Raw genomic sequence first — 288,358 nt, 5'->3', positions numbered from 1 at the left:
GCCTTTCCCCCATATGTTCTGATGTCATGGCTGCACTGCCATCTCCAGAAACAGATGCAGGAGCTCAGACTCCATCAGCAATATGCCTTTCCCCCTAAGTGCTGATGTCATGGCTGCACTGCCATCTCCAGAAACAGATGCAGCAGCTCAGACTCCATCAGAAAGATGCCTTTTCCCCCTAAGTGCTGATGTCATGGCTGAGCTGCCATCTCCAAAAAACAGATACAAGAGCTCATTCTCCATCAGAAATATGCTTTTCCCCCATAGGTTCTGATGTCATGGCTGCACTGCCATCTCCAGAAACAGATGCAGGAACTCAGACTCCATCAGAAATATGCCTTTCCCCCTAAGTGCTGATGTCATGGCTGAGTTGCCATCTCCAGAAACAGATACAGGAGCTCAGACTCCACCAGAAAGATGCCTTTCCCCCTAAGTGCCGATGTCATGGCTGAGCTGCCATCTCCAAAAAACAGATACAGGAGCTCAGACTCCATCAGAAAGATGCCTTCCCCCCTAAGTGCTGATGCCATCGTTGCACTGCCATCTCCAGAAACAGATACAGGAGCTCGGACTCCATCAGAATGATGCCCTTTCCCCCTAAGTGCTGATGTCATGGCTGCTCTGCCATCTCCAAAAACAGATACAAGAGCTCATTCTCCATCAGAAATATGCTTTTCCCCCATAGGTTCTGATGTCATGGCTGCACTGCCATCTCCAGAAACAGATGCAGGAACTCAGACTCCATCAGAAATATGCCTTTCCCCCTAAGTGCTGATGTCATGGCTGAGTTGCCATCTCCAGAAACAGATACAGGAGCTCAGACTCCACCAGAAAGATGCCTTTCCCCCTAAGTGCCGATGTCATGGCTGAGCTGCCATCTCCAAAAAACAGATACAGGAGCTCAGACTCCATCAGAAGATGCCTTTCCCACTAAGTGCTGATGCCATCGCTGCAATGCCATCTCCAAAAACAGATGCAGGAGCTCAGACTCCATCAGAAAGATTCATTTTCCCTCTAAGTGGCGATGTCATGGCTGAGCTGCCATCTCCAAAAATAGATACAGAAGCTCATTCTCCATCAGAAAGATGCCTTCCCCCCAAAAGTTCTGATGTCATGGCTGCACTGCAATCTCCAAACAGAGGCAGGAGCTCAGACCCCATCAGAAATATGCCTTTCCCCCTAAGTGCTGATGTCATGGCTGCAGTGCCATCTCCAGAAACAGGTGCAGCAGCTCAGACTCCATCAGTAAGATGCCCTTTTCCCCCTAAGTGTTGATGTCATGGCTGAGCTGCCATCTCCAAAAAACAGATACAGGAGCTCAGACTCCATCAGAAAGATGCCTTTTCCCCATAAGTGCTGATGCAATGCTGCAGTGCCATATCCAAAAACAGATACAGGAGCTCAGACTCCATCAGAAAGATGCCTTTCCCCCCTAAGTGCTGATGCCGTGGCTGCACTGCCATCTCCAAAAACAGATGCAGGAGCTCAGACTCCAGCAGAAAGATGCCCTTTCCCCCTTAAGTGCTGATGTCATGGCTGAGCTGGCATCTCCAAAAAAACAGATACAGGAGCTCAGACTCCATCAGAAAGATGCCTTTCCCCCTAAGTGCTGATGCCGTCGCTGCACTTCCATCTCCAAAAACAGATGCAGGAGCTCAGATTCCATCAGAAAGATTACCTTCCCCCCTAAGTGCTGATGTCAAGGCTGAGCTGCCATCTCCAAAAAACCGATACAGGAGCTCAGACTCCATCAGAAAGATGCCTTTCCCCCTTAAGTGCTGATGCCATGGCTGCACTACCATATCCAAGAACAGATACAGGAGCTCAGACTCCATCATAAAGATGCTTTTCCCCCCTAAGTGCTGATGCCATGGCTGCACTGCCATCTCCAAAAACAGATACAGGAGCTCAGACTCCATCAGAAAGATGACTTTCCCCTAAGCGCTGATGTCATGGCCGCACGATCATCTCCAAAAAAAAGATGTAGGAGCTCAGACTCCATCAGAAAGATGCCTTCCCCCCTAAGTGCTGATGCCATCGCTGCACTGCCATCTCCAGAAACAAATACAGGAGTTCAGACTCCATCAGAAAGATGCCCTTTCCCCCTTAGTGCTGATGTCACGGTTGCTCTGCCATCTCCAAAAACAGATACAGGAGCTCATTCCCCATCAGAAAGATGCTTTTCCCCAATAAGTTCTGATGTCATGGCTGCACTGCCATCTCCAGAAACAGATGCAGGAGCTCAGACTCCATCAGAAAGATGCCTTTCCCCCTAAGTGCTGATGTCATAGCTGAGCTGCCATCTCCAGAAACAGATACAGGAGCTCAGACTCCATCAGAAGGATGCCTTTCTCCCTAAGTGCTGATGTCATGGCTGCTCTGCCATCTCCAAAACAGATACAGGAGCTCATTCTCCATCAGAAAGATGCCTTTCCCCCATACGTTCTGATGTCATGGCTGCACTGTCATCTCCAGAAACAGATGCAGGAGCTCAGACTCCATCAGAAATATGCCTTTCCCCCTAAGTGCTGATGTCATGGCTGCACTGCTATCTCCAGAAACAGATGCAGCAGCTCAGACTCCATCAGAAAGATGCCCTTTCCCCCTAAGTGCTGATGTCATGGCTGAGCTGCCATCTCCAAAAAACAGATACAGGAGCTCAGACTCCATCAGAAGATGCCTTTCCCACTAAGTGCTGATGCCATCGCTGCACTGCCATCTCCAAAAACAGATGCAGGAGCTCAGACTCCATCAGAAAGATTCATTTTCCCCCTAAGTGCTGATGTCATGGCTGAGCTGCCATCTCCAAAATAGATACAGAAGCTCATTCTCCATCAGAAAGATGCCTTTCCCCCAAAAGTTCTGATGTCATGGCTGCACTGCCATCTCAGAAACAGATGCAGGAGCTCAGACTCCATCAGAAATATGCCTTTCCCCCTAAGTGCTGATGTCATGGCTGCACTGCCATCTCCAGAAACAGATGCAGCAGCTCAGACTCCATCAGTAAGATGCCCTTTCCCCCTAAGTGCTGATGCCATCGCTGCACTGCCATCTCCAAAAAACAGATACAGGAGCTCAGACTCCATCAGAAAGATGCCTTTTCCCCATAAGTGCTGATGCCATGCTGCACTGCCATATCCAAAAACAGATACAGGAGCTCAGACTCCATCAGAAAGATGCCTTTCCCCCCTAAGTGCGGATGCCGTGGTTGCACTGACATCTCCAAAAACAGATGCAGGAGCTCAGAGTCCATCAGAAAGATGCCCTTTCCCCCTTAAGTGCTGATGTCATGGCTGAGCTGGCATCTCCAAAAAAACAGATACAGGAGCTCAGACTCCATCAGAAAGATGCCTTTTCCCCATAAGTGCTGATGCCATGCTGCACTGCCATATCCAAAAACAGATACAGGAGCTCAGACTCCATCAGAAAAATGCCTTTCCCCCTAAGTGCTGATGTCATGGCTGAGTTGCCATCTCCAGAAACAGATACAGGAGCTCAGACTCCACCAGAAAGATGCCTTTCCCCCTAAGTGCTGATGTCATGGCTGAGCTGCCATCTCCAAAAAACAGATACAGGAGCTCAGACTCCATCAGAAGATGCCTTTCCCACTAAGTGCTGATGCCATCGCTGCAATGCCATCTCCAAAAACAGATGCAGGAGCTCAGACTCCATCAGAAAGATTCATTTTCCCTCTAAGTGCCGATGTCATGGCTGAGCTGCCATCTCCAAAAATAGATACAGAAGCTCATTCTCCATCAGAAAGATGCCTTTCCCCCAAAAGTTCTGATGTCATGGCTGCACTGCAATCTCCAAACAGAGGCAGGAGCTCAGACCCTATCAGAAATATGCCTTTCCCCCCTAAGTGCTGATGTCATGGCTGCAGTGCCATCTCCAGAAACAGATGCAGCAGCTCAGACTCCATCAGTAAGATGCCCTTTTCCCCCTAAGTGCTGATGTCATGGCTGAGCTGCCATCTCCAAAAAACAGACACAGGAGCTCACACTTCATCAGAAAGATGCCTTTTCCCCATAAGTGCTGATGCAATGCGGCACTGCCATATCCAAAAACAGATACAGGAGCTCAGACTCCATCAGAAAGATACCTTTCCCCCCTAAGTGCTGATGCCGTGGCTGCACTGCCATCTCCAAAAACAGATGCAGGAGCTCAGACTCCATCAGAAAGATGCCCTTTCCCCCTTAAGTGCTGATGTCATGGCTGAGCTAGCATCTCCAAAAAAACAGATACAGGAGCTCAGACTCCATCAGAAAGATGCCTTTCCCCCTAAGTGCTGATGCAATGCTGCAGTGCCATATCCAAAAACAGATACAGGAGCTCAGACTCCATCAGAAAGATGCCTTTCCCCCCTAAGTGCTGATGCCGTGGCTGCACTGCCATCTCCAAAAACAGATGCAGGAGCTCAGACTCCAGCAGAAAGATGCCCTTTCCCCCTTAAGTGCTGATGTCATGGCTGAGCTGGCATCTCCAAAAAAACAGATACAGGAGCTCAGACTCCATCAGAAAGATGCCTTTCCCCCTAAGTGCTGATGCCGTCGCTGCACTTCCATCTCCAAAAACAGATGCAGGAGCTCAGATTCCATCAGAAAGATTACCTTCCCCCCTAAGTGCTGATGTCAAGGCTGAGCTGCCATCTCCAAAAAACCGATACAGGAGCTCAGACTCCATCAGAAAGATGCCTTTCCCCCTTAAGTGCTGATGCCATGGCTGCACTACCATATCCAAGAACAGATACAGGAGCTCAGACTCCATCATAAAGATGCTTTTCCCCCCTAAGTGCTGATGCCATGGCTGCACTGCCATCTCCAAAAACAGATACAGGAGCTCAGACTCAATCAGAAAGATGACTTTCCCCTAAGCGCTGATGTCATGGCCGCACGATCATCTCCAAAAAAAAGATGTAGGAGCTCAGACTCCATCAGAAAGATGCCTTCCCCCCTAAGTGCTGATGCCATCGCTGCACTGCCATCTCCAGAAACAAATACAGGAGTTCAGACTCCATCAGAAAGATGAACTTTCCCCCTTAGTGCTGATGTCATGGCTGCTCTGCCATCTCCAAAAACAGATACAGGAGCTCATTCTCCATCAGAAATATGCTTTTCCCCAATAAGTTCTGATGTAATGGCTGCACTGCCATCTCCAGAAACAGATGCAGGAGCTCAGACTCCATCAGAAAGATGCCTTTCCCCCTAAGTGCTGATGTCATAGCTGAGCTGCCATCTCCAGAAACAGATACAGGAGCTCAGACTCCATCAGAAGGATGCCTTTCTCCCTAAGTGCTGATGTCATGGCTGCTCTGCCATCTCCAAAACAGATACAGGAGCTCATTCTCCATCAGAGAGATGCCTTTCCCCCATACGTTCTGATGTCATGGCTGCACTGCCATCTCCAGAAACAGATGCAGGAGCTCAGACTCCATCAGAAATATGCCTTTCCCCCTAAGTGCTGATGTCATGGCTGCACTGCCATCTCCAGAAACAGATGCAGCAGCTCAGACTCCATCAGAAAGATGCCCTTTCCCCCTAAGTGCTGATGTCATGGCTGAGCTGCCATCTCCAAAAAACAGATACAGGAGCTCGGACTCCATCAGAAGATGCCTTTCCCACTAAGTGCTGATGCCATCGCTGCACTGCCATCTCCAAAAACAGATGCAGGAGCTCAGACTCCATCAGAAAGATTAATTTTCCCCCTAAGTGCTGATGTCATGGCTGAGCTGCCATCTCCAAAATAGATACAGAAGCTCATTCTCCATCAGAAAGATGCCGTTTCCCCCAAAAGTTCTGATATCATGGCTGCACTGCCATCTCAGAAACAGATGCAGGAGCTCAGACTCCATCAGAAATATGCCTTTCCCCCTAAGTGCTGATGTCATGGCTGCACTGCCATCTCCAGAAACAGATGCAGCAGCTCAGACTCCATCAGTAAGATGCCCTTTCCCCCTAAGTGCTGATGTCATGGCTGCACTGCCATCTCCAGAAACAGATGCAGCAGCTCAGACTCCATCAGAAAGATGCCTTTTCCCCCTAAGTGCTGATGTCATGGCTGAGCTGCCATCTCCAAAAAACAGATACAAGAGCTCATTCTCCATCAGAAAAATGCGTTTCCCCCATAGGTTCTGATGTCATGGCTGCACTGCCATCTCCAGAAACAGATGCAGGAACTCAGACTCCATCAGAAATATGCCTTTCCCCCTAAGTGCTGATGTCATGGCTGAGTTGCCATCTCCAGAAACAGATACAGGAGTTCAGACTCCACCAGAAAGATGCCTTTCCCCCTAAGTGCTGATGTCATGGCTGAGCTGCCATCTCCAAAAAACAGATACAGGAGCTCAGACTCCATCAGAAAGATGACTTTCCCCCCTAGGTGCTGATGCCATGGCTGCACTGCCATCTCCAAAAACAGATGCAGGAGCACAGACTCCATCAGAAAGATGCCCTTTCCCCCTAAGTGCTGATGTCATGGCTGAGCTGCCATCTCCAAAAAAACAGATACAGGAGCTCAGACTCCATCAGAAAGATGTTTTTCCCCCTAAGTGCTGATGCCATCGCTGCACTGCCATCTCCAAAAACAGATGCAGGAGCTCAGACGCCATCAGAAAGATTCCCTTTCCCCTAAGTGCTGATGTCATGGCTGAGCTGCCATCTCCAAAAAACAGATACAGGAGCTCAGACGCCATCAGAAAGATGCCTTTCCCCCATACGTTCTGATGTCATGGCTGCACTGCCATCTCCAAAAACAGATGCAGGAGCTCAGACTCTATCAGAAAGATGCCTTTCCCCCTAAGTGCTGATGTCATGGCTGCACTGCCATCTCCAGAAACAGATGCAGCAGCTCGGACTCTATCAGAAAGATGCCTTTCCCCCCTAAGTGCTGATGTCATGGCTGCACTGCCATCTCTTGAAAGAGACGCAGCAGCTCGGAATCCACCAGAAAGATGCCTTTTCCCCTAAGTGCTGATGTCATGGCCGCACGGTCATCTCCATAAACAGATGCAGCAGCTCTGACTCCATCAGAAAGATGCCTTTTCCCCCTAAGTGCTGATGTCATGGCAGCACTGCCATCTCCAGAAACAGATACAGGAGCTCAGACTCCATCAGAAAGATGCCTTTCCCCCATAAATTCTGATGTCATGGCTGCACTGCCATCTCCAGAAACAGATGCAGCAGCTCAGACTCCATCAGAAAGATGCCCTTTCCCCCTAAGTGCTGATGTCATGGCTGAGCTGCCATCTCCAGAAACAGATACAGGAGCTCTGATTCCATCAGAAAGGTGCCTTTCCCCCTAAGTGCTGATGTCATGGCTTAGCTGCCATCTCCAAAAAACAGATACAGGAGCTCAGACTCCATCAGAAAGATGCCTTTCCCCCTAAGTGCTGATGCCATCGCTGCACTGCCATCTCCAAAAACAGATGCAGGAGCTCAGACTCCATCAGAAAGATTCCTTTTCCCCTGAGTGCTGATGTCATGGCTGTACGATCATCTCCCAAAAACAGATACAGGAGCTCAGACTCCACCAGAAAGATGCCTTCCCCCCCTAAGTGCTGATGCCATCGCTGCACTGCCATCTCCAGAAACAGATGCAGGAGCTCAGACTCCATCAGAAAGATGCCCTTTCCCCTAAGTGCTGATGTCATGGCTGCTCTGCCATCTCCAAAAACAGATACAGGAGCTCATTCTCCATCAGAAATATGGTTTTCCCCCATAGGTTCTGATGTCATGGCTGCACTGCCATCTCCAGAAACAGATACAGGAGCTCAGACTCCATCAGAAAGATGCTCTTTCCCCTAAGTGCTGATGTCATGGCTGCTCTGCCATCTCCAAAAACAGATACAGGAGCTCATTCTCCATCAGAAAGATGGTTTTCCCCCATAGGTTCTGATGTCATGGCTGCACCGCCATCTCCAGAAACAGATGCGGGAGCTCAGACTCCATCAGATATATGCCTTTCCCCCTAAGTGCTGATGTCATGGCTGAGCTGCCATCTCCAGAAACAGATACAGGAGCTCAGACTCCATCAGAAAGATGCCTTTCCCCCTAAGTGCTGATGTCATGGCTGCTCTGCCATCTCCAAAACAGATACAGGAGCTAATTCTCCATCAGAAAGATGCCTTTCCCCCATACGTTCTGATGTCATGGCTGCACTGCCATCTCCAGAAACAGATGCAGGAGCTCAGACTCCATCAGAAGTATGCCTTTTCCTCTAAGTGCTGATGTCATGGCCGCACGGTCATCTCCAAAAAACAGATACAGGAGCTCAGACTCCATCAGAAATTTGCGTTCCCCCCTAAGTGCTGATGCCATCGCTGTACTGCCATCTCCAGAAACAGATACAGGAGCTCCGACTCCATCGGAAAGATGCCTTTCCCCCCTAAGTGCTGATGTCATGGCTGCACTGCCATCTCCAGAAACAGATGCAGCACGTCAGAATCCATCAAAAAGATGCCTTTCCCACCTAAGTGCTGATGTCATGGCTGCACTGCCATTTCCAGAAACAAATGCAGCAGCTCAGACTCTATCAGAAAGATGCCTTTCCCCCCTAAGTGCTGATGTCATGGCTGCACTGCCATCTCCAGAAACAGATGCAGGAGCTCAGACGCCATCAGAAAGATGCCTTTTACTCCTAAGTGCTGATGTAATGGCTGAGCTGCCATCTCCAGAAACAGATACATGAGCTCAGACTCCATCAGAAAAATGCCTTTACCCCTAAATGCTGATGCCATCGCTGCACTGCCACCTTCAGAAACAGATGCAGTAGCTCGGACTCTATCAGAAAGATGCCTTTCCCCCTAAGTGCTGATGTCATGGCTGCACTGCCATCTCCAGAAACAGATGCAGCAGCTCGGACTCTATCAAAAAGATGCCTTTCCCCCCTAAGTGCTGATGTCATGGCTGCACTGCCATCTCTTGAAACAGACGCAGCAGCTCGGAATCCACCAGAAAGATGCCTTTTCCCCTAAGTGCTGATGTCATAGCCGCACGGTCATCTCCATAAACAGATGCAGCAGCTCTGACTCCATCAGAAAGATGCCTTTCCCCCATAAATTCTGATGTCATGGCTGCACTGCCATCTCCAGAAACAGATGCAGCAGCTCAGACTCCATCAGAAAGATGCCCTTTCCCCCCTAAGTGCTGATGTCATGGCTGAGCTGCCATCTCCAGAAACAGATACAGGAGCTCAGATTCCATCAGTAAGGTGCCTTTCCCCCTAAGTGCTGATGTCATGGCTGCACTGCCATCTCCAGAAACAGATGCAGCAGCTCAGACTCCATCAGAAAGATGCCTTTCCCCCTAAGTGCTGATGCCATCGCTGCACTGCCATCTCCAAAAACAGATGCAGGAGCTCAGACTCCATCAGAAAGATTCCTTTTCCCCTGAGTGCTGATGTCATGGCTGCCAGATCATCTCCAAAAAACAGATACAGGAGCTCAGACTCCATCAGAAAGATGCCTTCCCCCCCTAAGTGCTGATGCCATCGCTGCACTGCCATCTCCAGAAACAGATACAGGAGCTCAGACTCCATCAGAAAGATGCCCTTTCCCCCTAAGTGCTGATGTCATGGCTGCTCTGCCATCTCCAAAAACAGATACAGGAGCTCATTATCCATCAGAAAGATTGTTTTCCCCCATAAGTTCTGATGTCATGGCTGCACTGCCATCTCCAGAAACAGATGCAGGAGCTCAGACTCCATCAGAAATATGCCTTTCACCCTAAGTGCTGATGTCATGGCTGAGCTGCCATCTCCAGAAACAGATACAGGAGCTCAGACTCCATCAGAAAGATGCCTTTCCCCCTAAGTGCTGATGTCATGGCTGCTCTGCCATCTTCAAAACAGATACAGAAGCTCATTCTCCATCAGAAAGATGCCTTTCCCCCATATGTTCTGATGTCATGGCGGCACTGCCATCTCCAGAAACAGATGCAGGAACTCAGACTCCATCAGAAGTATGCCTTTCCCCCTAAGTACTGATGTCATGGCTGAGCTGCCATCTCCAAAAAACAGATACAGGAGCTCAGACTCCATCAGAAAGATGCCTTTCCCCATACGTTCTGATGTCATGGCTGCACTGCCATCTCCAGAAACAGATCCAGCCGCTCAGACTCCATCAGAAAGATGCCCTTTCCCCCTAAGTGCTGATGTCATGGCTGAGCTGCATCTCCAAAAAACAGATACAGGAGCTCAGACTCCATCAGAAGATGCCTTTCCCAATAAGTGCTGATGCCATCGCTGCACTGCCATCTCCAAAAACAGATGCAGGAGCTCAGAAAAGATTCATTTTCCCCCTAAGTGCTGATGTCATGGCTGAGCTGCCATCTCCAAAAATAGATACAGAAGCTCATTCTCCATCAGATAGATGCCTTTCCCCCAAATGTTCTGATGTCATGGCTGAGCTGCCATCTCCAAAAAACAGACACAGTAGCTCAGACTCCATCAGAAATATGCCTTTCCCCCTAAGTGCTGATGTCATGGCTGCACTGCCATCTCCAGAAACTGATGCAGCAGCTCAGACTCCATCAGTAAGATGCCCTTTCCCCCTAAGTGCTAATGTCATGGCTGAGCTGCCATCTCCAAAAAACAGACACAGGAGCTCACACTTCATCAGAAAGATGCCTTTTCCCAATAAGTGCTGATGCAATGCGGCACTGCCATATCCAAAAACAGATACAGGAGCTCAGACTCCATCAGAAAGATACCTTTCCCCCCTAAGTGCTGATGCCGTGGCTGCACTGCCATCTCCAAAAACAGATGCAGGAGCTCAGACTCCATCAGAAAGATGCCCTTTCCCCCTTAAGTGCTGATGTCATGGCTGAGCTAGCATCTCCAAAAAAACAGATACAGGAGCTCAGACTCCATCAGAAAGATGCCTTTCCCCCTAAGTGCTGGTGCCATCGCTGCACTGCCATCTCCAAAAACAGATGCAGGAGGTCAGACTCCATCAGAAAGATTCCCTTTCCCCCTAAGTGCTGATGTTATGGCTGAGCTGCCATCTCCAAAAAACAGATACAGGAGCTCAGACTCCACCATACAGATGCATTTCCCCCCTAAGTGCTGATGCCATGGCTGCACTGCAATCTCCAAAAACAGATACAGGAGCTCAGACTCCATCAGAAAGATGCCTTTCCCCTAAGCGCTGATGTCATGGCCGCACAATCATCTCCAAAAAAAAGATGTAGGAGCTCAGACTCCATCAGAAAGATGCCTTCCCCCCTAAGTGCTGATGCCATCGCTGCACTGCCATCTCCAGAAACAGATACAGGAGTTCAGACTCCATCAGAAAGATGCCCTTTCCCCCTAAGTGCTGATGTCATGGCTGCTCTGCCATCTCCAAAAACAGATAAAGGAGCTCATTCTCCATCAGAAATATGCTTTTCCCCCATAAGTTCTGATGTCATGGCTGCACTGCCATCTCCAGAAACAGATGCAGGAGCTCAGACTCCATCAGAAATATGCCTTTCCACATAAGTGCTGATGTCATAGCTGAGCTGCCATCTCCAGAAACAGATACAGGAGCTCAGACTCCATCAGAAGGATGCCTTTCCCCCTAAGTGCTGATGTCATGGCTGCTCTGCCATCTGCAAAACAGATACAGGAGCTCATTCTCCATCGGAAAGATGCCTTTCCCCCATACGTTCTGATGTCATGGCTGCACTGCCATCTCCAGAAACAGATGCAGCAGCTCAGACTCCATCAGAAAGATGCCCTTTCCCCCTAAGTGCTGATGTCATGGCTGAGCTGCCATCTCCAAAAAACAGATACAGGAGCTCAGACTCCATCAGAAGATGCCTTTCCCACTAAGTGCTGATGCCATCGCTGCACTGCCATCTCCAAAAACAGATGCAGGAGCTCAGACTCCATCAGAAAGATTCATTTTTCCCCTAAGTGCTGATGTCATGGCTGAGCTGCCATCTCCTAAAATAGATACAGAAGCTCATTCTCCATCAGAAAGATGCCTTTCCCCCAAAAGTTCTGATGTCATGGCTGCACTGCCATCTCCAGAAACAGATGTAGGAGCTCAGACTCCATCAGAAATATTCCTTTCCCCCTAAGTGCTGATGTCATGGCTGCACTGCCATCTCCAGAAACAGATGCAGCAGCTCAGACTCCATCAGTAAGATGCCCTTTCCCCCTAAGTGCTGATGTCATGGCTGAGCTGCCATCTCCAATAAACAGATACAGGAGCTCAGACTCCATCAGAAAAATGCCTTTCTCCCTAAGTGCTGATGCCATCGCTGCACTGCCATCTCCAAAAACAGATGCAGGAGCTCAGACTCCATCAGAAAGATTCCTTTTCCCCCTAAGTGCTGATGTCATGGCTGAGCTGCCATCTCCAAAAAACAGATACAGGAGCTCAGACTCCATAAGAAAGATGCCTTTTCCCCATAAGTGCTGATGCCCTGCTGCACTGCCATATCCAAAAACAGATACAGGAGCTCAGACTCCATCAGAAAGATGCCTTTCCCCCCCTAAGTGCTGATGCCATGGCTGCACTGCCATCTCCAAAAACAGATGCAGGAGCTCAGACTCCATCAGAAAGATGCCCTTTCCCCCTTAAATGCTGATGTCATGGCTGGGCTGGCATCTCCAATAAAACAGATACAGGAGCTCAGACTCCATCAGAAAGATGCCTTTCCCCCTAAGTGCTGATGCCATTGCTGCACTGCCATCTCCAAAAACAGATGCAGGAGCTCAGACTCCATCAGAAAGATTCCCTTTCCCCCTAAGTGCTGATGTCATGGCTGAGCTGCCATCTCCAAAAAACAGATACAGGAGCTCAGACTCCATCAGAAAGATGCCTTTCCCCCTTAAGTGCTGATGCCATGGCTGCACTGCCATATCCAAGAACAGTTACAGGAGCTCAGACTCCATCATAAAGATGCCTTTCCCCCTAAGTGCTGATGCCATGGCTGCACTGCCATCTCCAAAAACAGATACAGGAGCTCAGACTCCATCAGAAAGATACCTTTCCCCCCTAAGTGCTGATGCCGTGGCTGCACTGCCATCTCCAAAAACAGATGCAGGAGCTCAGACTCCATCAGAAAGATGCCCTTTCCCCCTTAAGTGCTGATGTCATGGCTGAGCTAGCATCTCCAAAAAAACAGATACAGGAGCTCAGACTCCATCAGAAAGATGCCTTTCCCCCTAAGTGCTGGTGCCATCGCTGCACTGCCATCTCCAAAAACAGATGCAGGAGGTCAGACTCCATCAGAAAGATTCCCTTTCCCCCTAAGTGCTGATGTCATGGCTGAGCTGCCATCTCCAAAAAACAGATACAGGAGCTCAGACTCCACCATACAGATGCATTTCCCCCCTAAGTGCTGATGCCATGGCTGCACTGCAATCTCCAAAAACAGATACAGGAGCTCAGACTCCATCAGAAAGATGCCTTTCCCCTAAGCGCTGATGTCATGGCCGCACAATCATCTCCAAAAAAAAGATGTAGGAGCTCAGACTCCATCAGAAAGATGCCTTCCCCCCTAAGTGCTGATGCCATCGCTGCACTGCCATCTCCAGAAACAGATACAGGAGTTCAGACTCCATCAGAAAGATGCCCTTTCCCCCTAAGTGCTGATGTCATGGCTGCTCTGCCATCTCCAAAAACAGATAAAGGAGCTCATTCTCCATCAGAAATATGCTTTTCCCCCATAAGTTCTGATGTCATGGCTGCACTGCCATCTCCAGAAACAGATGCAGGAGCTCAGACTCCATCAGAAATATGCCTTTCCACATAAGTGCTGATGTCATAGCTGAGCTGCCATCTCCAGAAACAGATACAGGAGCTCAGACTCCATCAGAAGGATGCCTTTCCCCCTAAGTGCTGATGTCATGGCTGCTCTGCCATCTCCAAAACAGATACAGGAGCTCATTCTCCATCGGAAAGATGCCTTTCCCCCATACGTTCTGATGTCATGGCTGCACTGCCATCTCCGGAAACAGATGCAGCAGCTCAGACTCCATCAGAAAGATGCCCTTTCCCCCTAAGTGCTGATGTCATGGCTGAGCTGCCATCTCCAAAAAACAGATACAGGAGCTCAGACTCCATCAGAAGATGCCTTTCCCACTAAGTGCTGATGCCATCGCTGCACTGCCATCTCCAAAAACAGATACAGGAGCTCAGACTCCATCAGAAAGATTCATTTTCCCCCTAAGTGCTGATGTCATGGCTGAGCTGCCATCTCCAAAAATAGATACAGAAGCTCATTCTCCATCAGAAAGATGCCTTTCCCCAAAAAGTTCTGATGTCATGGCTGCACTGCCATCTCCAGAAACAGATGTAGGAGCTCAGACTCCATCAGAAATATTCCTTTCCCCCTAAGTGCTGATGTCATGGCTGCACTGCCATCTCCAGAAACAGATGCAGCAGCTCAGACTCCATCAGTAAGATGCCCTTTCCCCCTAAGTGCTGATGTCATGGCTGAGCTGCCATCTCCAATAAACAGATACAGGAGCTCAGACTCCATCAGAAAAATGCCTTTCTCCCTAAGTGCTGATGCCATCGCTGCACTGCCATCTCCAAAAACAGATGCAGGAGCTCAGACTCCATCAGAAAGATTCCTTTTCCCCCTAAGTGCTGATGTCATGGCTGAGCTGCCATCTCCAAAAAACAGATACAGGAGCTCAGACTCCATAAGAAAGATGCCTTTTCCCCATAAGTGCTGATGCCCTGCTGCACTGCCATATCCAAAAACAGATACAGGAGCTCAGACTCCATCAGAAAGATGCCTTTCCCCCCCTAAGTGCTGATGCCATGGCTGCACTGCCATCTCCAAAAACAGATGCAGGAGCTCAGACTCCATCAGAAAGATGCCCTTTCCCCCTTAAATGCTGATGTCATGGCTGGGCTGGCATCTCCAAAAAAACAGATACAGGAGCTCAGACTCCATCAGAAAGATGCCTTTCCCCCTAAGTGCTGATGCCATTGCTGCACTGCCATCTCCAAAAACAGATGCAGGAGCTCAGACTCCATCAGAAAGATTCCCTTTCCCCCTAAGTGCTGATGTCATGGCTGAGCTGCCATCTCCAAAAAACAGATACAGGAGCTCAGACTCCATCAGAAAGATGCCTTTCCCCCTTAAGTGCTGATGCCATGGCTGCACTGCCATATCCAAGAACAGTTACAGGAGCTCAGACTCCATCATAAAGATGCCTTTCCCCCTAAGTGCTGATGCCATGGCTGCACTGCCATCTCCAAAAACAGATACAGGAGCTCATACTCCATCAGAAAGATGCCTATCCCCTAAGCGCTGATGTCATGGCCGCACGATCATCTCCAAAAAAAAGATGTAGGAGCTCAGACTCCATCAGAAAGATGCCTTCCCCCCTAAGTGCTGATGCCATCGCAGGCACTGCCAGCTCCAGAAACATATACAGGAGCTCAGACTCCATCAGAAAGATGCCCTTTCCCCCTAAGTGCTGATGTCATGGCTGCTCTGCCATCTCCAAAAACAGATACAGGAGCTCATTCTCCATCAGGAAGATGCTTTTCCCCCATAAGTTATGATGTCATGGCTGCACTGCCATCTCCAGAAACAGATGCAGGAGCTCAGACTCCATCAGAAATATGCCTTTCTACCTAAGTGCTGATGTCATGGCTGCTCTGCCATCTCCAAAACAGATACAGGAGCTCATTCTCCATCAGAAAGATGCCTTTCCCCCATACGTTCTGATGTCATGGCTGTACTGCCATCTCCAGAAACAGATACAGGAGCTCAGACTCCATCAAGAAAGATGCCTTTCCCCCTAAGTGCTGATGTCATGGCTGAGCTGCCATCTCCAGAAACAGATACAGGAGCTCAGACTCCATCAAGAAAGATGCCTTTCCCCCTAAGTGCTGATGTCATGGCTGCACTGCCATCTCCAGAAACAGATGCAGCAGCTCAGACTCCATCAGAAAGATGCCCTTTCCCCCTAATTGTTGATGTCATGGCTGAGCTGCCATCTCCAAAAAACAGATACAGGAGCTCAGACTCCATCAGAAAGATGCCTTCCCCCCTAAGTGCTGATGCCATCGTTGCACTGCCATCTCCAGAAACAGATACAGGAGCTCGGACTCCATCAGAATGATGCCCTTTCCCCCTAAGTGCTGATGTCATGGCTGCTCTGCCATCTCCAAAAACAGATACAAGAGCTCATTCTCCATCAGAAATATGCTTTTCCCCCATAGGTTCTGATGTCATGGCTGCACTGCCATCTCCAGAAACAGATGCAGGAACTCAGACTCCATCAGAAATATGCCTTTCCCCCTAAGTGCTGATGTCATGGCTGAGTTGCCATCTCCAGAAACAGATACAGGAGCTCAGACTCCATCAGAAAGATGCCTTTCCCCCTAAGTGCTTATGTCATAGCTGCTCTGCCATCTCCAAAACAGATACAGGAGCTCATTCTCCATCAGAAAGATGCCTTTCCCCCATACGTTCTGATGTCATGGCTGCACTGCCATCTCCAGAAACAGATGGAGCAGCTCAGACTCCATCAGAAAGATGCCTTTCCCCCATACGTTCTGATGTCATGGCTGCACTGCCATCTCCAGAAACAGATGCAGGAGCTCAGACTCCATCAGCAATATGCCTTTCCCCCTAAGTGCTGATGTCATGGCTGAGCTGCCAACTCCAAAAAACAGATACAAGAGCTCATTCTCCATCAGAAATATGCTTTTCCCCCATAGGTTCTGATGTCATGGCTGCACTGCCATCTCCAGAAACAGATGCAGGAACTCAGACTCCATCAGAAATATGCCTTTCCCCCTAAGTGCTGATGTCATGGCTGAGTTGCCATCTCCAGAAACAGATACAGGAGCTCAGACTCCACCAGAAAGATGCCTTTCCCCCTAAGTGCTGATGTCATGGCTGAGCTGCCATCTCCAAAAAACAGATACAGGAGCTCAGACTCCATCAGAAGATGCCTTTCCCACTAAGTGCTGATGCCATCGATGCAATGCCATCTCCAAAAACAGATGCAGGAGCTCAGACTCCATCAGAAAGATTCATTTTCCCTCTAAGTGCCGATGTCATGGCTGAGCTGCCATCTCCAAAAATAGATACAGAAGCTCATTCTCCATCAGAAAGATGCCTTTCCCCCAAAAGTTCTGATGTCATGGCTGCACTGCAATCTCCAAACAGAGGCAGGAGCTCAGACCCCATCAGAAATATGCCTTTCCCCCTAAGTGCTGATGTCATGGCTGCAGTGCCATCTCCAGAAACAGATGAAGCAGCTCAGACTCCATCAGTAAGATGCCCTTTTCCCCCTAAGTGCTGATGTCATGGCTGAGCTGCCATCTCCAAAAAACAGATACAGGAGCTCAGACTCCATCAGAAAGATGCCTTTTCCCCATAAGTGCTGATGCAATGCTGCAGTGCCATATCCAAAAACAGATACAGGAGCTCAGACTCCATCAGAAAGATGCCTTTCCCCCCTAAGTGCTGATGCCGTGGCTGCACTGCCATCTCCAAAAACAGATGCAGGAGCTCAGACTCCAGCAGAAAGATGCCCTTTCCCCCTTAAGTGCTGATGTCATGGCTGAGCTGGCATCTCCAAAAAAACAGATACAGGAGCTCAGACTCCATCAGAAAGATGCCTTTCCCCCTAAGTGCTGATGCCGTCGCTGCACTTCCATCTCCAAAAACAGATGCAGGAGCTCAGATTCCATCAGAAAGATTACCTTCCCCCGGAAGTGCTGATGTCAAGGCTGAGCTGCCATCTCCAAAAAACCGATACAGGAGCTCAGACTCCATCAGAAAGATGCCTTTCCCCCTTAATTGCTGATGCCATGGCTGCACTACCATATCCAAGAACAGATACAGGAGCTCAGACTCCATCATAAAGATGCTTTTCCCCCCTAAGTGCTGATGCCATGGCTGCACTGCCATCTCCAAAAACAGATACAGGAGCTCAGACTCCATCAGAAAGATGACTTTCCCCTAAGCGCTGATGTCATGGCCGCACGATCATCTCCAAAAAAAAGATGTAGGAGCTCAGACTCCATCAGAAAGATGCCTTCTCCCCTAAGTGCTGATGCCATCGCTGCACTGCCATCTCCAGAAACAAATACAGGAGTTCAGACTCCATCAGAAAGATGCCCTTTCCCCCTTAGTGCTGATGTCATGGCTGCTCTGCCATCTCCAAAAACAGATACAGGAGCTCATTCTCCATCAGAAAGATGCTTTTCCCCAATAAGTTCTGATGTCATGGCTGCACTGCCATCTCCAGAAACAGATGCAGGAGCTCAGACTCCATCAGAAAGATGCCTTTCCCCCTAAGTGCTGATGTAATAGCTGAGCTGCCATCTCCAGAAACAGATACAGGAGCTCAGACTCCATCAGAAGGATGCCTTTCTCCCTAAGTGCTGATGTCATGGCTGCTCTGCCATCTCCAAAACAGATACAGGAGCTCATTCTCCATCAGAAAGATGCCTTTCCCCCATACGTTCTGATGTCATGGCTGCACTGCCATCTCCAGAAACAGATGCAGGAGCTCAGACTCCATCAGAAATATGCCTTTCCCCCTAAGTGCTGATGTCATGGCTGCACTGCCATCTCCAGAAACAGATGCAGCAGCTCAGACTCCATCAGAAAGATGCCCTTTCCCCCTAAGTGCTGATGTCATGGCTGAGCTGCCATCTCCAAAAAACAGATACAGGAGCTCAGACTCCATCAGAAGATGCCTTTCCCACTAAGTGCTGATGCCATCGCTGCACTGCCATCTCCAAAAACAGATGCAGGAGCTCAGACTCCATCAGAAAGATTCATTTTCCCCCTAAGTGCTGATGTCATGGCTGAGCTGCCATCTCCAAAATAGATACAGAAGCTCATTCTCCATCAGAAAGATGCCTTTCCCCCAAAAGTTCTGATGTCATGGCTGCACTGCCATCTCAGAAACAGATGTAGGAGCTCAGACTCCATCAGAAATATGCCTTTCCCCCTAAGTGCTGATGTCATGGCTGCACTGCCATCTCCAGAAACAGATGCAGCAGCTCAGACTCCATCAGTAAGATGCCCTTTCCCCCTAAGTGCTGATGCCATCGCTGCACTGCCATCTCCAAAAAACAGATACAGGAGCTCAGACTCCATCAGAAAGATGCCTTTTTCCCATAAGTGCTGATGCCATGCTGCACTGCCATATCCAAAAACAGATACAGGAGCTCAGACTCCATCAGAAAGATGCCTTTCCCCCCTAAGTGCGGATGCCGTGGTTACACTGACATCTCCAAAAACAGATGCATGAGCTCAGAGTCCATCAGAAAGATGCCCTTTCCCCCTTAAGTGCTGATGTCATGGCTGAGCTGGCATCTCCAAAAAAACAGATACAGGAGCTCAGACTCCATCAGAAAGATGCCTTTTCCCCATAAGTGCTGATGCCATGCTGCACTGCCATATCCAAAAACAGATACAGGAGCTCAGACTCCATAAGAAATATGCCTTTCCCCCTAAGTGCTGATGTCATGGCTGAGTTGCCATCTCCAGAAACAGATACAGGAGCTCAGACTCCACCAGAAAGATGCCTTTCCCCCTAAGTGCTGATGTCATGGCTGAGCTGCCATCTCCAAAAAACAGATACAGGAGCTCAGACTCCATCAGAAGATGCCTTTCCCACTAAGTGCTGATGCCATCGCTGCAATGCCATCTCCAAAAACAGATGCAGGAGCTCAGACTCCATCAGAAAGATTCATTTTCCCTCTAAGTGCCGATGTCATGGCTGAGCTGCCATCTCCAAAAATAGATACAGAAGCTCATTCTCCATCAGAAAGATGCCTTTCCCCCAAAAGTTCTGATGTCATGGCTGCACTGCAATCTCCAAACAGAGGCAGGAGCTCAGACCCCATCAGAAATATGCCTTTCCCCCTAAGTGCTGATGTCATGGCTGCAGAGCCATCTCCAGAAACAGATGCAGCAGCTCAGACTCCATCAGTAAGATGCCCTTTTCCCACTAAGTGCTGATGTCATGGCAGAGCTGCCTTCTCCAAAAAACAGATACAGGAGCTCAGACTCCATCAGAAAGATGCCTTTTCCCCATAAGTGCTGATGCAATGCTGCAGTGCCATATCCAAAAACAGATACAGGAGCTCAGACTCCATCAGAAAGATGCCTTTCCCCCCTAAGTGCTGATGCCGTGGCTGCACTGCCATCTCCAAAAACAGATGCAGGAGCTCAGACTCCAGCAGAAAGATGCCCTTTCCCCCTTAAGTGCTGATGTCATGGCTGAGCTGGCATCTCCAAAAAAACAGATACAGGACCTCAGACTCCATCAGAAAGATGCCTTTCCCCCTAAGTGCTGATGCCGTCGCTGCACTTCCATCTCCAAAAACAGATGCAGGAGCTCAGATTCCATCAGAAAGATTACCTTCCCCCCCAAGTGCTGATGTCAAGGCTGAGCTGCCATCTCCAAAAAACCGATACAGGAGCTCAGACTCCATCAGAAAGATGCCTTTCCCCCTTAAGTGCTGATGCCATGGCTGCACTACCATATCCAAGAACAGATACAGGAGCTCAGACTCCATCATAAAGATGCTTTTCCCCCCTAAGTGCTGATGCCATGGCTGCACTGCCATCTCCAAAAACAGATACAGGAGCTCAGACTCCATCAGAAAGATGACTTTCCCCTAAGCGCTGATGTCATGGCCGCACGATCATCTCCAAAAAAAAGATGTAGGAGCTCAGACTCCATCAGAAAGATGCCTTCCCCCCTAAGTGCTGATGCCATCGCTGCACTGCCATCTCCAGAAACAAATACAGGAGTTCAGACTCCATCAGAAAGATGCCCTTTCCCCCTTAGTGCTGATGTCATGGCTGCTCTGCCATCTCCAAAAACAGATACAGGAGCTCATTCTCCATCAGAAAGATGCTTTTCCCCAATAAGTTCTGATGTCATGGCTGCACTGCCATCTCCAGAAACAGATGCAGGAGCTCAGACTCCATCAGAAAGATGCCTTTCCCCCTAAGTGCTGATGTCATAGCTGAGCTGCCATCTCCAGAAACAGATACAGGAGCTCAGACTCCATCAGAAGGATGCCTTTCTCCCTAAGTGCTGATGTCATGGCTGCTCTGCCATCTCCAAAACAGATACAGGAGCTCATTCTCCATCAGAAAGATGCCTTTCCCCCATACGTTCTGATGTCATGGCTGCACTGCCATCTCCAGAAACAGATGCAGGAGCTCAGACTCCATCAGAAATATGCCTTTCCCCCTAAGTGCTGATGTCATGGCTGCACTGCCATCTCCAGAAACAGATGCAGCATCTCAGACTCCATCAGAAAGATGCCCTTTCCCCCTAAGTGCTGATGTCATGGCTGAGCTGCCATCTCCAAAAAACAGATACAGGAGCTCAGACTCCATCAGAAGATGCCTTTCCCACTAAGTGCTGATGCCATCGCTGCACTGCCATCTCCAAAAACAGATGCAGGAGCTCAGACTCCATCAGAAAGATTCATTTTCCCCCTAAGTGCTGATGTCATGGCTGAGCTGCCATCTCCAAAATAGATACAGAAGCTCATTCTCCATCAGAAAGATGCCTTTCCCCCAAAAGTTCTGATATCATGGCTGCACTGCCATCTCAGAAACAGATGCAGGAGCTCAGACTCCATCAGAAATATGCCTTTCCCCCTAAGTGCTGATGTCATGGCTGCACTGCCATCTCCAGAAACAGATGCAGCAGCTCAGACTCCATCAGTAAGATGCCCTTTCCCCCTAAGTGCTGATGCCATCGCTGCACTGCCATCTCCAAAAACAGATGCAGGAGCTCAGACTCCATCAGAAAGATTCCTTTTCCCCCTAAGTGCTGGTGTCATGGCTGAGCTGCCATCTCCAGAAAACAGATACAGGAGCTCAGACTCCATCAGAAAGATGCCTTTTCCCCATAAGTGCTGATGCCATGCTGCACTGCCATATCCAAAAACAGATACAGGAGCTCAGACTCCATCAGAAAGATGCCTTTCCCCCCTAAGTGCGGATGCCGTGGTTGCACTGACATCTCCAAAAACAGATGCAGGAGCTCAGAGTCCATCAGAAAGATGCCCTTTCCCCCTTAAGTGCTGATGTCATGGCTGAGCTGGCATCTCCAAAAAAACAGATACAGGAGCTCAGACTCCATCAGAAAGATGCCTTTTCCCCATAAGTGCTGATGCCATGCTGCACTGCCATATCCAAAAACAGATACAGGAGCTCAGACTCCATCAGAAAGATGCCTTTCCCCCCTAAGTGCGGATGCCGTGGTTGCACTGACATCTCCAAAAACAGATGCAGGAGCTCAGAGTCCATCAGAAAGATGCCCTTTCCCCCTTAAGTGCTGATGTCATGGCTGAGCTGGCATCTCCAAAAAAACAGATACAGGAGCTCAGACTCCATCAGAAAGATGCCTTCCCCCTTAAGTGCTGATGACATGGCTGCACTGCCATATCAAATAACAGATACAGGAGCTCAGACTCCATCAGAAAGATGCCTTTCCCCCATACGTTCTGATGTCATGGCTGCACTGCCATCTCCCGAAACAGATGCAGGAGCTCAGACTCCATCAGAAATATGCTTTCCCCCTAAGTGCTGATGTCATGGCTGAGCTGCCATCTCCAGAAACAGATACAGGAGCTCAGACTCCATCAGAAAGATGCCTTTCCCCCTAAGTGCTGATGTCATGGCTGCACTGCCATCTCCAGAAACAGATGCAGCAGCTCAGACTCCATCAGAAAGATGCCCTTTCCCCCTAAGTGTTGATGTCATGGCTGAGCTACCATCTCCAAAAAACAGATACAGGAGCTCAGACTCCATCAGAAAGATGCCTCCCCCCCTAAGTGCTGATGCCATCGCTGCACTGCCATCTCCAGAAACAGATACAGGAGCTCGGACTCAATCAGAATGATGCCCTTTCCCCCTAAGTGCTGATGTCATGGCTGCTCTGCCATCTCCAAAAACAGATATAAGAGCTCATTCTCCATCAGAAAGATGCCTTTCCCCGATACGTTCTGATGTCATGGCTGCACTGCCATCTCCCGAAACAGATGCAGGAGCTCAGACTCCATCAGAAATATGCCTTTCCCCCTAAGTGCTGATGTCATGGCTGAGCTGCCATCTCCAGAAACAGATACAGGAGCTCAGACTCCATCAGAAAGATGCCTTTCCCCCTAAGTGCTGATGTCATGGCTGCACTGCCATCTCCAGAAACAGATGCAGCAGCTCAGACTCCATCAGAAAGATGCCCTTTCCCCCTAAGTGTTGATGTCATGGCTGAGCTGCCATCTCCAAAAAACAGATACAGGAGCTCAGACTCCATCAGAAAGATGCCTTCCCCCTAAGTGCTGATGCCATCGCTGCACTGCCATCTCCAGAAACAGATACAGGAGCTCAGACTCCATCAGAATGATGCCCTTTCCCCCTAAGTGCTGATGTCATGGCTGCTCTGCCATCTCCAAAAACAGATACAAGAGCTCATTCTCCATCAGAAAGATGCTTTTCCCCCATAAATTCTGATGTCATGGCTGCAATGCCATCTCCAGAAACAGATGCAGGAACTCAGACTCCATCAGAAATATGCCTTTCCCCCTAAGTGCGGATGTCATGGCTGAGCTGTCATCTCTAGAAACAGATAAAGGAGCTCAGACTTCATCAGAAAGATGCCTTTCCCCCTAAGTGCTTATGTCATGTCTGCTCTGCCATCTCCAAAACAGATACAGGAGCTCATTCTCCATCAGAAAGATGCCTTTCCCCCATACGTTCTGATGTCATGGCTGCACTGCCATCTCCAGAAACAGATGCAGGAGCTCAGACTCCATCAGAAATATGCCATTCCCCCTAAGTGCTCATATCATGGCTGAGCTGCCATCTCCAGAAACATATACAGGAGCTCAGACTCCATCAGAAAGATGCCCTTTCACCCTAAGTGCTGATGTCATGGCTGAGCTGCTATCTCCAAAAAACAGATACAGGAGCTCAGACTCCATCAGAAAGATGCCTTTCCCCCTAAGTGCTGATGCCATCGCTGCACTGCCTTCTCCAAAAACAGATGCAGGAACCAGACTCCATCAGAAAGATTCATTTTTCCCCTAAGTGCTGATGTCATGGCTGAGTTGCCATCTCCAAAAACAGATACAGAAGCTCATTCTCCATCAGAAAGATGCCTTTCCCCCAAAACTTCTGATGTCATGGCTGCACTGCCATCTCCAGAAACAGATGCAGGAGCTCAGACTCCATCAGAAAGATTCCTTTTCCCCCTAAGTGTTGATGCCATGGCTGAGATGCCATCTCCAAAAAACAGATACAGGAGCTCAGACTCCATCAGAAAGATGCCTTTCCCCCTAAGTGCTGATGCCATGGCTGCACTGCCATCTCCAAAAAACAGATGCAGGAGCTCATACTCCATCAGAAAGATGCCTTTCCCCCTAAGTGCTGATGTCATGGCTGCACTGCCATCTCCAAAAACAGATTCAGGAGCTCAAACTCCATCAGAAAGATGCCATTTCCCCCTAAGTACTGATGTCATGGCTTCACTGCCATCTCCAAAAACAGATGCAGGAGCTCAGACTCCATAAGAAAGATGCCCTTTCCCCCTAAGTGCTGATGTCATGGCTGAGCTGCCATCTCCAAAAAAACAGATACAGGAGCTCAGACTCCATCAGAAAGATGTCTTTCCCCCTAAGTGCTGATGCCATCGCTGCTCTGCCATCTCCAAAAACAGATGCAGGAGCTCAGACTCCATCAGAAAGATTCCCTTTCCCCCTAAGAGCTGATGTCATGGCTGAACTGCCATCTCCAAAAAACAGATACAGGAGCTCAGACTCCATCAGAAAGATGCCTTTCCCCCTTAAGTGCTGATGCCATGGCTGCACTGCCATATCCAAGAACAGATACAAGAGCTCAGACTCCATTATAAAGATGCCTTTAACCCCTGAGTGCTAATGCCATGGCTGCACTGCCATCTCCAAAAACAGATACAGGAGCTCAGACTCCATTAGAAAGATGCCTTTCCCCTAAGTGCTGATGTCATGGCCGCACGATCATCTCCAAAAAACAGATACCGGAGCTCAGACTCCATCAGAAAGATGCCTTCCCCCCTAAGTGCTGATGCCATCGCTGCACTGCCATCTCCAGAAACAGATACAGGAGCTCAGGCTCCATCAGAAAGATGCCTTTCCCAAATAAATTCTGATGTCATGGCTGCACTGCATTCTCCAGAAACATATGCAGCAGCTCAGACTCCATCAGAAAGATGCCTTTCCCCCCTAAGTGCTGATGTCATGGCTGCACTGCCATCTCCAAAAACAGATGCAGGAGCTCAGACTCCATCAGAAAGATGCCTTTTCCCCCTAAGTGCTGATGTCATGGCTGAGCTGCCATCTCCAAAAAACAGATACAGGAGCTCAGACTCCATCAGAAGATGCCTTTCCCACTAAGTGCTGATGCCATCGCTGCACTGCCATCTCCAAAAACAGATGCAGGAGCTCAGACTCCATCCGAAAGATGCCATTTCCCCCTAATTGCTGATGTCATGGCGGAGCTGCCATCTCCAAAAAACAGATACAGGAGCTCAGACTCCATCAGAAGATGCCTTTCCCACTAAGTGCTGATGCTATTGCTGCACTGCCATCTCCAAAAACAGATGCAGGAGCTCAGACTCCATCAGAAAGATTCATTTTCCCCCTAGGTGCTGATGTCATGGCTGAGCTGCCATCTCCAAAAATAGATAGAGAAGCTCATTCTCCATCAGATAGATGCCTTTCCCCCAAAAGTTCTGATGTCATGGCTGCACTGCCATCTCCAGAAACAGATGCAGGAGCTCAGACTCCATCAGAAATATGCCTTTCCCCCTAAGTGCTGATGTCATGGCTGCACTGCCATCTCCAAAAACCGATGCAGCAGCTCAGACTCCATCAGTAAGATGCCCTTTCCCCCTAAGTGCTGATGTCATGGCTGAGCTGCCATCTCCAAAAAACAGACACAGGAGCTCAGACTCCATCAGAAAGATGCCTTTCCCCCCTAAGTGCTGGTGCCGTGGCTGCACTGCCATCTCCAAAAACAGATGCAGGCGCTCAGACTCCATCAGAAAGATGCCCTTTCCCCCTTAAGTGCAGATGTCATGGCTGAGCTGCCATCTCCAAAAAAACAGATACAGGAGCTCAGACTCCATCAGAAAGATGCCTTTCCCCCTAAGTGCTGATGCCATCGCTGCACGGCCATCTCCAAAAACAGATGCAGGAGCTCAGACTCCATCAGAAAGATGCCTTTTCCCCGTAAGTGCTGATGTCATGGCTGAGCTGCCATCTCCAGAAACAGATGCAGCACGTCAGACTCCATCAGAAAGATGCCTTTCCCCCCTAAGTGCTGATGTCATGGCTGCACTGCCATCTCCAAAAACAGATGCAGGAGCTCAGACTCCATCAGAAAGATGCCTTTTCCCCCTAAGTGCTGATGTCATGGCTGAGCTGCCATCTCCAAAAAACAGATACAGGAGCTCAGACTCCATCAGAAGATGCCTTTCCCACTAAGTGCTGATGCCATCGCTGCACTGCCATCTCCAAAAACAGATGCAGGAGCTCAGAGTCCATCAGAAAGATTCATTTTCCCCCTAAGTGCTGATGTCATGGCTGAGCTGCCATCTCCAAAAAAACAGATACAGGAGCTCAGACTCCATCAGAAAGATGCCTTTCCCCCTAAGTGCTGATGCCATCGTTGCACGGCCATCTCCAAAAACAGTTGCAGGAGCTCAGACTCCATCAGAAAGATGCCCTTTCCCCCTTAGGTGCTGATGTCATGGCTGAGCTGCCAACCCCAAAAAAACAGATACAGGAGCTCAGACTCCATCAGAAAGATGCCCTTTCCCCCTTAGGTGCTGATGTCATGGCTGCACTGCCATCTCCAGAAACAGATGCAGGAGCTCAGACTCCATCAGAAAGATTCCCTTTCCCCCTAAGTGCTGATGTCATGGCTGCACTGCCATCTCCAAAAACAGATGCAGGAGCTCAGACTCCATCAGAAAGATTCCCTTTCCCCCTAAGTGCTGATGTAATGGCTGAGCTGCCATCTCCAAAAAAACAGATACAGGAGCTCAGGCTCCATCAGAAGATGCCTTTCCCACTAAGTGCTGATGCCATCGCTGCACTGCCATCTCCAAAAACAGATGCAGGAGCTCAGACTCCATCAGAAAGATTCATTTTCCCCCTAAGTGCTAATGTCATGGCTGAGCTGCCATCTCCAAAAATAGATACAGAAGCTCATTCTCCATCAGAAAGATGCCTTTCCCCCAAAAGTTCTGATGTCATGGCTGCACTGCCATCTCCAGAAACAGATGCAGGAGCTCAGACTCCATCTGAAATATGCCTTTCCCCCTAAGTGCTGGTGTCATGGCTGCACTGCCATCTCCAGAAACAGATGCAGCAGCTCAGACTCCATCAGTAAGATGCCCTTTCCCCCTATGTGCTGATGTCATGGCTGAGCTGCCATTTCCAATAAACAGATACAGGAGCTCAGACTCCATCAGAAAGATGCCTTTCCCCCTAAGTGCTGATGCCATTGCTGCACTGCCATCTTCAAAAACAGATGCAGGAGCTCAGACTCCATCAGAAAGATTCCTTTTCCCCCTAAGTGCTGATGTCATGGCTGAGCTGCCATCTCCAAAAAACAGATACAGGAGCTCAGACTCCATCGGAAAGATGCCTTTTCCCCATAAGTGCTGATGTCATGCTGCGCTGCCATCTCCAAAAACAGATGCAGGAGCTCAGACTCCATCAGAAAGATGCCCTTTCCCCCTTAAGTGCTGATGTCATGGCTGAGCTGGCATCTCCAAAAAAACAGATACAGGAGCTAAGACTCCATCAGAAAGATGCCTTTCCCCCTAAGTGCTGATGCCATCGCTGCACTGCCATCTACAAAAACAGATGCAGGAGCTCAGACTCCATCAGAAAGATTCACTTTCCCCCTAAGTGCTGATGTCATGGCTGAGCTGCCATCTCCCAAAAACAGATACAGGAGCTCAGACTCCATCAGAAAGATGCCTTTCCCCCTTAAGTGCTGATGCCCTGGCTGCACTGCCATATCCAAGAACAGATACAGGAGCTCAGACTCCATCATAAAGATGCCTTTCCCCCCTAAGTGCTGATGCCATGGCTGCACTGCCATCTCCAAAAACAGATACAGGAGCTCAGACTCCATCAGAAAGATGCCTTTCCCCTAAGTGCTGATGCCATGGCTGCACTGCCATCTCCAAAAACAGATACAGGAGCTCAGACTCCATCAGAAAGATGCCTTTCCCCTAAGTGCTGATGTCATGGCTGCACTGCCATCTCCAAAAACAGATGCAGGAGCTCAGACTCCATCAGAAAGATGCCTTTTCCCCCTAAGTGCTGATGTCATGGCTGAGCTGCCATCTCCAAAAAACAGATACAGGAGCTCAGACTCCATCAGAAGATGCCTTTCCCACTAAGTGCTGATGCCATCGCTGCACTGCCATCTCCAAAAACAGATGCAGGAGCTCAGAGTCCATCAGAAAGATTCATTTTCCCCCTAAGTGCTGATGTCATGGCTGAGCTGCCATCTCCAAAAAAACAGATACAGGAGCTCAGACTCCATCAGAAAGATGCCTTTCCCCCTAAGTGCTGATGCCATCGTTGCACGGCCATCTCCAAAAACAGTTGCAGGAGCTCAGACTCCATCAGAAAGATGCCCTTTCCCCCTTAGGTGCTGATGTCATGGCTGAGCTGCCAACCCCAAAAAAACAGATACAGGAGCTCAGACTCCATCAGAAAGATGCCCTTTCCCCCTTAGGTGCTGATGTCATGGCTGCACTGCCATCTCCAGAAACAGATGCAGGAGCTCAGACTCCATCAGAAAGATTCCCTTTCCCCCTAAGTGCTGATGTCATGGCTGCACTGCCATCTCCAAAAACAGATGCAGGAGCTCAGACTCCATCAGAAAGATTCCCTTTCCCCCTAAGTGCTGATGTAATGGCTGAGCTGCCATCTCCAAAAAAACAGATACAGGAGCTCAGGCTCCATCAGAAGATGCCTTTCCCACTAAGTGCTGATGCCATCGCTGCACTGCCATCTCCAAAAACAGATGCAGGAGCTCAGACTCCATCAGAAAGATTCATTTTCCCCCTAAGTGCTAATGTCATGGCTGAGCTGCCATCTCCAAAAATAGATACAGAAGCTCATTCTCCATCAGAAAGATGCCTTTCCCCCAAAAGTTCTGATGTCATGGCTGCACTGCCATCTCCAGAAACAGATGCAGGAGCTCAGACTCCATCTGAAATATGCCTTTCCCCCTAAGTGCTGGTGTCATGGCTGCACTGCCATCTCCAGAAACAGATGCAGCAGCTCAGACTCCATCAGTAAGATGCCCTTTCCCCCTATGTGCTGATGTCATGGCTGAGCTGCCATTTCCAATAAACAGATACAGGAGCTCAGACTCCATCAGAAAGATGCCTTTCCCCCTAAGTGCTGATGCCATTGCTGCACTGCCATCTTCAAAAACAGATGCAGGAGCTCAGACTCCATCAGAAAGATTCCTTTTCCCCCTAAGTGCTGATGTCATGGCTGAGCTGCCATCTCCAAAAAACAGATACAGGAGCTCAGACTCCATCGGAAAGATGCCTTTTCCCCATAAGTGCTGATGTCATGCTGCGCTGCCATCTCCAAAAACAGATGCAGGAGCTCAGACTCCATCAGAAAGATGCCCTTTCCCCCTTAAGTGCTGATGTCATGGCTGAGCTGGCATCTCCAAAAAAACAGATACAGGAGCTAAGACTCCATCAGAAAGATGCCTTTCCCCCTAAGTGCTGATGCCATCGCTGCACTGCCATCTACAAAAACAGATGCAGGAGCTCAGACTCCATCAGAAAGATTCCCTTTCCCCCTAAGTGCTGATGTCATGGCTGAGCTGCCATCTCCCAAAAACAGATACAGGAGCTCAGACTCCATCAGAAAGATGCCTTTCCCCCTTAAGTGCTGATGCCCTGGCTGCACTGCCATATCCAAGAACAGATACAGGAGCTCAGACTCCATCATAAAGATGCCTTTCCCCCCTAAGTGCTGATGCCATGGCTGCACTGCCATCTCCAAAAACAGATACAGGAGCTCAGACTCCATCAGAAAGATGCCTTTCCCCTAAGTGCTGATGTCATGGCCGCACGATCAACTCCAAAAAAAAGATGTAGGAGCTCAGACTGTGGAAATCAAAATAATGATATACCTCCTATCGCATTGTTTGAATGTATGTTGGCCTACGCCAAGTTGTCTAAAACATTGTGTAAATAGATTCCGCGGCAAGGTCTTGACCTTAATGTATTGTGCAAATCGCCATCTTGGATTTAGCCGCCATTTTAGGTTCTCTTGTGGTGTGGAAGTCACCCTGAACAACAAAATGGAGGCCGAATGACATTTCGAGTGGGATTCTGGCCGTTGTGACCTCCGCACACATGAATAAATAATATGCCCGCAGGCCACTTGTTAGGGTCGCGAACTGAGACCTTGTCCTATCCCTGACCTATGTGTAAATGAACAACTGTATCAGCGGAACTGATCAAAATGCATACATTATGGGATTGACCTGGCAACGAACCCTAGGTCTGGTTCTGAGAATGGTTAACTTGCGAGGGGGGTTGGCCAGAGCTGGATAAAAAAGTATAAAAACCTGAGTATCCCAATGTTCGGTCTCTCACACTAACAGGGCGAACTACCGTTGATAGTTCGTTCTGTTACTCTGAGGGCCGAATATCTATCCGTATGTCAATTGACTTTTGGTAATTGTTGTACCTTTGAATAAAGCGCTTTGTATGTCCTTTGTAACCTGTGTTGGTGTGTTTCCTTTTGGGCTTCCCGGCCTCATATCAATTTTTCTGTTTCCACAGTTGGCGCCCGAACAGGGACCCTCAAGATTGATGCCGGATCATTGAAGGTTGACGCAGACTATCGAACCGGGATCGGACGATGTGATTCTGCGGGCCCGACCGATCGAGACGCGATACCTCGGCAGCGCTGCACGATCCGATCCTTGGACGATAGTCGTTTGGTCTGACACGGCATCTTGACGAGGGTCCAATTTTGAGGCGGGCATTTTGCCGAAACCACCAAACACAAGGTAAAATTCGTTAGGTAAGTTCTTTGGTAAACCGTACGGTCCTCCTTAGGTTTGGTCAGGTGCAGTCGTGACCCGGCTCTTAATTTAACCCTGACAATTTGAATTTGGCGTATTGTATCTGCAGACACAATTATTGAACCAGGTAACACCAATTTTTTGTGAAATGCCTGGGAAATTGTCTAGCTGTTTTAGGGCTCTGTTCCGCAGCGATCGACAATCCTTGGAATTTAGCCGCCCGGCACCAAAGGAGGGGTCGCCGGCGTGTACTATGTACTGTAAGTATGGCATTGGAAGTATAGTATTTAATGATATTTGGCACAGACAGACCAGACATGCCTCCGAATTTCAGTGGCCAATCAACGGTAGTTTTGAGATCCCCCGTATTGAATACTTAGAATCGATTTTGTTAAAGAAAAAGGCTAGACCAGCAGCCTTTGATGTGTTACAGAATTGGAAGAAAGAAGCATTACAACAGCTTAAAAGTAGGGATAAACATGTACGTCGTCATAAAACAAACGCTGAAAAAGCATTATTATATGATAAAGAAAAGCGGTCAGAATTAGTTAAAAATATGGATAGAGCCTTTTCACTCGGAGTCCAAAAAATGTATCCCTCTAAAGATGTTCATGTTTCTGAAGAATTTATTGAGAAGTTATTAAATGAACGCAAGCCCGATGCCTCAGCGCCACCTCCGTATGCTCCTGTTTTGGGCGCCCTGCCCGTTCCTGTTGTCGCTCCTGTCGTTACTCCTGTTCCCCATATGCAACCTATTGTTCCTAGTCCTTTGGCTGTTGTTCCTCCGCCTATCGCACCGCCCCTTCCCCCTGCACCGATAGTTGCACCTCTGTTAAATTTACCTATACCTCAGTTCCCGAGTGGCCCCGTATTGATTGAAGTCGATCCAGGTGCAGGGTCAAAGATTGTGACTCGTAGTACTGTTTCTGCAGATAGGAAACAGGAATTGTTTGCATGGGCTAAGCATTGCATGGAGAAAGGTGATCAAGCTAATGTTTTTTCTACATTATCTAATTTGAATAGTTTTCCCGAGAAAAATGTTTTTATCGAAGGTTTGGGGACTCATTTGTGTGTGATGTGGGGTAGATTACAAAATTCGGATCTTCCACAAGGGGTGAGATATCTGAATGCTTTGGCACTTTCGAGGGACACAGAGCAGAAAGTATATGGACATGTTGAAAGATTGTTTGAGTTCAGGAAAGACTTTTAAAAATCACGAGATGAGGATGATGAGGACGATAGAATATATGTACAGACACGGTTCCTTCCGTGCCGTAGATCGGCACCTGAGGAATTACGAATTTGTACTAAAGATGCGGTTCGATGGATCTCGGATTCATCGATACTGCCAGACGAAGTGTATGACACGTATAGTCAATATACAGCAGAAATGCAAAGAAAGGTAATTCTATGTCAAGACCGGAGGCTCTGATTATGCTTTCTCTTCTACTTTACTGTTCAGCAGCAAAGAAAAAATATCAATAGAACATGAATACAATTTTTGAAAAACTACAATAACCATGTTTTTTGAACATTTGTAGTTCATTTCTATTGGTCTCTAACTGACCACGTGACAAAACTTTAACCAATCAGAAAGTCCTCAATGAACTAAATCTCTTGTCCTCTTTCCCTTCTTCCTCTTTCTTTGCTGCTCGGCAGCGAGTTAAGTACCTTCTTTTATATTTCATTACGAAAGCTATTTTATTGTATGTGTATGTGAATATGAATGATGCGTGGTGTTTACATTAACGGGCGGAACATTTCCGCGACGGAAAGGCGGCTCTAGGGAGCAGCGACCGCGACGGGGCTGGTGCTCCGGCGGCCGCAACGCCGGCGATCCGTCGGAGAGGGCACTATTATAACGGAAGAGAGAGCGCGACGGGACCGCGTAGTTCCGGCGCTCTCTCCTTCGTTATAATTCGTGTAGGTGGAATCAGTGCAGAACATCGTGTGATCGCGGAGACTCGCGGATCTAGATATTATATAAAAAAAAAAAAATAAAAAAAAATTTTACAAGAGCTACAACAGCGCGCATCGCTCGTGCGTAGCGTCCTGTTAACAGCTCCACAGCGCCCCTGCAGGCAGCATACCGTCACCGCACCAAAATCGGGCACAGTCCCAGGTAAAACCTGAAAATTTGAGATTGTCTCACATAATTTGGTTAATTACACCCAAGATCTGGTGTATATACTTATATATACTTATTATATATATATATATATATATATTTTGATATCATATCAGATATTTTGCCACAGGGCCTGGGAATCATGAGTTCCTCTAGTGATGAAGGGAAGGCTGGGGTCAGCCAAAAGAGGAATCATTCAGAAATGAATGTTGTCTTCCAGAAAGCCCTGGGGGCTTCTCTGGGACATAATCCGCAGCAGATAGCGCTGATGGAGGATTGGCTCAGACTATCCCAAGGCCTGGAGGCGGATAAGAGCATTAAGGCTCGAATGAAGACTAAAGGGGGCAGTAAACTAGCTCGTAGGGCGGATGAGGCCCATACCCCCCCGAGCACCCCACCCAAGAAGAAAGGTGGAAAAAGAAAGAGAAAGGGTAAGACGGTGACTCACAAGGGGCGAGTATCATCCTCAGATTCCTCAGAGGAGGACGAGAATGACTGGGAAGAAGAATATCCTGAGGAAGAGGAAGTGTTATCTATATCCTCCTCAGATGATGATCAGGAAGCGTTAAAGAAAAAGAAGAAAGAGGAGGAGGAGATAGCAGATGAAGGGGATTTCGATCCAGAAACCCTGATCCATCCCAGGTCCTCAGAATGGGAACCTCCCAAGAGGATCTCAGCATATCTGAAGAAGCGCCTGAGAGCGCCATTAGCCAAAGAGGCGAGGAGCAAGATGAGGGCGGAATGCCCCAGACCTCTTCTCCCGGAGGGTGCGGCGGACACGCCGGTAATAGATGAAAAAATGATAACTTTTATGAGTAAGTTTACCAAAGATGTGAGGAAGGGCCTAGACAGATCATGGCGTTCGTGTCAGGACAAGATGTTAGACATGACGGGGCCCCTCACTAAAATCCTCCAGATGGGAGAAGAAGCGAAAACGAAAGGAGAGCCAATTGACCCGGCAATCCTTATCGGATGGACACAGAGAGCGATATGCATGCTGGGAAACGCCAATCATGCTATTACAACAGAGAGGAGGAGATCGTTATTAGTGAAGATCGATCCAAAATTGAGTGAATTGGCCTCCTCAGAATCTGCCACTTCGGCAAAAGGGAAATTATTTGGAGATTCCTTCATCAAGGAACTCACCAAATTCGTAAACTCATACGCAGCTTTAGACAAAGCTCAGGCCTCTCTTAAAAGAGTATTTGGAAGACAGATTTTTGGACGGGCCAGCAGAGGAAGGGGTCGTTCGGCTGGCCGGTTCCAATACAATCGATCCTATCACGACAGATCACAGTGGAGAGAGTATGAGGAACGCAAACAAACACCGTTCTTCCCTTCGAGAGGTAGAGGAAGAGGCAGAAACTGGCGAGGTGAACGTCAGCAGAACAATCCAGGTGAGAACAACAATCTCAGTGGTGAATACCATAGAAGTGGGTGGGAGAACCGCCCAATTTTTGCAGAATTGGTTGAACATATCAGGAGATTCCTGGGTGATTCAAACGGCGCAGGGTTTTTATATAGATTTTCTAGATACACCCCAACAGGAAAAACCACCAAAGGGAATAATTTTGAACAGAGAAGACAAAATAACATTAGAAAGAGAGTTGACAGGTTTGGTAAACAAAAGAGCCATACGCCCAGTATTAGACCAGTCAAAAGGTTACATAAGCAACATGTTTCTAGTAAAAGGGAAACACAAGACAAGACCTGTAATAAACCTGAGAGGTCTAAACAGTTACGTGGTATACAGACACTTCAAAATGGAGGGGATACACCTACTAAGGGATATTTTACTCCAGGGAGACTGGCTAGCCAGAATAGACTTGAAGGATGCATACCTGACTATCCCCATAGCAGAGGAACACTGCAGATTTCTGAGATTCATCTGGGGAGGAACGACATGGGAGTTTCGATGCCTCCCTTTCGGCCTGGCATCGGCCCCATGGTGTTTCACCAAGATGATGAAACCAGTAATATCAATCCTCAGAGCACAAGGGATAAGACTCATAGTTTATCTAGACGATATATGTCTGATGAACCAAGACAAAGAAACACTGGTAGGACAAGTGCAATTAACAACAGAATTATTAGAATCCCTGGGCTTCATTATAAATTGGGAGAAATCCAGCTTAATCCCATCACAGAAGATAGAATTCTTAGGGTTCATAGTGGACTCAGATCAGGGAACTCTCAGTTTACCCATTCACAAAGTGAACGAGATCAAGAAACAATTGAGACACACACTAGCAAAGGGCGAAATATCACTGAGAGACATAGCGAGATTGGTGGGACGCCTCGCGGCTTCGATTCAAGCAATCTTCCCGGGGCCATTACATTACAGGGCACTCCAGAGATTGAAGATATATCACCTCAGGAGGGGCGCTTCATACGAATCAAAAGTGAATATCTCCCCAGAAGTGAGGGAAGAGTTGGAATGGTGGCTCATTCATATGGATGCATGGAATGGGAGAGCCATTTTTGGCTCATCCCCGGACCTGATCATAGAATCAGACGCCAGCAGATGGGGCTGGGGAGCTCGTTGCGGGAATCTATCGACAGGGGGCAGATGGTCGGATCAGGAGACGAAGCTCCATATAAACGGTCTAGAATTACTGGCAGGATCGTTTGCAGTCAAATGCTGGACTCAAGAGAGAGTACAATGTTGTGTCCTTCTGAAGATGGACAATATATCAGCGGTCAGATACATCAACAGGCTGGGGGGGACAAAATCCAGAATTCTTGCGGAACTAGCGAAGGAATTTTGGGAACTTTGTCTACAGAGAAGAGTTTCAGTAAGAGCAGAATATCTGCCGGGCCAACAGAATGTAGTGGCCGACTGGAATTCCAGATACCTCAGGGATTCCAGCGATTGGAAACTGGACGAGAGGGTGTTCCAGGAACTAATGTCCCGGTGGGGTCCATGCCAGATCGATCTGTTTGCATCGAGGTTGAACAGACAATTACCCCGATTTTTCAGCTGGAGACCAGACCCAGAGGCAGAGGCGATAGACGCTTTCCTACAATTCTGGGGACATCAGAGGAACTATGCATTTCCCCCGTTCTCCATGATAATGAGGACCCTTGCTCAGGTGAGACGGCAGAGGGCATCACTAATCCTAGTAACGCCAGATTGGAGAGGTCAAGTATGGTTTCCCAGTCTTCTGGAGATGTCGTATCAAAACCCGCTGACCTTACCCAAGGGAGAACTAATAATACGAGATCCCAGAGGTCTCAGTCACCCTTTGGTGAGGTCAGGAGGAATCAATCTGGTAGCGTGGGCGATTTCAGGGGATCTTGGATTAGGCCAGGCTTATCGAATGAGGCTGAGAACATTATCAACGAATCCTGGGCCCCTGGAACACACAAGGCTTATAGATCAGCATGGGCTAGATGGTGTAGCTGGTGTTTGGAGAGGAACATACATCCCGATGGGACGGATGTAGTACACGTAGCAAATTTTTTAGCTCAGATGGCAGCACAAGGTAAAGCTTATAGAACCATTAACACGGCTAGATCGGCAATATCGGCTGGACATCCTAGAATTGATGGTCTAGCGATTGGGGAACACCCATTAGTTTGTAGATTATTAAGAGGTGTAAAAATGATTAATCCTCCTAACGAGAAATATAGTGAATTATGGGATGTTGAGAAGGTCCTGAGGCTTTTTTTGTCATGGCCAGATAATCAAGATTTGACACGTAAAGCAATTTCAGGTAAATTAGCTATGATTTTATGTCTGTTAGCATGCAAAAGATCGTCTGATATCAGAGCACTAGAGATTAATAGGCAGAGTATGTCTCCCAACGGAGTGACTTTCCTCATTTCAAAGAGGACCAAGACAGGTTTGAAATCAGTTTCATATGAAGCTTTCCCAAATCAACCAAAATTATGTCCAGTTAGATGCATAAAGGCATACGAAGATATGACGAGGGAAATAAGACCCCAGGGGGTAACTCAACTACTAATAGCGATTTGTAAACCTTTTAAAGCGGTTAGACCGGCGACCATAGCCAGATGGCTTAGGTGGGTGATGGCAGAAGCAGGCATAAATATCGAGAAATATGGCGCTCATTCAGTCAGAGGAGCGATAGCTACTAAGGCATATAACATAGGGGCCAGAGTAGAAGACATCATGAAATCGGCGGATTGGTCGAATGAATCGATTTTTAAGACTTTCTATTTTAAACCTTTAGAAAGTGCAACATCGTTAGTGGTAAGTAAGCTTTGAACAAGCATAATCAGAGCCTCCGGTCTTGACATAGAATTCAGATTTTCCACACATTCGTTACAGAAAGTCATAATTCTATTAAAGACACGGAGGCGAAGGATTATCCCACCCGATCAATCGTAAGAATGAGATGTTTACATAACATGTTTCTGATATTGCTATACATTTTAGTTAAGAAATATAATTAATATGACGATGGTACTAATGTTTAATGTTTAATCAAGTTATTAATAGATGTGGTACTATACGATTGACCCACCCTGTATTTCTATTATAGTCACTGTTATATTTGTGTTTTCTCTAGGGTTGATGTCAGATGGCAAACAAATAGGAAATTGAGAGAAGAGAATATCAAAGATGTACAGAACTCATCCTCGCAGGAAAGAAAGAGGAAGAAGGGAAAGAGGACAAGAGATTTAGTTCATTGAGGACTTTCTGATTGGTTAAAGTTTTGTCACGTGGTCAGTTAGAGACCAATAGAAATGAACTACAAATGTTCAAAAAACATGGTTATTGTAGTTTTTCAAAAATTGTATTCATGTTCTATTGATATTTTTTCTTTGCTGCTGAACAGTAAAGTAGAAGAGAAAGCATAATCCTTCGCCTCCGTGTCTTTAATAGAATTATGACTTTCTGTAACGAATGTGTGGAAAATCTGAATTCAGGTGATGGTACAGCACCTGCAGGAGGAATGTGTAAGGAAGAGGGTTAGTTGCCCCATAGAATTATTGGGGATTTGTAAAAGGGCTTTTTCGCCCGACACTTCTACAGCTGCCTCAGCGCTCGACCTGGCTCTATTGCTTAGTAAGCGGCCGGAGGTACCTATATCTCAGTTGCCTATGAGAGAGGTTCCTCCGACCTTTGTCCCAAAAGTTGAGATCCCCGCCAACGCGGCGACTGGTACCCCCGCTGTGGATATCCCTGCACATTATGTATCACAATTCGTTCACGTCCCGTTTTCACGACAGGAAGTGAACACAATTAGACAATCAGTTCCCGATATTAGGAAAAACCTGACGCGGTTTACAAAGAAATAGAGTCCGTTTTACAGTCCTCTGTGTTCACCTTGAGTGACATTGACTTGTTATTCCCTGTACTCCTACCCGTAGATGTATGGAAACAGGTTCGGACAATAGACGATGTGCCGGGGCTGGGAGATACGTGGGCAAATATGATTAGAATTGATGGAGAAAGACCAGCTGGTGGGAAACCACCACAGGTAATACTTACTTTACCTGATAGGATTGTCGCTAAACTAAAAACTATAATTCCAGAAAAAAGGATTATTTGGGACAAGCTTACGGCCTGTATCCAAGGGAAAACTGAAGGCGCCACCAAATTTTTTAATAGATTCGAGCAGGTGTTTTCTGACTTCAGTGGACAGGATTTAGGTACAGAGTCGGGGAAGAGGTTGTTCGTGGATAAATTTGTACGTGGATTGTTACCTGACATCCAGTCACAAATTATGTCCTCTGAGAGCGCTTGGCAGGCAAAATCTCAATCTGAGGTTTTGCACATGGCTCAGTATTATGAGAACCATGTTAATAATGAGAAGGAAAAAATTGAAAAGAGAAAGGGAGATTTGAAAACCAAAGTATTATTACAGCAAATTATTAGGAACCACAGAGGAGGTATGACACAAACTAGAGGTCAGTACGCTCCAAAAGGAAATGCTCCTCTGAGCAGGAAGGTCATTGGCGAGCACAGTGCCCTGTCCTTCGCCAGAGGTCAAGCAGTGCGTTTGGGGGTATGGGTAGACGACCTAGGGGCTGCCCTGGAGCAGGGGGCCCTGACAGAGGTCAGCTTTTACAAGATTCTCAGCAACCTTTTTCACGGGAAAATCAGATCTCGAGTATGGACTCGAGAAACATATTTGATCACCCTTCTGCTGCCTACCTTTCCGAAGAGCTTCCTTCTGATGAGGCTCTATTTCATTAGGATTGTCCGAAACAGGGTTTGGAACCTTCACCTATTCCCGTTAATCAGAAAGGCCCCTACGTTGAATTATTAGTAGGGAATAGGAAACACCAGTTTTTGATTGACACTGGAGCACAAAAGTGCTCCATTGATCATTCTAGGGTTCCAAACATCCCACTGTCAGGGCAAACAAATGTTTCCGTAGGGTTTTCCGGTATACCAACTGTCTGTCCGGTTTCTGCACCGGTATCCGTTTCTTTGGGTCCCTTCACGGACCATTGCCCTATTCTTCTCACTTCGAACTGTGGAGAGAATTTGCTGGGGTTGAATTTGTTAAAGAAATTGAACGCAGTAATTCATTGTTCTTCGGATGGAGTACGGCTAACGGTTTCACCACAGCAACTTCCTAATTCTCAGTTCTTGATTCGACCTTTACCTCCCGAGTTCAGCATTGTCCCGGAATGTTTGTGGGCGGTGGACGACAATGATGTCGGAGTGTTACAGATTGAGCCCGTTAAAATAGTCCTGAAACATGGGGTGAAACTGCCACGCATCCCGCAGTATAAAATATCAGTCGAAGGCGAACGTGCTTTGAAATGCATTGTCTCCGATTTTGTACATCGTGGGGTGATCGAGGAGATTACTGGAAGTTTGTGTAACAGTCCGATCTTACCCGTATATAAGAAAGGCGACAATGCAATTCCGTACCGGTTTATAATTGATCTTCGTGCTATTAACCGAGTGGTCGCCCCACAATTTCCCATTGTGCCTGATGTGACGACGATATTAACAATGATCCCTGCTACGGCTACGCACTTCAGCGTTGTGGATCTGAAAAACACCTTCTTTAGTATCCCTATACACAAAGAAAGCAGATATCTGTTTGCGTTCACCTTGGGGGGACGCTCATTTACATTTACAAGGGCACCTCAAGGGTATACTGAAAGTCCCAGTATTTATAGTAGAGCCTTGAAAGAGCAGCTCGACACCCTTGAATTGCCACCTACTTGCACGCTGCTTCAATATGTTGACGATTTGCTTTTGGCTGCAGATTCTGAGAATGCCTGTAAAGAAGGCACTATACTGTTGCTTGTTCATCTAGCTAAAAATGGTCACAAAGCTTCGCTTAAAAAAATTTCAATATTGTTGTCAGGAGGTTGCCTATTTAGGCTACCTCCTGTCAAAGGAGGGGAGAAGATTGACACCTGAAAGAATTAAACACATTTCTGGCATGTCTGTTCCAAATACACAGAAGGAAGTCAGAGCCCTGATAGGTATGGCTTCCTACTGTAGGTTGTGGATCCCGAATTTCGGACTAGTGGTAAAACCGATGTTGGCTTTGACGAAGAAGGGCATTTCTCTGCCACTGCCATGGGAATCGGAACATCAACGATCATTTGAGCTTCTCAAAACCGCGCTATGTTCGGCACCGGTTCTGGGTACTCCAAATTATGACAAGGCCTTTGTGTTGTTTGTGCATGAATGTGATGGATGTGCTTTGGCTGTGTTAACACAGGAACACAGAGGGAAGAATAGGCCGTGCGGCTACTACTCCTCCGCCCTTGATCCTGTCACATGCGCTTTGCCAAGATGTTTGCGCGCTGTTGCTGCTGCTGCCGCGTCTGTAAAACAGAGTGAGGGAATGGTCCTAGGCCATGATTTAATTTTGATGGTACCTCACTCTGTTGATATTTTATTGAACAAAACCCAAACGCAACACCTCACCTCAGCACGGTTAACAAGGTATGAACTAATTCTGTTCGCCCCTCATATTCAAATTAAGAGGTGTTGTGTTCTCAATCCGGCTGAACTCTTACCTTTCCCGCAAAACACTGTTTGCGGTGACGAAGAATTGCATGATTGCTTGTATACCACCGACCAAGAAACAAAGGGCAGGATAGATCTCATAGATACTCCTTTGGACAATGCAGAAGGGGAGCTGTTTTGTGATGGCTCCTGCTTCTAACTTTCGAATGGTACATCTACAGCTGCTTACGCAGTTACTACACTGAGAAAAGTTGTCGAAACTAAGAGAATTTCCCATAACTCCGCGCAGGCCGCAGAGATTATAGCGTTGACCCGAGCTTGTGAACTTTCCCAAGGGCGAAGAGTAAATATATATATTGATAGCCAGTACGCATTTGGGGTGGCTCACATCTTTGGAAAGCTTTGGTCGGAAAGAGGGTTTCTGACCTCACATGGGACCAAGATTCAGCATGGCCCCTTGATAGTGCAATTACTTTCGGCACTCTCACTCCCTAAACAGTTAGCGATCATGAAATGTGCAGCACATCGCAAGGTCATAGATGATGTAGGCAAAGGGAACGCTTTTGCGGATTTGATAGCCAGACAAACGGCCACAGACCTTAGCATGGACATGTATGCTTCGAGGGAAATGAGAGATGCTTGTATAATGGATGAAGGTATTGGGTCTGTGCGAGATATTCAAACTGATACCACAATGGAAGAATCTAAAAAGTGGGCTGAAGGAATGGGGAAACTGGATGACGAAGGGTGTTGGGTGGATACATCCGAAGGGAAATGGTTGCTTCCTGATTCTTATGTATTGGCAATGGTTACGATGGCACACGGTCCTACGCATGTGTGTGCCCAGCAGATTACAAAAATGTTAGAACAAGTTTGGGTAAATGACAAGATTCTGGACACTGCAAAGAGGCACGTCCAGAACTGTATGATCTGCCTGCAGCACAATGTGGGTAAGGGGACAGTGACTCCAAGGGGAAGTTTTGGGCACCACCCTTCTGTCCCCTTTGAGGTTATACACTTTGATTTTATTGAAATGGAGCTATGTAATAATCTAAAATATGTTCTTGTAATTATTTGTGCCTTCAGTAAATGGGTCGAGGCTTTCCCCGTTAAAGATGCTACCGCCATGACCACTGCAAAGATTATGGTAAAAGAATTCTTTCCTCGATTTGGGCTACCGAGAATAATCTGGTCGGACAATGGTCCTCACTTTATCGCAGCAGTAATTTTGCAAATATGTGCAGCCCTATGTATTGAGAAACGATTTCATTCAGCTAAGCATCCTCAAAGTGCTGGGTTGGTAGAAAGACACAATGGTATTTTAAAGAATAAGCTTGCAAAAACATGTGCTGATACCAAACTAAAATGGCCAGATGCTTTGCCTATTGTGTTATTAGCTATGCGTACCACATCTCAGACTAGAACCGGGCTTTCTCCATTTGAAGTAGTAATGGGGAGACCTGCTAACATTTGGGGTCTCCCAAAACCTAAAGCCCTGAGGGAGGTGGAAAATGTATTGCTTGTAGACTACTGTAACCAGTTAACTAAAAACCTGTATTTCATCTACCACCAGGTGCATGCTGCTTTACCTGTACGGTTCACGGGCCCAGGACACGATATACAGCCTGGAAGTTGTGTCCTCGTGAAGGCCTACGAGAGGTCTTCCTGTCTCGCGCCTCGCTGGCGGGGACCCCATCAGGTATTATTGGTCACCAGGACAGCAGTGCGGGTGGCTGGAAAGAAGAACTGGATTCACGCGACGCACGTCAAGAAACTTCCTCACCCGACGCCACACGCTACAGAAGAAGCAGAACCCCTCGCTGATGCTACAGTCTCTGATCCTGGAGTAGCAAACAGCGCTGTGAGTGCGTCAGAGAAGTTCTCTGAGCCTGAGGAGCTTGGGGAACAGTCCATTTCGTCTCTGCACTCTTTTGAAAAATCACTTCCGGAAAACACTGTTTCGAGCTCTGCGACTTCCGTCGCCACCGACACGTCGCTTCCCTCAGGAAGTGACAATACTTTGCTTCCGGACCACACAAATTTGGGTACCATCAGGTACAACCTTCGACCAAGGAAATAGAACAACGGCACGAGTTTCGTGCATCTGGAAAAGGAAGTGATTGGAAAATTGTCTTGTTATGAGAAAGTTTTGTTGAACAAAAAGGGATTCTGCTGGCTAGGGTTGGGAAGGACTAAGAAATCACGTGACCGTAGTGTCGCCAGCAACGAACATTGGGGCCGACGATCGAGAAACTACGATGCCTGCCACCTTCACCGCTGCTCCCCGCACTGGACTTTTAGATAAGGGGGTGACCAAATCGAACAATGAACAATGTGCCTGGGCCTCGAAAACGTACTGTTGTGTTTTGATTTGGATTATTGGTATTTTTGCAACTGCTGCTGTAGGACTTTGGTATTTCGAAGAAATCTATCCTTTGAAACCTTTATTACCGACCAAGATCGTACCAACTGTTTTGACTCCCTCTGTACACCTTCACACTCTGTCCCCTAGAGACTCCCAACATAGACAGAAGTATCATAATAACACTCTGATGATAGTAATGAATGCTACTCATGCCATTTTTAATAAGAGTAATTGTTGGATTTGTACTCATTTACCGCAACATGGGAACAAGGGACTGGGATGGTATATACATCCTCTACCTTTAACGACTTCTTGCTATGCCTCTCTTAGAGCACTATTCTTTGGCCGATGGAATGATAGCATCTCAGGGAACTTTGATGGAACTAATTTAAACGATTTTGAGAAACGTGAATTGACTCCCCTGGGATGCTCGATTTTCGCAAATAGAAGTAAACCTAACGTCGCTTCTATTAGGCCGTCTGACAAACTATCTCTTCCTTTTCAAACTCTGATTTCCTTTAAAATGGCTCTGATAGGCAATAAGGACGCTGTACCTCCTTCTTATTCTATAAATCATAGTCCTGACTCGGTTCCCTTCTGTGTACAGAGAAATGGCACTAGGCCAATGGGAGATTTTGAAACTTGTAAAAATATTGTAAATTTGACTGGGGAAAACAGGCCTCTGTATGTAGGGGGGCCTGTTTATTTTGTTTGTGGTAGTTTGGCATTCCCCTGGTTGCCCAAGGATTGGCAGGGAACCTGTTATTTAGGAATATTGTTACCCGGGGTATTTGTAGCAAGTACATTAGAGATTTCTAAGGCTCGCCCGCGGCGAGACGACAATGGAGATACCCCTGGGCAAGTATTGGGGGACATAGCGAAATCAGTTGTGCCCTTTTTGGGACAAATAGCAAACTCGGAGAACATTAGGGGATTAGCAAGGGTACTGGAGAGAACGATCAACCGGACCACGGACATACTCTACAATATGACCTTAGAGCAAAAGGCGATAAAATTGGTAGCACTTCAAAATCGGATGGCATTAGATGTCATCTTGGCAGAACGAGGTGGAGTATGCAAATTAGTGGGGTCCGCTTGTTGTGTTTTTGTACCAGACTCCTCACCAACAATTTTTAAAGCAATTCAGAACTTGCATACTCTCAGTTCTGAAGTCCATATCCCTGTAGGAGACTGGAACCTTAGTACTTGGTTTTGGGATTCTTTGCGATCTTGGGGTTGGAAGGTGCTTTCCGTTATTCTGGTTATTTTAGGGATTCTGTTATTTCTTTGTTGTTGTTTTCAATGCCTCCCAAGTATATGTGGAATGATAGGGGGGTGTTGTGCTCAAGCAGTGAGCGCAATAGGGCATAAAATATATACCCCAGGTACAGCATCTAAAGAATTCATGTTACAAGAGGTTTTTATGAACGACCTCATGGCTATAGACATTACAGACAATGATGCGGAATCTATGGATGATAACACATTGAGTTATTTTCAGAAGTGTTAGGAATGATGTTTAGCACTTGGCATAGGCCAAAAGGAGGGTCTGTGGAAATCAAAATAATGTTATACCTCCTATCGCATTGTTTGAATGTATGTTGGCCTACGCCAAGTTGTCTAAAACATTGTGTAAATAGATTCCGCGGCAAGGTCTTGACCTTAATCTATTGTGCAAATCGCCGTCTTGGATTTAGCCGCCATTTTAGGTTCTCTTGTGGTGTGGAAGTCACCCTGAACAACAAAATGGAGGCTGAATGACATTTCGAGTGGGATTCTGGCCGTTGTGACCTCCGCACACATGAATAAATAATATGCCCGCAGGCTACTTGTTAGGGTCGCGAACTGAGACCTTATCCTATCCCTGACCTATGTGTAAATGAACAACTGTATCAGCAGAACTGATCAAAATGCATACATTATGGGATTGACCTGGCAACGAACCCTAGGTCTGGTTCTGAGAATGGTTAACATGCGAGGGGGGTTGGCCAGAGCTGGATAAAAAAGTATAAAAACCCGAGTATCCCAATGTTCGGTCTCTCACACTAACACGGCGAACTACCGTTGATAGTTCGTTCTGTTACTCTGAGGGCCGAATAGCTATCCATATGTCAATTGACTTTTGGTAATTGTTGTACCTTTGAATAAAGCGCTTAGTATGTCCTTTGTAACCTGTGTTGATGTGTTTCCTTTTGGGCTTCCCGGCCTCATATCAATTTTTCTGTTTCCACAAGACTCCATCAGAAAGATGCCTTCCCCCCTAAGTGCTGATGCCATCGCTGCACTGCCATCTCCAGAAACAGATACAGGAGCTCAGACTCCATCAGAAAGATGCCCTTTCCCCCTAAGTGCTGATGCCATCGCTGCACTGCCATCTCCAGAAACAGATACAGGAGCTCAGACTCCATCAGAAAGATGCCCTTTCCCCCTAAGTGCTGATGTCATGGCTGAGCTGCCATCTCCAGAAAACAGATACAGGAGCTCAGACTCCATCAGAAAGATGCCTTCCCACCTAAGTGCTGATGCCATTGCTGCTCTGCCATCTCCAAAAACAGATACAAGAGCTCATTCTCCATCAGAAGATGCCTTTCCCACTAAGTGCTGATGCCATCGCTGCACTGCCATCTCCAAAAACAGATGCAGGAGCTCAGACTCCATCAGAAAGATTCATTTTCCCCCTAAGTGCTGATGTCATGGCTGAGCTGCCATCTCCAAAAATAGATACAGAAGCTCATTCTCCATCAGAAAGATGCCTTTCCCTCAAAAGTTCTGATGTCATGGCTGCACTGCAATCTCCAGAAACAGATGCAGGAGCTCAGACTCCATCAGAGATATGCCTTTCCCCCTTAAGTGCTGATGTCATGGCTGCACTGCCATCTCCAGAAACAGATGCAGCAGCTCAGACTCCCTCAGAAAGATGCACTTTCCCCCTAAGTGCTGATGTCATGGCGGAGCTGCCATCTCCAGAAACAGATACAGGAGCTCAGACTCCATCAGAAAGATGCCTTTCCCCCTAAGTGCTTATGTCATGGCTGCTCTGCCATCTCCAAAACAGATACAGGAGCTCATTCTCCATCAGAAAGATGCCTTTCCCCCATACGTTCTGATGTCATGGCTGCACTGCCATTTCCAGAAACAGATGCAGCAGCTCAGACTCCATCAGAAAGATGCCCTTTCCCCCTAAGTGCTGATGTCATGGCTGAGCTGCCATCTCCAAAAAACAGATACAGGAGCTCAGACTCCATCAGAAAGATGCCTTTCACCCATACGGTCTGATGTCATTGCTGCACTGCCATCTCCAGAAACAGATGCAGCAGCTCAGACTCCATCAGAAAGATGCCCTTTCACCCTAAGTGCTGATGTCATGGCTGAGCTGCCATCTCCAAAACAGATACAGGAGCTCATTCTCCATCAGAAAGATGCCTTTCCCCCATACGTTCTGATGTCATGGCTGCACTGCCATTTCCAGAAACAGATGCAGCAGCTCAGACTCCATCAGAAAGATGCCCTTTCCCCCTAAGTGCTGATGTCATGGCTGAGCTGCCATCTCCAAAAAACAGATACAGGAGCTCAGACTCCATCAGAAAGATGCCTTTCACCCATACGGTCTGATGTCATGGCTGCACTGCCATCTCCAGAAACAGACGCAGCAGCTCAGACTCCATCAGAAAGATGCCCTTTCACCCTAAGTGCTGATGTCATGGCTGAGCTGCCATCTCCAAAAAACAGATACAGGAGCTCAGACTCCATCAGAAGATGCCTTTCCCACTAAGTGCTGATGCCATCGCTGCACTGCCATCTCCAAAAACAGATGCAGGAGCTCAGACTCCATCAGAAAGATTCATTTTCCCCCTAAGTGCTGATGTCATGGCTGAGCTGCCATCTCCAAAAATAGATACAGAAGCTCATTCTCCATCAGAAAGATGCCTTTCCCTCAAAAGTTCTGATGTCATGGCTGCACTGCAATCTCCAGAAACAGATGCAGGAGCTCAGACTCCATCAGAAGTATGCCTTTCCCCCTTAAGTGCTGATGTCATGGCTGCACTGCCATCTCCAGAAACAGATGCAGCAGCTCAGACTCCATCAGAAAGATGCACTTTCCCCCTAAGTGCTGATGTCATGGCTGTGCTGCGATCTCCAAAAAACAGATACAGGAGCTCAGACTCCATCAGAAGATGCCTTTCCCACTAAGTGCTGATGCCATCGCTGCACTGCCATCTCCAAAAACAGATGCAGGAGCTCAGACTCCATCAGAAAGATTCATTTTCCCCCTAAGTGCTGATGTCATGGCTGAGCTGCCATCTCCAAAAAACAGATACAGGAGCTCAGACTCCATCAGAAAGATGCCTTTCCCCATATGTTCTGATGTCATGGCTGTACTGCCATCTCCAGAAACAGATGCAGCAGCTCAGACTCCATCAGAAAGATGCCCTTTCCCCCTAAGTGCTGATGTCATGGCTGAGCTGCCAACTCCAAAAAACAGATACAGGAGCTCAGACTCCATCAGAAGATGCCTTTCCCACTAAGTGCTGATGCCATCGCTGCACTGCCATCTCCAAAAACAGATGCAGGAGCTCAGACTCCATCAGAAAGATTCATTTTCCCCCTAAGTGCTGATGTCATGGCTGAGCTGCCATCTCCAAAAATAGATACAGAAGCTCATTCTCCATCAGAAAGATGCCTTTCCCCAAAATGTTCTGATGTCATGGATGCACTGCAATCTCCAGAAACAGATGCAGGAGCTCAGACTCCATCAGAAATATGCCTTTCCCCCTAAGTGCTGATGTCATGACTGCACTGCCATCTCCAGAAACAGATGCAGCAGCTCAGACTCCATCAGTAAGATGCCCTTTCCACCTAAGTGCTGATGTCATGGCTGAGCTGCCATCTCCAAAAAACAGATACAGGAGCTCAGACTCCATCAGAAAGATGCCTTTTCCCCATAAGTGCTGATGCAATACTGCACTGCCATATCCAAAAACAGATACAGGAGCTCAGACTCCATCAGAAAGATTCATTTCTCCCTAAGTGCTGATGTCATGGCTGAGCTGCCATCTCCAAAAATAGATACAGAAGCTCATTCTCCATCAGAAAGATGCCTTCCCCCAAAAGTTCTGATGTCATGGCTGCACTGCCATCTCCAGAAACAGATGCAGGAGCTCAGACTCCATCAGAAATATGCCTTTCCCCCTAAGTGCTGATGTCATGGCTGCACTGCCATCTCCAGAAACAGATGCAGCAGCTCAGACTCCATAAGTAAGATGCCCTTTCCCCCTAAGTGCTGATGTCATGGCTGAGCTTCCATCTCCAAAAAACAGATACAGGAGCTCAGACTCCATCAGAAAGATGCCTTTCCCCCTAAGTGCTGATGCCGTGGCTGCACTGCCATCTCCAAAAACAGATGCAGGAGCTCAGACTCCATCAGAAAGATGCCCTTTCCCCCTTAAGTGCTGATGTCATGGCTGAGCTGGCATCTCCAAAAAAACAGATACAGGAGCTCAGACTCCATCAGAAAGATGCCTTTCCCCCTAAGTGCTGATGCCATCGCTGCACTGCCATCTCCAAAAACAGATGTAGGAGCTCAGACTCCATCAGTAAGATTCCCTTTCCCACTAAGTGCTGATGTCATGGCTGAGCTGCCATCTCCAAAAAACAGATACAGGAGCTCAGACTCCATCAGAAAGATGCCTTTGCCCCTTTAGTGCGGATGCCATGGCTGCACTGCCATATCCAAGAACAGATACAGGAGCTCAGGCTCCATCATAAAGATGCCTTTCCCCCCTAAGTGCTGATGCCATGGCTGCACTGCCATCTCCAAAAACAGATACAGGAGCTCAGACTCCATCAGAAAGATGCCTTTCCCCTAAGCGCTGATGTCATGGTTGCACGATCATCTCCAAAAAAAAGATGTAGGAGCTCAGACTCCATCAGAAAGATGCCTTCCCCCCTAAGTGCTGATGCCATCGCTGCACTGCCATCTCCAGAAACAGATACAGGAGCTCAGACTCCATCAGAAAGATGCCCTTTCCCCCTATGTGCTGATGTCATGGCTGCTCTGCCATCTCCGAAACAGATACAGGAGCTCATTCTCCATCAGAAAGATGCCTTTCCCCCATACGTTCTGATGTCATGGCTGAACTGCCATCTCCAGAAACAGATGCAGGAGCTTAGACTCCATCAGAAATATACCTTTGCCCCTAAGTGCTGATGTCATGGCTGAGCTGCCATCTCCAGAAACAGATACAGGAGCTCAGACTCCATCAGAAAGATGCCTTTCCCCCTAAGTGCTGATGTCATGGCTGCAGTGCCATCTCCAGAAACAGATGCAGCAGCTCAGATGCATCAGAAAGATGCCCTTTCCCCCTAATTGTTGATGTCATGGCTGAGCTGCCATCTCCAAAAAACAGATACAGGAGCTCAGACTCCATCAGAAAGATGCCTCCCCCCCTAAGTGCTGATGCCATCGCTGCACTGCCATCTCCAGAAACAGATACAGGAACTCAGACTCCATCAGAAATATGCCTTTCCCCCCAAGTGCTGATGTCATGGCTGAGTTGCCATCTCCAGAAACAGATACAGGAGCTCAGACTCCATCAGAAAGATGCCTTTCCCCCTACGTGCTTATGTCATGGCTGCTCTGCCATCTCCAAAACAGATACAGGAGCTCATTCTCCATCAGAAAGATGCCTTTCCCCCATACGTTCTGATGTCATGGCTGCACTGCCATCTCCAGAAACAGATGCAGCAGCTCAGACTCCATCAGAAAGATGCACTTCCCCCTAAGTGCTGATGTCATGACTGAGCTGCCATCTCCAAAAAACAGATACAGGAGCTCAGACTCCATCAGAAAGATGCCTTTCCCCCATACGTTCTGATGTCATGGCTGCACTGCCATCTCCAGAAACAGATGCAGCAGCTCAGACTCCATCAGAAAGATGCCCTTTCCCCCTAAGTGCTGATGTCATGGCTGAGCTGCCATCTCCAAAAAACAGATACAGGAGCTCAGACTCCATCAGAAGATGCCTTACCCACTAAGTGCTGATGCCATCGCTGCACTGCCATCTCCAAAAACAGATGCAGGAGCTCAGACTCCATCAGAAAGATTCATTTTCCCCCTAAGTGCTGATGTCATGGCTGAGCTGCCATCTCCAAAAATAGATACAGAAGCTCATTCTCCATCAGAAAGATGCCTTTCCCCCAAAAGTTCTGAAGTCATGGCTGCACTGCAATCTCCAGAAACAGATGCAGGAGCTCAGACCCCATCAGAAATATGCCTTTCCCCCTAAGTGCTGATGTCATGGCTGCACTGCCATCTCCAGAAACAGATGCAGCAGCTCAGGCTCCATCAGTAAGATGCCCTTTCCCCCTAAGTGTTGATGTCATGGCTGAGCTGCCATCTCCAAAAAACAGATACAGGAGCTCAGAATCCATCAGAAAGATGCCTTTTCCCCATAAGTGCTGATGCAATGCTGCACTGCCATATCCAAAAACAGATACAGGAGCTCAGATTCCATCAGAAAGATGCCTTTCCCCCCTAAGTGCTGATGCCGTGGCTGCACTGCCATCTCCAAAAACAGATGCAGGAGCTCAGACTCCATCAGAAAGATGCCTTTCCCCCTAAGTGCTGATGCCATCGCTGCACTTCCATCTCCAAAAACAGATGCAGGAGCTCAGATTCCATCAGAAAGATTACCTTCCCCCCTAAGTGCTGATGTCAAGGCTGAGCTGCCATCTCCAAAAAACAGATACAGGAGCTCAGACTCCATCAGAAAGATGCCTTTCCCCCTTAAGTGCTGATGCCACGGCTGCACTACCATATCCAAGAACAGATACAGGAGCTCAGACTCCATCATAAAGATGCTTTTTGCCCCTAAGTGCTGATGCCATGGCTGCACTGCCATCTCCAAAAACAGATACAGGAGCTCAGACTCCATCAGAAAGATGCCTTTCCCCTAAGCGTTGATGTCATGGCCGCACGATCATCTCCAAAAAAAAGATGTAGGATCTCAGACTCCATCAGAAAGATGCCTTCCCCCCTAAGTGCTGATGCCATCGCTGCACTGCCATCTCCAGAAACAGATACAGGAGTTCAGACTCCATCAGAAAGATGCCCTTTCCCCCTTAAATGCTGATGTCATGGCTGCTCTGCCATCTCCAAAAACAGATACAGGAGCTCATTCTCCATCAGAAAGATGCTTTTCCCCCCTAAGTTCTGATGTCATGGCTGCACTGCCATCTCCAGAAACAGATGCAGGAGCTCAGACTCCATCAGGAAGATGCCTTTCCCCCTAAGTGCTGATGTCATAGCTGAGCTGGCATCTCCAGAAACAGATACAGGAGCTCAGACTCCATCAGAAGGATGCTTTTCTCCCTAAGTGCTGATGTCATGGCTGCTCTGCCATCTCCAAAACAGATACAGGAGCTCATTCTCCATCAGAAAGATGCCTTTCCCCCAATACGTTCTGATGTCATGGCTGCACTGCCATCTCCAGAAACAGATGCAGGAGCTCAGACTCCATCAGAAATATGCCTTTCCCCTAAGTGCTGATGTCATGGCTGCACTGCCATCTCCAGAAACCGAGGCAGCAGCTCAGACTCCATCAGAAAGATGCCCTTTCCCCCTAAGTGCTGATGTCATGGCTGAGCTGCCATCTCCAAAAAACAGATACAGGAGCTCAGACTCCATCAGAAGATGCCTTTCCCACTAAGTGCTGATGCCATCGCTGCACTGCCATCTCCAAAAACAGATGCAGGAGCTCAGACCCCATTTTCCCCCTAAGTGCTGATGTCATGGCTGAGCTGCCATCTCCAAAAATAGATACAGAAGCTCATTCTCCATCAGAAAGATGCCTTTCCCCCAAAAGTTCTGATGTCATGGCTGCACTGCCATCTCAGAAACAGATGCAGCAGCTCAGACTCCATCAGTAAGATGCCCTTTCCCCCTAAGTGCTGATGTCATGGCTGCACTGCCATCTCCAAAAACAGATGCAGGAGCTCAGACTCCATCAGAAAGATTCCTTTTCCCCATAAGTGCTGATGCCAGGCTGCACTGCCATATCCAAAAACAGATACAGGAGCTCAGACTCCATCTGAAGGATGCCTTTCCCCCCTAAGTGCTGATGCCGTGGCTGCACTGCCATCTCCAAAAACAGATGCAGGAGCTCAGACTCCATCAGAAAGATGCCTTTTCCCCCTTAAGTGCTGATGTCATGGCTGAGCTGGCATCTCCAAAAAAAGAGATACAGCTGCTCAGACTCCATCAGAAAGATGCCTTTCCCCCTTAAGTGCTGATGCCATGGCTGCACTGCCACATCAAAGAACAGATACAGGAGCTCAGACTCCATCATAAAGATGCCTTTCCCCCCTAAGTGCTGATGCCATGGCTGCACTGCCATCTCCAAAAACAGATACAGGAGCTCAGACTCCATCAGAAAGATGCCTTTCCCCTAAGCGCTGATGTCATGGCTGCACGATCATCTCCAAATAAAAGATGTAGGAGCTCAGACTCCATCAGAAAGATGCCTTCCCCCCTAAGTGCTGATGCCATCGCTGCACTGCCATCTCCAGAAACAGATACAGGAGCTCAGACTCCATCAGAAAGATGCCCTTTCCCCCTAGGTGCTGATGTCATGGCTGCTCTGCCATCTCCAAAAACAGATACAGGAGCTCATTCTCCATCAGAAAGATGCCTTTCCCCCATACGTTCTGATGTCATGGCTGCACTGCCATCTCCAGAAACAGATGCAGGAGCTCAGACTTCATCAGAAATATGCCTTTCCCCCTAAGTGCTGATGTCGTGGCTGAGCTGCCATCTCCAGAAACAGATACAGGAGTTCAGACTCCATCAGAAAGATGCCTTTCCCCCTAAGTGCTGATGTCATGGCTGCACTGCCATCTCCAGAAACAGATGCAGCAGCTCAGACTCCATCAGAAAGATGCCCTTTCCCCCTAAGTGTTGATGTCATGGCTGAGCTGCCATCTCCAAAAAACAGATACAGGAGCTCAGACTCCATCAGAAAGATGCCTTCCCCCCTAAGTGCTGATGCCATCGCTGCACTGCCATCTCCAGAAACAGATACAGGAGCTCGGACTCCATCAGAATGATGCCCTTTCCCCCTAAGTGCTGATGTCATGGCTGCTCTGCCATCTCCAAAAACAGATACAAGAGCTCATTCTAGATCAGAAAGATGCTTTCCCCCATAAGTTCTGATGTCATGGCTGCACTGCCATCTCTAGAAACAGATGCAGGAACTCAGACTCCATCAAAAACAGATACAAGAGCTCATTCTACATCAGAAAGATGCTTTTCCCCCATAAGTTCTGATGTCATGGCTGCACTGCCATCTCCAGAAACAGATGCATGAACTCAGACTCCATCAGAAATATGCCTTTCCCCCTAAGTGTGGATGTCATGGCTGAGCTGTCATCTCCAGAAACAGATACAGGAGCTCAGACTCCATCAGAAACATGCCTTTCCCCCTAAGTGCTTATGTCATGGCTGCTCTGCCATCTCCAAAACAGATACAGGAGCTCATTCTCCATCAGAAAGATGCCTTTCCCCCATACGTTCTGATGTCATGGCTGCACTGCCATCTCCAGAAACAGATGCAGGAGCTCAGACTCCATCAGAAATATGCCTTTCCCCCTAAGTGCTCATGTCACGGCTGAGCTGCCATCTCCATGTCATCGCTGCACTGCCATCTCCAGAAACAGATACAGGAGCTCAGACTCCATCAGAAAGATGCCCTTTCCCCCTAAGTGCTGATGTCATGGCTGCTCTGCCATCTCCAAAAACAGATACAGGAGCTCATTCTCCATCAGAAAGATGCTTTTCCCCCATAAGTTCTGATGTCATGGCTGCACTGCCATCTCCAGAAACAGATGCAGGAGCCCAGACTCCATCAGAAATATGCCTTTCTACCTAAGTGCTGATGTCATGGCTGCTCTGCCATCTCCGAAGCAGATACAGGAGCTCATTCTCCATCAGAAAGATGCCTTTCCCCCATACGTTCTGATGTCATGGCTGCACTGCCATCTCCAGAAACAGATGAAGGAGCTCAGACTCCATCAGAAATATGCCTTTGCCCCTAAGTGCTGATGTCATGGCTGAGCTGCCATCTCCAGAAACAGATACAGGAGCTCAGACTCCATCAGAAAGATGCCTTTCCCCCTAAGTGCTGATGTCATGGCTGCACTGCCATCTCCAGAAACAGATGCAGCAGCTCAGATGCATCAGAAAGATGCCCTTTCCCCCTAATTGTTGATGTCATGGCTGAGCTGCCATCTCCAAAAAACAGATACAGGAGCTCAGACTCCATCAGAAAGATGCCTTCCCCCCTAAGTGCTGATGCCATCGCTGCACTGCCATCTCCAGAAACAGATACAGGAGCTCGGACTCCATCAGAATGATGCCCTTTCCCCCTAAATTCTGATGTCATGGCTGCACTGCCATCTCCAGAAACAGATGCAGGAACTCAGACTCCATCAGAAATATGCCTTTCCCCCTAAGTGCTGATGTCATGGCTGAGTTGCCATCTCCAGAAACAGATACAGGAGCTCAGACTCCATCAGAAAGATGCCTTTCCCCCTAAGTGCTTATGTCATGGCTACTCTGCCATCTCCAAAACAGATACAGGAGCTCATTCTCCATCAGAAAGATGCCTTTCCCCCATACGTTCTGATGTCATGGCTGCACTGCCATCTCCAGAAACAGATGCAGCAGCTCAGACTCCATCAGAAAGATGCCCTTTCCCCCTAAGTGCTGATGTCATGGCTGAGCTGCCATCTCCAAAAAACAGATACAGGAGCTCAGACTCCATCAGAAAGATGCCTTTCCCCCATACGTTCTGATGTCATGGCTGCACTGCCATCTCCAGAAACAGATGCAGCAGCTCAGACTCCATCAGAAAGATGCCCTTTCCCCCCTAAGTGCTGATGTCATGGCTGAGCTGCCATCTCCAAAAAACAGATACAGGAGCTCAGACTCCATCAGAAGATGCCTTTCCCACTAAGTGCTGATGCCATCGCTGCACTGCCATCTCCAAAAACAGATGCAGGAGCTCAGACTCCATCAGAAAGATTAATTTTCCCCCTAAGTGCTGATGTCATGGCTGAGCTGCCATCTCCAAAAATAGATACAGAAGCTCATTCTCCATCAGAAAGATGCCTTTCCCCCAAAAGTTCTGATGTCATGGCTGTACTGCAATCTCCAGAAACAGATGCAGGAGCTCAGACCCCATCAGAAATATGCCTTTCCCCCTAAGTGCCGATGTCATGGCTGCACTGCCATCTCCAGAAACAGATGCAGCAGCTCAGACTCCATCAGTAAGATGCCCTTTCCCCCTAAGTGCTGATGTCATGGCTGAGCTGCCATCTCCAAAAAACAGATACAGGAGCTCAGACTCCATCAGCAAGATGCCTTTTCCCCATAAGTGCTGATGCAATGCTGCACTGCCATATCCAAAAACAGATACAGGAGCTCAGATTCCATCAGAAAGATGCCTTTCCCCCCTAAGTGCTGATGCCGTGGCTGCACTGCCATCTCCAAAAACAGATGCAGGAGCTCAGACTCCATCAGAAAGATGCCCTTTCCCCCTTAAGTGCTGATGTCATGGCTGAGCCGGCATCTCCAAAAAAACAGATACAGGAGCTCAGACTCCATCAGAAAGATGCCTTTCCCCCTAAGTGCTGATGCCATCGCTGCACTTCCATCTCCAAAAACAGATGCAGGAGCTCAGATTCCATCAGAAAGATTACCTTCCCCCCTAAGTGCTGATGTCAAGGCTGAGCTGCCATCTCCAAAAAACAGATACAGGAGCTCAGACTCCATCAGAAAGATGCCTTTCCCCCTTAAGTGCTGATGCCACGGCTGCACTACCATATCCAAGAACAGATACAGGAGCTCAGACTCCATCATAAAGATGCTTTTCCCCCCTAAATGCTGATGCCATGGCTGCACTGCCATCTCCAAAAACAGATACAGGAGCTCAGACTCCATCAGAAAGATGTCTTTCCCCTAAGCGCTGATGTCATGGCCGCACGATCATCTCCAAAAAAAAGATGTAGGAGCTCAGACTCCATCAGAAAGATGCCTTCCCCCCTAAGTGCTGATGCCATCGCTGCACTGCCATCTCCCGAAACAGATACAGGAGTTCAGACTCCATCAGAAAGATGCCCTTTCCCCCTTAGTGCTGATGTCATGGCTGCACTGCCATCTCCAGAAACAGATGCAGGAGCTCAGACTCCATCAGAAAGATGCCTTTCCCCCTAAGTGCTGATGTCATAGCTGAGCTGCCATCAACAGAAACAGATACAGGAGTTCAGACTCCATCAGAAAGATGCCCTTTCCCCCTTAGTGCTGATGTCATGGCTGCTCTGCCATCTCCAAAACAGATACAGGAGCTCATTCTCCATCAGAAAGATGCCTTTCCCCCATACGTTCTGATGTCATGGCTGCACTGCCATCTCCAAAAACAGATGCAGGAGCTCAGACTCCATCAGAAATATGCCTTTCCCCTAATTGCTGATGTCATGGCTGCACTGCCATCTCCAGAAACCGATGCAGCAGCTCAGACTCCATCAGAACGATGCCCTTTCCCCCTAAGTGCTGATGTCATGGCTGAGCTGCCATCTCCAAAAAACAGATACAGGAGCTCAGACTCCATCAGAAGATGCCTTTCCCACTAAGTGCTGATGCCATCGCTGCACTGCCATCTCCAAAAACAGATGCAGGAGCTCAGACTCCATCAGAAAGATTTATTTTCCCCCTAAGTGCTGATGTCATGGCTGGGCTGCCATCTCCAAAAATAGATACAGAAGCTCATTCTCCATCAGAAAGATGCCTTTCCCCCTAAGTGCTGATGTCATGGCTGAGCTGCCATCTCCAAAAAACAGATACAGGAGCTCAGACTCGATCAGAAATATGCCTTTCCCCCTAAGTGCTGATGTCATGGCTGCACTGCCATCTCCAGAAACAGATGCAGCAGCTCAGACTCCATCAGTAAGATGCCCTTTACCCCTAAGTGCTGATGCCATCGCTGCACTGCCATCTCCAAAAACAGATGCAGGAGCTCAGACTCCATCAGAAAGATTCCTTTTCCCCCTAAGTGCTGATGTCATGGCTGAGCTGCCATCTCCAAAAAACAAATACAGGAGCTCAGACTCCATCAGAAAGATGCCTTTTCCCCATAAGTGCTGATGCCATGCTGCACTGCCATATCCAAAAACAGACACAGGAGCTCAGACTCCATCAGAAGGATGCCTTTCCCCCCTAAGTGCTGATGCCGTGGCTGCACTGCCATCTCCAAAAACAGATGCAGGAGCTCAGACTCCATCAGAAAGATGCCTTTTCCCCCTTAAGTGCTGATGTCATGGCTGAGCTGGCATCTCCAAAAAAAGAGATACAGCTGCTCAAACTCCATCAGAAAGATCCCTTTCCCCCTTAAGTGCTGATGCCATGGCTGCACTGCCATATCAAAGAACAGATACAGGAGCTCAGACTCCACCATAAAGATGCCTTTCCCCCCTAAGTGCTGATGCCAGGGCTGCACTGCCATCTCCAAAAACAGATACAGGAGCTCAGACTCCATCAGAAAGATGCCTTTCCCCTAAGCGCTGATGTCATGGCTGCACGATCATCTCCAAATAAAAGATGTAGGAGCTCAGACTCCATCAGAAAGATGCCTTCCCCCCCTAAGTGCTGATGCCATCGCTGCACTGCCATCTCCAGAAACAGATGCAGGAGCTCAGACTCCATCAGAAATATGCCTTTCCCCCTAAGCGCTGATGTTATGGCTGAGCTGCCATCTCCAGAAACAGATACAGGAGCTCAGACTCCATCAGAAAGATGCCTTTACCCCTAAGTGCTGATGTCATGGCTGCACTGCCATCTCCAGAAACAGATGCAGCAGCTCAGACTCCATCAGAAAGATGCCCTTTCCCCCTAAGTGTTGATGTCATGGCTGAGCTGCCATCTCCAAAAATAGATACAGAAGCTCATTCTCCATCAGAAAGATGCCTTTCCCCCAAAAGTTCTGATGTCATGGCTGCACTGCCATCTCAGAAACAGATGCAGGAGCTCAGACTCCATCAGAAATATGCCTTTCCCCCTAAGTGCTGATGTCATGGCTGCACTGCCATCTCCAGAAACAGATACAGGAGTTCAGACTCCATCAGAAAGATGCCCTTTCCCCCTTAGTGCTGATGTCATGGCTGCACTGCCATCTCCAGAAACAGATGCAGGAGCTCAGACTCCATCAGAAAGATGCCTTTCCCCCTAAGTGCTGATGTCATAGCTGAGCTGCCATCTCCAGAAACAGATACAGGAGCTCAGACTCCATCAGAAGGATGCCTTTCTCCCTAAGTGCTGATGTCATGGCTGCTCTGCCATCTCCAAAACAGATACAGGAGCTCATTCTCCATCAGAAAGATGCCTTTCCCCCATACGTTCTGATGTCATGGCTGCACTGCCATCTCCAGAAACAGATGCAGGAGCTCAGACTCCATCAGAAATATGCCTTTCCCCTAAGTGCTGATGTCATGGCTGAGCTGCCATCTCCAGAAACAGATACAGGAGCTCAGACTCCATCAGAAGATGCCTTTCCCACTAAGTGCTGATGCCATCGCTGCACTGCCATCTCCAAAAACAGATACAGGAGCTCAGACTCCATCAGAAAGATGCCTTTCCCCTAAGCGCTGATGTCATGGCCGCACGATCATCTCCAAAAAAAAGATGTAGGAGCTCAGACTCCATCAGAAAGATGCCTTCCCCCCTAAGTGCTGATGCCATCGCTGCACTGCCATCTCCCGAAACAGATACAGGAGATCAGACTCCATCAGAAAGATGCCCTTTCCCCCTTAGTGCTGATGTCATGGCTGCACTGCCATCTCCAGAAACAGATGCAGCAGCTCAGACTCCATCAGTAAGATGCCCTTTCCCCCTAAGTGCTGATGCCATCGCTGCACTGCCATCTCCAAAAACAGATGCAGGAGCTCAGACTCCATCAGAAAGATTCCTTTTCCCCCTAAGTGCTGATGTCATGGCTGAGCTGCCATCTCCAAAAAACAAATACAGGAGCTCAGACTCCATCAGAAAGATGCCTTTTCCCCATAAGTGCTGATGCCATGCTGCACTGCCATATCCAAAAACAGATACAGGAGCTCAGACTCCATCAGAAGGATGCCTTTCCCCCCTAAGTGCTGATGCCGTGGCTGCACTGCCATCTCCAAAAACAGATGCAGGAGCTCAGACTCCATCAGAAAGATGCCTTTTCCCCCTTAAGTGCTGATGTCATGGCTGAGCTGGCATCTCCAAAAAAAGAGATACAGCTGCTCAGACTCCATCAGAAAGATGCCTTTCCCCTAAGCGCTGATGTCATGGCTGCACGATCATCTCCAAATAAAAGATGTAGGAGCTCAGACTCCATCAGAAAGATGCCTTCCCCCCCTAAGTGCTGATGCCATCGCTGCACTGACATCTCCAGAAACAGATGCAGGAGCTCAGACTCCATCAGAAATATGCCTTTCCCCCTAAGCGCTGATGTTATGGCTGAGCTGCCATCTCCAGAAACAGATACAGGAGCTCAGACTCCATCAGAAAGATGCCTTTCCCCCTAAGTGCTGATGTCATGGCTGCACTGCCATCTCCAGAAACAGATGCAGCAGCTCAGACTCCATCAGAAAGATGCCCTTTCCCCCTAAGTGTTGATGTCATGGCTGAGCTGCCATCTCCAAAAATAGATACAGAAGCTCATTCTCCATCAGAAAGATGCCTTTCCCCCAAAAGTTCTGATGTCATGGCTGCACTGCCATCTCAGAAACAGATGCAGGAGCTCAGACTCCATCAGAAATATGCCTTTCCCCCTAAGTGCTGATGTCATGGCTGCACTGCCATCTCCAGAAACAGATGCAGCAGCTCAGACTCCATCAGTAAGATGCCCTTTCCCCCTAAGTGCTGATGCCATCGCTGCACTGCCATCTCCAAAAACAGATGCAGGAGCTCAGACTCCATCAGAAAGATTCCTTTTCCCCCTAAGTGCTGATGTCATGGCTGAGCTGCCATCTCCAAAAAACAAATACAGGAGCTCAGACTCCATCAGAAAGATGCTTTTCCCCCCTAAGTGCTGATGTCATGGCTGCACTGCCATCTCTAGAAACAGATGCAGGAACTCAGACTCCATCAAAAACAGATACAAGAGCTCATTCTACATCAGAAAGATGCTTTTCCCCCATAAGTTCTGATGTCATGGCTGCACTGCCATCTCCAGAAACAGATGCATGAACTCAGACTCCATCAGAAATATGCCTTTCCCCCTAAGTGCGGATGTCATGGCTGAGCTGTCATCTCCAGAAACAGATACAGGAGCTCAGACTCCATCAGAAACATGCCTTTCCCCCTAAGTGCTTATGTCATGGCTGCTCTGCCATCTCCAAAACAGACACAGGAGCTCATTCTCCATCAGAAAGATGCCTTTCCCCCATACGTTCTGATGTCATGGCTGCACTGCCATCTCCAGAAACAGATGCAGGAGCTCAGACTCCATCAGAAATATGCCTTTCCCCCTAAGTGCTCATGTCACGGCTGAGCTGCCATCTCCATGTCATCGCTGCACTGCCATCTCCAGAAACAGATACAGGAGCTCAGACTCCATCAGAAAGATGCCCTTTCCCCCTAAGTGCTGATGTCATGGCTGCTCTGCCATCTCCAAAAACAGATACAGGAGCTCATTCTCCATCAGAAAGATGCTTTTCCCCCATAAGTTCTGATGTCATGGCTGCACTGCCATCTCCAGAAACAGATGCAGGAGCCCAGACTCCATCAGAAATATGCCTTTCCACCTAAGTGCTGATGTCATGGCTGCTCTGCCATCTCCGAAGCAGATACAGGAGCTCATTCTCCATCAGAAAGATGCCTTTCCCCCATACGTTCTGATGTCATGGCTGCACTGCCATCTCCAGAAACAGATGCAGGAGCTCAGACTCCATCAGAAATATGCCTTTGCCCCTAAGTGCTGATGTCATGGCTGAGCTGCCATCTCCAGAAACAGATGCAGGAGCTCAGACTCCATCAGAAATATGCCTTTCCCCCTAAGCGCTGATGTTATGGCTGAGCTGCCATCTCCAGAAACAGATACAGGAGCTCAGACTCCATCAGAAAGATGCCTTTCCCCCTAAGTGCTGATGTCATGGCTGCACTGCCATCTCCAGAAACAGATGCAGCAGCTCAGACTCCATCAGAAAGATGCCCTTTCCCCCTAAGTGTTGATGTCATGGCTGAGCTGCCATCTCCAAAAATAGATACAGAAGCTCATTCTCCATCAGAAAGATGCCTTTCCCCCAAAGGTTCTGATGTCATGGCTGCACTGCCATCTCAGAAACAGATGCAGGAGCTCAGACTCCATCAGAAATATGCCTTTCCCCCTAAGTGCTGATGTCATGGCTGCACTGCCATCTCCAGAAACAGATGCAGCAGCTCAGACTCCATCAGTAAGATGCCCTTTCCCCCTAAGTGCTGATGCCATCGCTGCACTGCCATCTCCAAAAACAGATGCAGGAGCTCAGACTCCATCAGAAAGATTCCTTTTCCCCCTAAGTGCTGATGTCATGGCTGAGCTGCCATCTCCAAAAAACAAATACAGGAGCTCAGACTCCATCAGAAAGATGCTTTTCCCCCCTAAGTGCTGATGTCATGGCTGCACTGCCATCTCTAGAAACAGATGCAGGAACTCAGACTCCATCAAAAACAGATACAAGAGCTCATTCTACATCAGAAAGATGCTTTTCCCCTATAAATTCTGATGTCATGGCTGCACTGCCATCTCCAGAAACAGATGCATGAACTCAGACTCCATCAGAAATATGCCTTTCCCCCTAAGTGCGGATGTCATGGCTGAGCTGTCATCTCCAGAAACAGATACAGGAGCTCAGACTCCATCAGAAACATGCCTTTCCCCCTAAGTGCTTATGTCATGGCTGCTCTGCCATCTCCAAAACAGACACAGGAGCTCATTCTCCATCAGAAAGATGCCTTTCCCCCATACGTTCTGATGTCATGGCTGCACTGCCATCTCCAGAAACAGATGCAGGAGCTCATACTCCATCAGAAATATGCCTTTCCCCCTAAGTGCTCATGTCACGGCTGAGCTGCCATCTCCATGTCATCGCTGCACTGCCATCTCCAGAAACAGATACAGGAGCTCAGACTCCATCAGAAAGATGCCCTTTCCCCCTAAGTGCTGATGTCATGGCTGCTCTGCCATCTCCAAAAACAGATACAGGAGCTCATTCTCCATCAGAAAGATGCTTTTCCCCCATAAGTTCTGATGTCATGGCTGCACTGCCATCTCCAGAAACAGATGCAGGAGCCCAGACTCCATCAGAAATATGCCTTTCCACCTAAGTGCTGATGTCATGGCTGCTCTGCCATCTCCGAAGCAGATACAGGAGCTCATTCTCCATCAGAAAGATGCCTTTCCCCCATACGTTCTGATGTCATGGCTGCACTGCCATCTCCAGAAACAGATGCAGGAGCTCAGACTCCATCAGAAATATGCCTTTGCCCCTAAGTGCTGATGTCATGGCTGAGCTGCCATCTCCAGAAACAGATACAGGAGCTCAGACTCCATCAGAAAGATGCCTTTCCCCCTAAGTGCTGATGTCATGGCTGCACTGCCATCTCCAGAAACAGATGCAGCAGCTCAGATGCATCAGAAAGATGCCCTTTCCCCCTAATTGTTGATGTCATGGCTGAGCTGCCATCTCCAAAAAACAGATACAGGAGCTCAGACTCCATCAGAAAGATGCCTTCCCCCCTAAGTGCTGATGCCATCGCTGCACTGCCATCTCCAGAAACAGATACAGGAGCTCGGACTCCATCAGAATGATGCCCTTTCCCCCTAAATTCTGATGTCATGGCTGCACTGCCATCTCCAGAAACAGATGCAGGAACTCAGACTCCATCAGAAATATGCCTTTCCCCCTAAGTGCTGATGTCATGGCTGAGTTGCCATCTTCAGAAACAGATACAGGAGCTCAGACTCCATCAGAAAGATGCCTTTCCCCCTAAGTGCTTATGTCATGGCTGCTCTGCCATCTCCAAAACAGATACAGGAGCTCATTCTCCATCAGAAAGATGCCTTTCCCCCATACGTTCTGATGTCATGGCTGCACTGCCATCTCCAGAAACAGATGCAGCAGCTCAGACTCCATCAGAAAGATGCCCTTTCCCCCTAAGTGCTGATGTCATGGCTGAGTTGCCATCTCCAAAAAACAGATACAGGAGCTCAGACTCCATCAGAAAGATGCCTTTCCCCCATACGTTCTGATGTCATGGCTGCACTGCCATCTCCAGAAACAGATGCAGCAGCTCAGACTCCATCAGAAAGATGCCCTTTCCCCCCTAAGTGCTGATGTCATGGCTGAGCTGCCATCTCCAAAAAACAGATACAGGAGCTCAGACTCCATCAGAAGATGCCTTTCCCACTAAGTGCTGATGCCATCGCTGCACTGCCATCTCCAAAAACAGATGCAGGAGCTCAGACTCCATCAGAAAGATTAATTTTCCCCCTAAGTGCTGATGTCATGGCTGAGCTGCCATCTCCAAAAATAGATACAGAAGCTCATTCTCCATCAGAAAGATGCCTTTCCCCCAAAAGTTCTGATGTCATGGCTGTACTGCAATCTCCAGAAACAGATGCAGGAGCTCAGACCCCATCAGAAATATGCCTTTGCCCCTAAGTGCCGATGTCATGGCTGCACTGCCATCTCCGGAAACAGATGCAGCAGCTCAGACTCCATCAGTAAGATGCCCTTTCCCCCTAAGTGCTGATGTCATGGCTGAGCTGCCATCTCCAAAAAACAGATACAGGAGCTCAGACTCCATCAGAAAGATGCCTTTTCCCCATAAGTGCTGATGCAATGCTGCACTGCCATATCAAAAAACAGATACAGGAGCTCAGATTCCATCAGAAAGATGCCTTTCCCCCCTAAGTGCTGATGCCGTGGCTGCACTGCCATCTCCAAAAACAGATGCAGGAGCTCAGACTCCATCAGAAAGATGCCCTTTCCCCCTGAAGTGCTGATGTCATGGCTGAGACGGCATCTCCAAAAAAACAGATACAGGAGCTCAGACTCCATCAGAAAGATGCCTTTCCCCCTAAGTGCTGATGCCATCGCTGCACTTCCATCTCCAAAAACAGATGCAGGAGCTCAGATTCCATCAGAAAGATTACCTTCCCCCCTAAGTGCTGATGTCAAGGCTGAGCTGCCATCTCCAAAAAACAGATACAGGAGCTCAGACTCCATCAGAAAGATGCCTTTCCCCCTTAAGTGCTGATGCCACGGCTGCACTACCATATCCAAGAACAGATACAGGAGCTCAGACTCCATCATAAAGATGCTTTTCCCCCCTAAACGCTGATGCCATGGCTGCACTGCCATCTCCAAAAACAGATACAGGAGCTCAGACTCCATCAGAAAGATGCCTTTCCCCTAAGCGCTGATGTCATGGCCGCACGATCATCTCCAAAAAAAAGATGTAGGAGCTCAGACTCCATCAGAAAGATGCCTTCCCCCCTAAGTGCTGATGCCATCGCTGCACTGCCATCTCCCGAAACAGATACAGGAGTTCAGACTCCATCAGAAAGATGCCCTTTCCCCCTTAGTGCTGATGTCATGGCTGCACTGCCATCTCCAGAAACAGATGCAGGAGCTCAGACTCCATCAGAAAGATGCCTTTCCCCCTAAGTGCTGATGTCATAGGTGAGCTGCCATCTCCAGAAACAGATACAGGAGCTCAGACTCCATCAGAAGGATGCCTTTCTCCCTAAGTGCTGATGTCATGGCTGCTCTGCCATCTCCAAAACAGATACAGGAGCTCATTCTCCATCAGAAAGATGCCTTTCCCCCATACGTTCTGATGTCATGGCTGCACTGCCATCTCCAGAAACAGATGCAGGAGCTCAGACTCCATCAGAAATATGCCTTTCCCCTAATTGCTGATGTCATGGCTGCACTGCCATCTCCAGAAACCGATGCAGCAGCTCAGACTCCATCAGAACGATGCCCTTTCCCCCTAAGTGCTGATGTCATGGCTGAGCTGCCATCTCCAAAAAACAGATACAGGAGCTCAGATTCCATCAGAAGATGCCTTTCCCACTAAGTGCTGATGCCATCGCTGCACTGCCATCTCCAAAAACAGATGCAGGAGCTCAGACTCCATCAGAAAGATTTATTTTCCCCCTAAGTGCTGATGTCATGGCTGGGCTGCCATCTCCAAAAATAGATACAGAAGCTCATTCTCCATCAGAAAGATGCCTTTCCCCCAAAAGTTCTGATGTCATGGCTGCACTGCCATCTCAGAAACAGATGCAGGAGCTCAGACTCCATCAGAAATATGCCTTTCCCCCTAAGTGCTGATGTCATGGCTGCACTGCCATCTCCAGAAACAGATACAGGAGTTCAGACTCCATCAGAAAGATGCCCTTTCCCCCCTTAGTGCTGATGTCATGGCTACACTGCCATCTCCAGAAACAGATGCAGGAGCTCAGACTCCATCAGAAAGATGCCTTTCCCCCTAAGTGCTGATGTCATAGCTGAGCTGCCATCTCCAGAAACAGATACAGGAGCTCAGACTCCATCAGAAGGATGCCTTTCTCCCTAAGTGCTGATGTCATGGCTGCTCTGCCATCTCCAAAACAGATACAGGAGCTCATTCTCCATCAGAAAGATGCCTTTCCCCCATACGTTCTGATGTCATGGCTGCACTGCCATCTCCAGAAACAGATGCAGGAGCTCAGACTCCATCAGAAATATGCCTTTCCCCTAAGTGCTGATGTCATGGCTGCACTGCCATCTCCAGAAACCGATGCAGCAGCTCAGACTCCATCAGAACGATGCCCTTTCCCCCTAAGTGCTGATGTCATGGCTGAGCTGCCATCTCCAAAAAACAGATACAGGAGCTCAGACTCGATCAGAAATATGCCTTTCCCCCTAAGTGCTGATGTCATGGCTGCACTGCCATCTCCAGAAACAGATGCAGCAGCTCAGACTCCATCAGTAAGATGCCCTTTACCCCTAAGTGCTGATGCCATCGCTGCACTGCCATCTCCAAAAACAGATGCAGGAGCTCAGACTCCATCAGAAAGATTCCTTTTCCCCCTAAGTGCTGATGTCATGGCTGAGCTGCCATCTCCAAAAAACAAATACAGGAGCTCAGACTCCATCAGAAAGATGCCTTTTCCCCATAAGTGCTGATGCCATGCTGCACTGCCATATCCAAAAACAGATACAGGAGCTCAGACTCCATCAGAAGGATGCCTTTCCCCCCTAAGTGCTGATGCCGTGGCTGCACTGCCATCTCCAAAAACAGATGCAGGAGCTCAGACTCCATCAGAAAGATGCCTTTTACCCCTTAAGTGCTGATGTCATGGCTGAGCTGGCATCTCCAAAAAAAGAGATACAGCTGCTCAGACTCCATCAGAAAGATCCCTTTCCCCCTTAAGTGCTGATGCCATGGCTGCACTGCCATATCAAAGAACAGATACAGGAGCTCAGACTCCACCATAAAGATGCCTTTCCCCCCTAAGTGCTGATGCCAGGGCTGCACTGCCATCTCCAAAAACAGATACAGGAGCTCAGACTCCATCAGAAAGATGCCTTTCCCCTAAGCGCTGATGTCATGGCTGCACGATCATCTCCAAATAAAAGATGTAGGAGCTCAGACTCCATCAGAAAGATGCCTTCCCCCCCTAAGTGCTGATGCCATCGCTGCACTGCCATCTCCAGAAACAGATGCAGGAGCTCAGACTCCATCAGAAATATGCCTTTCCCCCTAAGCGCTGATGTTATGGCTGAGCTGCCATCTCCAGAAACAGATACAGGAGCTCAGACTCCATCAGAAAGATGCCTTTCCCCCTAAGTGCTGATGTCATGGCTGCACTGCCATCTCCAGAAACAGATGCAGCAGCTCAGACTCCATCAGAAAGATGCCCTTTCCCCCTAAGTGTTGATGTCATGGCTGAGCTGCCATCTCCAAAAATAGATACAGAAGCTCATTCTCCATCAGAAAGATGCCTTTCCCCCAAAAGTTCTGATGTCATGGCTGCACTGCCATCTCAGAAACAGATGCAGGAGCTCAGACTCCATCAGAAATATGCCTTTCCCCCTAAGTGCTGATGTCATGGCTGCACTGCCATCTCCAGAAACAGATACAGGAGTTCAGACTCCATCAGAAAGATGCCCTTTCCCCCTTAGTGCTGATGTCATGGCTGCACTGCCATCTCCAGAAACAGATGCAGGAGCTCAGACTCCATCAGAAAGATGCCTTTCCCCCTAAGTGCTGATGTCATAGCTGAGCTGCCATCTCCAGAAACAGATACAGGAGCTCAGACTCCATCAGAAGGATGCCTTTCTCCCTAAGTGCTGATGTCATGGCTGCTCTGCCATCTCCAAAACAGATACAGGAGCTCATTCTCCATCAGAAAGATGCCTTTCCCCCATACGTTCTGATGTCATGGCTGCACTGCCATCTCCAGAAACAGATGCAGGAGCTCAGACTCCATCAGAAATATGCCTTTCCCCTAAGTGCTGATGTCATGGCTGCACTGCCATCTCCAGAAACCGATGCAGCAGCTCAGACTCCATCAGAACGATGCCCTTTCCCCCTAAGTGCTGATGTCATGGCTGAGCTGCCATCTCCAGAAACAGATACAGGAGCTCAGACTCCATCAGAAGATGCCTTTCCCACTAAGTGCTGATGCCATCGCTGCACTGCCATCTCCAGAAACAGATGCAGGAGCTCAGACTCCATCAGAAAGATTTATTTTCCCCCTAAGTGCTGATGTCATGGCTGGGCTGCCATCTCCAAAAATAGATACAGAAGCTCATTCTCCATCAGAAAGATGCCTTTCCCCCAAAAGTTCTGATGTCATGGCTGCACTGCCATCTCAGAAACAGATGCAGGAGCTCAGACTCCATCAGAAATATGCCTTTCCCCCTAAGTGCTGATGTCATGGCTGCACTGCCATCTCCAGAAACAGATGCAGCAGCTCAGACTCCATCAGTAAGATGCCCTTTCCCCCTAAGTGCTGATGCCATCGCTGCACTGCCATCTCCAAAAACAGATGCAGGAGCTCAGACTCCATCAGAAAGATTCCTTTTCCCCCTAAGTGCTGATGTCATGGCTGAGCTGCCATCTCCAAAAAACAAATACAGGAGCTCAGACTCCATCAGAAAGATGCCTTTTCCCCATAAGTGCTGATGCCATGCTGCACTGCCATATCCAAAAACAGATACAGGAGCTCAGACTCCATCAGAAGGATGCCTTTCCCCCCTAAGTGCTGATGCCGTGGCTGCACTGCCATCTCCAAAAACAGATGCAGGAGCTCAGACTCCATCAGAAAGATGCCTTTTCCCCCTTAAGTGCTGATGTCATGGCTGAGCTGGCATCTCCAAAAAAAGAGATACAGCTGATCAGACTCCATCAGAAAGATCCCTTTCCCCCTTAAGTGCTGATGCCATGGCTGCACTGCCATATCAAAGAACAGATACAGGAGCTCAGACTCCACCATAAAGATGCCTTTTCCCCCTAAGTGCTGATGCCAGGGCTGCACTGCCATCTCCAAAAACAGATACAGGAGCTCAGACTCCATCAGAAAGATGCCTTCCCCCCCTAAGTGCTGATGCCATCGCTGCACTGCCATCTCCAGAAACAGATGCAGGAGCTCAGACTCCATCAGAAATATGCCTTTCCCCCTAAGCGCTGATGTTATGGCTGAGCTGCCATCTCCAGAAACAGATACAGGAGCTCAGACTCCATCAGAAAGATGCCTTTCCCCCTAAGTGCTGATGTCATGGCTGCACTGCCATCTCCAGAAACAGATGCAGCAGCTCAGACTCCATCAGTAAGATGCCCTTTCCCCCTAAGTGCTGATGCCATCGCTGCACTGCCATCTCCAAAAACAGATGCAGGAGCTCAGACTCCATCAGAAAGATTCCTTTTCCCCCTAAGTGCTGATGTCATGGCTGAGCTGCCATCTCCAGAAACAAATACAGGAGCTCAGACTGAATCAGAAAGATGCTTTTCCCCCCTAAGTGCTGATGCCATGGCTGCACTGCCATCTCCAAAAACAGATACAGGAGCTCAGACTCCATCAGAAAGATGCCTTTCCCCTAAGCGCTGATGTCATGGCCGCACGATCATCTCCAAAAAAAAAAAGATGTAGGAGCTCAGACTCCATCAGAAAGATGCCTTCCCCCCTAAGTGCTGATGCCATCGCTGCACTGCCATCTCCAGAAACAGATACAGGAGCTCAGACTCAATCAGAAGGATGCCTTTCCCCCTAAGTGCTGATGCCGTGGCTGCACTACCATATCCAAGAACAGATACAGGAGCTCAGACTCCATCATAAAGATGCTTTTCCCCCCGAAGTGCTGATGCCATGGCTGCACTGCCATCTCCAAAAACAGATACAGGAGCTCAGACTCCATCAGAAAGATGCCTTTCCCCTAAGCGCTGATGTCATGGCCGCACGATCATCTCCAAAAAAAAGATGTAGGAGCTCAGACTCCATCAGAAAGATGCCTTCCCCCCTAAGTGCTGATGCCATCGCTGCACTGCCATCTCCAGAAACGGATACAGGAGTTCAGACTCCATCAGAAAGATGCCCTTTCCCCCTTAGTGCTGTTGTCATGGCTGCTCTGCCATCTCCAAAAACAGATACAGGAGCTCATTCTCCATCAGAAAGATGCTTTCCCCCCCTAAGTTCTGATGTCATGGCTGCACTGCCATCTCCAGAAACAGATGCAGGAGCTCAGACTCCATCAGAAAGATGGCTTTCCCCCTAAGTGCTGATGTCATAGCTGAGCTGCCATCTCCAGAAACAGATACAGGAGCTCAGACTCCATCAGAAGGATGCCTTTCTCCCTAAGTGCTGATGTCATGGCTGCTCTGCCATCTCCAAAACAGATACAGGAGCTCATTCTCCATCAGAAAGATGCCTTTCCCCCATACGATCTGATGTCATGGCTGCACTGCCATCTCCAGAAACAGATGCAGGAGCTCAGACTCCATCAGAAATATGCCTTTCCCCTAAGTGCTGATGTCATGGCTGCACTGCCATCTCCAGAAACCGATGCAGCAGCTCAGACTCCATCAGAACGATGCCCTTTCCCCCTAAGTGCTGATGTCATGGCTGAGCTGCCATCTCCAAAAAACAGATACAGGAGCTCAGACTCCATCAGAAGATGCCTTTCCCACTAAGTGCTGATGCCATCGCTGCACTGCCATCTCCAAAAACAGATGCAGGAGCTCAGACTCCATCAGAAAGATTTATTTTCCCCCTAAGTGCTGATGTCATGGCTGAGCTGCCATCTCCAAAAATAGATACAGAAGCTCATTCTCCATCAGAAAGATGCCTTTCCCCCAAAAGTTCTGATGTCATGGCTGCACTGCCATCTCAGAAACAGATGCAGGAGCTCAGACTCCATCAGAAATATGCCTTTCCCCCTAAGTGCTGATGTCATGGCTGCACTGCCATCTCCAGAAACAGATGCAGCAGCTCAGACTCCATCAGTAAGATGCCCTTTCCCCCTAAGTGCTGATGCCATCGCTGCACTGCCATCTCCAAAAACAGATGCAGGAGCTCAGACTCCATCAGAAAGATTCCTTTTCCCCCTAAGTGCTGATGTCATGGCTGAGCTGCCATCTCCAAAAAACAAATACAGGAGCTCAGACTCCATCAGAAAGATGCCTTTTCCGTATAAGTGCTGATGCCATGCTGCACTGCCATATCCAAAAACAGATACAGGAGCTCAGACTCCATCAGAAGGATGCCTTTCCCCCCTAAATGCTGATGCCGTGGCTGCACTGCCATCTCCAAAAACAGATGCAGGAGCTCAGACTCCATCAGAAAGATGCCTTTTCCCCCTTAAGTGCTGATGTCATGGCTGAGCTGGCATCTCCAAAAAAAGAGATACAGCTGCTCAGACTCCATCAGAAAGATCCCTTTCCCCCTTAAGTGCTGATGCCATGGCTGCACTGCCATATCAAAGAACAGATACAGGAGCTCAGACTCCACCATAAAGATGCCTTTCCCCCCTAAGTGCTGATGCCATGGCTGCACTGCCATCTCCAAAAACAGATACAGGAGCTCAGACTCCATCAGAAAGATGCCTTTCCCCTAAGCGCTGATGTCATGGCTGCACGATCATCTCCAAATAAAAGATGTAGGAGCTCAGACTCCATCGGAAAGATGCCTTCCCCCCTAAGTGCTGATGCCATCGCTGCACTGCCATCTCCAGAAACAGATGCAGGAGCTCAGACTCCATCAGAAATATGCCTTTCCCCCTAAGCGCTGATGTTATGGCTGGGCTGCCATCTCCAGAAACAGATACAGGAGCTCAGACTCCATCAGAAAGATGCCTTTCCCCCTAAGTGCTGATGTCATGGCTGCACTGCCATCTCCAGAAACAGATGCAGCAGCTCAGACTCCATCAGAAAGATGCCCTTTCCCCCTAAGTGTTGATGTCATGGCTGAGCTGCCATCTCCAAAAAACAGATACAGGAGCTCAGACTCCATCAGAAATATGCTTTTCCCCCATAAGTTCTGATGTCATGGCTGCACTGCCATCTCCAGAAACAGATGCAGGAACTCAGACTCCATCAGAAATATGCCTTTCCCCCTAAGTTCGGATGTCATGGCTGAGCTGCCATCTCCAGAAACAGATACAGGAGCTCTGACTCCATCAGAATGATGCCCTTTCCCCCTAAGTGCTGATGTCATGGCTGCTCTGCCATCTCCAAAAACAGATACAAGAGCTCATTCTACATCAGAAATATGCTTTTCCCCCATAAGTTCTGATGTCATGGCTGCACTGCCATCTCCAGAAACAGATGCAGGAACTCAGACTCCATCAGAAATATGCCTTTCCCCCTAAGTTCGGATGTCATGGCTGAGCTGTCATCTCCAGAAACAGATACAGGAGCTTAGACTCCATCAGAAAGATGCCTTTCCCCCTAAGTGCTTATGTCATGGCTGCTCTGCCATCTCCAGAAACAGATGCAGCATCTCAGACTCCATCAGAAAGATGCCCTTTCACCCTAAGTGTTGATGTCATGGCTGAGCTGATATTTCCAAAAAACAGATACAGGAGCTCAGACTCCATCAGAAAGATGCCTTTCCCCCTAAGTGCTGATGCCATCGTTGCACTACCTTCTCCAAAAACAGATGCAGGAGCTCAGACTCCATCAGAAAGATTCATTTTTCCCCTAAGTGCTGATGTCATGGCTGAGTTGCAATCGCCAAAAAAAGATACAGAAGCTCATTCTCCATCAGAAAGATGCCTTTCCCCCAAAGCTTCTGATGTCATGGCTGCACTGCCATCTCCAGAAACAGATGCAGGAGCTCAGACTCCATCAGAAAGATTCCTTTTCCCCCTAAGTGTTGATGTCATGGCTGAGATGCCATCTCCAAAAAACAGATACAGGAGCTCAGACTCCATCAGAAAGATGCCTTCCCCCTAAGTGCTGATGCCATGGCTGCACTGCCATCTCCAAAAAACAGATGCAGGAGCTCAGACTCCATCAGAAAGATGACTTTCCCCCTAAGTGTTGATGTGATGGCTGAGCTGCCATCTCAAAAACAGATACAGGAGCTCAGACTCCATCAGAAAGATGCCTTCCCCCCTAAGTGCTGATGCCATCGTTGCACCGCCATCTCCAGAAACAGATACAGGAGCTCGGACTCCATCAGAATGATGCCCTTTCCCCCTAAGTTCTGATGTCATGGCTGCACTGCCATCTCCAGAAACAGATGCAGGAACTCAGACTCCATCAGAAATATGCCTTTCCCCCTAAGTGCTGATGTCATGGCTGAGTTGCCATCTCCAGAAACAGATACAGGAGCTCAGACTCCATCAGAAAGATGCCTTTCCCCCTAAGTGCTTATGTCATGGCTGCTCTGCCATCTCCAAAACAGATACAGGAGCTCATTCTCCATCAGAAAGATGCCTTTCCCCCATACGTTCTGATGTCATGGCTGCACTGCCATCTCCAGAAACAGATGCAGCAGCTCAGACTCCATCAGAAAGATGCCCTTTCCCCCTAAGTGCTGATGTCATGGCTGAGCTGCCATCTCCAAAAAACAGATAGAGGAGCTCAGACTCCATCAGAAAGATGCCTTTTCCCCATAAGTGCTGATGCAATGCTGCACTGCCATATCCAAAAACAGATACAGGAGCTCAGACTCCATCAGAAAGATGCCTTTCCCCCCTAAGTGCTGATGCCGTGGCTGCACTGCCATCTCCAAAAACAGATGCAGGAGCTCAGACTCCATCAGAAAGATGCCTTTCCCCCTAAGTGCTGATGCCATCGCTGCACTTCCATCTCCAAAAACAGATGCAGGAGCTCAGATTCCATCAGGAAGATTACCTTCCCCCCTAAGTGCTGATGTCAAGGCTGAGCTGCCATCTCCAAAAAACAGATACAGGAGCTCAGACTCCATCAGAAAGATGCCTTTCCCCCTTAAGTGCTGATGTCACGGCTGCACTACCATATCCAAGAACAGATACAGGAGCTCAGACTCCATCATAAAGGTGCTTTTCCCCCCTAAGTGCTGATGCCATGGCTGCACTGCCATCTCCAAAAACAGATACAGGAGCTCAGACTCCATCAGAAAGATGCCTTTCCCCTAAGCGCTGATGTCATGGCCGCACGATCATCTCCAAAAAAAAGATGTAGGAGCTCAGACTCCATCAGAAAGATGCATTCCCCCCTAAGTGCTGATGCCATCGCTGCACTGCCATCTCCAAAAACAGATACAGGAGTTCAGACTCCATCAGAAAGATGCCCTTTCCCCCTTAGTGCTGATGTCATGGCTGCTCTGCCATCTCCGAAAACAGATACAGGAGCTCATTCTCCATCAGAAAGATGCTTTTCCCCCCTAAGTTCTGATGTCATGGCTGCACTGCCATCTCCAGAAACAGATGCAGGAGCTCAGACTCCATCAGAAAGATGCCTTTCCCCCTAAGTGCTGATGTCATAGCTGAGCTGCCATCTCCAGAAACAGATACAGGAGCTCAGACTCCATCAGAAGGATGCCTTTCTCCCTAAGTGCTGATGTCATGGCTGCTCTGCCATCTCCAAAACAGATACAGGAGCTCATTCTCCATCAGAAAGATGCCTTTCCCCCATACGTTCTGATGTCATGGCTGCACTGCCATCTCAGAAACAGATGCAGGGGCTCATTCTCCATCAGAAATATGCCTTTCCCCCTAAGTGCTGATGTCATAGCTGAGCTGCCATCTCCAAGAAACAGATACAGGAGCTCAGACTCCATCAGAAGATGCCTTTCCGACTAAGTGCTGATGCCATCGCTGCACTGCCATCTCCAAAAACAGATGCAGGAGCTCAGACTCCATCAGAAATATTCATTTTCCCCGTAAGTGCTGATGTCATGGCTGAGCTGCCATCTCCAAAAATAGATACAGAAGCTCATTCTCCATAAGAAAGATGCCTTTCCCCCAAAAGTTCTGATGTCATGGCTGCACTGCCATCTCAGAAACAGATGCAGGGGCTCAGACTCCATCAGAAATATGCCTTTCCCCCTAAGTGCTGATGTCATGGCTGCACTGCCATCTCCAGAAACAGATGCAGCAGCTCAGACTCCATCAGAAAGATGCCTTCCCCCCTAAGTGCTGATGCCATCGCTGCACTGCCATCTCCAAAAACAGATGCAGGAGCTCAGACGCCATCAGAAAGATTCCTTTTCCCCCTAAGTGCTGATGTCATGGCTGAGCTGCCATCTCCAAAAAACAGATACAGGAGCTCAGACTCCATCAGAAAGATGCCTTTTCCCCATAAGTGCTGATGCCATGCTGCACTGCCATATCCAAAAACAGATACAGGAGCCCAGACTCCATCAGAAAGATGCCTTTCCCCTAAGCGCTGATGTCATGGCTGCACGATCATCTCCAAATAAAAGATGTAGGAGCTCAGACTCCATCAGAAAGATGCCTTCCCCCCTAAGTGCTGATGCCATCGCTGCACTGCCATCTCCAGAAACAGATGCAGGAGCTCAGACTCCATCAGAAAGATGCCCTTTCCCCCTAGGTGCTGATGTCATGGCTGCTCTGCCATCTCCAAAAACAGATACAGGAGCTCATTCTCCATCAGAAAGATGCCTTTCCCCCATACGTTCTGATGTCATGGCTGCACTGCCATCTCCAGAAACAGATGCAGGAGCTCAGACTCCATCAGAAATATGCCTTTCCCCCTAAGTGCTGATGTCATGGCTGAGCTGCCATCTCCAGAAACAGATGCAGGAGCTCAGACTCCATCAGAAATATGCCTTTCCCCCTAAGTGCTGATGTCATGGCTGCACTGCCATCTCCAGAAACAGATGCAGCAGCTCAGACTCCATCAGAAAGATGCCCTTTCCCCCTAAGTGTTGATGTCATGGCTGAGCTGCCATCTCCAAAAAATAGATACAGGAGCTCAGACTCCATCAGAAAGATGCCTTCCCCCCTAAGTGCTGATGCCATCGCTGCACTGCCATCTCCAGAAACAGATACAGGAGCTCGGACTCCATCAGAATGATGCCCTTTCCCCCTAAGTGCTTATGTCATGGCTGCTCTGCCATCTCCAAAAAAAACAGATACAAGAGCTCATTCTACATCAGAAATATGCCTTTCCCCCTAAGTGCGGATGTCATGGCTGAGCTGTCATCTCCAGAAACAGATACAGGAGCTCAGACTCCATCAGAAAGGTGCCTTTCCCCCTAAGTACTTATGTCATGGCTGCTCTGCCATCTCCAAAACAGATACAGGAGCTCATTCTCCATCAGAAAGATGCCTTTCCCCCATACGTTCTGATGTCATGGCTGCACTGCCATCTCCAGAAACAGATGCAGGAGCTCAGACTCCATCAGAAATATGCCTTTCCCCCTAAGTGCTCATGTCACGGCTGAGCTGCCATCTCCAGAAACAGATACAGGAGCTCAGACTCCATCAGAAAGATGCATTTCCCCCTAAGTGCTGATGTCATGGCTGCACTGCCTTCTCCAGAAACAGATGCAGCATCTCAGACTCCATCAGAAAGATGCCCTTTCACCCTAAGTGTTGATGTCATGGCTGAGCTGCTATCTCCAAAAAACAGATACAGGAGCTCAGAGTCCATCAGAAAGATGCCTTTCCCCCTAAGTGCTGATGCCATCGCTGCACTGCCTTCTCCAAAAACAGATGCAGGAGCTCAGACTCCATCAGAAAGATTCATTTTTCCCCTAAGTGCTGATGCCATTGCTGCTCTGCCATCTCCAAAAACAGATACAGAAGCTCATTCTCCATCAGAAAGATGCCTTTCCCCCTAAGTGCTGATGCCGTGGCTGCACTGCCATCTCCAAAAACAGATGCAGGAGCTCAGACTCCATCATAAAGGTGCTTTTCCCCCCTAAGTGCTGATGCCATGGCTGCACTGCCATCTCCAAAAACAGATACAGGAGCTCAGACTCCATCAGAAAGATGCCTTTCCCCTAAGCGCTGATGTCATGGCCGCACGATCATCTCCAAAAAAAAGATGTAGGAGCTCAGACTCCATCAGAAAGATGCATTCCCCCCTAAGTGCTGATGCCATCGCTGCACTGCCATCTCCAGAAACAGATACAGGAGTTCAGACTCCATCAGAAAGATGCCCTTTCCCCCTTAGTGCTGATGTCATGGCTGAGCTGCCATCTCCAAAAACAGATACAGGAGCTCATTCTCCATCAGAAAGATGCTTTTCCCCCCTAAGTTCTGATGTCATGGCTGCACTGCCATCTCCAGAAACAGATGCAGGAGCTCAGACTCCATCAGAAAGATGCCTTTCCCCCTAAGTGCTGATGTCATAGCTGAGCTGCCATCTCCAGAAACAGATACAGGAGCTCAGACTCCATCAGAAGGATGCCTTTCTCCCTAAGTGCTGATGTCATGGCTGCTCTGCCATCTCCAAAACAGATACAGGAGCTCATTCTCCATCAGAAAGATGCCTTTCCCCCATACGTTCTGATGTCATGGCTGCACTGCCATCTCCAGAAACAGAGGCAGGAGCTCAGACTCCATCAGAAATATGCCTTTCCCCCTAAGTGCTGATGTCATGGCTGCACTGCCATCTCCAGAAACCGATGCAGCAGCTCAGACTCCATCAGAAAGATGCCCTTTCCCCCTAAGTGCTGATGTCATGGCTGAGCTGCCATCTCCAAAAAACAGATACAGGAGCTCAGACTCCATCAGAAGATGCCTTTCCGACTAAGTGCTGATGCCATCGCTGCACTGCCATCTCCAAAAACAGATGCAGGAGCTCAGACTCCATCAGAAAGATTCATTTTCCCCCTAAGTGCTGATGTCATGGCTGAGCTGCCATCTCCAAAAATAGATACAGAAGCTCATTCTCCATCAGAAAGATGCCTTTCCCCCAAAAGTTCTGATGTCATGGCTGCACTGCCATCTCAGAAACAGATGCAGGGGCTCAGACTCCATCAGAAATATGCCTTTCCCCCTAAGTGCTGATGCCATCGCTGCACTGCCATCTCCAAAAACAGATGCAGGAGCTCAGACGCCATCAGAAAGATTCCTTTTCCCCCTAAGTGCTGATGTCATGGCTGAGCTGCCATCTCCAAAAAACAGATACAGGAGCTCAAACTCCATCAGAAAGATGCCTTTTCCCCATAAGTGCTGATGCCATGCTGCACTGCCATATCCAAAAACAGATACAGGAGCTCAGACTCCATCAGAAAGATGCCTTTCCCCTAAGCGCTGATGTCATGGCTGCACGATCATCTCCAAATAAAAGATGTAGGAGCTCAGACTCCATCAGAAAGATGCCTTCCCCCCTAAGTGCTGATGCCATCGCTGCACTGCCATCTCCAGAAACAGATACAGGAGCTCAGACTCCATCAGAAAGATGCCCTTTCCCCCTAGGTGCTGATGTCATGGCTGCTCTGCCATCTCCAAAAACAGATACAGGAGCTCATTCTCCATCAGAAAGATGCCTTTCCCCCATACGTTCTGATGTCATGGCTGCACTGCCATCTCCAGAAACAGATGCAGGAGCTCAGACTCCATCAGAAATATGCCTTTCCCCCTAAGTGCTGATGTCATGGCTGAGCTGCCATCTCCAGAAACAGATGCAGGAGCTCAGACTCCATCAGAAATATGCCTTTCCCCCTAAGTGCTGATGCCATCGCTGCACTTCCATCTCCAAAAACAGATGCAGGAGCTCAGATTCCATCAGAAAGATTACCTTCCCCCCTAAGTGCTGATGTCAAGGCTGAGCTGCCATCTCCACAAAACAGATACAGGAGCTCAGACTCCATCAGAAAGATGCCTTTCCCCCTTAAGTGCTGATGCCACAGCTGCACTACCATATCCAAGAACAGATACAGGAGCTCAGACTCCATCATAAAGGTGCTTTTCCCCCCTAAGTGCTGATGCCATGGCTGCACTGCCATCTCCAAAAACAGATACAGGAGCTCAGACTCCATCAGAAAGATGCCTTTCCCCTAAGCGCTGATGTCATGGCCGCACGATCATCTCCAAAAAAAAGATGTAGGAGCTCAGACTCCATCAGAAAGATGCATTCCCCCCTAAGTGCTGATGCCATCGCTGCACTGCCATCTCCAGAAACAGATACAGGAGTTCAGACTCCATCAGAAAGATGCCCTTTCCCCCTTAGTGCTGATGTCATGGCTGCTCTGCCATCTCCAAAAACAGATACAGGAGCTCATTCTCCATCAGAAAGATGCTTTTCCCCCCTAAGTTCTGGTGTCATGGCTGCACTGCCATCTCCAGAAACAGATGCAGGAGCTCAGACTCCATCAGAAAGATGCCTTTCCCCCTAAGTGCTGATGTCATAGCTGAGCTGCCATCTCCAGAAACAGATACAGGAGCTCAGACTCCATCAGAAGGATGCCTTTCTCCCTAAGTGCTGATGTCATGGCTGCTCTGCCATCTCCAAAACAGATACAGGAGCTCATTCTCCATCAGAAAGCTGCCTTTCCCCCATACGTTCTGATGTCATGGCTGCACTGCCATCTCCAGAAACAGAGGCAGGAGCTCAGACTCCATCAGAAATATGCCTTTCCCCCTAAGTGCTGATGTCATGGCTGAGCTGCCATCTCCAAAAAACAGATACAGGAGCTCAGACTCCATCAGAAGATGCCTTTCCGACTAAGTGCTGATGCCATCGCTGCACTGCCATCTCCAAAAACAGATGCAGGAGCTCAGACTCCATCAGAAAGATTCATTTTCCCCCTAAGTGCTGATGTCATGGCTGAGCTGCCATCTCCAAAAATAGATACGGAAGCTCATTCTCCATCAGAAAGATGCCTTTCCCCCAAAAGTTCTGATGTCATGGCTGCACTGCCATCTCAGAAACAGATGCAGGGGCTCAGACTCCATCAGAAATATGCCTTTCCCCCTAAGTGCTGATGTCATGGCTGCACTGCCATCTCCAGAAACAGATGCAGCAGCTCAGACTCCATCAGAAAGATGCCTTCCCCCCTAAGTGCTGATGCCATCGCTGCACTGCCATCTCCAAAAACAGATGCAGGAGCTCAGACGCCATCAGAAAGATTCCTTTTCCCCCTAAGTGCTGATGTCATGGCTGAGCTGCCATCTCCAAAAAACAGATACAGGAGCTCAGACTCCATCAGAAAGATGCCTTTTCCCCATAAGTGCTGATGCCATGCTGCACTGCCATATCCAAAAACAGATACAGGAGCTCAGACTCCATCAGAAAGATGCCTTTCCCCTAAGCGCTGATGTCATGGCTGCACGATCATCTCCAAATAAAAGATGTAGGAGCTCAGACTCCATCAGAAAGTTGCCTTCCCCCCTAAGTGCTGATGCCATCGCTGCACTGCCATCTCCAGAAACAGATACAGGAGCTCAGACTCCATCAGAAAGATGCCCTTTCCCCCTAGGTGCTGATGTCATGGCTGCTCTGCCATCTCCAAAAACAGATACAGGAGCTCATTCTCCATCAGAAAGATGCCTTTCCCCCATACGTTCTGATGTCATGGCTGCACTGCCATCTCCAGAAACAGATGCAGGAGCTCAGACTCCATCAGAAATATGCCTTTCCCCCTAAGTGCTGATGTCATGGCTGAGCTGCCATCTCCAGAAACAGATGCAGGAGCTCAGACTCCATCAGAAATATGCCTTTCCCCCTAAGTGCTGATGTCATGGCTGCACTGCCATCTCCAGAAACAGATGCAGCAGCTCAGACTCCATCAGAAAGATGCCCTTTCCCCCTAAGTGTTGATGTCATGGCTGAGCTGCCATCTCCAAAAAACAGATACAGGAGCTCAGACTCCATCAGAAAGATGCCTTCCCCCCTAAGTGCTGATGCCATCGCTGCACTGCCATCTCCAGAAACAGATACAGGAGCTCGGACTCCATCAGAATGATGCCCTTTCCCCCTAAGTGCTGATGTCATGGCTGCTCTGCCATCTCCAAAATAAACAGATACAAGAGCTCTTTCTACATCAGAAATATGCCTTTCCCCCTAAGTGCAGATGTCATGGCTGAGCTGTAATCTCCAGAAACAGATACAGGAGCTCAGACTCCATCAGAAAGGTGCCTTTCCCCCTAAGTGCTTATGTCATGGCTGCTCTGCCATCTCCAAAACAGATACAGGAGCTCATTCTCCATCAGAAAGATGCCTTTCCCCCATACGTTCTGATGTCATGGCTGCACTGCCATCTCCAGAAACAGAACCAGGAGCTCAGACTCCATCAGAAATATGCCTTTCCCCCTAAGTGCTCATGTCACGGCTGAGCTGCCATCTCCAGAAACAGATACAGGAGCTCAGACTCCATCAGAAAGATGCATTTCCCCCTAAGTGCTGATGTCATGGCTGCACTGCCATCTCCAGAAACAGATGCAGCATCTCAGACTCCATCAGAAAGATGCCCTTTCACCCTAAGTGTTGATGTCATGGCTGAGCTGCTATCTCCAAAAAACAGATACAGGAGCTCAGAGTCCATCAGAAAGATGCCTTTCCCCCTAAGTGCTGATGCCATTGCTGCTCTGCCATCTCCAAAAACAGATACAGAAGCTCATTCTCCATCAGAAAGATGCCTTTCCCCCTAAGTGCTGATGCCATCGCTGCACTGCCTTCTCCAAAAACAGATACAGGAGCTCAGACTCCATCAGAAAGATGCCTTCCCCCCTAAGTGCTGATGCCATTGCTGCTCTGCCATCTCCAAAAACAGATACAGAAGCTCATTCTCCATCAGAAAGATGCCTTTCCCCCAAAGCTTCTGATGTCATGGCTGCACTGCCATCTCCAGAAACAGATGCAGGAGCTCAGACTCCATCAGAAAGATTCCTTTTCCCCCTAAGTGTTGATGTCATGGCTGAGATGCCATCTCCAAAAAACAGATACAGGAGCTCAGACTCCATCAGAAAGATGCCTTTCCCCCATACGATCTGATGTCATGGCTGCACTGCCATCTCCAGAAACAGATGCAGGAGCTCAGACTCCATCAGAAATATGCCTTTCCCCTAAGTGCTGATGTCATGGCTGCACTGCCATCTCCAGAAACCGATGCAGCAGCTCAGACTCCATCATAAAGGTGCTTTTCCCCCCTAAGTGCTGATGCCATGGCTGCACTGCCATCTCCAAAAACAGATACAGGAGCTCAGACTCCATCAGAAAGATGCCTTTCCCCTAAGCGCTGATGTCATGGCCGCACGATCATCTCCAAAAAAAAGATGTAGGAGCTCAGACTCCATCAGAAAGATGCATTCCCCCCTAAGTGCTGATGCCATCGCTGCACTGCCATCTCCAGAAACAGATACAGGAGTTCAGACTCCATCAGAAAGATGCCCTTTCCCCCTTAGTGCTGATGTCATGGCTGAGCTGCCATCTCCAAAAACAGATACAGGAGCTCATTCTCCATCAGAAAGATGCTTTTCCCCCCTAAGTTCTGATGTCATGGCTGCACTGCCATCTCCAGAAACAGATGCAGGAGCTCAGACTCCATCAGAAAGATGCCTTTCCCCCTAAGTGCTGATGTCATAGCTGAGCTGCCATCTCCAGAAACAGATACAGGAGCTCAGACTCCATCAGAAGGATGCCTTTCTCCCTAAGTGCTGATGTCATGGCTGCTCTGCCATCTCCAAAACAGATACAGGAGCTCATTCTCCATCAGAAAGATGCCTTTCCCCCATACGTTCTGATGTCATGGCTGCACTGCCATCTCCAGAAACAGAGGCAGGAGCTCAGACTCCATCAGAAATATGCCTTTCCCCCTAAGTGCTGATGTCATGGCTGCACTGCCATCTCCAGAAACCGATGCAGCAGCTCAGACTCCATCAGAAAGATGCCCTTTCCCCCTAAGTGCTGATGTCATGGCTGAGCTGCCATCTCCAAAAAACAGATACAGGAGCTCAGACTCCATCAGAAGATGCCTTTCCGACTAAGTGCTGATGCCATCGCTGCACTGCCATCTCCAAAAACAGATGCAGGAGCTCAGACTCCATCAGAAAGATTCATTTTCCCCCTAAGTGCTGATGTCATGGCTGAGCTGCCATCTCCAAAAATAGATACAGAAGCTCATTCTCCATCAGAAAGATGCCTTTCCCCCAAAAGTTCTGATGTCATGGCTGCACTGCCATCTCAGAAACAGATGCAGGGGCTCAGACTCCATCAGAAATATGCCTTTCCCCCTAAGTGCTGATGCCATCGCTGCACTGCCATCTCCAAAAACAGATGCAGGAGCTCAGACGCCATCAGAAAGATTCCTTTTCCCCCTAAGTGCTGATGTCATGGCTGAGCTGCCATCTCCAAAAAACAGATACAGGAGCTCAAACTCCATCAGAAAGATGCCTTTTCCCCATAAGTGCTGATGCCATGCTGCACTGCCATATCCAAAAACAGATACAGGAGCTCAGACTCCATCAGAAAGATGCCTTTCCCCTAAGCGCTGATGTCATGGCTGCACGATCATCTCCAAATAAAAGATGTAGGAGCTCAGACTCCATCAGAAAGATGCCTTCCCCCCTAAGTGCTGATGCCATCGCTGCACTGCCATCTCCAGAAACAGATACAGGAGCTCAGACTCCATCAGAAAGATGCCCTTTCCCCCTAGGTGCTGATGTCATGGCTGCTCTGCCATCTCCAAAAACAGATACAGGAGCTCATTCTCCATCAGAAAGATGCCTTTCCCCCATACGTTCTGATGTCATGGCTGCACTGCCATCTCCAGAAACAGATGCAGGAGCTCAGACTCCATCAGAAATATGCCTTTCCCCCTAAGTGCTGATGTCATGGCTGAGCTGCCATCTCCAGAAACAGATGCAGGAGCTCAGACTCCATCAGAAATATGCCTTTCCCCCTAAGTGCTGATGCCATCGCTGCACTTCCATCTCCAAAAACAGATGCAGGAGCTCAGATTCCATCAGAAAGATTACCTTCCCCCCTAAGTGCTGATGTCAAGGCTGAGCTGCCATCTCCACAAAACAGATACAGGAGCTCAGACTCCATCAGAAAGATGCCTTTCCCCCTTAAGTGCTGATGCCACAGCTGCACTACCATATCCAAGAACAGATACAGGAGCTCAGACTCCATCATAAAGGTGCTTTTCCCCCCTAAGTGCTGATGCCATGGCTGCACTGCCATCTCCAAAAACAGATACAGGAGCTCAGACTCCATCAGAAAGATGCCTTTCCCCTAAGCGCTGATGTCATGGCCGCACGATCATCTCCAAAAAAAAGATGTAGGAGCTCAGACTCCATCAGAAAGATGCATTCCCCCCTAAGTGCTGATGCCATCGCTGCACTGCCATCTCCAGAAACAGATACAGGAGTTCAGACTCCATCAGAAAGATGCCCTTTCCCCCTTAGTGCTGATGTCATGGCTGCTCTGCCATCTCCAAAAACAGATACAGGAGCTCATTCTCCATCAGAAAGATGCTTTTCCCCCCTAAGTTCTGGTGTCATGGCTGCACTGCCATCTCCAGAAACAGATGCAGGAGCTCAGACTCCATCAGAAAGATGCCTTTCCCCCTAAGTGCTGATGTCATAGCTGAGCTGCCATCTCCAGAAACAGATACAGGAGCTCAGACTCCATCAGAAGGATGCCTTTCTCCCTAAGTGCTGATGTCATGGCTGCTCTGCCATCTCCAAAACAGATACAGGAGCTCATTCTCCATCAGAAAGCTGCCTTTCCCCCATACGTTCTGATGTCATGGCTGCACTGCCATCTCCAGAAACAGAGGCAGGAGCTCAGACTCCATCAGAAATATGCCTTTCCCCCTAAGTGCTGATGTCATGGCTGAGCTGCCATCTCCAAAAAACAGATACAGGAGCTCAGACTCCATCAGAAGATGCCTTTCCGACTAAGTGCTGATGCCATCGCTGCACTGCCATCTCCAAAAACAGATGCAGGAGCTCAGACTCCATCAGAAAGATTCATTTTCCCCCTAAGTGCTGATGTCATGGCTGAGCTGCCATCTCCAAAAATAGATACGGAAGCTCATTCTCCATCAGAAAGATGCCTTTCCCCCAAAAGTTCTGATGTCATGGCTGCACTGCCATCTCAGAAACAGATGCAGGGGCTCAGACTCCATCAGAAATATGCCTTTCCCCCTAAGTGCTGATGTCATGGCTGCACTGCCATCTCCAGAAACAGATGCAGCAGCTCAGACTCCATCAGAAAGATGCCTTCCCCCCTAAGTGCTGATGCCATCGCTGCACTGCCATCTCCAAAAACAGATGCAGGAGCTCAGACGCCATCAGAAAGATTCCTTTTCCCCCTAAGTGCTGATGTCATGGCTGAGCTGCCATCTCCAAAAAACAGATACAGGAGCTCAGACTCCATCAGAAAGATGCCTTTTCCCCATAAGTGCTGATGCCATGCTGCACTGCCATATCCAAAAACAGATACAGGAGCTCAGACTCCATCAGAAAGATGCCTTTCCCCTAAGCGCTGATGTCATGGCTGCACGATCATCTCCAAATAAAAGATGTAGGAGCTCAGACTCCATCAGAAAGTTGCCTTCCCCCCTAAGTGCTGATGCCATCGCTGCACTGCCATCTCCAGAAACAGATACAGGAGCTCAGACTCCATCAGAAAGATGCCCTTTCCCCCTAGGTGCTGATGTCATGGCTGCTCTGCCATCTCCAAAAACAGATACAGGAGCTCATTCTCCATCAGAAAGATGCCTTTCCCCCATACGTTCTGATGTCATGGCTGCACTGCCATCTCCAGAAACAGATGCAGGAGCTCAGACTCCATCAGAAATATGCCTTTCCCCCTAAGTGCTGATGTCATGGCTGAGCTGCCATCTCCAGAAACAGATGCAGGAGCTCAGACTCCATCAGAAATATGCCTTTCCCCCTAAGTGCTGATGTCATGGCTGCACTGCCATCTCCAGAAACAGATGCAGCAGCTCAGACTCCATCAGAAAGATGCCCTTTCCCCCTAAGTGTTGATGTCATGGCTGAGCTGCCATCTCCAAAAAACAGATACAGGAGCTCAGACTCCATCAGAAAGATGCCTTCCCCCCTAAGTGCTGATGCCATCGCTGCACTGCCATCTCCAGAAACAGATACAGGAGCTCGGACTCCATCAGAATGATGCCCTTTCCCCCTAAGTGCTGATGTCATGGCTGCTCTGCCATCTCCAAAATAAACAGATACAAGAGCTCTTTCTACATCAGAAATATGCCTTTCCCCCTAAGTGCAGATGTCATGGCTGAGCTGTAATCTCCAGAAACAGATACAGGAGCTCAGACTCCATCAGAAAGGTGCCTTTCCCCCTAAGTGCTTATGTCATGGCTGCTCTGCCATCTCCAAAACAGATACAGGAGCTCATTCTCCATCAGAAAGATGCCTTTCCCCCATACGTTCTGATGTCATGGCTGCACTGCCATCTCCAGAAACAGAACCAGGAGCTCAGACTCCATCAGAAATATGCCTTTCCCCCTAAGTGCTCATGTCACGGCTGAGCTGCCATCTCCAGAAACAGATACAGGAGCTCAGACTCCATCAGAAAGATGCATTTCCCCCTAAGTGCTGATGTCATGGCTGCACTGCCATCTCCAGAAACAGATGCAGCATCTCAGACTCCATCAGAAAGATGCCCTTTCACCCTAAGTGTTGATGTCATGGCTGAGCTGCTATCTCCAAAAAACAGATACAGGAGCTCAGAGTCCATCAGAAAGATGCCTTTCCCCCTAAGTGCTGATGCCATTGCTGCTCTGCCATCTCCAAAAACAGATACAGAAGCTCATTCTCCATCAGAAAGATGCCTTTCCCCCTAAGTGCTGATGCCATCGCTGCACTGCCTTCTCCAAAAACAGATACAGGAGCTCAGACTCCATCAGAAAGATGCCTTCCCCCCTAAGTGCTGATGCCATTGCTGCTCTGCCATCTCCAAAAACAGATACAGAAGCTCATTCTCCATCAGAAAGATGCCTTTCCCCCAAAGCTTCTGATGTCATGGCTGCACTGCCATCTCCAGAAACAGATGCAGGAGCTCAGACTCCATCAGAAAGATTCCTTTTCCCCCTAAGTGTTGATGTCATGGCTGAGATGCCATCTCCAAAAAACAGATACAGGAGCTCAGACTCCATCAGAAAGATGCCTTTCCCCCATACGATCTGATGTCATGGCTGCACTGCCATCTCCAGAAACAGATGCAGGAGCTCAGACTCCATCAGAAATATGCCTTTCCCCTAAGTGCTGATGTCATGGCTGCACTGCCATCTCCAGAAACCGATGCAGCAGCTCAGACTCCATCAGAACGATGCCCTTTCCCCCTAAGTGCTGATGTCATGGCTGAGCTGCCATCTCCAAAAAACAGATACAGGAGCTCAGACTCCATCAGAAGATGCCTTTCCCACTAAGTGCTGATGCCATCGCTGCACTGCCATCTCCAAAAACAGATGCAGGAGCTCAGACTCAATCAGAAAGATTTATTTTCCCCCTAAGTGCTGATGTCATGGCTGAGCTGCCATCTCCAAAAATAGATACAGAAGCTCATTCTCCATCAGAAAGATGCCTTTCCCCCAAAAGTTCTGATGTCATGGCTGCACTGCCATCTCAGAAACAGATGCAGGAGCTCAGACTCCATCAGAAATATGCCTTTCCCCCTAAGTGCTGATGTCATGGCTGCACTGCCATCTCCAGAAACAGATGCAGCAGCTCAGACTCCATCAGTAAGATGCCCTTTCCCCCTAAGTGCTGATGCCATCGCTGCACTGCCATCTCCAAAAACAGATGCAGGAGCTCAGACTCCATCAGAAAGATTCCTTTTCCCCCTAAGTGCTGATGTCATGGCTGAGCTGCCATCTCCAAAAAACAAATACAGGAGCTCAGACTCCATCAGAAAGATGCCTTTTCCCCATAAGTGCTGATGCCATGCTGCACTGCCATATCCAAAAACAGATACAGGAGCTCAGACTCCATCAGAAGGATGCCTTTCCCCCCTAAGTGCTGATGCCGTGGCTGCACTGCCATCTCCAAAAACAGATGCAGGAGCTCAGACTCCATCAGAAAGATGCCTTTTCCCCCTTAAGTGCTGATGTCATGGCTGAGCTGGCATCTCCAAAAAAAGAGATACAGCTGCTCAGACTCCATCAGAAAGATCCCTTTCCCCCTTAAGTGCTGATGCCATGGCTGCACTGCCATATCAAAGAACAGATACAGGAGCTCAGACTCCACCATAAAGATGCCTTTCCCCCCTAAGTGCTGATGCCATGGCTGCACTGCCATCTCCAAAAACAGATACAGGAGCTCAGACTCCATCAGAAAGATGCCTTTCCCCTAAGCGCTGATGTCATGGCTGCACGATCATCTCCAAATAAAAGATGTAGGAGCTCAGACTCCATCGGAAAGATGCCTTCCCCCCTAAGTGCTGATGCCATGGCTGCACTGCCATCTCCAAAAACAGATACAGGAGCTCAGACTCCATCAGAAAGATGCCTTTCCCCTAAGCGCTGATGTCATGGCCGCACGATCATCTCCAAAAAAAAGATGTAGGAGCTCAGACTCCATCAGAAAGATGCATTCCCCCCTAAGTGCTGATGCCATCGCTGCACTGCCATCTTCAGAAACAGATACAGGAGTTCAGACTCCATCAGAAAGATGCCCTTTCCCCCTTAGTGCTGATGTCATGGCTGCTCTGCCATCTCCAAAAACAGATACAGGAGCTCATTCTCCATCAGAAAGATGCTTTTCCCCCCTAAGTTCTGATGTCATGGCTGCACTGCAATCTCCAGAAACAGATGCAGGAGCTCAGACTCCATCAGAAAGATGCCTTTCCCCCTAAGTGCTGATGTCATAGCTGAGCTGCCATCTCCAGAAACAGATACAGGAGCTCAGACTCCATCAGAAGGATGCCTTTCTCCCTAAGTGCTGATGTCATGGCTGCTCTGCCATCTCCAAAACAGATACAGGAGCTCATTCTCCATCAGAAAGATGCCTTTCCCCCATACGTTCTGATGTCATGGCTGCACTGCCATCTCCAGAAACAGAGGCAGGAGCTCAGACTCCATCAGAAATATGCCTTTCCCCCTAAGTGCTGATGTCATGGCTGCACTGCCATCTCCAGAAACCGATGCAGCAGCTCAGACTCCATCAGAAAGATGCCCTTTCCCCCTAAGTGCTGATGTCATGGCTGAGCTGCCATCTCCAAAAAACAGATACAGGAGCTCAGACTCCATCAGAAGATGCCTTTCCGACTAAGTGCTGATGCCATCGCTGCACTGCCATCTCCAAAAACAGATGCAGGAGCTCAGACTCCATCAGAAAGATTCATTTTCCCCCTAAGTGCTGATGTCATGGCTGAGCTGCCATCTCCAAAAATAGATACAGAAGCTCATTCTCCATCAGAAAGATGCCTTTCCCCCAAAAGGTCTGATGTCATGGCTGCACTGCCATCTCAGAAACAGATGCAGGGGCTCAGACTCCATCAGAAATATGCCTTTCCCCCTAAGTGCTGATGTCATGGCTGCACTGCCATCTCCAGAAACAGATGCAGCAGCTCAGACTCCATCAGAAAGATGCCTTCCCCCCTAAGTGCTGATGCCATCGCTGCACTGCCATCTCCAAAAACAGATGCAGGAGCTCAGACGCCATCAGAAAGATTCCTTTTCCCCCTAAGTGCTGATGTCATGGCTGAGCTGCCATCTCCAAAAAACAGATACAGGAGCTCAGACTCCATCAGAAAGATGCCTTTTCCCCATAGGTGCTGATGCCATGCTGCACTGCCATATCCAAAAACAGATACAGGAGCTCAGACTCCATCAGAAAGATGCCTTTCCCCTAAGCGCTGATGTCATGGCTGCACGATCATCTCCAAATAAAAGATGTAGGAGCTCAGACTCCATCAGAAAGATGCCTTCCCCCCTAAGTGCTGATGCCATCGCTGCACTGCCATCTCCAGAAACAGATACAGGAGCTCAGACTCCATCAGAAAGATGCCCTTTCCCCCTAGGTGCTGATGTCATGGCTGCTCTGCCATCTCCAAAAACAGATACAGGAGCTCATTCTCCATCAGAAAGATGCCTTTCCCCCATACGTTCTGATGTCATGGCTGCACTGCCATCTCCAGAAACAGATGCAGGAGCTCAGACTCCATCAGAAATATGCCTTTCCCCCTAAGTGCTGATGTCATGGCTGAGCTGCCATCTCCAGAAACAGATGCAGGAGCTCAGACTCCATCAGAAATATGCCTTTCCCCCTAAGTGCTGATGTCATGGCTGCACTGCCATCTCCAGAAACAGATGCAGCAGCTCAGACTCCATCAGAAAGATGCCCTTTCCCCCTAAGTGTTGATGTCATGGCTGAGCTGCCATCTCCAAAAAACAGATACAGGAGCTCAGACTCCATCAGAAAGATGCCTTCCCCCCTAAGTGCTGATGCCATCGCTGCACTGCCATCTCCAGAAACAGATACAGGAGCTCGGACTCCATCAGAATGATGCCCTTTCCCCCTAAGTGCTGATGTCATGGCTGCTCTGCCATCTCCAAAAAAAACAGATACAAGAGCTCATTCTACATCAGAAATATGCCTTTCCCCCTAAGTGCGGATGTCATGGCTGAGCTGTCATCTCCAGAAACAGATACAGGAGATCAGACTCCATCAGAAAGGTGCCTTTCCCCCTAAGTGCTTATGTCATGGCTGCTCTGCCATCTCCAAAACAGATACAGGAGCTCATTCTCCATCAGAAAGATGCCTTTCCCCCATACGTTCTGATGTCATGGCTGCACTGCCATCTCCAGAAACAGATGCAGGAGCTCAGACTCCATCAGAAATATGCCTTTCCCCCTAAGTGCTCATGTCACGGCTGAGCTGCCATCTCCAGAAACAGATACAGGAGCTCAGACTCCATCAGAAAGATGCATTTCCCCCTAAGTGCTGATGTCATGGCTGCACTGCCATCTCCAGAAACAGATGCAGCATCTCAGACTCCATCAGAAAGATGCCCTTTCACCCTAAGTGTTGATGTCATGGCTGAGCTGCTATCTCCAAAAAACAGATACAGAAGCTCAGAGTCCATCAGAAAGATGCCTTTCCCCCTAAGTGCTGATGCCATCGCTGCACTGCCTTCTCCAAAAACAGATGCAGGAGCTCAGACTCCATCAGAAAGATTCATTTTTCCCCTAAGTGCTGATGTCATGGCTGAGTTGCCATCTCCAAAAACAGATACAGAAGCTCATTCTCCATCAGAAAGATGCCTTTCCCCCAAAGCTTCTGATGTCATGGCTGCACTGCCATCTGCAGAAACAGATGCAGGAGCTCAGACTCCATCAGAAAGATTCCTTTCCCAATAAGTGTTGATGTCATGGCTGAGATGCCATCTCCAAAAAACAGATACAGGAGCTCAGACTCCATCAGAAAGATGCCTTCCCCCTAAGTGCTGATGCCATGGCTGCACTGCCATCTCCAAAAAACAGATGCAGGAGCTCAGACTCCATCAGAAAGATGCCTTTCCCCCTAAGTGCTGATGTCATGGCTGCACTGCCATCTCCAAAAACAGATGCAGGAGCTCAAATTCCATCAGAAAGATGCCATTTCCCCCTAAGTGCTGATGTCATGGCTTCACTGCCATCTCCAAAAACAGATGCAGGAGCTCAGACTCCATAAGAAAGATGCCCTTTCACCCTAAGTGCTGATGTCATGGCTGAGCTGCCATCTCCAAAAAAACAGATACAGGAGCTCAGACTCCATCAGAAAGATGTCTTTCCCCCTAAGTGCTGATGCCATTGCTGCTCTGCCATCTCCAAAAACAGATGCAGGAGCACAGACTCCATCAGAAAGATTCCCTTTCCACCTAAGTGCTGATGCCATGGCTGCACTGCCATCTCCAAAAACAGATACAGGAGCTCAGACTCCATTAGAAAGATGCCTTTCCCCTAAGCGCTGATGTCATGGTTGCACGATCATCTCTAAAAAAAAGATGTAGGAGCTCAGACTCCATCAGAAAGATGCCTTTCCCCTAAGCACTGATGTCATGGCTGAGCTGCCATCTCCAAAAACAGATACAGGAGCTCAGACTCCATTAGAAAGATGCCTTTCCCCTAAGCGCTGATGTCATGGCCGCACGATCATTTCTAAAAAAAAGATGTAGGAGCTCAGACTCCATCAGAAAGATGCCTTTTCCCCCTAAGTGCTGATGTCATGGCCGCACAATCATCTCCAAAAAACAGATACCGGAGCTTAGACTCCATCAGAAAGATGCCTTCCCCCCTAAGTGCTGATGCCATCGCTGCACTGCCATCTCCAGAAACAGATACAGGAGCTCAGGCTCCATCAGAAAGATGCCTTTCCCAAATAAATTCTGATGTCATGGCTGCACTGCATTCTCCAGAAACAGATGCAGCAGCTCAGACTCCATCAGAAAGATGCCTTTCCCTCCCTAAGTGCTGATGTCATGGCTGCACTGCCATCTCCAAAAACAGATGCAGGAGCTCAGACTCCATCAGAAAGATGCCTTTTCCCCCTAAGTGCTGATGTCATGGCTGAGCTGCCATCTCCAAAAAACAGATACAGGAGCTCAGACTCCATCAGAAGATGCCTTTCCCACTAAGTGCTGATGCCATCGCTGCACTGCCATCTCCAAAAACAGATGCAGCACGTCAGACTCCATCAGAAAGATGCCTTTCCCCCCTAAGTGCTGATGTCATGGCTGCACTGCCATCTCCAAAAACAGATGCAGGAGCTCAGACTCCATCAGAAAGATGCCTTTTCCTCCTAAGTGCTGATGTCATGGCTGAGCTGCCATCTCCAAAAAACAGATACAGGAGCTCAGACTCCATCAGAAGATGCCTTTCCCACTAAGTGCTGATGCCATCGCTGCACAGCCATCTCCAAAAACAGATGCAGGAGCTCAGACTCCATCAGAAAGATTCATTTTCCCCCTAAGTGCTGATGTCATGGCTGAGCTGCCATCTCCAAAAATAGATACAGAAGCTCATCCTCCATCAGATAGATGCCTTTCCCCCAAAAGTTCTGATGTCATGGCTGCACTGCCATCTCCAGAAACAGATGCAGGAGCTCAGACTCCATCAGAAATAAGCCTTTCCCCCTAAGTGCTGATGTCATGGCTGCACTGCCATCTCCAAAAAACAGACACAGGAGCTCAGACTCCATCAGAAAGATGCCTTTTCCCCATAAGTGCTGATGCAATGCTGCACTGCCATATCCAAAAACGGATACAGGAGCTCAGATTCCATCAGAAAGATGCCTTTCCCCCCTAAGTGCTGATGCCGTGGCTGCACTGCCATCTCCAACAACAGATGCAGGCGCTCAGACTCCATCAGAAAGATGCCCTTTCCCCCTTAAGTTCTGATGTCATGGCTGAGCTGCCATTTCCAAAAAACAGACACAGGAGCTCAGACTCCATCAGAAAGATGCCATATCCAAAAACAGATACAGGAGCTCAGATTCCATCAGAAAGATGCCTTTCCCCCCTAAGTGCTGATGCCGTGGCTGCAATGCCATCTCCAAAAACAGATGCAGGCGCTCAGACTCCATCAGAAAGATGCCCTTTCCCACTTAAGTGCTGATGTCATGGCTGAGCTGCCATCTCCAAAAAAACAGATACAGGAGCTCAGACTCCATCAGAAAGATGCCTTTCCCCCTAAGTGCTGATGCCATCGCTGCACGGCCATCTCCAAAAACAGTTGCAGGAGCTCAGACTCCATCAGAAAGATTCCCTTTCCCCCTAAGTGCTGATGTCATGGCTGAGCTGCCATCTCCAAAAAATCAGATACAGGAGCTCAGACTCCATCAGAAAGATGCCTTTCTCCCTTAAGTGCTGATGTCATGGCTGAGCTGCCATTTCCAAAAAACAGATACAGGAGCTCAGACTCCATCAGAAGATGCCTTTCCCACTAAGTGCTGATGCCATCGCTGCACTGCCATCTCCAAAAACAGATGCAGGAGCTCAGACTCCATCAGAAAGATTAATTTTCCCCCTAAGTGCTGATGTCATGGCTGAGCTGCCATCTCCAAAAATAGATACAGAAGCTCATTCTCCATCAGAAAGATGCCTTTGCCCCAGAAGTTCTTATGTCATGGCTGCACTGCCATCTCCAGAAACAGATGCAGGAGCTCAGACTCCATCTGAAATATGCCTTTCCCCCTAAGTGCTGATGTCATGGCTGCACTGCCATCTCCAGAAACAGATGCAGCCGCTCAGATTCCATCAGTAAGATGCCCTTTCCCCCTAAGTGCTGATGTCATGGCTGAGCTGCCATCTCCAATAAACAGATACAGGAGCTCAGACTCCATCAGAAAGATGCCTTTCCCCCTAAGTGCTGATGCCATTGCTGCACTGCCATCTTCAAAAACAGATGTAGGAGCTCAGACTCCATCAGAAAGATTCCTTTTCCCTCTAAGTGCTGATGTCATGGCTGAGCTGCCATCTCCAAAAAACAGATACAGGAGATCAGACTCCATCAGAAATATGCCTTTTCCCCATAAGTGCTGATGCTATGCTGCACTGCCATATCCAAAAACAGATACAGGAGCTCAGACTCCATCAGAAAGATGCCTTTCCCCCCTAAGTGCTGATGCCGTGGCTGCACTGCCATCTTCAAAAACAGATGCAGGAGCTCAGACACCATCAGATAGATGCCCTTTCCCCCTTAAGTGCTGATGTCATGGCTGAGCTGGCATCTCCAAAAAAACAGATACAGGAGCTCAGACTCCATCAGAAAGATGCCTTTCCCCCTAAGTGCTGATGCCATCGCTGCACTGCCATCTCCAAAAACAGATGCAGGAGCTCAGACTCCATCAGAAAGATTCCCTTTCCCCCTAAGTGCTGATGTCATGGCTGCACTGCCATATCCAAGAACAGATACAGGAGCTCAGACTCCATCATAAAGATGCCTTTCCCCCCTAAGTGCTGATGCCATGGCTGCACTGCCATCTCCAAAAACAGATACAGGAGCTCAGACTCCATCAGAAAGATTCCTTTCCCCTAAGCGCTGATGTCATGGCCGCACGATCATCTCCAAAAAAAAGATGTAGGAGCTCAGACTCCATCAGAAAGATGCCTTCCCCCCTAAGTGCTGATGCCATCGCTGCACTGCCATCTCCAGAAACAGATACAGGAGCTCAGACTCGATCAGAAAGATGCCCTTTCCCCCTAAGTGCTGATGTCATGGCTGAGCTGCCATCTCCAAAAAACAGATACAGGAGCTCAGACTCCATCAGAAAGATGCCTTCCCCCCTAAGTGCTGATGCCATTGCTGCTCTGCCATCTCCAAAAACAGATACAGGAGCTCATTCTCCATCAGAAAGATGCTTTTCCCCCATAAGTTCTCATGTCATGGCTGCACTGCCATCTCCAGAAACAGATGCAGGAGCTCAGACTCCATCAGAAAGATGCCTTTCCCCCTAAGTGCTTATGTCATGGCTGCTCTGCCATCTCCAAAACAGATACAGGAGCTCATTCTCCATCAGAAAGATGCCTTTCCCCCATACGTTCTGATGTCATGGCTGCACTGCCATCTCTAGAAACAGATGCAGCAGCTCAGACTCCATCAGAAAGATGCCCTTTCCCCCTAAGTGCTGATGTCATGGCTGAGCTGCCATCTCCAAAAAACAGATACAGGAGCTCAGACTCCATCAGAAAGATGCCTTTCACCAATACTTTCTGATGTCATGGCGGCACTGCCATCTCCAGAAACAGATGCAGCAGCTCAGACTCCATCAGAAAGATGCCCTTTCCCCCTAAGTGCTGATGTCATGGCTGAGCTGCCATCTCCAAAAAACAGATACAGGAGCTCAGACTCCATCAGAAGATGCCTTTCCCACTAAGTGCTGATGCCATCGCTGCACTGCCATCTCCACAAACAGATGCAGGAGCTCAGACTCCATCAGAAAGATTCATTTTCCCCCTAAGTGCTGATGTCATGGCTGAGCTGCCATTTCCAAAAATAGATACAGAACCTCATTCTCCATCAGAAAGATGCCTTTCCCTCAAAAGTGCTGATGTCATGGCTGCACTGCCATCTCCAGAAACAGATGCAGCAGCTCAGACTCCATCAGTAAGATGCCCTTTCCCCCTAAGTGCTGATGTCATGGCTGAGCTGCCATCTCCAAAAAACAGATACAGGAGCTCAGACTCCATCAGAAGATGCCTTTCCCACTAAGTGCTGATGCCATCGCTGCACTGCCATCTCCAAAAACAGATGCAGGAGCTCAGACTCCATCAGAAAGATTAATTTTCCCCCTAAGTGCTGATGTCATGGCTGAGCTGCCATCTCCAAAAATAGATACAGAAGCTCATTCTCCATCAGAAAGATGCCTTTGCCCCAGAAGTTCTTATGTCATGGCTGCACTGCCATCTCCAGAAACAGATGCAGGAGCTCAGACTCCATCTGAAATATGCCTTTCCCCCTAAGTGCTGATGTCATGGCTGCACTGCCATCTCCAGAAACAGATGCAGCCGCTCAGATTCCATCAGTAAGATGCCCTTTCCCCCTAAGTGCTGATGTCATGGCTGCACTGCCATCTCCAGAAACAGATGCAGCCGCTCAGATTCCATCAGTAAGATGCCCTTTCCCCCTAAGTGCTGATGTCATGGCTGAGCTGCCATCTCCAATAAACAGATACAGGAGCTCAGACTCCATCAGAAAGATGCCTTTCCCCCTAAGTGCTGATGCCATTGCTGCACTGCCATCTTCAAAAACAGATGTAGGAGCTCAGACTCCATCAGAAAGATTCCTTTTCCCTCTAAGTGCTGATGTCATGGCTGAGCTGCCATCTCCAAAAAACAGATACAGGAGATCAGACTCCATCAGAAATATGCCTTTTCCCCATAAGTGCTGATGCTATGCTGCACTGCCATATCCAAAAACAGATACAGGAGCTCAGACTCCATCAGAAAGATGCCTTTCCCCCCTAAGTGCTGATGCCGTGGCTGCACTGCCATCTCCAAAAACAGATGCAGGAGCTCAGACACCATCAGATAGATGCCCTTTCCCCCTTAAGTGCTGATGTCATGGCTGAGCTGGCATCTCCAAAAAAACAGATACAGGAGCTCAGACTCCATCAGAAAGATGCCTTTCCCCCTAAGTGCTGATGCCATCGCTGCACTGCCATCTCCAAAAACAGATGCAGGAGCTCAGACTCCATCAGAAAGATTCCCTTTCCCCCTAAGTGCTGATGTCATGGCTGCACTGCCATATCCAAGAACAGATACAGGAGCTCAGACTCCATCATAAAGATGCCTTTCCCCCCTAAGTGCTGATGCCATGGCTGCACTGCCATCTCCAAAAACAGATACAGGAGCTCAGACTCCATCAGAAAGATTCCTTTCCCCTAAGCGCTGATGTCATGGCCGCACGATCATCTCCAAAAAAAAGATGTAGGAGCTCAGACTCCATCAGAAAGATGCCTTCCCCCCTAAGTGCTGATGCCATCGCTGCACTGCCATCTCCAGAAACAGATACAGGAGCTCAGACTCGATCAGAAAGATGCCCTTTCCCCCTAAGTGCTGATGTCATGGCTGAGCTGCCATCTCCAAAAAACAGATACAGGAGCTCAGACTCCATCAGAAAGATGCCTTCCCCCCTAAGTGCTGATGCCATTGCTGCTCTGCCATCTCCAAAAACAGATACAGGAGCTCATTCTCCATCAGAAAGATGCTTTTCCCCCATAAGTTCTCATGTCATGGCTGCACTGCCATCTCCAGAAACAGATGCAGGAGCTCAGACTCCATCAGAAAGATGCCTTTCCCCCTAAGTGCTTATGTCATGGCTGCTCTGCCATCTCCAAAACAGATACAGGAGCTCATTCTCCATCAGAAAGATGCCTTTCCCCCATACGTTCTGATGTCATGGCTGCACTGCCATCTCTAGAAACAGATGCAGCAGCTCAGACTCCATCAGAAAGATGCCCTTTCCCCCTAAGTGCTGATGTCATGGCTGAGCTGCCATCTCCAAAAAACAGATACAGGAGCTCAGACTCCATCAGAAAGATGCCTTTCACCAATACTTTCTGATGTCATGGCGGCACTGCCATCTCCAGAAACAGATGCAGCAGCTCAGACTCCATCAGAAAGATGCCCTTTCCCCCTAAGTGCTGATGTCATGGCTGAGCTGCCATCTCCAAAAAACAGATACAGGAGCTCAGACTCCATCAGAAGATGCCTTTCCCACTAAGTGCTGATGCCATCGCTGCACTGCCATCTCCACAAACAGATGCAGGAGCTCAGACTCCATCAGAAAGATTCATTTTCCCCCTAAGTGCTGATGTCATGGCTGAGCTGCCATTTCCAAAAATAGATACAGAACCTCATTCTCCATCAGAAAGATGCCTTTCCCTCAAAAGTGCTGATGTCATGGCTGCACTGCCATCTCCAGAAACAGATGCAGCAGCTCAGACTCCATCAGTAAGATGCCCTTTCCCCCTAAGTGCTGATGTCATGGCTGAGCTGCCATCTCCAAAAAACAGATACAGGAGCTCAGACTCCATCAGAAAGATGCCTTTTCCCCATACGTGCTGATGCAATACTGCACTGCCATATCCAAAAAGAGATACAGGAGCTCAGACTCCATCAGAAAGATGCCTTTCCCCCCGAAGTGCTGATGCCGTGGCTGCACTGCCATCTCCAAAAACAGATGCAGGAGCTCAGACGCCATCAGAAATATGCCCTTTCCCCCTTAGGTGCTGATGTCATGGCTGAGCTGGCATCTCCAAAAAAACAGATACAGGAGCTCAGACTCCATCAGAAAGATGCCTTTCCCCCTAAGTGCTGATGCCATCGCTGCACTGCCATCTCCAAAAACAGATGCAGGAGCTCAGACTCCATCAGAAAGATTCCCTTTCCCCCTAAGTGCTGATGTCATGGCTGAGCTACCATCTCCAAAAAACAGATACAGGAGCTCAGACTCCATCAGAAAGATGCCTTTCCCCCTTAAGTGCTGATGCCATGGCTGCACTGCCATATCCAGAAAAAGATGCAGCAGCTCAGACTCCATCAGAAAGATGCCCTTTCCCCCTAAGTGCTGATGTCATGGCTGCTCTGCCATCTCCATAACAGATACAGGAGCTCATTCTCCATCAGAAAGATGCCTTCCCCCATACGTTCTGATGTCATGGCTGCACTGCCATCTCCAGAAACAGATGCAGCAGCTCAGACTCCATCAGAAAGATGCCCTTTCCCCGTAAGTGCTGATGTCATGGCTGAGCTGCCATCTCCAAAAAACAGATACAGGAGCTCAGACTCCATCAGAAAGATGCCTTTCACCAATACTTTCTGATGTCATGGCTGCACTGCCATCTCCAGAAACAGATGCAGCAGCTCATACTCCATCAGAAAGATGCCCTTTCCCCCTAAGTGCTGATGTCATGGCTGAGCTGCCATCTCCAAAAAACAGATGCAGGAGCTCAGACTCCATCAGAAAGATTCATTTTCCCCCTAAGTGCTGATGTCATGGCTGAGCTGCCATTTCCAAAAATAGATACAGAACCTCATTCTCCATCAGAAAGATGCCTTTCCCTCAAAAGTGCTGATGTCATGGCTGCACTGCCATCGCCAGAAACAGATGCAGCAGCTCAGACTCCATCAGTAAGATGCCCTTTCCCCCTAAGTGCTGATGTCATGGCTGAGCTGCCATCTCCAAAAAACAGATACAGGAGCTCAGACTCCATCAGAAAGATGCCTTTTCCCCATAAGTGCTGATGCAATACTGCACTGCCATATCCAAAAACAGATACAGGAGCTCAGACTCCATCAGAAAGATGCCTTTCCCCCCGAAGTGCTGATGCTGTGGCTGCACTGCCATCTCCAAAAACAGATGCAGGAGCTCAGACGCCATCAGAAATATGCCCTTTCCCCCTTAGGTGCTGATGTCATGGCTGAGCTGGCATCTCCAAAAAAACAGATACAGGAGCTCAGACTCCATCAGAAAGATGCCTTTCCCCCTAAGTGCTGATGCCATCGCTGCACTGCCATCTCCAAAAACAGATGCAGGAGCTCAGACTCCATCAGAAAGATTCCCTTTCCCCCTAAGTGCTGATGTCATGGCTGAGCTGCCATCTCCAAAAAACAGATACAGGAGCTCATTCTCCATCAGAAAGATGCCTTTCCCCCATACGTTCTGATGTCATGGCTGCACTGCCATCTCCAGAAACAGATGCAGCAGCTCAGACTCCATCAGAAAGATGCCCTTTCCCCGTAAGTGCTGATGTCATGGCTGAGCTGCCATCTCCAAAAAACAGATACAGGAGCTCAGACTCCATCAGAAAGATGCCTTTCACCAATACTTTCTGATGTCATGGCTGCACTGCCATCTCCAGAAACAGATGCAGCAGCTCATACTCCATCAGAAAGATGCCCTTTCCCCCTAAGTGCTGATGTCATGGCTGAGCTGCCATCTCCAAAAAACAGATACAGGAGCTCAGACTCCATCAGAAGATGCCTTTCCCACTAAGTGCTGATGCCATCGCTGCACTGCCATCTCCAAAAACAGATGCAGGAGCTCAGACTCCATCAGAAAGATTCATTTTCCCCCTAAGTGCTGATGTCATGGCTGAGCTGCCATTTCCAAAAATAGATACAGAACCTCATTCTCCATCAGAAAGATGCCTTTCCCTCAAATGTGCTGATGTCATGGCTGCACTGCCATCTCCAGAAACAGATGCAGCAGCTCAGACTCCATCAGTAAGATGCCCTTTCCCCCTAAGTGCTGATGTCATGGCTGAGCTGCCATCTCCAAAAAACAGATACAGGAGCTCAGACTCCATCAGAAAGATGCCTTTTCCCCATAAGTGCTGATGCAATACTGCACTGCCATATCCAAAAACAGATACAGGAGCTCAGACTCCATCAGAAAGATGCCTTTCCCCCCGAAGTGCTGATGCCGTGGCTGCACTGCCATCTCCAAAAACAGATGCAGGAGCTCAGACGCCATCAGAAATATGCCCTTTCCCCCTTGGGTGCTGATGTCATGGCTGAGCTGGCATCTCCAAAAAAACAGATACAGGAGCTCAGACTCCATCAGAAAGATGCCTTTCCCCCTAGGTGCTGATGCCATCGCTGCACTGCCATCTCCAAAAACAGATGCAGGAGCTCAGACTCCATCAGAAAGATTCCCTTTCCCCCTAAGTGCTGATGTCATGGCTGAGCTGCCATCTCCAAAAAACAGATACAGGAGCTCAGACTCCATCAGAAAGATGCCTTTCCCCCATACGTTCTGATGTCATGGCTGCACTGCCATCTCTAGTAACAGATGCAGCAGCTCAGACTCCATCAGAAAGATGCCCTTTCCCCCTAAGTGCTGATGTCATGGCTGAGCTGCCATCTCCAAAAAACAGATACAGGAGCTCAGACTCCATCAGAAAGATGCCTTTCACCAATACTTTCTGATGTCATGGCTGCACTGCCATCTCCAGAAACAGATGCAGCAGCTCAGACTCCATCAGAAAGATGCCCTTTCCCCCTAAGTGCTGATGTCATGGCTGCTCTGCCATCTCCAAAACAGATACAGGAGCTCATTCTCCATCAGAAAGATGCCTTTCCCCCATACGTTCTGATGTCATGGCTGCACTGCCATCTCCAGAAACAGATGCAGCAGCTCATACTCCATCAGAAAGATGCCCTTTCCCCGTAAGTGCTGATGTCATGGCTGAGCTGCCATCTCCAAAAAACAGATACAGAAGCTCAGACTCCATCAGAAGATGCCTTTCCCACTAAGTGCTGATGCCATCGCTGCACTGCCATCTCCAAAAACAGATGCAGGAGCTCAGACTCCATCAGAAAGATTCATTTTCCCCCCTAAGTGCTGATGTCATGGCTGAGCTGCCATTTCCAAAAATAGATACAGAAGCTCATTCTCCATCAGAAAGATGCCTTTCCCTCAAAAGTGCTGATGTCATGGCTGCACTGCCATCTCCAGAAACAGATGCAGCAGCTCAGACTCCATCAGTAAGATGCCCTTCCCCCTAAGTGCTGATGTCATGGCTGAGCTGCCATCTCCAAAAAACAGATACAGGAGCTCAGACTCCATCAGAAAGATGCCTTTTCCCCATAAGTGCTGATGCAATACTGCACTGCCATATCCAAAAACAGATACAGGAGCTCAGACTCCATCAGAAAGATGCCTTTCCCCCCGAAGTGCTGATGCCGTGGCTGCACTGCCATCTCCAAAAACAGATGCAGGAGCTCAGACGCCATCAGAAATATGCCCTTTCCCCCTTAGGTGCTGATGTCATGGCTGAGCTGGCATCTCCAAAAAAACAGATACAGGAGCTCAGACTCCATCAGAAAGATGCCTTTCCCCCTAAGTGCTGATGTCATGGCTGAGCTGCCATCTCCAAAAAACAGATACAGGAGCTCGGACTCCATCAGAAAGATGCCTTTCCCCCTTAAGTGCTGATGCCATGGCTGCACTGCCATATCCAGAAAAAGATGCAGCAGCTCAGACTCCATCAGAAAGATGCCCTTTCCCCCTAAGTGCTGATGTCATGGCTGAGCTGCCATCTCCAAAAAACAGATACAGGAGCTCAGACTCCATCAGAAGATGACTTTCCCACTAAGTGCTGATGCCATCGCTGCACTGCCATCTCCAAAAACAGATGCAGGAGCTCAGACTCCATCAGAAAGATTCATTTTCCCCCTAAGTGCTGATGTCATGGCTGAGCTGCCATCTCCAAAAAACAGATACAAGAGCTCAGACTCCATCAGGAAGATGCCTTTCCCAATACGTTCTGATGTCATGGCTGCACTGCCATCTCCAGAAACAGATGCAGCAGCTCAGACTCCATCAGAAAGATGCCCTTTCCCCCTAAGTGCTGATGTCATGGCTGAGCTGACATCTCCAAAAAACAGATACAGGAGCTCAGACTCCATCAGAAGATGCCTTTCCCACTAAGTGCTGATGCCATCGCTGCACTGCCATCTCCAAAAACAGATGCAGGAGCTCAGACTCCATCAGAAAGATTCATTTTCCCCCTAAGTGCTGATGTCATGGCTGAGCTGCCATCTCCAAAAATAGATACAGAAGCTCATTCTCCATCAGAAAGATGCCTCTCCCCCAAATGTTCTGATGTCATGGCTGCACTGCCATCTCCAGAAATAGATGCCGGAGCTCAGGCTCCATCAGAAATATGCCTTTCCCCCTAAGTGCTGATGTCATGGCTGCTCTGCCATCTCCAAAACAGATACAGGAGCTCATTCTCCATCAGAAAGATGCCTTTCCCCCATACGTTCTGATGTCATGGCTGCACTGCCATCTCCAGAAACAGATGCAGCAGCTCATACTCCATCAGAAAGATGCCCTTTCCCCGTAAGTGCTGATGTCATGGCTGAGCTGCCATCTCCAAAAAACAGATACAGAAGCTCAGACTCCATCAGAAGATGCCTTTCCCACTAAGTGCTGATGCCATCGCTGCACTGCCATCTCCAAAAACAGATGCAGGAGCTCAGACTCCATCAGAAAGATTCATTTTCCCCCCTAAGTGCTGATGTCATGGCTGAGCTGCCATTTCCAAAAATAGATACAGAAGCTCATTCTCCATCAGAAAGATGCCTTTCCCTCAAAAGTGCTGATGTCATGGCTGCACTGCCATCTCCAGAAACAGATGCAGCAGCTCAGACTCCATCAGTAAGATGCCCTTCCCCCTAAGTGCTGATGTCATGGCTGAGCTGCCATCTCCAAAAAACAGATACAGGAGCTCAGACTCCATCAGAAAGATGCCTTTCCCCCATACGTTCTGATGTCATGGCTGCACTGCCATCTCTAGAAACAGATGCAGCAGCTCAGACTCCATCAGAAAGATGCCCTTTCCCCCTAAGTGCTGATGTCATGGCTGAGCTGCCATCTCCAAAAATAGATACAGAAGCTCATTCTCCATCAGAAAGATGCCTCTCCCCCAAATGTTCTGATGTCATGGCTGCACTGCCATCTCCAGAAATAGATGCCGGAGCTCAGGCTCCATCAGAAATATGCCTTTCCCCCTAAGTGCTGATGTCATGGCTGCTCTGCCATCTCCAAAACAGATACAGGAGCTCATTCTCCATCAGAAAGATGCCTTTCCCCCATACGTTCTGATGTCATGGCTGCACTGCCATCTCCAGAAACAGATGCAGCAGCTCAGACTCCATCAGAAAGATGCCCTTTCCCCGTAAGTGCTGATGTCATGGCTGAGCTGCCATCTCCAAAAAACAGATACAGGAGCTCAGACTCCATCAGAAGAACTAGTTACTCTTACCTTGTAACGTTCTTTCGATGGGATGTTCCTCCGACGTATTCCTTATCTTAGATAGAAATCCTTCAGCTTTGCTGGCCTCGGAAAATTTTTTCGCCAGAGGGCGCTGCGCGTCGATGATCGCCGAGTCGATGACCCTCGACGGCCTCCGTGCCGACGTCGACGTCATCCTGCCTATAAAGGCCGCGCGCAGCGTCCGTTGCTCAGTTCCGTTTTGTAGTCCCCAGTAATGTTTTTGGATTAGACTAATCACCTTGAAGGAGCATAGGCTGCAAACCCACAGGAAGTCATACTGCGGGGATGGATGGGAGGGTCGATAAGGAATACGTCGGAGGAACATCCCATCGAAAGAACGTTACAAGGTAAGAGTAACTAGTTCTTCGAAGGGATTGTGTCCTCCGACGTATTCCTTATCTTAGATAGACTCCCATAGCAGTGGTATTGTGACTGGAGGCGGGAGTAATAAAAGTTATGTTACCCTTCCAGAATGGACAGAGTGTAACACAGCCTTGCCGAATCTAGTTTCTTGACTAGAGGAGGAATCCAGGCTATAGAATTTGGTAAATGTATGTGCGGACGACCATGTGGCAGCCGCACATATATCTCGAATTGGCACCCCTCTTTGAAGGGCTGAGGATGTTGCGATACCCCTGGTAGAATGAGCCCTTAGATTTTGAGGAGGCTCCTTTCCTGCCAATTTGTAGCACTCCAGAATGGCTAAAATAATCCATCTGGAGATGGTTTGTTTTGTTATTGGAAGGCCCAACTTATGTCCTGCATAACCTACAAAGAGTTGGTCTGCTTGTCTGATCTTAGCCAATCTGCTGATATAGAAGCTCAAGGCTCGCTTAGGGTCCAGCCTGTGCAGTCTCTCTTCCTCCTTCCCCGGATGAGGAGGAGGGTAGAAAGAAGGTAATATAATCTTCTGAGTGATGTGAAACTCCGAGACTACCTTCGGGAGGAAGTTAGGCTTCACCTGAAGAACAACTTTGTCCTTGTAAAAGATTGTATGTGGAGGTTTACACGATAAGGCTTGCAACTCGCTAACCCTTCTAGCAGATGTCAATGCTATTAGCAAAACAGTTTTGAGGGTGAGAAGCTTCAATGAACAAGAGTGTAGTGGTTCAAAAGGGGCACCCTTTAGGAAGTTTAAAATTAGGTTTAAATCCCATAAGGGAACTTGAAAAGGTTTCGGGGGATAAACATTAGTTAATCCTTTTAGGTATTGTATTACCAATGGAATTTTGAAGTATGAAGGCTCCTCTGCAGTGCGCTTAAAGATTGATAGCGCTGCGAGATAGCCCTTAATTGTGCCAACCTGTAGGCCTGAATTAGCCAGGTAAAGTAAGAATGACAACACCATAGGTGTACCACAAGAAAAGGGTTCAATATTCTTTTCTCTGCACCAGCTGCAAAATTTGTTCCAACGGCAGCGGTATAGAGTTTTAGTTGCCGGCCTTCTGGCCGAAAGCAACACCTCCATAACATCATCCGGAAGGTCCCAATCCTTGTACCTCAACCTTTCAGACACCAAGCGTGAAGGTTGAGGGTCTTGATGGCTGGATGGAGAACCTGACCTTCCTTCTGCGAGAGAAGATCCTCTCTGTATGGCAGTCGAATTGGAGGGCAGATGGACATGTCTAGAAGGTCCGGGTACCACGTTCTCCTGGCCCAATCCGGGGCAATTAGGATCATGGTCTTCTGAAACCTTCTCAACCTCCTGATCATTTGAGGAATGACAGGGACCGGAGGGAACGCGTACAGAAGTGGGAACTCCCAGTCCACTACGAACGCATCTCCTAGAGCTCCTCTCGGGGGAAATTCCCTTGAGCAAAATCTGTCGCACTTCCTGTTGATACTGGTGGCGAACAGATCCACTTGAGGGGTTCCCCAAAGGGCGAAGATCTCTTGAAGGACTTCCTGAGCTATCTCCCACTCGTGAGAGACTGTGCTCTGCCTGCTCAGAGCGTCCGCTGTCAAGTTCTTCTCTCCGGCTAGGTGAATTGCCGATAGAGAGATTCCTTCCTGAATTGCCCAAAACCAGAGCTGCATCGCCTCTCTGCACAGTGGTAGTGAGCCTACGCCTCCTCTTTTGTTGAGGTAGTGCATGGCCACTGTATTGTCCGTCATTATTAGGACGTTTCTTCCCCGTACAGACGGCAGAAAAGCCTTCAGCGCTAGTCTGATGGCTCTCAGCTCCAACAGGTTGATATGTAGTCTGGACTCCGATGGAGACCAACGACCGCTGATGGTCAAGTCGTTGGCGTGAGCTCCCCACCCCGTGAGTGAGGCATCCGTGACTACTGTTATCTCCGGCCATGGTTGCCAAAACATTTCTCCTTTCAGGATGTTCTCCCGACAGGCCCACCACTGAAGGTCTCGGGCTACTTTGACCGGGATCCGAAGGAGATCTGTCATCCTTCCTGAGAACTGTGACCACTGAGTTCTCAGTGCCCACTGGAGGGATCTCATTCTCAGGCGAGCCTCCGGCACGAGGAATATGCAGGATGCCATGAGGCCTAGCAACCTCAGAAAGTCGTAGGCTGGGAGATATTGGGCATTCTGAAATCTGATGACCATCTGCAGAATATCTCGAGCCCTCACCTCTGGTGGCAAGGCTTTTCCCAGGGAAGTGTCCAGGACTGCTCCAATGAATTGGAGTCTCTGTGATGGTATCATCTGTGACTTCTTTAAATTGAGGGAGAAGCCCAGCTTGTGAAGGAAGTGGCAAACATAATCTAGTTGTCTCTGAGCCTGTTCCGAAGATACAGCTCTGATCAACCAATCGTCTAGGTAAGGGTAGACATGAATCCCTTCCCTCCTTAGACTTGCAGCCACAACCGACATTAGCTTGGTAAAGACCCTCGGGGCGGAGGTTAGCCCAAATGGCAGAACTCGAAATTGATAATGAGAGCTGCCAATTGCGAACCTCAGGTATCTCCTGTGCCTGGGATGGATCGGCACATGGAAATAAGCGTCCTGGAGGTCTAGAGATACCAACCAGTCCTGAAGCTGGAGGGCCTGAAGGATCTGAGAGAGAGTCACCATCTTGAACTTGTCCTTTCGGAGGAATTTGTTCAATTCCCGTAAGTCTAAGATGGGTCTCAGTCCTCCGTCCTTCTTCGGTATTATGAAGTAGGGGGAGTACCAACCCTTGTTCCTTTCCGCTACAGGTACCAGTTCTATGGCACCTTTCTCTAGCAGGTCTAAAACCTCCTGCAAGAGGAGCGGATCTGGAAGCTTCAAAGGGTTGTTCCCCGGTGGATGACTCTGAGGGATATGTAGGAAGGGCAGGCAGTAACCTTGGGCTACTGTCTCCAGAGCCCAAGCATCTGACGTAATAGCCTGCCATTCCGTCAGATGGTGAGTTAACCTGCCCCCTACTGGTGTTCTGTGAGGGGAGACCTCAGAGTGGTTTTGAAGCGGCTGATGCAGTTGCCGAAGGTAAAGTGGCTCCTGCTCCTGCGGGTGCGGCTTTCTTTCCCCTACCCCGTCCACCACGGGTAAATCTTCCTTGGCCTCTTTGAGCCGGTCGTCCCCTGCCCCTTCCATATGAGGAATAGTAACGAAAGGACCGTCCTCTCCACGATGATCCCGAAGGACGAAAGGTATTCTGACGGATAGCAGCTCCCAATGACTTGGCTGCTGCCTTGGACGTTTGCAGTTTCTCCAAACTGTCATCCGCCTTCTTTCCAAAGAGGGTAGAACCGTCAAAGGGCATATTCAAAAGCCTGGTCTGCACGTCAGAGGCAAAACCAGACTTCCTCAACCACGCATGCCTGCGGATTGTGGTACTTGCCGCCATGGCCCTGCTGATACTGTCAGCAGAATCTAGGCCAGTTTGTAGGGTCTCGCACATCGCATCTTTACCATCCCTGATGATGTTTAAAAATGCGTCCCTTTCCTCTCCTTCTTGGAGGCAGTCAGCCGCTGATGAAGCGCACTCCCAAAGGGTGTGGCTGAACCTAGCGAGCGTACAGGTCGCGTTAATAGACTTTAACGCCATGCTACAGGCAGAAAAAACCTTCTTAGCCATGGCATCATATTTTTTGTCATCCCTATCCTGCGGAGCAGTGGGGTATGCAGATGTGCTGCCTGATGAGGTTGCAGCCTGTACAACCAAGCTCTCAGGAGTAGGGTGTTTTGACAAATATTCAGGGTCAGAACTAGCCACCCTGTATTTTGTTGACAGTTTTTTATTTACTGCCGGGATAATTTCTGGCGTTTCCCAGTTTGTCAAAATCCTTCTCTGTAGAGCAGAGTGAAATGGAACCACAGGATCCTCCTGTGGGCCCTTGTCCAGTATGTCAGTGAGGTCATCCTGCTGAAAGGCAGGAGAAGGTGCAGACCAACCCATAAATTCTATGATTCTAGACATCAGAGCTCTATATGGAGTCTCCGCATGTTCTCCTGGGTCTGGTTTGATAAATTCTGCTTCAGGAGAAGTGTCCAAGCCACTAGCTTCCTGAAGTGCATCCTGAAGATTTTTTAATCTTCCTTCCTCAGAGGCGAAAGTCTCTGGCTCTGGTGATGTGGTCCTCTGTAAATCAATATCTTGGTCTGAATCCTCCCTTTCCTCAAAAATCGAGGTTAAAGGGGGATACATTGGTTTTTGGAATGGTATAAACCCCATTTCCAATGCAGAAGGAGCCATCATCACAGGCCTTGAAAACGTCGATGTCGTCGACACCGACGTGAAAGTACTCGAAGGCGCCGTGAAAAGCGTCGAGAAATGTGTACTAGGCCTCGAAGAACTCGAAAGGATCGGAGTCTTGCTCGAGAACGACGTCGACGTTCTCGGCGTCGAGTCGGAGGTCTTTTGTCTAACCGTTGGCTGTGGAGTAGCCGTGGTTCTTTCCTTCACCGGCGTCGATATCGGCGTCGACGTCGGCGTCGACTCGATCGACTGATGCGCCGATGAATCCTTCGACAACGGCGTCGATGGCGCCGACCTCTGTTTCGAAGGAGTTTTCGACGATGGCGTCGATGATGCTTTATCTCCCGATGGCTCGAGGCGCTTTCGGGTTGACTTTTCCGCCGGGTACTGCGACTCGCGGCGTTTAGATTTTTTGGGTTTTTTACCCGGGGTATCACCCTCAGCTGTCTTCGAGGGGGACGAGGCCGCTTTCTCGAAGACGCTTAGCATCTTTTTCCTGAATTCCTCCCACTCAGCTTGCGAGCTGCGTTTTGTGGGGAAATGAACTCTCTCAGGAGAACTCGACGAAGATGACGAAGGGGATCTCCTACGTCTCTTCTTCGAGTGTCTCGATGTCGACGAGTGGTGGGAGCCACTTCGTGATCTAGATCGAGAGTGTTTTTTATGGTGAGGAGACGAACGTCTCGACTCTACCGAAGAAGCTTTCGAGGAAGTTAAAGTTGACCTACCTCTCTCGAGCTTCCCCCTACGCTCCTTCAAGGCTTTCGCCGTCATGGAAAGGCATTCCTCACACTCCGAACTCTGGTGCGTGATTCCCAGACACCACAAACAGACCCTGTGAGGGTCCGTCAACGACATTTTCTTCCCGCAGTCTCGGCACTTTTTGAAACCGGACCGAGGGGTCGTCGGGTCGGAGGAGGATGCCATCGATATCGAGGTAAATAGTAGTTATTATATACGTTATCTTGACGAGAACTGAGCAACGGTGTTCCGAGGCACAACGAAGCGCGGAAAAACGGAACTGAGCAACGGACGCTGCGCGCGGCCTTTATAGGCAGGATGACGTCGACGTCGGCACGGAGGCCGTCGAGGGTCATCGACTCGGCGATCATCGACGCGCAGCGCCCTCTGGCGAAAAAATTTTCCGAGGCCAGCAAAGCTGAAGGATTTCTATCTAAGATAAGGAATACGTCGGAGGACACAATCCCTTCGAAAGATGCCTTTCACCAATACTTTCTGATGTCATGGCTGCACTGCCATCTCCAGAAACAGATGCAGCAGCTCATACTCCATCAGAAAGATGCCCTTTCCCCCTAAGTGCTGATGTCATGGCTGAGCTGCCATCTCCAAAAAACAGATGCAGGAGCTCAGACTCCATCAGAAAGATTCATTTTCCCCCTAAGTGCTGATGTCATGGCTGAGCTGCCATTTCCAAAAATAGATACAGAACCTCATTCTCCATCAGAAAGATGCCTTTCCCTCAAAAGTGCTGATGTCATGGCTGCACTGCCATCGCCAGAAACAGATGCAGCAGCTCAGACTCCATCAGTAAGATGCCCTTTCCCCCTAAGTGCTGATGTCATGGCTGAGCTGCCATCTCCAAAAAACAGATACAGGAGCTCAGACTCCATCAGAAAGATGCCTTTTCCCCATAAGTGCTGATGCAATACTGCACTGCCATATCCAAAAACAGATACAGGAGCTCAGACTCCATCAGAAAGATGCCTTTCCCCCCGAAGTGCTGATGCTGTGGCTGCACTGCCATCTCCAAAAACAGATGCAGGAGCTCAGACGCCATCAGAAATATGCCCTTTCCCCCTTAGGTGCTGATGTCATGGCTGAGCTGGCATCTCCAAAAAAACAGATACAGGAGCTCAGACTCCATCAGAAAGATGCCTTTCCCCCTAAGTGCTGATGCCATCGCTGCACTGCCATCTCCAAAAACAGATGCAGGAGCTCAGACTCCATCAGAAAGATTCCCTTTCCCCCTAAGTGCTGATGTCATGGCTGAGCTGCCATCTCCAAAAAACAGATACAGGAGCTCATTCTCCATCAGAAAGATGCCTTTCCCCCATACGTTCTGATGTCATGGCTGCACTGCCATCTCCAGAAACAGATGCAGCAGCTCAGACTCCATCAGAAAGATGCCCTTTCCCCGTAAGTGCTGATGTCATGGCTGAGCTGCCATCTCCAAAAAACAGATACAGGAGCTCAGACTCCATCAGAAAGATGCCTTTCACCAATACTTTCTGATGTCATGGCTGCACTGCCATCTCCAGAAACAGATGCAGCAGCTCATACTCCATCAGAAAGATGCCCTTTCCCCCTAAGTGCTGATGTCATGGCTGAGCTGCCATCTCCAAAAAACAGATACAGGAGCTCAGACTCCATCAGAAGATGCCTTTCCCACTAAGTGCTGATGCCATCGCTGCACTGCCATCTCCAAAAACAGATGCAGGAGCTCAGACTCCATCAGAAAGATTCATTTTCCCCCTAAGTGCTGATGTCATGGCTGAGCTGCCATTTCCAAAAATAGATACAGAACCTCATTCTCCATCAGAAAGATGCCTTTCCCTCAAAAGTGCTGATGTCATGGCTGCACTGCCATCTCCAGAAACAGATGCAGCAGCTCAGACTCCATCAGTAAGATGCCCTTTCCCCCTAAGTGCTGATGTCATGGCTGAGCTGCCATCTCCAAAAAACAGATACAGGAGCTCAGACTCCATCAGAAAGATGCCTTTTCCCCATAAGTGCTGATGCAATACTGCACTGCCATATCCAAAAACAGATACAGGAGCTCAGACTCCATCAGAAAGATGCCTTTCCCCCCGAAGTGCTGATGCCGTGGCTGCACTGCCATCTCCAAAAACAGATGCAGGAGCTCAGACGCCATCAGAAATATGCCCTTTCCCCCTTGGGTGCTGATGTCATGGCTGAGCTGGCATCTCCAAAAAAACAGATACAGGAGCTCAGACTCCATCAGAAAGATGCCTTTCCCCCTAGGTGCTGATGCCATCGCTGCACTGCCATCTCCAAAAACAGATGCAGGAGCTCAGACTCCATCAGAAAGATTCCCTTTCCCCCTAAGTGCTGATGTCATGGCTGAGCTGCCATCTCCAAAAAACAGATACAGGAGCTCAGACTCCATCAGAAAGATGCCTTTCCCCCATACGTTCTGATGTCATGGCTGCACTGCCATCTCTAGTAACAGATGCAGCAGCTCAGACTCCATCAGAAAGATGCCCTTTCCCCCTAAGTGCTGATGTCATGGCTGAGCTGCCATCTCCAAAAAACAGATACAGGAGCTCAGACTCCATCAGAAAGATGCCTTTCACCAATACTTTCTGATGTCATGGCTGCACTGCCATCTCCAGAAACAGATGCAGCAGCTCAGACTCCATCAGAAAGATGCCCTTTCCCCCTAAGTGCTGATGTCATGGCTGCTCTGCCATCTCCAAAACAGATACAGGAGCTCATTCTCCATCAGAAAGATGCCTTTCCCCCATACGTTCTGATGTCATGGCTGCACTGCCATCTCCAGAAACAGATGCAGCAGCTCATACTCCATCAGAAAGATGCCCTTTCCCCGTAAGTGCTGATGTCATGGCTGAGCTGCCATCTCCAAAAAACAGATACAGAAGCTCAGACTCCATCAGAAGATGCCTTTCCCACTAAGTGCTGATGCCATCGCTGCACTGCCATCTCCAAAAACAGATGCAGGAGCTCAGACTCCATCAGAAAGATTCATTTTCCCCCCTAAGTGCTGATGTCATGGCTGAGCTGCCATTTCCAAAAATAGATACAGAAGCTCATTCTCCATCAGAAAGATGCCTTTCCCTCAAAAGTGCTGATGTCATGGCTGCACTGCCATCTCCAGAAACAGATGCAGCAGCTCAGACTCCATCAGTAAGATGCCCTTCCCCCTAAGTGCTGATGTCATGGCTGAGCTGCCATCTCCAAAAAACAGATACAGGAGCTCAGACTCCATCAGAAAGATGCCTTTTCCCCATAAGTGCTGATGCAATACTGCACTGCCATATCCAAAAACAGATACAGGAGCTCAGACTCCATCAGAAAGATGCCTTTCCCCCCGAAGTGCTGATGCCGTGGCTGCACTGCCATCTCCAAAAACAGATGCAGGAGCTCAGACGCCATCAGAAATATGCCCTTTCCCCCTTAGGTGCTGATGTCATGGCTGAGCTGGCATCTCCAAAAAAACAGATACAGGAGCTCAGACTCCATCAGAAAGATGCCTTTCCCCCTAAGTGCTGATGTCATGGCTGAGCTGCCATCTCCAAAAAACAGATACAGGAGCTCGGACTCCATCAGAAAGATGCCTTTCCCCCTTAAGTGCTGATGCCATGGCTGCACTGCCATATCCAGAAAAAGATGCAGCAGCTCAGACTCCATCAGAAAGATGCCCTTTCCCCCTAAGTGCTGATGTCATGGCTGAGCTGCCATCTCCAAAAAACAGATACAGGAGCTCAGACTCCATCAGAAGATGACTTTCCCACTAAGTGCTGATGCCATCGCTGCACTGCCATCTCCAAAAACAGATGCAGGAGCTCAGACTCCATCAGAAAGATTCATTTTCCCCCTAAGTGCTGATGTCATGGCTGAGCTGCCATCTCCAAAAAACAGATACAAGAGCTCAGACTCCATCAGGAAGATGCCTTTCCCAATACGTTCTGATGTCATGGCTGCACTGCCATCTCCAGAAACAGATGCAGCAGCTCAGACTCCATCAGAAAGATGCCCTTTCCCCCTAAGTGCTGATGTCATGGCTGAGCTGACATCTCCAAAAAACAGATACAGGAGCTCAGACTCCATCAGAAGATGCCTTTCCCACTAAGTGCTGATGCCATCGCTGCACTGCCATCTCCAAAAACAGATGCAGGAGCTCAGACTCCATCAGAAAGATTCATTTTCCCCCTAAGTGCTGATGTCATGGCTGAGCTGCCATCTCCAAAAATAGATACAGAAGCTCATTCTCCATCAGAAAGATGCCTCTCCCCCAAATGTTCTGATGTCATGGCTGCACTGCCATCTCCAGAAATAGATGCCGGAGCTCAGGCTCCATCAGAAATATGCCTTTCCCCCTAAGTGCTGATGTCATGGCTGCTCTGCCATCTCCAAAACAGATACAGGAGCTCATTCTCCATCAGAAAGATGCCTTTCCCCCATACGTTCTGATGTCATGGCTGCACTGCCATCTCCAGAAACAGATGCAGCAGCTCATACTCCATCAGAAAGATGCCCTTTCCCCGTAAGTGCTGATGTCATGGCTGAGCTGCCATCTCCAAAAAACAGATACAGAAGCTCAGACTCCATCAGAAGATGCCTTTCCCACTAAGTGCTGATGCCATCGCTGCACTGCCATCTCCAAAAACAGATGCAGGAGCTCAGACTCCATCAGAAAGATTCATTTTCCCCCCTAAGTGCTGATGTCATGGCTGAGCTGCCATTTCCAAAAATAGATACAGAAGCTCATTCTCCATCAGAAAGATGCCTTTCCCTCAAAAGTGCTGATGTCATGGCTGCACTGCCATCTCCAGAAACAGATGCAGCAGCTCAGACTCCATCAGTAAGATGCCCTTCCCCCTAAGTGCTGATGTCATGGCTGAGCTGCCATCTCCAAAAAACAGATACAGGAGCTCAGACTCCATCAGAAAGATGCCTTTTCCCCATAAGTGCTGATGCAATACTGCACTGCCATATCCAAAAACAGATACAGGAGCTCAGACTCCATCAGAAAGATGCCTTTCCCCCCGAAGTGCTGATGCCGTGGCTGCACTGCCATCTCCAAAAACAGATGCAGGAGCTCAGACGCCATCAGAAATATGCCCTTTCCCCCTTAGGTGCTGATGTCATGGCTGAGCTGGCATCTCCAAAAAAACAGATACAGGAGCTCAGACTCCATCAGAAAGATGCCTTTCCCCCTAAGTGCTGATGTCATGGCTGAGCTGCCATCTCCAAAAAACAGATACAGGAGCTCGGACTCCATCAGAAAGATGCCTTTCCCCCTTAAGTGCTGATGCCATGGCTGCACTGCCATATCCAGAAAAAGATGCAGCAGCTCAGACTCCATCAGAAAGATGCCCTTTCCCCCTAAGTGCTGATGTCATGGCTGAGCTGCCATCTCCAAAAAACAGATACAGGAGCTCAGACTCCATCAGAAGATGACTTTCCCACTAAGTGCTGATGCCATCGCTGCACTGCCATCTCCAAAAACAGATGCAGGAGCTCAGACTCCATCAGAAAGATTCATTTTCCCCCTAAGTGCTGATGTCATGGCTGAGCTGCCATCTCCAAAAAACAGATACAAGAGCTCAGACTCCATCAGGAAGATGCCTTTCCCAATACGTTCTGATGTCATGGCTGCACTGCCATCTCCAGAAACAGATGCAGCAGCTCAGACTCCATCAGAAAGATGCCCTTTCCCCCTAAGTGCTGATGTCATGGCTGAGCTGACATCTCCAAAAAACAGATACAGGAGCTCAGACTCCATCAGAAGATGCCTTTCCCACTAAGTGCTGATGCCATCGCTGCACTGCCATCTCCAAAAACAGATGCAGGAGCTCAGACTCCATCAGAAAGATTCATTTTCCCCCTAAGTGCTGATGTCATGGCTGAGCTGCCATCTCCAAAAATAGATACAGAAGCTCATTCTCCATCAGAAAGATGCCCTTTCCCCCTAAGTGCTGATGTCATGGCTGAGCTGACATCTCCAAAAAACAGATACAGGAGCTCAGACTCCATCAGAAATGCCTTTCCCACTAAGTGCTGATGCCATCGCTGCACTGCCATCTCCAGAAACAGATGCAGGAGCTCAGACTCCATCAGAAATATGCCTTTCCCCCTAAGTGCTGATGTCATGGCTGCACTGCCATCTCCAGAAACAGATGCAGCAGCTCAGACTCCATCAGTAAGATGCCCTTTCCCCCTAAGTGCTGATGTCATGGCTGAGCTGCCATCTCCAAAAAACAGATACAGGAGCTCAGACTCCATCAGAAAGCTGCCTTTTCCCCATAAGTGCTGATGCAATACTGCACTGCCATATCCAAAAACAGATACAGGAGCTCATACTCCATCAGAGAGATTCATTTTCCCACTAAGTGCTGATGCCACGGCTGAGCTGCCATCTCCAAAAATAGATACAGAAGCTCATTCTCCATCAGAAAGATGCCTCTCCCCCAAATGTTCTGATGTCATGGCTGCACTGCCATCTCCAGAAATAGATGCCGGAGCTCAGGCTCCATCAGAAATATGCCTTTCCCCCTAAGTGCTGATGTCATGGCTGCACTGCCATCTCCAGAAACAGATGCAGCAGCTCAGACTCCATCAGTAAGATGCCCTTTCCCCCTAAGTGCTGATGTCATGGCTGAGCTGCCATCTCCAATAAACAGATACAGAAGCTCATTCTCCATCAGAAAGATGCCTTTCCCCCAGAAGTTCTTATGTCATGGCTGCACTGCCATCTCCAGAAACAGATGCAGGAGCTCAGACTCCATCTGAAATATGCCTTTCCCCCTAAGTGCTGATGTCATGGCTGCACTGCCATCTCCAGAAAAGGATGCAGCCGCTCAGATTCCATCAGTAAGATGCCCTTTCCCCCTAAGTGCTGATGTCATGGCTGAGCTGCCATCTCCAATAAACAGATACAGGAGCTCAGACTCCATCAGAAAGATGCCTTTCCCCCTAAGTGCTGATGCCATTGCTGCACTTCCATCTTCAAAAACAGATGTAGGAGCTCAGACTCCATCAGAAAGATTCCTTTTCCCTCTAAGTGCTGATGTCATGGCTGAGCTGCCATCTCCAAAAAACAGATACAGGAGATCAGACTCCATCAGAAAGATGCCTTTTCCCCATAAGTGCTGATGCCATGCTGCACTGCCATATCCAAAAACAGATACAGGAGCTCAGACTCCATCAGAAAGATGCCTTTCCCCCCTAAGTGCTGATGCCGTGGCTGCACTGCCATCTCCAAAAACAGATGCAGGAGCTCAGACACCATCAGATAGATGCCCTTTCCCCCTTAAGTGCTGATGTCATGGCTGAGCTGGCATCTCCAAAAAAACAGATACAGGAGCTCAGACTCCATCAGAAAGATGCCTTTCCCCCTAAGTGCTGATGCCATCGCTGCACTGCCATCTCCAAAAACAGATGCAGGAGCTCAGACTCCATCAGAAAGATTCCCTTTCCCCCTAAGTGCTGATGTCATGGCTGCACTGCCATATCCAAGAACAGATACAGGAGCTCAGACTCCATCATAAAGATGCCTTTCCCCCCTAAGTGCTGATGCCATGGCTGCACTGCCATCTCCAAAAACAGATACAGGAGCTCAGACTCCATCAGAAAGATTCCTTTCCCCTAAGCGCTGATGTCATGGCCGCACGATCATCTCCAAAAAAAAGATGTAGGAGCTCAGACTCCATCAGAAAGATGCCTTCCCCCCTAAGTGCTGATGCCATTGCTGCACTGCCATCTCCAGAAACAGATACAGGAGCTCAGACTCGATCAGAAAGATGCCCTTTCCCCCTAAGTGCTGATGTCATGGCTGAGCTGCCATCTCCAAAAAACAGATACAGGAGCTCAGACTCCATCAGAAAGATGCCTTCCCCCCTAAGTGCTGATGCCATTGCTGCTCTGCCATCTCCAAAAACAGATACAGGAGCTCATTCTCCATCAGAAAGATGCTTTTCCCCCATAAGTTCTCATGTCATGGCTGCACTGCCATCTCCAGAAACAGATGCAGGAGCTCAGACTCCATCAGAAAGATGCCTTTCCCCCTAAGTGCTTATGTCATGGCTGCTCTGCCATCTCCAAAACAGATACAGGAGCTCATTCTCCATCAGAAAGATGCCTTTCCCCCATACGTTCTGATGCAATACTGCACTGCCATATCCAAAAACAGATACAGGAGCTCAGACTCCATCAGAAAGATGCCTTTCCCCCCGAAGTGCTGATGCCGTGGCTGCACTGCCATCTCCAAAAACAGATGCAGGAGCTCAGACGCCATCAGAAATATGCCCTTTCCCCCTTAGGTGCTGATGTCATGGCTGAGCTGGCATCTCCAAAAAAACAGATACAGGAGCTCAGACTCCATCAGAAAGATGCCTTTCCCCCTAAGTGCTGATGTCATGGCTGAGCTGCCATCTCCAAAAAACAGATACAGGAGCTCGGACTCCATCAGAAAGATGCCTTTCCCCCTTAAGTGCTGATGCCATGGCTGCACTGCCATATCCAGAAAAAGATGCAGCAGCTCAGACTCCATCAGAAAGATGCCCTTTCCCCCTAAGTGCTGATGTCATGGCTGAGCTGCCATCTCCAAAAAACAGATACAGGAGCTCAGACTCCATCAGAAGATGACTTTCCCACTAAGTGCTGATGCCATCGCTGCACTGCCATCTCCAAAAACAGATGCAGGAGCTCAGACTCCATCAGAAAGATTCATTTTCCCCCTAAGTGCTGATGTCATGGCTGAGCTGCCATCTCCAAAAAACAGATACAAGAGCTCAGACTCCATCAGGAAGATGCCTTTCCCAATACGTTCTGATGTCATGGCTGCACTGCCATCTCCAGAAACAGATGCAGCAGCTCAGACTCCATCAGAAAGATGCCCTTTCCCCCTAAGTGCTGATGTCATGGCTGAGCTGACATCTCCAAAAAACAGATACAGGAGCTCAGACTCCATCAGAAGATGCCTTTCCCACTAAGTGCTGATGCCATCGCTGCACTGCCATCTCCAAAAACAGATGCAGGAGCTCAGACTCCATCAGAAAGATTCATTTTCCCCCTAAGTGCTGATGTCATGGCTGAGCTGCCATCTCCAAAAATAGATACAGAAGCTCATTCTCCATCAGAAAGATGCCCTTTCCCCCTAAGTGCTGATGTCATGGCTGAGCTGACATCTCCAAAAAACAGATACAGGAGCTCAGACTCCATCAGAAGATGCCTTTCCCACTAAGTGCTGATGCCATCGCTGCACTGCCATCTCCAGAAACAGATGCAGGAGCTCAGACTCCATCAGAAATATGCCTTTCCCCCTAAGTGCTGATGTCATGGCTGCACTGCCATCTCCAGAAACAGATGCAGCAGCTCAGACTCCATCAGTAAGATGCCCTTTCCCCCTAAGTGCTGATGTCATGGCTGAGCTGCCATCTCCAAAAAACAGATACAGGAGCTCAGACTCCATCAGAAAGCTGCCTTTTCCCCATAAGTGCTGATGCAATACTGCACTGCCATATCCAAAAACAGATACAGGAGCTCATACTCCATCAGAGAGATTCATTTTCCCACTAAGTGCTGATGCCACGGCTGAGCTGCCATCTCCAAAAATAGATACAGAAGCTCATTCTCCATCAGAAAGATGCCTCTCCCCCAAATGTTCTGATGTCATGGCTGCACTGCCATCTCCAGAAATAGATGCCGGAGCTCAGGCTCCATCAGAAATATGCCTTTCCCCCTAAGTGCTGATGTCATGGCTGCACTGCCATCTCCAGAAACAGATGCAGCAGCTCAGACTCCATCAGTAAGATGCCCTTTCCCCCTAAGTGCTGATGTCATGGCTGAGCTGCCATCTCCAATAAACAGATACAGAAGCTCATTCTCCATCAGAAAGATGCCTTTCCCCCAGAAGTTCTTATGTCATGGCTGCACTGCCATCTCCAGAAACAGATGCAGGAGCTCAGACTCCATCTGAAATATGCCTTTCCCCCTAAGTGCTGATGTCATGGCTGCACTGCCATCTCCAGAAAAGGATGCAGCCGCTCAGATTCCATCAGTAAGATGCCCTTTCCCCCTAAGTGCTGATGTCATGGCTGAGCTGCCATCTCCAATAAACAGATACAGGAGCTCAGACTCCATCAGAAAGATGCCTTTCCCCCTAAGTGCTGATGCCATTGCTGCACTTCCATCTTCAAAAACAGATGTAGGAGCTCAGACTCCATCAGAAAGATTCCTTTTCCCTCTAAGTGCTGATGTCATGGCTGAGCTGCCATCTCCAAAAAACAGATACAGGAGATCAGACTCCATCAGAAAGATGCCTTTTCCCCATAAGTGCTGATGCCATGCTGCACTGCCATATCCAAAAACAGATACAGGAGCTCAGACTCCATCAGAAAGATGCCTTTCCCCCCTAAGTGCTGATGCCGTGGCTGCACTGCCATCTCCAAAAACAGATGCAGGAGCTCAGACACCATCAGATAGATGCCCTTTCCCCCTTAAGTGCTGATGTCATGGCTGAGCTGGCATCTCCAAAAAAACAGATACAGGAGCTCAGACTCCATCAGAAAGATGCCTTTCCCCCTAAGTGCTGATGCCATCGCTGCACTGCCATCTCCAAAAACAGATGCAGGAGCTCAGACTCCATCAGAAAGATTCCCTTTCCCCCTAAGTGCTGATGTCATGGCTGCACTGCCATATCCAAGAACAGATACAGGAGCTCAGACTCCATCATAAAGATGCCTTTCCCCCCTAAGTGCTGATGCCATGGCTGCACTGCCATCTCCAAAAACAGATACAGGAGCTCAGACTCCATCAGAAAGATTCCTTTCCCCTAAGCGCTGATGTCATGGCCGCACGATCATCTCCAAAAAAAAGATGTAGGAGCTCAGACTCCATCAGAAAGATGCCTTCCCCCCTAAGTGCTGATGCCATTGCTGCACTGCCATCTCCAGAAACAGATACAGGAGCTCAGACTCGATCAGAAAGATGCCCTTTCCCCCTAAGTGCTGATGTCATGGCTGAGCTGCCATCTCCAAAAAACAGATACAGGAGCTCAGACTCCATCAGAAAGATGCCTTCCCCCCTAAGTGCTGATGCCATTGCTGCTCTGCCATCTCCAAAAACAGATACAGGAGCTCATTCTCCATCAGAAAGATGCTTTTCCCCCATAAGTTCTCATGTCATGGCTGCACTGCCATCTCCAGAAACAGATGCAGGAGCTCAGACTCCATCAGAAAGATGCCTTTCCCCCTAAGTGCTTATGTCATGGCTGCTCTGCCATCTCCAAAACAGATACAGGAGCTCATTCTCCATCAGAAAGATGCCTTTCCCCCATACGTTCTGATGTCATGGCTGCACTGCCATCTCTAGAAACAGATGCAGCAGCTCAGACTCCATCAGAAAGATGCCCTTTCCCCCTAAGTGCTGATGTCATGGCTGAGCTGCCATCTCCAAAAAACAGATACAGGAGCTCAGACTCCATCAGAAAGATGCCTTTCACCAATACTTTCTGATGTCATGGCGGCACTGCCATCTCCAGAAACAGATGCAGCAGCTCAGACTCCATCAGAAAGATGCCCTTTCCCCCTAAGTGCTGATGTCATGGCTGAGCTGCCATCTCCAAAAAACAGATACAGGAGCTCAGACTCCATCAGAAGATGCCTTTCCCACTAAGTGCTGATGCCATCGCTGCACTGCCATCTCCACAAACAGATGCAGGAGCTCAGACTCCATCAGAAAGATTCATTTTCCCCCTAAGTGCTGATGTCATGGCTGAGCTGCCATTTCCAAAAATAGATACAGAACCTCATTCTCCATCAGAAAGATGCCTTTCCCTCAAAAGTGCTGATGTCATGGCTGCACTGCCATCTCCAGAAACAGATGCAGCAGCTCAGACTCCATCAGTAAGATGCCCTTTCCCCCTAAGTGCTGATGTCATGGCTGAGCTGCCATCTCCAAAAAACAGATACAGGAGCTCAGACTCCATCAGAAAGATGCCTTTTCCCCATACGTGCTGAGGCAATACTGCACTGCCATATCCAAAAAGAGATACAGGAGCTCAGACTCCATCAGAAAGATGCCTTTCCCCCCGAAGTGCTGATGCCGTGGCTGCACTGCCATCTCCAAAAACAGATGCAGGAGCTCAGACGCCATCAGAAATATGCCCTTTCCCCCTTAGGTGCTGATGTCATGGCTGAGCTGGCATCTCCAAAAAAACAGATACAGGAGCTCAGACTCCATCAGAAAGATGCCTTTCCCCCTAAGTGCTGATGCCATCGCTGCACTGCCATCTCCAAAAACAGATGCAGGAGCTCAGACTCCATCAGAAAGATTCCCTTTCCCCCTAAGTGCTGATGTCATGGCTGAGCTACCATCTCCAAAAAACAGATACAGGAGCTCAGACTCCATCAGAAAGATGCCTTTCCCCCTTAAGTGCTGATGCCATGGCTGCACTGCCATATCCAGAAAAAGATGCAGCAGCTCAGACTCCATCAGAAAGATGCCCTTTCCCCCTAAATGCTGATGTCATGGCTGCTCTGCCATCTCCAAAACAGATACAGGAGCTCATTCTCCATCAGAAAGATGCCTTCCCCCATACGTTCTGATGTCATGGCTGCACTGCCATCTCCAGAAACAGATGCAGCAGCTCAGACTCCATCAGAAAGATGCCCTTTCCCCGTAAGTGCTGATGTCATGGCTGAGCTGCCATCTCCAAAAAACAGATACAGGAGCTCAGACTCCATCAGAAAGATGCCTTTCACCAATACTTTCTGATGTCATGGCTGCACTGCCATCTCCAGAAACAGATGCAGCAGCTCATACTCCATCAGAAAGATGCCCTTTCCCCCTAAGTGCTGATGTCATGGCTGAGCTGCCATCTCCAAAAAACAGATGCAGGAGCTCAGACTCCATCAGAAAGATTCATTTTCCACCTAAGTGCTGATGTCATGGCTGAGCTGCCATTTCCAAAAATAGATACAGAACCTCATTCTCCATCAGAAAGATGCCTTTCCCTCAAAAGTGCTGATGTCATGGCTGCACTGCCATCTCCAAAAACAGATGCAGGAGCTCAGACGCCATCAGAAATATGCCCTTTCCCCCTTAGGTGCTGATGTCATGGCTGAGCTGCCATCTCCAAAAAAACAGATACAGGAGCTCAGACTCCATCAGAAAGATGCCTTTCCCCCTAAGTGCTGATGCCATCGCTGCACTGCCATCTCCAAAAACAGATGCAGGAGCTCAGACTCCATCAGAAAGATTCCCTTTCCCCCTAAGTGCTGATGTCATGGCTGAGCTGCCATCTCCAAAAAACAGATACAGGAGCTCATTCTCCATCAGAAAGATGCCTTTCCCCCATACGTTCTGATGTCATGGCTGCACTGCCATCTCCAGAAACAGATGCAGCAGCTCAGACTCCATCAGAAAGATGCCCTTTCCCCGTAAGTGCTGATGTCATGGCTGAGCTGCCATCTCCAAAAAACAGATACAGGAGCTCAGACTCCATCAGAAAGATGCCTTTCACCAATACTTTCTGATGTCATGGCTGCACTGCCATCTCCAGAAACAGATGCAGCAGCTCATACTCCATCAGAAAGATGCCCTTTCCCCCTAAGTGCTGATGTCATGGCTGAGCTGCCATCTCCAAAAAACAGATACAGGAGCTCAGACTCCATCAGAAGATGCCTTTCCCACTAAGTGCTGATGCCATCGCTGCACTGCCATCTCCAAAAACAGATGCAGGAGCTCAGACTCCATCAGAAAGATTCATTTTCCCCCTAAGTGCTGATGTCATGGCTGAGCTGCCATTTCCAAAAATAGATACAGAACCTCATTCTCCATCAGAAAGATGCCTTTCCCTCAAAAGTGCTGATGTCATGGCTGCACTGCCATCTCCAGAAAAAGATGCAGCAGCTCAGACTCCATCAGTAAGATGCCCTTTCCCCCTAAGTGCTGATGTCATGGCTGAGCTGCCATCTCCAAAAAACAGATACAGGAGCTCAGACTCCATCAGAAAGATGCCTTTTCCCCATAAGTGCTGATGCAATACTGCACTGCCATATCCAAAAACAGATACAGGAGCTCAGACTCCATCAGAAAGATGCCTTTCCCCCCGAAGTGCTGATGCCGTGGCTGCACTGCCATCTCCAAAAACAGATGCAGGAGCTCAGACGCCATCAGAAATATGCCCTTTCCCCCTTAGGTGCTGATGTCATGGCTGAGCTGGCATCTCCAAAAAAACAGATACAGGAGCTCAGACTCCATCAGAAAGATGGCTTTCCCCCTAAGTGCTGATGCCATCGCTGCACTGCCATCTCCAAAAACAGATGCAGGAGCTCAGACTCCATCAGAAAGATTCCCTTTCCCCCTAAGTGCTGATGTCATGGCTGAGCTGCCATCTCCAAAAAACAGATACAGGAGCTCAGACTCCATCAGAAAGATGCCTTTCCCCCTTAAGTGCTGATGCCATGGCTGCACTGCCATATCCAGAAAAAGATGCAGCAGCTCAGACTCCATCAGAAAGATGCCCTTTCCCCCTAAGTGCTGATGTCATGGCTGAGCTGCCATCTCCAAAAAACAGATACAGGAGCTCAGACTCCATCAGAAAGATGCCTTTCCCCCATACGTTCTGATGTCATGGCTGCACTGCCATCTCTAGTAACAGATGCAGCAGCTCAGACTCCATCAGAAAGATGCCCTTTCCCCCTAAGTGCTGATGTCATGGCTGAGCTGCCATCTCCAAAAAACAGATACAGGAGCTCAGACTCCATCAGAAAGATGCCTTTCACCAATACTTTCTGATGTCATGGCTGCACTGCCATCTCCAGAAACAGATGCAGCAGATCAGACTCCATCAGAAAGATGCCCTTTCCCCCTAAGTGCTGATGTCATGGCTGCTCTGCCATCTCCAAAACAGATACAGGAGCTCATTCTCCATCAACAAGATGCCTTTCCCCCATACGTTCTGATGTCATGGCTGCACTGCCATCTCCAGAAACAGATGCAGCAGCTCATACTCCATCAGAAAGATGCCCTTTCCCCGTAAGTGCTGATGTCATGGCTGAGCTGCCATCTCCAAAAAACAGATACAGGAGCTCAGACTCCATCAGAAGATGCCTTTCCCACTAAGTGCTGATTCCATCGCTGCACTGCCATCTCCAAAAACAGATGAAGGAGCTCAGACTCCATCAGAAAGATTCATTTTCCCCCCTAAGTGCTGATGTCATGGCTGAGCTGCCATTTCCAAAAATAGATACAGAAGCTCATTCTCCATCAGAAAGATGCCTTTCCCTCAAAAGTGCTGATGTCATGGCTGCACTGCCATCTCCAGAAACAGATGCAGCAGCTCAGACTCCATCAGTAAGATGCCCTTTCCCCCTAAGTGCTGATGTCATGGCTGAGCTGCCATCTCCAAAAAACAGATACAGGAGCTCAGACTCCATCAGAAAGATGCCTTTTCCCCATAAGTGCTGATGCAATACTGCACTGCCATATCCAAAAACAGATACAGGAGCTCAGACTCCATCAGAAAGATGCCTTTCCCCCCGAAGTGCTGATGCCATGGCTGCACTGCCATCTCCAAAAACAGATGCAGGAGCTCAGACGCCATCAGAAATATGCCCTTTCCCCCTTAGGTGCTGATGTCATGGCTGAGCTGGCATCTCCAAAAAAACAGATACAGGAGCTCAGACTCCATCAGAAAGATGCCTTTCCCCCTAAGTGCTGATGTCATGGCTGAGCTGCCATCTCCAAAAAACAGATACAGGAGCTCGGACTCCATCAGAAAGATGCCTTTCCCCCTTAAGTGCTGATGCCATGGCTGCACTGCCATATCCAGAAAAAGATGCAGCAGCTCAGACTCCATCAGAAAGATGCCCTTTCCCCCTAAGTGCTGATGTCATGGCTGAGCTGCCATCTCCAAAAAACAGATACAGGAGCTCAGACTCCATCAGAAGATGCCTTTCCCACTAAGTGCTGATGCCATCGCTGCACTACCATCTCCAAAAACAGATGCAGGAGCTCAGACTCCATCAGAAAGATTCATTTTCCCCCTAAGTGCTGATGTCATGGCTGAGCTGCCATCTCCAAAAAACAGATACAGGAGCTCAGACTCCATCAGAAAGATGCCTTTCCCAATACGTTCTGATGTCATGGCTGCACTGCCATCTCCAGAAACAGATGCAGCAGCTCAGACTCCATCAGAAAGATGCCCTTTCCCCCTAAGTGCTGATGTCATGGCTGAGCTGACATCTCCAAAAAACAGATACAGGAGCTCAGACTCCATCAGAAGATGCCTTTCCCACTAAGTGCTGATGCCATCGCTGCACTGCCATCTCCAAAAACAGATGCAGGAGCTCAGACTCCATCAGAAAGATTCATTTTCCCCCTAAGTGCTGATGTCATGGCTGAGCTGCCATCTCCAAAAATAGATACAGAAGCTCATTCTCCATCAGAAAGATGCCCTTTCCCCCTAAGTGCTGATGTCATGGCTGAGCTGACATCTCCAAAAAACAGATACAGGAGCTCAGACTCCATCAGAAGATGCCTTTCCCACTAAGTGCTGATGCCATCGCTGCACTGCCATCTCCAGAAACAGATGCAGGAGCTCAGACTCCATCAGAAATATGCCTTTCCCCCTAAGTGCTGATGTCATGGCTGCACTGCCATCTCCAGAAACAGATGCAGCAGCTCAGACTCCATCAGTAAGATGCCCTTTCCCCCTAAGTGCTGATGTCATGGCGAGCTGCCATCTCCAAAAAACAGATACAGGAGCTCAGACTCCATCAGAAAGCTGCCTTTTCCCCATAAGTGCTGATGCAATACTGCACTGCCATATCCAAAAACAGATACAGGAGCTCATACTCCATCAGAAAGATTCATTTTCCCACTAAGTGCTGATGCCATGGCTGAGCTGCCATCTCCAAAAATAGATACAGAAGCTCATTCTCCATCAGAAAGATGCCTCTCCCCCAAATGTTCTGATGTCATGGCTGCACTGCCATCTCCAGAAATAGATGCCGGAGCTCAGGCTCCATCAGAAATATGCCTTTCCCCCTAAGTGCTGATGTCATGGCTGCACTGCCATCTCCAGAAACAGATGCAGCAGCTCAGACTCCATCAGTAAGATGCCCTTTCCCCCTAAGTGCTGATGTCATGGCTGAGCTGCCATCTCCAATAAACAGATACAGGAGCTCAGACTCCATCAGAAAGATGCCTTTCCCCCTAAGTGCTGATGCCATCTCTGCACTGCCATCTCCAAAAACAGATGCAGGAGCTTAGACTCCTTCAGAAAGATTCCTTTTCCCCCTAAGTGCTGATGTCATGGCTGAGCTGCCATCTCCAAAAAACAGATACAGGAGCTCAGACTCCATGAGAAAGATTCCTTTTCCCCATAAGTGCTGATGCCATGCTGCACTGCCATATCCAAAAACAGATACAGGAGCTCAGACTCCATCAGAAAGATGCCTTTCCCCCTAACTGCTGATGCCGTGGCTGCACTGCCATCTCCAAAAACAGATGCAGGAGCTAAGACTCCATCAGAAAGATGCCCTTTCCCCCTTAAGTGCTGATGTCATGGCTGAGCTGGCATCTCCAAAAAAACAGATACAGGAGCTCAGACTCCATCAGAAAGATGCCTTTCCCCCTAAGTGCTGATGCCATCGCTGCACTGCCATCTCCAAAAACAGATGCAGGAGCTCAGACTCCATCAGAAAGATTCCCTTTCCCCCTAAGTGCTGATGTCATGGCTGAGCTGCCATCTCCAAAAAACAGATACAGGAGCTCAGACTCCATCAGAAAAATGCCTTTCCCCCTTAAGTGCGGATGCCATGGCTGCACTGCCATATCCAAGAACAGATACAGGAGCTCAGGCTCCATCATAAAGATGCCTTTCCCCCCTAAGTGCTGATGCCATGGCTGCACTGCCATCTCCAAAAACAGATACAGGAGCTCAGACTCCATCAGAAAGATGCCTTTCCCCTAAGCGCTGATGTCATGGCCGCACGATCATCTCCAAAAAAAAGATGTAGGAGCTCAGACTCCATCAGAAAGATGCCTTCCCCGTTAAGTGCTGATGCCATCGCTGCACTGCCATCTCCAAAAACAGATGCAGGAGCTCAGACTCCATCAGAAAGATTCCCTTTCCCACTAAGTGCTGATGTCATGGCTGAGCTGCCATCTCCAAAAAACAGATACAGGAGCTCAGACTCCATCAGAAGATGCCTTTCCCACTAAGTGCTGATGCCATCGCTGCACTGCCATCTCCAAAAACAGATGCAGGAGCTCAGACTCCATCAGAAAGATTCATTTTCCCCCTAAGTGCTGATGTCATGGCTGAGCTGCCATCTCCAAAAAACAGATACAGGAGCTCAGACTCCATCAGAAAGATGCCTTTCCCCATACGTTCTGATGTCATGGCTGCACTGCCATCTCCAGAAACAGATGCAGCAGCTCAGACTCCATCAGAAAGATGCCCTTTCCCCCTAAGTGCTGATGCCATCGCTGCACTGCCATCTCCAAAAACAGATGCAGGAGCTCAGACTCCATCAGAAAGATTCATTTTCCCCCTAAGTGCTGATGTCATGGCTGAGCTGCCATCTCCAAAAATAGATACAGAAGCTCATTCTCCATCAGAAAGATGCCTTTCCCCCAAAAGTTCTGATGTCATGGCTGCACTGCAATCTCCAGAAACAGATGCAGGAGCTCAGACTCCATCAGAAATATGCCTTTCCCCCTAAGTGCTGATGTCATGGCTGCACTGCCATCTCCAGAAACAGATGCAGCAGCTCAGACTCCATCAGTAAGATGCCCTTTCCCCCTAAGTGCTGATGTCATGGCTGACCTGCCATCTCCAATAAACAGATACAGGAGCTCAGACTCCATCAGAAAGATGCCTTTCCCCCTAAGTGCTGATGCCATCTCTGCACTGCCATCTCCAAAAACAGATGCAGGAGCTCAGACTCCATCAGAAAGATTCCTTTTCCCCCTAAGTGCTGATGTCATGGCTGAGCTGCCATCTCCAAAAAACAGATACAGATTCCTCTCCAACCGACCCTCCCAGGTCCAACTTGGGTCCTTCATTTCCTCTATCTCATTTTCTACCTGTGGTGTCCCCAAGGGGTCTAACCTCTCTGCCTAGCTCTTCAACCAATACCTGGCACCACTCACCCACTGCATTGCTGCTCTCTGACTGTCTGTCTGCAATCCAGGAATGGTCAGCCGCCAACGACCACTGCCCTAATGCCACTAAAACGGAGATCCTCCTCATCGGCACACCTGCACCTTCCTTTCCTGTCACTCTCTGGCCGGCCTCCCTTGGCCCTCTCCATGCTCCCACTTGCGAGGCTATCAACCTCGGGGTCATCTTTAACTTCACGCCTTCTTTTTCTCCTTACATCTCTGACGTCTCAAAAAAGTCTAACTACCAACTGCACCTCCTCAGAGGTATTCTTCCTTTCCTCTCCTTCCCACTGAAGCTCACTGTCTCTAGTTTTCTAGTTCTCTCTAGGCTGAACTATTGAATCATCCTCTTTTTAAATCTGCTTGCAACCACTCTCCATCCTCTTCAGCTCATCCATAACAGGACTGCAAGACTTGTCATTGGCCTTAAGCCCTGGGATTGTATCTCTCCAGCCCTGAAATCGATTCATTGGCTCCCAGTGGCTGCAAGGATTAAATTCAAGACCCATTAATTGTCCACAAGGCTTTCTGGAGCCTGGGTCCACAATACCTTCCACTCTCCCTCCGTAAATACATTCCTCCGCAAGCTCTTCGCTCCTTCACCTCCAACTCCCTCAGGGTCAGTCGCTTCTCCAAGCAACGGGTTGGGGGTAGATCCCTTTCCTTGGCTGGGGCCTCCCTCTGGAACAGCCTCTCTGAAACTTGAGGAGAACCATCTTCGGGTCCGGAAGCACCTCAAGACCTTCCTCTTTGCTTCTGCCTTCGCTCTTCCTCTCCCCTGCTAATCTCTCTGCTTTGGCACCGGGCACCTGGTTACCCTCTGATTTTGGGCCCAGGCCGCTGCTCTCCCAGCCACACACCCGCACTGCCTCCTGTCAACCCCTCCACTTGGGTCTGTAGCTGCAACCCTACAGTCCCCTTCTAGCACTTATCAGACACCTGTTGTCTACAACTTATTCTCACACTTGCTGGCCGCACTACCTATTGTTGTTCTATCGTGTGTTCAGCACTTTCCACTCCCCCCTGTTGCTCACACTTTCCCCCTTACCTCTCCCCTGCTCTTGTACGTTCTCAATGTCACTGGACCTAGTAAGATTGTTGTTCTGTCCTCCCTTGTTTCCCCTCCCTTGCCTCTTAGCACTCTGAAACACCTGTGTATGAGTGTGATACAAATAAAATATCATATCATATATCATTCATTAAAGAAAATATGACCTTGTGCATATCCCATTACTCCTGTTGTGGTGAGAATTGTGAGAATAACATTCATTCTAACATTAAACTGAAATCCAGAATGTCTCCCCACCACTTAAAAAAAAAAGTTATCACCTTTGTTGCAGGAAGCAGCTTACTCCAAGGTAAAGCCAAAAGCCAAAAAAATTAAATAATGTAACATACAAATAGAAGTACAACAAAACATGTATTATTAATGTTAACACAGTGACATATTGGCTGAAGCTCAATGTTCTTTTAATCAGCATTTCATTCAGTTTATAAACACAGTGGGTAAGGTTTAAATTCAGCATGTCAGCTTATCCAGGATCAATATCATTTGGTAAACATTGTTCTCATCTGTGTCTTCTTGGAAATAAGAGAGCAGCATTACACCCACAACACTTATATTTTAGAAAGAATGGACCCACATTTGCAAATTTGCACAAGTTGTATTGATACAGAGTTCAATGGATACCTCTTTTCCACGTGCCCTTTCCACTCTTTTCTTTTCACAAAATGTCACCTTTTTAAATACATTTACACATAATTTAATGGAACACTTGATATCTTCTCCATTGCATTCAAATTGAATCAATTTCTTATAAAATAGTGCTTTACCAGTGGGCATGCATTGTACCACCATGTGCTGGTCTGAGCCCAGGGGGGCTTTTTAATCCCTGTAAGTGCTCCACTAGACAGAGGCAATAGTGGCACTGGAAGGGATCCGGTGGAGAAAGACTTGAGTAATATTGGAGCTTCCAGTTTTATGGATTCCATCCTTCATGTTTTCCCCTTGATGAACATTGCCTTTTGACGTGTTGTGCCAAGCTTAGTCTAATTATTCATCGCTGTGTGGGAATATAACGTTCTTCTTGTGTATTAATGACACTAGATCATTTAAAATTGGAATGTTTGAATCGCTACGTTTTGAAGTTGAAAGTAAAATTACTTAATGGGGTGAAAAAAGTGTAATACTCATTCCCAGTGGAGACATTTTTCTTTTTACTGAAGTAGAAAAAATGGTAACTCTTTTTAATTCACACTTTTTTGAACCTAGCAATTCAAAACAAACTATGAATTTTACTTTATAGCTTCACTGAATATCAGGGAGTGATACCTGTAGAACAGCTTCCAGTGGCACTGCATGGCTGGCATCACTGGGATGAGCATATCCATGGGGCTAGGGAGGGGCGAGAGCAGGAAGGCCGGCACCTATGGGTTCATTACATTTTACTCTACAGCTTTGCTCCATATCATGCAGTAATCCCTGTAGAACACAATCCAGTGGCACTGCGTGGCTGGTATCACTGGGATGAATATATCCATGGGGCGGGGGGCGAGGGCAGGAAGGCCGGCACCTTTGTGTCCATTGCTTCTAGTTTTATAGTTGGGAGTATTACAACTTTTTTTGATGGGAGTATTTGTAAACTCATGGGAGTTACATGTTGACAATAAACCATTTATCTGTAGGGCTGCCTTCTTTATTTTTTTGTTTAAAGCGCATTATCTGCCCAAAGGATTATGGGTACAAACAGCTGGTAGGCATTAAAACATAAGAGAATCCAGCAAAATTAAGGAAAGGCAAACCAAGATAGATGGTCTTCAGCAAGCATATGAAGGTCACTACCTGGAACAGGAGATCCATATCTGGAGGGAAATAACTAAAGCTACAGGGAGGACAAAGATGGACGGGTGGATTGCGGTTAGCGGGGACATGATGGGGGGGACCTGTTTCATGAAAGGCTAGAGGAAGCACCTTGAACCCCACCTGAGAGAATGAACCAGAGTGATATAACCACACTTCTGAATGCCTGAAGGAAGCAGGTTGGCACGTTCTTTGCCACCTGACATTAGTCACATATGTCAGGGGGCACAGAAAAGAAAATGGCCTTGCCATAGTCCAGTCTGGAAAACAATTAGGGCTGTAGCAACTAACAGAGTGTGAAAGTTTATAAAAGGGTGGTTATTCTGCAACTATTTCATATGGAAATAAACTACTGCCAACCAAGGTGTGTGAGAGACAAGAGAAAGCCCAGAGTAGATTTTGACAGCCAGGAAGATAGCGTGAGCACCAAGCTCAGAGGAAGGCCAGGGAAACATGCCAAGTGCCTGGTGCAAGCTCAACAATCAATATACAGTTTAGTCAGAGTTCAGTTTTAGTCCATGAGAAACCATTAACTCGTTCACATATGATAAAAGGAATACAAGACAAGGACATGGAGGCCCTGTCCCTCCAATGCATTTCTAGCATCACACATGTCTTCTGGTGTAGAATAGGATCCCTCTTCAAAAACAAGCACTACATTTGGTGCACCCATGAGGTTTCAAATCTGCATGTGTGGCCTGATGGTAAATAAGACCTCCCAAACAACTCAACCATTTCCCTCATTCACTACTCATGTGTGGTTTCACACCAGTATATGTTATCTGGTGATCAATCAGATATTACCACCCTGCCACCTCCCAAACAAAAATCCACTTCAACACACCGGTTTATCAGCTGCATGTGTTCTCTGATGGAGAGTAAGATATCCCTTCTGAGCAAACCAATTCCCACATTCAGTGCACACATTAGGTTTCTCACCTGTATGCATTCTCTGGTGGATAGTAAGATGTCCCTTGTGTGCAAACCCTTTCCCACATTCACTACACTCATGAGGTTTCTCACCTGTATGTGTTCTCTGGTGGATAGTAAGTTCTCCCTTGTGAGCAAAACCTCTCCCGCATTCAGTGCACTCATAAGGTTTCTCACCTGTATGTGTTCTCTGGTGGATAGTAAGTTCTCCCTTGTGAGCAAAACCTCTCCCACATTCAGTGCACTAATAAGGCTTCTCACCTGTATGTGCTCTCTGGTGGTATATAAGACCTCCCTTCTGAGCAAACCCTTTCCCACATTCAGTGCACTCATAAGGTTTTTCACCTGTATGTGTTCTGTGGTGGCGAATAAGATCTCCGTTGTGAGAAAACTTTCTCCCACATTCAGTGCACTCATGAGGTTTCTCACCTGTATGCATTCTCTGGTGGATAGTAAGAGCTCGCTTATGAGCGAACCTTTTCCCACATTCAGTGCACTCATGAGGTTTCTCACCTGTATGTGTTCTCTGATGGATAGTAAGAGAGCCCTTCTCTGGAAATTCTTTCCCACATTCTGTGCACTCATGAGGTTTCTCACCTGTATGTGTTCTCTGGTGGATAGTAAGATATCCCTTCATAGCAAACCCTTTCCCACATTCTGTGCACTCATGAGGTTTCTCACCTGTATGTGCTCTCTGGTGGCAAATAAGATGTCCTTTCTGAGCAAACCCTTTTCCACATTCAGTGCACTCATGGGGTTTCTCACCTGTATGTGTTCTCTGATGACGAATAAGATTTTCCTTCTTAACAAACCCTTTCCCACATTCAGTGCACTCATGAGGTTTCTCACCTGAATGTGTTCTCTGGTGGATAGTAAGAACTCCCTTATGAGCAAACCCTCTCCCACATTCAGTGCATTCATGAGGTTTCTCCCCTGTATGTGTTCTCTGGTGGATATTAAGATGTCCTTTCTGAGCAAACCCTTTCCCACATTCACTACACTCATGAGGTTTCTCACCTCTATGTGTTCTCTGGTGGATATTAAGCTCACCCTTGTGAGCAAACCCTTTCCCACATTCAGTGCATTCATGAGGTCTCTCGCCTGTATGTGTTCTCTGGTGACTAATAAGATGGTCCTTCCTAGCAAACCCTTTTCCACATTCAGTGCATTCATGAGGTTTCTCACCTGTATGTGTTCTCTGATGGTGAATAAGATTTTCCTTTTTAACAAACCCTTTCCCACATTCAGTGCATTCATGAGGTTTCTCACCAGTATGTGTTCTCTGGTGGATAGTAAGAACTCCCTTGTGAGCAAACCCTTTCCCACATTCAGTGCATTCATGAGGTTTCTCACCTGTATGTGTTCTCTGGTGGCTATTAAGATGTCCTTTCTGAGCAAACCCTTTCCCACATTCACTACATTCATGAGGTTTCTCACCTGTATGTGTTCTCTGGTGGATAGTAAGATGTTCCTTCTGAGTAAACCCTTTCCCACATTCAATGCATTCATGAGGTTTCTCACCTGTATGTGTTCTCTGATGGCTTATAAGATGTTCCTTCCTAGCAAAGCCTTTCCCACATTCAGTGCACCTATGATGTTTACCCTTGGTATGTACTCTGTGGTGGTGAATAAGACCTCCCATCTGAGCAAACACTTTCCCACATTCAGTGCACCTATGTTTACCCCCGGTATGTACTCTGTGGTGGTGAATAAGACCTCCCATCTGAGCAAACACTTTCCCACATTGATTGTAGACGTAAGATTTTTCAGGTGTATGCATTTGCTGTTGGCAGATGAGTGCATCATACAAATAGTCACTATTTTCAACTTCAGTGCACAGAAAGGTATTTTCGCCCATGTCCTCATGTGGGCAATAAGTCTGTTCTTGAGATGACATTTCCCACATTCTGAACTTTCTCATGTCTAGGTCATTTCTGGTGACAATTTTCTTTCTGACTGAAGTTTTGGAAATATTCAGTGCATGGATACGGTTTGTCCATTCACATTTGCAGGTGTTTTAAAAAAGAAAATCACTTAAAACAAACTAGCTTTACATTCGGAACCCACGTGTTCTCTCAGGAATTACAAACAAAACAAAAGGCGGGTCTTGCTGCAAAGCACAGACTGTTGCCATCCATAGTGTGTAATGCCAGGTATTTAGTGCAGCTCTTGTTACAGAATGTTACCATGAACAGGTTGCAAGGACGGAGGCCACCATGTATCCAATAGGCTTCTCAATCACAGTTCCTGAATACTCTGAAAGATAACCGGACTCCAAACCTGCACACTTTGAAGGTGTCTGGAAATTGCATAATCTAACAATGAAGTTTGCACTGCATTAGTCCAAAGAAATGTATCTCTGCTGTTGCATTTCCGGGGCATCAATCACCTATTGCAACGCAAGGAGATGCACATTATTAGTTTCAACAGTCGCAGGCATCACGTGAACAGGCAAAATGGCTCTCAGTAGCAGTGTTGTGCATTACTTAAGTAAAGTAATTAATGATGCTTTAAATTCTAGAGTACCATGTATTTGGGGACATGCACCCGAATAGGTGGAAGAGTAGTAGGGTTCCAATGATAAAAATATATGACCAATATGACATGCAGCAGAACCAGTGTGATACAGCATGAGGAAAAATAAACACAGGCTGGGTGAACAACCATTTTAAGTGCTATTGGATTCCTCATGCATATATGTTGTAACATTTTATTTATTCACAAATAACAAAACTAGCACATGAAAGAACCCCATTTCCATAAACAAACCATAAAGGCTGGTTTTTGATAGTAGGTCAGCTGTTTGTCACCAATCAGGACACGATTATGCTATCACTGACAACCTCATTATATTTGGGTAAATATATATTTCACCAAACACAAATATATAACCAAAAGCACTATTGAGGAAATAAGAAATGAATTTAGAAATTAAGTAAAAGCACCAGTTTCTTTCCACTGTGATAATGGGATATGCCATGCTATACTACATTCAAACACAGACTTTAAATGCAGATAAACTCCACACACATCACTTTCCTCAGGATTGACAAAACAATCAAGCTTCTGTCAGAGACTGATAGAATAAAAATGTTGCAATGGGGCAAAGAGTATGAGATTCCCTCTAACTCCTCAATATCATCCCATTTGCCTGTCTAATTGTTTGTACAAATGAGCCATTGCCACGTACTGAGGTTAATTAGCCATAGGGATACCACTATTATTGAGTTGTTCAAAATACCACACGTTTTCAAGAGGGGTGAGGGGGCACTATGCTTAGCTCCTATTTGCCAATTTCCCATAACGCAATCCAGAGCTCCTTCATTTTGTGGATACTAATAATTAATCCTTAGGTTCAATCCCAGCATGCCCCATACCCCCTGTGCTGTGAATCCCAGCATGCCCCATACCCCCTGTGCTGTGAATCCCTAAATTGTCCCCTGAGACCTGCTTTCACCACACCCCTAGTACCCAGTGGCGATGGAGCCCAATCATTAATAACCAACAGCTGATTGTCACCATTTGCTGATTGCACACATTACTGCTGATGTACCGTTGAGATTCCAAGCCCAAACTGCTCAACATAATCCAATGGATCCATGATCTCAAAGGGAGATCACTGCTAGGCCAGCATCTGTTGCACATTCAATAACGTTGTGTGTGACCCATATGGCATTGATCCTGTATTAGCACCCTGGGCGGGGTAGACAGCCAATCAAGTGGCTAGGAAGGCGGGCTGACACTACCAGGGAAAGCCTGCGTGCTATGCCGCCTGACAATCAGCTCCCCTGCCCGCCATCTTCCCCCCACCGACCCTGCTTTTTTTTTTTAATCTCTCCCCCAAATTTCACCTGTTTAGCTGCGGCAGTGAGTCCCGCCGCCACAGCTGCTCTCATCCCCGCTCTGGCCGCCATGGAGCCCCGCCTTCCTATTCCATGGCGGCCATGTTGGTGCAGTATTTTTATTACAGTATTTTCTCCCCGGGGGGACAGATGACATTTGTGTACAAGATGGCAAAACCAGCCCCATCTGAGCACTGTCATCTTCTGAGTGCCTCCCCTCATCTCAGATGCGTCATCTATATAGCCACCATATTAGGCTGCATAAGTAAAATCACCATCCAGAAGCTGTGCCTCTATTTCAGGGTGTCAAGGACCACAACATGTGACCATCTGGGTCCAACCACATCCTTGTGCGGTGCGTCTCCATCTGACATCGCCTTTGCATCTCCATCTCCCTGCTCCCCCAATGGCGATTCATTTATCTGCCCAGAAATTGCTATAAAAAGTGATTGTAATAAAAAGAAGACTGCCGTGATGTACCTCAACACCCTCCATCCTAGTCTCTCCATGCTTCCTTCAGAACTCCTTGAGTGAAAAAACAATCATTGTGGTTCTTTATTCAGAAGCAGCAACAGCTACATTTGTGACCTTGACAAAATAACCCTCTCAACACAGCTAAAACCACTTGTTCACTCAGGTCAGCGTTTATTCCACGATTAAAGAGAAGAGTCACTTAGAGCTATGCTATTATCTTCCTCCTTCAAAAATGTAAAGCACATGTTCTCCCTTCAGGGAAGGTTCACCAGATCCATGCATGTTTCCACAAGATGGTGGCCTGCTTTCAGCAGGGTTATCAGGAGGATGGCCCAGTCCCCTTGTCTCCCAGCATCATTAATTTTGCATCAGCCTGCGGGCAAACTGTGAATGACTGTCTGCCAGTGCTTGGCCTAATCAACCACCCTTCCTGCTGCTTTCAGCCATGCCCATGTCTCTGTACTCTAGAGCCTGCCTGTTATCTTCAATGCGTCCCTATTCCAGGTGGGCTGAGCAACTGGTTGGCAGGAGGACTCTGGGAAGCCCATATTGATTGCTCCTTAGTATGACTGGTGGGGTATTGTACAGTTGCCTGCCACAGCCCTCCTTGCCTACATGAAGTATGGATGAGTAAAGAGGCATACTACCCTCCAGTCCAAATGGATGCATCCACTGCGGGCCAGGCAGGCAGCTAAAAGGCCACTGGAGGGGTAATTTCCTCATCACCAACACCGACCAGAAGACGACCCCAACAATAAAACCAAACCAAACCACACCTCTAAACTGCACTGCAATCTATTAAATGCAAGATCCATGTCAAAACACTCAACAGAAATCTTTGACCTCCTCAATGACAATGGCATAGACCCCCTATTCATCACAGAAACATGGCTGGATGACAACTACAAAATCACACTCCAAAGCTGCCTCCCAGCCAACTTCAAATGCCTTCAAATAAACAAAAACATAAAAAAGGAGGAGGCCTCACGATAGCATTCAAAGAATGTTAGGGAGAATTCTTTGTAAAGGCTAATTTCCTAACCTAGTGAGTCCCCCAGCAGCTTTGCTGGATTTTTGGGGTTTATTTTTTTTTCTCCTGCTAAGAGTGAGACTCTTTTTCTCCCACTCTTAGACATGATTTGAGGTGTTCCTTTGACTTTGTATGTGTTCTATGGGCTATGGGGTCCTTTACCCCATAGGGCTTCATGTGTTTTTGATATGTGGGTTACACAGCACCCTCCGTGCAGTAACCCAGGGGTGTTGTAGCGACCCCCAAACATAGACTCCATACCCTGGGACTGACTACTGTCTCCCAGGGCATGTAAAGACACCATTGGCTTTACTAGTCTCAAATTGTTAACAGAACCAGTACAAACCATCATATTGTGGACGTACTGGTCGGGGCAATTCGATTGCCCCGAGGTCTGTTGTTCGAGGGGGCACTGTCCAGTCCCCCCCGACCGAATTTTGGCTGGTGGCAGTGGATACTACTTTTTAAATTCCACCGCGAATATATTCCTATGGGATTTTCCCATTGTTTGAGGCTACCATTTTTTAAAATAGCCTCGAACATACCGCCGGTTTATTAAATGAATATACATTCACCGGTTGGTATTTTTTGCCGAAACTTGGTTCCAAAATGGCGTTTGTGTTCGCTTCTGTGACTCCAACCCAAGTCGAGCCCTTTGTTCCACTTTTTGGCGGGCTTCTCCACAGAAGCCTCCAAAAGTGGTGGCACTCTGTCTGGGTAACACAGGGGGTGTGGGAGGGCGTTTGGTCACCCTGGACTGAGTTGCCTCAGCAACTCAAGTCGCACTCTTGTGTGATTGGCGCAAGTGGTGAGCTGCCCGGCTCACCACTTAGCATGTTTGAGTGACAGCTAGGCTGAATGAATGGGGCTTTTCTGCATAAAAGCAGGGCTTTGAGGACTGGAACTTCAGAAGTCGCCACAGGACCTAAAGAATCCGAGGAGGGAGAAGCCGAGCTGACCTGCAACGACAACGCCACCGGTGGAGCCCTGCTGAACCGTCTCACCACTTTTCCTGACGACAGAGGAGATCTCCAGTCCAGAGAGTCTTCTTCCTTTGACTGGTGGGGATAACCAGTTTGTCAGTCTTTTCACCTTCCTGGACCATCTCGTAGCTGCCTTGCCCGTGCCAAGCCCCCGGCAACCGGAATACCACGGTTTACCACTACCGCGAAGAAAAGGGTAGTACCTTTAACCGGAAAACTCTGCGGCTGGTTTCTTCCCTGGCAGTGCAACAACCTTCATCTTTCCTCCACGTCGAGACCTCCTCTACCTCTGGACGAAATACCAACTTGCACCCGTTGCCAGGAACAACTGCCCCCGCTGGAGCGTTCTTCCCATTTCAGGTACTGTGTCCCGCCTGGCTTCCCTTGCGACAGATCGTTTGGGGTGACAGTAAATCCTCGACTTTCTATCTGGGTTAGCCTGGGGCCTGTTAACTAACTTTTCCTGCCTTGATCTCAATCTTTTGTGAACTATCTACAAAGACTATTTGGGCATAACCCCACTGTGTGATCCTGGACACATTTCGCTTGCTCTCTCTAAGAGTGGGCCTGGCATTTGAACTTCCTTGCTCTCCAGTAGACTTTGCCTAACCTGCCTCACTGTGGTTCTTTGAAAAGTATTGAATTTGTGTGCTTCCATAACTCTGCCTCTTTCCTCCCTTTTTATATAACTTATTAGAGTGCCATCTTAGGTTAAGCGCTCACCTCTGTCTGAAAATAAGTGGTATTTCTCACTAAGACTTGTCTAAAAAGTAATTAGTGTTGTATATATATATATATATATATATATATATATATATATATATATATATAATAGTGACTGTGTGTTGAATTTACTTACCTGGTGTGTCTTTAAATAAATAATTATATACTTTTACACCAAAGCTCTGGGTCAGTGTTTGCTTGTGCTACTGTACCTATTGTGTATACTCTATATACTGCCTAACTCATCTTGAGAGAAGTCTGACTGCTCAGCCAGAGCTACCAGGTAAATCTCGGTGGTACAGACTGCTACCAATTGGGTTTACTGCCAACCACCTGTAGTCCTAAATCTTTTGCAGTGGTCCCTAAGGGAACTGCACAGGTTTCTGCCTAACAAAGAGCACCTAAAAATGAAAAAACGGACGACCCTCTCAACATCATCAACTGCGAAACCATGGTCATACACCTATCAGCGAACCCAAAAAACCAACATCACATTCATCCTAGTGTACAGACCACCGTCATATGATGCAACCTTCGTCGATAACGTCATAGAAGCCATCACCAACCTAGCCATCAAGAACAAACATCTAATTATACTGGGGGATTTCAACATCTGGCAAGTCATGCCAACTCCCAACCAGACAACTGACAACCATGAAACTATGACAGCTGGTCAAAGGAGCAACACACTCAGCAGGACACACTCTCTACGCAATCTTCGCCCAGGAAAAACTCATCACCACGGCTCCACTGATACAAATATTGTGGAGCGACCATCTCATCATCCCTTTCATCATCAAACTACCAACTCCACTCTGCATCAAGGCCCCCAAACTGACAACCACCACAAAAAGAAACTGGAAAACAGTTAAAACAAGCAACCTGTTCGAACAACTGGTGACATCAAAACCCTCAATTACAGAACTAGAGCTGGCTGATCTAGACGGGAAAGCGGAGCTGCTACACAAATGGATAGCTGATACAATCGAAAAGAACGCCCCAGAAAAACCATTCACCCCATCAAAAAAAAAGAGCAATGGCAAAATGGTTCACACCACTACTAAACACCATGAAAAAAGACAACAAGAAAATTGAGCTGGAATGGAGGAAAGAATACAACCCAGAACAAAAAACTGTTCCAGAAACAAATCAGAACATACAAGAAGGACATACAGAAGGCAAAGAGTAGGCATTATGACAACAGAATCACCAACACGACAAACTCACAAAAAGAAATGTTCAACATCATTAAAGAAATGAGAAACCCACCTGGCTGCAACAACTCCCCAACCCCTTCAGAGAAACTTTGCAACGACCTGGCAGACCACTTCAAGAACAAAATCAACGACATACGACAAATCATACAAAACAGCCAACCAACCAACCATAACAGCCAACCAACCAACCATAACATCCAACCAACCAAATCTAACACAGAACCACAGCATAAACTCCAAAACTATCCCGAAATATCAGCAGAGGCTTTTGTCTTGCTGGTGAAATACAGCAAGAAATCAGGTTCACCCATGGATCCATGCCCACCTGACATCTACAAATCAATCCTCGCACAAGGAACACCATCAGAATATTACAGATACCTCCTAAATCTCTCACTAGCAACAGGAACCGTACCAAGATCCTTCAAAACAGCATGTATCAAGCCACTCTTAAAAAACACAAGTGCAAACGTGGAAGACCTCTCCAACTACAGGCTGATCTCAAACATTCCCTACCCAGCAAAACTCCTGGAAACCTATGTATACAAATTAACCCAACAACACATAGAAACACACCACCTGCTGGACCAAGCACAAGTCGGCTTCAGACCCGCAAGAGGAACAGAAACAGCTCTACCATCCATCTGGGACGACCTAAAAACAAACACGGACTCTAACCTCAGCCCTGATTCTGCTCTTCCTCTCAGCGGCCTTTGACACAGTTAGTCATGACACCCTAACCAAAAGACTAGAAGACATAGGCATAACAGACACGGAACTACTCTGGACTAAATCTTTCCTAGCCGACAGAACAGAAACCGTTTGGTTAAAGCCCTTCAAATCCACACCACAAATCAACGACTGTGGAGTACCACAAGGGTCATCACTATCACTACTGCACTTCAACATCTACCAAACTGCACTAATCAGAATCTTCAAAAAATACATTACATGCTACAACTACGCAGATGTTGTTCAAATCATCTACAAAATCGGAAACAATCAAACCGATCACTCAACCCTAATCGAATGTCTAAAAGAAGTCTTTAATTGGATGAATGCCAACAACTTGAAAATCAACCCAGGAAAGACAGAAATCATGATTATATCCAAACATCAAGAGAACAACACCTATATTCCATGGCCAACAGAAATGGAAACCGCACCAATTCCATCTAAGATAGTAAAAAATCTGTGAGTTCTGATGGACAACACCCTAACCTTAGAACCACAAATAAATGCAATAATCAAGAAATGCTTCTTCCTCCTTCACACGGCAAGACAAATGTTACCTTTCCTCTGCTTCACCCACAAAACACTCACAATCGTCGCCCTAATCATGTCAAGAATCGACTATGCAAAAATTCGGGACCACCAGAATAAATCCTGAAGAAACTACAACGGATCCAAAATACAGCAGCCAGATTCCTCCTCAAACTATCCAGAAGAGACCACATCACTCTAGCCCTAAAAACACTGCACTGGCTCCCAGTCAAACATTGCATCACCTTCAAAACAATGTGCATAACACACAGGGCATGGAGATAATTGCAAGCGCTAGCATTGCCACACTCCAAAGGGGGTAGTAGCGGTAAAATGAATGAGCAACCAAATAAGAGGGTGAAGCCGAGGAGACCGAACTTATGCAGGGAACAAACCCGGGCTTACCGATGCCACCCCCCTACTAGACTAGATTGGGAATGCTCTCTGGGCTAGACTGCAGGGGATGCACAAAACGCCTGCCCGCCCCGCACACAAACAGGGGCCACGTAGATGGCCGGTACACCACTTGGGCAAGGTTATGCATATGAACGGATGCCATATGGTAAAGAGACCGTGAGCGTTGCACAACCGTGTTCTGGATGCAGAAACGGTGACACTCGCACACCCCACCGAATTAGGAATGGGAAATGTAGCGCCCCATTTCCAGACAGCAATACCAATTAACCAACCCACTAACAACTTCAACCTCTGCATACACCTCTCAAACTCTGACCAAACACAACCACAAACATACAACGCAACAATCCGCACAAACTTCACTATATTACAACAACAAAACAAAGCACACATGGACCACCACAACAGAACATGACGTCTCCCAACAGTAACACCCCAAGCCCAGCCAACAGAATTCCAGGCCGAGGCTGCCAACAGCACATCACTTCTCTCTTGCACTTCTCCAGCTCATCCCACTAACTCCCCCCACCCCTCCCTTTTTCTTTCAGAGCCGCCGGAATGTCAGGGGACCACTCTGGTGGTGATAGTGCACGGTACAAATATACTTTAACATTGACATTAACATCAATGTGCGGGATAACGAGAGCATGGACCACCATGCAGAATATGTTCAGGGAAACAAAGGGTACCATTTTTCAGAGTGTGCATCTGTAGCCATGAGGTCTGTGCCTTTTTGGATCTTTTTGGATGGAAAGGCTACAGTAAACAATGAAACTCAGGGATTTGGTGTAGTTTGACATCTGGGGGTTGCGGGGGGTGAATCCTTTCAGGTGCATGTCATTATTGCAAGACTTGTTTAGTGGAGGGGGTGCATGAAGTCAAATTTGGTTTTGGTTAGGTTCAGTTGAAGTTGGTCTTTGACATCCATCTTTGGATAGTAGTCAGGCATTTGAAGATGCAAGCAAAGTCCTGGGGGGCACTGACCTTCATGTACAGCAGGGGGCTATCAGCATACTGATGGATGGCTATGTTGGGGTCGTTGAGGAGAGTTTGCAAGGCTGCAATGTATACATTGAAGATACCTGGGAGACACAGTAACCTTGGGGGACCCCAGACATGACTGGTGGATCTGAATGAGCCCATCCCAGGTCTGCAGCAGAGGTCTCAGAGGAGACTCGGGCAGCGCCTTGCTACCCCTCTAGGGGTTAGGTGCGCAATATAAATAAATAAATAAAAATAAAAAAAATAAAAAATAAAAAACACAAATCCTCTGTATGAGCGATTCTGAGTGCATCATCTACTACTTGGATGATTGCTGTCTCCGTGCTGCATTTGGTATAACATGAAAGATGTTCCTGACAAACCTACGACAAGGTCCATAATTCAAATTGTATTCTAGCACTGAATGCGATATTACTTGAAAGATAGTAGCAATCCAATATGTTCTGTTAATGTATAGCATATTGTGTTACTGTGATGCTGGCAATGCATTGGAGGGACAGGACCTCCATGCCCTTGTCCTGTACTCCCTTATCATGTGTGTTTTGTGTTGTTTTCTGCACAGGAGTCCACGTTGGACCCCTGGCAATGCACCTCTTCCTGTTTTTGGTTGAGGTCAATGACTTATAAAACATTGTGCAAAGACTTTTCTAAGTATCTGCCTGCTTAAGAAAATGTGTGGTCTCTTGTTTGTTCTAATAACCTTTTCCTTTTACCCCCTTTTAGCAGTATTCTAAATGCAACCAGTAAGATATTAATGTCCCCAGCACCCTATCTATTGAAGTCACCTGAGGGTGTAGGTTGTGTCTGTGGCCCATCCCAAAAGGGTCTTTACTGATTTAGAAACTAAAAGTGTATAGTATTGAAGTATATTTGTTTGTTACTTTTTATCTTACTCCCTTCTGAAGAAGGCTTATTCTAACTGACTGATAAATAAATGTATAATTGTTTATTCAAGAAACCTAGTGTGTATTTGTATTTTGTTTATTTGTATTGCGCGCCTTGCCCCAGGGCATCTGGGCGCATGTTTAAGAAAGCGGTTACAAGATACAGAAAATAGGTGAAGTATCAAATTTACATATATTTACATAAAGTTAGAGCATAGAATATACAGAAAGGACCAAATCTGTGTATACGGTAAAAAACAGTCAATGTACAATGAGCAAGCAGAGAGTGGTTAGCGGAAGTAAGGATTATAGAGAGGTGTCTAAGGCATCCCGTTCATGTACGGTGTTCCAGAGTTTGGCCGCAAGGACTGGGAAGCTCGTACCACCGGCTGTCTGTAGCTTGAAACTAGGAATAGTCAAGGTGTGAGCCTGAGATGATCTAAGTGCTCTAGTTGCAGTATGTTGTATAAAGCGCGTGGATAGGTAAGCCGAGGCTGCGTTGTTCTGGGCCTTATGTGTTAGCATAAGTGCTTTGAGGGATTTGCGGTGAGTGATGGGTAGCCAGCGCAAGCTGCGTCTGGTGTTAGAGATGTGGGAGCGCCTGGGAATGTTGAGGGCTGCCCTTATGGCGTTGTTCTGAGAGACCTGAAGTTTCTCAATATTCCTTTGACTAGTCCCTAGATAAAGGGTGTTGCAATAATCGACTTTGGACATGATGAGAGTCCTGGCTAGAATCAGACAATTCTCCGTCAAAAATGGGTGACAAGCTGTGATCAATTTACAGGTATAGGAAGATGCTGAGACAACTGCGTTGGTTTGTCGGTTGAGGGATAGAGTGGAGTCAAGATATATTCCAAGTGTTTTTGTGTCGTTGGATACTTTGATATTGTTTCTGTCAATGATGAAGGACTTGTATTTGAGGTCAAGCTGTGTAAGTTTGTATTGGGTGCCAAGAATGACCAGTTCCATCTTTTCATCATTGAGGCAAAGCCCATGATGCGCCATCCAGGCCTGGATGACAGTGTAGACTGCATTGAGGGCTTTTGCATCTGTTACATAATCGCCAGTGATAGGGATGAGTATCTGGGTGTCATCCGCATAATTAGTGTAGGAGACACCCAGATAGTCAAGTATATAAAAGAGCGGTTTAGTAAACACGTTATTGAGTGTGGGAGATACACACGATCCTTGTGGGACTCTGCATGGGACATGGGCTGGTTCAGCTGCGGCAATGTGAGAAAAGACCCTCATCGTTCTGTTAGCCAGAAAAGAGCGGATCCAAGATGCAACTGTATCAGAGAAGTGGGCCGCAATTTTGAGGTGGTGGCAGGGGATTTGGTGATCAACCAAATCAAAGGCTGCTGAAAGGTCAAGGAGTAGCAGGAGCGCCAGTTTGACCTTGTCTTTCAGTTCCTCGATTTGGGTTTTTAAGTCGATCAAAGCTGTCTCTGTACCGTGTCTGGGACAGAAGCCAGATTGTCTAAGCCCTAGTAGATTGTTGGTTTCGAGATAAGCCTGGATTTGGAGATAGGCCGTCCGATCCAGGATTTTGAGAAGGTAAGGCACCGTAGTAATGGGCCTGTAATTAGATGGGTTACTAGGATCGAGGTTTGGTTTTTTGATTAGGGGGATGACCGAGGCATCCTTAAGGTTGTCAGGTACAGTGCCTGATTTGAAGGAGGCATTGATGAAAGATGTAATAAATGGGGCGAGGTCACGTGCAGCTTCCTTTATGATCGGTGCAGGGCAGGCGTCACCTTGGCGGCTTGAGCTTCATTATGATATTTTCGACATCCTTGATAGTGAGGGGTGAGAAGCTGAAGGGTTTGAAGGAGTGTTTAGGAGTAGGTATTTTGAAGGACGGCAGCTTGCCCGTTGAATCAGAGAGGTGGCTTTTTTTAGTATTCATTTTGTCTTGGAGCATGACAATTTTGTCAACTAATGCCTTTTGAATATTAGAGCACCCTTCAGTGTCTGGGGTACATGTATCAAGAGGGGCGACAGGAGACTCCAGTTCCTTAAGGATCTTGAAGAGTCCCTTGGTATTTGATTTGTTATAAACTTCCTTTTTTGCCTCAAGAATGGCTTCTTTGTAGGTGAGGGAAGCTACAGTAAGGATGTTTTTATTGACTATAGAGGGTGAGCTTTTCCTGTGAGCCTCAGCTCTCCTTTTTTCTTTGCGCAGATCACGTAAGTGCGGGGTAAACCAGGCGTTAAGGTGGAGCCGCGTTTTTGTTTGCGCAATTTGAGGGGGGCAATGGTGTTGAGGGCTTTTAGCATGGTGAGGTTATAGGTGTCTACTAGCACTGTAGTAAAAGAGGCAGGATAAGTGGGAGTAGGTTCTCAACCGTAATATCCTTTTTGTTGCGTGTGGCAGTGGGAGGGGCAAGGTTGGATTTATCTAAGGGGGGACTGGAATTGATGGAAAATGATATTATGTGGTGATTGGACCATGCAGAAGGCGACACGGAGGTGACGTTGAGCGCACAGTTCATGTCAGAGACCCAGTCAAGAGTGCGGCCCTTGATGTGGGTGGGTTCAGTGACATGTTGGGTGAGACCGAAGTCAGCTAGGATTCTTTCTAGGTCAATGGCTTTGGTGTCATTCGTGTCTTGGTATCCTAGATTGAAGTCGCCCCATATAATGATTTGCGAGTTGTGCTTAGTGCTGGTAGCTAGGATTGATGAGATGTCCTCTGCGAATGAAGAGGTAAGGCCCGGAGGCCTGTAGATGAGATGTACTGTGGCTGTGTGGTTGGGTGAGATGGGCAATTTGATCGTCAGTAATTCCGCTGATGGCAGCCGCAGACTATTGGCAGCTCTGAGGTTAAGCAAGCTCTTAAATATGAAGGCTAGGCCACCCCCCTTGGTTTGATTTGTGTCCCTGTCACATCTGATGATGGAATAATTGTCAGGGATGGCCAGGGCCAGGGAAGGGCCGGATGCTGCATGCAGCCATGTTTCTATGATTGTGAGAAAGTCGAGGTTTTCTGTGACAATGATATCTGCAATATCTAGAGCATGTGCTGGGACAGTGCGTGTGTTGATGAGCACTCCTTTGAGTTTAGGGGCAGTGATGACCTTGTGAATATGAGGGGGAGAGTCAATTTTAGGAGCCGAGTGGGCCTTAGTTTTGTTATGGCGAGAGTTGGAGGTTTTGTTGAGTGTAGGGTTATTCACGTGGTAGGACCAGTGATGACATCTGGAAGCTAATCTTTGGTTTCTAACTGGTAAGGCACATGGTTGACTGGAGTGCTTACGTGAGCTCGATGAGGCGTGGTGGGGCAGTGGTGGACAATAGACAGCGGGGTGTACCTGAGATAGGGAGGAACTCACAACCGTGTTCAATGTGCCTATGTCGGACACCGTATGGTGACAGGCGGGTTTAACTGTGTTGATGATGATAGTGGGTTGGTGGAGAGGATGGTGGCGCAAGCGTGATCCAAGACTGGAGTTTCTAAAGATAGTGGGGCAAGGTTGGTTAGGGGTAGGTTTGGTGGCGAAATGTAGGAGCCATAGGGCTGGTGCGTTAAGCTAAGGATTAGGGCTCGTCATGATAATAGTGAAAGGTACTTCGGGAGAGGATGTAGTAATAGATGTGGGTGTAGGCAAGATGTAGAGCTGTGAAGAGAAGGTGAGGAGTGGCGACCAGGTTACGAACTGAAAGGTGTACAAAAGGTACGTGACTAGATGTCCAGTGGACAAGGGTGCACGCTTGGGTGCACTAGTAAACGAGGATGAGTGGTGAGAGTGAGTATTAGGGGTGCAAAGCATTTTAGAGGCTAAGTCAAGGTAGAGTAAGGTAAGAGGTTGTCTAACCCAGTTGGGCCGGAGAGTACAGAGCTACATAAGAAGGCTAGCAAGCAAGTACAGATAGTGGAGTGATAAGGCAGTCAGTAGATACGCTATGAGAATGCCATAAAGTGCCATGCAGTGTAGGAGTCATGTTATCGTCCGCCGATACGTCACAAAGATACCATTAGGCTTGGCAGGCAGGGCACAAATGCAGCAGGCAGAGTACAGGTAAATACTAGTAGGTCACAATAGGTACAGTTGGGTTAGGTTAGCAGGGCACAAAGCCGATCAGGAATCACGGTGACAGGCTAAACAGTAGTCGATTCAAGTTAACTAACCAGGGCATGCAGAGGAGGTTGGCCAACACAGTCATAGGGTAGGCAAGCTTACACAAACACAGGAGAACCTAGTGAGAAGGGCACATAATCACGAGTAATGCTTGCCGTTTGCATATGCTGGGAACAAGTGCGAGGCATTGCGTATAGAGGTGGTTGAAGGCGCAGATCGGCAAGGAGAGGTAGACAAGCTTAAGTGACAGGCATTATGAATGCAGTGATCAGGCAAGTTTCCGTGTGCCGGGGTCAGTAAAGCTGTTCATGGCAATTAAGTACAGAATGTCAGTGGCGACGGTTGCGTGCAGCCCAATGAATGGTACCTGGGGTGTGCCGCAAGGCGGTGCTAGGAGGCTGGAGCAGGATGGAGACAGTTGTATCAGCGTATTGATGCGGGTGTCAGGTATATCGTCAGCGCCTGACTGCTGCGACCCGGGGCTCAATGGGGAGGAACAGGGCCTTTTCCCTCGGGCCTTCTCCCGAATACGGCTCCCGCCTACCGGTGCCGGGGATTGGGCAAAAAGAAATCAGGTTGCTTAGCAACGGTATGCAGCCTCGATTTTGGGCCGCGATGCGCCCACCATTTTAGGGTCAGGCCGCGTGGTTGAGACAAGATGGTGGATCACCACCGCAGATGAGTGCAAGTGCACCGGTGGGGCTCTGGTGGCCAGCAGGGCCCGGGTGGTGGGCCAGATGGAAGTGCAAATGGCCTGTTTGGACAAACGATCAGCTCACCAGTGCTGAGGAATCCGTTTTTGCTGCATCAGGAAGATCAGGCAGCACAAGTGAATTCAGCGGCTTGGTGCTTCTGGAATGGGTTGCTCGTGGGGACAGGGGGGGGCTCCAGCCCTCTCACCCTTTCAGTGAGCAGATACCACAGAATGAGGCTCACTGGGGAGGAACCGGTTCCTTTTCCCTCGGGCCTTCTCCCGAATGCCAGCTCCCGCCTACCGGTGCCGGGGATTGGCCAAAAAGAACTCAGGTTGCTTAGCGACAGTATGCAGCCTCGTTTTCGGGCCGCTATGCGCCCACCATTTTAGGGTCAGGCCGCGTGGTCGAGACAAGATGGTGGATCGCCACTGCAGATGAGTGCAAGGGCACCGGTGGGGCTCTGGTGGCCAGCATGGCCCGGGTGGTGGGCCAGATGGAAGTGCAAGTGGCCTGTTTGGACAAATGATCAGCTCACCAGTGCTGAGGAATCCGTTGTTGCTGCATCAGGAAGATCAGGCAGCACGAGTGAATCCAGCGGCTTGGTGCTTCTGGAATGGGTTGCTCGTGGGGGGAGGGGGAGCTCCAGCCCTCTCACCCTTTCAGTGAGCAGATACCGCAGAATGAGGCTCACTGGGGAGGAACCGGTTCCTTTTCCCTCGGGCCTTCTACCGAATGCCAGCTCCTGCCTACCGGTGCCGGGGATTGGCCAAAAAGAAGTCAGGTTGCTTAGCGACAGTATGCAGCCTCGTTTTCGGGCCGCGATGCGCCCACCATTTTAGGGTCAGGCCGTGTGGTCGAGACAAGATGGTGGATCGCCACCGCAGATGAGTGCAAGTGCACCGGTGGGGCTCTGGTAGCCAGTAGGGCCCGGATGGTGGGCCAGATGGAAGTGAAAGCGGCCTGTTTGGACAAACGATCAGCTCACCAGTGGTGAGGAATCCTTTGTTGCTGCATCAGGATGGTCAAGCAGCACGAGTGAATTCAGCAGCTTAGTGCTTCTGGAATGGGTTGCTAGTGGGGACAGGGGGGGGCTCCAGCCCTCTCACCCTTTGAGTGAGCAGATACCGCAGAATGAGGCTCACTGGGGAGGAACAGGGCCTTTTACCTCGGGCCTTCTCCCGAGGGACAAGTGTAAGTGTAAGGAAATGTAAGTATTTATTAGAATACTTGTCACTGTGAATCTCTGTGTAACTCCCCTACAGCTCCCATTGACCCCTCTTGAAATAAGCCTGGCTGCTCAACATGCTAACAAACTGTGTAGTACAAGCTACCACCAAAGGTTGGGTTTCCTATTACCTGTAGTCAGGGTTGTTGTAGTGTTCCCAAAGAGTACTGCATACGATCGTGCCTAACACTGGTGGCAGGCGGTGAGGATATATTGTAGAGTTGTTACACTAAGAATCTGCTTTACTTTTGTTCAACTAAAAACCTAGAAAAGGATAAGCTCCACTAGAAAAGCAATTGTAACAGGCCAGATATGGATAACTTCAGGCAGGAAGCCCTGATCATTTTAACTGTAGAGCACCTGAACGAAATGTGTAAAATCTGGAATATCCCTGTTAAACGGAAAGAAAAATGAATTGATTGCAAGATTGTTGGAGAATCAAAGTCTGGGTAGTAGGCCTGTCACACCTACTAACCCAGGAAATGTGGAAACTGATAATGAGGATGATCATTCAGAGTCTAACTCTAATATTGTTGAAAAGTCAGAAGAGTTAGAGGAGTCTCAGGAAGAGAGCCCCTCTTTACCGCAACAGGCCCTTTTGCCTCAACCTTTAGCCACAGGGACAAGATCCATCACTGAGTGCAGAATGTGTGTCTCTTGACAAAATGAGACTTGAGTTAGAATTCAAAAGGTTACAAATCCAAGCTGAAGCCAAACATTAGGACATCCAACTAAGGGAAATGGAAATGCAACTTGCTCTTGAAATGAAGAAATTGGGCCTCATTCATTATGAGTTTGCCGGTCCGGTAACAACAGTACCTGCAAGCTTGCCCGTACTGTTGTGACCGGACCGGCAAACTAAGAGTTCTGCTGACGGGTGCCTTCGCTCCTGCCAGGACTGACCTGGCGGGCATACTGGCACCCGCGAGCAGAGCATGTTGGATGCACCGGCGCCGTTCTGAATGGTGCCGGTGCATCCGTCCTCCACATTCCCATTGAGCCCTATTTGGCTCAAATGGGAATGGGGAGCATTTCATTCTGGCGTCCGCGAATGGGCAATTACCAGGTCTGGCAGGGGCGTAATGACCTGTTAATTGCCCATTTCCGGGCGCAGGAAAAATTCGCAAGTTTGGCATCAGCCTGCCCGTTTTACCAGCAAGGCTTCCGCCATACTTGTAATGAGGCCCACTGTCTCTTGAAAATGTTTCTATCCCAGAGTCTTCTAGGTCTTCCAGTCCAAAGACACTGTGCATGCCTAAAGAAGCAGTGAGTATGTATGATATGAAACTTGAGATTTTGGATTGGTTGGGTGCTTTTGAATATAACTATGGGATTCAGGGTTTCACAGGGAATCCTTGGCTTTTGTCTAGGCTCCCTCCAGGTTGTAATTGATGCTGTAATGGAGGTGGGAGAACTTGAAAAACTGGAATATGAAAATGTGAAACAAGCTTTGATAGTGTAACGCTCACCTGATTCCCGTAGAGGCGCCGGTCTTGACTGGGCGTATACCGTATCTGCAAAGGTGATGTGTAACACACGGCTGGCTCTTTGGGCTGGACCTCTGTGCACTGTATGTCTGACTTGAAGGGTAAGATGTCTGCAGATAGAAAATATTGGATTAAGGAACTGGGTTATTGAATGTCTTTCTCTTCTTCCCTTTCTCTTCTCCTGTAGAACCCCAAAGGTTAACGCTCTCACCTTAGGTAAGTGAACGCCGTGCTCTCCATCTGCCTCGGGGCAGGGTGCTGTAACCAGTTTCTTCACTGGATAAGGGGAGCAGGCCTCTTGACTTCGGAGGACTGCTGTCCGTCGTCTACTGCACGAACGGTAAGTTTCGAGTAATTCTAAAGTCTTTAAAGTCTTTAGTAATGATGTTTCTTGTTTTGCAGGGTTCCGGCGATGGCGGATGCCGGGCTGAAGTGAGTTGAAGATGGAGCCCGTGTGATGAATAGAAGCGCCTGGAAGCACGTAAGTAAGCGCTTGTTGCCTGCTTCACGATGCGCTCTAACTGTCTTTTTATTTTGCAGGTACAAGTTCGGAGCGGCTGCAGGGTGCCGGAATACCCACTGGGTTAGATGTGGAAAGGAGTAATGGCACGTGAGTATTAAAGTTCCCCAATGTCTTTAAACGCACCTTGTTTTGTCTTTCAGATGCGGGATGCAGCGCCGAAGGCCTCCGGAGCGTGCGAAGAGTTGGTAAGCTTTTGTCTTTCAGATGCCGGAATGCAGTGTGAAGACCTCCGGAGCGCACGAAGAGTAGGTAAGCCTTTGTCTTTCAGATGCCGGAATGCAGCGCGAGGCGTTGGTGACAGCCGATGGACCAGGTAAGTGAAGAGCTGTCACTGAAGACTGTAATGCTAACCTGTTCTTTCTTGTCTTTATAGGTGTTGCTGAAGACTGGATTCAGGATGGTAAGCCTTTTTCCTTAGGCCCAGGATCAGATGCAGAAGACACGATGAGCGTTCTGCTGCAGAGGATGCAGAATAACGCAAAGCAAGATTCATCCATCGGGTGTGGTTTAAATAGCCTCCTGTAGTGTTTAGGTGTCTCCTTCCACAGCCACGCCTAGGTAAGAAAAGAGTTCCTGCTTTCCAGAAGAGTTCCAGTGTTCTGAATCTAGGGAGTGGCTCCTGCCCCACCCAACAGGAAAAGTAGTTCCAAACAGAAGAGGATCAGAGGCTCAACTGGCAGGCAAGTAAGCAGCATGGTCTGCTGCAGGTAAGTCCACCCAAGCATTATGAGCCCGGCGCTTCCAGCGCTGGGACTGGGCATATTTATGAGCCTGGTGCCACTGGCGCCAGGACTGGGTCCAAAAGGTCCCAATTGGGACTGGTTGGCACTCGGAACCTGGGTTATGGATCTGCTTCCAAGGGAGTTGGGAAAACCCTGACCTTTTGGAAGCAGAGATCATGACAGATAGCTAGATTTGGGAAAACTCCTTCCCAGTACCTTAAGAGGTTTAGGACCCTCAAAAAGACTGATGATACCCCTTGGGCTACCTGGGTGTGTGAATGTTTGAAAAACTTAGATGGTTGGGTTAAGGGTTACAAAGTGAACTCCTTTGAAGGAATGAAAAATCTATTTTCATTGGAATCTATTTTTGATGCCTGCTCTCCTGAGCTGAGACAGCACTTGGCTGACTCAAAAGAGATTGATCCCAGGAAGCTAGCAAAAGCTGCTGACGTATGGGTTGCCAATAGAGCTACTCACAAGGATTCTGGGGCCACTCACAAAAAGGTTGAGGGGAATTAGCACAAGAAAGATGACAAAGAGAATTCTAAAACCTCCCATCCAAAAGAGGGCCACACACATAAGAAGGGTAAGCCATTTGGGAAGCCAGGTCTGTCTAGTTAAAGCTTTGGTGCCAAACCAGAGGGAGGGCAGCAAAAGCCCCCATTTCTCAAAACATTTGGAAAATGTTATGCTTATGGGTCAACTGACCATGTGAAAGGGAATCCCAGATGCAAGGTCAAACCTTCAGGGGTCCACACTGCATCCTTAGCCTTCATCCCTGAGGGAGAAGTACATATGGCAAGTGGAAACTTTCACCTTTTGGGAGTCTCTGCCAGTGTTTCTTTAGTGTCCCTGGGTCTGTGGGAACAGTAGAATGTAGATGTGTATAGCTCTATACCAGATAACAAAAAAGAATACTACAAGGACAGTGTACTTTTAAATGGTAAGGCGACCCCTGCCATTAGAGACACTGGGGCCAGCATCACAGTGGTGGATGAAACCTTTTTCAAACCTGAGGATGTTGCTAAGGCACCCAAAGGCCTCACTAAGCTTGCTGGTGGCCCTATCCAGATGGTTCCAGTACTAACAGCTCTCATTCAGTGCAAAAATATGACTGTAAGAATACCTGTCAGTGTAAAAAATTAGGTGCCTGGGAGAGTCCTGCTGGGGAATGACTTAAACACTCTTGGAGTTGTATCAAGCACCCCCAGGACTCCCAGTAAAAGGAAGCAGGAGCAGACTAGGCAGGCCAAAGAGCTCACTTTAAATGACTCTCAATGGGTTGTAACCAAAGAACCTATGACACCCAGTTCACAGGAAGAGCCAACTTCTATTTCCAGGAAGAAAGGGACAAAGGGGAAACCCAAGGTCTCAGGAAACAAGAAGGATAGCACTCCTGTGCATCAAGCCAGGACATCCCCGAGAGGACAGTCCAAAGTCACACCTGTGACTAGTCCACCAGCTGAGGCTGAGTGTGAGGTCCAACCAGAAGAGGTTGAGTCAGCTACTGATGACACAGAGCTGGAAGAAGACCTTCCCCCTGTTGGAGATTTGGATCCTAAAGACCACCCTGAGCTGCAGTCTTCAGCTGGCAGAAGGTGGTCCCTGTAGGGCAGACTTCAGCAGAGGTCAAAGAGATTGTCCTACTCTTGAAGTACTTCGCCAACGGGCAGCTTCCCAGCTGGAAGGGCAAGAGCCAGGGACGCACAGGTTGTACTGGGAGGATGGCCTCTTCTACAGTGAACCTACTGAGCCTTCCCCAGGGGAATACAGAAGACTTGTAGTGCCCCAGGAGGTGAGACCTCAGTTTCTACAGTTAGCCCACGAGATTCCTTTGGCTGGTCACTTAAGTTTTAACAAAACCAAGGAAAGGATTTCTCTGTATTTCTACTGGCCCAAAATGGGGTCTGATGTAGATAAATTCTATAGGAGCTGTCACACTTGTCAGACATCTGGCAAGAGTGGAGCCAGAAATGCAAGTCCCTTTTGAGAGACTAGGAATCAACATTGTTGGTCCCTTAGACCTTCCAACATCTTCAGGAAACCGATTTATATTGGTTGTGGTAGACCATGCTACCAGGTATCCTGAGGCTATACCTATGAGGACTGTCACTGCTCAGGCCGTGGCTAAGGCCCATCTTGGTATTTTTACCAGAGTAGGTTTTCCTAAGGAGGTTATCTCTGACAGGGGATCCAACTTTATGTCCCACTACATGCAAGCCATGTGGAAAAACTGTGGCGTGACCTACAAGTTCTCAACAGCCTACCATCCCCAAACCAATGGGTTGGTAGAGAGGTTTAATAGAACTATGAAGGGCATAATAGGTGCTTTTTTCCTCCTTTGCAACAGCACCTTCGACCTGGGTACTCTAGTGGACGCACTAAAGGACTGGGTCCTTGATTTATGGCAATCAAATGCATCCCTGTTCTCCCAGACGGGTGTGCCCACCAGTCCGGTGGTGTTTCCACCATCTTTTAAAGCAGACATTGTGTGCCAAGCTAATTTCCATAGGGCCACAAGAGATCAGGACACGCAAACTGGTCCCCCTATTGAGCATTCCCTAGGAGCCAATGGTTCGACATTAGTCTCCGAAGTAAGAGTCAACTGCCCTGTGGCGGGCCCTATAAAATAAGCACAGGAATTATCATCACCGGCCCCTACCCCTAGCCAATATGCAGTTAAACAATTCGTAATGGGTACCGTTGGATCCAAGAAGCCACTCCAACAATGTTTTCTAAAAAATAAAATCCCAGATGCCCAAAATAACTGATCCCTGCACTTTTGATATCATAATGGACCAAAGGAACATTGCTAACACCAACACCCTAAGACACCCTGAATCCAAACAAACCCTACGTCTTAAAGTCCTCGCTTGGCTGCGACAGAGAACCGGTCCTGGGGTCGTCAGAATGGCCAATCTGATGGATTTACGCAGACTTGATCTAAGTGACTGGTGTAGTCAATCTAACTCTTACTGTGTCATAATCGGCTGTGGGCGTAGCTCTATGCCGGCTTATTTAAGACAATGTAAATATGTCCCCAAAGGAGCCTCACGCTGTAGCCTAATACTGTAGGGTGTTTTTCATGTTTCTCCTTCATTGATCATCGACCACCTTGTTAACACCCAACTGGATCATAGCTATCCCCACACTGGCTACCTCTGGCCGTTCTGGACTTCACGCATCCTCCGTCACTTTCGTTAAACTTATAATTTTATGTTTTATGTGGCTGATGTTGTATTTACTTTGTACTTGTCTTTGTCTGCGCCCTCACGCCTCAGGGTCCAAGGCTGCGTGATATCAATAAAATTGATTTGATTTCATTTGATTTAGAAGAACCCCTTAGAAGAAAGTGGGTCCTTCTACTGCCATGCCTTCTCTTTGCTTATAGAAAAGTCCCTCAGGAAGGGGTTGGTTTCAGTACCTTTGAGCTTTTCTATGGTCATCCGGTTAGAGGTCCATTGGCCCTAATCAAGGAGGGGTTGGAAAGTGCTCCTTCCCACAAGCCAGTAAAAGTCACTGAAGTGTTAGGTCACCGAAGGAGGATGACACACATAATGACAGACGCTTCAGATAACTTGAAAGCAGGTCAGGCTCTGGTGAAGCATTGGCATGACCAGAAGGCCAATATGGTTGAGTTTACTCAAGACCGGCTAGTTCTAGTTATGGTACCTACAAGGCAGAGGGCCTTACAGGACAAATGGATTGGACTGTTAGACAAAGTTTGCATGCAGTACCCTCTGGGACCACTACACACAACTATGACTACAGGTGTAAGCAAAACCAACCTTTGGTATAAGTCTGTACCACACAGTTTTTGGTAGCGAGCTGAGTAGCCAGGCTTATCTCAAGAGGGAATGTGAGCTTGTAGGGGTGTTACACAAAGATCTACAATGACAAGTATTCAGCTAGACACTTAGACTCAAGGTTTCTTGGTAAAACACTTCTTAATTTATCACACAGTTAGTTAGAAAACATTCACTAAAAGGTGGCAATCAATATCACACAATAATATACTACAGTACTTCACATCATCAGGTTCTGAGGTATTTAAACTACTTTGAAGGAGGAGGAAAATGGCATTCAGAGCATTTGAAGTAGGAGCAAAAAGGCATAAGTTAATAAAACTAATAGTGGAGTTACTTTAAACAGTGCAAATAGTTTGAGTTCACCAGAGGAGTTGATTCAATGCAATAGGTAGGCCAAAGTCAATGGGCTAGAGTCTTATATAGGTAAAAACGGCTCTGGTAGTTAAACGGAAAAGTCTTTGCCACGGTTCTCAGAAATAGTTCATAGAAGAAAGATTCATATGTCGGGTCACAAGCTGACTAGGCCTGCAAGTTGCCAAAGTTTCACGCACTTTCGCAGTGAGAGGTAAATTCTCTCGCCGGGTTTTCACAGTACCTTATTTTGAAGAAAAAGATGCAGCTCAAGACATCTGTTCCTGGCAGTTTCTGCAGATCTAGCTGTTCCTGAGCCTCAGTGGTGGTGACAAGAGGGAGGACGTTGGGGGACTCCTGCACTGCACTGGGACTGGTCAAAAAGCTGGCAAAGGCAAATCTTCAATTCCCGTAGCTGTAGTGAAGCACACAAACTGGTGTCCTTCTCCCTGGCTATTCAGTTTCCTGCAGCACTCTGAGGAAAATGCAACCAGCCCCGAGAATGGTATCCAGGTGGCTTACAAGTTGACTGGTCCCACCAACTCAAAAGGGAGAATTTGTCCTTAAGGGGTTTCTTTGTCAAGATGAACTTCGCGATTCGGACCTGCAGTAGGGCTTCACCGGGCAAACCAACGGTCCAGGAGTAGCAGCAGCCGTCCTCTTCCAGCTCGTCTTCGGTTCTTTCATTCCAGTTGTCGACTCTTGCCTTCCAAGCCAAAAGACTTGCCTTTTAAACAGTGATCTCCTATCAAAATAGCTGGTGGCAGTGGTTTTACAACGAACTACCATGATTTTTCCCGACCACGACCGGTAGTTAAAAATCGCAGGAGCCATTTTTTAAAGATGGCGTCTGAGCCCTCTTTGTTTAAACGTGTCCCGGTCTTCTTTTTTCGCCACTTCTTTTTAGAAAGGTCATTCTCGAGTTTGTCTCTGCGCGCCAAACCAGGTTTGGCCCCTTTGTTCCTACGCCTTTGGCGGGCTTCAGGACTGAAGACCGCCTCTGGCGCCCGAGTGGCTGGGGTGGGCAGGAAGTGAGGGAGGTGCCCAAAACTCCCTGTGCTTTGTCTCCTAGGAGACCTGAATGCACTCTGGCGTGATTGGTCAGCTGGCTGTCCGGCAAGGACAGCCACCCTGCTGTGTGAGTGACAGCCAGGCTTGAATGAATGGGGGAAAACTGTTTAAAAGCAGGTCACTGGGACTTGGAAAGCAGAGTCGGCCACTGGAACAAAAGAACCGAAGACGAGCTGAAGGAAGAGGACTGCTGCAACTCCTGGACGACCAGTGAAGCCCTGCTGCAGGTCTGAATTGCCTGAAACTCCATCGATAGAGAAGCCCTTCAAGGTTAACTTCTTCCCTTGAGTTTGGTGGGAACAACCAACTCGCAAGTCACCTGGACACTGTCCCCATCTCGTCGAATTTTCGTCAGAGTGCTGTTGAAAACCGGATAGCCAGAGGGAAGGAAACCAGCTTGTGGACTTTAAGGCACTCAAACCTTAAACCGACGACTTGCTAACGTTTTTGGCCTCATCCCTGGGCAGTGCAGGAACCTCCTGACGTCCTCCTTCTTGTCCCCATGACTGAAGCACAGGAACAACGAGATCTGCTCGAACTGCCAGGAACAACTGCCTCAGTTAGAGCTTCCTCCATTGACAAGGTACTGTGCAAACGAGGTCCGGAAATCTTTTCGGCCATTGAGAAAGTGCATGAAACTTTCCTCAACAACGAAGACTTGTCCTTCCCTTAACATTCATCAAACTTTTCACCTCGCCAAAATCTTCTAATTTCTGTGGCAAAGAATGAATCGTTATTTACCAGAACTGTGCTATCCTATACAAAAGACTCTAAACCATTGACTTTGGCCCAGGCCTATTGAGAATAATTGCTAGTTGTATTTAACGGAAACCCTTTGCCCTGCCTCCAAATGTATTTGGGCTGTCTATTCTTATAACCTTGTCTTTTTCCCCCTTTGTTAAGTATCTGAAGTGCCATTTTGCTCCCACTTCATTTGGAGCTAAACTTGTTCATTTACTTACCGGATGGATTTTTGTGGTTTATTAGTGTGTGATATTGAGCTGCCTATGCTAGTGTAATGTTTTATAACTTACTGAGTAAATAAACGTATATTCTTTTTACCAAGAAACCTTGAGTAAGTGTCTATTTGAATCACTGTAATTGTTGGTCCTTTGTGTAACGTGTTCTACTGCTCACTTAAACTCTTGAGATAAGTCTGGCTGCTCAGCCATCGCTACCACTTTACTGTGTAGTACAGGCTTGTACCAAAGGTGAAATTGTGCTTACACTTGTAGTCCTAAGTACCTGTAGTGTTCCCAAAGGGTACTGCAGGTGGTTCTGCCTAACACTGGGAGCTTTGCTTCTAGCCTCTGCTCAGGAGGAGGCGGAGAGTGAACCTCTGCCTGACCTCCTCAGGGGACAACCTTTAGATGGAAAAATAGAAGGAGTTAATCTCTCTTCTGATCTAACACTGGAACAACAGGAGGAGTGCAAAACTCTGTTAAATCAGTTTGACCCTCTGTTTTCACTATCACCAGGCTTAACCCCTTGGGGCCAGCATAAGATTCTCACTGGTGACTGTTTACCTGTTAAAAGCAGAGGTTACCGGATGTCAGACCATGTAAGAACCCACATAAAGGAAGAGGTCAACAAGATGCTTGATCTCGGGGTAATAGAGCCATCTACAAGTCCATGGTCTAGTCCAGTTGTGCTAGTACCAAAGGCAGGATCGAAGGAGTTGAGATTCTGTGTGAACTATAGAGCTCTAAATGCAGTCACTAAGACTGATGCCCATCCTTTGTCAAGGACAGATGAACTGGTGGATAAACTTGGTGCAGCCACCACGTTTACCTCAGTACATTTGACCTAACCTCAGGCTATTAGCAAATAGCCGTGACAGACCATGCCAAGGAGAAAACTGCCTTTTCAACCCCAGGAGGCCTCTACCAGTTTAACGTTATGTCTTTAGGACTAAAGAATGCACCGGCTACATTCCAAAGGATGGTGAATCATGTTCTGAATGGGATGGAGGACTTCTGCATGGCATACTTGGATGACATTGCAGTGTTCAGCCCTATTTGGAAGGAACAAATTGACCACTTAGGATACGTATTGCTGGCTCTTGAGCAGGCCCATCTGACCATAAAGGCAAGTAAATGTCAAATTGGTCAGAGTAAAGTGGTCTACCTTGGACATGAGGTAGGAGGGGGTGAAATAAGGTAATTGCCTAGCAAAGTACAAGCTGTACAAGACTGGGCCGCCCCTACTACTCAAACCCAGGTGAGAGCCCTCCTAGGTCTCACTGGGTATTACAGAAACTTCATTGAGAACTAAGGGACCATAGCTTCTCCACTGAATGTAATCTCCTCACCCAAATTCCCCAAGAAGTTCAGGTGGAATGAGGAGTGCACTAAGGAATTTGAAGGACTTAAGCAAGCCCTTTGTCAAGCTCCAGTTTTAAGAGCTCCTGACTACAGCCAAGCCTTTATTGTACAGACAGATGCTTCCAATACAGGTATAGGTGCGGTTCTGAGACAGCTGGATGAGAAAGGCAGGGAACACCCAATCTGCTTAATCAGTAGGAAACTGAATGACCCTGTGAGTCTGGTGTTCCCCTCTTATGAGGAGGAAGAAATGATCACAGGGGCATCCTTCTCTTCAGACTCATTCCCCAGTGGGTTAGAGTCTGAAGTAGTCTTAGTATCCCTGGGTTCCTGGGAGCCTACAGTCTCAGAGGCTTATGCTAGTATTCTTGATAGTACCAAACACTACTTTAAAGACAGTGGGCCTCATTATGGCTCTGGCGCCTAGCAATGAGTAATTACTGGGGCATTACAGCCCCGGTGGTCCCGGTAATTCCCCATTGCCAGGCGCCGGAAAAAATGACTCCCCATTCCCATTGAGTCCCATAGGACTGACACAGGGGACAGTCTACCTACCAAAAGTACCAAAAGCAGGGGGTACAGGATCTCAGACAAGGTGAGATCCTACATCAACACAGAGGTCAACAAGATGTTAGTTCTTGGGGTAATTGAACCCTCTAGTAGTCCATGGTCCAGTGCTGTGGTTCTGGTGCCAAAGGCAGGCACCTCTTAACTGGGGTGCTGTGTGGACTACAGGGCTCTGAATGCTTTCACCAGGACAGATGCCCTCCCCTTGCTTAGAACTGATACCTTGGGTGACTCCATAAGTGGGAAACTGAAGGAACCTGAGACAAGGTGGGCAACCATAGAACGTGAATGTTTCACTATTGTGTGGTCTTTGAAGAAGTTTAGACCATACTTCTATGGATCTACTTTTGTGATTCAAACAGACCACCAAGCCTTGAGATGGTCAATGCAAATGAAGGTGATCAATCAGCCTACAGGGGTTTGATTTTACCATTGAACACAGGTCAGGGTGTAATCACCAAAATGCTGATAGTCTCTCCAGAAAGTATGACTGACTGGAGTAAGGAGATTCAACCAGGGGTGCATTACATCCTTCTGTCCCTAAGTCTGGGGGGGGGGGGGGCGAGTGTTAGGGAGAATTCTCAGAACAACAACGTTGCGGGATTTTTAGGACTTGATTTTTTTAACCTGGAAAGAGTGAGACCCTTTTTTTCCCCACTCTCTCATGTATTTTAATGCGATTTCTGAGCTTTGTGTTTCATTTGGTTGTGGACTCTGACAAACTCAATAGGCATCATCTTTTAAATTGTGTCACACAGCACCTTCAGTGCAGTGGCACAGGGAAGTCTTTCAGATTTCCCAAAGGATTAAATAACTTCACTGGGATAAACTACTGTTTCCAAGAGCAGTAAAGTGAAATTGACTTTACTTACATGTGTAACTTTCTAGACCTAGCACACACTATCTTAAAATAAGGTGCTGGAGCTGTTACCTAGTATCCCCTTTGTCTAGCTTCTGATGTAACAATTTTATGTTACCCTTTCCTCACTGAATGGCTGGTGGCAGTAGTTTCATTTTAACTACGGTGGTGTGCATTTACCACGGGCTGCGTTCCCAGCTGCAGTAAAGCACCCAAGGGTGCAATTTTTGTCAAAATGGCCCGGTCTTCTTTTTTATCCATTTCGTTTGTGGAAAGGTCCTTCTTGACATTTACTCTGCACGCCAAACCAGGTTTGATCCCATTGTTCGCTTTGTCTTTGGCGTGATTCACGAGTGAAGCCCACCTCTGACTCCAGGGTGTCAAGGGTGGGCAGGAAGTAAGGGAGGTGCCCGAGACTCCCTGTGCTTAGTCTCCTAGGAGACCCAAATACACTCTGTAGTAATTGGCCGGTTGACTGTCTGGCAAGATCAGAGACCCTGCTGGGTGGCTGACAGATAGGCTGGAATGAATGGGAGAAACTGAATAAAAGGTGAGGCTTTTGGATTGGAAGGCAGAGTCAACCACTGGACGAAGGAACCAAAGAAGAACTTGAAGAGGACGCCTGCTGCGACTCCTGGACCGTTGGTTTGCCTGGTGAAGCCCTGCTGCTGTGCTGAGACTCCAAATTCATATCGACAGAGAAGCCACTGCAAGGACGACTTCTCCCCTTGAGTTGGTGGGACCAATCAACTCCAAAGTAAGCCCCCTGGACATCCTTCTCAGAGCTGGTTGAATTTCCACAGAGTTGCTGCTGGAAACCGAATAGCCAGGGAGGGGAATACCAGATTGTGTGTGTTGCTTTTAAGTTGGCCAAGAGCTCCAGGAAGATCCTCCGGACTCCCAGGAAGCAGGACTGACCGAGACTGAACCCCCTCAACAGAGTGCAGGACCCCAGAAGCAAGGAAAGTCCATCTGGACAGCCAGGAATCGCAGTGTTGCTATTTGCGGTAGACGGGAGGGGCTGAAACACTGAACAGCCACTGATTTGAGGATTGCCAGTTGCGAGCGGTGACCGTCCCATTGCAGTGCGAGAGTCCCCAAAAGTCCTCCCTCTTGTCCCCACGAATGACTCTGCTTAGGGGATCCAAAAGTATTTGCCTGCTTAAGAATATTTGTGGTCTCTTGTTTGTTCTACTAACCTTCTCCTTTTACCAACTTCTAACAGTATTCTAAATGCAACCAGTAAGATATTAATGTCCCCAGCACCCTAGCTATTGAAGTCACCTGAGGGTGTAGGTTGTGTCTGTGGCCATCCCAAAAGGGTCTTTACTGATTTAGAAACTAAGAGTGTGTAGTATTTAAGTATATTTGTGTGTTACTTTTTATGTTGCTCCCTTCTGAAGAAGGCTTATTCTAACTGACCGATAAATTAATTAATAATTGTTTATTCAAGAAACCTTGTGTGTGTTTCTTTTAATACTTGTCACTGTGAATCTCTGTGTAACTCCCCTACAGCTCACAAGCCCTACAGATAAGCCTGGCTGCTCAACACGCTACCAAACTGTGTAGTACAAGCTTATACCAAAGGTTGGGTTTCCTATTACCTGTATTCAGGGTTGTTATAGTGTTCCCAAAGGGTACTACATACAATCGTGCCTAACACATACCATGGCCTAGACCGGGATGCTATTGAAGATATAAGACATCCCGAGCACTCAAATGCCTTGTATGCTGACATGAGTGTGGTAGGAAGACAGACAAACAACAGCTGATATGTATGCTCGTTGATACGGCATGCATCAGGGGCACCCATTGTTCTAGTACCACAGGGAGTTCCAACTATAGAGGCACAATTCCTGGTTCATCTTCCGCTATGTAGACTAAAAGGCACCTTCGAGGCCCCCTGATCCAGGCACACAGCATGCGACTACAGCTAGTCGATCCAGATACCCTGAAATGCAAAAGCAACCCCAAGAACATCAACTGCTTACAACAGCCATATTTAGTGATCGACGGGCCAAGATACACAAACAAATGGCAGGAAACCACGTTCAGTTGCCAAGCTGATGGACTCCTGGGGTACAAAGAGAAAACATTGGCGTTCGTAGGGAAAACATGTGCACGAACATGGACAGAAACTAGTGAAAGTGCACCGAGAGGAGAACTATGAGCTGTGCTTCCACAGCAAAGGGACTGCGTTTGTCGGCTCCAACAAGCGGTGCAACAGAGCATTGCTGATTCTAGACTTGAAGAGGGGCACGGCGGCCGTGAAGGACTACTACTGGGTATGTGGCCAACAAGCATACTTGCACCTCCCACCATCATGGAGGGGCTACTGTTCACTGGCCACGCTACACAGCACAACTGGTAGTCCCAGACTAACATTTGAAAGGGGAACCAATACCTGAGGCAACACCAGCAGTTTCCCCAGCAATCGAAGAACAAAACCCACTGCCACCGCCAGAATTTCATCTCTCACCTGGCAGGGGTCAATATGATAAGCAGCAGAGGAAGAAGAGGGCCTAAAACTATCTGTCAAAAGAATCAACAGCACTGCTTGAGGAGATACCCGAAGAATACCCGTTGTTCACCTCTGCTGAAATGTTTTTCACATCCCTCTTGCTACCCGGCATACAGGCCAGAACTAATGCTAAATGGCTGCAGATCGTACGATGGGGACAGGCCCGGCTGGCAAACGACACAGATCATGGTTTCAACATCATAAAGGTCGAGCTGCGTGCCCTAAGACTAATGACGATGCAGAACAGATGTGTCCTGGATAAGCGGGCGGCAAAGGAAGGAGGCATGTGCAAAAAGATCGGGGATTCATGTTGCACATTCTTACCTCCCGAAGATGCAGACAATGGGTTGTTGGCCCACATAGTAGTGGCAGGGCACGACCTATGGGGACGAGGTAGATAGACTGTACCACACAATTACTGTTCCTCCCCCTGACCCTGAAATTATAAACAAGTGTGGGTAGATTTAGCAGGGGACGGAGGGTGCATCTACATGACATGCACTCCCAAAAAATATGCGCAAACAGGAGAAATCCTGCGGTATGTATGTAGGGAATGGATGCCAATAAAGGGAACACCGCCATATGAAGCTGTGCTAAGGAAGAAGAATGAACGCAAGTATGCAGAGGAATTCGTTACTGTAGATGTATTAAAAGGGGGGGGGAATTTTGGGAAGGAAATGAACCTTTTCCATCCCTCCTAGGCGCTTTAGAGTGAGGAGAGTCTCATAGTGAGATGTGTGATACACCATGGGGGAGAGGTCTGTGCTAACAAATCCTGCACTAACACAATATTGCATGAGATACAGATGTATAGACGCAGTGCATGCGTATAAAGAGACACCATTTTTGTAGTTATGGTAAATACATTCAGCCCTGCATGGCCTCGCAGAAAACACAGGCCTGATCAAGAAACCTGAACAGGCCCAAGTGCTGATGGTAGAAGGACCCACGCTGCTAATTCCCACAGAAACGTCCCCCTGTTCCTTAATTGTTGCAACTACTTGTTATCACGAAAAGGAAAGCGCCCTGCACCAGGCTCTTCGCTGCGCACAATCATCACAAACAGGCCACCAGCAGACCACCAACCCCCACCCAGCCGACCAGGAGTTACAACACCCACAACTGACCCAATCTAAGAGCCCTGAATTCCACAATAGTAGGTGGCCTCCACCAACCATAAAGCCAGTGGTCAAAAATGATCTGAAAGAACACTACCTTTTCATCTTATCCCATGATGACAAAACTTTGTAATACAAGGTGCAGGGTGGAATTAATTACAGTCCGAAACGAGGGTGGAAACCTTGGGTGCGGAGAGTGCGATATGAATCGAACAAAGAATGTGTGGGTCAGCGTGATCGTGATCCTCTCCGTGTGGCAGTACCAGAGTTTTGCAGGGGCATGCCATAATGAGAGTAGCATTATCTTGCAATAGTAACTCATGAGGAATGCGACCTTCATGGAGAGATGAGCCCAGCTGACCCCATGTGATGGAAGACGGACGGACGGGGCTGGGGCCAATCAATCGTCGCCTGGCATCCCCTATGGAGCAGGCACCTGTGTAGTGTCTCATCAATCAGCCACGCAGGTTTTTACTGTATGTGATGACGTTGTGCTGCCTTATAACCTTCTGCTTGTACTAATTTTCAGCAGAACGTTCTCGAGCAGCAGAGTGCTTTGCTTGTATCCCTATTTTTGTGCGATTAAAATGTATTATCCTTGCAAGAAATCTCTTGTCCTTTTTCCCCTATCGGATGGTATTTTTTCTGGCGTGAACGTTCAGGGGTGTGCCTTCAGGAGTTAAGGCGAATATTTAGCATACCCAAAGTTACAGGTACGACCAACATGCGTGCTTTAATAAAGACCCTGGAGCACTAACGGATGCAGTAATGCCCCACTGGCTCAGGGCCTATTGCTATAAATATTGTGACCCATTAGACTGGGGTAGTAAGTGTTTATTTGATTGCAAGACACGCCCACATTTTGAAACGGAAAAAAGATGTATCCCAGGGAACGGGATACGAAGTCTATTCACCATTTGGATGGTTGCTATTTAATACAGGAGGAGGTCATGTGCATACTTTGAGAATGTTTTTAGGCAATATTTCTGATCTTGGTCATGCCTTGGAGAACTGTAACCTATTCTGCATGAGTCACAGATGCTGTGAACTATGCCTCATACTAGCACCCAACGCCTTCTGGATGGTCTGGCCCATACTGGTCTGCAGCCCTTTTTTGGCTTGTATGTGGTGTTGTATATTCACTGTAACTGTGAGCGGTGGTTGTGTAGAATCAACTTCCACCAATTAAAAGGTGCTGCCAGAAGTAGCACGATTTTTCAAACACCTGCAGCACTGCAATACTCTATTCGAAGAGTCATTAGTAATGCTAGAGCGGTTCAGAGAGGAGGCTTTCTTTTTGAGGCATGGTCTTTTTAGAGTTGTCCTTTTTGTTATTTTATATTTTCCACACTAGTTGGTCATTTGAACATGTCTAAACATGAGAACAGCAGGAGCAGTGATGCTTACAGTAGATACATGAGTGCAGATTATAGGCCATGGGTTTGTCATGTTGATGTAAATTAGCCTTTGCATTGGGTTCCTCTATATTTACGTAATTGAACTGGATGAGATGATTAATGAAATTAGAGGTTGCAAAGGTTTGGGGTGGTTTATAGGAAGCTTCCATATGCAATAGCTTATAATAGGAAAGACACAGAATGTTTTAATGAGTTTCTTTCTCCAATGCTACTTGACACAGAAATACTGGCAGCTGTTAGTGAAAGTTCTTTGGGCACACTGATTGCTCTATGGAGTTAAGGTGGATATTTAGCATACCCGTGCTCATCTTCATAACTTTATGCCATTGCCATTTCCTGTTTGTGCTCAGCAGGTTTCCTGTAAGGTTCGAGTAAGTGATTTGCAAATTCCCCAAGCAAGTGATAATGTCCAATGCAATTGAGACATATCCCTGGTGTTTATTTTATTGATATGTTGAAATATGTCAGCAGGATTTGTAGTTGTAGATTTTTAAACTAGTGAATTATATAAAAATCAAAGAAAACAGAACAAGTAACGAATGTTTATTTTTCACCAAACTGGTGTTTCATTAATATGGATCAGACACATTTCGAAAGAATTAATAAATATGAACAAGAATGTGTTAGGGGTTTAAGAGATTAACAATTTGTCAAGTAATTTGTCCTTGGCTGGTGCTGCCTTCCATGTTGGTAGCTCAGTGAACATAGAATGAATGTATACTATGATGGGCCTTTTCTGCTGTGATCCTACTGTTGGTATTATGCAGTAGGCATAGGACTTTTGGGGCCCATTTTGTTTTGACCTTAGGGTCTACGCTCCCCCTTTTCTCTTTTACATTATCAGCCAGGTGGAGTATCTTTGTAATTGGTTTGAACACATCCAGTAATTTATCTTGGTCTGATTTCCAAGATGCGTCAAGCTGTTTTATGTGTTTAGTATGCTTGCCTTTGCAGGTGAGCATTATTTTGTCTTTTTTAGGTGTTTCAGCAATTTCTTTTTGGCTGATGTGATCTGGAACACACTCTTTGTTGTTTGAGTCTGACATTTTTGGCCAGTGGTGTTCTTAACCTCGTCATTAGGTATGCTGCTATTTGTGTTTGTGGCTTCCATTTTGATGACCAGGGATGAATGAGAATGCCTGGGTCAAAGATTTCTCCATTCTCCTTCTGATTTTACTCGATCTGTTTTCTTTAGAGCTTTTTTTGTCATTATCTTCCCTGGAAGATGACTGTTTCTGCCTTTTCTTCATTGGATTGCTCCTGCCAGCTGTCGTTTTCCTCAACTGAGCAGGGTGAGGATGTTTTCTAGGATGTGCTTTCTTTTATCCTCGGTCTCTGTGCTTTTCTTTTGCCAGTGTGGTGGAGAATAGAGCAGTAGTGCTTGGATTTAGTGATGAAGAAGCAAAGAGAATATTAAGTTTGAACAAAATCACAGGGTATGTTAGGGACACGGGTCTCAAGCGCTACAAGAGAGTCCTTAATTTGAGATAAACCTCTTATGGATTAATGCACATATACTCGCCTTCACTTTGAGGGCAGCGAGAATTTAAGGAAACACGTAGACATGCCAGTGGGGTTTCCCAATACATCTGGGGTTACTGACTTTGGCAGGATTGCCATATTGATTTCCAGTATAGTCCTATTTAGATTACGAGGAGGGAGTCAAGAATATTCTCTATTTGAACAAGCACCAAGTATACAACGAATCACAGTGTCTAAGTGGAGGATTGAAAGTATTGGAGGTTAGTAATTGATGGTGATATTATTTAAAAGACATTTCTGGGAAAGTAGTATAGTTTAAAATACTAACACGAAATATCGTTGTACATTATAGGAACATAGATGAAATTATGTTGTTACCTCTTGACAGACACTTTAATAAACCCTGATGATGGATGGTTATTCCGAAACGCGTCGGCTACTTGTAAAGAATTAAGTTGGAATCAAGAATGTTGTCAATGGAAATATAATTGTGTTACGCAGAAACCTGTGCAGCTCCCTTAGGAACCACTGCAAAAGGCTTAAGACTACAGGTGTTGGCAGTAAACCCAATTGGTAGCAGTCTGTACCACCCAGATTTACCTGGTAGCTGTGGCTGAGCAGCCAGACTTCTCTCAAGAAGAGCTAGACAGTATATAGAGTATACAAGATAGGTAACAAAATACAGTAGCACAAGCAAACATTGACCAGAGCTTTGGTATCAAGTATATAATTATTTATTTAAAGACACACTTAGAGACACTCTAGCACTATTATTGTAAGCAAGTTCAAAAACACAGTCACTATTAACATATATACATCCCTTATTCCTTATTAGACAAGTCTTAGTTAACAACACTTATTTCCAGACAGAGGTGAGCGCTTAACTAAAGATGGCACTCCAATTAGTTAAGAAAAAGGGAGGGAAAAGGCAGAAATTAGGAACAGCACACAACACAATACTTTAGAAGCACTCAGCAAGGCAGGAAAGTCAAAGTCTACTAGTGAGCAAAATGTTCAGAGGCCAGGCTCCCTCTTGGGGAGAGTAGAACACCAATGCACCCAAGATCACGCAGTTTAAAAGGCTTGAATAGTCTTGCAGATAGTTTAGGAATTAGTTCAGCTCAGAAAAGTTCAGATAGCCAGCCCAGGGCCAACCCAAGTGGTAAGATGAGGATTTACGAGACACCCCACACAGACCGTTGCGAGGGAGGCCAGGCGGTCACAGTACCTTGAAAGTGGAGAGAATCCTCCAGCGGGGGCAGTTGTTCCTGGCAGTGGATGCAAGTCGCGGCGTCGTCCAGATGAAGAGATGATCTCGACGTGGAGGTAAGCTGAAGGTCGGTGCACTGCCAGGGAAGGAACCAGCCGCGGAGTTCTCCGGTTAAAAGGTACTACCCTTTTATACGCTGTAGTGGTAAAACGTGGTATCCCGGTTGCCGGGGTGCTTGGCACAGGCAAGGCGGCCATGAGATGATCCGGGAAGGCGAAAAGGCGGGCAAACTGGTTATCCCCACCAGTCAAAGGAAGAAGACTCTTCGGGATGAAGATCTACTCTGTCGTTGGAAGAAGTGGTGAGTCGGTTCAGCAGGGCCCCACCGGTGGTGTCGTCGTTGCAGGTCGGCTCAGCTTCTCCCTCTTCGGATTCTTTGGTCCTGTGGCGATGTCTGAAGTCCCAGTCCCCAAAGCCCTGCTTTTATGCAGAAAACCCCCATTCATCAGTCCTAGCCGTCACTCAAACATGCTAAGTGGTGAGCCGGGCAGCTCACCACTGGGGCAATCACACAAGAGTGCGACTTGAGTTGCCGAAGCAACTCAGTCCAGGGTGCCTAAACCCCCTCCCACACCCCCTGTGGTACCCTGTGGTACCCAGGCAGAGTGGCACCACTTTGGAGGGCTTCTATGCAGAAGCCCGCCAAAAGTGGAACAAAGGGCTCAACTTCGGGTTGGAGTCACAGAAGCGAACACAAACGCCATTTTGGAACTGAGTTCAGGCAAAAAATACCAACCGGTGAATTAATATTAAATAAATAAACCGGCGGTATGTTTGAGGCTATGTTAAAAAGTATTAGCCTCGAACAATGGGAAAATCCCATAGGAATATATTTGCGGTCGAATATAAAAAGTAGTATCCACTGCCACCAGCCAAAACTCGCTCAGGGGGGGACTGGGCAGTGCCCCCTCGAACAACAGACCCAGGGGCAATCGAATTGCCCCTACCAGTACGCCCACAATATGATGGTTTGTACTGGTTCTGTTCACAATTTAGGACTAGTAAAGCCAATGGTGACTTTACATGCCCTGGGAGACAGTAGTCAGTCCCAGGGTACAGAGTCTATGTTTGGGGGTCACTATGACACCCCTGTGTTCCGGCAGGGAGGGTGCTGTGTAACACACATACCAAAAACACATGAAGCCCTATGGAGTAAAAGGGCCCATAGCCCATAAAACACATCACAAAGTCAAAGGATATCTCAAATCATGTCTAAGAGTGGGAGAAAAAGAGTCTCACTCTTAGCAGGAGAAAAAAATAAACCCCATAGATCCAGCAAAGCTGCTGGGGGACTCACTAGGTTTGGGAAATTAGCCTTAACAGATAATTCTCCTTAACAAATTGCACATTTATGATTTGAGATTGTTTGTTTTTGAATTAAAAAATTACTGCGGCCTGAAAAGCCAACTTTGGAAATGTTTCATTAAGTATGAATGAATGTACCCTCACTAGTTTAGTAGATAATGTAAATTCAGAATCTATGAATGATATATAAAGGAAACTTGGATATAAATGAGAGTTGTCCTTTATTGTTTGGAACTTACCCAGTTTATGTAACGCATAGGTGTTTGAATACACTGTATTTCATGCATATTTGAATGTATGAGATTCGCTCTGTCCTCACAAGAGTATACAGGAGTTGCCTGTTAGCAACAACAGGACAGGCTTGAGAGAAGCATGAAGTCATGACCACTCAGAGAGCCAGCTGAGAAGCATGGCGCTGTGCAAAGTTATGCAGGACGCCACTCACAGAGCCAGCTTCTTGGAGACTGGCAACTGGGGCACAGTGGGTGACATTCCAGAGAGGCAATAATCCAGGAAGAATAAAAGCCAGGAGTACAAGTTTTATTGGGGGAAATGCCCTCCTTTCAGGTTCAAGGTTCACATACCTGATTGTGATTGTGTTTGCCATGCATAATACTGATAAACACAGTGACCAACTGAGAGGGCCAAAGGTGCTATAGGAGAAATGCTGAGGAGAGGGGCGCGGGGGAGATCACCAACCATCCTCTCTTGGGCACTGCACTAAAGTAGTGGCAAGTCACAGATGCACTCACATCTACCCATCCCACAAGTGGGGAACAAGCACAGAAAAACATATGATAGTCAGGTGGGGAATAACCCCGCCCCATCAGCTAGACCCAAATGTACAGCCGGGATGGTCAGATCTTTCCTTTCCAGGGACCAGACCTACAGTTTTTTGGAGTTGCTAGCAGCCGTTTGAGGGAATAAAGAGCCAGTGAATGAAATAACATGGCTTGCAGGATTCCCGCCAACAGAAGAGGGGTTTACGAGATGCCAGCAAAAACAAGAGTGTTTGAGTTGCACAAGAGTGGTGCACCTGAGATCACAGGCGTGGTTTGCTCGATGGCTGTGAAAACAAAGTTATGCTTAATGAAAACTTTACATAAATAATTTCCACACAAATCCTGCAAAATGACAAGCAGACACTATTCTGCCGTTAGCATTAGAGAGATTTCCATGTTGCCACTTTCTTGTGAGGAACACTTTTCAAACACAATAGACAACTTACCAAATGCTCCTATGTAGTCTGTACACTGAGGGGAAAAGTACAAAGCACTGCCAACGCAGTCAAGCTCAGGCGGTGGGGGTTAATCCATTTTGAGATCCACAAGAGCAGCATGTGTTAAGATCATCTCAGGCCGTTCTCCTTACAGACAGGGCCACAGGTGCATGTCCCAAATCAAGAACAGTCCAGCCTACACTAAGCAGCTGCAATCCATATCCCTAAGCTGCACTGACGAGGGGGAAGGACCAGACTATACAAGCAAGGCTCACACCATCTGCGATTGGGGAGTTCTTGGAGAAAGAGCTGCAGTAAGGTGTTGCCTAAGATTGGTAAGTAGCCCTTGTTAGGAAGCAGACAGAGGAAGGTGATTGTGGAGGAGGAGAGGTATCAGTGGAGTTATTGGAAGGGGAGGGCTTACATTTGGAGCAAATATTATTGTAGGAGGCAGGGTGCCATCCCTTGAGAGTACTACTGAACCTTAATGGTGGATTGAAGAACAAGGCATAAAATAAGCGGTATCGCATCACTATTTGCGATATAATTAAGCCGGTTTGCTGTTTATTTTCATGATCATGTCACAGTTACTGCAATATGATTTTCCAAAAAAAAAGAAAATTCCTTTCAATGACTGCCTCTGTGCACAGCGTGCACTGCAGGCGAGGCAGGCAGATGCACCCGGGCTGGGCTCACAACATTGTATCAATATGAGTCCAGCCCATGTGCAGCGTCACATAAGAGGATTATCTCTGCCCCCCCTCACACTCGACTCCGGCTTCAACTTGAAGAGGTAAAGAGGTTTGGGTGGGGGAGCCGGGCCCTTTTTATTCGGGAGGGAGAAATATTATTCTCAGCCACTTACACCCAGCACCCGCCGTAATAACGCAGCCTGCTGCTCGTAGAAGGCCTCTTCTACGAGCAGCAGGCTGCGTTATTGCGGCGGGTGCTGGCTGTTAGAGCAGGTGCTCTCTAACACCCAGCACCTGACGTAATTCTACAAGCATTAGGCAGCGTTATTACGGCGGGTGCTGGGTAGCACCCGGCGTAATAACACAGCCTGCTGCTCGTAGAAGGCCTTTTCTACGAGTAGCAGGCTGTGTTATTACTGCGGGTGCTGCGTGTTACTGAGCAGGTGCTCTCTAACACGCAGGCTGTGTTATTACGGCGGGTGCTGGGTGTTACAGAGCAGGTGCTCTCTAACACGCAGGCTGTGTTATTACCGTAGTTGCTGGGTGTTACAGAGCAGGGGCTCTGTAACACCCGGCACCCAACGTAATTCTACAAGCATTAGGCACTGTTTTTACGGTGGGTGCTGGGTGTTAGAGAGCAAGCGTCTCTCCCCCCGGGCCGCAACAGCATGCTTAAACAATAAAGTGCAGGATCAAAGCTACCGAAAAAGAGACCCCGTGGGATCTAAAAGCTGTAAAGCAATGCTATCTGAAAACGTACGGAGACAAGCGCCGAAAGAAACGGACAGCGGCACGCCATAGCCGCGGGACCTGGTGCACCACTTATGGCAGTGGGGGAAGGGCTCACCCGGAAAGATATCACCGAAGGAAGACCGCAACGAGTGGGAGGAGACTCCGGCCTCGGCCAGGCAGTACAGACGGAAGGAACGAATGTACCCTTAGCGGACCTCGGGAACGACTGCTGAATGAAGGGGCAGGACCCGGCAAGGCAACAAATTCATGGTCCATACGGACCGGAGCAAGGAGACTCTGAAGGGTGATCTGCGGTACCTAGAACAGCGGACCACAACGACGAAAAAGGGAGAGGAGACACCCAGAGCCCTGACCCCCTCGAGATAGTACCCCCTGCCCAGAGCGCCAAGGATTCGGAACGAGAGAGGAGGAGCTCAACTTGCAGCGAGGCGGCCAAGAGGAGAACTGAGGAGCAGCTGCCCCCACAAGACTTTGAAGTAAACGGTGACAGTGGAGTGCCGAACGAGGTGGAGGAGGACAACGGGACACCTGCCGAAACTGAGGAAAGGAAGGTATGAGCCCCAACTGAAAACCCCACTGAGAACAACTAGAGATCCCCAAGACAAATCTTAGATGCTTCTCCCACCCATCAGGGGCCAATATAAAGAAATCACCTGCATCCAAGAAACCCTAGGGAGGAGGAAAAACAGCAGGGATCCACAAGTAAACAGGGGTAGGTGCGGCAACAGGAGGTGAGACATCCAAATCCCCCACACGGAAACCTACACAACATGCCACACGGTGGACCCACAATAGGGGTCACACCAAGATATCCCAACTGGTTAGGTTAGAGGCAAGAAAGGAGAAGACACGAATAGGGTCAGCTGGCAAACACACCGTCCCTCCATTACAGGGAACAGGAGCTCCGTAGGACAACTGAGCAACAAAGAGGCACAACACTGTTGTAAAGGCACAGAGGGTTTGACAACCCCTCAAAACTCTGAACTCAAGCTGGTACCCTACCTAAAGGGAAGGCATACAACAGAACAAAGGACCCTCCCCCCCAAGATAGAAAAAAAGGATGAGTGACTCTCTCTCAGAGATGCAACCGAGTGCCTTAAGAGCAGCCCAGACAACATTGCAAGTGCAAAGGTACCAGCAGCAGCAGCTCAACACAGAAGGCAAGCAGGTCTCCATACACTCAGGGGGAAAGAAGAGGCCACACAAAAGGGGGAAAAATAATGGAGGGACCACAAGCAATACTGCCAGTCAAGGGGCAGCAACGGCGGCAGACAACAGTGGAAACCCTCCCACAGAAAGAAGAAATAACCTCCTGGTAGGGCAAGCCCAGAGCAACACTTTGACTCCAGGTCTTCAGTAGAACCGCATGCCAGACAGACCCCATGTCCAAGTCAAGGGGAAAAGGGAATCAATTAACAGCGCTGAAATAGCCATCCAAACAGGATCCCAGCCTAATCCAACTGTGGAGTACTGATACTCCCACCCAATCGAAGGGCAAAAGACAGGGAGAGACACACCAAACGCAGATCAGACGGCAGCATTCCCAATGGCGGCAACAAAGGAGGACATGCAAGCGTGGTTCAAAGATCTCGAGGATCAATTTATGACCACAGTGCACAGCCAATTTGAAACACTGAAAGATTAAATGAAACAAGCGGTGCAAGAATAAAGATTCAATGTGTCTGAACTGGAAAAATGGACAGATACGCTGGAGAAAATAGTACAGAAGGTGGAGGAAGAAGCACAACAGTCAGGGGAAACTGACACAACTTGGAACTACAATGCAAGGACCTAGAAAACCGATCCCGCAGATCCAATATCCGTATCAAGAATATGGTGGAAACTGTAGAAGAAGCAGACCTCAAAGAGGTGGTGCAGCAAGTCTTCAAGCGTATACTGTCGAACAGTGAGGAAGAATAGGTCCGGTTCGATAGAATACACCACGTAACCCCACGAAGGACGGGTGAACCAGCCGCACCCCCCGGAGATGTCCTGGTGGCACTCGCATCATACCCCCAAAAGGAACAAATATTACGAAAAGGCAAGAACAATTGGGTAGTTCCGAATGAACCGGGTGGAAATACGGCTATATCAAGACTTTGTGCAATCAACGGTACAAAAACGGCAGGAGATGGGCCCAGTGATAAAAATATTGGTGGCAAAACAATCCGATACCAATGGACCTTCCCACTCGGTCTGCTGTTCACATGGAATGGCAGACAACACAGAGTTACCACATGTGATGAAGGCCTATGTATTCTGAACCCGCAAGAAGAAGAAGACAGGGAGGACAAACAAGTGGTGACAGAACAAGGAGACCGTGGGAATGGAAAACAATCCATCACAGAAAGAAATACAATGCCAACACAAAGTTACGGTCGCAGAGAGCCTGGCGGCACCAGTTAATACCAATGAAGCAGATCCCCAGAGGGAGAAAATATTCAACCCTGAAAGCGACAACAGGTAACATGATCCACGCTCAGGTTGCGGCACGGGAAGGGACCAATCCCGGAGTTCACCATCAGGAGACCAAGTGGGGTTTAGGAATCCCCACAAAGTTTTCCCTGAGCGTTACAGAGGGTCAGGTAAGATATGCAGTATGCTCTAGCAGTCATAGGAACCCGGTCCCTCCTAAGGGTGGTAATGAGGTTGGAAACAGTTCAATAAATTGGGGGGTTGAAGGGGCGGGAAGAGGGACGGGGGGTTCAATGCCGGATACAGGGCAAGGAGAAGGGACAACTTGGAATGACCAAAGATGGGTGGGATAAAAATTTGCACACAAAATGTCAGGGGCATGAACACTGATAAAAAGAAAGAATATAGGAAACCTACTATACATGGGGAAATTCAATATCCTAATGCTACAGGAGACACATGTAAGGGCACAGGATAAGGGAAAAATACACCTGGAGGGTACAATCACATACTTCAAGCCAATGAGGAGGAGAAGAGGGCGGGGCTGATCAAGGCTTTCCATAAAAACCTGAGAGTACATGTACATGACACTCTAGCAGATAATCCAGGGAGATACATATTTTCCAACATATCTCTGGAAGGCCTTTCATTAACACTAGATTCAGTATACGCCCCGAACAAGGGCCAAGATGGCTTCCTGAGGGACACGCTAGAAAAACTGGAAAGATTTGCAACGGGGGAATTGATACTGGGAGGTGACTTGAATCTAGCATGGCAAACCAAATTAGACAGAAGCTGTAAAGTGGAAACATTGGCATTGTGCGATGTATGGAGGGAAATAATTGGCTATTAAAGCGGGTCCACACACTTCTCACACCTTCACCAGACGATGTATAGGATAAATTACGTTTGTGTGTCCAGGGGTCTCATGAGAAAAATGGAAGGGATAGAACTGGGCTCTATAGCGATTTCAGATCACACCACACTTTGGTTAGAACTCTCCCTCGCGGGGAAGAAGGTGGGGCTCTGGGGGTGGAAACTCCCAGCCGACATTTTACAGTAACCCGTACTGGAGAATATGGTTAAAGAGAACATCTTAGAATACTTTACCCTCAAGGACAACACAGACACAACACAAGCTACAGTATGGGATGCGTTCAAGGCGGTCATGAGAGGCCACCTTATCGCTCTCAAAGCGACTATGGAGAAACAGAGATATAAATGGGAGAAGGAGCTAGAGGGGAAACTTTGCGACATACAGTTAGAGATTACACGGAATCCCACAAACAGTCTGAGAAAAGCACTGAGACATGTCCAGGGCCAACTGGAAACGCTCTGCACGAAACGGCGGAGAAAAACCTTTTTTATCTTAAGCACTGGTACTATATAAAGGCAAACAAAGCCGATACATTCTTAGCCAGACAACTGAGAGTCAAACAACATTCCCAATCGATAACAACAAAAAAAGAAATCAAGGATAGGCAGGGCGTAACAGACCCAAACAGAAGATATGGGGTAAATCTTCAAGAATTTCTACCAAATACTCTACACATCGGACAACCCCTCAGGGCAAAAGCAAGACTCCTATCTGAGCACATTATCATTCCCGCAGATCACTGAACCAGAAAGACAACTGTTAGAAGCAGACATAACACTAGAGGAGGTGGAGAAGGCCATACAGGAACTTCCTTTGAACAAATCCCTGGGCAGGACGGCTATACCTCAATCTTCTGCAAGAAGTATAAAGATATATTGACCCTGAGACTAACTAAACTATATAACACCGTCAAAGAAACATGGAACATTACCCCATCAATGAACGAAGCCAAGGTCCTGGTGTTTCATAAGGGAGGAAAAGACCTGATTCTGCCGGGCTCGTCCCGCCCGATAGCACTAATCAACATAGATGCTAAGGTCTATACGAAGGTCCCGGCAAAACGCTTGCTCTTCTGCTCCCGAAAATAATAGGTCAGGACCAATCAGGCTTTATCCCAAAAAGGCAGACACATGACAACACTAGAAGAATAATACACCTAATGGAGAAAATAGGGATAACCCAGACCCCGGCCATACTACTCTCTCTAGATGCGGAAAAGGCGTTCGACCAGGTAGAATGGGGACTCCTATTCTGCATTATGAAGAAAATGGGATGTGGGGAACAATATATCAAAATGATACAAGCTAATTACAATAGCCCCCCGCTTACGAGTGAGGATAATCTGGGGAACTAAACAAGGATGCCCTCTTTCCCCGCTCCTGTATGCCATATTTCTGGAGCCCCTCTTAATAGGCATATGTGAATCCAAGACTTTATAAAAAGGCATAGAAATAGCAGGGAGGTCCCATAAAGTAATGGCATATGTGGATGACGTGCTATTGGCATTGGCAGACCCAGAGCAGTCACTTATCGCAGTGATGCAGGAATTGGAGAGATCGGGACAGTATCAGGATTAAAAATAAATAGGCAGAAGTCAGAACTATTAATACTAGCCCGGGATGGAGAAGTAATAAAAAGAATCTGAACCTCCTTACACCTGAAGATTGCAGATAGAGGGATTAAATACCTAGGAATCACCCTAACAGCACGAGTTGGTCAGCTATATGGGGAGAACTTTCCAAAACTATTGGGGAGAATAAAACAGGATACAGAGAGATGGAATCCGCTGACGATATCATGGTGGGGACGAATGACCTCAATAAAGATATGATATGATATTTTATTTATATCACGTTCATACACAAGTGTTTCAGAGTATGACCAAGCAAAGGGAGGGGAACAAGGGAGAACAAAAACAACAATCTTATTAGGCCCAGTGACATTAAGAACACGCAAGTGCATTGAAAAGGGAAAAAGGGGGAAAGTGTGTGGAAGGGGGAGAAGTGGAAAGTGCGGAACAGAGGAGAGATCAAATAGGATGAGGACGGAGATGTTAGAGTCAAGGTTGGAAAGCAGGTCTTCACAGATGTTCAGGAGAGCAGTTTCTGTGCTTCTGGCAACTCTGAATCCAGATTGGTGGTCATGGAGAGAGCCAACAGAGTCGGAATGAAGGTTAAGCTGGGAAATTGTTAGGAAGAATTCTCATTTATGGCTAATTTCCCTCACCTAGTGAGTCCCTCAGCAGCTTTGCTGGATTTCTGGGGGTTGTTGTTTCCACCTGGTAAGAGTGTGAGCCTTTCTCCCACTCTTGCATGTGTTTTGCCATGTGCATTTCTACTTTTGGTGTGATCTTGGGCTCTAGAGCCACACCACTCCATGAGCCGCACTTTTGTGTGTGTTACACAGCACCTTCAGTGCAGTGGCACAGGGTTGTCTTTGAGACTTCCCACTGACTCCATTTTTCTGGGCTGACTACTGTCCCCCAGAAACAGGTAAAGTTGCCATTAACTTTACATAGTCACTTTAAACTACAGACCCAGTACACCCCATCTTACATGGAGTATTGGAAAGGGTTAATTCCTACTCCTTTTTGTCTGTGCCTCTCTGAGCTTTGTTTTGCTTTCTTAACATTAAGACTTGGCTGGTGGCAGTGGTATCTACCCTAACTTTTCTACCGCGATTATACTATATAAACGTGGTACTGTTTTAGGCTATTATATTAGCCTCGAACTTTAACCCGTTTGACCAAATACTTTTTATTTTGGCTCCGGTCGGGTTTAGTCGCCATTTCTTTTTGTCAAAGTCCTTCTTGTGTTTTACTTTTCGCGCCAAACCAGGTTTGCCTTCTTTGTTCGCCAACCTTTGACGGGCTTCTGTCCAGAAGCCCTCCTTTGGCGTCTGCGTGTCTAGATAGGCTGAATGTGAGGGAGGGGTTTAGTCACCCCATGCACAGGGTCTCCTTGGAGACCCAAGTTGAACTTTGTGTCGATTGGCTGAGGTGGTTGTCCGGGCCGAACAATCCCCCTGCTGAGTGATTGACAGCCAGGCTGTGTGGATGGGAGATTTTGGCATAAAAGGCAGGACTCTTGGGCTGGAAGTCAGAGTCGCCACTGGAACTGTAAAGAACCGAAGAGAAGCAGAGACGAATACGGCTGCTGCAAATCCCGAGTCCCGGTGAAGCCCTGCTGCAGTCCTGAGCTATCCACCCTTCAACGACCAGAGAAGAAACAGTCGAGAGTCTTCTTCCCTTGAGCCTGGTGGGATCAACCAGCTCATCTTCCACAGCCAGAGGATCCTCTTCGTGGTCAAAATCGCTGCACACTGCTGTACTGGTCCTGATAGCCATCTGAAGAGCCTCTCCTGTTTTAAAGGAGCGCACCTTTTATTCACCGTCATTTCGCTGCTGCTGGCCTCATCCCTGGGTAGTGCAGATCGCTCCAGACATCCTCCTTCTTGTCTCCATGACTGAAGCTCCAGGAACCGAGAGTCGGCAGGAACTACCAGGAACAACTGCCGTGGCACCAGCTTTCTTCAACGAATAAGGTACTGTGTCCGACTTCGAGGAATTGGGGTGAACCCTTATTCCTCACCAAAGGCTTGTCCTTTTCTTCCTTCCCTCTTATAACTTTTGTCTCCTTTCGTGACAATATCTAAGTACTTCTGGCAATCTCGAATCGTGAACTGTACTAACTGTGTGAGCCTCGGCAACAGGACGCCTGTTACACTTGACACTGGCGCAGGCCTATTGACTTTTATCTACTGGTTAGAAGGTGCCCTCAGATTCTATCTGCCTTGACAAAAGTATTGCCTATGCTTTTTATCCCCAATTTTCTTGTGTGAATCCATGTGCTAAGTGTGTTTGACTATGGTTACATTTCTTCCCGCGGGTACGCTTATCTTTACTAAGACTGAACTGTCATCACTGTCAAAAAGTGATCACATATGTACTCCCGGTAACGTCTTTGTTTCACAACACTGGTCTGTCAAATCCCAATGTACTTACCTTGAATTTATCTACACAAGGGGAATTGGTTGTGGGTAGTGTATTGGAAGTGTGGTTTTATTTTAATAGAAGTGAAGTGTTTTGTGAACAGATGGTTTAAAAATAAATGTACCTATATTTTTTAACCAGAAAGTCTTGTTTGCTTGATTCACAGTAATTGTAGTCCTTGGTGTAATCTCTACTACTGCTCATTTGCTCTTGAGATAAATCTGGCTGCTCAGCCATTGATACCCCTTTTTCTGTGTACTACAGGCTTGCACCAAAGGTGAAACTACCACCACTTGTAGTCTTAATTGTGTGTAGTGGTCCCTAAGGGCACTGCACAGGATTCTGCCTAACAGAGATGGCCAGCTTTTCCAGGAGCTTCCACAAAAAGGGAGTAATGGAAATTGGGTGATAGTTAGCCGGACAAGGGGGATCAGCTGTGGGCTTCTTGAGGAGAAGATGCACAAGGGAGTGCTTCAGAGGGGAGTGGAAAGATCTAGAGGCAAAAGAATTGTTACAGAAATTGGCAAGGGCTGGAGCGAGGGTATCAATGTGGTCCTTAATGGTTTTAGAGGATTAGGGCTGGACCTGTTTTGATGAGGCTTTCATAGATCGGACTTGTCTAGCAACCTCATACAGGGAGAAAAGAGGAAAGGAGGAGAAAGAAGGAGGGAGGGTGGCTGAGGGAGGGTCAGCAAGCCGGGACAGAGAGGGGAAAGGAATATACTCCCCAAATTATTATATTACTTTCAGACGCTACCGGTCAAACTCCCCAAATCATTCTTTAAATCCCTAACCAGGACAATAATGGCATATATTTGGAGAAAGAGACCCCCACCACCTCCCCCAGAGTGGCAAGAACGGTGCTGACAGCATCAAAACACATAGGGGGACTTTCTGTTATGCATTTCCGCAAATAGTATGAGGCGGCCCAGCTGTGAGTACTAAAAGAATGGATCCCAGGGGACACACATAAAATCTGGCCAACTCAGGACAGGGCAGTGGCAGGGATACCTCTTCCAGACTTGCTCTGGAGAGAGAAAAAGCATAGACATCCGAACCTACAAATCAGCAAGGTGATGAAGGCGGCTCTAGATGTATGGGAAGAAACAACAAAAAGAGGCGAACAAACGGAAACACTGGTGCCCTTTAAACCTATGTTTAGAAACCCAGAATTTCCTCCGGGCTTTGAGAAGGGGGCATACAAAGAGTGGGAGACGGAGGGGTGTACACAAATTGGAGATATGTACTAGCACAAAGAAATTATGTTGTTTGAGAACTGTAAAGATTTGATTGGGTTGACACTTAAGGACAGATATAAATATGATCAGCTGAGACAATTTCTGTCAACCCCTCCCATTAGACAGGTGGCGACCAGAGATTTAACCCAGTTTGCACTTTATTTAATGACCCACACAGGCACAAAGAAGCTCCACCCAGCCCTGTACAAGTTTTTAAATACACAAAAGAGGAGATCCATTGGAACTATATGAAAAAGTGGGGAAAATCGCTAGGGGAAACGATTTTCAGAACACGATGGGAGTACACCTGGAGGGTCATTCCAAAACTAACATGAGCAATACAAACAAGAGAAATGTGGGTAAACATCATGGTCCAATGGCACTACACCCCAGAGGCACAACGCAATGTATCCGCAAACATCAAACCTGTGCTGGAGAGGCTGTAAACGGGTGGGGAATTGGAAACACATTTAGTGGGACTGCCCCGGTATCAAAGGATTCTAGTCGGAGGTGAAACGCCAGCTGCAGGCGATGTTTAAAGATATAAGCCAAGTGGGGGAAAAAGTATGACTCTGCTGAATGTGGAACCCCCGAAATAGGGGCATGCCGAAAGCTCAAACACGTATCTTCATGGGTCTGTTGATAGTAGCATGGCTAGCAATTGTACAAAAAATGGAAACAACAATCCGCACCGTCAATCCTGCATTGGCTACAGAAGGTATGGTCATATGTCACAATGGAATGGTTAACATATAAGATTATTAAGGAGAATACTCAGAAATGTGCTAATTCACTTCTACCTTAGAGACCCCCAGCTCTTTTTGCTGGACTTTAGGGTTTTTCATTTCTAACATGGAGAGAGTGAGACCTTTTTCCCACTCTCTCATGTAATTTTCAGTGATTTAGACGTTTCTTTTGACTTTGGAGTCTGACAAACTACATATCATCTTTACATTGTGACACACAGCACCTTCAGTGCAGTGACACAAGTCTCTTAGATTTCCAAAACGTTTAAATACCTTCTCTTGGTGAAACTACTTTTTCAAGAGCAGTGAATTGAAATAGACTTTACTTACATTTTGTAACTTTCTAGACCCAGCACACACTTTCTTACCATGGGGTGCTGGAGGGGTTACTTAGTATCCCCTTTGACTAGTTTGTCATGTAACATTTTTATGATACCCTTTCTACAATTAATGGCTGGTGGCAGTGGTTTATTTTTTTCTACCATTGTGTGTTTTTACCGCGGGCTGCAATTGGAGACGCAGTAAGACACCCATGGATGCCCATTTCGTCCAAATGGCCCTGGTCATCTTTTTTCGCCATTTCTTGGTGGAAATGACCTTCTTGAGGTTTACTCTGTGCGCCAATACAGGTTTGGTCCCTTTGTTCATTTGGTCTTTGGCCGGCTTCTTCTGGTGCCAGCGTGTCTAGCAGGGTCAGGAAGTGAGGGAGGTGCCCGAAACTCCCTGTGCTTAAGGACAGCCACCCTGCTGTGTGAGTGACATCTAGGCTGCGAAAGAATGGGAGAAACCTGCATAAAAGGTGAGGCTTTTTGCTTGAAAGGCAGAGTCGACCACTGGACGAAGGAATCCGAAGAAGAACTTGGAAGAGACGATTGCTGCAACTCCTGGACCATCGGTTTGCCTGTTGAAGTCCTGCTGCATTGCTGAAGCTCCGAATTCGACTCGACTAGAGAAGCCCTGCAACGGACGACTTCTCCCCTTGGGTTGGTGGGACCAATTAACCCCAAAGTTAACTCGTCTGGACATCCTCTCAGAGCTGGCTGTACTTCCGTTTTTGCTGCAGAAACCGAAGTGCCAGGGAGAGGAACAGCAGATTGAGTGCATCGCTTTTAAGTTGGACCTGAGCTCCAGGAAGTTCCTCCGGACTCCCATGAATCAGGACTGACCAAGCCTGAGCCACCTCAAGAGAGTGCTGGATCCCAGATGCGAGGAAAGTCCATTAAGGTATCCAAGAACCGCGGTGGTGCTATTGGCGAGAGCCGCGAGTAGCTGAAACCGTGAAGTGCCGCTGATCTGAAGTTTGCCCATAGCTGCCGCCTACCTTCCATTCATAGTGCAGGTGTCCCAGACATCCTGCCTCTTGTCCCCACGACTGAGGCCCCGGAACACAGGATCTGTAGACATACACAGCGACAGAAGCCAGCTGGAAGCAGTTTATCTTCTAACCAAAGGTACTGTAAAACTAAGAGGACTTACCTCTTGTTGTGCAGTCTTGCTTGTTCTCAGTTGAGACTTGTCGTGGTTGCCTTGCTGAGTTGCTTGCAGCTTTGCCCCTCACAAGCCTCCCAGCTTGTGGCCCTACAGTGATTTAATTCTCTACAAACAGTTCTAAAACACTGTGCAAGACTTTTTACCTACCTGCAAGAAGTGCTTCAGCTCCCCTAGACTTTTGCTTAAGTAACATTGGCTGTCCTGGCTCCCTGACAGACTCTTCTTACCTCTGACTTTGTTCTTTACCTTTCCCCCAGGAAATGGCCAACTTACTTTGCATTGGAGGGTTCTAAAAAGTACTTACCTGCTGAAGAATATTTATTAACCATTGTTTTCTCCCTCTGAAACCTTCCCTTTTGCTCTAAATGTGCAAGTGATAAATCAAAGTCCACAGTGACCTAGTTATTTAAGTCACCTGAGGGTTTAGGACATATCTGTGTGCCATCCCCAATGGGTATCAACTGATTTAGTGAAAATGAGAGTGTGTAGTCATTGAAGTATATTTTGTGTTATATGATTGCTCCCTTCTAAAGAAGGCTTATTCAGCTGACTGTTAAATAAAGTAATAATTGTTTAACCAAGAAACCCCGTGTGTAAGTGTTCATTTGAATAATTGTCATTGTGAAACTCTGTAACAACCTTACTGCTCACATTGACCCCCCTTGAGATAGGCCTGGCTGCTCAACCACACTACCAACCTGTGTAGTACAGACTTATCCCAAAGGTTGGGTTACCTATTGCCAGGAGGACAGGGTTGGTGCAGTCTCCCACAGGGTACTGCATACAACCTTGCAGGACTGTCAAGATAAATTCTGGAAAGATTTGGGGACAGTCCTAGCCTTTTTAAAAAGTGACTATATGGTGCATTGGTTCCCACACAAGATCAGAATCTTGGACCTATTCAGTACGTGACCCACAAACATTCTCAGACATGAAAAGAACTCATGTCCAACTGGGAGGGAGGGAGAGTATGATGGGGGGAGAATGGGAGAGGCGGTGTGTGGGGCAATGTTGATTATGTTAGTCCTGAAAAACAATAAAAAATATGTTTTAAAAAAAACTAACACCATTTGTCAGTGGGTCTAACTAACTATTCCCTAAAAATACAAGGAATATATTCTGAGCAGCGGGATTGCAGCGGGATCGCAGCGGGACGGCAGCGGGATCGCAGCGGGACGGCAGCAGGATCGCAGCGGGCTTGTCCCCCAGGTTCATCACATGTGTACCCAGATGTAACGCTCACCTGGTATCCACGGGGACGTCACTCAGCCTGTTCTGACCTCTTACGACCTCGAACCCTTCCCTGGAGTCTACTCGACTGGAGACTGGGCCTGAAACACAGGATTGGTAGAGTTTAACTCCCTAATGTCTCTGTGTGCTTGAACCCCTTCTTCCCCGGGGTCCAACCCTTCCCTTTGATCCACAGCTCACCTTGTTTTCTTGGAAAGTGTACTCTCCGTCCTGCTTTCAGCGCAGGGGCGCGTTGACTGATGCGGGCTCGTTGCTGCCTAGTTACTTCACTGGCAAGAGTCCGACAGGTAAGTATAATGAGTCTTTTGAACAGTTCTCTAACTTCGTTCCTTTCCTTCCTTAGATGATGGCCGGCGTCCGGGGATGGCGACGTGCTGCTGAGAGCAGTAGCGCTGAAGGTGAGTGAGAGCATGATGCACGATGCGACCCTTTCGTATTTGTATTGAACTGAGTTCTGTTTCTGTGTCTTTTAGGTGCCCCAACGTTTTCAGCGTGGAATCCGGTTATGAAGAAGAAATGCAGTGAGTAAGCGCGGTATACGGCCCCTCTAGATGTTTCCACGCTAACCTGCAGTGTCTTTTCCCTCTTGCAGATGGATGAGAAGTTCCGGAGACAGAGTTCCCCCAGAGCGGCTGGGATTCAGGTAAGCGTTTGAAGCTCGTACAGTCTTTAAAAATAAGCGGAGATTTGCTGAATGCTTACTAATGCCTTTTTTCTGTTCTTTTCCCTTTTACTTAGGAAGCGGCGTGCCGGGATGAGAATGACACCGCCGAAGATGCCCGCAGAACAGAAGGAGCAATGAATGATGGGCAGAAGCGCCGCAAGGTAAGGCTGTTCCTAACGGTGTTCTTGTTCTTGCAGGAGCTGAGCGCAGAAGAAAGATGCAGGACTACTGGAGACCGATCCGAACACAGTGAGTGTCACGCTGCAGGTTCAGAAAACGCAAAGCATGTTTCTCAGCCTGGGCGTGGCTTAAATTGTCTCTGGGTACCCCAGGTGTCTCTGGGCTGAACCACACCCAAAAGACTAGACTGCACATGCAGTTCTGGGAACCGAAATATGTTGGGGCATCCATCTTGTCCCCATCAATGCACTACAAGTCCAATCCCCAATGTTATCCTATGGGAGTGAGTGAGTCTGGTGCCACAAGCGCCAAGTCTGTCTCCAAGTGGGTCTTTGGAGGGATGGAGAGGCCCTCGAGGGCCATGTAGGTGATTGTGGCCTGGCTCCAGCCTGACATCTTGGAGGGCTGGGGACATGAGGGGCAGGAATCATGACACCAGATTATAGGCGTTTGCCCATAGTCCAGGCTTCAAACCAAAGGCTGTCCTTCTGAAGGTGCAGAGTTATCTAGAGATTCCAGCCCCATCTCTCACAGACCATTCCCCCACAGGGGTTCTTTCAGTTCTTCTCCCGACTTCCCTCACTTTGAATTTCCAAACTCTCTTTTCCCCCTTTTCTGGGCTTCGGTTTCTTCTTACGCCCCACTCTGGCATTTGGTTTTCTTTCTCTACGAGATTCGGGTTTTGATTCCCCTCGCGGCACACTCTGGGGTACAGGTTCTCTCCCTCAGTCACTGTCTCCCTCTATTGGTGATGAACCATATACAGGTTTACTGGTGTTGGCACTCCTAGGGAGGGCTGGTGAGCATCCCCTTTTCTTCAGTTGGCGCGCAACCATTTATTCGATATCTCGACCGTGCACCATGCATTTCTTCTGCAGCTACAGAAGATTAAGACTACAGGTTTGAGCAATAAATCCCCTTTGGTATCAGTCTGTACCACAAAGATTTAGTTGGCAGCTGTGGCTAAGCAGTCAGACTTATCTCAAGAGGGAATGAGCAGTATTCAGGGTTTACACAATAGGACTACAATACTATGGCACAAGGAAACACTGACCAACGCTTTGTATTAAAAAGAATATATATTTATTTTACACACTTCTAGCTCAACACATTAATCACATTTAATAAAGCAAGTTAAAATCAGTCAAGAAAAGTATGCACAACTCCCTAGTTAAATTGTAGACAAGTTTGAGCAAGAGTGAAAACTGAGCAAAACGGCACAGTGAAAACCAAACACAAATGGCAATTTCTCACAAGGGAGGGAAAGTGAACAAGTTTAAGCAAGGCAGTACTTTAGCATAGAGAATACTTAAATGAAAACCAAGGAAAATGGCACTTGACAAGTTTTAAAAGTGGGAAGGAAAATGTGGTTATAAGAGGTAGGTGCACCAACACAGTTCTAGTTGAGAAGCAATCTAGAGAAGGCAGTTCTAACAGATTTAGCCAGCGTCAATAGGCCTGTGCCAGAGTGAATGGTACAGGGCAAGGGCCCAGGAGCAAAATGTTCTTGTAGCTGCAGTCAAGTCTTTGGTTAACAATTCGAAAAGGTGGGTGCAGAAGGTGAAAGACAATGTTAGACGATAGGGGCGGCCCACCCAACAGGTAGGTAAAGGATTTAAAACACCTTTAGCGCTACCACACGAAAAGGGAGGCCTGGCGGAACAAAGTACCTTAAAATGAAGAAGAGGCTCCTGCGGTGGCAGTTGTTACTGTAAGTTCATGCAGTTCGGGGGATACAGCAGAGGAAGAGGGACTCTCGTCGTGGAGGAAGGTTCGAGTGACTGCACTACCCAGGGATGAAACCAGCCGCGGTGCTGCCCAACGAATAAAAGGTACGCTCCTTTAAATCGCGGTCCGGGTGGGTGGCTGCCTGGCTATCCGGCCTCCAAGTGCTGGCCACTGGCGATTCGACCATGGCAGGTCCAAGAGGGCGATTGGCAAACTAGTTGGCCCCACCAGCTCAAGGGAAGAAGGCTCTTTCAGATGAAGATCTCCTCTCGTCGTGTGGAGAAAAGCGGTGAGACGCTGCAGCAGGGCTTCACCGGTGGTCCAGTCGTTGCAGATGTCTTTGGCTTCTTTCCTCTTCGGTTCCTCAGTTCCAGTGGTGGCGTCTTGCTCTTCCAGTCCTCAGTACCCTGTTTTTATGCAAAAAGATCCCCATTCATACAGCCTAGCTGTCACTCACACAGTGGAGTGGTCATCTTGGCTGGAGACCCTCCAGCCTATCAGGTTAGAGTGCGACATGCGTTGCTGCGGCAACCCTGTCCAGGGGTCCTACTCCCCCTCCCACACAATGGACCCAGACTCAGTGGCGCCGAAAGGAGGGCTTCTTGGCAGAAGCCCGCCAAAAGGGCGAACAAAGGATCCCCGACCTGGGTTAGGAGTTTAGAGAAAGACACGAGAAAGAATTTATATTAAAGTTGTGGCAAATAAAACCTACCGGAGTAAAGTTGATATTAAAATAAACCGGCGGTATGTTAGAGGCTGTTATAAAAATTGGTAGCCTCGAACAATGGGAAAATCCCATAGGGAAATATTTGTGGTTGAATATTTTCGGTAGTAACCACTGCCACCAGCCAGAAACTTTTGAGAGAGGGACTGTACGGTACCCTCTCGAAAATGAACACCAGGGAAAAACTATTAACCCTTCCAAGTACCTCCATAGTAAGATGGGTTGTAGTGGTTTAGTTCATACAAATGTACGAGTGTCAATGGGGACTTTACATGCCCTTGGAGACAGTAGTCAGTCCCAGGGTATGGGGTCTATGTTTGGGGGTCGCTGCGACACCCCTGTGTCACTGCACTGAAGGTGCTGTGTAACACATTTGTATAAAGATGGTTCCTACGAGGGTGAGATAAACCCGATAGACATTAAACACAAGAAATAGCCTAGAACACACATAGCAAATATGCCTAAGAGTGGGAAAAAGGGTCACACTCTTAGCAGGACAAAACAATAAACCATTCAAATCCAGCAAAGCTGCTGGGGGACTCTATAGGTAAGGGAAATTAGCCATAGAATGAGAATTCTCCCTAACACATAGCCTCTAACGTGACTAATTAAATGGGTGGCATGCCGGTCTCCCTCATCAAATCCACTGCACTTTTTCCTGCACAGCCCCTCTTCTCAGCACGCTTGTTCTGGTGTGTCCACTTGGTCTCCCACCACAACTCCTTGGTGCTGCATTAATTGGTTAAACTTGGGGAGGCCCTCTGAGGCTCTTCAGGGATTGGTTGTATAACAGACACTCATCCAGGAGGCTGGTTGTTTCCTCTTAATTCTTTATGGGAGATTGGGCACATTCAGGACCTGAGGCCAAATCAGCCATGTCAAAAGGGTTTGTATGGTTATTGCAACAGCCAGCCCCTACATGCCCCATACAGGTTACCCTGCTCCCTAGGGCTGTTGAGCCTAGCGGGCTCACGTCCCTTGCACCATACATTCCCCATACAGGTTACCCTGCTCCCTAGGGCTGTTGAGCCTAGCGTGCTAGCATCCCTTCTCCCATACATGCCCCATAGAGGTTACCCTGCTCCCTAGGGCTGTTGAGCCTAGCGGGCTCACGTCCCTTGCACCATACATGCCCCATAGAGGTTACCCTGCTCCCTAGGGCTGTTGAGCCTAGCAGGCTCACGTCCCTTGTCCCATACTTGCCCCATAGAGGTTACCCTTTTCCCTAGGGCTGTTGAGCCTAGCGGGCTCACGTCCCTTGCACCATACATGCCCCATAGAGGTTACCCTGCTCCCTAGGGCTGTTGAGCCTAGCAGGCTCACGTCCCTTGTCCCATACTTGCCCCATAGAGGTTACCCTTTTCCCTAGGGCTGTTGAGCCTAGCAGGCTCACGTCCCTTATCCCAAAGGAGGTGTAATGTAAAGGAGAACAAAGTCAATACCATCCCTTTTTATTTGTGAAAGAACTGAGGGGCGGGCGTTTATATGAATTAACTGCACATCTTGGGAAATTAGTAAATATTTCAGAAGCATCAGTACTTCTGGAAACTTTGGATTTCATGTAATAGGCCCACATGGCATATATATTAGAGATCCAGGACTCCTCTTCTGTTTAACGGTCAAGCACAGAATGGGAGCCAAATAATTTCACATTGGACAGGACTAGAAAAATAATGCAACTGAGGTCACCCCCTGGTCCTCACTGAGGAGAGTCTGGTACTCACTGAGCAGAGTCTTGTTCCTAGCGCTAAGGCATGCAATGAACAGGGGAAAGGGGTTTTAACTGCGACCCATTTTTCCCATATTAAGTTGCCCAATGAAATATTTGCATTTTTACACCTTAATGCAATAGAAACACAATTGATCTGATATGATATGCAATTTATAACCTGCCTGTACACAAGTGTGTCTAGGAGCGACAAGAAAAGGAGGGTGAAACAGAGGGTGGACAAAACAAAGATCGTACTAGGCCTTGTGTCATTCAGATCATGCAAACGCAGGGAAGGGGAGAAGTGCAAAAAAGTGGGGCTGAAGAAGTGCAGGTAATAAAAAGTGCAGCCAGAGGGTGGCCCAGTGAAGGTAATCAGAAAGTGCACTTATAACACAAAAAAGGCAAACCACAACTGTTGGTAAATTTACTGCAGCATAAAACATGGTTTCACAGCCAATGAGTGGCAACTGGAGAATAGGGTTGTTTTTAGAAGACAGAAGGATAGTTCGATTTTCTAGCTACACCTGCCTCGTCCCGATCTAGATCTAAAATGCGCTGGTTTGCCGCTACAAGGGACAGAATAAGAAGGTCACGCGAAAATATTTTTGAATAAACATTTACAATCTTGTAGATTGTCGCCACTCATATTCATGTATCTGTATACATGAAAAAAAAGTATTACAAAAGAAACACCTACGGCATCATTTCAGCTTTCTCTTTGTGGGTACATAGTAATTTAATATCCCATATACTAGCTGAATTAACCTAGGGAGACTTAGGTTAAAAACAAGGACAGAGGTCTAAATAGCCAGCCAGGGAAAATTGCCAAAGAAAGTGGCAGAGCCCGTTTGGGAAAAGGCAGAGATTGAAGGCAAGAACACACATCCACGCTTACTGTCCTCAGAGCATGGGAAGGATAAAAGGTTGTTCCGAGTGACGGTAGGATTGATATAGCCTCACCTCAGTGGTACAGGTGTGGATTTGACCACTTTCATCAGGACAGTCTTCAGAGTTGTCCGATACACATAATAATTCAGTGACCAGAACAAACACGTGAGCTATACTTTACCCCACTTCAATGGCCAAGGACTGGAAAGCTCAAGAATGAACCTAAGGACAGAGAGAAACCAGTCCTAGGTCACTACTCCAGCTGCAGTTCCAAGCCAATTGGTAAAGAAATAGCACTGCATTTAGTGCCTTTCTTTTAGTTACGGTTTTCAATGAAACATAGACCCAGTACACACATTTTTTGAAGAACGTTCAATGAAGTTTGTGGGAAAACAAAGTGTTGCTGGGCAACCCTTGAATTAAGGTGCATTGTCCAGCAGGCACTAATGTCATCCAGGGACACTGACCTTCTGTTGTTCCAGGCCAAGCCCCAGGGTCCAGATAGTATAAAGGAGAACAGATCTTGTATTATGTTGTCCATGCAGCATGTAACAGGTATCTGCTGCTGTGGAGAGAGAGGGACGACGTGTCACTCGATGTCATTGGTGACATACTGCATTAATTTATGATGTAATAAAAGGTGTGCACCGTGTTCTGTTCATTGAGGCTGTCAAATCAATGGAATACTATGCCCATTGGGCTATATCTGTGTGCCCAAAGTAAACACACTGTTATCACTAAATGGCAAGTATGAAGTAAGCCGGAACGGGAAATTATATATAACAATTAAGGCGTTTAGTAACGTGTGTATTTATTGAATGCTATGTTTATTACATAAACAAGTTACATGTATGAAAGGAGGAGGGAAGCTGCTAACTGTAAAGGGAGCTGGACAGTTGTCGTTTGATTGCAGCCCTCTCTTCTAGAACTCTCTCGACACCTGGATTCCACACGTTATGATCCTACATACTGTGATGTAGTCAGGCATGTCCCGTGGAGGTCAGGCAGCTCCAATTAGAAGGTTATAATACTACACATCTCCTTCCCTTTCTATTGTTCACAAACTATGTACATAGACTGACGCAAAATTGTTCTAGCTGGTTCATGTAAATTCCACATAGTCTTCCATCCTTTTCGGCAAACGATAAGATCTGCCAGCTCTGGACATGCCTCCATCATATCTGGAGGTAGTTGGCAAGGAAAATCGGGTTTGTTCAGATTTGCTATCACATTTCTTCTTAACAGTACTATAACAATCACTCTTCACCCCACTGTTCACATTTCTAGAAATTCTAACATTTCTGTCCATCCTCTGCCTTACATTTCTGTTTTCTTTCTCGTTGAGCACCTTACTTTCACACATCCAAATTCTTTCCACATTCCATATCCTTTTATCCTCTGTTCTGACAGCATGGCGAAAAGCCTCTATTACCTTAATGGGTTTGGACCATTTGCATGGTCCACTTCTTAGAGCAGGAGGAAGTAACACCTTGACCAACTTACCAACAGCCGTAGACATATCATATTTGTTGTTATATACCTTCTTATCATAATTTACTTTGTTCCTCTTTTGCATTTCCCTAATTTTTTCCTTTGCATTTGCTAGATCTTTCTCTATTTCCTCACTCTCTTTGATAAGCCAAATGGGAGCTAATTTGGTGTTTGCTTTCCTTCCCATACTATGCTCAAAGGGAGAAATACCTGTACTGGTATGAGGTGTAAAACGATGTGCAATTACTTTCTCCCTGACAGCATCTTCCCAATCCATCCCATTGGCCCAAGCCATCCTGATGGTTTCTTTCAAGATTTTATTAAAACGTTCCACTAATCCATTAGTTTGGGGATGGTAAATGGAGCTGGTCTTATGCTCAATGGCAAATTTTTTACAGAAGTCTGCCACTTCTTTAGACTTAAATTGAGTACCGTTGTCGGAAAGAATACTTCCTGGATACCCTTCTCTCTCACATATATTTGATAAAAATTCAACCACAGTTTTGCCCGTGACACTGGAGGTAATTAAAATCTCTACCCACCTGGTGAGGAGGTCTATAACTACCAAACAATATTTTTGTACCCCTTTACAACTTATGGGACCTAAAACATCCATACTTATATCCCTCCAAGCACTATTGGGAATGTCGGTGATAACCATTGGTTGCCTGGAACCCACACACTTTTTCTCATCATCACAACAAAGGATACATTCTCTAATATATCGTTCGATCTGCAGATCGCAGCCAGGCCACCAATAGTCATTCCTAATTCTTTGTTTGGTCTTTATTACTCCTTGATGACCCTCATGTCCTAGTTCTATAATCTTTGAACGCAGATCCGTTGGAGGAATGACTTTATCTCCTCTCATCATAAAATCCCCGTGTACATGAAGTTCATCTGCAACGGGCCAAAAGACACTTAAGTTGGCTTCTTCAAATTTAGATTTCTTCATACACCCATGACTTTGAATTAAATTTTTTAATTTCTTGATGTTATGATCATTTGATTCGGCATGATCCCAATCATCCTTTGATATGGAAGAAGTTTCCACGCAGAAGACAACTTCCATGTCTTCCTCTTCATCGACCACCTCAGAAATGTTGGTTAAGCGAGATAAGCAAACAGCAGGCACATTCTTTATTCCTGGAACATATGTCACAGTGTATCTGAACTCTTGCAGCATCATGACCCATCTTCTCATCCTGTTGGAAACTTTATTGAGACCCTTTGACATGAATACTTGAGTTAAGGGCTTATGATCAGTTCGAAACTCAACCTGGTTTCCCCATATGAAGCTTCTAAACTTGTCAGCTGCCCACTTGATGGCTAAAGCTTCCTTCTCTATAGTGGCATATGAAGTCTCTGCTCCCTTGAGTAATCTCGATGCAAAAGCAATTATAGCTTCATGCCCATCTTTCTCTTGGGACAACACCGCCCCTAGGCCTACGTTGCTGGCATCCGTAGTGATGATAATCTTGTCACTGGTATTAAAATTCTTTAATGCAGGAGCAGAATTTATCGCATCCTTTATACAATTGAATTCATCTTCACATTCTTCATTCCATTCAAACAGTTTCTTCTTAAGTGCCTCTCGCAAAGGAACAGTATGGATAGCAAAATCCTTGAAAAATTTAGAATAGTACTCAGCCATACCAATAAATGTACGAATCTCATCCTTGTTACTCGGCCTCGGCATTTCCACAATAGCGTTGACTAATTGTGATTTCGGAAAAATTCCTTCTGCTGTAATTTTATGTCCCAAATATTCAATTTCTGTGCAATTTATCTTGCATTTGTCCTTGCTTAACGTCATGCCTGCATCGCATAATTTTTTACATACATGTAATAGTCTCTCGTCATGTAGTTCTTGAGTGATGGCATGAATCAATATATCATCTTGAAAACAAATTACACCTTTGGTATTTTTGAACATTCCATGCATCACCTTCTGGAACACTGATGCTGCTGACACTAATCCAAACGGCATTCTTTTAAATTGAAACAAACCATCAGGAGTTATGAACGCAGTCAATTTCTTTGAACTTGTGTGAAGTTTGATTTGATGGTAAGCAGATGATAAATCAAGAGTTGAAAATATTTTAGAAGGTCCAATGGTAGACACAATTTCTTGTATGTTTGGTAACGGATGCCGATCAGGTATGACACATTTGTTTAACTCACGTAGGTCAACGCAAATTCTAAGTTTTCCAGATTTTTTCCGTATCACCACAAGTGGTGAAACCCATTCACTGGCATCAATACTTTCTATGATCCCATCTTCTTCCATTTTCCTTATTTCCTTACTGACTTCCTCTCGTACAGCTAACGGAATGTTTCTTAATCTTTGAGCTATAGGTTTTTGGTCTGGTTTGAGTAATATCTGATGGGTATACCCTTGCAGACATCCTATTTTATCTCGGAACACCTTTAGCAAGCCAGCTTTAACTATAACATTGCCACCCTTACTCGATTCAAAATTGCTACCACTTATAGACAAAACTGATTCCGAGCTGGTAGAATCCACTTTCACTCGTAATTTACTCTGGTGGGTCCAACTGAGCAGGGCAGTTTTCCCTTCACCAGTGATGTATATCTTGCCTTTGGCAACTCTGTTCTTAAATTTCAACTTTCCCCAATGCCAACCAATGACATTGATCTTTACGCCTCCATATGCTCTTGGATTGATATCTGTCTCATGTAAAAACTCATGTTTATTTTTGTTCCAAAACTGTCTTGGCAGAAGCGTATATTTTGCACCAGTATCAACCATCATACATACTTCATTTCCGTCAATAGACACCATGGCCCTGGGACTTTCCAACACTTCTTCATCGTCATCATCATCAGTTATGGTGCATACACAATCTTCTTGAATTTCTCTCTCACTGCGATCACTATCAGAATTGTCTCCAATCCAGTTCATGGCATTGTCACGTGATCTGCAACATTTTGAGAAGTGACCCTTCCCTTTGCACTTGCTACAAATGATCTTTAATGCTGGACAGTCCGGGTCATCCGCCCAATGATTCACATTTCCGCATCTATAACACCTTCCTTGGCGTTTTCTTCCCACTTTCCTTGATTGATTCTCTAGATTGTTTTTTTTAGAAACTTCGTATGATGGCCCTTTTTGACTATATTTGCTTGACCCTTTGTCCATCTTCGACAAATTGTATTGTTTTGTGACAGGTCTCCTTTTAATGATATCATTGTTGATCATGGAAATTGACTCCTCATCAAGGTTATCATGCGTTTTACTATTGGTGCTTCCTATCTTTACTTGTTTCATCTTATTTTCTAATTCTTTAACACACTCTTCAGTGTGTTCTACTTCTTTTGCCACTCGGAGAACAATGTCAAGAGAAGGATCACTTTCCGACCACAGTCTTTCCCTCACTTTGCTACTGCGACACTCTAACATAAATTGGTCTCTGAGTCTCTCATCTAGTTGCTCATTGAAATTGCATGACTTTGCTAATTTCCTCAAAGCAGTGACAAACTTTTCCACACTTTCTCCCTCCTCCTGTGTGCGTTTGCCAAACTTGTAACGTTCTAAGATTATGCTCACTTTCTTTTCAAAATGTTTGTCAATTTTTTTTTACAGCTCGCTGGTATTCATTTAGGTCCACACTCTCCTCTTCTGATAATTCTGGAAGTGTTTCATATTTTTCTTGTCCAACCGGACCTAAACAGTGCAAGAGTAATGATTTCCTCTTTTCTGCGCCACAATTGGGACCACAAATCACACCTGCATAATGTTCAAAGGATTTTATCTACCTCTTCCAAGGCAAGGCAGGTTCATCAGTGCTGGGCATAAAGAAAGCAGGCGGAGGCACACTGCTAAATGCCATGACAACTTGGTTGAAATCTGTGCAAGCTCACAATCTGCAAAAAAAACTGTATGTGGGGCACAGTACTGTCCAGAAAACGTGATGTACTCAGCTCATCCTATATAATACCTATCATTGTGCATGTATTTATTCTGATTGAGTAATTGTGTTCAACCACCTCTTGTCAGTAGAGATTTGGCTCCTCAGTACCATTTACAGGGTTAATATTCAATTGTGTAGTGCTCAACATCAACGATTCCTTGAACTTGTAATGTAAGCTCCAGCGAGTAATGTGCCCCTGATGATGTCGGTACTTTATTTGCTTCCAATGCGCAGGTTTGCATTGGAGAAAGCGAACACAAAAAAACAGCGTACTGTCCCTTTAATGGCTCCTTCCTTCTTCGGTACATTCAACGCATGCGCGAACTTGGATAAACAGTGTCCACGGAGGAAGCCGAAGGAAAGGCAGAGGCAGTCTGGTAATATATAACGCGGCCCAGCACATCGATCGAGTTTCACATGAAGGACAAGCCGGCACAACTTGGTAATGTGCAGCGCAGCCCAGCACCTCAATCGAGTTCCTGATAAGCCTTAATGAGGCGATTGGGACGCAGCGCTGGGATGATGCGTTGGGGCGAAATGCCGATCGTTACCTTCAGGATCTGGAAGACGGAGCCGCTGCTACACTCGGGCATGAGCGGAGCAGCTCCGTATATATGCATGAAGTACGAATCCCATCCTCGTCGCCACTGAAGTAAGCCGGAACGGGAAATTATATATAACAATTAAGGCGTTTAGTAACGTGTGTATTTATTGAATGCTATGTTTATTACATAAACAAGTTACATGTATGAAAGGAGGAGGGAAGCTGCTAACTGTAAAGGGAGCTGGACAGTTGTCGTTTGATTGCAGCCCTCTCTTCTAGAACTCTCTCGACACCTGGATTCCACACGTTATGATCCTACATACTGTGATGTAGTCAGGCACCCGTGGAGGTCAGGCAGCTCCAATTAGAAGGTTATAATACTACACATTGGAAGACTATGTGGAATTTACATGAACCAGCTAGAACAATTTTGCGTCAGTCTATGTACATAGTTTGTGAACAATAGAAAGGGAAGGAGATGTGTAGTATTATAACCTTCTAATTGGAGCTGCCTGACCTCCACGGGACATGCCTGACTACATACTGTGATGTAGTCAGGCATGTCCCGTGGAGGTCAGGCAGCTCCAATTAGAAGGTTATAATACTACACATCTCCTTCCCTTTCTATTGTTCACAAACTATGTACATAGACTGACGCAAAATTCTTGTATGTTTGGTAACGGATGCCGATCAGGTATGACACATTTGTTTAACTCACGTAGGTCAACGCAAATTCTAAGTTTTCCAGATTTTTTCCGTATCACCACAAGTGGTGAAACCCATTCACTGGCATCAATACTTTCTATGATCCCATCTTCTTCCATTTTCCTTATTTCCTTACTGACTTCCTCTCGTACAGCTAACGGAATGTTTCTTAATCTTTGAGCTATAGGTTTTTGGTCTGGTTTGAGTAATATCTGATGGGTATACCCTTGCAGACATCCTATTTTATCTCGGAACACCTTTAGCAAGCCAGCTTTAACTATAACATTGCCACCCTTACTCGATTCAAAATTGCTACCACTTATAGACAAAACTGATTCCGAGCTGGTAGAATCCACTTTCACTCGTAATTTACTCTGGTGGGTCCAACTGAGCAGGGCAGTTTTCCCTTCACCAGTGATGTATATCTTGCCTTTGGCAACTCTGTTCTTAAATTTCAACTTTCCCCAATGCCAACCAATGACATTGATCTTTACGCCTCCATATGCTCTTGGATTGATATCTGTCTCATGTAAAAACTCATGTTTATTTTTGTTCCAAAACTGTCTTGGCAGAAGCGTATATTTTGCACCAGTATCAACCATCATACATACTTCATTTCCGTCAATAGACACCATGGCCCTGGGACTTTCCAACACTTCTTCATCGTCATCATCATCAGTTATGGTGCATACACAATCTTCTTGAATTTCTCTCTCACTGCGATCACTATCAGAATTGTCTCCAATCCAGTTCATGGCATTGTCACGTGATCTGCAACATTTTGAGAAGTGACCCTTCCCTTTGCACTTGCTACAAATGATCTTTAATGCTGGACAGTCCGGGTCATCCGCCCAATGATTCACATTTCCGCATCTATAACACCTTCCTTGGCGTTTTCTTCCCACTTTCCTTGATTGATTCTCTAGATTGTTTTTTTTAGAAACTTCGTATGATGGCCCTTTTTGACTATATTTGCTTGACCCTTTGTCCATCTTCGACAAATTGTATTGTTTTGTGACAGGTCTCCTTTTAATGATATCATTGTTGATCATGGAAATTGACTCCTCATCAAGGTTATCATGCGTTTTACTATTGGTGCTTCCTATCTTTACTTGTTTCATCTTATTTTCTAATTCTTTAACACACTCTTCAGTGTGTTCTACTTCTTTTGCCACTCGGAGAACAATGTCAAGAGAAGGATCACTTTCCGACCACAGTCTTTCCCTCACTTTGCTACTGCGACACTCTAACATAAATTGGTCTCTGAGTCTCTCATCTAGTTGCTCATTGAAATTGCATGACTTTGCTAATTTCCTCAAAGCAGTGACAAACTTTTCCACACTTTCTCCCTCCTCCTGTGTGCGTTTGCCAAACTTGTAACGTTCTAAGATTATGCTCACTTTCTTTTCAAAATGTTTGTCAATTTTTTTTACAGCTCGCTGGTATTCATTTAGGTCCACACTCTCCTCTTCTGATAATTCTGGAAGTGTTTCATATTTTTCTTGTCCAACCGGACCTAAACAGTGCAAGAGTAATGATTTCCTCTTTTCTGCGCCACAATTGGGACCACAAATCACACCTGCATAATGTTCAAAGGATTTTATCCACCTCTTCCAAGGCAAGGCAGGTTCATCAGTGCTGGGCATAAAGAAAGCAGGCGGAGGCACACTGCTAAATGCCATGACAACTTGGTTGAAATCTGTGCAAGCTCACAATCTGCAAAAAAAACTGTATGTGGGGCACAGTACTGTCCAGAAAACGTGATGTACTCAGCTCATCCTATATAATACCTATCATTGTGCATGTATTTATTCTGATTGAGTAATTGTGTTCAACCACCTCTTGTCAGTAGAGATTTGGCTCCTCAGTACCATTTACAGGGTTAATATTCAATTGTGTAGTGCTCAACATCAACGATTCCTTGAACTTGTAATGTAAGCTCCAGCGAGTAATGTGCCCCTGATGATGTCGGTACTTTATTTGCTTCCAATGCGCAGGTTTGCATTGGAGAAAGCGAACACAAAAAAACAGCGTACTGTCCCTTTAATGGCTCCTTCCTTCTTCGGTACATTCAACGCATGCGCGAACTTGGATAAACAGTGTCCACGGAGGAAGCCGAAGGAAAGGCAGAGGCAGTCTGGTAATATATAACGCGGCCCAGCACATCGATCGAGTTTCACATGAAGGACAAGCCGGCACAACTTGGTAATGTGCAGCGCAGCCCAGCACCTCAATCGAGTTCCTGATAAGCCTTAATGAGGCGATTGGGACGCAGCGCTGGGATGATGCGTTGGGGCGAAATGCCGATCGTTACCTTCAGGATCTGGAAGACGGAGCCGCTGCTACACTCGGGCATGAGCGGAGCAGCTCCGTATATATGCATGAAGTACGAATCCCATCCTCGTCGCCACTGAAGTAAGCCGGAACGGGAAATTATATATAACAATTAAGGCGTTTAGTAACGTGTGTATTTATTGAATGCTATGTTTATTACATAAACAAGTTACATGTATGAAAGGAGGAGGGAAGCTGCTAACTGTAAAGGGAGCTGGACAGTTGTCGTTTGATTGCAGCCCTCTCTTCTAGAACTCTCTCGACACCTGGATTCCACACGTTATGATCCTACATACTGTGATGTAGTCAGGCATGTCCCGTGGAGGTCAGGCAGCTCCAATTAGAAGGTTATAATACTACACACTGAAGTAAGCCGGAACGGGAAATTATATATAACAATTAAGGCGTTTAGTAACGTGTGTATTTATTGAATGCTATGTTTATTACATAAACAAGTTACATGTATGAAAGGAGGAGGGAACCTGCTAACTGTAAAGGGAGCTGGACAGTTGTCGTTTGATTGCAGCCCTCTCTTCTAGAACTCTCTCGACACCAGGATTCCACACGTTATGATCCTACATACTGTGATGTAGTCAGGCATGTCCCGTGGAGGTCAGGCAGCTCCAATTAGAAGGTTATAATACTACACATCTCCTTCCCTTTCTATTGTTCACAAACTATGTACATAGACTGACGCAAAATTGTTCTAGCTGGTTCATGTAAATTCCACATAGTCTTCCATCCTTTTCGGCAAACGATAAGATCTGCCAGCTCTGGACATGCCTCCATCATATCTGGAGGTAGTTGGCAAGGAAAATCGGGTTTGTTCAGATTTGCTATCACATTTCTTCTTAACAGTACTATAACAATCACTCTTCACCCCACTGTTCACATTTCTAGAAATTCTAACATTTCTGTCCATCCTCTGCCTTACATTTCTGTTTTCTTTCTCGTTGAGCACCTTACTTTCACACATCCAAATTCTTTCCACATTCCATATCCTTTTATCCTCTGTTCTGACAGCATGGCGAAAAGCCTCTATTACCTTAATGGGTTTGGACCATTTGCATGGTCCACTTCTTAGAGCAGGAGGAAGTAACACCTTGACCAACTTACCAACAGCCGTAGACATATCATATTTGTTGTTATATACCTTCTTATCATAATTTACTTTGTTCCTCTTTTGCATTTCCCTAATTTTTTCCTTTGCATTTGCTAGATCTTTCTCTATTTCCTCACTCTCTTTGATAAGCCAAATGGGAGCTAATTTGGTGTTTGCTTTCCTTCCCCTACTATGCTCAAAGGGAGAAATACCTGTACTGGTATGGGGTGTAAAACGATGTGCAATTACTTTCTCCCTGACAGCATCTTCCCAATCCATCCCATTGGCCCAAGCCATCCTGATGGTTTCTTTCAAGATTTTATTAAAACGTTCCACTAATCCATTAGTTTGGGGATGGTAAATGGAGCTGGTCTTATGCTCAATGGCAAATTTTTTACAGAAGTCTGCCACTTCTTTAGACTTAAATTGAGTACCGTTGTCGGAAAGAATACTTCCTGGATACCCTTCTCTCTCACATATATTTGATAAAAATTCAACCACAGTTTTGCCCGTGACACTGGAGGTAATTAAAATCTCTACCCACCTGGTGAGGAGGTCTATAACTACCAAACAATATTTTTGTACCCCTTTACAACTTATGGGACCTAAAACATCCATACTTATATCCCTCCAAGCACTATTGGGAATGTCGGTGATAACCATTGGTTGCCTGGAACCCACACACTGTTATCACTAAATGGCAAGTAGTACATAGATCAAACTGCTTCAAAAAAGCTACTTCAAGAAAACCTCAAAGAAACACTGCCATGCGTGGAAAAAATAGATACACAAGTCTACATTATGAGAATAGATTATCGGTTACTTATTCCCCCATCATACAGGTGGATGCCGTGTTGGTAAAAGCAGTGCCCGGAGGTAAAATCTAACTCGTTACACATCATAGTAAAGAGGCACTCCTTGATTCGTGAAGCACGAGCAATGAGAGAGCAGGCCAAAATACATGTGCCAAAAAGTGTCCAAGTAGGTGTATAAACTTATTTGAGGATGGTAGAACACACAGAGAAAAGCCACTCAGCATCAAGTCTTGAGGGAACCAGAACACTCGGTGCCCGAGCCGTGACTACGCTACAAAGGGAACTAGCGATCACGTGAGCCAGTCACGTGATGCGTATATGTGGCGGTGCATCCGGAAACAGTGTCAGTGAAATAAACACGGAGGCAGAGGTGAGTGAGAGGAGCTTTATTCTACGGCCCCCGGAGACAAGGGCAGTGGGTTGGGGAATGAGGACAGTGTTCCTTAGTGGAACATGGGGGGGAAAACATTCTCTGTTCCGTGTGGAACGGAGTGACATGTAACTTTACAACATCTCCTTATCTATGGGAAAGAGGGGTTTGGAGGGGGGGGGAAACAAGGAAGGAGGGGCGGGAAGGTTGGTTAAAGAATTTAACAGGTTGGCAGTTGTTGATCAATAGTAGACGAAATCATTGCTGAAATTCCGGATGATCCTGCGATTCCTTTTCGACAGGCTCCTAGCGGAAGTTTCCTTATCGTCGGGACGGTGTTCGTTGTTTCTTGTATGTTTGGTGTAGTATGTCTCTTCAGGAATGAGTTCATTTCTTGACCCTGCGCCATCATGTGAGTCTGTGGAAGTACTGGGTCTGCATGTGTCGTTGGTTGTTCTCTTCACATCTTCTCTTGACCAGGTATCATTGTAGTTGTGTTTGGAAGTGCTCGGTCTGCAGGTGTCATTGGTTATTTTCACGAGATCATCGTGGGACCATCTCTTTCCATCGTCCAATGTGACAGATTTTTCGTGGCAGTGTGTGACTTTTTGTGGAGATCTGAATTTGGATTCACCCTTGAGTATTTTCTTGGGTTCTCTGACACAGACCCAATCTCCTTCCTGAAGGATCATTTGTTTTGCCCCGTTCTTCCGGTCGTAGTATGTTTTATACTTCTTCTGTTTCTCTTTTATGGTTTTGTGGACTTGTTCCATATCTACTTTTGGTTCTGATTTCATTCTTGCTTCACCAGTATCTAAGAAGATCCATGCTGGTCTCAGTTGGTTGGTTGCGGTTCTGCCCCGCATCAAAGTGAAAGGCTCTGATTTGGTAGTGGAGTGTGGCGTTGTTCTATATGCGTATAAAGCGTCCTTGAGAGTTTCCATCCATGGTAGAGCATTGGCTGTGGCTAGTTGGATGACGCTTTTTATCAGTCTATTCAGTCTTTCTACCAATCCATTGGACATCGGATGGTAGAGTGATGTGGTGATGTGGTTGATGGATTTGTTTTTAAGGAACTCTTTGAATTCTGACTAAGTGAACTGGGACCCGTTGTCTGATACAATGTCTCTGGGGTCACCTTCCCTGTTGAACATTTCGGTGAGGAAGTCGATGACCTTCTTAGTGGTTACACTGGCTTCCACCACACCCCATTCGGTCCATTTGGATGTGTAGTCAACAATTACGATGATGAATATTTTTACTGCCTCCAGGTTTTCGAAAGGGCCCATAATGTCTATTGCCAACTTTGACCACACATGTTCGGGGGTTTCCACAGGCTGAAGTGGTGTTTTCCTTAAGGTTTTAGATTTATCACTGGAAGCACAGGCATAGCAGTTTTTGACTGTCTCTTCTGCCTCTTTCCACATGTTGGGCCACCAGTAGTTGTTTCTCAGTCTATTCTTCGTCAAACTCCTTCCCAGATGCCCTTCATGGGCTAGATCAAGTAGTTTCCTTCTGAGTGCCACGGCTGGAATTACTCTATTTCCCCTAAAGATGTGATTTTTGTTCATGGATATCTCATCTTTAAAAGGTGAAAAGTTCATCAATTCTTGTCCAACATCAACCCAGTCGTTCATCACAGCTCTTCTGATTTCTTGTTGTTCTGTGTCAGCTTTGGTGATGCGTGCCCATTCATCGGAGGGGATGGCGGGATTTATGGTGGCTATGATGTCTTCATATAGATCTTCGTTTTCAACGTCTTGTTTGTCTTGGATAGTGGGTAACCTAGAGAGACAATCGGCTACTTGATTCTGAGGGCCAGGAGTGTAGTAGACTTGAAGATTGTATTGCATAATGTCTAGAAACCAGCGCCTTATTCTCGGCGAGATAAGGTGTGGCGTTTTCGATTCCAAGATGTTGACTAGAGGTTTGTGATCAGTCTTTAGGAGGATGGGTAGGCCCCAGATCAGATTCCTGAAATGTTGTAAGGTCCACTTGACAGCCAAAGCCTCTCTCTCGATGGAGGAATAGTTCAATTCAGCACTCCTAAGTACTCTCGATGCAAATGCGATGGTCACGATATTGCCATTCTGTTGCTGTTCTAATACTGCACCAAGGCTGATCTTGCTGGCATCTACTGACACCATTGTTTTGGCTTTATAATCAAACATGCTTAGGGCTGGAGCTTGGTTGATGTCGGACTTGAGGTTCTCAAATTCGTTTTTGCATTCTGTGGACCATTCAAATCTGTTGGATTTTTTCATGAGTTTCCTCATGTTTTCCGTCCTGTTGGCATAGTTGCTCACGAATTTGGAGTAGTACTCCGTCATCCCTAAAAAACTTTTCAATTGGTCTTTGTTGGTGGGTTCAGTTAAGCTCAGTATTGTGTCTAGGAGTTTTTTTTGGGACGGATGCCTCTAGCGTCGATGGAATGGCCAAGATAGGAGACCTGACTGCACTTTATGTAGCATTTCTCTAATTTGAGGGTCAGTCCACTTTTTTGGATTATTCGTAATACGCCCATTAGCTTGGCATCGTGTTCTTCCTCAGTTTTGGCTGATATAAGAATGTCGTCTTGGAAGCATTGTACTCCATTGAGGCCTCCGAAAAGATGTGACATGAGTCTCTGGAACACTGCTGCGGCCGAAGCAAGTCCAAATGGCATTTTGTTAAACATGTATGCTCCCAAAGGTGTGACAAAGGAGGTGAGGGCTTTTGAGTTGTCGTCTAAAGCCATCTGGTGGTATGCTGATGAGAGATCCAAGGTGCTAAAAAAACTTGCCAGTTCCATGGTCGAGAGAAGTTTGGATATGTTAGGAAGTGGGTGTCTGCCGACCCATATGTTTTTGTTTAGGTCTCTTAAATCAACACACATTCGTATGGCATTGTCGGGTTTCTTTACTAGGACGATGGGGGCAAGCCATTCAGAACTCTCTATGGCTTGTATAATGTTCTCCTTACATAGACGTGTGAGTTCGTCCTTAAGTGCTGCTTTGGTCCCAAAAGGTACTCCACGCACTCGATGGACCACGGGAACAGCACCCCTTTTCAATATGATTCTGTGTTGGAAGTCTTTAAGCAATCTTATTTCATTGCAGAACACTTTGGGAAATAGTTCAGCCAAATTAGCTTTGATGTCAGTAGTGTTTTTGAACACACTCAGTATGGGGATATCCTCCCCGGGGTGGATTCTCACTTGGAGGGCTGCTTGCTCTTCCCATCCTACTACAGAGGATCCATTCTTGGCTACGAACAATTTGCAGTAAGTTTGTCTGTCATGAAACTTGAGTTTGATCCACGTGTACCCCATGATGTCAATGGGTGTCTTTCCATACCCTGTGGCTCTCACCAAAGAGCTCCGTAGATTGTGGACCTTGCCCGAAAGCACTTTCACAAAGGTTTCAAGATCCACCATAGTATAGGGGGACCCTGTATCTACCATCACCTTCAATAGTATGTCGTTGATATACATGTTAACCCATGGACCACTCGATTCTTGGAAGGAAGTGACTGTGAGGATTTGCACTCATGGGCATGTTTGATTCACAGACAGCATGCTGTCTGACATTTGGTCATAGTCCACTGTTTTCACTGACCCATATCTGTTGATAGGTCGTCTGGTGCTGTTGCCAGATCTACGTGGTCCCCCTCGGGTGTTTCGGCAGACCTTGCAAAGTGGCCCAACTGGCCACACTTGTAGCATTCAACATTGTTAGCTGGGCACGTTTTCCCAGCGTCGTGGCGTTTATACCATCCACACTTCTGACAGCGCGTGGGGTTTTGATTGTCGTAGGCTGATGCTCTTCCCCTTCTGGAGTTTCCTCTAATATTTTGAGGAGCACTTCTTACAGCTGCTACTAACGCCCCATCCTGGTCATGGTCAAAACCGCCTTCCACAGACTTCACCTCAACACCTTCTTTCAGGACCAGCCTCTCCTTCATGCAACGGTCCCCAAATTCCATACTTCTCACTATTTCAGTGGCTTGGTCAAGTGAGGGATTCTTCTTCTGCCATAGTTTTTGCTGTATGCGGGGGATCAGCTACGTTGAGCACTAGTTGATCCCTCAAGTACTCGTCGCTAACACCTGTGAATTCACACGTGGACATGAGTACTCTGAGTGAAGCAAGGTATGCATCGACTGACTCGCCCTTGGTTTGCTTTCGAGAAAAGAACTTTCCAGCACTACGTTTGTTTTGCTGCCGAAGTGCTTAGTGAGTTTGGCCAAGGCAGTCTCAAACTTTCGATTGCCGTCTCCCCCAGCACCATTTAGGTCTGGAAGCGCCCTAAATAACCTCAGGCCCTTGGTTCCTATGCAAGTTAAGAGGGTTGCTTCCTTGAGGTCATCGTTGAATTTACTTCCTCCAATGGCCCTGAGATATATCTGGAAGCTGTCAAGCCATTGCTCCCAAGGGCAGGTTGGGGTTCCAGGGCAGGGAAGAAACTTGGTTGGCTGGTAATGATGGTGGAGGTTCTGCGGTTCGAATTCGGCTGCCGGTGAAGGAAGACCAGGGAGGCAGTGATGCAATGTGCGTTATGGCGGTTGGTGAACCTTCCCAGGCAGTGTTCACAGTGGTGTGCTTCGGCGTGGCGCTGTGGATGACTGGCAAGGTGTGATGTAGGTGCGTAATTTCTGGTACACCTTCAATCCTGGGTGTCTTGGGGGCTGTGCACTGTTGTTCGTGGTCACAGTTATTTTATAATGTCTCTTGAGCGCAAATGTTGGATGCACGTATAATGTCTCTTGAGCGCAAATGTTGGATGCACGTTCAGTCCAGGGTGCCCTGGGGATGTGCACTGTGCCTGGTGTCACAGTTTCACCATAACACCTCTTGAGTGCTAGTGTTTAATGCGCTTCGAATTAAATACTTGTGGTGATTTGTAACACTTGCTTGGTGCGCCTTCAATTCAATGCAGTGTGTGGCGTTGTAAGTTGTGTTTACGTATGGTTTACTGTGTCGGGGCCGCCGAGCACAGCTGATGGACAATCCCATCCTCGTCGCCAATTGAAATAAACACAGAGGCAGAGGTGAGTGAGAGGAGCTTTATTCTACGGCCCCCGGAGACAAGGGCAGTCGGTTGGGGAATGAGGACAGTGTTCCTTAGTGGAACGTGGGGGGGGGGAAACATTCTCTGTTCCGTGTGGAACGGAGTGACATGTAACTTTACAACAGTCAGTCAATATGCCGTGTATTCAGAGGTTCTGGACGGGGGTCAGGCCAGTCAGGCATATCTTGCCCAATGCCCCATTATATACAGTACCCTTTGGGAACAATACACACAATTAGGACTACAAGTGGCAGCACAAATTCACCTTTGGTACAAACCTGTACTAAACAGGAAAGTGGTAGCAATGGCTGAGCAGCAAGACGTATCTCAAGCACAAGTGAGCAGTATCAAATAGTTGCACAAAGGACAGCAATCACTATGCGCTGTGCCTGTAACTTGTACTAAGCGCCCTCATACTCCCGGGTCCGGAGCGCTATAGAAATAAATAAACATAAACATAAACTATGATTCAAACAAACACTGACTCAAGGTTTTCAAGAAAAAGAATATACATTTATTTACTCTTCAGTTGTATAACATTTCACTAAAGAAAAGTAGTTCAAAAATCACACTCTTAATACACCACACCACTCCCAATAGTTTCCAGACAAGTTAAGCTCACGAAATGAAGTGGGAGCAAAATGGCACTCTGTTAACTTAAAAGGAAGGGAAAGACAAAATTAGGCAGAAAGGGAGCAGTACCAACAAGTAAGTAAGCAGGGCAATCTAGAAAGATGAACTACAGTGAGGAAATTAGATACAAAAGGCTTAGAGCCAAAGTCAATAAGACAAAAGTTTTTTGCTCAAGATCATACAGTTCAGGGGAGTATGCGGTAAAGTCTTTGCCAAGAGTTCAGAACGAAGTTGGTCAGCAGAAAAGTTAGTTTAAAGAGAAGAGAAGGACAAGCCCCTGGATTGGCGAAAGGTTTCACACCCTTTCACTGAGGCTGGACGATTGAACAACCGGATTTTGAACAGTACCTTAAATGGAGAAGAAGCTGTAGCTGCGGCGGATGTTCCTGGTAGTTCCAGCAGGCTCACAATTCCTCAAGCGACTGTTGGACTGACACGAAGTAGGAAGACTGGAGGGTCCTGCACCACCCAGGGAAGAAACAGCTGCAGACCAAAACAACGAATAAAAGGTGCGCTCCTTAAAACCCAAGCAGGGTCCGACCTTCCTGGATATCCAGCCCACTGTAGCTCTGTACAGCGAATTCGACCAGAAGAGGGGGTCCTGGCTTGGAGTTTGGGTGAACTGGTTGGTCCCACCAGCTCAAGGGAAGAAGATTCTTGGAAGATTCTCTCTGTCGTTGGACTCTGAAGATTCGGACCTGCAGCATGGCTTCACCGGGCGGTTCAGTCGTTGTGGGGGTCCTCTTCTGTCAGCTCCTCTTCGGTTCTCTCGTTCCAGTGGCGACTCTGCTCTTCCAGACCCAGAGACCTGTTTTTTTATGCAGTTTTCCCCCATTCACACAGCATGGCTGTCAATCACACAGCAGGGTGACCGTCCTGGCGATCAAAAAGGAGTGCGACTTGGGTTACCAAGGGAACCCATGGCAGGGGTCCTAAAACCCCTCAATCACATCCTGCCTACCCAGATTTTCAGGCACCTAAAGGAGGGTTTCTGTGCAGAAGCCTGCGAAAAGACGGTGAACAAAGGAACCAAACCTGGTTTGGTGCGTAGAGACGAACACGAGAAAGACTTTTCCAAAAAGAAATGGCGACTAAACCCAGCCGGAACAATATTAAAAACAATATGGTCAAGCGGGTTTACGTTTGAGGCTACCAAGATAGCCTAAAACAATACCATGGTTATTTAAGATAACCGCGGTAGAAAAAAAAGGGTAGTTACCACTGCCACCAGCCAAGTCTTAATGGAAAGGGAGCAAAACAATGCTCCAAGAGAAACAGACAAAAAGGGATAAGTAGTAACCTTTTCCAGTATTCCATGCAAGATGGTTTGCACTGGGTCTGTGGTTTTAAAAGAGACTAGTAAAGTTATGGCAACTTTACATGTTCTGGGGGACAGTAGTCAGCCCCAGAAAATGGAGTCTGAGTTGGGAAGTTTAAAAGATAACCCTGTGTCACTGCACTGAGGGTGCTGTGTAACACACAGTAAAAGATGATGCCTGTGGAGTAGGTGAGGCTCCACAGTCTATGAATACAAAAATGTAAAACACACACCGCAAAACACATGTAAGAGTGGGAAAAAGGACTCACACTCTTACCAGGTGAAAAATATAAATCCTAGAAATCCAGCAAAGCTGTTGAGGCACTCACTAGGTAAGGGAAATTAGCCATATATGAGAATTCTCCCTAACACCCATGCTCATACACCATTATCTCTGATGTTCAAAATGTTAAGGGCATAAACAATGATTGTACACAGTGAATACACTGATTATGTTGGCTATATTACATATGCCAAATGCACTCAATATGTTAGAATGGATATACTCGGTGCATTTAGATCGGCCCTTGTTTCTAATCCAGTATCTATGGTAGAGTAAAATTGTTGCACTCCATCTCGCCCTATTAGTGGTAAAGGTGAGACCTCATAAACAGGGCATTAAACTATTTTCATGGTTGTAACGGGAACTCTATGCCTCTGGTTGTTACTCTGTGTGTGGTAGGGCTAGATGGATGTGCCGCCCTAGACAGTAGAGGAAGTGATACTCTACTCGTCTATAGATCCACCCCTGGTGCACAATAGAACGCAAGTCCTAGCGTAGATTATAGATCAACTTGGACGGAGCGGAGAAAAGATGTATCAATAAGGGCAGCTCTGGAATGTGTGGATGTATGTCAGGGATAAACCCTTATCAATCCACTACTGCAAGGGTCTGCCATGGGATGGACTCATTAAGGCCCTTCTTATCTGTCCTGAGGCAAATATCCAATTATGTTCCCTTTTCAGGAGCATACTTGCTATGTCCCACCCCCCCCCACTCTCTCTCCTAGGACATTTAACTCTTTTTATGATGTTCCATTGAAGCTCTTGTGCATTATGTCCTTTTTGGACGAAATGTGCTACAAGGCATGCATTCTCACGTTTAGTCCTGATACAGGACATATGCTCCTGTATTTGCGGTTTGATGGGTCTATATGTCATCCCTACATACATGAGACTGCAGGGACACTGGATTAGGTAAATGGCACTGGAGGTGTTACAATTGGTAAGGGAGTTCTGTCTCCACGGGGTAGTTAAGCCCAATTCTAGTCTATGGGCCTCATTACGAGTGCGGCTGTAAGGGGTTAACAGCGCTGGTAAGGATGCCGGTGCCGTTAACCCCTTACCGCCGCATTCCGAGGTCCCTTAGCGGGTCCCATTGAGGCTGGCTGGTAAAACCAGCAGTGATTAGCGGGGGCCGCTAAGAGACCAGGGAGGTAATAACAGGCCCATTATTTACCAGCCCGTTATTAGCTCCCTCCCCATTCCAATGAGCCCTATGGGGGCTCGAATAGGAATGGGGAAGGGTATTTTGAATGGGGACTTACCGGGTCCTCCAAGGTTGGAATGACCCGGTAAGTCCCCATTGAACGAACCCGGACCAAAAACATGACTTTGGAGGCAGCCATGGTGCTAATAGCACCATGGCTGCCTCCAAACTCATTCGTAATGACCCCCTATGTGTTTGTGAGGTTAGGTTGTAAACATTGCAATGGCCACAAGGTGACCGTCCCATAGGCGGTGCAGTATCCCACAGTGTGGTTTGTTGCATATCAATGTCTGGTGTTTGTTAAGAATGTACCAGTGTGTCAGGCAGATTTTTTCTCTTTATTTGGGCGGTCCTAGGAGTGGGTAGATTCACAGGGCCCACGCTGAGAATTCGCCATAGTTTGAGGATTTCTTTTTTTTATGGTGTTTATTTTGCTGGAATAGCCGAAAACCGCTGTGATTGTCTGGGGTCCTTCTGGTCGGGTCTTTTGTTGTAGAGTTACATCACGGGGGGTATCACAAGCTTGTTTTCTCACTTGCCTGGTGAGTTTCTTCGGGTATCCCCGCTCTAGGAGACGTTCTTTGAGGACTTGAGACTGTGGGCCTCATTACACGGTAGGCGGTGAGCCATGGCGCTATTAGCGCCATGGCTCATGCCGGTAAAATACCGGCACCGCCTTGGCGGAAAGGGGATTTACCGCCCCATCCCAAGGTTGGAGGGGCGGTAAATCCCCCTTCCGCCATTGCCCTTCCCCATTCCCATTTCTGCCCCATAGGGCTCTATGGGAATGGGGAAGGCGCTAATTACGGCACCGCAATTTTGCAGTGCCGTAATTAGCTCCGAGGTCCCTTAGCGGGTTGGTTTTTAACGCCTGCAAAAAGCAGGCGTTAAAGCTCCAACCCGCTAAGGGACCTCGTAGTAAGGCGGCAGGGATTTACCGGTACCGGTATTTTACCGGTACCGGTAAATCCCTACCGCCTATCGTGTAATGAAGCCCTGTATGTCATATTCTGCAAGAGTAGAAAAATGTCTACAATAACGCTGGAATTGATCGAAGGCTCTTAGGATGAAAACTAGAATATTCTAGGAGCGAGCTGCAGTCTGTGGGTCTTAGAAAAACTGTGGTTTGTTTGTTTGTTTATTCACTTATTATGCACACCAGTCCCGTAAGTAAAAGGGCGCAGCAGTATGAAAATGCAAGGCTTACATAGTTACACAATATACAGATATATACAAATATAATATAGAGGCTTATGTGGTTACAGCAATATACCATGTGCAAAAGTAGAGGCTTATCTGGGTGCAAAAATATACAATGTACAAATATACAAATTACAGAGTGTTACACTCCGTATAACACTGAAGTTCACAGGTAGAATAGATTATACATGAGCTTCAAGCAGTAACGCAGAGTTAGATGAGAATATTGAGTGAGTAGGAGTAGGAAGCTCCAGCTACAGAAGCAGCCTAAAGGGTAGGAGGCTAAAGGTCAGTAGAGATAATAGGCCTCATTACAAGTGAGGCAGAACGGGTTAACGGGACCCGCTAAAGGAGGCGGACCCGTTAAAACCCGTTCCGCCTCATTACAAGCTCCCCTCGTGGGACCCGGTAAGGAACGCCTGGTCAAACCAGGCATACTTACCGGGTCCTGCGAGGGGAGGAGGGAGCAAACAACGGCCCGTTGTTTGCTCCCTCTCCCATTCCCATTGAGCCCTATGGGGGCTCAAATGGGATTGGGGAAGGTCCGGGCCCGGGTTCGTGGAGGGAGGAATTACCGGGACCTCCGAACTCAGAATGGCCCGGTAATTCCCCATTCAGGGAACCCGGACCCGATTTTGGCGGCAGCCATAGCGGCATGGCTACCGCCAAAGTCGTAATGAGGCCCAATGTGTTTTATAACATTTTTTCTGAAGTGTAGGTAAGGTTGGTCAGCTCTCAAGTCCTGTGGCAGTAAATTCCATAATTTAGCAGCCTTTACAGGGAAGCTATTACCCCCAATAGTGGTAAGCTTGTATCTAGGTATAGCCAGGCAGTTAACATTGCCAGCTCTAGTTGGTCTCAGAGAGATTCTTCTCTGAAGATTGTCTGTAAGGTGGCTAGGGTCAGAATTGTTGAGAGCTTTGCGAGTCAGTGACAGCGTCTTTAGTTGTATTTTATTGCCAGTGGACAGCCATTTATGTTGGTGTCTAAGGGAGAAGATATGAGTTCTTTTGTTTATACCCAGGGCTGCTCTCAAGGCATTATTTTGTAATGTTTGGAGATTCCGGATGGTGGTTTTATTAGCACCACTATATGGGGCATTACAATAATCAATTCTAGAGAGTATTAAGGCTCTGGCCAGAATCAAGCAGCTGTCATCACAGAGGAATGGCATGCCAGCTCTTAACAGCTTACAAGTGTAGGCTGTGGAGGAGGCCAGGGATTTTATCTGTTTATCAAAAGACAGTGTGGAGTCCAAGTAGAAAGCAAGAGTTTTTACCTCCTTGGAGACTGTGATGGTATTCCTGTCGATATTGAATGAAGAGAATTCCTGGCCAAGTTTTTTGATGTTGGCCTGTGAGCCATCCATGCTTGGATGATAAGATATACCTTGTTCACCAACTCTGTGTCCTAACTATGATCCCCAGAAAGCGGGAGGAGAATCTGAGTATCATCTGCGTAATTAGTGTAGGTGATACCCAGATGGTCCAGATCATCGAACAGGTGTTTGGTGAAGATATTGTAGAGAGTTGGAGAGACAAAAGTGCCCTGAGGAACACCGCAGAGGATAGGGGTCGGGTCTGCAGCTGCCGATGGAGAGAAGACTCTCATGGTTCTATCGCTCAGGAAGGATTTAATCCAACTGTTGGCCTCCGGGGAGAAGTGAGCGGCAGAGTCAAGGTGTCTGCAGAGGACCTTGTGATCGACCAGGTCAAATGTGGCTGAGAAATCAAGTAGGAGCAGAAGTACTGTCTTCCCTATGGCTCTCAGCTCGTCTATTTGACATTTTAAATCAATTAAGGCTGTTTCCGGTCCGTGTAGTGGGCGGAAGGCGGATTGTCTATTTCCTAGGGGTTTATGCTGTTCGAGGTGTTTTTGAATTTGATTGTAGGCAGCTTTGTCCAGTATTTTGAGTAAAAATGGAACCATGGTAATGGGACGGTAATTAGTAGGGATGAGAGGATCTAATGTCTGTTTCTTGAGGAGATGGAGCCCCCAAGACTGTTTAAGGTTAGCAGGGATGGTGCCTAAGGCAAAGGAAGCATTAATCAATTTGGTGATGAATGGAGATAGTTCTCTGGCAGCATCTTTTATTAGTTGTGCTGCGCAGATGTCTCCTTTGCCATTAGAGGGCTTCAGTGGCAGGATGATTTTTTTCTGCTTCCAAAGTAGACATTTTGGAAAAGTGGAATATATTATTGTATGCCGCCGGTGAAACACTGGGCAGATGGTTTTTGGGTGAGTGCTGTAGATTCAGTACTTATTTTTTTTCCTGAATTTTATTTTGGAGCATGTTAATTTTGTTGGCTAGTGCATATTGGACGTCTGCACACCAAGATTTGTCTTTGGTACAGATATCGGGTATAGCTATTGGTGACTCAGGTCCTTTTAGTATGATAAAAGTTCTTTCATACTAGAATTGGATTTGGCAATACACTCGTCATAAGAGTTACGTTTTGCCCGGCAGACTTCATTCTTGTAATGCGAGGAGAGTGAGGTTAATTTGGCTTTGTTCTCATTGGAAGGGCAGAGTCTCCAATTAGTTTCACTTTTTCTTTTCAAGATGTGAAGGTCTTTGAGTTGTGGTGTAAACCATTTATTTAAGTGGGCTATTGGTTTGCTGGATCTTAATTTGAGAGTGGCAATTTTCTCCAGAGTGGTGACCATAATATTATTGAATTCATGAACTAGAATACTGGGATCGAGATTTTCTGGCAATGCCTTAAGAGTTGGGCGGATCGCAGGGATTACTTTATCTACTGTGGTACTTTTTTTAGTTCTGGTTAGGCATGGTGGCGCTAATGGAGGAGGCGATGGGGTGGGTCTTGCGATGGATAGGTGGAAGGACACCAGTGAGTGGTCTGTCCAAGATAAAGGCAGGATAGATGAGATAGTAGCTGTGCAGTTATAGTCTGCTATCCAATCTAGTATTCTCTCTTTTAGGTGGGTAGGCTTATTGACTTTTTGAGACAGACCTAGTGAGTTAATTGTATTAACTATATCTGTGGCGTTTTTATCATCCATTAGGTCATTAAAGCCTATGTTGAAGTCCCCTAATAGGAATAATTGAGTGGAAGCTTTAAGGTTGTTAGTGAGTATGTTGTGCAGATCCTCCTCGAAGGTGCCAAGAGGACCAGGCGGTCTGTATATTAGGTGAATGGTGAGAGATTGTGAATTGTTTAGCTGGAATTTAGCAGAAAGAATTTCACACAATTGTGACTGATGGGTGGTGGCCAGTCTTAGGGAAAGACATATTTTAGAGATGATGGCGATACCACCTCCTCGGGCACCATCTTGGTCTTGTCTAGCTAATGTGTAGCCATCTGGGATAGCTAACATGAGTGATGGTCCTGCTGCATTATGAAGCCATGTTTCCGTAATCGCAAGGAAATCCAGATTACCTTCTGTGATTAGGTCAGCTATGTCAGTGGCATGGGCGATGAGCGATCTTGCATTGAGAAGCGCTCATTTGACGGAGGGGGCCTCAGTTGCATCTTTGACTAGGATAGCTTTGGCTGTATTGTTGTCAATTGGCTTGTGCTTATGATTATTGGTCTGGGGGCATTTATATTAGAGACAGACAGTGGCGGAGACAGATTGAGATGACTAGGTCTCAAACAGGTTGGTAGGCGGTAGGGATCTTCTCAGTGGTTCATGTAATTTAGTTAATCTGGCACGGAGTCTAAAGTCTAAATGTCCTTATATAGAAAAAAGTTTCTTGCGAGGGCTATTTCGGTTAGTTGTAGAATGAACTGTAATGGCATATCCAAGGGAGGATTTAAGTCCAGGAGGACTTTCTCCACAATTTGAAGGGTCTCAGTCTGAGGAATGTTGGTATACAGAGCCTCTATATCAAGTGTGGCAAGGTATTGAGTCTCTGGATTGAAAGGTAGACTGTTGACCATATTCAAAACGCTGGTGGTGTCTTTTAAATAAGACCGCATCTTCGGGATCTCTGTTTTTAAGAAAGAAATCGATGAATTCCGAGATTGGTTCAAGGATAGATTGGATTCCTGCCACAATGGGTCATCTGGGTGGAGGTAGAGTTCCCTTGTGCACTTTAGGGAGCGCATAAAATGCGGGTATCTTGGGAAATTTTGGACAAAGAAATGCTGCTTCCTTTGCACTGATGTGCCCTTCACAGGCTGCATCTCCAACTATTCCCGTGATCAATGTCCGTAAAGTGCCTGTCGGGTCAACCGGAAGGATCCGGTAGTTTGTTGTATTATTAAGCAGGGAGGTCACCATTAAGTCGTAATCGTTAGTATTCATCACGACAATGGATTCCCCCTTTGTCCGCTTGTTTAATCGTAATCTCCTTGTTGTTGCTTAGATTTCGAAGTGCGGTGCGTTCTGCTTTAGAAATGTTCTGAAATGTAGGTTTTTCATCCCTCTTGATAAGTTCCAATTATTTCATAATGCCCTTTTCGAAGGTAATGGATTCTGCAGTGATATTTTGAGGATAGAAGGTGGACTTGGGATGTAATCCTGTTGTGTCCTTCTGCCTCATCACCTCCTGTCCAGGGTCTTCTTCACCAAAAAACTGACGTAAGCAGATTTTTCTCTTCCGTTTGGTGAAATCACTCCTTGCCTGAAAGGCATCGTAATGTGCAGTAGGCACAAAAATCAGCCCCTTTTGTAGAACCTGTACTTCAGATGTAGTTAATGGCTGTGTGCACAAGTTTATCACATTTATTTGGTTGTTGGAATCGTCCTTTTCCCCTGCTTCTTGTGATCCTGGGGGAGTCTTGGTTCTACCCCTCCCTCGGCCTCTTCTTCTGCCACCGCGGTCTAAAAAAGGCTTCCTTGTTGCGTTTTGTCCTCTTCGGTTAAATTGGTCTTCAAATTGGACTTGTCTGTCACCTGATTGGTCCCGTTTGCGCGAGTTGTTCCGTTCATATGCCCCTGATGTTCCTGGTCTTATATCTCCATCGGAGCTGCTGTTGGAAAAACTCCATGCTGCCGGCGTATTACGCCTTTGATTTTGTCTTGGTTGTCTCCACTTCCATCCTTGGTTAGAGGCCACATCTTCGTAGTAGCTATCCACAATGTACGGATATGTCTGCTCATGTATAAATAGTGTAATATCTTTTTTAAGTTTTTGTATTTTCTTGTTTAGATTAATTTCCTTGAACTCCTTGAGGACAGTATCTAAATCTTCTAGTTTTTTCTTGGACGCATCCAGAATAGCTGTGGACTTAAGTTGATCAATCTTTTGTTCAATGTCTGCCATAAGCTTAATTGACACTGTTTTTGCTGTATTTACAATTAAGATTAACCAATCTCTAGTACATTTGTTGGCAATAAAGCTTCAATCCCTCCCCAAACTCTCAGAGCACTAGGTCTCAGAATCAGGCTGCCTTTGACAAGCACAAAGGAAAGGCTAGGCCTAAGGGGAAACCCATGGCTAGAGGAGTAAGAAGAAGAAGCAGAGGGGAAGAGAATATTCCTCCGGTCCTACCCACAACATGTGTTGAGGTAATGGGGGTGTTCCTAAATCCAAGTTTGAAAGAAGGACTACCAGAAAATATTGGATCCTATGGGACTCCTGAACTACCCATCTTGCTGGTAGAGGGGAGAGAGGTAGGGGCCAACAGAAAAGAAGATCATCATGGATAGGCCTGTGGAGAAGGGCCTGCTTCCAGTGGGAGGATTCCCCTCCAGAGAAGCAAAGAATACATGAGGAAGGTGGGTTACTGGAAAGGGCACAACGTCCTTTCTTCGCGAAATGTGTTTTCGTGTTTTTTTTACCGCAAATCTTTTAACAAAAAAACGCATCTGATTTTTTATGGGGGGGGTAGAAAATGATATATGGGGTGTGGGTGTTTGGTAATACATACACAATTAAAGGGAACGGGGGAGGAGCTCCCACAAAAATAATGTAAAATAAAATTTGATGGGTTTTTTATTTAAAAAAATGGCTGTAAAAAAAGCCACGAAAAATACATCCCACGATGAAATGACATGGAACCCTGGAAAGTAAGCCCACAGAGCAAACTGTGAGGTTGCCGGTTCTTCTGGATGTGTAGCCCTTCCTCCTACAGTTGATGTGTGTGACTTCCTAGTGTCAGGATACCATCAGAATGGTCTAACACGCTGTTGGTCCAAGATGGGTGTCCCAGTAGGAAACCAATGTAGGGGTTTTCTGGCATCTTGCTTGTTCGGACTGATTTTCTATTCTCTGGTTTGGTGGACAGATGTATAGAAAACAACCTAATTTTGTGACAGGGACAACTCTGGAAGCTGTAGCTAAACCAATTGAAGGTAGGTGGACGAGTAGTCTAGGTCAAGGTGGTGAGCCTGTAAGGGGTCCTCAATGAGCACACTCAGGGAAAAGTCAAGGAGCACACTTAGACATCAGTTAGAAAAATGCTTATTTAATTATGGTCATGAAGCACTGCAGACAATGGGCCTCATTACGAGGTCGGCGGTAAGGGGTTAACGGCAACGGTAAGGGTGCCGTTGCTGTTAACCCCTTACCGCCGCATTATGAGATCCCGCTTAGGGACCAGGGAGCTAATAACGGGCCCTCGATTAGCGGGCCCGTTATTAGCTCCATCCCCATTCCCATTGAGCCCTATGGGGGCTCCAATGTGAATGGGGAATGGTTCTCAGAATGGGGACTTACTGGGTCCTCCAAGGTTGGAATGACCCGGTAAGTCCCTATTCCGAGAACCCAGACCCGGAATGCAATAAGGGGGTAGCCATGGTGCTACTAGCACCATGGCTACCTCCAACCTGCTCTCATCTATTTAAAGGCCCAAATAGACTCATTAAGAGACGAGGGAAAATTAGCACTTCTCCTCCTACTAGACCTATCAGGTGCCTTTGACTTGGTGGACCATAAAGTCATGTGCAGTCATTTGGACTCAGCAGCCCATTTTTCTAAGGAAGCCATAGTCTGGATTCAGTCTTTCCTCAGTGACAGGACCATGAGGGTCTTCTCCTCTTTAGCCGCAGCAGAGCCGATAACTATTACCTGTGGAGTGCCCCAGGGATCATGTGTCTCGCCAACACTCTACAATATCTTCACAAAGCCACTCTTTGACGATCTTGACAATCTGGGTATCACTTATACCAACTACGCAGACGATACCCAGATTCTCTTACCACTCACTGGAGATTATGGGGAAGATCTGGCTATGGTGAACAGAGTCTTAATCCTATCCAGAACCCTTATCCTATCAAAACTTGATTATTGTAATGCTCTCGACATAGCGACAAACAAACAAACCATCAACAGAATACGTGTGCTCCAAAATAATGCTCTTAGGGCTGCCTTAAGCATCCCTAGAAGAGCACATACATCTGTAATAAGAAGGAAAGACAAATGGCTCTTGGTACCTGAAAGAAAATCTGTTAGGCTGCTAAGAACAGCCAACCCCAAATGTCTCCAAGTGCCAAGATTTAAACTCTCTACCATTGGAGGGTCCAGCTTCCCAGTGAGTGCAGCACAACTGTGGAACTCACTACCCCACACACACAGATCTGACCAAACATTTATCAAATTCAGAAAAAACATAATTCAATGTCTCTTGGAGAAAGATATGTAACCTACACCTTCCCACTGAACTCACTTAGCCCTGCCTACATGTAATGTATTTCTGATATAGATTCACTGCTATGTAAATGTTTTTTATTATGACATGTTACCTACAGATGCATTCTGCTATACATGTACCATTTTGTTTCACCCTCGTCATGTAACGTTGAGGTAACTGTTTTACATTGCTACGCAACACTGTACTAAGCTGTAAGTTCTCTTTTGTTCACATGCGCCCTGATACTCCTGGGTCCGGCGCGCACAATAAATAAACAAACAAACAAACAAAAACCTTGTATTGAGGCCCAATGACTACTAACAGGTAATATCACACACCACTAATAATAGATGCATATATACAATCACTGAGTAGGGCAAAATACATATGGAAACATCTGTAAAGGAGGTTAAGTATTAGTATGCAGCCCTACATGTCCTCAGAGATACAACGCTAACTTTAGAAGTCCATCCCTAAAATGGATGGGGTTTTGTGCCTGAAAGTTCACCAAAGTGCCACACAGTTTTGTGAGACAGGAAAACATATGTAGGATCTCGTGGGTCCAAGGGTTGAAGGACAAGTTATGCTAACTAACAAAAGTGTCCCCAACTTTCAGAGTGCTGGCAAGAGCAAGCAATGGCAAAGCCAACATTTCTAAACTTTTAAAAAGGGGAGTTAGGGGTTTCGGTAAATATTGTTACAACTCACACCCCATACACCGATTTTTACAGGCCTAGTCAGCTTGTGAACTGGCATATAACTCTTTCTTCTGAGAACTACTTCCGAGAACCGTGGCAAAGACTTTTCCGTTTATCTACCAGAACCGTTTTTACCTATACAAGACTCTAGCCGATTGACTTTGGCCTACCTATTGCATTGAACCAACTCCTCTGGTGAACTCAAGCTATATGCACTGTTTTAAACTAACTCTACTATTCGTTTTATTAACTTATGCCTTTTTGCTCCTACTTCAAATGCTCTGAATGCCATTTTGCTCCTACTTCAAAGTAGTTTAAATGTTTCAGAACTGGTTGGTGTGAAGTATTGTAGGATATTTTTGTGTAATATTGATTGCCTCCTTTTAGTGAATGTTTTCTAACTGACTGTGTAATAAATTAATAAGTGTTTTACCAAGAATCCTTGAGTGTAAGCATCTATTTGAATACTTGTAATTGTAGACCTCTGTGTAACCTCATTACAAGCTCACATTCCCTCTTGAGATAAGCCTGGCTGCTCAGCTCGCTACCAAAAACTGTGTGGTACAGGCTTAGGTCTTCCTTACACCTGTAGTCATAGTTGTGTGTAGTGGTCCCAGAGGGTACTGCATGCAAGCTTTGCCTAACAGTGGATTAGGTCCAGAAAGTCCCAACCCACTTCCTGGCTGCAAACACATGGCCCTGCAATAGCGCACACAATGCCTCCGCTTTCCTGGGCACTGGAAGACCATATACGGATTTTCCTAGCCTCTCAGGGCAGGAAAAAGGGTAAAAGACAAGATGGGCAAGGGACAAACGAAAAACCTCGGGGCAAGGCCATGTTTGGACGGTAGCCACAGTAGGTAGCCAAACACGATAAACTCAGTAAGGCTAAAGTAAAATGTACCAAATAAATAGTACAAAGTCACTGCTGCCACCAGCTTGTCCCTTTAGCACACCTAGAGTAACTACACATCCTGAGTGTTAGTCTAGGGCAAACATAAGTGTACCACATTGCACTGCATTGGAAGGTGCATTGTTCAATGATAAAAAGTTACCAGAGTGATAGCAAGTTACTGAAAGTGGCAACACTGTAACAAGACTAAGGAAAACAGTGTTTCCCAGTACTGACAGCATGAAGGACATGTCAGTTTTCCCATGACAAATTAGCTGAAGGCTAATTTGGTTATTCCTTTGACTCTGGAGACGCCAGGCAAGAAGTTACAATTGGTGATTACTGATCACAACAACATATGTCGTGCCTATCCACAGGGAATGACGGCCAAGTGAGTCATTGACACCTGAGTGTCAGTGCCAGAGGGAGCTCCTCTGCTGTACTCCAGAATAGTCAGACCCAGTGGAAGGAGGGTGAAGTGACCTGTCAAGTGTCACTGAGCTGTCATCCACAGGAAAATGGGCTGAGAGACTTGCCAGTTCTCTGCTACGTTTGATTGGAGCCTTTAGTGAGCCCCAGAAAAGGGAGTGGGATCTTCTCCGGTCAAACTTTGTCCCTAAATCCCTGAACACATGAGAGTGGTCTGGGCCTTGCCAGGTTTCACAGCTTGGCATGGTAATCTATTCAGAGGGCCTTGGTGAACCTAGAAGGTTACCATAGAGTTCCCTATGAACAGTGTGGAGGATTCTGTCTTTAGGAATACAATTGGATCCCTACTTATAGCTACAGAAAGGGGGCCAGGGAAATCTATATCCCTGTCCTGTGCCAGAGCAGCCTTTCTAGTGGCTGCAGCGAGGATGACCTATCAGAAAGGTGAGATGGAGACTTTGCTGAGGCAATCTCCCCCCCTTGTTTTCACTGAAACCCACTGTAACAGATTGGTGTGAACCAGACAGTAGTATCGAGATTCATTTTCATTTTTATTAGTTGTATGGTTAAATAAAGGTTTTAACACATCATTCATGCGAAAAACACACAGCTTAATAACTTACATTTCATTATGTCCAGTACAATTTCTTTTTAAAGCTATTGTCAATAATCAATCTAGAAAAACATATGAGAAACTAATCTAGGAATAAATAGAAATAAACATGTTTTAACAAAAAAAACTATCTCGGTTAAGTTAAAATAGTACACAAGAAAGTTTAATCCTTACCAATTTACATACCTCAACCATATGTTGGCAAGATAAATAAAACTTAGGTCTTATTATTTTTGTAGTAACCTTTTTCAATTTGCAACCACATATGATACAGCATAAAGTTTATTATGCAATCACCCGAGAATAATGAGGACCATGATTGATCTGAATGAAAATTATCCATTTGGTATCTTGGATTATGAAAACCTTTAACATATACTTCATTCAATTTACTGCAATTGGTGGGATGTCTTGGTGTTTCTATCTCAAGCCCACATAATCTGCATAGACTCATATCATAAGGTAATTTCTTCCATGCCCCACTTCTAGAGAGCGAGGGAAGGAGATCCAACCTAAGCAGCATTATGCATCTTCTTACATTACTGCAAGGGGAGTCAACCTGAAAACTTTGTTTGACATAGGCCTCATATTTCTTGTGTTTACCTAATGTCGTAGCATTTGCATTTCTGTCCCATATTTTAGCAAGTTTCTTTAACTGTTTTTCCATTACGATAATAGGCATTTCTTCATCAGTGTCAAAGTCAATGGGCCTCAGTACGACTTTGGCGGTAGCCATGCCGCTGTTAGAGGCATGGCTGGTGCCAAAATCGGGTCCGGGTTCCCTGAATGGGGAATTACCGGGCCATTCTGCATTCGGAGGGCCCGGTAATTCCTCCCTCCAGGAACCCGGGTCCGGACCTTCCCCATTCCCATTTGAGCCCCCATAGGGCTCAATGGGAATGGGAGAGGGAGCAAACAACGGGCCAAATACGAGCGGCCCGTTGTTTGCTCCCTCCTCCCCTTGCGGGACCTGGTAAGGACGCCTGGTTCGACCAGGCGTTCCTTACCGGGTCCCGCGAGGGGAGCTTATAATGAGGCGGAATGGGTTTAACTGGTCCGCCTCCTTTAGCGGAGCCCGTTAACCCGTTCCGCCTCACTTGTAATGAGGCCCAATATCTTCCCGAAAAGTAACTACATCATTTTTCCATTCGGCCAAGGGACTACCAAGGGCACCATCACCCAACAAATGTTTAAAATTAGAAAAAACAGAATCACAATCATTACACTTGCCTAATATTCGCAAGTAAAATATTCCCATTGCTATCTTCTTCTGGGTGGATAGGAAAGTCAGGCCCAGTTCACGGTTGATCCCTTCCACTGGGCTGATTTAGGGAAGTCCAAAGTTCGCCTCCACAGTCTGCCCTCTACTTTAAGCCATTGTATTTCCTTCAATGTGAATATCTCTAGGCTATAACACAGGCTTGGGATCCAACTGGTTTTATAGAGTCTTACTAGGCCCTCAATCAAGTGATCACCTTTATATTTTATAAAGTTTAAAATGGCATTTTTTCCGACACATTTTTCAACTTGGCTCACATTCATGTTGTAGATATATACGTGCCCAAATACATACATATGAGTGGACCACTTGAATCTTCTCCTTGACCATTTTCCACACAAATTTAGTGGACTTTTTCTTACGTGGGTGGATTACCATAATGTTGGTTTTCTGGTTGTTAGCAAACTATTCTCAAGGGAGTATTGCCATAAAGCATCCACACTTCTTTGGAGCCCAATCGGTGTCCTATCCCGTAGTAAGGTGTCATCCGCATGTGCTAACCATGCAATTCTTTGCTTACCAATTTTTGGAGTAAAGTTGTGACATATCAACAGTGGATCCCACACCCGAAACATATCAATTATACAGAGTCTGAGCTGAGGGGGCAACCTTGTTTTAATCCAAAATTAGTACACATTGACACACTCAGGGTGCCCTCCTGATCTAGTGGGATATGGACCTCTTTATTGGTATACAGCTCTCGGATAAAATGAAGTACTATAGGGCTTAAGTTCCACTTTTTTTATTTAGACCATTGTAAGTCTCGATCAGTGATATCAAATGCTCATTTAAAACCTATAAAACATATGTATAATGCCCCTTTTTTCGTTTTCAATTTTTCTCATAGTAAACACAACAGTGACCATAGGTTAGATAGGGTGCCCGTGCCTTGTCTAAACCCCAATTATTGATTAGAGAGCAGATTAAGCTTATCCAGGCATTAATTTCCTGTAACAGTAATTTAGCAAATATCTTGGAGCTCAGATCTGTCATAGCTAAAATTATTATTATAATTCGACGTATTGTCTTGCTCCTTTTTAAAAATTGGGATTAAAGGCATGATCCGGTAAAAAATGTTATTGTCCCTACGGGTCGGCCATGTTTTTTTAAGCCTAAGTGGCTCGATATTAGAAACATTTCCTATGGACCTTACCCGAGTTTTCGTCCATTAAACACACGCGAAAACAGGCACATGGGCAGTGCCATTTTGTGATAATCCTATCATTTCCCCCATCGCCCTGGCTGACCTGCTTTTGCGGCACTAAATCCCCCGCCACTGAGCCTGTCATCAGCAGATACGTACCGCCCATTTCCCAACGCCAAAGCACGTCTCGTGTCAACAATCGCTGCGCCTCAGCTAATGACGTGTCGCCATGGAAATGGCAGGAAGCCTCTTTCCTCAATAAGTATAAACAGACCGTTTCACAAAACACAGCAGCAGATTTTCGATTCCATTCCTCTCTCTGTGTTACTTTGAGTATTCTGTGACCCGTTTCTGTGCTCTGGTCAGCTACCTTCGCCGCTTGTAGCCCGTGTGAACACCTGTACCATCTCTATAAATTATTGTACTTTGTTTACCACACAATGGCTACAATAATGCCCTACATGTACGAGCCCGAGTATACCGAGGAGGAACTACTGGAAAGGGAAGCAAGCGAAAACGATGGGGATTCGGACAACAGTTGGGAGGACGATTCAACAGATGAAGCGCCTGGGCCTAGTCGCATGGACGGCGTCTCCACCTGGTGCACATGCAATCGGTGCGAGCTAATGCCAACCGAGGACGAGAACTGCTGCTGCCGAGAAAACTGGGGATGCCTGGCCTACATTTCGGAAGGCGAGCCACGACCGCAATGCATCACCGAGCTGCCAGACTTCAGGGCAGCCTGCCTCACACGGGCCGTTTTGAGAATAATGATGGTGCTTATGCACGAACTTCGCGCAACTGTTCGTCCTCGTAATCCGAGTAACGAGTAAATATACTCTGCTTGTCATGCCACTCCCATTTCATGGTCTTCTACTATATCCAAAATAATATATTCATCTCATAGTAACGCATGAAAGTCGTTCAATAGTGTGCATTGTCTAGATAGCATTTGTCCGTGCAGAATGCCATTAGTTACAAGAATTGTCATTGACAACAAACGTTTATTAAACTTATCTTGGTCATTTAAAAACAGTTTGTTTCATTCCTTTTCACAGGTTGTACAGACTGGTGGCCTATCGTTCCTTTACATGGTGGCTCCACAGGAGGCTTGGACACCGTGTTCGAAGAGTGATACCTGCCTGTGCCGTTCGTGCCATAAGAGAAACGTTCCCGAGTGACAGCGGTCAGTACAGGGGATTTTCTCTCGCTGTGCTGCAACCTGACCTGTATAATCTTTAAAGTCTTGCATTTTTGTGTCATGAAAATAAGTTACAAAATAAAACACCACATATATTTTAACAACGGTTGTTTCGATTTTTTAAATGAATCAAGTGTGTCTCCATTCAAGGATGGACGTCAGACATCTGTGCGCCGAATTGGTGAAGGTTATGGTCGCTGTGAAGCATGGTGGTCACTATCTATCTAAGCTAAAATTAAATATTCTCGATAATGCATGCACTAAATAACACTTGTTCAAAGTCTTTCAGTAGGTTATGTCTCTATAAAAGCCACACATATATCTATAATATCAATTAACATTGGATTATACAGGCCTTAGGTCAAGGGTCTTGACCACTATAATACACTGGTTGAAGTATGGGTCTGTGCTCACAAGAATCTCCGGTATGTGGCATTTGTTATTGATAGGCAACGATATTCTGCAGTAGAGGGCAAGGGGTCTCCATTCAGCAGTCTTCCTGTGCCTTATCTGCACGCCCCAGGCCCCTCCATCCCACCCACCCTCTATCAAAGGAGGTGCGCGCCAGTGGATGCGCGCTGTCAGGCGCGCGAAAGGCAAAGGTGCTAAACTACATGTACACTTGAAAAGGTATCCCACGCCAAGGGGCCATCGGTCACATGGCCTCCTCAGACACCGTGTCTCCATGCAGGCCTCCCCTTGATGCAGGCCGCTCCCCTGCAATCCACATAAGTGTGTCACCATTCGGCAGTCTTCCTGTGCCTTATCTGCACGCCCCAGGCCCCTCGATCCCACCCACCCTCTATCAAAGGAGGTGCGCGCCAGTGGATGCGCGCTGTCAGGGGCGCGAAAGGCAAAGGTGCTAAACTACATGTACACTTGAAAAAGTATCCCACGCCAAGGGGCCATCGGTCACATGGCCTCCTCAGACACTGGCCCTCATTACGACCCAGGCGGTAAGTTACCGCCTGGGCCGTGACTTTACCACCATGGCGTAAACTACGTTTACGCCATGGTGGTTGGCGGACTTACCGCCCCATTCCGACCTTGGCGGGGCGGTAAGTCCCCAATCCCCATTTACCCTTCCCCATTCCCATTTTTGCCCCATAGGGCATAATGGGAGTGGGGAAGGCGTTAATTACGCCACCGTAAATTACGGTGGCGTAATTAACTCCATGGTCCCTTAGCGCCATGGATTTTAACACCTGCTAAAAGCAGGTGTTAAATCCGCCATGGCGCTAAGGGACCTCGTACTCAGGCGGTAAGGGTCGGTGCTGTTTACGGCGCCGTAAACCCCTTACCGCCTGAGTTGTAATGAGGGCCACTGTGTCTCCATGCAGGCCTCCCCTTGATGCAGGCCGCCCCCCTGCAATCCACATAAGTGTGTCACCATTCGGCAGTCTTCTTGTGCCTTATCTGCACGCCCCAGGCCCCTCCATCCCACCCACCCTCTATCAAAGGAGGTGCGCGCCAGTGGATGCACGCTGTCAGGGGCGCGAAAGACAAAGGTGCTAAACTACATGTACACTTGAAAAGGTATCCCACGCCAAGGGGCCATCGTCACATGGTCTCCTCAGACACCGTGTCTCCATGCAGGCCTCCCCTTCAAGCAGGCCGCCCCCCTAATACCACGACATACATACGTCATTCATTCACAAACACACCACAGTTTGTAATACTTTAAAAACCACTCGATATGTCTCATGAGAACATCTTTGTGCTTTGCAAGTCAGCTCCTGAACGTGCTACCTGGGAACCACTGAGATCTATGCTAATCTGCTCGTCGTCGTGCTATCCGTGACCTTCTGTGACCGCTTCAAGCATACCCATCAGTGCGCTACCTGTGGCCATCCACCTATTCTCCCGCAACATACTGCTCTGCTTGCTGAATCCAACTGTTTGTTGGTCAAGGTAAGGCCATGTATCCTGGTCATATTTCGCAGATTTTTAAATTTCTATCTATTTGCGAGTAGAGTACCCAATAGTGCTATGTTCATTGGTCTCATTGCTATTGACTTGAATTTCCATTGCTATGCTATCAATAGATCTATTTATTTTCATCTGTGTCAATTGTCATTGAATTGCATCCTTCGGGGCTCCAGTCTATAATGTAAGCATGTTTCCTTCTCGTGCAAGACAGAACATCCAAGGGACGAGTCACATGTTCAGAGTTTAGTATAGAGTTTTGCATCAAATCTTTATTCATGAATATTGTATAATAATGTCGATATTTACTTTTCAGATTTGTCAACAATGCCTGCCTGTTCGATTAGCGGTTGCCCTTCGAAGACCCATGCGAAATCTGAAGGCACTACAATGCATGTATTCCCGAAAACTGTTGATCGAATCAGAGAATGGGTCAGACATTGCAGATATCCACTGGATGAGCTTGAAAGTAGAGTTCAACAAGTCTTACAGGACAAGAGGGGTGATCGATACCGCATCTGCAGCCTGCACTTTTCCTCGGATATGTACGCCACATCTTGGGTAACAAAGAAGAATAAACAGCGAACGACATGGAAATTGCTCGCAAACGCTATTCCCACTCTATTCGTCCACATTCCGCCTCTGGTGAGTCAAGTGTCCGGATTTAGCTTTAGGCCTTGCGGCAGTGTGTAGGTAGCCTAATGGATTAATTGATATTTTAGGTGTTGTATCCCTTGTAATACTTTAGATATTGATATGAGTGTATAGCTTTTTGAATAATTACATTTTTCAATAAATTCTTTTTCGATTTCATAACCCACAAACGAAATGTATATATATGCGAACAGGGAACTGCGCTATATTGCGAATTTTTCAAGTATTCTGTCGCCTTACATGGCTATTTTTAATATTGGCATTTCATTATCAATCAATAATTTACCTTTACAACTTCTTGACTCTCTCTTCAATCTGAAGCAAGAACATTCTACATCCTTGACGTGCTCGCAGTTATCAACCACTTCTAGCGCTTATCAGGTAATCTTGCTACGCTACTCCGCTACAGACTTGTTTTATGCATGTCAAGTAATAGTTTTATTCTATCGTGTAACTATTTTTTTGAAAGTTTGGTTAGTGCTTTCCAATTGATATACACCTTAGTTACCGTCCACTGGTGTTCGTTTTCAATTATAATTAGTGTTATCCATACTAATGCAAGTACTGTCTTTCAGGGAGATGCTGAAGCGTCCGCCACATCTACAACATTTCTAGATGTTCCTCACCAGCAGGAGGTATGGATACTGACAGCTCCATCGAGCGTCATCATCAGAGCTGTAATACTTGTCGTTTGATTGTTCTACGCAATGTTTCATTCGTGGTTAGCCATTGATATGTACCAGTGCTGTCGACCCCAAGTGTGTGTTATGTTTTCAATATTGTAATCCTTACTAATGCGAGTACTATGTTTCAGGCAGTTTATGGAGCGTCAACCCCTGCACTTGATGCAGAGCCTGACATTCAAGTAATTCCAGGGGAAGTGGAAGCGGGACCTTGCGTTTACGAATCGGCGCAACAGCTTTCGGAAGTGCGCACTACATTTGCAACATCCATGGATATTCTTCAGCAGCACGAGGTATGGATAATGACAGCTCCATCATACGTGATCATATAACGTGAATACATTTGCTAGACTTTCTTCCCTATTAACGCAAGTGCTGTGTTTCAGGGAGACGACGGAGCTTCCACTACAATCACAACATCCCATTTAGATGCAGATGTAAAGGAATCGGTGAAATCAGTCGTTGAAATCTGCATATTTTGAGTTTCCTTTATTGTTTTAGACAATGCATCATTTGTGGTTATCTCTTTATATGTACCTGTGCCGTCGACGCCAAGTGTGTGTTATGTTGCAAATATTGAAAAGCATACTAATGCATGTACTGTGTTTCAGGGAGATGCTGATGCCTCCTCTCCAATACAACCATTCATGGCAGTCCATGCAGAGCCAGAGGTATGGATACTGACAGTTCCATCGAACTACATCATCACTGGTCGAATACTTGTTGTTTGATTGTTCCAAACAATGTTTAAATCGTGTTTGGCTATTGAGATGTACCTGTGTGTTCGTCCTCACGTGTGTTTTATGCTAACAATATTTTGATACATAGTAATGAAAGTACTATGTTTCAGGGAGTCGATGGAGCCTCATTCCGTGCTGTCTATGCGGATACAGAAAATATAGTCGTTGCAGCGCAAGAGGAAGGGAGGACATGCGGAAACGAATCGGAGCTACAGCGTGCAGATGTTGAAGGTCGAGTCAAAAAAGTTGCAAAGAAAAGAAACCAAAAAAAGGTTAGTCACAAACAGTTCATAACTTTTCAAAATTGTTTGTGCTGGGGACTATTATATGTTTTTTTTCCAGTCAATTGGACTACATTTTATCTTGTGTTTAAACTGTGCATCTCTTTTCCAATCTCTCCTCTAGTTACCCGTGGGTGTCAGAACTATACATACACAGACAGTGAAGCGAATGAGAGATGTTGCTTGCCAGACCATGTACACTATGGAGGAACTATTCATTGAGGCGCAGCGTGTTCAGGCTCGAGATGCTCCTGTCCAATGGCCAGAAACTGAATTTGCTGAGTTTGGAGAATACAGCAAAGTTGCATTGGACCATTGCTACAGTGAGACCGTACCACCGCATATTGAAGATCAATTCACACAATCTACACCCGCCAAAAAATTCCCACCCAAAAACCTATCGACATTGTTGTGTTCTCCCATTAATGCTGAAGTAACAGATGTTGAAATGACTGAGAATGAACCAGCAGCATCCATCGACGCATCAGAACTTGATATCAGCGATATTACTTTCCAATGTGTTGAAATCTCCACAACGTCACAGGCCGAAACAACGTTGACGCCGGATGACAATCTAATGAAAGAGAGCAAATACATTGTATTCGACAGTTGTTTGATGGATATTATAAGTATGCTGAAATGTGGGCATTCCTTTAGAGGGAAAGTATGTGGGAAGCCATTGAATAATGTGACTCGTCAAATAAAAGGCAGTAACGTCAAAATAAAGGCCGCCTGTAGATTAAATCATATGTTCTCATTGTCTGCACAACCGATGCTGGGGAAAATGCCAGCAGGCAATCTACTGTGTGCAGCTGCATCACTTTTTAGTGGCTCCAGTTTTAGAAAGTTAGAGGCTTTCTTTCAGTTTGTGGGACTCCATTTAATTTCTAAAACGCAGTACTACAAATACCAACATGATTATCTGTTTCCGGCCATTAGTGATGCTTGGAAAATTGAACAATTGTCTCTAGCAAGTACATTCGAAGGGAAACGATTCTGGCTAGCCGGCGATGGACAGTGAGACAGCCCTGGATTTTCTGCCAAGTACTGCACCTACCACTTTCAGGACATGGATAGTAAGAAAATTGTGGGTTTGTTGGTCGTGCAGGTGTCACAATGTACATCCTCAGTGGCCATGGAGAAACTAGGATTTATAAAATCAGTGCAAGATCTACAATCAAGGGGAATGGACATCGAACTCATAGCCACGGACAGACACGTTTCAATTGCCAAGACAATGAGAGAGCAGTTCCCAAATATTAATCATCAATTTGACGTATGGCATCTTGCTAAAGCAATCAGTAAGAAAATCTCGGCTGCAGGAAAAAAGAAAGGTTTTGAAAGTATTTTGCAGTGGTCCCAGTCTATCACAAACCATCTTTGGTGGAGCTCAAAAACTTGTGAAGGGTCAGTGGAAATACTACTTGAAAAATGGCGGTCACTGATGCACCACTGTACCAACGTTCACTGCTGGTCAGAAAACCAACATTTCAACCAATGTGAACATGGCCCTTTGTCCCCAGTGGAGGCACGGAAGAAGAAGTGGTTGATTCCATCTTCACCGACACACAAAGCCATTGAGAAGATTGTTTTCGACAAAACTCTATCGAAAGATTTGAGAGGACTGACAGAATTCTGTCACACAGGAGGTTTGGAGGTGTTCCACAATATGTGCCTCAAGTACAGACCAAAGCGCTTGCATTTTAGCTATCGGGGCATGAAACATCGCACTCTACTAGCGGTCTTGGCCCATAACAGCAATGTCGGACGTGAACAATCTAGGACTAGGGGTAAAGTAAGGATGCCTCGCTACAATAAGCGCTTTTCAAAATGAACGAAGCAATGGGTGATCCAACCAGTCTATGATGAAATGCAGTTCGACTTTGTGAAAGGCCTTATTGTTGCTGTGTTAGAGAAGCACAGATATGGAATTTTGGACGTTTCTGTGCAGAGCAGTGATGCGTTGCCACCGAACATTGCAACTGTGCCATGTCCACCCAAAGGGGAGCTGGTTGTGAGGTACAAATCCCGGTTTAAATAATTGCAACACGATTGTCTTTTTGTAAATAAATGTTACCGTACAGTGTACCTGGAACCCTAACCCCTACCTTCACCATCATGGGGGGCGAACAAGCGGACCATTGTCTGAATATTGCTGACCATGTCTATACGTCTATAATTGCAATACGATTGTCTTTTTGTAAATAAATGTTATTGTACAGTGTACCTGGAACCCTAACCCCTACCTTCACCATCATGGGTGGCGAACAAGCTGACCATTGTCTGAATATTGCTGACCATGTCTATATGTCTATAATTGCAATACGATTGTCTTTTTGTAAATAAATGTTATTGTACAGTGTACCTGGAACCCTAACCCCTACCTTCACCATCATGGGTGGCGAAATTGCTGGGTGTCATCTTTGAATTCTCTCTCTATTCACCTCATATACGTGTATGTATATATTTTTCTCATGTCTCATCTCATGTAAATGTAAATGCTGCGCACTATTGCGCACTGTTATTGGAGGGGAGGCTTGCGTATTGCAAACAATAAAACAAACAAACAATAAATCTCACTTTTAACTGAACTCCTCTGGTACTTTATACTTTCCCTGACCTTCATCCAAAAATTAAATGTCTCCATAGTTATGATTCTTTGGGGCTGCAAAGCTCGCAGACAACGGGGACAAAATTGGGGGCCTTAGAACGCGCCAAGCGGGCCGTGGCATTTGGGAGAGAAGCCAGTTCGCATTTTCACATTGAGGCGCACTACATAGATGGATTCGAAACTTCAGGTTCTCACAGATGCCTTTACTACGGGATGTTGCAAATAAAGAATGCGAAGGACAGCGGCTTTGATTTTCAGCTCGCGGCCATAAGAGGCCCACAAGTCGCACCGGAAGTATAAGGCTGTATTGCTTTTTGACCTTGAGACAGGGACCATGCCGAAAGAACTTCATTTGAAGGGGGTGTGCAATAACGTAAGAGACGATAAGGCAGAAAATTCTGAAACTAGACTGAGTTTCATGTTAGTTCAGTATACGAAAGATCGTTGTCAAGAGCACAGTCGGATTTACAAACTGCATTACGCAGAGACACAATGGAAATTTCAAATATAATGTGAGTAAATCTTTAGACGCTTTTATACCGGAATGAAGAATTAATGAATGGATGCATGAATAAATGAATGAAGAGCTAGGAAAAGAAAGGGAAACGTGTTCGTAGTGAGCACATGGGCATGCAGGTCCACAGGTCTCAACTATCTCGTTCCTTGGCCCAGCCACTCTTCCCTGCACTGCCTACCTGCACTACGGGACTGTCTCTGTATCCTTCAGCCCCTTCTCCCGGCACTTACCTTGCACTTGCCACCAGCTGGCCCTATTATTTATCATGTATTCTACTAACCATGTACAGCACTTTTGCCCCCCTCTCCCCTTCCCCTTGCGCGATCTGAATGACACCTGGCCTAGTAGTATCGTTGTCTGGCTCCCCTTGTTCCCCCCCTGCCTCGTCGCTCCTTGAAACACTTGTGTATAGGCGCGTTACACATGCCATATCATATATCATATCATTACACAGGCATGTAGACAAACAGTCGTTTCTCATTGTGTGTTGGCCTCGATTTATCTTGTTACTTTTCGCATTGATTTTAGAAACGAACATACTCCATTGAACTATCCTTGCAAGCAAATAGTTTCTGATCGGCCGTAATAAATAAAATGAGTAATATTAAAATGAAGTTCGGCTAGCGAGACTAATTATCATTTTTTTGTTTTCATAACAGGTATTTGATCCCATTCTGCCACTGCCATCTGTTTGAGACACCGGCGGATGGATTCTTCAGCAGACACCTGAAGCTTTGTGTCAACAACTGGAGCACGATCACCATATTATGGGACGATCGCCAAGGGCCCACATGCCCTTACGCTGTACTAGTGGCTAGAAGCAACATATCAACCTTTACGCTGGACTAGTGCCTAGTTGATGGAACAGCCTTGCGGTTCACCGTGCTTCCAAAGTGATTCTTTTTACGAAAATGAACACCCTGTGTACCATAAAGGAACAGTGCGTGACTCAAGATGAAACGGAACAGTTATTGCGGATACAGATAAAAGAAAATAAATGGCTTTTGGAGTTCAAATGGCAATTGCTGAATATTCTCTAAACATTAATGTCAAATAAATGTACTTTACCAAATGTACCGTGTTGCTGTTTCATTTTAAAGTACAGTTTCATATTCCGAATTGTGGCGCGCTGTGTTGTGAGTTGATCTGTGTTGGTTTCCGGGTTCTGTGTGGAGTCGGGCAGAAGACGACTGGGCGCGTTTGCGTATGCAGCACAGTAACGTCACGGAGAGAGGCGGGGAATATGAATGTTTTGATAATGTCAGGCTCAGGGGCGGGGGATTTGATTTAGTGCCGCAAAAGCAGGTCAGCCAGGGTAATGGGGGAAATGATAGGATTATCACAAAATGGCAGCGCCCAGGTGCCTGTTTTCGCGTGCGTTTAATGGACGAAAACTCGGGTAAGGTCCATAGGAAATTTTTCTAAAATCGAGCCACTTAGGCTTAAAAAAAACATGGCCGACCCGTAGGGACAATACATTTTTTTACCGGATCATGCCTTTAAGATCAAGGCCGTCCAACTATTGGCGATAATTCCTGATATAGTAATGACCCTATATATAAGGTCCAAGGTCGTAGTCCAATAAACCAGATCTTTCTTAAATGCAAGATTAGGAATGCCATCTGGACCAGGGGCTCTTGACGTTTTTGGATTGCTTATCATTCTTTCCAACTCTTCAATATCCAGAGACAATACATTTGCATAGGACGCACTGAAGCCAATACCATCCTTATAATATAGCTGTTGAATATGTACCTTACACTTGATTTCTGAAATACAGTTAATTTCTTTTTATGCAAACCATACACCAGCAGTATATTTGTGATACAAGGCCCAAAAGCTACAAGCATCTATGTTTCTTACCATCTGGCACATAAGGGACAATCTTTTTGCAAATTCTGACGCCTTGCGTCTTTTCACAAAATGTGTATACCTGGTTTTGAGATTAGCACGTTTTCTATGTAGATTATCTTTATCAAAACCTTTACTTTTCAAGACTTGTTAATCTATAAAGGGTCTGTTACCCTTAAGCAATTATTATATCAAAGGTTTTATTCTTAGTAGTGCTTTCAGTAAGATTTTTGTTTTGTTTATTGAAGACATGTTGTTTAGAGAATGTATCAATTAGCTCAAACTCTTACCCCATCACCCCATGCAGCCAATTATCTTTAAATAAATCTTAAAATCGAGAAGCATACTCATTTATATTTCTAGTAATCCAATATATTCCGTTACATGTATTGTTCAATATAGTGCTACTTTCCATTTTGCTTTTTGATTCTGTGATAATATTCAAAGAAAAATGTGTAACCACATGATCGCTCGCAGATGTTTGAATGAGTTTCAAAATGACCCATAAAATTCAACAACGATTTCGGGAAAAGAATATAATCAATTAATAATGTTTTTTTCACCAAATGACCATGTAAAGGGTGTAGAGCAGAGGGTACCTGCATCCATGTACAATTGAAATAAACGATTGATGTTTACAAATGATGGCCATAAATTCCAAGGAATTATATCCTCCTCTTAGTGCTGTATTATCATCGCACCAAGTTGGTCAGTAAACCTTGGTAAAGGCTCAATCTGTTCCTTTTAAAGATCTGTTAAAACGTTTGAAGTTAAGGTCACCCAGAATAATAAATAGAGCCTCAGATTTCAATCCTATCCAATTACCCAGACCTTTCTGTAGGTAGTCAATCTTCGTTGTTAAACTATTACCTGGAGGATTGTATACATTTATAATAAGTAACCTCCCCCTTATTCACTTTCACCTCTAAAATCGCTGCCAAGATGAATGGATAATCATTAGGAAGCCGATGCTCTGTTAAGGTCAAGTAGTTTTCTGTCACCAACACTAAGCCTCTATACAGTCCCTCCCTCATTCTTCAAATATTGTACAATATTTACAGTCTGGCATCATTATCTCTTTATCAGCTTTCACATCTTCTTCCCAGTCTACATGGTCCTCATCCTCATTCTTTTCTAAATCCTGTGCATTTTCTATATTTTCGTAGGATTGGGCAAAAGAAACCTTGTTCGTTTTCTCCGTTTTCTCGGGTTTTCGAATTACCCAGGAGCCAAGGGGACCCTGGAACCATCCTTTCTGCTTCTTCTTGATATTTTGCCTTTTAGGCATCATATCCTTATCAATCAATCGAAAGCTGTCTGTGGTTTCAATACAGCTAATCCTATCATAGTGTGTATCTGCTAATTCGCCTTCTTCGTACAGGTTTTCTTTTTACATGCCGTTTTCGGCAGTTTCTTTTTATACTTTCGTTTTTGATCTTTTATCAATTGGGGGCTATTTTCAGTTATAATAATTGGAGAGACACTCTTATGAACATAATATGACAGTGTGTATTTGATGATGGTGAAGATTGCATCATCAGCATCCATTATTAAAACCTCTTGTATAGGGCTCAATCTATGTTCTTCCAATTGGCGTTTATCAATAAGTGGAAAAACTTCTCTTGCCACGTCATTTGTACTACAGTTAGTATTGTACAGCACGACATCCACCAACTTAATCAAACCAACTTTTATCGTTTGCTGTTCCTTATACAAGGTGTTACATAAAGTAAATAATGCTTTCAATATTTTTACATTTTCTGGGTCATCAGAGGAGAAGGAGACGTTACCAATTGGAGAAGAGGCATATGCCGTGGCGGCAATTCTGGTCAGAACTTGTTGAACTTTCCATAATTGCCTGTGGGATCTCCTCCGGTGCATCTAACATTTTCTCTTTATTTTCAATACTACTCCTCCCATCTGTTCCATCTCTTAAACTTAGGGAACAAGCTAGTTGCAGCAGTTACTTTTTGCTATTTTTTATTGTATTTTACCTTAGCCGTACCACATTAACCGCTTTTGGCTACCTACTGTGGCCATGCCACATGATTTTTCATGTGTCCCTTGGCCATCTGGTCTCTAACCATTCTTCCTGGCCTTTGAGGCCAGGAAAATACTTATCTAGACTTCCGGTGTCCGGGAAAGCCGAGCCTTTTTGCGGGCTACTGCAGGGCCATTTGCGTTTACGGCCAGGAAGTGGGTTGGGACTGTCTGGTCCCAATCCACAAACTGTTTTCAGTGTGTCTGAATGGTATTCATGAGTTGTGACTCCAGTGGTCCCGAATGGACCAATGCTGGGTGGGGGTGTGTGTGGGCCAGATCTTTGATTTGCTAGTGGGAGTTTCAAACCTTGCCTGTTTTTTTTGTTTATTAGGACCCCTGCACCCACTCTAGAGGGATCCTGGAAGAAACCGAAGGAGCTAAGTATCCTGTACAGCTGCAAGACTTGCAAGGAGACAGTGGACCCATTGGAAAAAGGCTTGGAGTCCAACTTCTGCTGCTGTCCTAGAAGAGCCCCGTCTTGTTGAAAATCTCCAGTGGTCCTGCGAAGGAGCTGCGACCCTTGGAGTGCAGGGAGCATCCATTCTCAACATCAGCTCAGAGTTATGCGAAGAGCCTTCAGAAGTACCCCTAGTTCACTCAGTGGCAGACCAGCTCAGAATGTGATCTACCATGTCCCTGCTCCGAGTTGAGGCCTGGAACTTGGAGAATCGCCAGCTTGTGTTACAAGAGTAGCCTCTGCCAAGTTTCGTGGTTCTGGCATCAAGGGAGCCTGATATAGGAGGCCATGTCTGCCCGTGGCAAGTGTGTCCTTCTGAATTGCCGTGAATCAGTGGCCGTCATCCAAAACAACTTTCCTGTGTCCAGTCCTGTGCATCGAGTTATACTGCATTCTCCAACTTGAAGACCTTGCACCTGCATTTGTCGCCGACCGGAGAAGTGCTCAGCCCTGCAGTGGCTGGGCATCAAGAGCTGAAGCTAATGGCAGGAAAAGTGACCGTGGACCCTTTTCAGAAGACCTGCCAAGTTCCAAGAAGAATCAAAGTACAGGGGGTGGGTTGTAACGATACTTACCCAAACTCGTATCTCCCCTTTTAAAAGTCTGCTAACGTTTTGAAACTTGTACAACAGTTTTGCTTTGCCATATCTTGCTCGCGCAAGCACTCGAAAGTCGGCCACACTTGTTAGAACAGCTTGTCATCTACCACTTGGAACTCTTCTTTGGACCCCAGAAACCCTACACTAATTTTTCCTGTCTCACAAAAATGGCACGTGGCCCCATAGATCTTAGGGATGGACTTCTAAAGTTAGTGTTGCATCTCTGTGGGCCTGTATTGCTGCATTCTAATACTCACCTTCCTTTTCAGGGGTTGTTATGTAATTTTCCCTCATCCATGCATCTTTTATTTATTTTGAATGAGAATATTACATGCTAGTAATCCTTTTTCATAGTGTTGTATGGCCATAAATGTTAGGACCGATTTTCTATACTCTGGCCTGGTGGACAGATTTAGAGAAGGACAACCTATATTGTGACAGGGACAACTCTGGGGAGCTGTAGCCAACACTGTTCAAGGTAGCAGTGACGAGGGTCTGGAATAAGTCTCGAGAGGTGGTTTGCTTGTAAAGGGTCCACAATGAGTCCACACAATGGGAATTACAAATTACACTTAGACAGTATGCAATCACTGAAGTAGGGCATAACACAAATCAAACACCTATAAAAGAAAGTGCAGATTAGGTCATTTACTACAGGTCCACAGAGAATTAACCTTATCTTCAAAAGTCCTTCCCTTAGTTGTCTGGGGAATTATGCCCAAAAGTTCAGGAACGTTCCGACACAGTTTGTGATGCAAGAAAAAACGAAGGTAGGGTATCTGGGGTCCAGTGAACAGTTCCAAGTGTTAGAGGACAATGGGCCTCATTACGACTTTGGAGGCAGCCATACCTTAATAAGGGCATGGCTGCCTCCAAAACCGTGTCCGTGTCCGGGTTCCCTGAATGGGGAATTACCGAGCCATTCTGAGTTTGGAGGGCCCGGTAATTCCGCTCTCAGGGAACGCGGGCCCGGAACTTCCCCATTCCCATTTGAACCCCCATAGGGCTCAATGGGAATGGGTGCGGGAGCTAACAACGGGCCGATTACGACCGGCCCGTTGTTAGCTCACTGGTCCCCTCGCGGGACCCGGTAAGGACGTCTGGTAAAACCAGATGTCCACATCAGGTCCCACGAGGGACCCTCGTGATATTGCAGAATAGGTTTAACGAGTCCGACACCATTAGCGGCACCTGTTAACCCATTCCGCAATACTTAAAATGAGGCCCAACGTATTCTAACTAATAGAAGTGTCCCCAACTTTCGGAATGCTTGCGCCAGCAAGCTATGGTAAAACCAAAGTATAGAAAACGTTTTTTTTTAAGTTACGAAAACGTTTAAAGGGAGTTTAGGGGCAGGTAAGAACCACTGTAACTTACCCCCTGTACTCCGATTCATCCCCAGACTTGGCAGGTCAATGGAAGAGAGTCTGAGGTTGCTTTTCCCGCCGTCAGTCACAGTCCTCGATTTGCAGGGATTGCAGGTTCGAGCTGATCTCTGGTTGGTGTCTTTCCCTAGTGCAAGGACTCTCCGATGAAGAATGCACCAAAACTCGATGCAGTCCCCTCTCAGGACTGGACTTGGATCAGGTAAGCTGTTTCGGACGGTGGTCACTGCAGCACGGCGATGCAAAGAGCCTCACTTGTCACAGTCAGACTTTCCCTCCCATCTCTGGTCCCCTTGAAGCTAGGGCTCTGAACTTTCACTGAGGTAAGTCTTGTCGGACAAGCTGAGAATCCCCCAAGTTCCAGGCCACAACTCACAACGGTGATGTCGGCAGCAGGGTTGCCCAAACTCAGACCATAAAAATGGAAGGAAAGGTGCAGTAGAGAGAAATCTTTCCTAACAATAACATTATTATAACTGATTGTATACGTGTTCCTTGACTTTTCTCTATGTATGCTCATTGAAGACCCCTTAGAAACTCACCACCTCTTAAGACTTAGCCTAAAACACTTGTACATCTACCTTGAACTGGTTTGGCTACAACTCACAGATTTGTCCCTGTCACTAAACTAGGTTGGCCTTCCATGCCTCTGTCCATCAGGTCAGAGTATAGAAAATCAGTCATAACAAACAAGGTGGCAGAAGAGCCAAAAGGCAAACAGTAGAAGAGTGTCAGGAGGAACACAAGGTAGGAAAGGAGGCAAACCTAGACAGCTCCCAAGGAAGATAAAAGAGGAAATACTGAAGTTAGAGGGGCAGCAGCTGGACACCCTGATACTAGTATGTGAATGTCTCTTCATTGCCAAACCCAGATTGCACTGTGGTTCTCACGAGAACTACCCACCGGCAGATGAATAAAGTTCTGGTGGCCAGCACAACTATGTCATGAAATGTTTCTCATTGTGGGGTGGTGTGGGAAGGTGTGTGACGTCATTGGTGGTGGTCTTGGTTATACAGGGTCCAGAGGGCTTACTCCAATCATGTTTCACTAACGTATGCCTAGATACAGGGGACTGTCGTAATCCCGCCAAAAAACTTTGTAGGATTAAACAATGTTGCTAACTTTGTCATATGCTAATAATGTTTAACTCAAGCGTAGCCACGGTAGGTGGTTCAGACAGGTCACTTCTATCTATCCCAGCAGTGTCTGCACACTGCAATAAGCAGTGTTACTTCTTGCTTGGTGTACGATCATTTTGGACTACTATGGTGTTGTTGCCGGTTACTTTCCCGAATGGACCCCGAATACACTGTCAAGCCTCCAACCTCTACACCAGTTTGACCACTTCTAGTCATAGAATTCATCCAGTGGTTCAGCAATGAAAAGAGTCAAGCCCTTCTCCAATGAAGAACCAGACGGGTGTTTGCCGCTACAAGGGCTTCCCTTTGGACAGTCCTCCTTGGAACCTCATGGCTTTGGTCCTTGTTTTTAGTAAAGAGCCTGATCCTGTTCTTTCAGCAGATAGCACCTGCGAACAACAGGTTATTTCAGTCGCTACCATGTCATCTATGATAAGGGTCTGTTAAGAACCACTTTCCTTGGGAATGTTGCTCGACTTTATACTCAAATTAGGGGAATCCTTTCACTCTACGAGATTGGACAGGACTCGCAATAGAGAGGTGCTTGGCAATGTCCTTCTCTGGAACTTCCCACTATCCCGTTCCAGTGGCTTGAGTATTACATTGCCCCTTTCTTTGTATGGTCCAGGTTGTCATCTCGTCCCCATGCTGTGTCAGTGGCCCTCATTACAACACTGGCGGTAACCCATGGCGCTATTAGCACCATAGTTGCTGCCGGTGTTGTAACGAGTCCGCCAATGTTCAATGGGGAATTACCACCCCATTCCAAGGTTGGCGGGCGGTAATTCCCCATTGAACATTGGCCCTTCCCCATTCCCATTTTTGCCCCATAGGGCTCAATGGGACTGGGGAAGGCGGTAATTACGGTACCGCAAATTGTGGTACCGTAATTACCTCGAAGGTCCCTTTGCGGGTCCCTACTTTAACGGCTGGTCCAGTCAAACCGTTCAGGTCGGGTCCCGCAAAGTGACCTCGTAATTAGGCGCTAAGGGGTTAACGGCGCCGCAGCCTTTTATGGCGCCGTTAAACCCTTAGCGCCAGGGTCGTAATGACCGCCAGTGTCTTGTTTCACTTTACTCTCCAAGTTTCCCCTCAATTTAGCTGTCCCCCTCTTACTTGCTCCCACTCTCTAGGTTTCCTTATGTTTCCTACCTCTGCGGTTTTCAATTTTTCCCCTGGTTCCCATGGCAAGGTGGGAGAGGGGAGGAAGGAGAGAAGCATGGACGAGGGTGTGGTGTATTCAAGGTGGCCCTGTTCACGTGAGCGAGGGGAGATCTGTGCCACGTGATTAGAGCAGAAATAAAGATGGCCTCAACCCTGCAAGGGCTAAACCGAGTAAACCTGCACAGAGTGAGACGTGTTTCATTGCCGCTCCCGGCTGTGTGTTAGAGAGCGTGGGTGACTGGAAAGCGACCTTCCAGAGTGCACCATAGGTTGGATACTTTAACATCACAGCCCATGGCCAGTACGGTACTGCAATCACAGCATGGAGACCGCAACCCGAGGACAAGAAGTGGTGACACAGAAAGAACACCATTTTAGCAAGATACCAACGACACTGTGGAGAGAACAATCAAAAACTGAAACGCCAAGTGAGGCTCCCCCAGTGGACCTTGATCTACAACCAAGGATGAATGACAACGGATCTCAGCAAGCAGACAAAGTGCCATCACTCGACTGAGCAGAAGATCTCATCTCAGGCCTCAATACGACAGGACTACAAGAGAGAGCACGCACAAGATACCAACTCTGGGAGAAACCGCAACCCTCGACCCAGTTCCAAGGATACATACTACAAGTGATTTAACACCAGGCTCGAGGTGAGAGAAGCCCAAGGGGCGGAGGAGAAGCGGAAGAGAACAAGAGACAATAAGAATGTAGCGTTTCAAATTTTCCAAGTTTGGGAGGAATGTGGTTTATTCAAGGTGGCCCTGATCATGTGACCGAGGGGAGACCTTGCCACGTGATCAGGGTGGAAATAAACATGGCCTGGCCCTGGAAGGGCTAAGCAAAGTAAACCTGAATGGAGTGAGACGTGTTTCATTGTTTGTGAGAGGGCGTGGGTGACTGGAATCCGACCCCCCTGAGTTCAACGGAGGTCGGATGCTTTAACATCAAAGAGGGGACAGGGCGGGCACAAGCTGCCCCAGAAGCAGAGGAGTGCAGAGAGGCATGCATCTATGACAGCAGTTATTTACCTTGCGTGGCCTGTGCTCCTGACTTTCTGCGGCACACGACGGCGCAGGAATAGTGGATTCAGGTCTGGAGGAAGCAAACATTACCATATGATTAAGAACGATCTCATAAACACTCCTGGCATTTGCATGACCTCCAGGGAAAATATACAAAGCAAATGTCTAAAGAGGGACCCTCCCCTGCCCTGAGCGCCCCATCCCCCCAATTACTGCACAGGAGAACGCCTTAACAGGAAATAGACCATTTAAAATTCCCCTGAAAAGACTTCTCTCAATACAGACAGGCGCCTGTGACTCACCGCCATGAAATGAAGCTATAATGATCGTTTGTGCTGCATCAGATGGTCAGGAGTTTATGCATGGGCTCTCACGTGCCGGCAAACGCGCATGCGCAGTAGCGAATCTTCGGCGCCGCGTCCGGGAAATACACATGCGCATTACTGACTCTCGTGCGTCGCAGCTTGGCCTCACGCTTGCGAGGAAGGGAGTCACCGACGTCACGCCCGGTAAATACGCATGCGCAGTAGTGAAACCTTGGCATCACTGCTTGAAATCACGCTTGCCTGGAAGTGACTAAGGGACATGACAGCCGGGAATTGCGCATGCGCGGTAGGGTTCTCAGTCTTTGGCTCTCACGCGCCTGGCAGAGGGGCTGCAGACGGCGCGTAATGGTCCTCGTCTGGAAAACAGTTGGCAGAACTGGAAACGCGCATGCCCAGAGTTTGAAATAAAAACTGGGCATGCGCAAAAAGAGGAATTGTGAAAGGCGCATGCTCAGTGCAGGACCTGGCGGGCGAAGGAAGAGTCCTGCGGGGTTTACTTCCGAGGAAAGGACCGTAACAACGCCCCGCCCACTCTTCTTCACGTGACTTTTGCACGCAGCGGCCACGTCATCTTGTCCCCATCCTGAGCAGCACGCAGCTGCAATGTGGGATAAGGGGAGGCTCGTGCAAGACCCTCATAGAATTACATTACCTCCACGTCCACTCTTCCTCGTCCCAGTACTTACTTCATGAGGCCCCTGCCTCCGACACAGGACCTTCTTCTATTTCTTTAAATTCCTATAACTCTTCCCCCACATCCACGTCACTCAGTTTAATTTTTCCTGCCTCCGGCAGGTTGGACTTTTTCTTCCCGGTGCGGGGCACTGGGGAGCACCGATTGCTGGCCCCCTGGGGGGGGGCTGTGTGGCGGGGCCCTCGGCTCCCTCAGGTGCGGCGCTGCTCCTGGGCCACCTGCGGGGCTTGGGGTCACAGTTGAGCGGGATTGCCTCGCTCGGTTCTTTGCTGGGCTCCGGACCGCAGCGTGAGCATTGTGTCCCGGGTCCTGCATGGCCCGGGGGAAGGTAAGGAGAGGGGAGGACTGGGCTTGATGTTTTTCCCCTCTCCTCCTGTTTTGGCCATCTTGATTCAACAGGCCTTTTCCTCGTGCTCTGTGTACACATCTTTATTGGAAATGATGGCAAGCACTTGGCAGTATGGGCGAGCCTTCTCTTTTGTTGTGTGGCCTCTCTGCTTCTTGTCGTGGGGTGACAGTGGCAGAGAGTCTTTTGAAAGTGCGGGGGCTCTGTTCTGTCGCAGGCATGTCACATACCACCCGCTCCTCAGACACACACAGCACAGGATGCACCGGATGTTAGCTGCATTCTCTGGGGGAAGGTAAGGAGAGGGGAGGACTGTGCTTGATATTTTTCCCCTCTCCTGCTGGTATGGCCATCTTGACTCCTTCAACATGCCGTTTCCTCGTGCTTTGTGTACACATCTTTGTTGGAAATGATGGCAAGCACTTGGCAGTATGGGCTAGCCTTCCCTTTTGTTGTGTGGCCTCTCTGCTTCTTGTCGTGGGGTGACAGTGGCAGAGAGTCTTTGAAAGTGCGGGGGCTCTGTTCTGTCGCAGGCATGTCACATACCACCCGCTCCTCAGACACACACAGCACAGGATGCACCGGATGTTAGCTGCATTCTCTGGGGGAAGGTAAGGAGAGGGGAGGACTGTGCTTGATATTTTTCCCCTCTCCTGCTGGTATGGCCATCTTGACTCCTTCAACATGCCGTTTCCTCGTGCTCTGTATACACATCTTTATTGGAAATAATGGCAAGCACTTGGCAGTATGGCCTAGCCTTCCCTTTTTGTTGTGAGGCCTCTCTGCTTCTTGTCGTGGGGTGACAGTGGCAGAGAGTTTTTGAAAGTGCTGGGGCTCTGTTCTGTCACAGGCATGTCACATACTACCCGCTCCTCAGACACACGCAGCCCAGGATGCACCGGATGTTGGCTGCATTCTTTGCGTGCAGCCTGTGAAATGGCACAGATTTGGACGCGTCTGCAACGGCCTGAAGGGTACCGGCCTGGCATAGTCTACACTTTGGGTTCGAGTCTCTGCGGTGCTGACTCAGCATTTCATCCTTCCTAGACGGATGCATTGGAACGATTTAGAGCTTGGGGCTACCACCTACTGGATACAGGGCTCAAGCCACCTGTCAGCAATGTGGCGAGTTAGTGGTGTGTTTGGGTCTGTGCTAGCTATGGACGCAGACTCCTTGTCCTGTCCTCTTCCTCTGAACTGCACGAGGGAAGGTCAAAGGAGATGATTTTCTTTTCCCTTGTCCGGCATGGAATTATAGAAAATGCATCATGGAAGTAATGGCCATTCAGACGGTTCCCAGTGTCTCTTCTTTTAGGGCCTAGGTCCTCCGGTGCTGACGTGTTGCTTTCACGCCTCCTCTCAGACTTGTGGGAAGTGATAGGGCACATGGTGGCACATGTCTGTGCTTAGAGGGGTTCTCAGAGCCCCTGATGCCGGTGGAGGGGGATGTCACTTCAGTGGGTTTTCCAGTATAGGCATACCTCAGGTAGGGGGTTGCCTTTGAAGTCGGCTACCCGGGATGGATTGCTTTGCCCCGCTTTGTGACAGTACTCTGCCCTTTTGACACCAGCCTGGTGGCTCCTCTGTCGGCTGGGGGGACCCTGGTCTGCTGGACTTCTGGGCTGTCCTGTATCTTCCTTTTCATAAGTAGGATCTTTTTGTGGGCTGACAAGCATGCTGTGATATTGTGGCGCAGGCATGCTTCAACATCCTGTGATTTTCCTCTGGTGCAAGTGCAGTGACTGGCGGTTTTCCCTGGCTCCTCGTCTCTATCTTCTCTGAGGTGTATGGGACCGGTGGGGTTCGGCTTCCTGGGTAATGGGCTCCTTCCGGAGGGGGGTATCGGTTGCAGTTCTTGTCTCCTCCTGTCCAGGTTTGCATGGTTAGGACTTTGGTACCCAGCTCACAGTCCAAGTAGTTACCGTCTTGCCCGTTCCTCTCCCTGTTCAGGGTCAAGTTTTCTACTAGCGGGTGTTCCTGGTCCCTATGCCTTCTAGGATGTGTCAACTGCTTATGGGTCTCAAGACCCTGCACTGCTTGTCCGGACGTCTGGGGAGAGTGTACTCTGGATGTTGTGCAGGGGGGGCGCTTGCTGGCTGGTCTGCGCTGGGTTCTCAGAAGGCAGTGTGTCTCGGCTCGCCTGTTGCTGAAGTTACGGGGCACGTGGCGTCTTGCGTTTTTCGGTTCCTTGAGCCTGTCTTCGGTTATGTCCCCTGGTGTCTTATACTCTCTCCCACTGGTTTCCGACGTCTCGGCTTTCGTAGTTGTGTTTTCGATGTCCCCAGCGCTGCGAGTCTCCCCGCTGTGGTAGTGGGGGGTTTCAGGTCTACAGGCTGAGGTGTGCATGGTCCATCCTCCTGTGGCCTCTCTTACTACCAACGCCAGCAGAAAGGGTCTACATTGGGGGTCCTCTCAGCTCAAGGGTTGTGTGATCTGGGGAGAGCCGGCGATCATCCAATTGGCAAGAGTTGTGCCATTGTCCAAGCTCTGGTGTACTACAAGGAGTTGCTGGACGGTCGGCGGTTTTCATCTGATCGGACAATACGACGGCCTTGGCATATGTCAACTGCAAAAGGGGTTCCAGCTGTTCCTTGCATGCTCTGGCAGCGCTGATAGGCACCTGGGAGAAATCTCATCTGGTGTCTCTGGTGGCCTCACGTATCAGAAGGGTGGACAATGTTCAAGCGGATCTTCTCAGATGCTGGTTTTCACTCCTCAGCGGAACTGGTCCTGTTGGCCCAGGTCTTTGCAGTGACTTGTGTCAGATTAGTGTCCCCGGTTCTAGACCTGTTTGCATCCCCGGCCTCAGCAGAAGTTCGCCTCTTCTGCTCTCGGTTTCAGGCCGGGGGGATTGGGGAATGGACGCCCTCTCTGTACAGTGGCCTTGGGGTTTTCCTTTATGCCTTTCCACCTATTCCCCTTCTGCCCCACATGGTTTGGCGCATCAGAGTGTCCAGGGTGACTGTGTTGTCGTTAGCTCAGTTCTGGTCCCGCCGGAGTTGGCTCCCCTCTCTGTTGGAGCTTCGGTCCTAGGAACCTTGGCTGATTCTGAGGTGGCCGTGTCCCCTTCAAGGGGATCTGCGGTTGGAATTCCACTGGATGCAATGGGCAGTGTGGCTATTGCTCAGTCTAGGTTGATATCTCGGGGTTCTCAGATCCTGTAGTTGAGTACATAATGGATGCTCTTAGACCCTCCACTCTGAAGGTGTTCTGATAAAGGGCTTCCCCCTTCGGATCTCCCTCTTGTATTACGGTTCATTCAAGGGCCTCCTTTTGAGCCCTTTTCCGAGATTGATATCAAACATCTTACACTGAAATCTGCTTTTCTTATTGCCTTCGCTTCTGCCCGTAGGCTTGGGGAGATTGGGGCTCTCTTATGTCACCCTCCTTTCCTGAGGGTGCTGCCAGACTCGGTGCTGCTGAGGTGTGGCCCGAAGTTCCTCCCTTAAATTGTATCTCGGTTTTCATACCTCTCAGGATCTGGTTCTCCCTGACTTCTTTCATGATCCGAGAATGCATGAGGAGGTGGCTTGGCTTAACATTATGTCTGGCGGGACGTGTTGGAGTATTTGGCTAGGTTTGCTTTTTCCCACCAATCTGATAGTCTTCTGATTGCTTGTGGTCCGGCTGGGGCTCGGCAAAACGCATCTGTGGTTTTCCATTTTCCGATGGTTCCGGGTTGTGATCCCAGTGCCTATATGGTTTTTGGCCTGCCTGTGCCTGCGCACGATCAGGGGCGGTCCGCCAGGGGTTTGGCGGCTTCCTGGGCCGATGCAAGGAGGGTTTTTCTCTGCAAGAGATTTGTATGGCTGCCGCCTTGGCTGGTCTAGGGATTTCCATCAACCGCTATGGGTTGAGTTTCTCCCACTCGGGGGGGGGGGGATTGGTTCCTTCGTGGTTGGAGTTTTATCTGTGGGGATGTGAATTAAGAGTTATTGTGGGTGTGTTTGCTGCACTGTTTTTAGCTCTGTTTCTCATTGGGACCTTTTCCCCGTTGCTGCTTTGGTATACCTCATGAAGTAAGTACTGGCACGAGGAAGAGTGGACGTGGAGGTAATGCTCTGATTACTTATCGGTAATCTTCATTACTCCTAGTCCTACTCTTCCTCGTCACAGTACTGACGACCCTCCTCACCCTCCCTGCGGGGAAGGTCCCATGCTCTGGCTTGGTAATATGAAACTGAGTGACGTGGATGTGGGGGAAGAGTTATAGGAATTTAAAGAAATAGAAGAAGGTCCTGTGTCGGAGGCAGGGGCCTCATGAAGTAAGTACTGTGACGAGGAAGAGTAGGACTAGGAGTAATGAAGATTACCGGTAAGTAATCAGAGCATTTACCACGGCTTTCAGGAGGGAGGCGGGCTCTCATCAGGGGGTGGGGCTTGTGTGATGGGCGTGACCTATACATTGATAGGCGTGGCCTAAAGGTAGGGTTACCAGATTTAAAAAGTAAAAAAACTGGGACAGGGCACTTAAAATAAAGGTCGAACCAGTGCTTTCATTGGGGCCTCATTCTGGGGCTTGGTCTAAGACGTGATGGCCGTGGCCTAAAGAAGAACATTTAAAGATGCACCCGGTTGTATGTGGGTTTGGGTCTCGGTGTGAGCATGCCCAGCCCCAAGTACAGTAATACCCATAGACAGGAAAGGAAACCCTACAAGAGACACCCAATGATCAATGCACACAAATAATTGTACCTCTTACAAACCTTAGCCTGACCAGCAGTGGAGTAACTTTGCTGAAAATGTTGGGGGGGCACATGACATCTGAAAAAAAGGTGCCCCTGGCAAATGAATGGGGACAAATACTGTGCCATGAAAGTTGGGGTGGACAAACACCCCTGTCCCCTCCTTAAATTACGCCCATGCTGATGAACTGTTTTAAAAAAAAACAGCTTCCAATTCATGGTAAAGAGTCTAAAGTTCCTCAGCCATTACCTCCTCACAATTACACAGGCCTCAGTGGTTATTTCTGCAGAAAAATAGCAGGCCCTTTATCCAACAGAGCTAGCATAAGCATCTCATATTAGTGCTGGCACTGCATTGATTTGCCATGGTACTCTCTGGTGACACTTGTTTGTCACGGGTGTGGGCGAAGTTTCGGCGTATGTCTGGGCAGGCGGAAACGTCCAAAAATCAGCAAAAAAAGTGAATGGGAGATTTGGCCAAATTTTCAAAAATTCAGAATGGCCGAAAAATTCGACCAAATCCCCCGCACCCTTGTTCACTATATTGTGAGTGGGGGTTGCAGAGGTGTCCCGAGCAGCCGGTCCCGTTAAAAAGAAAAATGGGGGCCCTGTGGCGCAGGTTCCGTATCACAGAAGTGAACGGGCATAGGCGTTGCAGTGACACAGCGAGTTGGCGGCACACAATGAAGTGTGCCGCCGCAAGGTAAGTAGGGGGGCTGGGGCAAAATCTGAAATGTTCAATGGGAGAGAAGACAAAGTTATTTTCTCCCTCGAACATTTCAGCCGCAGGCTTTCAACCCAGATCCTGGGCAGGCGATGGGTGGATCTCGGATTCCGGTGATTACTGTTATGGGGTGTGATATGGTCGATGATGGTGGTAAAGCGGAGGCATTGGGTGAGTATTTTGTGGGCGTGCACAGCACATAACATTATTCTCTGGTGTCCAGACGGACAATGTCCGAGTTTGTGGCTGTTAATCATGGTGTGCTGAATGCTGTGGATATTTGGATGCCCTGTATTGATATGTCATTCACTTTGAGTGACTTGCGGGCTACCTTGAGGGGGCGAGGGATTCTAGTCAAAGGTGCGGATGGGGTGCATTATGTTTATTTGCTGCATTTGCTGGATGTTTGTTTGCTGGAGGTGTTGCAGCTGTTTAATTTAGTGTGGGGTAACGTTGTTGAGATGGATTTCTAAATCTGACCTGGTGGGCAGAACTTTAGGAGGCCAGCCTAGTTTAGTGGAACAGGGAACAGGGGAACCTTCTCGACAAACCAGACCAATCTATGGTAGATTGGCAGGACGTCAAGACTAAGTCTCAGGAGGGGTGAGAGTGATCGGAAGCCCACAATGAGCACAGCCAGAAAAACTCCACAGATTACTCTTAGGTGTATATCAAAAATATATTTATTATAGGCCTTTATAACAAAACATGATTAAACCACAGTATCAAGAAAACAGTTACCACACACGCTTATTCACTATGGCCCTCATTACGACCCTGGCGCAAAGCGAAAAACGATGGCGGTAAACGATTACCGCCATCGTCTTCCGCTCGGGCCGATTACGACCCGTGACCGTAAACTACGATGTCACTAGCGGCATCGTAGCTAACGCTGCCGCTGACTGCGCCAAGGGCGCGCGCACGCACGCGAACATCCACACCGTACTTAGCGCCATGGCGGAAAGGTGCGGGAATGCCGACCCAAGCGGACATGCCCCTAACGCCATCACCCAGGCCGTTAAGTACCTTACTGCCATGGTGCAAATTACGCCATCGCGAACCAACCGTAAAGGGCCATGTAAAGTGAATGCAGCTGCTACAGGTGCACAGAAACAGCACAGGTGAAGGCAATACAGACACAGGAAGTACAAAAAGAGCACACCCCACCCCTTCCCACACCCAGTCACACTCCACAATGATACCAATAGGACTAGCAATGTTGGGGCTGGAGGACCTGATAGCAATGCGAGTGCTACAACAGCAACTACAACAACCACAACTACAACAACAACAACAACAACAGGCTGCACAGAGGAGACGCAGGAGGAGAAGGAGGGCAAGGCAGGCCCAGCAAGCCCCACCAGCACAGCCAGTGCCACCACGCAGGCAGCCCCCAATCCCACGCATCAGACCCAGCCCATTCAACCTCACCGCTGAGCAGATCCACACCCTGTACCGACTGGACCGGGACACCATCACCACCATTGTGGACATGATACACAACGACATCGTCAGCATGATTGATACACCCACTGCTACCCCCCCCCTACTGAAGGTAGTGTCCGTGCTCCACTTCCTGGCCACAGGCACCTACCAGCACAGAGTGGGGCACTTGCATGGCATATCACAACCATTATTCTCGCGTACACTGATGCAAGTGCTCGATGCCCTCCTCAAGCACACAGATGACCACATCTCATTACCACGGTCTGCCCAGGAGATTGCCAACACCAAAGTGGGTTTCCATGCACTGGCCGGCATACCTGGTTGCATTGGTGCCATTGACTGCACCCATGTTGAATTGGTGGTCCCACATGCCATGGAGGTACCGTACCGCAACCGTAAACATTTCCACTCAATCAACGTGCAAATGGTCTGTGACTCCAACAGGATCATCACACATTGTTGTGCCAGATTCCCCGGATCAACCCATGATTCTATGATCCTTCGGAACTCAACAATACCACGCTACATGGAGCGACATGCAGGCCCAAGATCCTACCTACTCGGTGAGTCTAATGACATGAGCATGGAAATGCAAAGTGGGTGTTGAATGACGTACCAATGCATATTACATCTGGCAGATACAGGGGGGTGGGTGCAACTAGCAGTAGCCAGATCATTCCCTGTGGCAGCACTGACGTCAACAGAGAAGTGTACACATCATGCCTGACCTAATCATCCCAACATGTGAATGAAAGTGCATCCCAAAAACGACACAACCATTTGCAAGTGCATTGTGCAAATTGTGGCCGCATTGACCCTAAAGAATAACACCAACATGCACGTCACCATGCACCAACTACTGAAAGGCCTGTCCCCCACAACTGCGCACAAAGGAGGCACATGACAGACAGGGACATCAATGCACCACTACAAGACCCACAAACTGTCCCCATTGACACCAGTAATGCTCACTGGGGTCATAATGAGCCAGACATCGATGTTGCTATCATGTGAGCTTCAAGCTCACAGGACACGTGCAAGGTCACATGAATGACGGCCTGAACGGACACAGTGGATGGCCACTCACAAGGCAATCGTCCCCCCTGCATTGTGTTTTAGCACGCAAAACAGTACATGAGAGCCATGAACACATACTGGTTGCACAGTGTAAATCCATAACCACAACTCCAATTGGTGCACAGTAACAGTCAGAATCAAGGCATGGTTGTGCGTCATGTTCACATATCAATCTCGTTCCTGACACATTCTTTTCTCACATTTTACAGGTGATGCGGGCTATCCCCTGAAGAGGTGGCTCCTCACACCAGTCCGGAACCCATCGAACCAGCATGAGGAGGACTACAACCATAACCATGCACGTACCCGTGTGGTGATAGAGCATGCTTTTGGCCTACTGAAGGCACGTTTCCGCTGCCTCAGCAGGTCTGGCGGGGCACTCCTGTACCGCCATGAGAAGGTTGCAAAGATCGTCATGGCATGTGTCATGCTACACAATATGTGCATCAGACGAAACGTGCCTCTGCCCCCTGACGCAGAACCACAACCACCTGATGATGGGGATGATGATGATGGGGATGGGGCAGCACCTCAGGGAGGCAGCGATGCACAGGAGGGCCATATTATGCGTCAGAATGTCATTGACCGATACTTCTAGCACACACAGCGAGTGTGTGACATATGGATGGCACTTGGGGCACTGTGTGTGTCTGGTATGTCAACACTGTGGACTGTAACAATAAAGCACACATACGCAATGAGCAATGTCCACACTTTTAGTTTGTGAGAAAAGAAAAAGTGTATTGTACTACTGAATAGGTATAACAGTACCCCTCCCCCTCCCCCCTGCACACTCCAACACACCCAATACCCCCCTCCCCCTCCCCCCTGAACACTCCAACACACCCAATACCCCCGTCCCCCTCCCCCCTGAACACTCCAACACACCCAATACCCCCCTCCCGCTCCCCCCTGAACACTCCAACACACCCAATACCCCCCTCCTCCTCCCCCCTGAACACTCCAACACACCCAATACCCCCCTCCTCCTCCCCCCTGAACACTCCAACGCACCCAATACCCCCCTCCCCCTCCCCCCTGAACACTCCAACACACCCAATACCCCCCTCCCCCTCCCCCCTGAACACTCCAACACACCCAATACCCCCCTCCCCCTCCCCCCTGAAACACCCTGCAAACATGTGACAGTGCCCGTGGTGAAGTGAGTATAGTTCAGCACACTATTGACTGCCCCCTCTCCCGGAACCTGGGGCCCCCCTGCCTGTGCTCCTCAGGGTCCTGGATGACCTGCGGACGGGAGAGGCTTGTGCTGAACTTGCAGCCGAGGATGTACCGGGCTGCTCAGTACGGCATGTGTCCAGAATTGTCTGGATGAGCTGGCTCATCATCTGCCGCCCTGCAGCAAGTTCGGTGCAAATGTCCCTGCTGGCAGTTTGGATGGCAGCCCTGATGCCATCAGCACTCCTCTCCATGGCTGCACTGGTACTTACACATTCTGCTACATGCTGCGTGAGGAGTGTGCCCAGTGCTTCCTGCCTGTTGGCAATCTGCTCCAGCGACAGCTGGAATTCTGGCCCAATGGGGGGTGCCAATGGGGGACCAATGGGACTACTCCCATCTTCCACAACTCCCACTGGGCTTGGAGTTGCTGGCCATGAATTAGCTGGCGATGGGCCCAGGGTGTCATCTCCATGATGGCTGATTGGGGATAGGTGTGGTGAGTGCAGTTGTGTGTTGTGGTGAAGTCCGGTGTCATCCTCCACATCACTGTCGGAGCAGGCAGCGATGGCTGCAGTCTCCCCAACAGTACTGCTCCCTGCTGACGCATTGCCCTCAGTGGGCAACAGTGGGTGTGGTTGGGCTGCAGGTGCTGTCACGACCCCTTCCTCGGGGGACTTTGCTGCCCTGGGCTCTTCAGCCTGGCGTGGATTCTGCCTGGGTCCAGCAGAGGTGGATGCATGGTTCCCCTCTCCCACTTTCCTGGCCTTCTTGGCTGGGGTGCTGGTGCTGTCGTCCCTGCCAGTGTCCGATTGCGAGCCTGTGGTGGAGCAGAGGAGGGTGACTGTTATTGATGGTTCAGCCGACATTGAGCAGGCATTGTGAAGAGTGAAATGGATAGATGGTGGAGTTAGTAGCCCGTGACATACAGGTTGCCTCCCTTTAGGTTCGGTTTTGCATGCAGGTGTGTGTCTGCCTACTGTACAGTGTACATGCTGCATGTGCGCAGGGTGTGGCTCATCTGCTGATGTGTTGCGTCTGCCACATTGTGATTGTCACGTGCAAGTGTATCAGGGTGTCTTGCAAGGCTGGATATGAGGCACCTACCTGTGTCTCCAGATCTCGGGGCCCCTCTCTCCATCTCGCCGACACCTTCGATGCACTCAATGCCAATCAGAGAGGCACATGTCTCCTCCCATGGCTGCATCTTCAGTGGGGAGTCTGCTCCCCCGCCAGTTCCCAGGGCCAGGTTACGGTTGGCAGACATAATGCCCCGGACCCTGATCCGCAGGTCGTCCCATCTCTTGCGGCACTGTTTGGAGGTGCGTGGGGTGGTTCCAACAGCACTGACACGTTGTGCCACAAGTTCCCACACCTCCTTTTTGCGGCCTATGGCTGTTCGGGTCATCTCATTGGAGAAGACAACATCAGCCTTCTCCTGGAGCGTGTCTGCAAGCATTTGCAGTTCCTCTCGACTGAAGCGCTCCTGCCGCTGCCTGTCACATGCCTTCTTGACAACTTTAGGCATGGTTGGCTGTGGAAATGGGTGGGTTATGGGAATGTCAGGGTTTGAGGGTTGGTTGTGGTGTGGTTGGGTAGGATGGCAATGGATTGTGTTTTTTAAGATGGCCGCTGTGCTGTTTCCCGTTCCGCCGCGATAACGCTATTTCCGGTTCCGCCTAATTGCGGTCACCGCTAATTACGGTGACCGCTGACTACGGTCGGCGCAATGATGGGTGGCGGTAGGTCACCCTGCGCTGTTAACGAGGGCGGTAAGGGCTGTTTACGGCATGGCGTAGTTTACGTTACCGCCATGGCGTAATGCTCGTGCGCGATGGGTCGTAATGTGGCGCTCTTATCGTCATCGGACCATGGCGTTAACGCTCATTACGCCATGGCGGTAATTTCAATCACTTACCGCCTGAGTCGTAATGAGGGCCTATGTAACATATATACAAAATGCATTAAGCCCAATGCTGATGACAGGGGAGAAAACAACCACAACCTGCTACAGAAAGGGGTAAGTTCAACACAGATATCACATTAGGCAGCTCTTCGTAGTCAAGCCCTAATTTATGTAGTCCGACCCTAAGAAGTTAGGCTCTCAGCGGCTGCGGCTGTGGCAAAGGACGATCGCCCGTGCTGCGACAGTAGATTTTTCTCAGCTCTTGAAGAAAGGAGAAGGATAGTTCTGGTGCAGCACGTCTCAGGACACAGTGGGGCAGGTCTGCAGGCACTTACAGCGACAGTCACCACAGCGGGAGACACAGACCACAAATGCTTGCAGCGTTATGCACTCTCATAAATTGCGACTCAGAGGAGCTGGGACAACAAGTTCTGGTGGGAGAGGGCCCAGGACCACAAGTGATTCTCAAAGTCTAGAGTCTCAACTCAGGACAGCAGCATTCCTGTGCAGTACCCCGGGTTCAAGCTGGACAATTCACTGGATGGCCTAGGAACACTTCCAAAGGGGCTTTTTGCGAGGGTACGCAGGAAGTGCTGAGAGTAGTTGGTCCTACTACTCCAAAGGGGCGAAGTGCCCTTGCAGGCCTTTTTGGTATGATGCAAAAACGGGTCCAAAGGGACAACAGCGGGGTCAGGTGCCAAACCTTCCTAGCATGTCTCAGGCGATTCCTCAAGCCTGCTCTTTCGTTAAGGATACTTGGCACCTAGTAGTTCGGTATGAACTTCAGTTGATCGACCTGGAATGGATACAGAGCCCCTTTTCTTAACCAAGATTTGTTTTGCACTTAAATCTCAGATAGCGAATGAAGATCTGCTCTCTTTAATGCACACCAGGCGTGGGCCAATCGTGGCCCACAGTGGTTCCAGTCATGCAGGCCTACTTGACATACTGCCACCAGTAGTATGGATTAGGACCAGACAGTGCAGACCCTCTTCCTGGGCACTAGCTCACGTGACATGCAGGAGCCCGTGAAAGATGCAGTTTTTGCATAAGGCTGCATGCCCAAATAAGGAATAACTGGGTCTCTTGACCTGGTTGAAGGCAAAGGGACAAAATGGCCAAAGGACAGAACAAAAGACTTAGTGGCACAGCCATTTTCGGCACTGGCCACAGTCTTGGGCCAAACGTGGTAAGCACGATATGGTCCATAAAAATGAAGTAAAAATACTTTAAAAGTAAACTGTTGCCACCAATTCATCCTAGGCCCAATTGTACAAAAAACAACAAAAATCCTCAGACGCTGGCTAGGGCCAAAAACTAAAGGACCCCTCTGCGCGGAACTGAAGGTACTTGGTGTGATGCCGGAAATGCATTGGGGGGACAATGCCTCCATGTCCCTGTCCTGTACTCCCTTATCATGTGTGTTCTGCGTTATTTTCTGCGGCACAGGAATCCAGTAGGCACCCCTGGCAGTGCAGCTCTTCCACCTTTGGGTCATGGTGAACAAAGACCCTTGGGATACCCTTATGGCACCCATGGGTGAGGATAGAGCCCTGTAGCGCTAGTGTATGTTTTTTGGGCACCTGTGTGTTGCCCACAGAACAATGTAAGGGCTAATGGCAGCTTCATGCTGATATGACAGGAGCTCTGAGTAGCCTCCATTTTGGGATACACAGGCCCTGCCAAAGGAATCAGTGTATTCCAGATAGAGGGCAAGATGGCCCCTGTGGCCTCTTGGTTTCTATTGCCTGTTACATTGTTTTCCCAAAGTCCTGGGAAGTCCTGACTATGTCCCTTCCCATGACTGTGTTGGGTGGAAGAACCATATATGGTATTGTGGGTAAGTCCAGGCCATAGTGGCTGGAACCTTCCCAACGATTGTATGTTGTGGGTACACCCTTGGGGTGCGACCTGTGTGAATAGAGTGTGTGATCAATATGCATTCTATGTTATGGGTGTCTGGTTTCTGTGTGTGTCTGACACAATGAATGAGACAGCCCTGCCTGAAACTGACATGAATACATTGTGGTGTGCTGAAAGGCTGGGTGCTTGCCCCAATCCACAGTCCTTGTTATGGGTGTCTGAGTGGAAGTGAATAGCCTGAATGCCTGTGAGCCTGATTGTCTGCCTGCCTGCATGAATGCTCTTCTGTGTGATTGGCTGACGGAGCCTGGCTCAGACAGAGTGAATGAGGGACAGATATGTATGTCTGGGGACCTCTCACTAACCAATTTGTCCAGTAGCTGAAGTTGAAACTTGAAGCTCATCCTTGAAGCCCAGCTGGAAGAAGAATTGCTGCTGCATTTGCTACGACGAAATTTGAAAGCTGTTGTGTCTGTCGAGGACTGACCTGAGAGAGGACCTGACTAGGAGACCTCTTGCCCGAGCTACGAGGGACCATTGTTCAAAACCTGCTGCTCTTCATTGAGGCACCCTGGAAGCCAGTCCCAAAAGGCTGTCGACCAGAGAAAGGGTCCACTGAGAATCTTGAAGTAAAGCGCTCGGACATCGAGGACATCGGAGTCCATTGCTATCGACCGGTGTTCGGAGGATTTTTGAAACCGCTGGAAGCCAGTCGTGTCGCCCAGAAGCGGGACAGTTTGACGCTGTGCTGCTCGACGACCGGAGCCACAAAAGTTCCACCTTTGCCTAACTACATTTTACCAAGAGCCCCCTTGCCATCACCGTCGACCACTTTGTCCTGCTGGAGAAAGTAGAGGTCGTTGGCTACCAAGGAAAGTACGCCAGTGGGTTTCCCGCCACCAGAAGCCGACAAAGGCGTCCCGAGGACACTAACAAAGTGAAGATCTGAAGTCCAGCCCGTGGTCGAGTCCTGATCGCCAAAGCTATCCAGAGGTACATGCTGCGGCTGCAGCACCGACAGGCCAGAGGACCGCCGACACGACACCCGATGCCTGCTGCTGGGCCTGCATCCATCACCAAGTCTTTTCTGTGGCACCAAACACTGTGCATCAAGGTGTACTGCACGCCTCATCTTCCCAGGACTTCCACAATGAATCATCGAAGAGCACCACGAAGGTCGAAGCTGCAACCTCGACGACAGTGTTCCCCTTTTTGTCAAGGATCTCGATGTCCAGTGGCTCCTGCTTTAAAGGGAGTTCACTCTCAAGGGCATCGTCGACAAACCGTCGAAGAAACTCTTCCTCAACAGGTACATTGGGGTGGTTGAACTTTTTGACCAGGAAGCAAGGCTTATTTAAACATTTATGGACTGGGCTTGTTAATACATTTATCACAGGTTGCCCTGGTAGGGGGACCCTCACTCAGAATTGTGTCCTAGTAAGATAATAAGCATTCTGCCATTCTTTAACCTAACCTGCCATCCTTCCTTATGATCTATGCTGTTAAACCTCGCTGCATGATCTGTATGCCATTATAACTGTCAGCAGTTTGAAAGGAATCTAAAGCTAAGTGTGGTACCACATAGACATTGTATATATTGGCCATATTAGAATTACCAGGGTACAAAGTGTGTTATTAATGTATGTATATACCCTGAACCTTATTTTTATATAAAGAACTGTGTTAGCACATAACGAAGTGTGTGGACATTCCTTTGTGGGGGTTTGTGGACTACACTGTACTTAAGAACCAGCCTGCATCACCTCCTGAGAGTTTAAGCCTTGGGTGCTCGGCCATACTTCCAGTCTTTACACTTGGCACATACATAAAATAATTACCAAGAAAGGTCAACATAGTCGAAGACTAAGGGAAACATAGTTTCCCAGTATTGACAGTCTGAAGGACCTGTCCGTTTCCCCATAACACATGAGTGAAAGCCCAGAGGGGTGCAGCTGAAGGCTTTGCTCCACTGGTAAAAGTCAGGTTAGGTAAGCCAAACAAAAGCAACAAGTTTGGGGGGTTCACAAATGAGTGAAAATTGCACCTAGGCAAATCTTTCCTGACACTCGCCCCTCTCAGACTTAAGGACAGGGGGAATTAATCCACCCCTGGGTGAGCCTCATGTTCAGGTCGACTAAACATTCTGGACAATCCATCAGCATTGCTATTTTGGACACCTGGACTGTGCTCAATGGTGAAGTTAAACCCTTAAAGGCTTATGGACCACCTGAGCAACTTTGGATTGTCTCCCTTCATGTTCATTAGCCACTTTGAGGGCTTTTGGTCTTTTTTTACAGTGAAGTGGGTCCCATAGAGGTAGAGCCTCAGCTTCCTTAGGGCCCACACGACAGAGAAACATTATTTCTCTACAGTGGACCACCTGAGCACTCTGTCTTAAAGCTGGCGACTAATAAATCCAGTCTGGTGTTCCTTGCCTTTTTCATCTACCTGTGGCAGTACAGCACCTACCCCAGTGTCAGAGGCATCTGTCTGCACAATAAAAGCACATTTGTAGTTGGGGGCCTGGAACAGGGAGTCTTTTAAGCCATTGAAGGCCATCCCACACTGCTCAGACCAAGAGACCTTCTGGGTTTCTTTGGAGTAGTGACAGCAGTCAGAGGGGCAGCTATGGCGCCTAGTCTGCCATGAATTTTCAAAAGTACCCAGTGAGACCTAAGAAAGCACTCATCTAAGTTTGGGTAGTTGGGGTAGGTCAGTCTCATACGTCTTGTAATTCACTGGTAGAGGCTGAATCCTCCCTTCATCTACTTCATGTCGAAGGTAGACCACAGCTCCTTGTCCAATCTGGCACTTACTGGCCTTTATTATTAAGTGGGTCTTCTGAAGAGCCTGTAATACTGTTCCGAGGTGTTTCACATGTTCTTTCCAGGTGATACTTAAGACTGTTATATCATCCAGATATGCTAAGCAGAATTCATCCAACCCATTTAGGACATGATTCACGAGCCTTTGAAAAGTAGCAGATCCATTCTTTAATCCAAAGAACATTACCCTGAACTGGTAAAGACCCTCTGGGGTTGAGAATGCTGTCTTCTCCTTGGCATGTTCTTCTAGGGCTCTTTGCCAATACCCTGCAGTGAGGTCAAATGTGCTGAGGTACTTGGAGTCACCCAAGGTATCAGTTCTAAGCAAGGGGAGGGCATCTGTCCTGGTGAAAGCATTCAGAGCCCTGTAGTCCACACAGCACCCCAGTTAAGAGGTGCCTGCCTTTGGCACCAGAACCACAGCACTGGACCATGGACTACTAGAGGGTTCAATTACCCCAAGAACTAACATCTTGTTGACCTCTGTGTTGATGTAGGATCTCACCTTGTCTGAGATCCTGTACCCCCTGCTTTTGGTACTTTTGGTAGGTAGACTGTCCCCTGTGTCAGTCCTATGGGACTCAATGGGAATGGGGAGTCATTTTTTCCGGCGCCTGGCAATGGGGAATTACCGGGACCACCGGGGCTGTAATGCCCCAGTAATTACTCATTGCTAGGCGCCAGAGCCATAATGAGGCCCACTGTCTTTAAAGTAGTGTTTGGTACTATCAAGAATACTAGCATAAGCCTCTGAGACTGTAGGCTCCCAGGAACCCAGGGATACTAAGACTACTTCAGACTCTAACCCACTGGGGAATGAGTCTGAAGAGAAGGATGCCCCTGTGATCATTTCTTCCTCCTCATAAGAGGGGAACACCAGACTCACAGGGTCATTCAGTTTCCTACTGATTAAGCAGATTGGGTGTTCCCTGCCCTTTTCATCCAGCTGACTCAGAACTGCACTTATACCCGTATTGGAAGCATCCGTTTGTACAATAAAGGATTGGTTGTAGCCAGAAGCTCTCAAGACTGTAGGAGTGTAGCATGACAAAGGGTGTGCTTAAGTCCTTCAAATGCCTTAGTGCACTCCTCATTCTAACTGACTTCCTTGCGGAATGTGGGTGAGGAGATCGCATTCAAGGGAGAAGCTATGGTCCCATAGTTCTCTATGAAGTTCCTTTAGTATCCTGTGAGACCTAAAAAGGCTCTCACTTGGGTTTGAGTAGTAGGGATGGCACAGCCGCGTACAGCTTGTACTTTGCTAGGCAATGGCCTTATTTCACCTCCTCCTATCTCATGTCCAAGGTAGACCACTTTACTCCGACCAATTTGACATGTGCTTGCCTTTATGGTCAGATGGGCCTGCTCAAGAGCTTGCAAAGCATATCCTAAGTGATCAACATGTTCTTTCCATGTAGGGCTGAACACTGCAATGTCATCCAAGTATGCCATGCAGAAGTCCTCCATCCCATGCAGAACCTGATTAACCATCCTTTGGAATGTAGCAGGTGCATTCTTTATTCCAAAAGGCATAACCTTAAACTGGTAGGGGCCTCCTGGGATTGAAAATGCAGTTTTCTCATTGGCATCGTCTGTCAGAGCTATTTGCCAATAGCCTGAGGTTAGGTCAAATGTACTGTGGTACTGGGCTGAACCAAGTTTGTCGACCAGCTCATCTGCCTAGATAAAGGATGGGCATCAGTCAGGGTTACTGCATTAGGAGCTCTATAGTCCACACATAATCTCAATTCCTTGGATCCTGCCTTTGGCACTAGTACAACTGGACTAGCCCATGGACGGGTAGCAGGCTCTATTGGGTTCTTACATTGTCTGACATCCTGTATCCCCTGCTTTGGACAGGTACACAGTCACCAGTGAGCATCTCATGCTGGCCCCAAGGGGTCAAGCCTGGTGTTAGTGAAAACAGAGGGGAAAACTGATTTAACAGCTTTGCACTCTTCCTGTTGTTCCATTGTCAGATTAGAAGAGAGACTAACTCCTTCTATCTTCCCATCTAAAGGTTGTCCCCTGAGGAGGTCGGGTAGAGGTTCACTCTCTTCCTCCTCCTCCTGAGGAGAGGCTAGAAGCAAAGCTCCCAGTTCTGGTCTAGAGACATAGGCCTTTAGGCGGTTGGTGTGAAAGACCCTGGGTGCCTCCTTAGGATTGCCTAAGTCCACCAAATAATTGACCTCTCCAAGTGTTCCCACAACCTTGAAGGGTAAAATCCATTTGTCCTGTAAGGCGCTCTGCCTTGTAGGTACCATCACTAGAACTAGCTGGTCTTGAGTAAACTCAACCATGTTGGCCAACCATGTTGGTTGTGCTAATGCTTCACCAGAGTCTGACCTGCTTTCAAGTTACCTGAAGCCTCTGTCATCATGTGTGTCATTCTCCTTCGGAGACCTAACACATAGTGACTCTCACTGGCTTGTGGGAAGCAGCACTTTCCAACCCCTCCTTGATTACGACCAATGGACCTCTAACCGGATGACCATAGAGAAACTCAAAGAGGCTGAAGCCAACCCCTTCTTGAGGGACATCTCTATAAGCAAAGAGAATGCATGGCAGTAGAAGGTCCCACTTTCTTCTAAGGGGTTCTTCTAAAGCACCTATCATGCTCTTCATAGTTCTATTAAACCTATCTACCAATCCATTGGTTTGGGGATGGTAGGCTGGGGAGAACATGTAGTTCACTCCATAGTTTCTCCACATGGCTTGCATGTAGTAGGCATAAAATTGGTCCCCCTGTCTGAGATAAGCTCCTTAGGAAAACCTACTCTGGTAAAAATACCAAGTAGGGCCTTAGCCACTGCCTGAGCAGTAACAGTCCTCAAAGGTATGGCTTTAGGATACCTGGTAGCATGGTCTACCACAACCAATATAAATCGGATGCCTGAATATGTGGGAGGGTCTAAGGGACCAACAACGTGATTCCTACCCTCTCAAAAGTGACTCCCACCACTGGGAGAGGCAACAAAGGTGCCACATTCTCGGCTCCACTCTTGCTAGATGCCTGACAAGTGTGACAGCTTCTACAGAACTTATCTACATCAGACCCCATCTTAGGTCAGTAGAAATACAGAGAAATCCTTTCCTTGTTCTTCTTAAAACCTATGTGACCAGCTAAAGGAATCTCATGGGCTAACTGTAGAAATGGAGGTCTCACCTGCTGAGGTACTACAAGTCTTCTGTAGTCCCCTGGGGTAGACTCAAGAGGTTTACTGTAGAGGAGGCCATCCTCCCAGTACAACCTGTGATCCCTGGCTCTTGCCCTTCCAGCTGGGAAGCTGCCTGTTGGCGAAGTCCTTCACGAATAGGATACTCTCTTTGACCTCGGCTGAAGTCTGCCCTAGAGGGGCCACCTTCTGCAAGCAAAATCTGCAGCTCAGGGTGGTCTTTAGGATCCAGATCTCCAACAAGGGGAAGGTCTTCTTCCAGCTCTGTGTCATCAGTAGCTGATTTACCATCTTCTTGTTGAACCTTACACTAAGCTTCAGCTGGTGGAGAAGTAACAGGTGTGACTTGGGACTGTCCTTTCGGGGATGTCCTGGATTGGTGCACAGGAGTGATACCTTTCTTGTTTCCGGAGACCTTGGGTTTCCCCTTTGTCTCTTTCTTCTTGGAAATATAAGTTTGCTTTTCCTGTGGACTGGGTGTTAAAGGTTCCTCTGTAACAACCCACTGCAATTTCTTTCTTGCAACTTTCCATCTTCAAAGAGATTTCCCCCGTTAGAATTTTGTCACTGTAAATGTTGCGATTGTCATTTTTAACTTTGCTGCTGTGCGTTTTATAACTTTTAAATGTAGCTGATGTGAGTTATAATTTAAAATCTTACCACTAAGGGAGTTTCTTAAATTTGTATTTTGCAACTGTGAGACTTTCTTAACTTTAATAACTACCACTGTGAGACTTTGTCAATTTGAACTTAGCTGCTTTGATATTTTAACTTTAAATGTTGCCACTTGTGAAATTCTTTCACTTTCAGCTTTGCTGCTGTTAGGTTTTAACTTTACATTTCGCCACTGTGGGACTTTCTTAACTTTACATTTTGCCACTGTGAGATTCTGCCACTTTGAAACTTGCTGCTGTGAGGTGTTCATTTTGAATGTTCCCACTGTTCGACTCTCTTAACACTGAATTTTAACACTGTGGGACTTTCTTACATTTTAACTCTGTTGTTCTGGACGTTACTGTTGTGAGTTTTAGAACATCGAATTTACAACTGTGTGACTTTCGCACTTTGAATTTTGCCACTGTGGGATCTGTTTCTCTGAATTCTGCCTCTGTGAGGTTTGCCATTCTTTTAATTGTGCCATGGTGGGGCCCTGCCACTTGGAGCTTGGTCACTGTGAGACTTTGCCACTTTTTAGAGCATGCAACCCTGAGTTTGCCACCTCTGAACTTTGCCACTTTGCCACCCAGCCATTTTGAACTCTAATACTCTGAACCTAACACATTTAATTCTGGCCGTTGAACTTCCTGCTTCAAACTGTTGTGAAGCTGGGGTTCCCACACCACAAGACTTTACCACCAAGAGAAAACCACCACAGAGAGGCTTTCACCACTGTGAACCCACAACCACCACAGAGCCCTAACAAAGTGTGCCACAACCGTCAGGAAGCTCATAACACATTGAGCCACTCACTGCTGAAAGCCACCATCGTTCTAGGGTCTTACATCTGAGGCCCTAACACAGTGAGGACTTACCACCCGGAGAACCTGCTATTGCGAGACGTCTCCATCACAAGCTCCATACACTACGGGGCCTCTACTACAGGAAAACCACACCAGCAAACAACCCCCTGGGATAAGGGCACACGTTTACCCCTTGGATAGTTTGCTCTAAGATAGTTTTCCTACTGGATACTTAACCCACTGGGATAGACTGCCACTGGGATAGCTCTGCCCCCAGGATAGGTCTACCCCTTGGATAGGTCTGCCCCTTGGATAGGTCTGCCCCTTGGATAGCTCTGCCCCTAAGATAAGGATGGCTACTTGGAAAGGTCTTGTCCCAGGGATAGGTCTTGCCCTAGGGATAATACTACCCCTGGCACAAGTCTGCTCCTAGGATAGTTGTACACCTGGGACAGTCTGACCCCTGCAATGGTTTACCCCTGGTATAGTCTGGTCCCTGGCATAGTTTGACCCATTGGATAGTTTGCCCCTGGGATACTCCACCCTTTAATATCATTCTACACACTACCCCCCCCCCGCCCTAGGAAATTAGTTGAAAAGAATTTAAAGAAATGGGACCACATGATACCTTGGACACTATTCGCAGTGAGGAAACCTCCACAGGCATCTCCCGGGTTCTCCCCTTTTGAATTGCTCTACACCATAGAACCTTGATATGTTCTCTATATGCTCAGGGAGATGTGGAAGGAGAGAGAGGAAACACCCTTACTCCTGTTTCAGACTGTCCCACGATTGCGAGAGCATGTGAATGTAGTAGGAGAAAGCCCAAGCCCAGCAAAAACAGGCCTATTATAAAAGAGGGAGTCTCTGTTCCTTCTCAATTGGTCCGAAGGTGCTAGTTCTCCTACCCACCTCTGAGAATAAACTTATCTCTAAATGGCAGGGACCATGTGAGATCATAGAACGCGCTGGCACCTGCACTTGCAAAGTGGCTCAGCATGACAAGAAACAGAAAACCCATCTTTACCATGTGAATCTCCTCAAGGAGTGGGAGGAAAATCTAGTAGACGCCATGTCCTCTACACAATCCTGTTTGGTACCAGAAGACATTGAGAGGGCAGACCTTGTCCCTCAAGAATTATCAGAAGAGGGGCGTGGCCAACAGCCGAGCGATGAGGACGTGAGATCGCTTCGCTCCCGGGCCGCTAGCCGTATCCTGAAACAATCCTGCTTCCTGCACAAACAAAAAGCGTCTATTCGACGTGGGAACCTCTGCTGAATGTCCCGACCGGTTCCTGGAGGAAATCGGTGCCGCGGAACCCACTTAGTAAGATATTTCTGAAAGCGAGCGGACGCGCCGCGGAGCTTGCAAGATGGCCGCCGCGAACCGCGGATGAACAAAAGGCGCCGTGGTCACCAACAAGCACTACTGAATTTTGCCTGTACACCGGCGGCCGACGGGGTCGAGGCCGGGCCGGACCGCACGGCAAACGAAGGATCCTAACTTCGAGGATAAATCGTGAAACGGAAGGGATACCCCCCTGGACACGGCGTCGACAGTCAGTGATAGTAGGCACACGGCCTCGCACCAATATTCCCGCACATGCGGCCGCGGCCTGCAGATGCCACCGGAGCGACCACTGAACTCCTGAGGGGACCCCTGCCCGTCACCGGACGACTACCACTTCTATCCTGCGGTACGGAGAGGGGGATAAAGGGAAAGCGGGAACCCGCCATTTTGGGGCACAGGGACCCCGTGGGACCGATCTACATCCTCGCCCATTCCCGCTGCCCGAGAACCGTCGACAACGGAATACGAGGTGAAACTACCCCACGGCACACCTACTCACGGCGAGACAACGATGATTGGTGGCCGCGGCTTTGGACACCGTACAGACTCAACTGCGTATTAAACCCTACCACAGTGTCCAGCGGACCGCACCCGAACAGCTGCCCAACGAAACATCTGCCCCGGTCGGTACCGCTTAAACGCCACAAACCATGCCGGCCACTACGGGGAAGGACAAAACAAAAAGAGGGACCAGCCAAAGTAAGATAGATCAATTCACCACGGCCGCAGCAAACGCACAAACGGACCACGAACAGTCGAACCCCATGCTAGAAACAGAACAAGCCATATCCCTAAAGGACATCATGGCGGCGATAACTAACTCCAGAACCTCTATGGAACAAAAGATGGACAGCATCAGTACAGATGTCTCGCTTCTCCGTCATGATCTCCAGAAATTGTCCTCCCGCACGGGAGAAGCGGAACAGCGGATCTCTGGGAATGAAGATGGGCTGCGCACCATGGAACAGAGGATGGCCGGAGTGGTGGCGCGTTTGAAAACACTGGAGGAGAAGGCCGAGGACAGTGAAGGCCGATCGAGACGAAACAATGTGCGCATCCTGGGCGTACCGGAGAAAACGGAGGGCCCTTCCATGGAACTGTTCCTAGAACAATGGATCACCGACATGTTTGAGCCCCAGACATTCTCGAAGTTCTTTTCAATCGAACGAGCGCACCGTGTCCCCTCTGGAAAACCGATACCCGGCGCACCGCCACGCACCATAGTCGCAAGACTGCTGAACTACAGAGATAGAGATGCGCTACTCCAGACGGCGCGAGCCAAAGGCACACTGACCTTCAATGGATCCAGAGTGACATTCTTCCCTGACTACACAAGGGAGGTCCAGAGAGCCAGGCAATCTTTTGATCAGCTCAAAAGGCAACTCCAATCCTTACACGTTAAATACGGCCTGCTCTATCCGGCCCAGCTCAAAATTTACCACGGTGGGACAACAATACATTTCTCAGACCCGAAAGAAGCATGGAATTGGGCAAAGCAGCACATTGCAGGCGACTGGACACTCGCAAACAACAGAGGCAGAAACAGAAACCGCCGCCCACCACCGGACAGAGGACGCCCAGCTCCGCAACCCCCGGTGCAGGAACCACCACAACAAGAGGAAATGGACTGAAACATTGATACTGATGAGGCATTTTGTTCGACCACGACACACCTAACGAACTATTAGATCACACCGTGCTATGTAAGGCACGCGGCCTGGGAAGCACGAGGGCACTCACTGCATCGGCCAAAGCCACGCCCTCAGATCGAGACTTGTGACCTGGAACACCAGACTTGCACAAGAACAGTAAGTCGGGAGAAAGGTGTAAACAGCTCACATTAAGTTGAATCTGGCGATATAGTTGTTTGTGGCCAGTAGAGTTAGGGCGACAGATACTTCATGTTGGGGAGGAGTATAGGGAGGGGGGATGGGGATTTGTTTCAAGTTAGTTATGTTCCGAGATACCACGCCACCTGTAATGCCAAAGACTACACCACCCTTAACACACCAATTGTCAATCCGTACTTGCCAGCACTCTACACATCACAAATGGAATCACGCCCGATAAAACACCAGCCTGGTTTCAACCCTGACTGTTCTCATTATAACATGAAACGCCACAGTGCTATCGGGGGACTAGTGCACCCTGTTATCGCTGAAACACATGACGAATAGCTGGAATCACTAACGTGACCAGAAATAGAACAATCCGAGTGTTGACCTGGAACGTCAATGGGCTCGGCAATTGCATTAAAAGACGCCTAGTGCTGCAAACGCTGAATAGACACTCCCCGGATGTAGTATTCCTGACGGAAACACACCTAGCCGGTACCAACTGCTTATTCTTTAGACGCACCAACTACAGGCTAGCATTCCACGCCGGTTTCACCATGGGGTCACGAGGGGTACTGATCCTCATACATAAAAGACTTCCCTTTGTCCCCAAATCCACCACGCAAGACACGGGAGGGAGGTTTGTACTCACGACAGGCACGATTGGAGAGCGTTCAGTGACCATGATGGCGGTGTATGCACCTCCTAACTTATTGACCCCCCTGACTAACGATATTACGCCTCTAATTATGAACAACCTTGCAGACCTTACGTTGATCGGGGGAGACTTTAATGAAGTAATGGACGTGGACCTTGACAGAACACACAGAAGATCTAGAAATCCGAATGCACGCACAAAACTCGCCACATTTGTGGGCGCACTGGGACTACAGGATGTGTGGAGATCGCTACACCCCGCCACAAGGGAATACTCATACCATTCCGGTGCACATGCCTCGCTGTCTAGGTTAGACTATCTCCTATTGCCACTGAACAACATGCACGAGGTCCGTGAGGCACACTTTCTCCCCAGAGGCATATCAGACCATTCCCCCCTTGTGACAACACTTAATACCAACAATTCGATCCCACCACCCAGCTGGCGACTGAACAGTTACTATTTAGGCTTCCCAGAGCTGGTTGAACACATCCAAAAGACCACTGAAGAATACTTTGAAAGGAACACCAACTCAGTGGATAGCCCGGTAATCTTGTGGGAGGCGTTCAAGACAGTACTTAGAGGGGAAATAATAGCCTGGATCACAGCCCATAAAAAGAAACAAACAGAGGCAATACACCATGCCGAAGCAAATGTGCAGAAAGCAGAAACCGAACACCTAGCCCATGACAACTTGGAAACGCACCGTGCACTACAACTGGCGCAGGCGCAACTCCAACACATAGCGTTAGATAACGCAAAGCAGGCGCATACCGCAATGCGTGCAAAGATATACGAAACGGGGGATAAAGCCGGGAAGATGCTGGCATGGCTGGAACGCAAAGACCTGGGATCCAGCCAGGTCAGGCAATTAGCAACAGGAGAATCAGACCCATTGGTGAAGGACGCAGACATAGCGGAGGGTTTCGCAAAATACTATGCTGAGCTATATAGGGCACCAGCCTCACCACCCGTGATGAATGTCCTGGAGGAGATTGCCCTCCCCACCTTAAGTGCAGAACAGTCTACCCTGTTAGAACAGACAATCACTGAAGGCGAACTGACCCAAGCCATGTCAGAAATCCAATCAGGTAAAACCCCGGGCCCGAATGGCTTTCCCATTGAAACATGGAAAAAAATAGGTGCACACATAATTTCTCCACACTTGCTTCGCGCACTACAGCACTCTCACGCACAGGGCTGTCTCCCCCCTGATCTAAGGAAAGCCACAATTGTGGTCCTGCCCAAAGCAGGCAAGCCACCCGACAAGTGCAGCTCCTACAGGCCTATCTCTCTCATAAACTGCGAAGCCAAGGTGCTGGCCAAGGTGCTAGCCAACCGCCTCCAACAGGTCATACACACACTCATACATCCCGACCAGTGTGGATTCATGCCACAGCGGTCTACTAGACAAAACATATACAGGCTGCATACTGCACTGGAGAGAACACCTGAGATTCAGGATCCTTTGGCTTTACTCGCTGTAGACTTCGAGAAGGCATTCGACTCAGTCTATTGGGAGGCAATATGGGCGATCATGCAACGCATGGGCTTTGGACCATACTTCATGAGCTGGGTTAAATTGCTTTACAACCGCCCCGAAGCAGCCACGAAAGTGAATGGACACGTCTCCAACCCCTTCTATTTAGGCAGAGGCACGAGACAAGGGTGTCCCCTGTCTTCCCTAATCTTTGCAATAGCAATTGAGCCCCTAGCAATTCTACTGCGATCTACGCAAACATGGAGTGGCTTTAGGTGGGCAGACAACTGGGAGGACAAGGTGTCCCTCTACGCAGATGATCTGTTAGTATACCTGAAAGACCCACGTACATCCTGCCCCATAGTGACGCGATTATTAATTAAATACGGCGCATTCAGCGGCCTTCGCGTCAACTGGAATAAATCCAGATTGTTTCCACTGCAACACATAGACAATGCGGTACCGGATGACTGTCCATATTATGTGGAGAAGGAGAAGTTCAGATACCTAGGCATACAAGTCACGAACAACCTGACAGACTATGTGCCCAATAACCTGTATCCAATAATGACGAGATTCAAAGAAGACGTCCAGCACTGGATGTCCCTACCACTGACACTACTAGGCAGAGCCGCACTGTTTAAGATGCTGGCACTCCCCCGCTTCCTTTACATACTTCAAAATGCACCGCTACCCATAGCTCCTAACGAATTTCGGAAAATAGACCAGTCGCTACGCAAACTGTTATGGAAGGGAGGTCATCCGCGCTTAGCACTAACCACGCTACAAAGATCTGTATGGGAAGGTGGGATTGGATTGCCCCGAGTGCAAACTTATTACTGGGCCAGTCAAATGGCAATAGTGAATGACAAACTCCACGCAGACATGACACTACCACACAACAGAGAACCAGACCCTACCCAAAAAGAACGGCCCATACTTCGATACCTCTATCGACGAAAAGATCGAGCCACTGCCCCATCCATGCTTTCGCACCTATCTCTAACATGGTCGAACGTCCACAGATACCTAGGTTGGGATAATAAGCTGACCCCAGCTCAACCTTTATGGAATAATAAACTGCTTCCGGAAGTGAACAAACTTCCAAAATGGCACTCCTGGACCCAAGCAGGTATCACCAAAATTGGCGATGTAATACAAGGTAACGAAATGGTACCTTTTGCGAATCTAATCGCCAACTCCGGTCTGACAACTAAACAGCAGTATCGTTACACACAACTCAAACACGCCATACAAACTCATCTTCCTGAGATGTTTGACATGCCGGAATACACCCCTTTGGAACGTAACCTATTCCCAGACATGATTAAAAGTAAAGTCACATCTACCATGTATGGTGTCATAACGTCATTTGCCACCGAGGAACTGACGAACCTGAAAACGAAATGGGAGGGGGACATAGGTAGTATACTCCCTGAGGATTGGGTAACTGCCCTGATGTTCCCTAGAGAAATAGCGATCTCCTCCAGATTGAGATTGGTACAAATAAAGATACTGCATAGAATATATTATCCGAGGGTTGCCCTTTTCAAATGGGGTAGGGCTTCCTCTTCCACGTGTTTGAGATGCAAACGAGATGAGGGCACCTTCTTTCACATTCTATGGGACTGCACCATAATTCGACACTATTGGCAGCAGTGCTGCGACGATCTCTCAAGGGTTTTGGGCAAAAAGGTTCACAGAAATGCAAAACTGCTATTATTGGGGATAGATGATGAGATTGAACTGTCACGGTACGAAAAAGTGCTATTGTTCACGGCCAGTGCATTAATCAAAAGAAACATAGCGCAACTCTGGGGCTCTGAATCAGCACCAAAATATGAACAATGGACCACGGACGTGAGCATTTGTGGCGCAATGGAGAAAAGAATCTACACGGCCAGGGGATGCCCTGAAAAAGGCCCGAAAATTTGGCAAAAGTGGGAAGACTTACACTGAAAGATGCCCCCTGCTTGGCAGGGAGGTAGCACCCACGGACATGAACGGATATTACAGAGTTACACGCTACTGGCACGATAAAGACAGTTGACAACGCCTAGGAACATTATAGTAATGGATAGGTGAAAAGTGTTTGTTGGCGGGTGGGGGAGGAACGTAACTGTTTTCTCGCTGTGCGAGACGTGTGTTTTCTTTGTGTGAAAAAACAATAAAAATTGTTGTATTAAAAAAAAAAAAAAAGAATTATCAGAAGAGAAAAGGAAAAATCTAGCCAACCTTATTAATTCTTTTCTGTATGTCTTCAGTGAGAAGACTGGTAGAGTATGCAGCATATATTATCATAATAACACACCAAAGGGTAAGGTAGTCCATCTGAAGCCTTATCAGCTCCCAAGCCCAGAAAAAGATAATAATCGAAGAGGTCGAAGCCATGTTACAAGCCAATATAATAGAACCCTCTTCTAGCTCCTGGTCCTACCCAATCATTCTAGTGACAAAACCTGACCAATCCTGGCAGTTTTATATTGATTTTAGACAGGTGAATGCAATCTCAGTCTTTGACGCCTATATCATGATATAATACGATATGATAGGTTATTTATAACATGCTTAATACCCAGATTTTTCTAAGTGCGGACTCGGGGATCGATCCTGTGTCGCTCCATGTCGTCTTGCTTCCAAGGCGAGCACGTTGCCTCTGACCTGATCAATAAAATGGGTAGTGCAGTATATCTATCCACCTTGGACTTGACCAAAGGCTATTGGCAAGTACTGGTGCATGGGCCCGATAAAGAGAAAACCGCCTTCTCCACCCCTATTGATTTGTTCCAATTCAAAGTACTCCCCCTTTGAATTACATGGGGCTCAAGCTACTTTCCAAAGGCTTATGGATACTTTACTCCGACCACACTCCCACTTTTGTGGAGCGTATATCAACGACATAGCTATGTAGAGTCAAACCTGGGAAGAACATCTATCCCATCAAGAGAACGCTCCGGCAACCTGGGCTAACCACTAAACCGAAGCAATGCCGATTAGCCAGATTGGTGGTAAAATATCTGGGATTCTTCGTGGGGAACTGTAGTGTGCAACCTCAGCGAGAGAAAGTAAGGGCAGTACTAGACGCTCCCACTCCAAAAACTAAAAGAGACCTTAGAGCGTTTCTAGGACTTAGAGGGTACTACCAAAGGTGTATACCAATGTTTTCGGATAAAACAGCAAGACTAATGGATATACTTAAAAATGTTGAGCCACAAAATAATCCATTGGACCGAAGGCAATGAGATCTGTTATAACACTCTCACACAGACTCTCTGTTAAACCCTTATCCTCAAAGTAGCAGACTTCTCAAAGGAGTTTATTCTGCAAACAGACGCTTCCCTGGCAGGGTTAGGAGCAGTGCTGTCACAGACAGATAATGGCCTGGAACATCCCATCTTGTTTGCCAGCAGAAAACTACTCCCTAGAGAAAAGAACTACTCAGTAATTGAGCTAGAGGCTCTTGCCATCAAATGGGCCATTATCCATCTGCGATATTGCCTACTGGGTAGGAGGTTCAAACTAGTGACTGACCATTCTCCTTAAGTCTGCATAAGCCAGAGAAAGGAATTGATCCCAAGAGTAACGCAATGGTTCTTAGACCTTCTACCCTACTGCTTCAGAGTGGACCCCAGAAAGGGAAAGAGCACTGGAATGTGGATTTCCTTTCCAGGTTCCCCTGTAAAGCAGAATCGGTCACATCGCATAGGGGGAGGGTATGTGAGAAACTGGAGGGTGTCTCACTTGCTAGTCCTCAGTGATCTGTCATCCAGGTGGCTGGGACACAGCCATCACTATTGGATCCAGACCCCGGGGGTGGACCAGTGGGGGAGGATCACCTGGATGGCGGATCCTTGGGGAGTGGATATGGACCCCCTTTGGTGAGATACGGTATCCCCCCTTTAAAACCCTTACTCCCTCTTTCACGATTCAATACATGAGTATAGTAACTCCCCCTCCTACCCTACATGAACATCTATACATATTAGTTAAACACTGGGGAAAGACAAAGTCAGAGATGTCCCACTGTCGTGTCCAGGCAGAGTCATACAATTGACTGGAACAATGCACACCTAAATCCCCTTTACCTTCCCACCTGGTTAAAACACAGAGCACGAGAACACACTACAAGCAAGGCAAGGTACGGAACAGAGTATGAGAAGGAGCAGCCTATTCCAGGCCGCAGCTGAAGTGAGGAAGCCAGATGGGAGGTCAAGGAATGCTACCTAAGAAGGAAATATCCTTGAACCATTTAACAAGTAATTGCTGGGCTGTTGAAAACTCGGAAGCTGCATGTGTGAGGCAGAGAAGTGAGGCCAGAGAATCCTTTATTGTGTGTGAGATACCAGGGGCTCTCGTGCCTGACTGGTCGAGTCGGTAGAAAAGTGCCGCCACTGTGGTATCAACCTTGGCTCCATTATCAAAGCCACAAGCCAAACCTTTCATAAAGCCGGTGAGTTGAAGGCAACTGTGTGAGACTGGGCTACGTATGAGCGAAGATTGCGGGCAGCAACAAAGTGACAGATGAAATCAAAAGGAAAGGCGTTTTATGAAAAGCATGAATGAAAAGAGAAACCAATAATTGTTTTCTGTATTTAAAGAAGTGAACGTACGAAACAAAGTAGCCGAGTGGTCTGGCACTGAGTGTGTGCCCAATCGAAAGATCCCTGCCTCAGTATGTCCAGTTGACAGAATTTATGAGAAATTAACATGTTTTAAAAGAAGGATAATGGAAGTGGTCATGCGATGCTTAAGCCAAATCCATCGCACAGTTGAAAGCCTTCAATTTGGGACTATGGTGTAAAACAAGAGTCTGAACTCGGTCGAGGGGGATTCAGAGAAAAAGTTGAACTGTAATTTAAATCGGAGTCTGTGTCTAGTCGAGGGAGACTCACATTGGAAGTGAAAGACTTTGGGCCTCATTACGAGGTGGGTGGTAAGGGATTACTGGCACCGGTAAGGGCACCGGTGCCGGTAATCCCTTACCGCCCTACTACGAGTTCCCTTTGCGGGTCCTTCCTTAACGCCTGGTTTTTTCAGGCATTAAGGACGGGACCCGCAAAGGGACTCTAGAGCTAATAACGGTACCGCAATTTGCGGTACCGTTATTAGTGCCTTCCCCATTCCCATTGAGCCCTATGGGGGCTCAAATGGGAATGGGGAATGGCCCTGGTGAATGGGGAATTACTGGTCTCGCCAACTTTGGAAAGGACCGGTAATTGCTCCATTCACCAGGGCAGAGTCCGAACGTGTTTGGAGGCAGCCATAGCGCTAATAGCGCCATGGCTACCTCCAACCTCGTAATGAGGCCCATTGTGTTATTGGAGAAATAGATCACTGAGGAAAGGAAGGCGAGGCTGTTCCAGAGGAGGGAGCCAGCCGAGGAAAGAAATCGGCCACCAGCTTACTGTTTGGAGAAGCGGGTGACACACAGAGACTCAGAGCTGGAAGAGCGTACAGATCTAGAGGGAGAGTATTTGTAGACAGCGAGATGCAGATTGTGTGGTCCCCAGCCCCAGACAGCCTTATAGATGATGCAGAGGGATTCAAATTTGATCCTTGCAGCAACAGGGAGCCAATGGAGAGATTTGAGGGCTGGAGAGATATGGTCCCTAGGCTTGAGGCCAAAGATAATTCTTGCAGTCCTATTCTGGGTAGGCTGGAGGGGGAAGATAGAGGAAGAGGGTAGATTAAGAAGAGGCTGTTACAGTAGTCCAACCTAGAGAGAACCAGAGCTCTAGAGACATTAAGCTTCTGGGGAAAAGTGAGGAAAGGAAGGATACCTCTGAGCAGGTGGAGTTGAAAATGGGCCTTCTTGGCAAGGTCCAGGATGTGCGCGTGGAAAGAGAGAGAGTATTCAAAGATCACTCCAAGGTTTCTGGCTTCAGATGAAGGAGTAAGAGGAGAGCCCATGGAGGGAGGCCAGAGTGTAGGGAGGAGAGAGGGAGCAGGAGTCGCAATAGGAATGATCTCAGTCTTGCTGGCATTGTGGCATGATCATTAGAGGCACGCAAGGACTGGATAGCAGATAGGCATTCAGGAATGGTGGGGGAAGTAAGGACAGGATCAGAGGGAGGTTTGAAGTGAAGAAGAGTTGGGCGTTTTCTGCATAACACTGGAAGTGAGGGGAGAAGGTGGAGATGAGGTGAGCAAGCGGGGCAAGGTAGATTTTGAAGAGCCAGGGTGAAAGGTTGGAGCACTGGGGGACACCACAGATGAAGATAGAGGTGGGAGAGGAGAAAGTCAGTGAGGAAGGAGGTCAGCCAGTCCAGTGCCCGCTCCAAAATACCAAGGGTATCATGGAGCCGTTTTATGAGGATGGAGTGGTTGACCGTATCAAATGCAGAGGAGAGATAGAGTAGAATGAGAACAGCGGGTGAGTTGGAGTCAAGAGATGTACGCATTTCTTCACGGATGTACAGAAGAACAGTTTCCGTGCCTCTGGCTGCTCAGAATCCACATTCATGGTTTTGTGGGCAACCAATAAGCTCAGCATGCTGGGTTAGTTGGGAGAAGACCAGCTTTTCCAGAGGTTTCCCAAGGAAGGGATTGGTAGAGATGGGGTGGTAGACAGCCGGACATGAGGGGCAGCGGAAGGCTTTTTCAGGAGAGGGCACACAATGGAGTACTTGAGGTAGGAGGTGAAAGACCCGGTAGCAATTGCAGAAATCAGCAAGAGCAGGGGCAAGGAAGCCGATGCTGTCCTTAATAGTTCTGGAAGAACAGGGGGAAACGTGTTTGGAGGAGCCCTTCATATAGTGGACAACTCTAGTGACCTCATGCGATATGATAGGAGAGAATGGCTGATGGAGGATGAGAGGCCAGGAGTGGTAGGGGGGGGAGAAGGGGAGGAAGAAGGTGTACTCAGGATGTCCTGAGTTTTTGCAGTGAAGTCGGTGGCCAGTGCAGTGCACAGGGCCTGGGAGGGAAGAGGAGAGGTGGAGACTGTAGAAGGATTGCCTAGTTACTTGCAGATTTTAAAGAGTTCTGCCGTGTTGTTGGATGCTCCAGAGATGCAAGCTTGGATGTGGGCCCTCTTCTTGGCACGGATGGCGAGATGATATTGCCTTTGTAGAAGGTGACAGGCAAGTTTGGCAGAAGATGAGCTTGAGGTCTGCCACTTCCGTTCTGCAGCTCTGCACTTGTGTTTCAGGTTTGCTAGATCAGAATTTTACCAAGTGTTACGTTTGGAGTCATGTTTCAGGCGAATCCGCATGACTGGGGCAAGAATGTCGAGAGTGTTAATGATGGCGAGATGGAGGTTGCTGAGATCAGAGTCAGAGGTAGAGTATGCATTGGGAGGAGAGGGGGGATGAAGGTGGATGCGAAGGCAGCAGCTGACACTTGTTTCATTGGGCAGATGTCCGTGAACAAGGTTGGCAGAGCTTGGGGAGATGTGGTCAGAGGGCCGAGAGGACCCAGGTAAGAGGAGCGGAGTGAGTCGTCTGACAGGAGAGCGGGGTGGCGAGTGGGGGGAGAGCAAAAGATCAGTGTGGATAAAAGCTTTGAGAGTGGGTCCAGCCATGTTGGTAGGACCAGAGGGTAAAATGGAGAGGGAGAGCGAGGTGCAGAGGTCACAGAAGAGAGTGGACGCCATGATAGAGGAGTCAAGGTGGATGTTGAAGTAAACCAGGAGGAGGAATTTAGGGGTAGATGTCAGGAGAGAGGAGGAGAAATCAGCCCATTCTGAGAGGAACAGGGAGATAGAGTAAGGTGGCCTGTAGATTGTGGCAATGGTCAGGGAGGAAGTAGGAGAGATGACCAGCTTGTGACCAGGCTCTCAAAGGAGTAGTATGGCTGGGTGGGTACACGAGAGAAAGGGAACCACTCTGGGAAGATCAAGGCAACCCCACTACGGTTAGGGCGAAGCTTAGAGATGATATTGTAGCCAACAGGGAGAAGGGAGTTAAAAGCTGTGATTGAGCTGGCATTGAACCAAGTCTCAGTAAGAGCGAGGATATCAACATCAAGGATTATGAGGAGACAGATGTCAGCAAAGTGTTTGATAGCAGAGCAAGCATTAAGCGTGGCTAGATGAAGCAAGTCACTGTCTTTAAAGGTTTTCCGACGAGGGGTGCAGGGGCATGGTACACCTGTCAGAGGAGGAAGGATGTTGATGAGGGATGGCAGGTGCCGGTCAAAGAGGAGAAGGTTGGGTTAAGGACCCTGAGCCATGATAGGGCCATTACGATATACATTAATAATACACCTGAATTCTTAAGAAACCCGCCAAGAGCACTTCCCATCTAGTGCAACCATTAATGGGTGAGGATGAGAAAGGGGAGAGAGTAGAGATCAGATGAGTAGTATAGATATCTGGCGAGGGGACAGAAAAGAGGATATCAGTGACAATCTATCTGGAAGTTGTGCTGACGTAGGTGTCTGTGATGGGCACACCTAGGTTAGTGGCCAGGAAGTCTTTTTTTAAATGTTTCCTTCCAGACCTTGTGAGAGAGGGAGGATAGGTGGTAGTATAGCAGTTAGTATAGATAGGGGAGATGGTGAGTGCAATAGGGGTGGAAGAGAGATGAGGGTGGAGGATAGAGGGAGAAACTGCAGGCACGAGCACAAACTCACCAGGTGGCCTAGCAGCCAAAAACAGTGTAAGTCACACAGATGTAAGGCAAAACCAGAGTTCAGAAGTAGCCAGGGGGCACACAGATGCAGTACAAAACACTTGAGCACAGAAATTGGGGTGTAAAGTTGCAAAAATGCACCCAAGTTAGAGATTTCTAAAAAGCACACAGATGCAATGCAGAATGGGATAGCAGAGTTGTTAAAACTACCTAAGTTCGAAATTTCCAAAAAGCACACAAATGCAGTAAAAAAAAAGGGGTGCAGTAAGACATAGGAAAACAGAAATTGTCTTAAGACACAGCTAGGGTCAACATTTGTGAATTAGTGGATAGGTATAGGTAGTCCAGAACATCTCTCACAGGAACACTTGGAGTGGAAGAACATAGCTACAGGTGAGGATCGAGTTTGTGCAGCAGCTGGCTGCATGCTGGTTACTGATCCAGGAGGGGATAGGTCGTTGGGAGCGTGAAGTGATCTGAAGGAGGAGATGGGAGACCCTCCGAACCCTTCATTTCGGGGAGCCAGCACTGGCCTGCCAGCTTCCGACTGGCCCTGATGAGGACTGGGGGAACAATCAGATGGCAGGCAGGGCAGGCATCCGAGCACTCCTGTGCTCAGGGAAGAAGGAAGCCATGTTGGAAGGTGCAAAAGCCAAAGCACTGCATGGCTGGTTCAGAAAAAAAAGAGATTCAAACATGCCTTCAGGCTTGGAGGATGGGGGGAGCGCTTCATCAATAAAGTGAAGACCAACAGGGCAAGTGGAACAAAAAGCAGTTCTGTTTTCGACAAAAAAAGCAAGAATTCTGCTACAGACCAAAGGGGCTTACCTCGTGTCAGACTTGTTTGCCTTAATAGAACTGAAGTCTCCTGTTGCCTCGTGCAGGCTGCCAGAATGGATTCCTCTGGTCGCAAGGAGGAAATGAGGCCAAGTGCAGCCAGACAGGGGCCTTTATTGTGGGCCTTCGTTTTGGGGGGACGTCATGCCAAGAGTGTGCCAAAAACACCAACAACTCCCCTAACCAGCCAATGGCAGAACCAACTACAACACTAAACAACTACTCGCCAATTTCATCAAAATATCCACCAGCCTAGTGGACAAAAGCAATAGAGCCGGCTCGCCAGCAGATCCCTGGCCATCATACATGTACAAAAGTATCCTCACCCAAAAAACACCTGCAGAATGCTTCCACAACTTCTTCAACCATTCAGTAGCAACAGAAAATGTGCCACAAGTCTTCAAATCGGCATGCATGAAGCCACGGGATGAAGACCCATCGGGAAACATGGAAAACCTAACCAACTATTAACCAATTTCAAATATCCTGTACCGGACAAAACTCCTAGAAAGCTACGTTTATGAACAAATCGTGGTACATGTGGAAAACAATTGGATACTAGACCAGTCACAAGTTGGCTTCATACCCACGAGAGTAACGAAAACAGCATTACTATCTATATGGCATGATCTAAAAACCAACGCAGACACCAACGTCGTATCAGTACTAATTGTGATACTAGAAATGATTAGGAGGGACAGAGCCTCCATGTCCTTGTCCTGTACTCCCTTATCATGTGTGTTCTCTGTTGTTTTCCATTCATTTATAGAGCGCTCACACATCACAGGGGCATCGAGGCGCTGTTACAGGAATATGTCTTAGTTGCAGTACATAGGTGGGCGATCGGTTACATTGGCCTGCATACATGTATTATTCACAATATTTATTTGAGTGGATCGTTCACAGTCGCAATTCATAGGTTAGACAAGCTTAACTGGTTCTCTAATACCCCTGTGCAGGCTTGGTTACATCGTTCAAGCAGCAGGGGTGCATTTAGAGCTGTGGTCATACAGAATCAGCTTTAAACAAACAGTCTGTTTTTGACGGCCTTGCTGAAGGCGAGATGTGAAGACTCACTTCTGATGGAATGGAGCAGTGAGTTCCAGTGTCTAGAGGCAATGAATGGGAAGCTAAAGCTACTGCCTCTTGCATGTTTAATTCGTGGAACTGCCAGTAGATTGGCATATGGTGTTCTAATGGGTCTTGCAGCCGTGGGCAGGATGACTCTGTGGGAAAGGTAGGGGGGTGTGGTGTGGTGGATGCATCTATGCGTGATGGCAAGTGTCTTGAATAGGGTGCATTGGCAGACCAGCAGCCAGTGTGCTTGTTGTCTGGCTGCCGAAATGTGTTCTATTTTGGAGATGCCCAGTGCTGAGTGGAGGGTGTTGTTCTGAATGGTTTGTAATTTGTCTAGGTTTTTGCTGAGGTTCCTGTATAGAGTACATTACAGTAGTCTAGCCTTGAGCCCATGATGCCTCGCGCAATTGATAGAGAGTTGGTAGTGGATAAAAATGGTCTGGTGGCATTGATGAGTTTGGAGTAGTATGCTGCAGAGGTAGCTATTGTAATTACTTGTCTGGACATAGTAATGTTAGTGTCTAAGTAGACTCCGAGAGTTTTGACTAATTGGGAAACTGGGATGGTGATGTTGTCAATGGTGAAAGCTTGGTTTTAAGTGTCTACGGTGATGCGTGAGTCAGTGGGGGCTAGCAGTAGTGTTCTGTCTTGTCTTAGTTCAGGCAGAGCCAGTTTTCTGCCATTCATGTGTGGATGGTGGCATAGATGGAGTTAAGTGTGTTGGAATCATTTTCATAGTTGCCGGAGAGAGGAATGAGTATCGTCTGCATAATTAGTGTACATGATGCCATGCGAGTCAAGTAGTTTGAACAGGGAGATAGTAAAGATGTTGTACGATTTGGGAGATAGGCAGGATCCTTGCGGTACTCTGAAGAGGATGGTGTTTGGGTTTGCAGCTGCTAGGTCTGTGAAGACCCGCATGACTCGACCTTCAAAGAAGAATACATTCCAGGTGATTGCGCTCGGAGAGAAGAAGGCTGAGGAGGAGAGATGTTGTCATAATACGTTGTGGTCATCAGCTAACCAGAGCTGTCTTGTCCTCTTTTTAGGGGCCGTATGGGAAAGGACTACAAAATATTACACAAAAGAACACCCCATTGATACGGCTTCCTCCCTTTTGGGTTATAGACCTGCCTATAACATTAAGTTAATATGTACACACAAACCACCCTTTTTGCATTCAGGTAGACACACAAGATAATTAAAAAAATATACATATTTTAATCTCTGTCAAATACAAAACATAAAAAAACACAAATGTTGTGTTCCTCTATAATAGACAATATTTCATTGAAACAGGTATGCATTTTAACACATTTGTGACGTATACAAATCTTCACAAGTTGGCTCTATCCACGACATTTATAGTATTCCCCTTTCATAAGGAATAAAGTGTGTCAACACTGAGCATGTGTTTCTGGAATCTAGACAAATTCATTACATACAATCCAAACCAATTGGTGTTTGTATAATCCTAGATCTCATCTTAAGGACACATATTCTTTGATGTAATGCAGCCGTGCTGTGCGTGTTGCATACTATACAACGAGGGACTCCCCCGCCAATCTACAAAGTTAAAAACAAACAAACATACATATAAATCTCTTGTGTGAGCTTTGTGTGCTATATCAACTGTGACAAATACATGTTCTATCTCATCTTTCTTTATATAAAAAACCAAGGGACATGGCCGTAGCTCTCATTGAATCTAGGTACTCTTCATCGACACCCTTATATTCGGGTCGAATTCTTTACTTATGCCGTAATCTTTGGGCAAATTACCATTATTTAGTCCGATCTATAATTCATCAGTAGATAGGCTTATTATCTTTTACTTTTAATAAAACCTTAGGTATCGTTTCAGCATATTTCTTTTCAAGTACCTCTTATTTACTTTCCCTCGCCCCGAGTTTCTCTCACAGATTTTTCTCAACTTCAAACTTCTTGGCAGTTTGGCGCAACACATGTCGGCATTTCTAAGTTGCCGTATATCTAAAAAAAAAGAAACACCATCAAACGGTTACAATATCGTCTCATTTGTAACTTGTCTGTCTTAGCGCTTTATCACTCGTTCTTACCCGAGATGTTGCTGCGAAACGTTCGCACCAAGACTCCCTCAGCTCGGTAATCACCCTGCTCGTGACATCTGAATATCTTTACTTAGACGTTTCTTTTTCTATTTCAAAAGTACGGACCAAAATGACCGGCCCTACAAAGGTGACATTACTGCTATTACTAAAAAACAACAACATCCGTGCGCTAACTGTGCCCTTTTCATATATATATGCTTTTTTGATTTACCTAATATGTTGTGGTCCATAAGGTCAAATGTTGCTGATAGATCTACTAGGAGGAGAAGGGCAGGTTTACCAGAGACCCTGATATCGTCTATTTGATTTTTGAGGTCCAGTAGGGCCGTTGTGGTGCCGTGACCAGAACGGAAGCCGGATTGCCGGGTGCCTAAGATATTTTTACATTCTAAGAATTCCTGGACTTGCAGGTATGCTGCTTTGTCCAGAATCTTGAGCAGGAAGGGTACAGTGGTGATGGGCCTATAGTTATTGGTGTTGGAAGGGTCGAGTGAATGTTCAGAAGGGGATGAACCCACGCTTCTTTTAGGCTTCTTTAAGGAACCGATCCTGATGCAACAGATGCATTGATGAATGCTGTGATGAACGGCGTGAGCAAGTCTGCGCATTTATCTTTGAATAGGGATGCAGGGCAGGAGTCCCCTTTGCACATGGATGGTTTGATGTTCTTCATTATGGCATTGACCTCCGTCTCTTTGACGTCTCTGAATGAAAAGGGGGTCGTGTCTGTGGTCCGCTGGATAGATGAGGGTGGTTGAGTTGAGTTGGCAAGGAGAGGGTTATGTTGATTAGCCCCTAATTTTGTTCTGCAGGGTGTCAAGCTTGAGGAGCATGGCCGCTTGTATGTCAGCATACCACGCTCAATTTTTTATTATGGCGGAGGGGTGGGAAGGAGTTTCTAGCTCCCTGAAGATGGAGAAGATTTCTTTACAGTTGGACTTGGTATTATCTATTTTATTGCTGAAAGAGTTAGCTTTCTTATATTCATTAGATGGCTTGTTAAACTCAAGTTTGTCTAGTGCAAGTTGGCTGGCTTGCCATTTAGATAGGGTTGCGTGCTTTTTGGTGCATAGCATTGAGAGGTCTGGGGTAAACCAGTTATTAGAGTGTTTGGTATTTCTGGCTTTGCGGACCTTTAAGGGTGCAATGGCATCAATGGCTTCAGCTTGGATGGAGTTGAGTGATAAAGCCAGGTCTTCAGGGTCTTTGGAGAATGGAGCCTTAAGAGCTGGGACCATGAGATAGGGCTAGCCTTTCCCTAGTAAGTAGGCGTGCACCTCTGGTGGATGCAGCTGGGAGAGGTATGATGGTGGCTTTTTGGACCTTCGGTGTGGAGTGTGAAGAGTATGAGGTGATGCTCTGTCCAGGGAAGAGGGAGGTTGGCTGTGACATCTGGGGCACAGTTGTGGTGGGCTAGCCAGTCAATGGTGAGGCCCTTGTTGTGGGTGGGGTTGATGATGAAGTGTGAGAAGCCCAGAGTTTCTAGTGCTTGGGACACATTTTTGGCCGGAGTGTCTTTGGGGTTGTGAAGCCCTAGGTTTAGATCACTTGCTAGAATGACCTTAGAGGATGTTTTGAGGTTATCAGAGACCAGGTGCATGATGGAAGAGGGGAAGTCAGCTAGAGGCCCTGGTGGGCGATATACAATGTGAAATGTGATGATGCAGTTGTGTGAGGTGGAGATTTTTAGGGAAAGAAGATCATAGTTGCAGGAGGTCTATTTTGCGGATAGCAATGGAGTCTTTGGCTATGAGTGCCACTCCACCTCCTTTGGTGAGAGGGCGGTCCTGGCAGCCAGGTCTCGGTCACAGCACATAGGTCTAGTTTGTGGGTGGTGATTAAATCGTGTAAGTCTGCTGCATGAGCAGGGATGGATTGTGCGTTGATGAGGGCGCAATTACGGAGTGTTACAGAGGCCGTATGGCAGGTAGTAGTGGTAGCTGTTTCCTGCTTTTGGGTTGTAGGGAGGGAAGGCTCATTACTAGTAGAGGGCTCAGGAGGGACAGGCAGAGATGGGGCCTGTGTCTTGGGTGGGCTCTGGGGTTGAGGTTGAACTGCGTGGTGGGCTTTGGTTTTGCCGTCCATGTCTCTAGAGCACAGCCTATGGTTACGGCAGGAAGTGCTAATGGGTTGAGTTATGTGTGTGTGGGAGTGGGAGGGTACGGGTTTTAAGGCACATGCTACGGTGAGCAGGGTGTGGGGGGTCAACCTTAGGGGAGCACATAGTGCTCAGTGCGTGTTGACGGGTGGTTAGGAGCACTTTCCGATGAGCAGTAGACGACTAGGAGGGGGTATGTTATCATGGTCTCAGGGTGTAACAATCAGTGTTTTCCTAGCATAGGCAGGGTGCAACAGTTCATATTTCCCGAGAAGGCAGGGTGCAACAATCAATATTTCCCAAGAAGGCAGGGTGCAACAATCAATATTTCCCAAGAAGGCAGGTTGCAACAATGAATATTTCCCAAAAAGGTAGGGTGCAACAATGAATATTTCCCAAAAATGTAGGGTACAACAGTCAATATTTCCCAAGAAGGCAGGGTGCAACAATGAATATTTTCCAAAAAGGTAGGGTGCAACAGTCAATATTACCCAAGAAAGCAGGGTGCAACAATCAAGATTTCCCAAAAAGGTAGGGTACAACAGCCTCCAGCCCAGGGATCGTATCTCTCCAGGACTGAAATCTCTGCACTGGCTCCCAGTGGCTGCGAGGATTAAGTTCAAAACCCTCTGCATTGTACACAAGGCCTTCTGGGGTCTGGGGCCGCAATACCTTCAACTCTCTCTTCCTAAATATCTTCCTCCTCGAGCTCTTCGCTCATCTGCCTCCAATTCCCTGAGGGTCAGTCGCTTCTCCAAGCAACGAGTTGGTGGCAGATCACTCTCTTCGGCAGGGGCCTCTCTCTGGAACAGCCTTCCTGCCTCCCTGAAACTCGAGGAGAACCATCTCTGGTTCCGGAAACACCTCAAAACCTTCCTCTTTGCTCCTGCTTTCTCTCCTCCCCTCCCCTGCTGAATTCCTGACTGAATTTGCACTGGTTTCCTGGCCACCCTTTCTGATCTCTGGCCCAGGCCCCGTCAATTGCCCACCTGCACTGCACTATTTCCAAGAAAAGGTAGTATGACAGGTTGCACATATCATATGCCAGTCCTGTGTAGAGAGTGGCAGACTATCTCATATCGGATACCTCACTCACACATGGCTATTGTATTTAGTATACGCATAGGGCTGCAGCCATCATTGGTGATTGTACTGTTGGGGAGAAGCTGGACCCCCACCAGGGCTGTGGGGGGCCAGCAGCCATGGGAGACTCCAACATCTCCCATATGGCCCAGAGGAATGGAACAGAGACCCAAGCAGGCAGCCACATGTTCCAAACTGTGTTTATTCCTGGGCAGCAAAAAAGAAAAAAACAAACACGCAGAGCTTCGTGCACATTGAAAGTCCAGGCGCCGTCTCCGACGGGGCTGGCTTGCAAGCCAGCTTTGTAATCACACTGCAGGCTGACCTCACAGAATTGGATCAGCTCCCAGAAACCTATCTCCTCCTGCTATTGGCTTCTGAGTAATAGGTTCCCTATGTAGCCCTTATAGAGAGCCTGATAATTGGACATTAGAGTTTTGCGTCAGTGGGTTGGTTTAGCTGTGCCACCCACCATTACCTAACTCTGAAAATGTTACAGTATGAATCTGTTCCCATCAGTTTTTAGCTGAAACAGGTTTTTTCGCCCCTGGGCTCTGTGTTCATTGGCCAGAGCTGAGCCATTCTTGTTACAATTATGTTTCAAATGGTGTGCAAGTCTTTGCGAAAATGTCTTTTGTTCCCAGAAAGAAAAGAAAAAAACACACTGGGCTTTGGTGCTTTGCCGTGGCTTAGTCGCATTCGTGGAGAATTAAAAAATGTTTGTCTGCAGAAAGCAATCTTATCTGACTGCGCAACCTTGGCTGCTCGTGGGTTTGCGAGGAGTATTGGTGAAGCCGTCTGCAGCTAGTGTTCAGTGAGAGAAATGAACTTGGCTGTAATTTTCCTGAAACATGGCTTTACACTGTGCAATTAGACCGTGTTAATTCATATAGGCATTTGCAAGCCTTTAAACAGGGATTCTTGTGTTTGTAGATTCTGATATTGCTGCATTGATTCTAATGTAGCATGGAAATTGCACTGTTGGTGAAGTGGGTGTCTTTCAGCATATTTCTCACCCATGGGTGCGCTGGGGCCTGGTTCAAATGATAAGTGCGCTCCTTGTTCTTCCTGCTGTTTTTCTGTATATGCGCCTGGGGTGAGGGGGCAGGGGTTTGATCTCGATTTTCCCTCTTCAGTCCCCCCTCTGGTCGACTTGTCGACCACACCACCAATCAACATTCACCTCCTTCCGTTCTCCATATCTTTGTCAATTCTTTGAAGTGCCCATAATTGTTCACATTGTTGACAATGAACAGTACATGTAGGAGTGTTGTCCTTCTGCGTTCCACCACACTCACTTCCCTTCGTACTTCCACTGATCACAGAGAGTCTCTACCTTTATTACTGCTGAAACCATGTCGCACACCGCTATCTTCTCCCTTAGTCCAGCTCTTCCTTTCACCATGCCTCTTATTTGCATTCCTAATTCTTCTTCTGCTGTTCTCTCGCATCTTGCAATGTATCTTGATCTTGCACAATTATGCTGCGCCCAGTACTAGTGCTACCGTTATCACCTTCAATCGACCAGCCAGTCATGATGGCAAACGCTAGCCAGTTCTTGTCTTTCTCTGTTCACATGTATTTTCTGCTGATCATTCTTTTGTGTGCTGGTACTTTATCCAATGTTCCTTCTGTCTCGCTCGAGAAGTAATTCCCCCCTCTTTTTACTTCTCTGTCTGTTTCTCTTCTTCCATTGTTTTCCATCTTGGTGAATGTGTCACTCTTCACATCTTCCTTGGTCATCACCAACAAGGGCATGCTGATGCGCACCAATGAACACTCTCCTCCCCAATTCGGTGGTAGTTTCTCTTGAGCTTCAGATACATGTGGTCAATAGTTGTCCATAAGCAGTGATGTTCCTGCTCTCATCTCCCTACTTCTATCAACCTTCTTGCATGCAGCATGATTGTCCACTTCTTTTCACTGTTGTGCTGGTAACATAA

At 47.4% G+C, this 288,358-nt stretch overlaps 1 protein-coding gene across 1 annotated transcript; it reads right to left on the bottom strand.

Annotated features, from left to right (window-relative positions):
- Nucleotides 1-130,198: 130,198 nt before the first annotated feature.
- On the bottom strand, nucleotides 130,199-244,065 carry LOC138498174 (zinc finger protein 615-like). Its single transcript, XM_069622058.1, has 3 exons — nucleotides 243,929-244,065; nucleotides 243,633-243,696; nucleotides 130,199-134,924 (listed from the first exon to the last, which is right to left on the bottom strand). Exon 3 carries the CDS (start codon nucleotides 134,454-134,456, stop codon nucleotides 132,780-132,782), a length of 1,677 nt encoding a protein of 558 aa, XP_069478159.1. The 5' UTR covers nucleotides 134,457-134,924; nucleotides 243,633-243,696; nucleotides 243,929-244,065; the 3' UTR covers nucleotides 130,199-132,779.
- Nucleotides 244,066-288,358: the final 44,293 nt, after the last annotated feature.

The sequence above is a fragment of the Ambystoma mexicanum genome, chromosome 5q, assembly GCF_040938575.1.
Source record: "Ambystoma mexicanum isolate Mex_15411 chromosome 5q, UKY_AmexF1_1, whole genome shotgun sequence".
Classification (NCBI taxonomy): domain Eukaryota; kingdom Metazoa; phylum Chordata; class Amphibia; order Caudata; family Ambystomatidae; genus Ambystoma; species Ambystoma mexicanum.
Note: the sequence above shows the minus strand (reverse complement) of the source record. Positions and strands in the feature narration are given on the sequence as shown.

Coding starts and splice junctions, on each gene's coding strand:
- LOC138498174 (XM_069622058.1), bottom strand. CDS start 134,456: ATGAGAAAGTTCAGAATGTGGGAAATGTCATCTCAAGAACAGACTTAT.